Raw genomic sequence first — 256,067 nt, 5'->3', positions numbered from 1 at the left:
CAACGCAAAACCAGGCGTGCCAACAAGTGCACCGAAAATGTCCGCGACTTGCAATACTCTCGCCGCCTGATGTTCGGTCGTGAAGTATTACCAGACCAAAAACTAGACATAAAAATCAAAACAAAATCTTTTAGAGAAACAACCTCTTGTACGATTTTAAAACAAAGTTAGCTAAATAAATAACCTAAACTTTAAATGGACCAAAGATTTAAAATTACATATTAATCAGGATAAACAAACCAAAATTAAATATGAAATTTAGCAACTTACACTTAAAATGCATCATGTTTTTAAAACAATAGATTTAACAACGTGTATAAACCAAATTTTGTGGCACCGTGTGCCATAAAATCTAAATGCTGGTAGAGATAAGTGGATGACACTTTCGTTATGTAGAGCCATGGCGAGGACAACCTAATCCACTTCTTGGACCTAAGCCTCAATAGCTTACACCCCAAAATCCAGTTTATTATGGAACTGGAAGAAGTAAAACAACCATCCCTGGATGTGCCGGTCTCCAAAAAAAACCAGATGGTGAACTGGACCACAGTGTGTATTGCAAACCCACACAGATACCTAAATCAGGGGCGCAACAACTAAATTTCCAAAGGGGGGGCAATATACCTTTTTATAAAAAATCATCGATCCCCCCTATTGAAGAGGGTGGTCCGGGGGTCCTCCCCCGGGAAAAATTTGTATTTCAAGGTGGAAAATGGTGCTATTTAAGCAGTTTTATTATCTAAAAATTGATTACACAGCACTTTCTTTGCCCCCGTTTGCCCCCACTTCAAGGTTTCTGAGGGCGGTGGGGGGGGGGGCAAAATACCCTTGCCCCCCCCCCCTGTTGTTGCGCCCCTGAGTCCTAAATGCCACGTCTCACTATCCTCCTGCACATAAGAAAACAGTTGTCTTCACGCTGGCTAGCAGAGACAAAGATATCAGAGTCTAGATTAAATGAAAAATTCAAAAATCTCATCCCATCACTACTGGCTAACGACTACAAACAAAAATAAAGATATACAGCAAGTTATAAACAAACCATCTACTACAAAAACTTCTGACAAATTCAATACCACAGCTGAGGATCAATATGTGCAAGGAGTCACCAACAGGTAAGCTCGACTTCTGAAATAAAATAAATATATATACAAACAATAAAAAAAGCCTTCAGGAAAATTTCAAACCTATCTGCCCTCAGTAAGGAATAATACTTCTGTCTAAATACCTGCTGGAATGAAAAAAATACCAATGTTCTTGTGGTCTGTATTTCATAGGACAGACAGAATTATGGGTAACAACAATAATCAAAGAACATATCAGGCAATACAAACATAAGAACCACAGATCAGAAAAAGCAGTACATTTTCGATCACAAAACACAGTGTAGACTTCCATAAATTAGAAACATTAGCCTGACGATGCCTTCTGCGACGAGGAGTGAAAAGTCGGTAGAGTCTACCACATCGATGCGGTGGTGGTAGATCTGTAAGAATATTCCTCAGCATTTTTGTTAAATTTTGAACTAGCTGAAACACTTAAATGAACACACAAAACCACATCCAGAAAAAAAACCAACACTTCTTATACTTGAAAACGTTTTAGTCATATTACACTAGAATCTTTTGAATTCTCCAAGAAGAATGTTGTTATAATGGCATATATTCTACTTCAAACTTTCAATAATTGTTGCAAACAATTGAATGTGACCTTTGTTTAAGCTAAAGAAGGCTTACATCACTGTGTGCGATGTATTTATTAAAGAAAAACTCAAAATCATCCAGCTGCTGGATTATTTCAAATGAAGATTTCCTAAACCAGAATATCATTAGAAGTGATTCCATTTCAGAGTTTTCTACCCCACAAAACAAAAAATAATTCAGTTTCTAATGATTTTTTATTTATTTCATGGTCTTATTTTATGTAAGTAGGTACATGCAGGATTAGCTAAATAAAAACTATAAAAAAAAAAAAACAACAAAAATACTTAAAAATGCAATACGATAAAAACTAAATTAACAAATCACTAGCAAATAAAAAACAACAAAAAAATTAGCACATAAGATGAACATGATTTACCCAACGTTATTAAAAATAGATTAAAAATTTGTTAAATCTATTTAATGCTCTAGTTTATCGTTTTCAAGATATTTTATTACATAAAACACTTCAATACAAACCAAACAATATTAACAATTTAAATTTTTTTATAAAATTTCTTATAATAAATCATACATATTCAAACACATTCACGCATATTAAATCACATATTGCTGATACCAAAGCTGAACCTGATCACCGGAGTTCAGCAAGTTCCTGAATGTTTTCTCAAATACGACACTTAGACTTCAGGTCCATTCAGTAGGCCTATCGATGAGATTCCTTTTGGGACAGTTTCACCAGTGCCTTATCCAAGCTGCTCTTCTTAAAATGCTAGGCGTGGAAATGCAAGGAAAAAAAACATTACGAAATTTCAACTCCTACTATTCTATATAAGCTGTTTTGGTTGAAAAAACTGAAACAAAGGGAAAGAAAACGAAAAAAAAAGGAAGCAAGAACCGGCCTAGAAACAAAGGATGTTCAAAAGTTAATTACAAAGAATAAAATAAAACTGGATAATTTTGGAAGAAACATCATCAGAAGATAAAAAAGATAGTGGTGGAAATATGTGTGACGAAAAAAATTGTAATAACATAGGCGATTATCGAGGAACGTGTTCGGTGTGTGAATAATTAGGTAGGGCTAACGAAGAATGATAAACATTCACATCCTGCGAGTTATGGGCTCAATCTCTTTGTGAAGACTGGGAAACACCACAAGAATACACATGTAACATTTGTTTGCAACGATAGTAACTCAGAAAACTGGGAAGAAAACTGTTATTTTTTATTTTTCTATTTTTTGAGATATTTAGAAATTATTTTTGGGGTCAATAGTGGAAATTGATTAAAAGACATGACTCGTGTTATTTAAATTTGATTGGACTCAATTGCAAACAGCATGATTATAACGAGTACATTGTTTATTGTGTAAACAATTTGCGATAACTTTTTTCTCAGTGTTCTTCAAATACGCGATTGGCATTGCCTAACATTATTATACAAATTTTCTTACCTAGTAAAACTAATCTCATTAAACCACTGTGCGGGGAATGCCGATAGTTGTTACTGTGTTATAATTTTTTAAATTAAGAATAGATAATAATTTTTCACGCATGTAAATTGTTCAATACAAACTATATGGAAAATGTTTCTTTTGATATTTATGGGTTGCTTTAGAATCGTTTTTAAAACAACTGCAAATAAAAATGTTTTGAGGTATCGGCATCACCTCCGGCTCCTCCACGCAGTCTCTGTGTGCGACTATCGAGAGTAGCCCGTGAGGCACAAATCACTAATATGGCACTTTTATTTATATATACATATTTATTTTAACGACATATGCTTATAAGTCTTACATTAAATTGTTTAGAATTTTTTGATTTTCTTAAAAAAAGTTTGAGCTTTTCGAGTATCTTGAATTTATAATTATATTTTTTTAACTGATGTTCAAAAATTTTAACATTTACTGGATCTATGAGTACAATAATTAAGAATTTCAGTCAATATTCATTGTTACATGTGCTATCATTTTTGCAACGGAGACCAGGCTATTGTTGAAAGTAACGATTGCTCACTGTACCAATACTGGTTTAGTTACAGTCATAGAATTTCAAATTGATAACTCTCTACTCATACGAAAGGAGAAATTTTGTTAAATTAAGTACTTTAAAAGAAAAAGTTTCATGAAAACGGGATTTTTAGTTACATAAACAATTTATTGTTTTAGCAAGTATTAAAACTAAATTGATCCTTTTTTTTAATTAACACCACCTCACATTTATTTGTTGTAGTAATAATAATTGTAAATCCTGTTTTGAGGAATGAAACTTAACTGTGATTTTCACATTTATCTTCACCAGTACTTTTTCTGATATTTATTTCCAGGAGAACCGTTTACCACGTCATGTCTCATACGTCCCCACGTCTCACAAACTAGTTTAAAGGTCTCAGAGATCCTTCACTCACGGAGCTCAACCGCACGGAGGTAACATCATCCATTACTGATGCTTCGTTCTTACGCAAGACTATTAGCGTCCTTTCAAGCTCCAATTGCATTACTGGCTCTCCCTTATTTGCGTGTCGCACTTTCTTTCATCACGAAATCCTTCTAGCGATCTTTTTTATTCTCCTTTTCAAATAGGTTATTGAGTTCAGATTTTACCATATTACGCTTTCCTGTCAATAAAAATCTCCGTGATTTTTATTAGTAATGCTACTTTGTAGGTATTGGCAGCAAAAAATTATTTTTTGTGTTAAAAGTTTTCTATTATTGTTTTGCTTTCTTGCATTTCCTAATTTTTAGTTTTATACCATCCGTTGCGCGTCCTTACTATATTATTAATTGTGTTTTTGGGTTATCGTTTTTCATGCATTCGGCAATACGTTGATTTGACAATGCAATATTTTACTTCCAGTTGATTACACTCAACTTAGTTGTTTCCTTTGTTTTAATAATGCCAGAATATTATTTAACATACTTGCGTCGATGTTGTTTTCCATCCTCGTCCCGAATTCCTCACCCTTTCTCGCTTCCTTTTCTTAAACCTGCCGACTTTCGTGCCGCAGTTGGTTGATGTGTCGATCTCGGTGCGAGACCTGGGTTCGAATCCAGGATCCAGGGTAAAACATGGACATGTAGGGACTTTTAACTAAAACACAATATTACGTGTTCCTTGAAATACATCCCTCTAACTAATCAAGTTAGCACAAAATCAGAGGCGCAGCAAAAATAAAGTTTTTTCAAATTTACAAAAAAAAAATTATCCATTCTATTGACTTTAGGTTTATTTATTTGAGCCGGCAGCCCGACTTAATGACTTGGATTTTGAAGTGTTTATAGTGTTGGGTATGTTTTGTAAGGCCTATGCTACCCCATAATATAAAATTTAGAGGAATTATAGAGTTATGGCGTAATGCTTGGTGTTCAGAGTAATATATATATATATATAAAATGTATTTATAAACAACTCATGTGTAATCGTGTTGGCTTAATGGTGTGGTTTATGTTTATTTCATTATATGATTTTGCTTCGGAAGTATTTATCCTTGTAATCATGGTGGGTCATTCATCATCTGCATAAATTTGTGTGTACAAGATTTGCGTTAAATCTATATTGAGATATAATAAGTTTCAGTTTATTAGTTTCGGGAGGTACTTAATGAACTTGCAGGTAATGTGTGATGGTTATAATCCGTTTGCATTGCATTGACAAGCTTTATACAAGTTTTTGTCTGGATATGATGTTGAATTTTTTTTTTTTTTTTGAAGGCTTGTGGTGTTCGGTTATCGGTGCATTGCGCGCATCCCTTTCTGGTGCTATTGCCTTTTGTTTTCCTCTACCTTTGATCCTTGGCAGATCAGAAACTTATGGTCATGATGCAAGTTGGTGTTGCATGTCGTGGAGCGACGCGGAGCTCCGCACTACTCTTTGAAGATGGCGCTGCAACGCTGATGGGGTGATTTCCCTTGCTGCCGGCTCCCCGTTGCGTCGATCTCCGTTCCGGCAGTCTGCTCGTCTGCCACCCGCTGTTGCGTCCTGGTTCCTGCTCGAGCGTCATGGAGATGTGCTCGCCGCGAACACTCTCCGCTCGTCGATCTGTAATGAATTTCAGCTCTGCGCTTCGCAACGGTGTCGGAAGACTTCGTGTCGCATCTACATAAAGCTGTTCTTTGTAAATGTGGCGGTGACTCTGTTCATGACTTTACGACGGACTGGCGCTGGCCGGTCCTATCTCTGAATATATATACTGTATAGAAGTCGCGAGTGGATAGGATTTACTCTACGTTTTCCAGAAGCGTATGATGAGCAGCTTGGGAACTTCACCGCTGCAGGGCGCTGCCGTAACGCCCTGTATCGTCTTAGTTGTTATTTACACGTTAGAGCGCAGCGCTGTCGCCCGCTGTCATTCCCCGCACCCCCCACCCATCATTCACTGCAGCTCAAGTTCGTTCAACGGGAGGGGAAGGGGTTTTTGAAGAGTTCGACACTTGTCCGCTAGGGACCACCACAAGTCGATGCCCTAGAGATGGTGGCGATTGCGGCGGTAAATTAACCAACTACCTCAAAACCGTATTAGAAATTTTAACCTGGGCTGGCGACTTCTATACAGTATATATATTTAAAGGTCCTATTTCTAGGAAAGTATCTAAACGAGCAGGACTGATGGGTAACTCTCGTGGCAAGGACTTAACCCATATCTGGGTCTTTGAGCCGGCAGCCCGACGTAATGACTTGGATTTTGAAGCGCCCGCCGCGGGACTGCTGATTTCCCCTCCTCTAGGTCCGATTTTTCCTTCCTTACCCCTCCTGAGTTGGACCCGTCCACGCTGCGCATGCGCCGACGTCATGTCGAGGCTATATAAAGACGTACATTTGGTTAACTCGGTCTTCTTCGGCGTACTTTCGAATTGATATGTTGTAGACCAACCCTGGTCGCTAGTGCAGGCGGGTGCGTGGGCAGCACTCAGCGTAAGTAACGATCGTTAGGAATACTTCTACTTTTTCTATCTAGTCAATTTTTTTCGGCTCGCCCTTATAAATTGACTTAATGATGTGTTTAGTAGAGTTAATATGATATGATGAATTTGCGATTAGATTGTAGGGCATTATTTCTGCCGTAATCTGAGTTAGCGAGTTTGTGGACGGTCCAGATTTGGCAATCTGCACAAGCATGTTCACGACTGAATACCGTTCGGGTTAAGCGCTTCATGAAAGTTGTCAAACACGTTGCATGACTGACACGTTTGTAAAAGCTATTGTAAGGTTAAAGAGGTGCACATGTTGTTCGAGAACGTAGCTAATTCTGTCTGGTGTACGTGGTTGTCTGCGACATACACACTGTCTGCGTAACCTTGAACCTAAAGAGACGGCAAACGTATTTTGTAACGTCTTATTAACATGTAACTTTCTTATTGCGTTTTTGTGCAAAAATATGTAACCAAGTTCCTGTAGTGAATGTGAAAATGTCATTGAATGTGCCAAAGAGATAAAAACCACGTGGTGGTAAATAAACAACCATGTTTAGAAATATTTTGATTTTTTTTCTTTCAGAACATGCAGGGTTATACAGTTTCTTGCCTTGTTGAAGCTAGCGTCGTGAGGGCTTCATCGCTGGTTTAAATTTTTTGCTATTTTTGCTTAGAATTGCTTATCGATTGTTGGAATATTGTGTGCGTTTTGCTTGATGGAATTGTTTCGATGTCCTAACGTAAAAAAGCTTAAATCATATTGGTCATGAGTAGAGACCTGCAAAATTCGCGGATTCATTCGGTGATAGGCTAGAATTCAAACACATATACCTCTTAGATAATTTTGCTATTGGCTTACTGTTCATCTGGACGAATCTCAACCAGTTATAAACCCTCAACCAAAGAAGGATCGAATCACAGACAAACCAGCTGAGACGACTTACAAGTCGGCAGCCAATGAACTTGCGTTATTTGCCCGAGTGTACAGGGGTATGTGCAGTCTATCCTGAAGGCCATCGAAACCGCGAATTTTGCAGGTCTCTAGTCATGAGTGATTGCATGAATCGTACTGGTGTGGTGTAACAGCGTGTGGACGTTGGTGGTAACATACAGGATTATTCTGCTAAGGCATGCTACTTTGGATGTCAAATGGTGAAGATACTCTTTTTTTTCTCTGACTTTGACTTTAGCCCAGGGTAACTGAATATGAAGCTGTTAGTCAATTTCTTTTAATATTTTTATTAGATATTTTTAGTAAACAAAACTTTTAAATTTTTTATCAGGACAATTTTCTTTAATTATGTGAAGTATTCTCAAAGATTTTCCTCAGTTTACACAAAACATTTTATAGATTTTTTATTAAAATGAAAGGTATTTTTGTTTAGTTTTATAAAATATATCTAAAATATTTTGTGATGGCTGTTTAAAAGCAGCAACTATAGAATATCATGATACGCAACTTGATTGCATAGTTTTATGATTATTATTGCTTCCGTAGTTATTTTGCAAGAATAAAACTTAATTATCAGTTTTTAATAAACTTTAATTCCTAATATAAATAATTTTTAAATGTGTTATAGTTATAAATGCAATAAAATTTACAAAAGTTACACATATATTGTCTTAAATCCGAGAAATTTCCACAAAATATTTAATTTTTTTGTTATATCAAGTCAGAATACATGTAATGAATCTACTCACATTACCGGTGAATCAGGAAACGTAATTTTAAACTTCCGCTTTCTATTATAGTTTTTTTTAATGTGATTGCCGAAATGTGTGTGATTTGGTTTTGTGTGCACCAGTGTACATACTTTATTCACAATGTTACATACTGAAGTCATAGCTGCACGAGAGCAATTTTAATGGCACTTACGACTTGCTGTGGTACGATAGCCAACGTAAAGAAAAAAAATGATAATTTTAGGAAAGCTCTCAGATGAACATAAATCAATAAGCAACAACTGATAACGCCCATCTTATTGCCAAACTTTCAGTTGAATATACGTTTTCGCAAATGTAACATTAGTTATAATTTATTCACCAAGTCGATTCCTTCTTATTTGACAGAATTGTTATAAAGTTTTTACTTAAAGTGTCATCGGTAGTCATAATAGTGAAGGCGCCGCGCTCAATTCCAACAACATTGCATTCATAATTATCACACTTTTATTAATGATTCATATTAGGCATCGTAGTTTATTAAAAACTGATAAGTAAGATTTATTTTTGCAAAATAACTACAGAAGCAATAATAATCATAAAAATACGCAATCAAGTTATGTATCATGATATTCTATCATTGCAGCTTTTAAAAAAACTGTAATTTTTATAAAAAAAATATTATAAAAAATGTTTTACGTGAACTGAGGATATTAATTCAGAATACTTCACGCAAGTAAAAAAAATTGTCCTAAAATAAAAATTAATACTTTTTACTAAAAATATCTAATGATAATGAGATTAATAGAAATTGACTAACATCTCCATATTCAGTTACCCTGGGCTAAAGTCTAAATCAGAGAAAAATTAGTACCTTCACTCTTTGACATCTAAAGAAGCATGCCTCAGCAGAATAATCCTGTCTGTTACCACCAATGACTCGATTTATGTCATAAAAAAAGACACGCAGGAAAAACGTCAGACGATGACAACATATTTCATCCGCTTATTTTGGCTTGTTCTCTTTGTGTTTGTGTATTTACTTATCTTTGCAGATGGTTCAGGTTTCCCCTCCGCGACATGCAGTGCGAACTAGCAAAGACAAAAATGTTTTAAGTCGAGATAGTATTCAAAGTTGTTCCAAGTCCGCGAAAATTTCGGAGCTCTCGTCGTCTTAAGTCTCTATGCACCATGGTGCGTCGTAAAACACTTTATTTAATCCTTTACTTTTGTAACTAGGATTCCTTGACCTAAGGAACGGAAGCTAAAGCTCAGTTAAGTTTTGTCCCGCCAGGAGGGTCGCGGGACGCCTGAAGGGCAGGCAACCCGCCAGCCGCGCGTGCTGCGAGTAGCCGCGTGCGTAGGGGCAGGCAGGCGGCGCTGCGGGTCGGAGTATCGACTGGCAGAGCGCGGGCGCAAGTAATTGCGAAGGAAGGGCCGAGTACGCCGAAAAGCAGCGTGGGCGTGCGGGTGGAAGGGGTTCGAAGCAGGGAGCCGATTGGGGTATCGGAGGGGGGGAGGGGAGCCGGTATCGACCGGGTGCGCGCGCATTGTAGGTTTCCCTCGGCCGAGCCCAGGGAAGCGAGCGGGAGACGGCGTCGCTCAGTTGCGGGGCGGGTCGGCCGCACGGCCGCACCATGTTCAGCTTCGCCAGCAAGATGCTCAACACCCTGATCGGGTCTGACGAGGACCAAGCCCAGCAGCAGCAGCAGCAGCAGCAGCAGCAGCAGCAGCAGCAGCAGCAGCAGCAGCTGCTGCACCAGCAGCGGGGGCCGCCCGCGCACTTCGGGCCGCCGCCACAGCACCTGCTGGGCGGACCGCCGCCGCCGCGGCTCGTGCAGGCGCCGCCGCCCCCGCCGCTCAGCCGCCCCCAGCGCGACCCGGAGCCGGTGGCAGGTGAGTCGGAGCGCGGTCCCCCTCCCCTCCATAACACCCCAGGGGTTCACACGCGACCTGCGCACACGGCCTGAGGCGGGGGCGGGAGCCTCAGCACAAGCAGCTGGGCACTGAGGCATCGGCCCCCTTCCGTGGTGTTATCGACCTGCTCGAGGTCGTGTCTGTCCCTCGCGGCGACCCTCGGCCCAGCGGCGGCACAGCGCACTGCACCAAGTTCAACCTAGATCCCGTTCCCGCTCTTAACATATTAGATGTTCTTGACTTAAAAAAAACAATTCCTAAGACATCAAGAATGTTCAGTTGTATGTAGCTACTTTACCATTGTTATTTTTTTCTTTGGTCATGACATTCTTCTAAACAGTGGCAAAATAATGTTTGTTCATTCATTAAATAACATTTATTATTGTGATGAAAAACTGTTTTTTTTTTTACTTAACCAACTGTTTGTGACACTCTCTCGACCAAATGAAACAAAATGTTCAAAAAAATGTTTTTTAGTGTTATCTTTGTGACAGCTTATCTCGAAGCCTCCAAAATTTTCCAGTCGACGTTAGAACTCGGCCCACGTGCAGCGTAGCACACCAGAGACGTTGGGGTTGGTGGAGTCTGCGAATCTTCTGCAGGGACCAACAACACCGAGGACGTGACGCGCGAACACGGGCTTTCACACAACCCGACCAAAAAGCCGCCTGGTGGCCACCTGGCTGGTCCATCGTAGTCTAACCATCGCTGTTGGAGGATGGTAAACGGGTTTATCGTGATTTACTCAGATCAATAGTTCAAGAAAATGCTGAGATGGTACCTCTGTCTCATCCTTAGATAACAGTGTGCAATTAAATTGGCAACTACTCTCTGTTTCAAATGCAAAATTTCTGCCATTAGCACTGACCTTGTTTCAGTGTGCTCTGTTTCCAGACAAACACTAAAGAGCACAAACTATTTAGATAAAACATTGTAATGTATTGAGCATTTAAAAAATATATACCTGAAACATTGTATTTTATCAAGGAAACTTTGGAACGAGAATTTAGGTAACAAATTTTAAGTCCATCATTTAATAATATTCTATTTTTATTTATAAGGAGACGTAATTGAAAGACGAAATCTTGGTTTCAACTGTTTTCATAATTTTTTAATATAATTAATATTTAAACAAATTGCTCTTTTGAGAATAACACATTTTATGGAATGCCTTGTTATTAATGGTAACCTACAGCTAAAAATAGCTTCTCCTGTGAAATAATGATTGGTGTTGAGCATTAAATTATTTTACAGAATTACTAAAGCTGTAAAAATGCTATCAATTAACACTAATTTATGTTGTCGGTAAAATTAACACATAGTAAAATAAAAAATATTAAAACTTATTTTAAATAACAATGGTATCAACTAAGGTTTTTAATTTTTACAGGTCGGGTAATATCAATCTGACAACAGAGTTCACCATATACTTTGTACTGCAAACTAAGCGTGAGACAGACTATACAAGGGCCTACCCTATTCCTTCTTTAATACCCCTGACTTGTATGTTACCATCTATGATCCAAATTTAAAAAAAAAAGCAATAAAGTAAGATTGTATCACAAAATCAGTGAAATTCAAATTCCAGTGTAGTGATGAAGCATTTTACTGTGGGGAGGGGTAATAAAATGGGGGAGGGGGACGAATTTCTGATTGTTATATACGTGTGGATGAATGTCTTCGTTTGGAGTTTTCTTAAATGAAGAAAATTGTTGTCATTATTCTTTCGGTGTTTCACCGTGTTTAAGCAATTTTTCGCTTTTATTTCTCTGTGCTGTAGGAAAGAAAGATAACGTTTCCCAACGCGATAGTGAACCACTTCAGAATAGTTTAAAAGTTTGCACATTTCCAGATATCATCTTCCCGCCGCAACTGATAAGAAAGATGTTGCAACCGCGACAGCCCATAGTGATCTTTTCTTGTGGGGCTGCGAGAAAGCCAGGATCTAAAATTTTCTTGTGCACATACTATTTCGTTAATGTTTAACGCATCGTGAACAACGATGTCGCTACATGCCGTCACGTTAGACACCGTGGTTTCAGGAAACTGTGGCAAGAGTCAGCCATTGGCCTAACAGCGAGGAAACCTCCCAGCACTGGGCTGGATTGGTCATCGGGAAAACGTGGAGACACGAAGTGTGGATGGTCGGAGCGTGATTCGGACTTGTGTTCTACAGGATGTTTTGCGATTTATGTAGAGTCCTCTAGCAGCCGATTATAATATTATATTTAATATATATAATACTTGATGGCAATTCTCAAGGACCTTTTTGGCCTTTTTGATGTGCTACCAGTTTAACCACGAAGAAATAAGATGTATGAAGAAGCTAGGGAAAGTAGAAGGGAAGCATCTGTAAGTTAATCAGTACCAGACGCCAAAGGAGGATTTAATAACATACGTAAGAAAACCTTTATGGATATTTTTCAAATTAAACCTAGCGAGAGACTTGAAATTACCGTGCGAAAGAAAAGAGCTGGTACCGTAGTCGGATGCACGTCAGTCTACGGTGCAAGAGGATTTTGTTTTGAGTCCCGGGTAAGGCATGAGTGTAAATTTGTAAAGGTTTTAATTTGTCACCAATTTGCCGAAGTCAGTAAAATTGTCAAACGAAACGGTTGAATATTTAGTCTGTGAAATAAAGTAATGAAAATTACACGCCAGCCAAACATAAAAAAAAAAAAATGCCCGTGCTCGCTAAGGCGTATCTTAACGTGGAGGGTATCGTGGGTTCAATAACAACCCCACTTTACTCGAGAAAGGTGGGAGCTCACACGCTATGTTGAATTTTTTTATTTTTATTTTCTCATCATGAACTGTTAGGAATTGAATTGACGGACTTTTCAACGAATAATTTGCCTGAAGTGAACGAAGAGCTCCTAGTAATTTCAGATATCTGTATCTTTGTAGAAACTACGCCGTATTTCAACAATTAATGGGGTTAACGCACACGTGGGAGAAATAAGTGTTTTTTTTTTAATTGAGTTCTAGCCAGTTTTTGAATGTTTCTCTTGTGTTCCAAGATCAAGCTTGTGGGCTCATGTTCAAAGTTAGTGAAATTTGTACCAGTAAATTTACGGATTCGACGATAAATTTATGAAGACCCCTGAATGATTTGTAACCAGCATTCCTCGTAAATTTAAAGTGAACACTTTTAAGAGTTTACTAGTTAACAGCTTTTCCTGTAAATAAAACAAAACTATACATCTATTGCATTTGTTGATCCGTCGCAAATATTTTCGACAGATATTTACCAAGGGTTATAATATAATGATTGAGAAAAGTCGCGCAACTGTTCGTAATAGTTATCACTTGCGCGACCTTTTACAGCAAATTCACCACACTTAAAATAATTTTTCTCTTGGAAAATATTAGAGACAGAAAAAAAAAACTGCAAGAGAGGTGTCGTGCCAAATTTACAGAGAGAGAAAAAAAATTCCCTCAACTAACTGTTGTGACGAGGAAAAGGGGGGAAATGAAAACCAAGGCGGTGTGTGAGACCCCGCGTTAAGGGGCCCACCTCGTCAGGGGTGTGTGTGTGTTAGTGAGGCGGGATAATAAGTGCGACGCTCGCTGGTGCGTCCAGCGCGGTATAGCCTCTAAGCGCAAGTCTCTGAACTGGCGCGCATTCGTCTCGTCGTAACAGGATAACTGTGAAATTTGAGCGGTGACCGTAACATTATATGGCGGAGAAATTAAGATAAAGGTGTTATGCAAGCCCCTTAAGTGCTTTCAAGAATCTGTACTGATTGTTTTATGCCTAAAAATTACTCTGAAAACACGCGTTTTAGGCATTTTAATGCTTCTAAAAATACAGTTTAAAAACTTAATCCGAAATTAAAAGTACTTTTCGGCCCTCAGCGAACTCTTAAATGATATTCGTAAATAGGCCCCACTCGGATACCTTGAGTAGTTTTGAAATCGCGTTGTTTTTCCTGAAGCTCTGCACACCGTATGTGTGCCCTGGTAGGCGGGGCCCTTAAGGAGCACCCAAGTGACTCTACGCGACGCCGAACCCCGTTGAACCACGCTCTGGCTGCGTAGAGCTGCGCGCAGAGCTGGCGGAGTCGTGTGAAGCTGTGGAGTTCGGGAACTCCTCACCCCCGGACATTCCGCGCTGCGCTTTGGCTCAGATCAGTATCGACCAGACACCCCGAGGCTCACAAAAGGAGGTCATACAGGGTTGCCATAACCTTCTTTTTTTGCTGTACATTTGGAACAAATTTTTTTTTTTCGCGGTCATTATTTTTATTCAAGAATATTTATTGTGAACCCCATGTAAATCTTCAATATAATTTACTCAATCTAGAAAAAAAAAATCACGTGTGTGCTGAATATTTCATTACAATTTCATTTGATAAATGTAGAACAGCTTTTGTTTCTAAACACGATTGCAGAAATATTTTTATATTATCTTTCAGCCGAGCTATAAATTTATAGAAGTGTGTCAGTAAAATTTATGTAAATAAAATAAAATAATATATTGAGTCCTGTTATTTTCTTTCCAAATTAACCATTCTTGCTTGCAAGAAACATTTATTGAAGACTTAACCTTAAAATTATTTTTGTTATCAATCTTTTCAATTACGAGAACATACTTTTTAAAAAAAAAAAAATTATAAATGTGTTCCTGCATACACTGGATTAAAATCATTGTTTACTAAACAAAAGGCGAATACAATTGCTGTAGCGGAATATTAAACTGCATGATGACATTTTCCTCACTAATCATAAATAAATAACAACGGGTTTACATCTCTGCAGAAGTTATTAAAGGGCAATTCGATCTCAGTTATTTATTTGTAATAAGTGTTTTGGTGATTTTTTCTATATTAAACATTTTTTATCTTAAAATCTTCAGTATATTATGCCTACGAGGTTTTGTATCCCCGCCTGTGAAGATGCAAACGTAATTACGATTTTCAACTAAATATGACCCCTTAAAAAAACTGCTTGTTTGTACTTGTGCATCGTGACGAAACGATAGAAAACGTTTCCTCTTTAGAGTTAAGAAGGTATATGTAATCACATTATTTTTTAGCTGGAAAAGTGCAAACGGCACACTTGACTTTCTAATACCATTTTCTTAAGTTTTAAGATAAATGACTGATTCTCCTTTTTGTTATGAACATTTCTGTCAATTCTTGTCAGCGTACACTGTTTAATAAATGTGTTATGTACACATATGTAGGTTGTATTTTTACCCCTACATGACTGAGTGTATATTAACCCACTAATGTATGCGTAAAGAACGCATTATGTCGTAAAATAAAAAAAACGTAGGTGTAATTTAACAACGTAGCATTTAAAATTATATAAACACTGTATGCGTAATTTCACACATTTTAAATGAGTAATTCTAATTTAAATGTAAATTTTTACATACATTTTCTAAGTGACTATGCATAGTAGGTAGTTTTGTTTAACAGTATATTTGCTAGTGTAAAATAACACCTTTTTGTCTATGTAGGCCTATGTCTGTAAATATACGTCTAGCATTCATCAAGTAAAATTATGTGTAGGCCCTACACTACTATGCAGTTTTGTGTTTTGGATGACGTCAAAAAAGGTTCCAAAGTTTGCTACTAGGTGTCGCTAGTGTTGCTTGTTTTTAATCTATTTTGTAATTCCTGATTGCGGTAATGTGGACGCTCATCTCGGGCTCCGGAGTCAATGACACTTACCGCCGGGTTAAATAATAAAGCTGAAATAATGGAATTAAATAAAGTGTGTGTATATATGTATACGAATAGTTGTTGAAATTAAAGATCGGTCCCTGGGAAGCCATATTGATTACTGGCGGTCGTCGAATGCAACAGGGGCTTCTGCGGTTATCAGTCACACTCATTCATTTAGTCCCTTCCGTTTCACTCGCAATATTTTAATTTCCAAATTCGTCTGCCAGAGGTGTTAGTGTCACCTGCTTTAGTTTCAGCTATTACAGCCTATGAAAAATTTATCATTGCTCACTATTTTCAATGTAATTTTACTTTTAAAATGGAAGAGAATTTCAACACTGAGTGATGAGAAATTTTACGGGATCAAACGTGTAAAGTAACAACTACGTTGCAACCATATTTTTACCGAAAGTCTATGCAAAAATACAAATTTTTTTTCGCCAGTTCTACACATACCCACCAAGTTGTGTCAACCCTCGACACACTGTGAAAACACACCATTATTTTTTTTATTAATTTTTTAATGTAGCAGGTGCCTTAATATTGGCAAAACTTTTTTCTCAAACTACAGTTTATTTCATTATAATTAGTCACTAGGTTAAAAGTAATTTTACTTTAAAAATGGAAGAGAATTTTATCACTGACTAATGAGTTATTCTACACGATCAAACGTGTAAAGTATAACTACATCGCAACTTACCGAAGTTCTGTGCAGAAATAAACAATATTTTATTTATTTCATACATGTCAGCAAAGTTTTAATTTCTCACCTACAAGTAAATTTGTGTAAAAACACACAAAGTGGCTGTTTACTTAATTATAATTTTGTAGGTTATTTTGACACTCTTGGCTCTATAGCGCGTAGACTTTCACGTAGTGTTAAGTTCTTTCATAGCTTACCCATACTCACGAGTAAAAATACACCAACTTCGAAGGTGAAAAAAAAAAAAAAATCTGGTGCTCTTGAGTCGCTACATTCGCACGACGGCTTCGTTGTGCTGGACAGCTCGGCGTTGTTTGAGCTCGTGGAAAGTTTCGCAGGCACGCGTGTGTCCGGTGCCGGGTGCGTGGTCGGTGCTCCATCCCCGCTGCCGAGCCGAGACCGCACAGAGAGCTTCGCTAGGTTCGCGATGTTCGCTATGTTCGCTAAGTTCGCTGCGCCAGGTGGCCAGACCGGATGGTCTAGTCTGCGATGTTCGCTAAGTTCGCTGCGCCAGGTGGCCAGACCGGATGGTCTAGTCCGCGATGTTCGCTACGTTTGCTGCGCCAGGTGGCCAGACCGGATGGTCTAGTCTGCGATGTTCGCTAAGTTCGCTGCGCCAGGTGGCCAGACCGGATGGTCTATTCCGCGATGTACTCTTCGTTTGCTGCGCCAGGTGGCCAGACCGGATGGTCTAGTCCGCGATGTTCGCTACGTTTGCTGCGCCAGGTGGCCAGACCGGATGTTCTAGTCCGCGATGTTCGCTAAGTTCGCTGCGCCAGGTGGCCAGACCGGATGTTCTAGTCCGCGATGTTCGCTACGTTCGCTGCGCCTGGTGGCCATACCGGATGGTCTATTCCGCGATGTACTCTCCGTTTGCTGCGCCAGGTGGCCAGACCGGATGGTCTAGTCCGCGATGTTCGCTACGTTTGCTGCGCCAGGTGACCAGACCGGATGGTCTAGTCCTCGGTGTTCGCTTCGTTCGCTGCGCCAGGTGGCCAGACCGGATGGTCTAGACCGCGATGTTCGCTACGTTTGCTGCGCCAGGTGGCCAGATCGGATGGTCTAGTCCACGGTGTTGGAGACATGCGTGCTGTAGGACTCGAGTGATTATTCCGATGAAAATAATATTCTGCTGGCTCTCGCAGTATGTGAACGCAAAGATAAACAAGTTCGTGAATTTAATATAAATTAACAAATTAATTTGAAAAATTTCATCATTTGATGAAGCAGTCACTTGCGAGAACGCAATCAAATATATGGAATGATTTCCGGATAGATTCTACTCGGTTTTGATAGCGTTCCCTTGGAATCAAATCCCAGGCATTGTCCTGCATATCCTGCCTTCTATGTTCTTCCGTAGATTTGTTTCATTAACATGGATATTTTCGTAATCGTTTAACTAACTTTCCCGTCGACCTGACAATCTAAAGCACAATACTGAGAGAAATTAAACTTCATAAAAAGCAAACGCAGAAGTACAGCCCAATTCCGCGCGAAAACAGATGCTTTGGTTTATCTACGCATGCGCGGAGTCAGTGAAGTTTTATAAAAAATAGCCGAGAACCAAACACCTGGCCAACATAGCGAACATAGCGAACATAGCGAACACAGCTTTATGTGACCAGTGACACCTGAGATGCAGCTGGCTGTATTTTACTCGCTTAGCGAACATATAGAGAACATAGCGAACATAGCTTTGTGTGGCCAGTGACACCTGAGATGCAGCTGGCTGTATTTTACTCGCGTAGCAAACATATAGAGAACATAGCGAACATAGCGAACACAGCTTTGTGTGGCGAGTGACACCTGAGATGCAGCTGGCTGTATTTTACTCGCGTAGCGAACATATAGAGAACATAGCGAACATAGCGAACACAGCTTTGTGTGGCCAGTGACACCTGAGATGCAGCTGGCTGTATTTTACTCGCGTAGCAAACATATAGCGAACATCGCGAACACAGCGAGCACACCGAGCACAGCGCCCCGTGTGGCCGCAGCGGTAACGACTTCCTGGTGGCGCTCTCAGGCTTGCGCGAAGACCGGGAGATTCGGGAACAGCTACACTGACCGCGCAACGGATCACTGAATATGCGTGAGTGGTTAAAAGGGGCAGCAGCTTCAATTATTTGGCTTCTAATATTCCGTGTTTTTCTCGTGATTTTAAATAAATTAATAACATAACCACATTAAAATTGTTTATAAAAGTTTTTTCTACTAAACAAGTACATATTTATTGGTTTTTATTAACTAAAAGGCACATTTTTTATGTCTGTCCTATTATGTACTGAAAGCATGGAATCGTATACAGTTTTGGATTAATCGTTCGTCTGTAGCCTTCGTCTTAAAATATTTTATTTTTAGTGTTTCATTCATAAATAAATAAAAATTAGGTTTTTTTTCAGAACCTCAGAAACATTAATTTTTCAGGGTCATTTTCAGTAGAAAACTCACCTTTTAAAAACAAATTTAATACGGTTACATTATGAGTTTAATTTAAAATCATGTGCAAAATAAAGAGATAAAATAAGCAAAATAACTAAGGGTACCTACCACCCCTTCACTTATCGTCTGCATCGTGGTGACACGAGGCTGGAGCAGTGACGGGAAGCCTATGATGTACATTCTATATTGCACAGACCCGAATACTCACGTTGGCAAGCCTTATTTTCACAGACGAGAGAGCCAAACCCGAAGTTCCCCGAAGCCTTCTTTTCACAGACGAGAGAACCAATACTTTAAAACATTTAGGAAGGTTGGTTATATTAGGTAAGTATAGCTACATTAAAAATACCGTAAAATCATTTTATGGTTGCTTAGCAAATAACTTTTTAACATGTAGCTATCCAGGGCTAGGAAACAGTTTACATGATTTCACAGTATCTTTAATGTAGCTATCCTAACCAAATAACCGTCCACGGTGTTTTCAAGTATTTATAATTTAGCTAACCTAACCTAATTGACCATTAGTTATCATGAGTTGTATATTTATTTACCTACAATGAACAAAAAAATAACCAAAGATGCACGATCGGGCGTTTGGCTCTCTCGTCTGTGAAAAGAAGGCTTGCCAACGTGAGTATTCGGGTCTGTGCAATATGGAATGTACATCATAGGCTTCCCGTGGGTGAGATAGATCCCGCCGGGTCAACGGAACTCCCGCCACGTTCCCCACTCGCGAATGGACCCGGGCACGAACCCGCCTCAGCGACCTCTCAGGCGTGGCAGCGAGCGGGGTGGGGCGCAGTAGTCGGCGGCCTTTCAAGTATGCAGGCAGGAGAGCATAGCACGCATGACCCATGGGAAAAAAAAAAAAAAAAAAAAAACACGAATCGATAGCTAAAAATATCACGAATTATACACAGGTTTATGTTACGGAATGATATTCATAATACCAAAATTATTTATTTTGTAAATAAATTACCTTAAAAAATATTGAAATAAAATAAAGTTTTTAAAGTATTAATCTGTACTTATAATTTTATCATAAAACTTTCATGCATAATTTTAGCTATGTGAACTAAAAAAAATATTAAATTTTGTACAGCCAATGTCATTTAAAAGGTAAAATCCATTATCAAACATTTGCCTTAAACTAACAACGGTTTCAAATGTCCAAATGATATTTGATTACAAGTTAACATAGTAAAATATTAATTATAATTGCCTAGCTCAAGAAAGAACCTTTTTTTAACGTATTTTGTGAATGATTTAAAATGGGAATATGCCATAAATCATGATAAAAATTAAATTCTTATGTTTAGTAATAATATAGTAATTATTTGAAGCAAATACAAATTGCATGGTGAAAGCAAACATTTTTAATGAAAGACGGTAGATATGTTCTTCTGCAGAGATCTCCTGGACTTACACACTTAACTCTCGTACAAATTCCTCGCAAAATACTTAGAGAAAAAAAAGGCAAAACTTCGCTCTCTGTGGTCAGGGAGAGAAATTCTAACCTTGTGAATTCCTCACAAATCAACAGAGGTTCACGAGCACCAACCCTCTCTCCTAAATGTGTATAAAAATCAAAAGCTGGAATGGAATGCAACAGGGTGTACAGCAAATTTAAATTCAAGATGTTATTTTGGACCATGCCATTGCTGGTTACACTGTAAATCATAGGAAACCTCTATAACTGACAAAAATGACGAATACACAGAAAGGATGAACATGAAAAATCACAGAAAACAAGGTTAATTCAGCCGATGAAAAAAAAAATCATAAACCATAAGGAAAATTCCGTGTAGGAATTAGTCAAAACATTATTTCAGCACAGACGGACACAGGGATTAACAACGACGAGACATTAGCAACAAGTACAGTAAATAAAGACGAAAAATTACCTTTGACAACACAGCCACAAACAGACAAACCCAGCGAAGGTACTAAACATATAATGTGTAAAACACAACACAGAGACGCATAGGCAAACTCAGCAATGTGACAAAACAGATATCTGGGACACAAAAAGACACAGCAGGCTTCCTAGGACAACAATTGTGATGTTTCGGGAACTGAGATCTGTTCCCGTCCTCAGGCACAAACAGACTGATAGAGAACACTTTTTTTTTGTTTGATTAAATCCCTGATAATTATCTCTATTGAGTACCACTCAGAGACTCTTGCCGTTTTACATGGAGTATTTGATCCATTGGACCTTTACTTCCTGCCAAAGGGACTAACATTATATAAAGCTAGTTTCCTGCTTAAAGTGCTAAACCTAATTGGGTTACTCTGCTAACCAACCACCCCATTTTAAGATGGCCAGTCAGCTGAGCAGCCAGAATCATCATAAAACTGATATTTTGGGATTTAATTTTATTTATTTAATCAAGTTTTCATTTAATTTATATTATTTTAATCTTGGGTTTATTTAGATAAATTATTTTTCCCTACCGATGTCTTGCATTTGTTTGCTTTTCCTTTGATGTTCAGAATCGTATTTATAACAAACACTCTAGAATTCTGTTGTTTGCATGAAGGTAATAACTTATTGTGTCCTTTTATTTACATTATCTTCTTGTTGTAGTGAGATTATTTGATCCTGTGTTTTCTCTTCTAGAGTATACGTTGCTCTCTGCCCAGTTTAGTTTTTATTCAGGGAAATCTGGTAGGGTTTTTTTTTAGGTATAGTGGGTGCTTTGGATTAGTGTTCTCATCTTATTTATTTATATTTTCGAATTTTGCTTTAATTTTATCCTCCTCAGCTATTTTAATGGGAAATGTTGGGTCGTTTTCCAAATGTTTTCCTTCACAGTTGACGCATATGATGTTACTATTGCATTCTTTTGAGCTATGGTTGTCAGAACACTAAAGGTTTTTTTCTTTTTCATTGCAGCAGCAGATACTGTGGTGTCCGAATGTTTAACATTCGTAGCATTGTAGAATTTACTTTGGCTTGTTGTATCTCTCAGTTCTCACTGTGAAGCCTTGGAATCTTTTTAGGGCTTGGAAGTTTTCTTTTAAAATAGTGGTATCTCAACCATGTGCAGTGGCATAGGTATTCCTGTTGTTGTTTCGTTGTGTTTCTTTTTTAGTTGACTGATGTTTAAGATTTCAAGGCCTTCCTCACCAAGCATTTTCCTAGCTTCCTGTGCATTTATTGGTGCGTGTAGGTCTCACATGACTGCTGTGTATTTTTGGGGCATGTTTCAGTATGTGAAACTGGGAATCTTCACTTGTTTCAGTATTTCCATGATTTTTGTATTTGTTTCTTCGTTTGGGCAAAAAAATTTGCTCCTTCATTGGTGAAAATTATTTTGTGTCTGTTGAGATTTCCTTCGCAATTTTCTTGAAATCCTGCAAATAAGTGACTATTATTATTAGAGGGACGCCTTTCATTTTGTTTTATGTTTCTGTTTGTTTTATCGTTGTATTAAAAAAATTCGCTATTTTTCACTATTTCAGGCTTGTTAGGTGTAGCTTTGTCGTCGTTTTGTTGTTTTTTTGTTGGGAATTCCTTTCCTTTTGTTTGCTGCTAAGTTTTGTTGTGGATCCTGCCTTACGGTACTAACGGGTAGGTAAAGATTTGCTGGTGTTTTGTTCCGCATGATTAGCTCTTTTGTGTTATAGCTTATTTTATTTGGTTATGCATTAGAAAATGGTGTTCATACGCCAGTCCAGGGACCCATATGGTCCCTGGACTTTGTGTCCAGCTAAGCACGACCCTTTGCTGGCTGCTGCCACTGACCTCTGAGTGGCTAGGCCTAGTAGGTTTTTCGGGGGCAGGTGTTTGTTGTTCTGGGTTGCCTGGATGATCCCTGCTGGCTGGTCTCTTGCTGGATAGTGTGCTTTTTGAGTTTTGTCCTTCTTTATATAGTTTTTGTTTTCTTTTATGCGTGTTAAAAGGGCTCAGCCAGTTTCGCCGATGTATATGCATCCACATTCACAGTGGACCTGATAAAAACAGTTCTGAAATTGAAACTCTTCTATGGTTGGTTTAACTCTAGTGATCATGCTTTTATTTGTGGAGCTTGACTTTAAATCTGTTCTTAGTCCCAAGACATACCCATTGCAAGAAACATTCAAAGAACGTTACAAATTTAAAGGCGTCGTACATCCGGGAAATATAAATGCGTCTTTTTATGAAATAATATGTATACCATGTAAATATTTTGACCTACAGGTTGAGAGATTTGACACACGATCTTAGAATGTAAACTATAAAAATAATTGTGAAACTGTAAAAAAAAATGTATTTAACAGAGTGTTTCCACCGTGTTAGTGTAATTTTACACCTTCGTGGGTGTATGTATTTTTACTCGTGTGTTAAAGTTAAAGAAAAAAATTATCAAAAGTGTAAAAGCACACCTGTTATGTTATGGTAAATATGTCAAAGTTGTTAAAGTATTTTTACTCTGAGATAAATACATTTACATATGCATGCATCTGTATTTTTACTACAGCCATCAGTTAATTTTCCTGCATTGTTAAGAAAGTTTACATTAACAATGAAGATGTTAATTTGTGAAAACTGCTACGTTTTATGTACAATTACACAATTATTTTTTTACAAAGTACATTCTAATATCGGATGTCAAAGCTTTCATGTTTATTGTAAAATTATATTCATGGTGTATTTAGTATTCAATAAAATGACGCATTTAATATTTACAAAGTTATTTTATTTTTAACTGTTAGTGAATAAGGTGTACTTTTGAGCGATATTTAATTCATCACCTTAAATTGTTTAAGTAAACACTTCTTATATTCTGAGTAAATTAGGGGTGTATCAAATTCAAAACCTTTTGGTTGTTAGTCTACTATTTTGACCACTTAACCATCTTGAAATCTTATAAATCATTAAATTGTTGGAATACCACTTTTTTAACCTAATGTAAATTAAATGGGGTGGATTGCGGGATATTCTTTTTTTTTTTTTTTCAATTTCTTGGTTGTTGTAAATTTACCCTGAAAAATTTTTTTTTACTTTCACAACCACGTATGTGTGTACTTCCAAGTACAGTGTATTGGCATAAACAGGACATCGACGATATCAACATTTATTTAATGTAAGTGTAATTTCATCTCTACATCCACTTGTGTAATTTAACACGTTTGCATTGTAATGAAATATGAACATTCGTGTATTATTATTTATTGTATTATAGAAAAAAATTGTGAAAAATTACAGTAACTGTACTTGTTTTTCAATACAAAAAGATAAAACTTTAAACATTACTAAACCTTTATATGTATACAGGATGTCCACAAAAAACCTTTACAACTTAAAACCTAAATAAAAAATTAATGTGACAAGGTATCTGAATGGGGTTTGTGGAATTGTGATCAGAATCTCTCCAAGTTTTTATGTGAATTTCGTCTAGTTGTTCAGTCAATAAATCTCAATATGTACGCCATTAGTTGCGCGCAGCACATCAAGCCTATACTAGATTTCCTTCCACGTTCGCTCAAGAAGTCCTGCATCAATGGAGGCTACAGCTTGCACGATCCTCCGCTTCAGCTCATCGATGTTGGGAACATTTGTATGGTACACTCGATCCTTAATATAACCCCAAAGAAATAAATCAAGTGGGGTTATGTCAGGCGAACGAGGTGGCCACGGTATCGGACCATCTCTTCCGATCCACCTGTCAGGAAATTGTTCATTGAGATAGGCACGAACTGCCATTTCCCAGTGAGGTGGTGCCCCATCCTGCTGAAGGATGAAATGATGTTGAATTCCATCCAACTGTGGGACAGCAAATTCAGTAAGAATATCGAGATAGACATTGGCTGTGATTGTTTTTTCGGCGAAGAAGAATGGCCCAATTATTCGGGTGCTCATTAGCCCGCACCACACGTTAACTTTCGGGCTATCGCGCACAAGTGCTCTGGAGGCATGTGGCTTCTCAGATCCCCATATCCTCACATTGTGCCTGTTTAGTAGACCTGACACATGAAACGTTTCCTCGTCAGTGAACAGAATGCGTTCAAGAAAATCTTCCTCCACGTCCATTCGAGCCAGCATATCTCTAGCGAAAGCCTTGCGGCGTGGTCCATCCGATGGCTGAAGAGCTTGTAACAACTGCACTTTGTAAGCGTACAGTCTCAGGTTTTTCTGAAGAACTTTGTGAACAGTCGAACGAGGTAACTCCAATAGTCTCGCGGCGGTAGGAATCGACTTAACCGGGGCTCCGGACAAAGGCCTCACGAACATGTTCAATGTCTCCCGCACTTGTGCTTGGCCGACCACTGCCTTTTTGCTGCAGAACACTCCCTGTCTTCATAATTGTTTTGTGCCACTCATGAATTGTGGGTCGTGAAGGTGGTTCTCTCGCATATTTGGTCCTAAAGTTCCGTTGCACCTGCGTATCCGATTTTGATTCGATGAACCAGGATAAATATTGCGCTTTCTCTTGGGGTGTAGCCATCTTCTGTGATGTTTGGATGTCAGTTACCATTCACAACTGCAACAAACAGAAAAAAAATCACATAAAAACTTTGAGAGATTCTGATCACAATGCTACAAACCCCATACAGATACCTTGACACATTATTTTTTTTATTTAGGTTTGAAGTTGTAAATGTCTTTTGTGGACACTCTGTATTATATATATATATATATATATATATATATATATATATATATATATATATATGTGTGTGTGTGTGTGTGTGTGTGTGTGTGTTATTTTACGTACTTTTTTTTACCGACAAGAACGATGTGTTCCGTTGTCAGTGGTGTCTTCCACGAATTAAGATTATTTTAAAGGAATCGTAGCAGACCCAGAGAGTGAAGGCGGGGGGGGGGGGGGCGACACTGAATTCGCGCCATTTGGCTGAGTGCTTGGACGGCGTTGGTGCGACCACTCGAGCAGTTACAGCGGCACTTAACGGCAAGTGCTGTGCCCGGTGCTTGCGACCACAACACCTGCCACTTGAGCCACTCCTGGCGGGGACAGCGCCGAGCTCCAACAGAGCACAAGAGTGCGGCCCTCGGTAGTAAACTGGGCTGGTCACGACCTCCTTGGTGCGCAGGCACTGCTTCCTCGCCTGCCAGAAACAACCACAAACCGGCAACCACCCTCATCTCAGTACAAACACGCCGAACGCAGGCCCGGGACTCTTTGACTATCCCCGGATCCGAACCGCAACCTTTGAATATATATACTATATAGAAGTCGCCAGCCCAGGTTAAAAATTCTAATACGGTTTTGAGGTAGTTGGTTAATTCACCGCCGCAATCGCCACAATCTCTAGGGCATCGACTTGTGGTGGTCCCTAGCGGACAAGTGTCGAACTCTTCAGACACCCCTTTCCCCTCCTGATGAACGACCTTGAGCTGGAGTGAATGATGGATGGGTGGTGCGGGGAATGACAGCGGGCGACAGTGCTGCGCTCTAACGTATAAATAACAACTAAGACGATACAGGGCGTTACGGCAGCGCACTGCAGCGGTGAAGTTCCCAAGCTGCTCATTATACGCTTCTGAAAAACGTAGAGTAAATCCTATCCACTCGCGACTTCTATACAGTATATATATTCAAAGCCGCAACTGAGCTTCGGACCTGGCGGCTCGCGCTGGCTGTGATGATGTCATCAGTCCGCGGCGCATGTGTCGCGTAGGCGCTGATCTGAGCCACGGCCTCCTGGCACGGCGATATGGCGTGAGCGCTGGCGAGTTCCCCCCCCCCCTCTCTCACCCCTTCCCAGCCCCTCCCACCCTCTTCCCGCCCCCACGGAGTCACGTGCGAGTATCAGTTCTTAAACACCTATCGAACTGAACACAAATACAAAAAAAAAAAATTGGTTGTCTGTAAAGTCGGTTTACGGACGAAAGTTTAACGTGGCAACGTCATAACAAAACATTGATGAAATTATTGCATACTTTTATGAATAAAATTGAATCATTTTTATTGAATTATCACTATTTTGTATGGATACAAAGAAGGAGTGGAATGAAATCTACAATTTAATTGATAAATTTACTTTTATTTGCACTCATTAATTCAAATATGTTTATTACTTTAACGAAGAGATTATTTTAACTATAACTTTTATACATGTTTGATATTTAACTTCTTCCAATCTGTGTTATTCTGTTAAGGATAGGACAATGATAGGAAAAGTAGGAAACAAATGTGAGTGTTTCAAGTTTAATGTGCCTCGAGAAAGTCAAATCGATGGTTGTTCCAATCGAGTGGAAGTGATATAGATGCGGCGCAAGCGTACAATGAGCGTAACGGGACACAGTGTAACGGGACAATGTGCGTAACAGGACACTTTTTCGTGCGTGCAGCCGGCGTTCATCGATTTATTAGACGTTGTCACGTCAAAAAATAATTGTGATAACGAATATTGAATTCGAGTAGCACGATTAGGGACACATAATTTTCCAACAGTCATATAATAATTAAAGATTTTTTTAATTTTAATTACGTGATTTTTTTGACAATGACAACACGTTTTTCAAGTTAAAGCTCAGTCTCGCACACCTAGTTAATTTTTCTTTTTTATAAATCTTTTCTTCATTACTTACTTTTTTCCGTTTGTCACAAAGAATTTTAAACAGATGTTCACTTAGTGTAATATCATGGATGTAAAAGAATGCGAAATAAGTCTTCGTAATTATCATCACTTGCGCGACTTTTGCACGGGTGTGAAAATTCGCGCAAATGATGATAATTATGAAGAATCGTCCGTCTTTTCACACCCACGATATTGCACAAAGTGATTATGTTTTGAAAATATTGGTGACAGAACAACAGATGTAAGGGAGGTATCAAGTTAAAATATAAAAAAATAGCCCTTTAGTAAACGTAATGACGAAAAAAACGAAAAAAATATATATTGAATGTGGTGAGTGAGACGAGCCTTAATGGTTATAAATAGTAAACCACTACTGTAAAAGAATAATGTTTCCAAATTGCCCACTGCAAAGTTGCCAACTGCTCAGTGTTCGCCTTGTTTTCAATTAATCAAGTAATGTCCAGACCGCAGGTTCTCGCGGCTTCTTATCTTAAGCCTGTCTATAGTTCGCCGTGCATGTGTTAAAAATGAACTATGGCTAATTATTCCCTGCCCATAAAATATTGAAACTGGACATTTTTCAAAATTTATATTGCCCAACTACTTCCCTTAACCTCAATGTCCATTGATACACAAGATTAATTAATTAATTTGTTATTTATATTTGTAACATGTGCACCGATAGTTGGAGAAATTTTGAGGTGGCCACGACATACAGTCAAACGATTTCATACAAAAAAAATTGGTTGTCTGTAAAGTCGGTTTACGGACGATAGTTTAACGTGACAATGTCATAACAAAACATTGATGAAATGATTGCATACTTTTATGAATAAAATTGAATCATTTTTATTGAATTATCACTATTTTGTATGGATACAAAGAAGTAGTGGAATGAAATCTACAATTTAATTGATAAATTTACTTTTATTTGCACTTATTAATTCAAATATGTTTATTACTTTAACGAAGAGATTATTTTAACTATAACTTTTATACGTGTTTGCTATTTAACTTCTTCCAATCTTTGTTATTCTGTTAAGGATAGGACGATGATAGGAAAATTAGGAAATTAATGGGAGTGTTTCAAGTTTAATGTGCCTCGAAAAAGTCAAATCGATGGTTGTTCCAATCGAGTGGATGATAGATAGATGCGGCGCAAGCGTACAATGAGCGTAACGGGACACAGCGTAACGGGACAATGTGTGTAACGGGACACTTTTTCTTGCGTGCAGCCGGCGTTCATCGATTTATTAGACGTTGTCACGTCAAAAACCAAATACAGACAAATGTATATGATGAACAAAGGATTACATGAAAGTGATAAAGACACAAATACTTAAACATAGACAACAAAATAAGCGATAGAAAAACAGGCTAACACAACATAAACCATGTTTTCAAAAGCAAATGTTTATAGGTATAAATATTAACCACGATACTAAAAATTTTAATTGTTTTTACATGAAACAGATTCACTACATTTCGAATACAAATAAATATATATGTAAGTATTTGTTATATTCCAAGTGTATTTGAAATCAAATCGAATACGAATAACAACTTGTTTTGACATTCTAAATATGGTATATTCTCATAGGCTGATGAGGAACGAGACGGGAATTGCCGATAACTAGCAGGTAGTTACTGGATGGGCAATTTCCGTCTAAATCACCACGGCGCATTGCATCTCGGGAGCCGTTAACTCTCTGTCTCGTTCTCTTTCTCTCTCTCTCTCTCTCTCTGTCTCTCTCTGTCTCTCTCTGAGGTTACACGCCATTACTCTAGTTAACGAACAGCGAGTCGGTACTCTAAAGGCACGGTCTCGACGGAAGACCCTGCTTTTAGATTAGGCCGAGTTTTTAAACTACACTCGACGCAATAAACCCAACGTAAGGATTGGCTAACTTTCAACTTCTTGCGTTTCGGCTTGCGTTTCCGCTTTCCGTATTTGAAGTGAGGTGTTCCGAAAACTTTTAAAAACGCAGACGTTATGTCATAAGAGGCCACGTTTTTTTATTGTTTTATTTTGCACTTCAAATTTTTCGCTTGTTAAGCTCTGCGCAGTGAAAGAAAACAACATTTTTTAATTAAAATTACGGAAAATTTCATATTTTTCATGGTAAACACGAATTATTTTAATAAAGCTCACGGAATAAATTAGTTCTCTACTGTTTAACAGTCTCAAGTGTTAGAGTTACTGACGTCTTGCGACCTTCGTGGCACTGTTATGTAATTTTATAGCAAGTTTTTTATTTTAAAATGTTTAAATGATATTTAACTAATGATTAGATTTACTTCAGGGATTTAAATGTTTGTGATTTTTATGTAGTTTTCTAAACACGTTCGGCTCGGCATCTACAGCATCTTGTCGTCAGGTGGCCGTCGTTCTTGTTTCATTTTTTCCCAGTGCTGTGCGCAGCATTTTCTGTTTCCCGTGCGGAAGCGCATCATCCCACTCTACCTCCCCCCTCGCCCCCATGACATCCTTCCGGCGCTGTAATTTTCCCGCGCTGCCACCGCGCCTGAATCCTTTTCGCAACTAGGCAGCGTCCTGGCCCGCCCACTTTTAGGCATCCGCGAACTACTTCTTGTTAAATTTGTTCCTCCCCCCCCCCTTTCCTCTTTCCTGCTGAACCCTAAAAAACCCAAATTTTTAACTGCCCGACCTATAGGCCTACTCATTCTCTAGCCACCAAGCGGACTGATACACAAAGTTTCCCACCGTGACGCCACAGAGAATCTTCCGCACCATCGTCGTGACCGCACACAACCACCGTGCTCTTCTGAGTGTTTAATTTTTATTTTTTTTTCAAGTGTTAGTGCCGGTTTGCTGATACAACATGTAATCGTTCAAGCATGAGATAGTTTCCCAAAATCTTCTTCACGTCGATATGTAGTTCATTTGCTGGTATGTATTTTTATTTTTGATGTTTAAACATACATTGAAGCATTGAAGTTAAGAGACAATCGACCAATAACACTTCTTTGTACGGACTATGAAATAAACGCCAGTATATGCACACAACGTTTAAAGTTAAGTCTAAGTGATGTTATTGTTTCTGGGCAGATATGGACAGTTCCAGGAAGATCCACTGTACATGGAGTACTTGCATTGAGTGGTATGCAATTACTTTCTTCTTTAGAACACGATAAAAATGATTTATTAAGCATCGACATGGAAAAGGCTTTAGACTAGGTTGACCACAATCTATACTATATAAAGCTGAAGAGTTTGTTTGTTTGTTTGAACGCACTAATCTCAGGAACCACTGGTCCGATTTGAAAAATTCCTTCAGTGTTGGATAGTACATTTATCGAGGAAGGCTATAAGCTATATTATATTATCAATAACATTAGGGATCCTTACTAAAAGTCCAATTTATAATCAAATGCGTTGGAGGGGGTTAGATACAACATGCAGTACACGTACGAAGTGTGTGTTGACAATGCCGCAGGCGCTAGAAGTTTATTTCCTATTGCCTATTAACATTGTTGCCACGCACTAGATGCCTTATCATTCTTAATTTTCCCATACAAGTAGAAAACACCCGTGTCATATTAACAACGAAGCAATCAGTACCCTCATAAGAGTTCAATTAGTATTTAATTTATATATATATATATATAAGCTAAATACCACTCACTGACTCACTCATCACGAGATCTCTAAAACTATGCACCCGATTAACTTGAAATTTAGCATAGTTACTCATTTTGTGATGTAGACGCTCACTAAGAACGGATTTTGCGGAAAGCCGATCCCAAGGGGAGTTTCGGGGGCATAATATATAAAAAATTCCAGTGTTTGGTAGGAAATCACCATGGCAACGGCTGTTGCTTTGTTGATGCTTCATTCGTCTCTATGGCAACGACTGTTTCATTGTTAGTGCAGTCCTCATCACCGTTGAAATTTTGCGGGTACTTTAAATATCAAAAATTGCCCTTTTTTTTAAGTATATATATATATATTACAGACTTGAAACTTCACAGTAATGTTCCTTATGTTACGCAGGATGACATTTTCCGAAAATTAGATCCCATGGGTGGTTAAAACCAGGCAACAGTGGGTACTTTGTCTGCATGAGAACAGGATTTTGCATTGTTCATGCCTTCTGCGTCTCCATGGCAACGGGCATCGCGCGGCAGTGGCGTACCCACAAGGAGGGGCACGTATAATGAGCGGCACAAGAGTGATCTGCCTGTAGACTGCCGTAGCGAAGTACGGGTACATCAGTTGTACGTTTGCTTGCACGAGTCGGGAAACCAGCGGTGCTATTCATTTTCTCTCCGGTACATTATACAGCATTGTAATAAATTTTCACTGAATTTTTTTCATTTACCATTACTGTAAATGGGAGATGTGGCTTAATTTTTTTCCATTAGTATAGCCGTGCGAAGCCGGGTCGGGTAGCTAGTTTATTTCATATAATAACCCATATTGGATTCCCAGACACTACAATAACTTGGGTAAAATTGGTATGCACAGGAATATCTTCTCGGCTGATTGTAAAAGGATTTTTTATTATCCATATACCATTTATAGCTTAGTCAGACAAGAATGTCCATTGTCCATGCTTTTATTTACAATTGCCATCAAAACTTTATGTAGAATATTAGACACCAATTTGTAAGACTGTCGTGTAAACCACATTTCACTTAAACTTAATGCATACGCAGACTATATCGCATGTATTAGTAGATCATAAGATGAAATCAAAACAGTTGCAAATTGGCTAGAACTTTGCCGTCATGTATCAAATTTGCTAGTAAATGCTACCAAAAACGTGGTATTGTAGCTAGCTGGGAGGCACAGAATAAATTTTTTAAGATGTAGGTACTCTCTTTTCGATCCATGGGTAAGATTAACATACTAGGTGTGTATTTTCAGGCAGATATAGCTTCTACTGTGCAACATAACTGGAGTCTCAAATAAATTTTGCACTAGTAAAATAAGCATGAGTTACCGACGTACGAACATACTGCAAAGGGTATCGTCAGAGAATACCTTTTTACTTTCAAAGATGTGATATGTGTAACATATTATTCCTTTGCCAAGAGAAGATAATGCACGTGTTCTACTTATCGTACGTTAGACCTCTTCTATGGAAATCGTATACATTCAGGTTAGCCAGGCCACAACTCTACCTAACCTACAAACCGTTCATGGCGCAAAACGCGAAGCAATCTACCACCACGGAACAGCCATCGCCACTGTCTTACAGCAGAAGGACGTGAACGCGCAACTACAAAAAACAGTCTGGGCGGAAACAGGACAAATGCCACTCTATTATCAAATAGTCCAAGAAGCGCTAGCTGCTGTCGTACAAGCCTGAAGACTCCACTGTCTCAGTCAAGAATCTGTATCACCGAACCATAAAATCCTGAGAGACAGTGCCAGTAATAGTAAGTCGTACACCAAGTATCCACTTGAAGCAGACTTGGAGAATTATTGCGGACATAAATATTTCCTCAGATTTACGATCGGCAGCGTATAGTTTCTACAATAATCCAACCGCCACTCAAAAGCGTAAATACAGGATTAATCTAACAGAAACAGACGACCCGACATGCCTGCTATGAGGTAATAGTGATGCAGCCTTGCATCAAATAAGTGGATGCACGTATGCGGTGCCGATGTGGCACTGGTGTCGCACACGGGTGCGAAGAATAATAAACGATGGTCAAGGTGACGTCAGCGACGAGCCTCTAATGCACTGCGACTTCTTCGTGTTCCCGTCAGTGAAGAGGAGAGCGGCGTGGTTCATCCTGCAAGCCATACAGTTCCTGAAGGACGTCACAGCGCCGGCGACTCTGCAGACTTCGTGCAAGTCCTGCGACAGGAGCGGTGGAACATGGCCCGCCGTGGCACGCTCCGAACGTGGTTTGGAAGATTTTTTATTTTCGTTTTGAAATCACATAGTTATATCTGGCTTGAATACATAATGAACTGGAAGAAAAGTGTGGATTTATTATATTTTCTTAATATTTTTTTTTATTAAGTAACTCAAATGCAATACCATTAATTTTATTTTGCTTCTGTATTAAATTTTTTTCTGGAATTTATTATTTTTTTGTTGTATTTGGGTTTATTTTCAACAATCTTTTTATTTATTACAGATGAAAAATTTGTATGCCTCAATCATGTAATTGATACATATTTACAACTTTTTTTGTATACAAAGTTTGTAAATGTAAATATATTTAAAAAAAATATATATGGCTGAGTGTTCAATGGCGTATATTTTCCAACCCAGAGTTCCGAGCTGTCGTGACTCTAATTAACTCGCTTCCAATGCATTTTGTTTGAAAAAATTAAATTAAATATTTCGATAAGTGACATAACAACACTGGCAGGTCATGGACCATCGAATTTATGTGCATAAGACAGAGGGATGCTGGCGCAATCTAGGAAAAACAGCAGAAACAAAGATGGTGGTATCAAAGATGGCCACCTCCAGCAGAACAAAAGACAACAATATGGCGTCTGTGACATCATCCAAAAAGTTTGCGTCTTGCTGTATGCAACTATGGAACTTAAAGCGGTGATCTTTTTTTATATAATTTTCATTTTACACTATTTATACAACCACACTTAGATTTTTTCAGGAATATTTAACTCGCAAAATCAAGCTTTTCTGTTAGTGCTATTAATCTCCTTATGCCACGTGATGTTTTTAAATGAATTATAAACCACGTGAAAAAATCACAAAAGTAGAAAAAATGGCAAAAATACAAAACCTAAATAAAAACTATTTAAAATGTAAAAAATTTTAAAAGTGCAAGTAACTTTTAAGTAAATTAAATTGGGTATTAAAACCATTCAACAATATACAGAATCTACAGAATCAAGTTTAAAGAAAAATACATGGTAATAAGCTACTAAAGAACCTAAAATAATGCCCAAATATTAGAGAAATCTCAAAATCATTTAAATTATTCCACTAAATTTTGCATGCGATTTAAATGCTAACATTTGCTTTACGTAACTATAAAATTGCGATGGCCTAGGGACTGAATTTTCTTTTCAAGAAACCACTCAGAAAATATTTGTTTTAGCCATTTTTTGGTCTGCTCTATCACCCAATTCAAAACCCATTGGATCCCACCTGTTGGATCACGTTTGCAATACTGCTGTTTTGAATTACTATACCCTTTGATAGTCCGTAACATTTCGTTGTATAACACATTCGCGCCAACCTCTATTGTATTCGTAAGTGTACGAGGTCAGCGCAAAAGACGCACTCGAGTATAACGTCCCCTTTATGCCTGTTTTACAGTCACACAGAAACGTAAAAAACGGGAATGTACCGAGAACCGCAAGACATTTACTGTCCGTCTGCCGCTATTATAAGTAATTTTTTTTAAATATATAACTAAGAATAGAAAGGATGCGGCTATGATCTCAAATAAAATAGGTATTGATAGAAATAAATTGTTAGTAATTTTTTATTGAACAAGAAATAAAATAGAAAGGAATTGGGTATTGTCTTAAATGAAAAAAAAAATTCATGATAATGTTTTAAAATATATTTCACAAGGAACTCGTTATTAAATTTCACAAAAACATGAATCAATAATGGTAATTAGTTTCTCGTTTTTTTTTAAAATCACTATCCACAGAATTTTCAGAGTCTATCATAGTGACGATTGGCTTATGATAGCTAAAAAACGACATAAACTTTTGGGATCTAATATACTCTAAATTCCTATAATATACGTCATCAATTGTTGTGCCCGTCCTGGTAGTTTGGAGTATTAAGGTAATTGCACAAATCAATAACTCTTTCCCACACGAATAAATTAATTGTAGATACTTTAACTAAAATAAAATTAATATGGTAGCCGTTACGAAAACTGAGGAGTAAAGAAACACAAGCAGCGTTACGAGAATGACTTAGCTTCACTGCTGCGTCATTTCTACCTCTCCCCTGCCGTCTTCCCTTCCGGCCGTTACAACTAGCATATAGCATGCCTTGCCGCCTTCCCATTCGACCGCTAGTGCAAGCGTTGGAGTGGCGTCGCCGCTGACGCAATCTCCTGCTCTACCGGTTCCCCCACCACGTTCCTAACTATTCCTCTCGTGCGATCGGAATTTTCGTAACGCTCGAAAATTGTAGCCCCCTCAGCAAAGAAGTTTCACATCAAAAAGATTTGAGATCCGAGAACGAAACACGGGTTAGGATTTACATACATAATAAAAAAATTGGTTGTCTGTAAAGTCGGTTTACGGACGATAGTTTAACGTGACAACGTCATAACAAAACATTGATGAAATGATTGCATACTTTTATGAATAAAATTGAATAATTTTTATTGAATTATCACTATTTTGTATGGATACAAAGAAGGAGTGGAATGAAATCTACAATTTAATTGATAAATTTACTTTTATTTGCACTCATTAATTCAAATATGTTTATTACTTTAACGAACAGATTATTTTAACTATAGGCCTACATTTTATACAAAGAAGGAGTGAAATGAAATCTACAATTTAATTGATAAATTTACTTTTATTTGCACTCATTAATTCAAATATGTTTATTACTTTAACGAACAGATTATTTTAACTATCCAATTTATACAAGTTTGCTATTTAACTTCTTCCAATCTGATGATAGGAAAAGTAGGAAACTAATGGGAGTGTTTCAAGTTTAATGTGCCTCGAAAAAGTCAAATCGATGGTTGTTCCAATCAAGTGGAAGAGAGATAGATGCGGCACAAGCGTACAATGAGCGTAACGAGACAAAGCGTAATGGGACAATGTGCGTAACGGGACAAAGCGTAACGGGACAACGCGTAACGGGACAATGTGCGTAACGGGAACACGAGTCATCTTTTTTCTTGCGTGCAATTGACGTTCATCGATTTATTAGACGTTGTCACGTCAATAAACCACAAAGTAGCTAAAGAACTCCAGATATTCTTGTTCTGCAAACAATTTTAAACGTATTTAAAGCGTGAACAAACATCGCTACCGCCGCGGCAAAATACTCGGCTTCTATTGATCGCACGGAGTAATGTAAACGGAAAAGCTTAGTTAGCATCGCCGTGTCCGCCCGCGTGCCGTTGTATTAATTCCGTAAGATCCCTCGAGTCTGCACAGATACAACATCTCCGTATTCTAATAATTTCGCACGAATACTTTGATTGTCTGTTTATACTGGCAGATTTACTACGCGAACCATTTTAACGTTTGACATTTAACTTTCATTCGTGGCATGTCTTGATTCTCCTGATGTTAATAATTACGACGACCCTCCCGTCTCACTTAATACTTTGTCAACGTGAGTGTTATTCGCAATTCTGAAAAGGACACAGTTCAAGTAGCCGTCTGGTTGAACCGCTTCTAGGACATCTCGAATGCGAAGCATATTTTCCGATCACTGATGTCTCTCAATCGCCTGCGGTCGTGACGAGAAGGTGGCATGTAACGTATGTTTCCTGTCACCATTCCGCTACTCACTCCCGGCGCATTTGACCGCGCGACCTACAGTAGTTCGCTCCAACTGCAGGCTTACCATTGTTTGTGATGTGTAGAGACCCGGAAAATTCGCGGTTTCAATGACCTCCAGGATACACTCCAATATCCTCTACACACTCGGGCAAATGCCAACTGTTCATTGGCTGCTGACTTGTGAGTCGTCTCGACTGGGTGGCCTGTGATTCGACACTTCTATGAGTGAGGGTCTCTAATTGGCCCTCAGTCCTCCAGATGAACAGTGAACCAAATGACAGAAGCAGCACTAAGGTATAATTATTTGAATTTTAGCATAACACGAAATGAACCCGCGAATTTTCCGGGTCTCTAGTGATGTGTAGCGACCTGCAAAATTCGCGGTTTCGAAGGCCTTCAGGATAGACTGCACATACCCCTGTACACTCGGGCAAATAACGCAAGGTCATTGGCTGCCGACTTGTAAGTCGTCTCAGCTGGTTTGTCTGTGATTCGATCCTTCTTTGGTTGAGGGTTTATAACTGGTTGAGATTCGTCCAGATGAACAGTAAGCCAATAGCAAAATTATCTAAGAGGTATATGTTTTTGAATTCTAGCCTATCACCAAATGAATCCGAGAATTTTGCAGGTCTCTAGGTGATGTGTAACATCCAAGCTCTCGGCATACGGCGTTCGGTAGGAGTAATTTCGTGGATGCGACGGAAGTCACCACACGGCGCGGAAATGTGTAACCACGTTGCTCCCATCTGTGGCGGATGGCGCGAACCGAAGTTCACAAAGCCAAAGGTTAACTTTAAGGCATTAACTGTTAAGTGAATCTTAACAAGTTGGGCAGTGTTCTAATAAAATTACTCGTGGAAAATCAGGGCCAAAACCCGGGTTTAGTATTTTTTTTCAAGTCTTTTTCGCTTTTATCAGAGCTGTTTCATTATATAGCTTAAAAATTATGTCTGCCAATTAAACGATTCAATAGTTGACGTAGCTGCTCCGGCAGCGAATTCTAGCGGCGGGTGTGGGAACTACGTGTGATCCGCGTCGAGAAATGTAGTTGAAAACACAATTTGCGTATATATATATATATATATATATATATATATATATATATATATATATATATATTACGCTCGGTATTATATTAAAGAATTATACATTAAACTCCATGTCCGATTTTCGTATAATAAGTGTATTTGCAACATGAGAACACAAGAATTTGCTCTTTACCGAGGTTAGATGTTACAGATATCTGGCGAGTATTGAAAGACTCACTCACTTTTTTTTACTTGGTCATATTGCATACCTACTAGGTATTTACAATGAAGTCCTCGTGGCTTGAGCACACATATTAAATATGCATATATTTATCGTAGTGCATATGGTTCTGCGATATACCTTAGGTTTTTATGATTGTAACCTCGTAATTTCCCTTGCAGTATGCGCAATGCAGGCTCATTATTTCTGTATAGTATGCGCAAAAAATATCTCAGGTACTGCATCGGAAGGCTAGTGTGTGACATTATTACATAATTTCGTCGGATCATTTTATAGTCTCTTAAACAGTAGTTTATTCGTAATTTAGTTGATAAGGATGTGCGTTGTCTTTTGTTACAAGTGATATCGTCTAGACATAAAGCCTGGATTGTAATATGGGTTTGGGCTCCTTTTTGACTTCTTAGTTTGCTAGTTTGCTGAGGTGGCTACAATTTCCGAGCGTTATGAAAATTCCGATTGAACGAGGGGAATATTTAGGTACGTGGTGGGGGAACCGGTAGAGAAGGAAAGTACGTTAGCGGCGAAGCCATTCCAACGCAAGCACAAGCGGTCGAATGGGCCGATAGCAGAAGTTTGTTTGGGGGAAGGGGGGATAGGTACGTAGCGTAGCATTCTATATATGCTAGTAGTAACGGCCGGAAGGGGAGACGGCATGGGAGAGGTATAAATGACGCAGCAGTGAAGCTACGGAATTCTCGTAACATTGCTCGTGTTTGTCTACTGTCAGTTTACGTAACTAACGGCTAAGGTTTGACGCTATCCCATTTATTTTATTTTATTTAAAGTATCTAAAATTTATTTGTTCGTGTGGAAAAGAGTTATTGATGTTTTCAATTAATTTTATAAGTATAATTAATTTTTATGTGAATAGTGTGATTAGAAATACTAGGTAATAATTTACCTTTATGTATGCCTAATAAGCAAGAAGTTTCACTTATGTCGCGCTTGGACTCCACGCACATACATTTTTTTTTTTAAATAATATCAATGCTAAATTTAATGCACTTACAGAAATTCCAGCCGAGGAATTACCCTCAAACTTGGACGGTTTTCGTACAACATAAAACAAAATTAATTCTCTTTTTTATAAACATTCAAATTAAAAATTTGTGAAAATCACAAAAAAAGTCATATTAGCTGAAAATATGATAGACAGTTAATTTTTAATGCATTTTCAAAGTTACGAGTGCCAAACGATTATTGCCTTATACGAGTAGCCTACGTCTTTTGAAGATGTTTCAATGGATTTGTGTCTTTTTTATTTAATATCTTTAATCATGTTGAGTATTATCACTAGGTATATACAGTAACTATTTGATATAAAATTTTTAGTGAATAATCATTTATTGCTTGTAGTATTGGTCCTATAATGGTAGAATTGGCCATATATGCTTGTAATACACCTTATATATTTGTTATTCACGTCAGGTTATATCCATACCGTAAGCTTGACAGTTCGGAAACTTTCGTCCTACGTGCTTGTAATAGGTCCCTTGTTTAAGAGTAAGCATGTTGAGTAAATCCGCTCAACAGGCCTCGGGGTTCGGAGACGCTTGGCCTATATCTTGTCATTGTTTTTTACTTGGGCGTATTGCATACTAAGTATTAACAAAGAATGCCTCGTGGTTTGGAGACGTTAGACCTAAATGCTTGGCATTGTACATTAAGTGTTTGAAAGGCATGCCTATTATCGTTAAAGAAGGCCCCATTTGTTTGACCTAAAATATTGTCGTGGTATTAGGGTAGTCTTAAACTGAAGTGACTACTGCATTTATGATAGGCGTTATGACATCAAGAAACAATTTTTTTTACCGGACAGCTGGCTTGTATGCCTATAGAGTCATTTACCGTAGTGAAGATGGTTCTTGTGCTAGTAGAAGCAGAAATGACAAATGTTTTACGAAAAATAACATTAGTGTTGTTGGCTGTATTTCTACCCCTAGGACTCTGACTCTTATGCAGGAATCTGAGTACTGGGAAGTCCGTGAAAACATTTTTTATATAAATTTTAAAATCATAATAAAATTTTTTTCAACTTTTTGATAAAATTTGATTTTAAAATGAATATTTGCTATCGTCGGGTTCAAACTGTGGACTACGAACTATTTGCCATAAGGGTTTTTGACGTGATAACGTCTTATAAATCGATGAACGCCGGCTGCACGCACGAAAAAGCATGACTCATTGTCACGTTCCGCCTGAACCGAGCGTGCAAGAACCGGCCAACCACCGTGCGAGAAAATCTTCTACAATATCAAACAGGTTAAGGTATGCAATTTTTCATCAATGTTTTCTTATGACGTTATCACGTAAAATTATCGTCCTTAAACCGACTTTACAGACAACCCCCTGTTTTTATTAAATATTTGTTTAGTAATTTAAACAATTAGTACATTTTTATATTTAAGTAACAACGAGATCCAGGTGTCAAATTTCGCCTGATAAGTCAGATGTCAGCTGAGTTGTGAGCCCAGAGTCAGGGGCTAGAATTTTAAGCCGATTTGCGGACATTTCGAGCCACCAACAGTTTTTTGGGGAAAAATTTGGAAATTTTCCCAAAAACCGGAAATTTTTTCCTTGAAAATAATAATAATTTATAATGAATTACTACTGGTTCTATCCAACTCGCGTTGATAGTTAAATTTAAATGGTTTCGTAAATAAAATTAATAATTATAGAGTTTATATAAATCTTTATTACCGTAGTCAGTTTACTATACTAGCATGAATACAAATTGGCTGTGTCAAACACAAAAAAAAATTACGATTGCCGAAAGAATTTTAACGTTTTAGGAAATTCAGTTATCATATGTATAGCCCATAAAGAACACGACGGCGACAGTTCAGAGAGTCAGCTGAGTGGTCAGAGGTACTACTCCGAGCTGAGACGCTGAGTGGCTGAGTGCGAATCCACCTTCTCACGAGATATTGCTGACTTATTGAAAATTTGTAAGGAACTGTCATAAGGTCTATAACTTAAAGAGATATTTTTTTACAATGGTAGTATCCATCAACGAAAAAAAATTGGTTGTCTGTAGAGTCGGTTTACGGGCGATAGTTTAACGTGACAACGTCATAACAAAACATTGATGAAATGATTGCATACTTTTATGAATAAAATTGAATCATACAAAAAGGAGTGAAATGAAATATACAATTTAATTGATAAATTTACTTTTATTTGCACTCATTAATTCAAATATGTTTATTACTTTAACGAAGAGATTTATTTAACTATAACTTTTATACGTATTTGCTATTTAACTTGTTCCAATCTGTGTTATTCTGTTAAGGATAGGACGATGATAGGAAAAGTAGGAAACGAATGGGAGTGTTTCAAGTTTAATGTGCCTCGAAAAAGTCTGATCGATGGTTGTTCCACTCGAGTGGAAGAGAGATAGATGCGGCGCAAGCGTACAATGAGCGTAACGGGACACGGAGCAACGGGACAATGTGCGTAACGGGACACTTTTTCGTGCGTGCAGCCGGCGTTCATCGATTTATTAGACGTTGTCACGTCAAAAATAAATAAATAAATAAATACACAGTGTGACTGTCGACGGACGGTAAGTGCGTCTCGCAGGCGACATTAGCAGAAACAGTGAACCACCGGACAGTCAGGGGCGTAGCCAGGGGGGGGGGTTGGGGGTTAAACCCCCCCTTCCCTTAGTAACAAATCTTTAATTAATTTCTTATTCATCACTCAAACAAATTTCATATTAAAATAATAAAAAAAATTCCATTACAATATTTAAATTTAAGAACCGAAAACTGCTAAAATAGCACTATTTTACAACTTAAAATCCAAATTTTCCCGGGGGAGGACCCCGAACCCCCCGCTTTAATACGGGGGGGGGGGGGGGCATGCTTCTTAACACCCCCCATACACAAATCCTGGCTACGCCACTGCGGACAGTGCTGAGGATTCAGAGCATGGGTCACGCCCAACATGGTGGGATCCTTACGAGGGCAGGCCTCAAACGAGCAGGCCTCAAGTCTCACAGTTCCGCGAGGAATGTGTACGTTGTGCACGTGCTTGGCTGGAATTGTCCGTTAGCTCGAGCACTTACTGTGAGACGACATGAAGCGACATCTGTGAGCGGCAACTGCGCGCGCGCGCGCGCGTGTGTGTGTGCAAGTGTCCCAGTGTACGCCGAGTCAAATAACACTATCCAAACGCGTACTAACATTCAAGAAATATGTACGTGTAGGCCTACCTTACCTACACTGCAACTTAACTCTACACACTTTCAACTTAAATTAGGACATATTTAAAATACAAAATAGAGAAATGTGGTTCAGAGAATTTTTACAAATTGTCTTATGTTTACAAATATTTTTAAAATTTAAACTAATATCGCGATAGTGCCCTCTAGCAGATGAAAACTAAATGGCCGTAATGACGTCATACCGACTGACATAATATCTGCCTTGGTATTATTGGTGGGAGGTAAGTCCGTCAGTGGCTTCCATGGAGGAAGGATCCGTCACCATTTTTATTTTTCCCTCACCACGTTCGAACCGATGATTTCGTGATGATTTTGTAATTAAAATTATATTAATAAATATTTTTTTTATTAATTTCAATTTTATCTGAATTTATAAGTTAAAAATTAGGGGTTTTAAATATGGTGGACAATTTTAATGTTGGCGGAAGTTTTTTATATTAAAATGTTATTAAATTTTTATTAATTTTAAAATTTTCCTCGAATTTCTAGCATAAAAATTACGGAATTTCAAGATGGTGGCCGTAACGAAAATTGCGACAATGACGCTCGAGGTCAAGGTCCTGACATCAGCGGCTTTGGGCGGCTTGCGTTTAGGAGTTTTAAGCATCTGTTAGGAATTTTTAAGATGTTGGTATTTTCAGGAATAAAAAGGGATTTTTTTTAAACGGGAATTTTTCCCTCTATATAGACATATTATTATTTTTAAATTTATTGACATTTTTCGTTGGAATTTCTTTTCTATACCTGGAAAATTTGGCGAATTTTTTGGTAAATGTTGTCAATTTTTGAGTAATTTTTTTAACGATATTTGGCAAATTTTGAAGATAAGTTCAAAGGTCAAGGTCAAGGTAATACATAATGGCCACCGTTACGTCAGAGGTGGTCTGTCATTGACCCCACCTCCCACCTTAGCCTTGAAGCCTGCCGCAGGAGCCCCTTTTATATACTACTATCAATGATGATGAATGTGCATTAAAATGTGTGTACATGAAGATGAATATGTACAAATGTGTGTCCATTATAATGAATGTGCTTCCAAATGTTCATCTATGATATTGCATGAATGTCTAAATGTGCGTCAATGAAGATAAATGTGAGTTAATGATGAAAAATGTACGTCCAAATGCTTGTAAATGATGTTGCTTATTCGCCCAAATGTATGTCCATGATGATGAATGTGCGTCCAAATATGTGTCCATGATGATGAATTTGCGAATAAATGTATTTCCATGATGATTAATGTGCATCAGAATGAGCGTCCTAGACGATGAATGTGCATCCATGATGAATATGCGTTGCATTGTGTGTCAGTGGTAATGAATGTGCGTCGTATTGTGCGTCCATGATGAATTTTGAAAAAAAAAAAAAATGATCTAAAATATACTTTAAATTTATTTATCCATAAAAATAACTCTTGTTTAAAAAATTTCAAGAATATTTTTAAAATAATTCTATTATTTATATGATTTCGGTATCAGAAAATGTTTTGAGAATATGGTTGGTTCTCATATAATAAATATGTTTATAATATTTTTCATGAAAAACAATTTTTCTTAGATGAAATTATTATTAAGATTAAAGAAAAAAATGGGTGCATGGCCATCGTGCACGTTAGAAATGAAACTTCACACTTCAGCAATCCACTTAAACCATAAAACCAAATATTCAGTAATCCTCTTGAAGGATAAGACTGAACTACAAGGTACACACTAACACAGTAAATGCCATCATGCATAGGGAAAGCGCAGCTGGGAGACAGCTTGAGTGTGTTTGTCACCTTGTTTCCAGCAGGCTGGGGGGCGGTGGTCAGCAGGATGAGTTGTCGCAGAGCAGTTTTACAAGTCTATTTTCTTTTAGATTTGGTATGTGATTACGAAGCTGTCTCAGAAGTAAATTTATGTATTTTCAATTTGTTTTTGCATCTCAATTTAATGCAACTACTTTTAGTTTTTTAAAAAATGTACACAATACCATACTTAAAACATCACTAACATTATTGGATATGTGCATACAAATTTTCACAGTTATAATTTTCATTTAATTGTTAAAGGGAATTTATATTCGGTTTCCAGAAAAGCACCTAGAGTAATTTGTGGTGCGCTCTATATACCCTATAATTATCAAGCACCCCACTCTCGCGTTTCACTTTTCGTTGCGTTTTGATGAGTCATTGCCTTGACTTACCCTACCTGGTTAAAATAAGATTAACTTAAAAAAAGGTGTTTGTTATAGCCGTCATTTTGTATTTACGTGTAGTTCTTAAACGCGCTATTTTTGGAAGTGCCACACTTGCATCAAGGAGCTAACGGGAGCTTGAATTTGCACATTTTAAAAAGGACTACAAGTTACTATTTGTATAATTATTTGGTTTTAGATATAAATAAATAACGTGAAATCATATATGAGTGGTTTTCAAGGCTAGTTTTTTTTTAACGAAACCTCACCACTTATATCTTCGTTCGAGTAAAAAATTCGTGGGAATTTGCTTTATTAACTCCAAGGAACCCTTCTAGAAATTCAGAATTTTTCGTTAACATTGCTCTGACATCACTGATATTCGATTTATACCGCAGTGCAGCGTTAAACTATATGAAGGTACTTAGGTTCCTCTGCTGAGCGGTAAATATCACATTTGACGCTTTATATCGCTTCTCACGTCGCTTGAAGGATGTACCAACTCAGGCTGCACGGCACTAAACGCTAGCACCAGTGTCACCACTAACACTTTTTTATTGTTTCCTAATAAAAATAGGGAAGACACCAGGAAGGCATTAAACCTTTCTGTTCGGTGGCATTAAAAAGGTTGTAGCGTCAGCAAAATTTTATCCACGCTCACACGGCCAGAACAAGGAAAATATCGGCATCGGCGCAAAAAGAGTAGAGCATTCCATTATATAGGCCACTCTTCCATTGCGGATTAATAAAGAGGGGGTGTGGTCAATCTGGTGGAAATGTGCATGTCACTGCGGCTATCGAAAGCAGCTCGCCTTTTTCTGTAATGTTCTGCACAGCATGGAAACGATAAGGCGTGTTCTTTATCTGCGTGGGACAAGAGTACAAGCCCACAGTCGCGTCACAGAATCGATAATCCTCTTTATCGAGCAGCCCACAACAGGTTGCGCTGCGCCAGGCGCGAAATCAACTCAATACCGTCCTCTTTTGTCCAGCGTGCCATAGTTACGCCAGAGTCTGCTTTGTGTGTCGCTCAGGGATTGCGACTGCAGTGGAATGGTGCGTGCGGGATTCTGCGCTCTTTCAGAGGCCGCAGCCAGTGTAAATTTTCCTTGCTTCCGCCGCCTCTTGTAGCCTATAATTTTCCCCCGCAGACAGCCAACCAGACGTCTGGTTCCTTTAGTATATTCAGTATAATGATAAGCACACTATTAAAAATGTTTACCTTAAGTTTACCTTAAATTTCAGAAAAACGTTGGTTTCTAATTACCAGGGATCTTCGCAACTTTAACATTATCTTAGTAAACTTACGGGTACTAAGTTCACTTATTTTGAACGTGAATCCTCAAAAATAATCTAGGTATATTAGCAAAACATACAACAAATTGTTAAGACTTCTGCAAAATACTCTTATTTCTTCCACGTGTTTTCACCCTAAAATCATAGCTTGGAAGTCGAAATACTTGCAGTTTCTATGAAGATCTAGCTATCTGATAATACTGTTACGATTTTTAAATATAATCGTTGTGGAAAAACTACTGGGTTCGTAAATGTATAGCACAATTAAAGTTTTATTGATTACTAATATTTACATCACTAACAAATAATCTTTCTTAAAATGCCTAATAACCAATTACACTTGAAAATGTTTATTTCCCAGTCACTCGGTTTTTACACAAAGCACACCTCGCTGGGCCACACCTCTGGCGCAACTCTCGCCACAGCACTCCTCGTGGACCTCCGTTGCCACACTCCGTCGTCGCCGTCGCACTTCCCTTCGCCGAGGGTTCGCTCGATACTACGCTCGGAACTTTGCTCGGGACTCTCGCCACACCCGTGGCACTCACGCCACCCAACTATCACCGAGAAACTCTCTCGCCCCAAAAACTGTCACGGAGGCTGGCATCCGGGCTTATATAGAGCCTCGCGCCCTTCCAGAAGTCACGAGTGCGGCTGGGGCCAGTCGCGTCATCCCGCGCCGACCCGACGCCTGAAGTGTCGAGAAGGGCATCGGCAGCTCGCGCGATGGTCCGCGGGAAATCCAATTGCTGCCAGGTACCAGGTAACGGCGCCGAGGCAGGGCACCGCACGTGGACCCGGGGGGGGGGGGGGGCAGCGACGACCCTTGTAATCCGCCAGTTGCGCGTGGCATGTCTCACGTCAGCGGCGGCCACGTGACACGCCCTGAAGCCAGCCAGCTCCGAGCCCGGCCCTGCTTGCGCTTCGTAACATTGCCCCCTCATTAAACCTGTTCGTCCCGAACAGGTAACGCATCCCTTCCAGCATATTCCCTCAAGCGGTCCAAATGTACCACTTTCCTCTCTGGATCCGGTAGACACATCATTTAGGCGCTTCAAGACTTCATACGGGCCTTCCCATGATGCTTGAAGCTTAGGCCACCTTCCCTTTCTTCGTTGCGGGTTATACAGCCACATCAAATCGCTCTTCTGAAATCCGGTTGAATTGGCCTTCAGGTCGTACCTAGTCTTCATTCGATTCGTCGCTAATTGAAGATTCCTGAGGGCCTCCTCATATACAAGTGCCATTCGCTCCTCTAGACGATTCACATATTCAGTGGTGCTGGTCGGCTCCTTGCGCGGACGACCGAACTTGACATCACAGGGCAGCCTCAACTCCTGTTACATGTGGCTGGTGTCTGGGAGATCATGTGATCAAACCCTGGAGCATCACAAATTTTCTTTTAACATTTTCTTATATGAATTATTATTACATTTCAATACCGTAGTTAAAGAAAATCCTCTTTTTTTAAATTCTTATTGGTTTAAGTAAGTATTATACCTAATAATAATTTTAAAAACACAGTTCAGTCCGTTGGTTTGGTTATTTTACACTAGGTAACCATATAATATTAATTTTTTACTGACAATAAAAATAAATCTTATAGATATTTACGAGATGACTGATTGGTAGAGACCTACAAAATTCGCGGTTTCGGTGGCCTTCAGGATAGACTGCACATACCCCTGTACACTCGGGCAAATAACGCAAGTTCATTGGCTGCCGACTTGTAAGTCGTCTCAGCTGGTTTGTATGTGATTCGATCCTTCTTTGTTTGAGGGTTTATAACTGGTTGATATTCGTCCAGATGAACAGTAAGCCAATAGCAAAATTATCTAAGAGGTATATATGTTTGAATTCTAGCCTATCACCGAAAGAATCCGCGAATTTTGCAGGTCTCTTCTGATTGGGTATGAGTGAATATGTGTATTTACGTGAATGCAAAGAAGAGTTTATGCTTGTTTGTTTGCATTTTTTTTATAAAAATTTAAAGTTTTATTCCGAGCTTGATGAGGTTTTGCACACTCGACCTTCAAAACAAGAGGAAAGTCACTGTCTACATAAGATTCCTAAAAACCACCCCCATTACCCTTTCCCACCCCTTAAAGTGAAATTTTGGCACTTCTTGGTGAAATGTTGTACAACTGACATTTAAAATAAGAGGAATACTACTGTCTACATCTAAATGTAAAAAAAAATGTGCCTACAACCTTTATGGAAACAAATCTAAATGAGATTACTGATTATGAAGAAAGAAATTACATATATTCAACGTTTAATGTTTTTTAAATATTTATTATTTTTTATACACAATAGTGTTTAAAAGTTTTGTGTAAATATTAAATATTAATTTTCTAGAATAGGTGTCTCCAAAAAAATTACATAAAATTCTGAAAACATTCTATTTAATGACTGCTAACCAGCATTGCGATATTTCAAGTAGTTTAACAATAGTTCACGGTTTTCACTTTTGAAAAATTTATAATTAGGTAAGCTACATTTCAAATGCTGAATAATGTTGTAAATGGTTGATTAGTTTAAGTTAGTTACAATTTAAAGTTAGGTCATTTATCATTGCCATTTAGTGAATATTTTTTGTAGTTTACGAAAACGTGTTTCGATTATGAATACATTGTTTTCGTGCAAATATATTGAGTGTAACTTTATTACTCTACGACAAAAAGATTTCAAATGACGAGAGAAAATCTGTGCTGAGGTCGCTTAATTGTAATACAAGGGATTTTGAATTTAGCGGGCGTCCTTCAGGCTGAGCCACTAGGATCGCTGCAGTTGTGTGTCTCCAGCGTTCGCCATGTTAAAAGGCCTGAGTTTCCTATACTGTCCTACTACAATATTTTGAGTCCTGCTATTACAACTTATTCAAAGTAATTGTTCATTGGGTTTAGTGTATTTTACTCCAATAATGGATAAGAAACTTAGCACTGTCTAACAAATACTAATAAATACTTTTAAAAGATCAAACATGTACAGCAACAACTACATTGTAGCAGTATTTTTAGCTCAAGTCTGTGTAAACATGTTTTATTATTTTTTACTTATAAATTAAGTTTTTATTTCACACATACATTAGTGTAAAAACACACAAAGTACTTAGATGCTTTTGAAGTTATGATTTGGCTACACTGCATATAAAATTACACACAATAAGTTTCCATAATATACTTTTACAAACGTGTAAAAATGCATCTACTTCGAAGGTGAAAAATACTTTTACAGTGTAGGCATACGGGGATACAAGTAAATAAATTAACACTTGTTTATAGTGTTTCAAAATGCTTATTGCTCGCGTACGATTACACACACCAGGTTGGTGTATTATTATCACAACACAAAGTGTTATTTTACTTCATGTTAGTGAAGTTATACTATCCCATTTTGAGTGTAAAACCAGTCGTTGATTTACACTGCATTTCAGTTTTTCGTATCAATGTTTTATTTGAAGAATATTACCTAGGTAATTAGGTGTAAAATTACAAGATGTAGTGGAAAAATTACACAAGGAATGCTACCTGACACGCACACCGGAATATAATTAAGTGAATTAAATATTTTGAGAGTATTTAAACATCCACTGTTTGTGTAAAACTACACAAAACATGTTGGTGTATTATTATCTCAACACAATGTCTTAATTTATTTCATATTAATATAAATTCACACGGATATTGTGGGTGTAAAACTATCAGAAGAATAGTTTATTTACAAGGAAAATGTGTCTTTTTACACCAATGTTGAGTTTTTAGAATATGAACCGACATTTTTTTTGTAAAATTACATGACATAGTGTTAACTTTTCACAAGGAATGTGTAAAAGTACACAAATTGTATGTGGCTTCTAAATCGTTGGCTGCCGGCTGCATCGAAAGTTCAGTGTTGTATTTATTGCAGCAAGGAGTTTACCTGGAGAAAAATTGCTAAATGCCATTAGAGGAGCGAGTACTTTTTGGGTCCTTACGAAAAATCATTTAGTTGTAGCCATTGGCAGACCGCGGTTTATCGAAGAAATATCTTGAATAAACATCGCAAGATCTGTACAACCAAGCTAACTAATTTTAACAATGCCGAGTCTTCAACACTAATAAAGTGGGATGAACAACAAATATTAGACGACTATAATGGCTATGATGAATGTGAAAACCATGATTCTAACAATACTATCCCAAATCTCGCTAATAATTTTAAATTGATAGCTTACGAAGGAATTAGCATCTTCATGGGATTTAATAATTATTTACACCACATTCTGGTACCTCCACTAAATTGACAACAATATAGAATCACCTGAAGCTGACAAGATGGAAGACTGTGACGAAACACCTGAATCTCTGAGACCAAAATTATGGAAAAGATGTGTTAAAATAAATTATCCTGGTCAGTCTTATGATAATGACAATAACTGGATTATGACGATTTAAATTTCGATGAGGCTGGCGTAAAAACAGAAGACTATCGTGATTTTTAGAAAATTGGCAGTAAAGGTGGTAAAGCAGATGTTTCCATCAAACGAAATTGATTACAGATCGTAGAAATATCCGAACATATTGGTGGATAGGTTGAGATATTTACTTGCTTCGCAAAATGAAATTTTATCTGTTATGGTTACATGGACTATACTTCGTGAAAATAGAGGTGCGGGCTACATAAAATATGCCGTGTAGGCCTATAACCTGCAAGTGTCTGTTAAAAGAGAGTCGTTTGGAACATTGTGGCTTGGTTACAATTGTAGTCAATTGGAACAACGTTAGAATATGATATGAATATTCTTTACTTACCACTCTCTCCTGACATTTACTCAACAGTGATGATACTTGCTCGTACTTGAAAGCTGAAATGACTAAGATACCTGTATCATCAGAAATTGAAGGTTACTCGGCCTAGTCTGACTGCAGCAACGACGACAGCGACGTAAACAGCTGGAGAGTTTCCGGCGGCAACGACGCTGACAACTCCAGAGATCTCTTGAAGGTGTACCATCGTCATAGACACTTCTAAAGGAGTTTTTACCCTGTGAAGTGTCTTCAGCAGCAGTTCCATTAATATCCAAGGAAGCAACAACTGCTGGTGTTCCACCACCCAACTGTACCTGCTGAGACAGCGTAAGAAGCTTTAATATTTGCGAGTATGTAATAAGCGATTGTAATAATACCTCTGAATGCATTAAATATCAGTGCGACAGGTGTTGTAGCCAGTTTACGTATGCGGTATGGAAGATTGAAAAGACACATCAGGAATTGCGACGGACTGGTTAAGCATTCGTAAGGACCGTCATGTATCACAGGTGGAAAAATGTTTGCGCGCATGTTAATTGAGAGGCATCATTGAATATATCACTGTCCTTTTAATGAAACTGAGAACTCTAAGCTGTGTAAAAAATTTGGTAAATAACTGTTATGTGTAGCTGCTCTAAAAATACATGCTATGGCATGAAAATGACTCGCTTTGCCCTCAAAGAAGACTGTAGCATTAAAAAAAAGGTAGTAATTTTCATTTTTTTTTTACTTGTATAAATTACGAATTATTTTTTTTTTAGCAATTGTGTTGTTTTAATATTCAAACCTGTCACTGTTATGGTAAAATATTAAATTAAACATATTTCATATAACAGAAATGACATATTTTTATAGATTAAGTATCGAACCAAGGACTAAAATCGATCGAGTCAATCACTATTTTTATCAGTGATTTTTTTGTTGATTTTCCGAATTGTTCCCTAACTTTTATCTCATTAATTACACATTTTTCAGATGGCATCCAAGATGGCATTGGCAGCTTACTGGCAGCTGGTGGATGAGGAATTGAAACAGCTTTTAGGTTTATTTAACTAGGTGTTATAATTTTTTTTAACAAACATATACTTTTTGCATCGAGCAAGGATTAAACCAAGGACAGGAATCAATCGAGTTAATGAGTACATTAATAGGTGCATTTTTTATGCATTTTGGAAATTTTTTCAATTGTCTAATAATAATTAAAGATTTTTAAGATGATGGCCAAGATTATTGACAGTATGGCAGATGCTACAGTATTTAATACTACAACTGCACTCTATTGGGTAAAAATTAAATCAATATGGCAGCAGTGCTCTCTAGCAGATTATGTATGTACTACATATCACTAGCGCTCCTAGCTGCAAGCACTGAAAACAAGATGGTGGCAGCGCCCTGAAGCATACATTGTGTGCACTACATGACACTAACACTCCTAGTGGCAATATTGAAAACAAGATGGCGGTAGTGTCCTCTAGCAAACGATGTGTGCACTACATGATACTAGCACTCCTTGTATCAAGTACTAAAATAAATATGGTGGCAATGCCTTCTAGTAGGTAATGCTATTATTCATTCATATTTTTAAAAATTACAAGTCCAAATATGTGTTATTTTATACATAACTTATTTAATTCTCAGTCTGGTAAATGTTTCGATGGCCGAGTGATCAAAGGCGTGTGTTTTCCAACCCAGAGGGCCGACTGTCATGGTTCGAATCGCATCGCTTCTAATGTATTTTGTCCGAAAATTAAATTTAATATTTCAATAAGGGTCATAACAACATTGGTAGGTATGACTCTGAGGGATTCTGGCGCACTCTAGGAACAAACAGCAGGAACAAAGAAGGTGCTATCCAAGATGGCAACATGCAGCATCACAAAATAACAATATGGTGGTTTTGATATAATCAAAGATGGCGAAATACAGCAGACGAAAACAAGATGGCAGCTATGTTATCAGAATCTAAGATGGCTGCCTCCAGCAGACGAAAAAATAATGGCTGCTGTGATGTCATAAATTTAAGATGGTTACCTCAAGGAGGCGAAAACAAGATGGCAGAATTTTCTAGATTCAAATATGACGGAACGCCGTGACATCACAATCCAAGATAGCGTACATTAGCTTCAGCTACTCACCCAGAACCCTGTCCTCGGACCTACTATTATATAAAACTAGTGTTTATTTTAAGTTGTTTTGTGTGTTCCTTTTTTTTTTTAGGTGGTATGGCTAATTTGCAAGATATTCCCAGTTAAATAACTGTTATTCATAACAGCCATATGCATTCTGTATTTAAAAAAAAAGTGTTCCAGCAAACGAAAAAAATTTGAGGTTGTGTGCAAAACAATTTTAAACAATTTCTAGACAAAAAATATATTAAAGTAAATAAAATACTGTGGAAGCGTGAATTATATTATTGTAAACTACAAAGATATCACTGAATACCAGTGATCTATTGTATAGTAAGTGTTTTTTCAGATCTCATTGATCTTAGTTCATTTTTATGTTAGGAATTTTAAATTATATTGATCAAACCTAGCACATATTACATATGTTCACGTAAATGTGTGAAAAACATCTCGGAAAATGAAATAAAGACCGAATGTTACTGATAATTGTCATACTTAAACAACGTTTTTAGCTATTATTTATATAATGATTACACCTAACAAAACTTTCATTTCAATAACGATCACCTAGATGTGTGTAAAACGAACCTCCCGAAAAAATTAAAGATAGAATCATTTAAATGAAACAGACCATACCTAACCACGTGTTACTTTTACATAATAAAAAATGCGTACAATTACGCACGCGCATTTGAAGTTAACTATACCTACATAATTTTTATTTAATACATTAAACTATTTAGAAAAAATGTTTTGCAGCACAATGCATGTAGAGTTAATGATATTGTTACGAGTAATGTGGGGAAAACTGGGTTCATAAGGGATAGCCCAATTAAGTTTAATACAATTTTATTAATTACTAATAAATAAGCGCATTAAAAAAAAGTTCTGTTCACAAGTCACGCCATGTCTGTGATCGCACTTCCTCACTGGACCTTGGCTGAACAGTGGTTCGCCCCTTACCACGCACCTGTCCTCACACTCGGTCTCGCGCCTTTCATTCGCACTCCCACATTCCCACATTCCTGTCGTTCCGCGTTGCGCCGCTCTCGAGGGGGTCTCTCACCCGCTTCACCTACCTCGCACTTCGCTCTTGAAGCCCTCCGAACTCTCGGAACTGCCGCGGAAGCCGGCGTCGAGGCTTTTATACTCGCCGGCTGTCCTCAAACCGACGGGAGTGGCTATGGCATGTCGCGTAATCCCGGGCTGAACCGACGACCAAAACACCCAAAACTTCTATGCATATTCACGCCACTCCTCGCGGCGTCTTTAAGCCCGGAATTCCCAGGCTGCTAAAGGTGAAAATAGCCCGTGGCAGGAGGGTGCGCGGGGAGCGGAGGGGGTTTGGTAGGGAGGACCCTTGTAATCAGGCCAGGTACTCGAGGCATGCCTTACGTCAATGGACGGCGCGTGACGTCAGTGGCTGTGCAGGCCGCTAGACCGCTCCGAACCTGGCACATGTCGCGGTCTTGTCTTTTGCGTTCGCAACACTGCCTTCTCGTTAAACCTGTTCGTCTCAAACAGGTAATGCATCCCTTCCAGCAAATTCCCTCAATCGGTCCAAATGTACCACTTTCATCCGTCCCCTCTTTCCTCTCTGGATATGGTATACCACATAATTTAGCCTTTTCAAGACTTCATAAAGGCCTTCCCACGCGACTTGAAGCTTAGGGCACCTGCCCTTCCTTCGTTGTGGGTTGTACAACCACACCAAATCGCCCTCCTGAAATCAGGTTGATTTAGCCTTCAGGTCATGCCAATTCTTCATTTGGTTCGTCGCTAATCGAAGATCCTTACAGGCTTGTTCATGTATAAGCGCCATATGCTTCTCTATACGATTAACATAATCAGTGTGCTGGTCTGCTCTCTGCGAGGACGGCTGAACTTGAGATCACAGGGCAGCCTCAACTCCTGTCCAAACACAATACTCGCAGGTGTCTGTCCAGCGGAGAAATGGATGGCAGCCCTATACGCCATCAGGAACAACTGGATGTGTTGATCCCAATCCTGTTGATGCTCGGCCACAACCTTGGCAAGGTGTTTCTCGAGATTTCTGTCAATAAAACCTCTCTACCATGCCAACTGAATGAGGATGTTGGGCTGTAGTCCTGGTTTTATTTATTCCCAGCAAACGACACACCTCCTGAAATATTGTTGACTCGAAATTGCGGCCTTGGTCATAGTGGAGCTCCATTGATACCCCAAGTCTGCAAAATAAGTTGTTGACTGATTGCATCTGGAATGGTAGTGGCTTCTTGGTTAGGAAGGGCGTAAGTATCTGTCCACTTACTGAAGTAATCCATTGCTACCGGAATATACCAGTTACCATATTTAGCCATGGGAAATGGTCCGGCGATGTCGATGGCTATCCTCTCAAAGGGGGCCCCTACTGTAGACCCTCATTTTCTCATGACTCCGGTGCTGTGGCCCTTTTCTAGCCGAGCATACTTCGCATTGCCTACACCAAGTCTCCACATCCTGGCGACACTTAAACCAATAGTAGCGTTGACGGATCTTGGCTAGAGTTTTGTTCACACCTATATGACCACTGGAGGTACCATCATGGATTTCCTTCAACACCTCTACCACTAGACTCTTTGGAAGGAGTAGTTGCATGGTAACTAATTTTTCCATTTTGACTCTCCCATGCCCACATTAGCAGCCCTTTCACTATCCTTAAGGAATTCCACTGTGTCCAGTAAGCTTTCACAGCCCTTCGGCCACTGGATATCTCATGCCATATTTAGAGCCACGGAAATTTCGCGGATTCATTTAGTCACAAGCTAGAATGCAAACCTCCACACTGTCGCACTGTGTTCATGATTGGACCGCAGTTATCTGGACACGCCCCTCTACGACCGTGAGCCAACGATGTCCAGCTAGGAGAGAAGTAAGCGAATCAGGTAGTGCCAAATAACAAGGATAAAAATGTTCTCGCTAAGAAATTAACCAATGGGAAAGTAAACATGGGTCGAGCACACCTATAACTTTGAATTCTATCCTGAGGCCAGAGGAATCCGCGAAATTTCCGGGACTCTAGCCATATTGTATGTCCTGTACCGTTCTCTAGTCAGCTTATAATGGGTGCAAGGTCACGATATGGTTTCTGTGCTGCTTTCAAGCTGGCATTTTTCCATTTATCTTTACCGTTGGTTATTGTTGTCTTGGATTCCCTCATTTTTCTCTGCCCTTTTGCAATGGTTGCAGTTAACCTTGCAATGTATTCGGGAGAGAGCGTCGTCATTGGTGTGAATTCGGCCTTTACTGTGTTCTATCCGACAATCATACTGCTGCGATGACTTCCTGTGTATCGGGCAGTCCCACTGGATGTGTCCTGGTTCATTACAGACGAAGCACCGCGGGCATACTCCTGCTCTTCTGATATGGTTACCTGGTGTGTCATTCCAAATAACCCGGCACAAAAACTATTGTTACATGTGTTATTTACCGCCATCTTGAAAATTCTGTAATTATGAACCTATAAATTCGGAAAGCATTATAATAATTATGAATTAATATAATAAATAATTCGATCAATTTCCGTCCTTGGTTCTTTCCTTTGTCAGTGCTAAGAGTAATTAAAGCTTAAAATCATTAATAATATTTTCCATTACCTTTCGACGAGTTTATTAATCTTCCTTGCTTAGAGCAAGGACTCTATACAAGTTAAATACCCGACTGAAAAAAAAATGTTACAGATTATGCTTATGCCTACCATGGAAGCCATATTCAACACACTTTGTGATTACTAGAGTGTCAACTGAAAGCACGTATGCCAAGCATATCCAAACCACGAGGCCTTCTGTTTTGATACTTAGCATTCCTTTTAACCAGGTAATTTACAATATCAGGCCAATAGGCCAAGCATATTCATACCACGAGGCCTTCTTTTTCGATATTTCTCATATATTTCAAACAAATATTATCAATTTCAAGCATACAAGACAAAATTCTCCCAACTGTCAGAATTACTGTGTGAATATAACCTATTTCAAGCATAAAGACCAACTATCAATGCGTGTTTTATGGTTACTATAGGTCCAAGAATACCTGAACAACTTTTGCGCTTACTACAAGTCCAAGGGGTGCTGAACCATTAAATCGACTTGACTACGTACATTCAACAAAAAGGGACGTTCATTTTGGTCCCACATTCAACTCGGTAGGATACGATCTGGAGTATTCGAATTACAGGATTCAAAAGGATATTTAGGATACGACCGGTAGAATACGATCGGGAGGGTCCTTAAGTTATAAAGTTTTATTTCGAGAAATTAACCTTAAGCAATAAGTTAGATTACGAGTAATAAAGTAACCACTTTTCAAAATACAAAAAAATATTTTTTTTTTTTAAATTTTATACACAGGCAGGTTATAAAAATCATCAATTGTATGTAGCATGCACCTCTTAGTTCACGAACTGTGTTTTTTTTTTTTGTGATAGATAAATTTTTAACATTTTACAAAGCAAGTACCATAAGTATTAACCTGTCGATAAATATTTTTTGGGTCTTCCCACAAAATGGAACGCACATTTCACGAAGAGGAAGCACATTTTGGACGCACATTCTTCAAACAAGATGTACATTTGGACGCAATTCCTCAATTGCCTAGCTTTGGCCATGTGCCTGGCTTACATAGAGCCTGCATAGTTCAATTAAGTAATTGGCTTTTATCCTGGTGTCTTTACATATATTTGGCTGGTTCTTTGCCCGACTTGGACCATATGCCTTACTTACTTCATGCCTGGCTTTGACTACGTAATCTACCTGCATTGAACCTAGCCTTCCTTGTACTTTGATTGACTCATGCACTACTAACCACCGGCCCTGCTTGCCTCGTGCCCAGCTAACTTTGGGCCCAGCTGCTTCATGCCAATTTTGCCTAGTTTTTCGCTTTGGCCACATGATTGGCTTGCCTCGTGCCAAGATTGCCTCGTATCCGTTTTGTTTACTGTTTGTCTTTGACCTTATGTCATGCTTTCTTCGTGAACATGCTTGAATTGCAACATTCTCTGCTTACCTCAACCTCGTTTGTTGCCTGGCTACAAATGTAGTCAATTGCTCCATCCGGATATACAAATGTAGCCTGGCTCCAAATATAGCCTGGTTAAACATGAAGCCTGACTGAAAATGTAGCCAGTTGCTCATTCAATTTAAAGCTATATTTCAAGGACAAAGAGCCATTGCGGTAGTAGAGAGGTCAGACGGTGTGGTCAATCATGAAAGTGCCAAGTTATTTGTTGAAGCCCACTTAACTCCATGAAATTCAAAAATATTCCTAAAAAGTGTGAAAAACTGACCACGAGGCCTCATACAAGCGATTTAAGGTTGCATATATCGGAGTTATGTTGAAACATTGCAACCTGCGGCGGTAGCGCTCTATGGCACAGAATCAGTAAAATACCGAGCAAAATTGGCGACTGGAGTCGAACATCCGTGAAAAGAAAAATAAAGCCGATGTTTTCCGAACTCGTTCGGTGGGGACCCACACCAAAGCATCGTCCGGCGGAAAAATCCGAACATAGTCGAAGCTTCACAAGAGTCAAACCTTAAGGCACAAAGCCACAAGTTTCATTTTCTCATAAAAACACCTGAGGCCAGGATGCCCATAATTAAACTACCGAAGCCTGTCTTCGGAGCGGTGCTATTACGCCAATAGACAATTACACTCCTCGACTTGATGCACACACTTGCTGTTCGAAATAAGTAAATATTCTTTATTTAACAATGAAAATATTACTATACCCAACTGAAGTCTTTCAAATAAAAAAAGTAATAGCTAGCTTTAGGTCATTGCTTATCACTTTCGTCTGCGAAGTCGTGCTACACACAGCGCAAAAAATAGTAATATCAGTTATATCCAGCATACATGCATGCTATTATCTCCATGTGAGATGAAGCGGTGTTGTCACGGAAAAAATATATGTGCACGGAAAAAAACACACGCAGTTGATTAAATAAGTTTGTTTGGAATTTATGAATCGTCCTAATGACTTCATCAGAAACAATAAATAGCACAAACTGTTGTCTGGGGAGCAAACCGTGTTCTTGGGTGTTCATTTTCGCCCACATTTCTAGAAGATAGTTGCAGCTAAACAAATTAAATCATACTTTGTTGTAGTAAATAATTTAGTTAACATGCTGTTTCTGTTTAAATGTTTTTTTTTTAGAAAATTAAATTATAAAAAATGTGAAATTAATGGAAAAAAATACATGTTTAATCGAAAACAAATTAAAATGTTGATATCCATTTTGAAATAGAGACGGCTTGGAAAGGTGAACATTGTAAAGATATTGGCAAGGGCACAAATCTGTTGGATTCGCGAAGGGGAGAGTTTTGCGCGTGGGTTTTCAATAGACACAAGTCATCTCTGGATGGGGTGCTTATACGTGGTGTTTACTGCCCATATGTTGTCCTATGTGCATGCAAAAAGCAGAAAACTTTAAAATATACAGAGAGTTTTCCATAAAACATAGTTTTGACGTCTACGTCTATCAACCCCGTTTCACTGACACTATTCTGCAAGCGTATAGGCGTGCTCCCCTCAGTGAGGGGCTTCTTAATTCTAGGGGAGGGGGGAGGGGCAGGCCCCTCTCTCTCCTGACTTCCCTCCCCCTCCTCTCCCTCATCCCTCACCACGGGCTTTGAATATATATACTGTATAGAAGTCGCGAGTGGATAGGATTTACTCTACGTTTTTCAAAAGCGTATGAAGAGCAGCTTGGGAACTTCACCGCTGCAGTGCGCTGCCGTAACGCCCTGTATCGTCTTAGTTGTTATTTACACGTTAGAGCGCAGCGCTGTCGCCCGCTGTCATTCCCCGCACCCCTCATCCATCATTCACTGCAGCTCAACGTCGTTCAACGGGAGGGGGAAGGGGTGTTTGAAGAGTTCGACACTTGTCCGCTAGGGACCACCACAAGTCGATGCCCTAGAGATGGTGGCGATTGCGGCGGTGAATTAACCAACTACCTCAAAAGCGTATTAGAAATTTTAACCTGGGCTGGCGACTTCTATACAGTATATATATTCAAAGCCACGGGGATGTACACCCATGGATATTAGTAACATCTGTCGCGATTGCAGGAATGTATTACAAAATGAACCACGTGCCACGTGTTGCTGAGGTATGTGCTCGTACCGACACAGAAGCCTCAGCAAGCTCGGGACAGCAGCTTGCCGCGCACACTCCAGTAGTGCGTCTGGCGCTTGTTCGCCACGGAGTCAGCAATGCTCAGGTGGTGGCGTGCTTTGACTTAGTTGAAGTCACCTCGCCATCGCCATCGCCATCGCCATATTGTTCCGCCCAAAACCTTTGCTGGAAATAAATGCTTGACCATGTCTGATGATGGCGAGCAGGTACGAATCAAAAAGTCAAAGTCAAAAACAGTCGTTCGCATACATAAAACACAGTCGGTTAAAATTTTTTTCACAATGCAAGCACTACACTTCAGCCAATGGTATTGGCGTCCGACTAACAAAAGAAAATCACGCAGACGTGGTCACCCTTGTTTGCAATAAAGATAAAATGGCGCCTACTGTTGCCAGATTGATACTACACGGCTTGTTAACATTAGGAATCTAATTTTTTACATCAATTATTATAAATCTAAATACATATATTTTTTATTTTACTATTTATTTTTATAGTATTATGCAAAAGTGTCTATTGGCAGTTTTATTACAGTTATAGTCCTTCTGAAAGTACAATAAATATTTCAATAATAAATAATCATTTTTTCACAGGAGAAACTATTTGAAGCAGTTGGTCACTATTAATAACGAGGCATTCCATTAAATTGTGTGCGGTGCTCAAAACAGAGCCAAAGTTTATAATACTAGCTGCAATACCCGGCGTTGCCCGGGCTGAACACAGGGTGAAGGGGACCTTTTTCGAAATCAGATGTAGTTAGTAATTGTCTTCTTAATTTGAATGTCAAGTGGGAAAATTAATTTGTATCACTTTCAGATCCCGACAGTCGTTGTTCTGCCAGTTTATAGTTATTTACCTGGTATGTATGTAATTTAGACTTTATAAAGCAATATAGAAAAAAGGTGAAAAATAAGAGATTACTAATATTGAAAAGATTACATTATCTAGCTAATGCTCGGCCTGCATTGCAATGCCTCATTCAGTTTTGTTTTGTAATATGTTTGAAGTAGTTCCACATATACAAATTATCTATCCATCTCTCTATATATATTTATCTCCATCTACATCTATATACATCTATGTATCTCTCTATCTCTATTTATCTGTTTATATCTACATATATACTTCTCACTATCTCTATATCTTCTAAATATAAATCTCTATATAGCTCTATACATCTATAGGTATATCTCTTTATCTAACCCATTTCATTATCTATACCTCGCTTATCTCTGTCTCTCTTTTATACCGTCTCAGTAACCTTCATGGGCATGCGCATAACAAATCACCAAAATTTCATCGCAATCGGATGAATGGTATAGGAACGCATACGGCACAAACAAACGAAAATTAAAGACATGGCAAACGCATCAAACAATGGTGCGTTTAAAATTCAAGGCAACTCTATCTATTGACGATGTTAAGAACAAAACTGTTATTAGCGCCTTTATTTTGCTAGCCGCTACAAGCTCCACTAAGCTGACTGGTCTCACCAAGGAGAAAAATATTAATTTGCCAGACCTTACTATGTGTATGATCGTGTGTCAGACATGGAGAAATGACACTCACTCACTATTTGTATGTCTATGACCTATGATTTTTTCTGTTATAAAATGAAATTATCACTTTTTCACTCCCTTAGGGATGGAATTTCATATTAATATGGGGTCTATGTGTTAATCCAGGTTATAAGCTAGCTGTAGGCCAAATTTCATTCAAATCCATTCAGTAGTTTTTACGTCAAAGAGTAACAAACATTCATCCATACTTACAAACTTTCGCGTTTATAATATTAGTAGGATTAACTGGAATTTAAAACAAACTTTGTTTACAAAAATGGTTGAAACAAATAAGGCGTCTTTCAGTTACGTCTGCTTATAAGTTTAAAAAATATAATATGGTTTTCTTGATAAAGTAAAACAAAAAAAAAGTATTTTAATATTCTCGTTCAAAATTGTCCTTTACAAAATACAATGTTTCAGATATACTTCAAGTTGTTTTCTTTATTCCATAAAATTCTGTCTAAAACCTTTTGCGCTCTATGACGCATATCTGGCAACAGAGCACACTGAAACCAGGTCAGCGCTAGTGGCAGGATTAAGTTATTGGAAACAGAAAATAAACGCCCACGATAGAGCACACTGCAAACTGAGGGTGAGATGCGCTGTAGAACGGCGCGGCCAATCAGCCGGCTATTCGCAGCAACATTATCGACGCCGGGGACTGAAGCGCGCGAACTGGGTCACGAGGAACGACGTCTGCACTAGAGGCGCCAATCAGGGCGTCTTTTGTCTGGCCGCTCTTCGCTCGCGCCTTGCTCTGGCCCTGCCAGAGCCCGCTTTGTGCCAGTCTGCCGATAACTGGCGGGATTGGTCGACGAGGAAGCAAAAATCCGAGCCCGTTTTGAAAAACTACCGATGACAGTGTAATTCATACCGATGCTGGTACTATGAGCCTTGGAAATTTACAGGTTTCCCTCCAAATTGACTCAAAATTCCCCCAAAATTGCCTTAGATTCCACATTTACGAGGGAAAAAATTTACGTTTTGAGGGAAAATTTCCTACCTAACATTCTAATTACTTGAAGCAGCAAAATTTTCTTTCAATCGGCTTAAGTTTTTCTTAACGTCGCTTAATATCCCTACTGATCGGATTTAAAAAAATTATAAAAAATAGGTATATATGCACATACGTCATTGAGCCCTGAGTCCTCGGTCGAGCCTCGACGATAAAAATTTTAAAAATAAAATTGAACAAAAATAAAAATCGGATTAACTAATAAGAAATTTTAAAAAATTAATAAAAAGCACTTATGTCATCAAATTTGGAGTCTTTGGCTAGAACCCAACAATAGCAATTTAATTTTAAATTTATAAATAATTAGGTAAAAATTAATTATTTATAACATAAATTTATTGAAGCTTCAATTAAAAACAAAACACCTACGTTACGGACTTTGGAATTCCAGGTTGGAACAAAACGAGAGAGACTTAAAAATATCACATTTTTCCTCCATGTCATCCACAAGCAGATTTATACCATCGTCACCAAGGAATATATAATTGGCGACAATTTAACGTCACGGCAGCCATGTTGAATGCCAGGTTAGATTCTCTTTACGTCTGATAAAGTGCACTACCACCATATTAGTTTATTTTTTATCAGCTAGAGCGCCCTAAAGCACATTAAAGCACATTCGACTATTTTAAACGCCATATTGACAATCCGCAATTTTCAAACAAAAAAATCGGAATATTTTCCAAAAACTAATAAAATATTTACCTTTTTTACTGACAGATTTTAGGGATTACTTTCCTTGGTTTGATCCTTAGTCAATGCAAAAAAGTAAATAAGGCTAAAAATATATATTAATAATTAATATTATTAAATATGACCTCACTTTATGTAAATCATTTCTTACAGCCAAAAAAATATATATGGATACAGGGATCAATCCTGTTCGAGCTTACAGGAAATAAAATAATTCTTGTGCAAAAAATATTTATTAAAATTCTATTATACTGCAAAAACTCGTGCAAAAGTAATTGATCTAATGTGCATATACGTCTATAGTTACTTGAACTGACTAATTCTCAGCTCCAGTTTGTTCACCGTAGTCAGCGTCCAGTCAGATCCTTTTCCCGTGCAATCTTCATCTTCCAGGCTGAGTTTTTCGATACTGTGTTTAACAGACTGCTCAACTTCGTCGGATGGTGTTATTCATTGTTTTGAAATCAAGCTTCTTCACTTCTTCACTTGGTCCTCGAGCGGCTTCGGTTTACCATAATTTAGAGTCCATCCATAATATATATTTTAAGGATCTTTGTGTCACCACATCCCATCTGAGTGCCAGCAAATTACGACTGAAGAGCGCAACTCTGAATACCTTCCCGATTCCGATAACAGATCTACGGTCAAGAATATTTACCATTGATAAAGTATGTTCGCATAGCAACATCGATGCTGTAGCTTGCAGAATTTCAGTTTGCTATAAAGTCAGGCTGATAAGCACACAGAGTTGAATATAACAGCTGGACAGGTGCTGAGGTTGGCCCTATACATAAATAAATTCGTCACTGCATTATAAAACAAGATGGCGCTGGTGAAGCGGTACATACACATTTAAAAGTAACTGGCCACATGAAATGAATAACAAACTTATTTCACAACCTTGACCAGTCACACGCGTCATTTCGTTCACTGAATAAAAGAAAACCTTAAACAGATATACGAAATATATGTGTTCTGTACAGGTATGCTTATGGTTTAGACAAACAAGTACATAACATAAAACCACACGCAAGTGGTATATGTATGGGGAGTGTGGCGCAGAGACTAGGATGAGGTGGGTCAGTGACAGACCGCATCCTTGTATTTTTAGGGAAATTTTCCACAAAGTATCTCAAAAAAATACTTAAAAATCCTCAGAAATTCTCAAAATTACCCTATTTCGAAGAAAAATATTCAGTTTTGAGGGAAACTCTCCCACTTTAGTCGTAAAAAATGAGAGATGCTTAAAAAAAATCCTTAAAAAGAGACTTAACACTCCTCGAAAATTCAAATTCGAGCCTGGAAGGTCATGACCGTAAACCTTGCCCTTCACAATGATTGAAATATAATACATCGACTGAATTTCACAACTCGATTATATTTTTACTTAAAAATGCAAAAATAATATTTTATTTTAAAAATTATTTAAAATTTTTAATAAATAAAATAAAAATATATTTTGCACATAATTGAGTTTGGGGTCCTCAGTTCGATCCCGGCCAGAATATTTAAACAAAAATATCAAAGGTTAGCAAAAAATTATAAAAGATTAAGAACAACTTTACTGAACTACTTAATGAAAAACTGCCATTATTAGACATATTTCGAAGTCTCCGGTTCGGCTCCAGATAAATACAAATGAAAAATTCTCATCTCCTTGCGCAATATTTAGCAGGAAGCTGACCCTACCCTCACCTCCCACGTAAAATTTACAATGCACTTATTATTTCTACCGTTATGACGTCGTGGCAGCCATATTGGATAATTAATTTTTTTTTCGTCTGCTAGTGTGCACTACCGCCATATTGGTCTATTAATTACCCCCTAGAGTGCAGTAGTGTCAGTCACCAGACAGTCAAATATTGTCGCGTTCGCCATCTTTTCAATCATCTCGGTCGACATATTGAAAATCTGTAATTATCAATAAAAAATTCGTAATAATTCTTAAAAGAATTAAATAATTTACTTATTATACTGATCGATTCGCAAGATTGCAGGCAGTACAGATTAAATCAAGTTAAATCAATTAAAACATTATATGTGATATTACAAGAAAAAAACACGCACAAGAGTTTACAAACAGTATTTATTACCTCCTAATATATTCTTATTTGCTACACTTATACATGCAAAACGGAAATAGAACAATTATATACTTATACTTATGTCATGGGTCGAAATGACTACAACGAAGTAAGCGTCCAGCCAGATCCTTTTCCTAAGTATTCTTTTTTTTTCTCTGCGGTGTTACTCGATACTTTGTTTTACAGACTGCTCTGCAGTGTCAGAATTGTAAATGGCAGCATACATCGTCTGGAAAACGCACTTCTTCATATGGTCCTGGGTGGCTCCGGTTTACCGTATACGCAGTTCAAACCATGAGTTATATATTTTAAAGCTCCATTTATCGCTAAATATACGTAAGCGGATTTATTATATGCTGCTCGTTATCATCAAGAAAAGTACAACTGTATTTTTGCCTTGCCAAGGTATTTTAATAATAGTAGTATTTAAATGTTCCTCGAAATGCCGATTCTGTTAGGAAGAATCCATTATATTTTAGCTGTAATGCACCGAACACAATCTTAGATTTAGATTCATGTCCAGGTATCATCGCAATCGGTTGCTGTGTATCTTCTTTAATACTAGAGCTTGTGCGCATGCTGGTCTTCAAAATAAACTGAGAAGTTAAAATGTCAGGTAGTTCCACAGTAAAAAGAAAGTACTTCACATTTACACAAATTTTATGCCTTCTCAAACTGTCAATACGAGTTAACCACTGATGACAGTTTTCACAGCGAAACTTCATACGAGAACGATTCTTCAAACATTTAGTCTTCTCGTGTCTTCGTGCAACATGCTCATATGTGAACGACATATAACAGAAGCTGCAAGGATATCTAATTAATAACCACGGAATTTTCAGGCTCGAGTTGGATGCCGATGTGGCTGCTATTTCACTAAAGTGCATTGTTGCATCGCTAATGATATGCTATCTTCACCTTCTGCCACCCGGCAATACCTTTACATGTCTTCAAGTGTATCTTGAAGTTATCATTACTAGCAAACTTCTTGTGGAATTTCTCACAGCTTAACTTCTTGCAAGATGAATTCTTAAGACAGTATCTCTTCTAGTCTCGAATAATCATTACTGTTTTTTAAACATTTCCTTTCACAGTGGCGACATCGATTATCGGAAGAAGTTGGCAAGCCTCTGGTGGTCATTATTGATGCTAGTGGTACTGCAGACATCGAAGACTCCTTCGGTGACGAAATGGCACATATCGAGGTTGCCCGCGTTAGAGTCTTCTCTAGCGTTTTTGGTGACAATGGCACGCCTTCCAATGGTAGCGCTTTGAGTTTTATTATTCATCACAAACGTTGTTCAATGTCAGTGTATTTATACAGTACGTCCATAAAAGAAAGTCTCTGTTTCAATGTAGGCTAATTTTAGACCAGTTTAATTTATACTTCTAACAACAAATCATAAATAAAATGGAAGGTAACTAACATAGTTTTTCTTACAAATGTGCAATATGTGTACCTTTAGTTATACGGCACACATCCAGCCTAAAGTCCTATTTTTCGCAAAAACTTTAGTTAACACGTCCGGAGTAATGGAAGCAATAGCTTCTTCAGTTCTATGTATAAACTCTGGATATTAGATAAAGAGGGGGGGGGGGGAGGGGAAGTAGACACGAACCTTTATAAACCCTCAGAGGAAAAAATCGCATAGCGTTAGGTCAGGCCAACGGTCAGGGACTTCCGACGTTCAACCACTCTCGGACAAAGAGATTACAATGGGGATGGTTTTAATTATATATTCACCTCTTATCAATTTGCATAACGCAAAACGGTTTACGCTCAGGAGTCTCCATTTTGCGTAGGTGGCGCTGCAAGCGAGAAAAATAAACAAAGCAGTTCTCGCGCATGCGCTTATCTAAATCTGTTTGAGTTAACCTACTCTTTTATTGTGACCATGAACCAAAACTCTACAACGCTTACAGTTGATACTATTAAAATTTTTATCTGGGACCCTATTTTACGGACATTCTTTTATGGACCTTCTGTATAGAAGTACATGCTAATGTTCATAATTATGAACACTTCCGTGACATTTTACGGCTGGCAGATGATGTTCAGTCAACATCTACACATAAAGTTTGCGACCACAAAACTAATTAAAGAAGGCTGTGGTGATGAATGTACAAGAATAGCCCTTAGAGCAAAGTGACGTCATAAAACTGAAACGGCCGACTTGTCGTGTGGTATTGAGTCGTAAGCCTGTGCGTACAGACCTGACGTGGAGACAGTGTGACGCAAGCTGAGGCACAGGCGACGCGACAGTTGCAGTTACGGCAGGGCCCTCGTTTATTTTTACGGGGGAGACAAACTACAAATCGCTCATACTTTAATTTGTTTAGTCTTAACATTATTGTTAGGTTTTCAAGAGTTAATGCTTAATACTTTACTGGATTAAATTTATCTTTGTCGTTGTCCTGAAAATGGTCCAATTTTAGCGAAAATTGATCGAAACTTCTCAAAATATTTTCTTTCAATTTTTTTTTTTTTTAGAAATAAAACACATGTGGATAACTGGTCCTAATACACACTTTTTAAAAATAATTTTTAACACAAATTAGGTGTAAATCCCTTTTTAAAAAAGTCTTGTGTTTTGAAATACGAACGTAGTATCCCATGCTGGCCTCCGGTCTTATAGATTATATTTTCTTTACGTGTTCGTAAACAGGTTTTAACAAAGAATTGCTATTCACTTCGTTTGGAGACATACCGATTTTTCTATCGGACATATTATTATAGACATAAAATACTTTCAGCAAACCTTCATGCCACTTATAACAATCTTGAGCTGAAATTTTACGATGAAGCCAATCCTGAAACGTCTGAAACGTTCTTTTAACCTCGCTATGACTATAGTAAAAGTTAATTGAATTCCTCTCCAGTAAGGCTTTAAATGTCTTATATAAAATTGGCACCAGAATTAGTTACAATTTTGTTAAAATGGCCCGAATCAGCTGTGATTAGCATTCCTGTATTGTGTTAAAACGGGAACTGCCCAGGCTCGTTTGTTATAATCATTTATAGCTGTCAGGATGTATTTGAAACCACTGTTCACTTTACTGTCTATTATAATCTACACAAGATAAAGCTGTAATAAATTATGAAGCCTGAGTACTTACTTCTTATAGTTGATGTTATTATTAAGGCTCACTCGCAAAGTGATAGTGGCCAGCGAGATGGTTAGTTAGTGAGTGAACTATTATAAACAAAAAGAAAATATTTGTTTCTTACATTTTTGTCAAATTTAAAATATTACAAACAAACATAATCAGCGAAATGTAAATTTAATAAATACTTCGAAAATCTTTTTTATTGCAAGTCTTAAGCTTCTTTTAACTTATTGACGTTGTCTGTAACTGTTGGGTGTAAAGTTTGAGATCTCCTTTATTTTCCGACCCATGCACTAGGTTCAGGCGGTGGACACACCAAGGCGAGCACGAACGCGGACGCGGGCGCGAACGACTGGCGATCGAACCCAGTACACACCAAAGCGAACAGAGGCAGTCGCGGGAACAAGGTGAAAGACGTCTACAACATATTTTGGAGCCTGTAATTGGCGAGTTTGGGGCCTTTCAAAATCAGAACATATTTCCCAGAAGGCCTGCAAATTATGCATTTGAGATTCGCGACCGATTTGTTTCCTTTTTTTATGCTAATAATGATAACTAACAAAGTTCCTGTACCACTTAGTACGTTCAATTGCAAAAACCTTGTAGTTATGTGTACCAATTTTCTTGTTATTTCTATAACTACCTATAATAATTAAATAATTACCTGGCATTCCTAGTATGATTCCTATTTCATCCCATATCTTATTTGTTACTCTGTTGTTTTTGTATCCTTCCATAGACATATTTTACAGCACTTCATTCACTTTTACAAGTTCTACAAGTCGTTCGGTGATTTCAGAATGCATGTTTTCGTCCAAACTGCTCACAACTGCACACTGGCCGCGCGAACAACCCAGCATGTGCGGTCAGCTCGCAGCTCGCGCGTCCTGACCGCGCAGACAGCGTGGCCGCGCGAACTGCTCGCTCGGCGGTGTGTGTTGCTGCACTCGATCCTTAAGGGACCCGCCTCGTCAGGGGTGTATGTGTGTTAGTGAGGCGGGATGATAAGTGCGACGCTCGCTGGTGCTTCCAGCGCGGTATAGCCTCTAAGCGCAAGGCTCTGAACTGGCGCGCAGTCTTCTCGTCGTCACAGGATAACTGTGAAATTTGAACGGTGACCGTAACATTATATGGCGGAGAAATGAAGATAAAGGTGTTATGCAAGCCCGTTAAGTACTTTCAAGAATCTGTACTGATTGTTTTATGCCTAAAAATTACTCTGGAAACACGCGTTTTAGGCATTTTAACGCTTCTAAAAATACAGTTTAAAAACTTAATCCGAAATTAAAAGTACTTTACGGCCCTCAGCGAACTCTTAAATGCTATTCGTAAATAGGCCCCACTCGGATATCTTGAGTAGTTTTGAAATCGCGTTGTTTTTCCTGAAGCTCTGCACACCGTATGTGTGCCCAGGTAGGCGGGGCCCTTAATGTTGCGTTGTTCGCTCTCGCGTTCGTGCTCGCCTTTGTGTGTCCACCGCCTCACTCGCGGAATGTACTGTTTTGGGGATCGCGCTACTTGCAGGGGCTTCGGGCATAGTTCCTTTGACTTGCCTGGAGTGTGGTGGTATCTTACAAACCACCTGCTGCGCGACTGGTCGATAGGGGCGTCCACTGACGCCGACTGTTTGCGGCTCCACTCCCCTGGGTACTCGCTGGCGACTGCGCCAGGCAACTTGCGGACTAGCACCGGGTCCGCAGGTTCTGTACATTGTAGCGTGACGGGTGCCGCCATCCACAGCAGTGTCCCTCGTCAGGGGTGTATCTGTGTTAGTGAGGCGGGATGATAAGCGCGACGCTAGCTGGTGCTTCTAGCGCTGTATCGCCTCTGAACTGGCACGCAGTCTTCTCGTCGTCACAGGATAACTGTGAAATTTTAGCGGCGACCGTAACATTATATTGCGTAGAAATGACGATAAAGGTGTAATGCAAGTCCCTTAAGTGCTTTCAAGAATCTGTACCGGTTCTTTTACGCCTAAAAATTTCCCTGAAAACATGCGTTTTAACCATTTTAACTCTTCTAAAAATACAGTTTAAAAATTTCATCCGGAAACTTAACTACTTTAATAGCCCTCGTCGAATTCTTAAAATCTTTTCGTAAGCAGACTCCACCTGTATATCTTGAGTAGTTTATAAATCGCGTTGTTTTTCCTGAAGCTCTGCGCACCGTGTGTGTTCTCGGGTAGGCGTGGCCCTTGAATGCTGCTGGCCTAACTCCCATCGCTGCATGCCCTGTGCACGCCACAACCTCGTAGCTCATAGGGCTCTTCACTCGCGGGTCCTCGGTTGTTTTGCGCCACCACACACTTTTTTTTTCGTAGAGCTAGAGTGGTTTTTCAATGCACATCGCGCCTAAACAAATAGAAAGTTCCGCCGACTCGGTACCAACTATACGAAGCCTAGATAATTAAAAAAAAAAATTAAAATACGTAAAAAGATAAAGAATTACCCGAGAGTAAAATACAACATATCTAATAAATTCGTGTATACAATACGCATGTTTTCCACAATGTAGCTTCCTCAACACCCCTACCCAAAAATGTTTAAGGGAAGCTAAATAAGCATAGAAGTAGCTTATCCCTAAAGTTGAAAGATTTCCAGGCACGAAACCATTACAGCAAGAATTTGTGACATAAAACAATTAGTCAAGGAAATGTAGGCCTGAAGAAGAAAAAGAAATACTCATGACGTAGGTAATTGAATTTCAAACACAATAAAAAATTACACATAAACATCTAACATACCAACTATACCTTAAAATACTAAAAAAATTTAACAAAATGTTTGACCTCATATCAAAAAATTATCTATGCATTAATTTTAAATTAAAGAAATCTAACAAAAAAGACTTACATTAGATCATATATATATTTTTGGTGGCTAATATGAGCCTTTTTAACCCTAATATCACTACCAACTTCTCCTGAAAGGACAGATATTGAACCCAAAAAAAGTAGGATTCTGTAGAGGCTCTCTCTCTCTCTCTCTCTTAAAACATAATTTGGCAGCTCTAGCTTTAAACATTTAATTATGTGGGTAATGTTTTCATAACACCAATTCATCTACCTGAAATATATTTTTGATTCTGTTGTTATTATATTACAGGGCATTTTGCATACACAACCTTGAGGTTATCATTGGCTTCTTGCCAAGCATTTTCTCGTTGCTGATCGCTACTTATATGTAATAAGTCATATGTTAATCCCTATATATTAATTACAGGGCGTAATAAATCTTTACCTAAACATAAACAGGATGGAGAACTTAGTAGAACTATGAATAACAGAATTTAAACTAGTATTGAGATAGTCATTATGTATATCGTAATAATGTTGCACGTTATGTTGAAAAATTGTGACTGCAGTTGTGAACATCTGATTGACTCATTCTACGATATTAGGCGATGGGTAGAAAGGGCTAGTGAAAATGTGCTGAAATCCTCATTTAAAATACACATAAATTTTAACAGCTTACCATTAAAATAGGTGGCAATAAGGATTCAGAACCACTCAAAAACATAAATCATTATGTTCTAAAGCATGAATCACTTGGGCTTTCATATTACGTAGCAGTAAAAGTACAACAAATTTGGAAAATCCATCTTCCTATACAAGTAAACTATTCAAACTACCAGGACTCCTAGGGAGTGGGCCAAACATTTTCACAAAACCCGTTCCCGTACTCGCATGAGCAACTCGACTGAATACTCGCCGACTTTGGTGTTGTGACACTGTTTTGCCTTTTGGCAGTATTCATGCTAATTAACATATACAATTATTTCATGTTTGATTTTAGGCCAATAAAATCCTTTATAATTTTTTTCCATCGTTTTCTGGCTTGTAATGGCCTCCTGAAGATGAGTAATGATAATATCGTAACAACATACGTCATACAGCATCAGGGGCACAGACTTGTCTACTAACATCATAGGAAATATAATACGGAAATCTTTTCTAAAATACAAAAATTATAATTGGTACCTTGCCTAAAGATCTGAGGGGAATTATCCTTTGCTTTCTATTCCATTATGTCTATAAAAGATTTAGATATGTTGTGTGATATGGCACAGAGGACTTTATTTACCTTATTATGTGGTGTGTGTTTGATGGAAAATTCTCCAGGGTCAAGCATATGTGATAAGGCATCTGTACCTTTAACATGTTTAAGAATGAAACAAAATCGTATCAATACATAATCCAGAAATCTTCTTTCCTAATTGTTTCGGGTGAGTAAAGAGCTATGTAAAAGCTTGGTTATCTGACCATAACTATAAAACATTGCGTTAAATGTATGACTGAAACTTTTCCACAGCATAAACACAGGCCAAATCCTCATTCCGTATACTCCGTTACCTTTCTCAGCACAACTGAGGACCCTACTAGCAAAACAGTAGGGCTAAAGCCTTTTTTCACCCTCATGTAATAACACAGCACTTGTAGTGAGGGTAGAAGCATTGGTCCGAACAACAAATTATATTATTAAAACAAGGAAGGACCAAAATATGTGGAAATTGAATTAGCCTCTTGAAATTTTTGTAATAAATGTTTGTTGATCTTTCCCCAATATAAAACTTCAGCTTCTCTTCGCAAATTTAGTGAGTCACACAAAGCCGAAAAATTATCAATTAATCTGGCATAATACCTTAAGAGACATAGAAAAATATATAACTACATTTAAGTTTTTGGGCACCGGGAAGTTGACGATGGGGGCAATTTTAGCAGGATCCATGATAAATTTACCATCACAAATCCAAAATCCCAAAACTGTTATCTCTTTCTTTACCAAATTAACATTTCTGGATTCATAGTAAATCCTGCTTCCCTAAGGTGGTCCAGCATCATGGTGAAATGTTACAAATGGTCATCAGAACTATCCGAAAAAATACAATGTCATTCAAAAAGGTACTATAAAATTTATATTAGTAATCTTCCAGAATTTTATTTAAAATACATGACAAAGTTGGGCTACAAAATTAACCACAAATGAGACCCTCATCCACTCATAGCGACCCCATCGTGTTAAAAAAACCTGTATATTTGGTAATGTTAGGACTAAGTGTTCACTCATGGAAACCTGTGTTAGGTAGAGTGTATTATAATACTTTGCTTTACCCAAATACTGTAGAATAGTTTCTACTCTAAGTGTGGGGAAAGTTTCTACCAGAATGTTCATTTTCAGAAGTCTATAGTACAGAACCATATGGTATTTCTCCTTGGCTTTAAGTTTCGGGGAACACTAATAAGGAACATAGCATACAGGTTATTAATTTGTGACCTTATTGCCATAAAACATTCAGTCACAACTTCCCAAAGTTTTATTTGAATCAGAATATTGGTTTTTCAAATTCATTATCTCTTGTTGTTGTTGCGCAACAGACAAACATTCTTCATGTTTTGTGCACCTATACTTTTTTTTTTGCTTGAAACGACAATACAGCATCAACAATTTTCGTGGGTGGGATCCAAAAATGAAGTGCATTTTTATACAATTAAAAAAAGTTTGGGTGTCACCCAAAAAATAAAGACTCGGGACTACATCATTAACTAAACTGGGAGCAATCCAAAAGACTCTTAACCACGAAAACTTTGCTATCTTAAAATGCAACAGAAGTTGGACCTGTATAAGGAAAATATTACCGTTAGTCGATCAAAGTTGAAAACCACGTCCAATGATATATTTTCTTTTCTATTATTTATATTTCACCAACAACTTGCTAGCAACATTTTGGAGGTTAAAACCATTTGTGGTACCCATACCTACTGAAGCTATAATATTATTATTCTGGACAGTAATATCTACTCCCAACGTTCGAGCAGCCTGAATAGCAGCCAATTTAAGACAGCGTTGTTTACGGCAGAGCTTTTTTGCATTGCCAAAATTCCAACACTTATTTGTTTGTAAACCTTTTAACCATACAAAAAGCATCCTGTAGAACTATTTGTGTAACAATTCTTAACAAAATGGCCTGGTTTCCGCACAAGAAAAACCACTTGCCATTGTAAATAGTGATTGTTGACAATACTTCTGTAAATGACCTATAGTATAACATTTGAAACAACGAGACTTACGATCATTAAGATACACTTTTGTTGATATGTGTGTAGCAGTCGTCTTCGTGACACAACAGAAATTCTCCAACCTTTGCTTATGAGAAGGTGTCATAGATTTTAATATGTCACATTTATTGGCAAAGTGGCCAAAATTTTTACTGAAGAAATTTTGTTTTTCATGTAGAGCAAGGTAAATTGTTATATGGAGTATTATTGTTTCTTTATATTATGACAACACAATTTTGAAACTATCGCTGTCAACAAATCAGGAAAACAGTTGTTCCTTATATGAGGGTAGAGGGGCCTGAAATAAAAGGAAAATATTTTCTAACACGTTTTACATAATAACTACGGTCCCAATTAAATGCATTTGCATCAGAAAGGTCAAGAGTAGGCTGAACAAAGATGCTCATCAACTCATATTATCTTAAAAATTAACAATTTATAACATTTAAAGTCATCAAAGATTCTCCTAAGCACAAATACTGCCACAAGTTATCTTTAAAAGTGACATAACTATCGCTAAAATGAATGGCCTGAGTAAATCTTGATCAATTACAAAAAAAATATATTTGTTAATTTTTTTTTGAGAATAAAATTCAAAGAGCAGTTGGTACCTGTGTTCTTAAAACATGGAATACTGTCGAACACTGTGTTTAGTAACCTGTTGCTCACACTAGTTGTGAAATCATAAACAGTTATGGTTTTATTTTGTCAATCTTCACTGGTCCCTGACGTGACATTTTTACGAGTTTCTTTGAGGTTAAAATGGTTTCCGTCCTTCAACCCAGCTCCATACAACCATTTTAGACACAATATCCGGCCAGGATTCACCTTACTATGAACCTTAATTTTAAATGACAATAATTAAAGAACTATTAAAAATCCCGAACTAGATATTTCTTAAAGTTGATAAAGCAGTGCTGTGAAAAAGGAAGGATTGGTTATAGGATGTAAATATTTAAAAAGGTTCCAAAGCAAATATATTTTTTATCCAAATAAAAAAGCTATATACACAATTAACAGAGCATAGCTTTGACATGGTTTCATTACTGAATAGATACCTTACAAGTTAATATAGAAACCATTGCACGCAAGACTTCGCAAATACAAACAGCACGCAAAAATGTTAATATGGTTAGCGCCAAACTCTGCACCATTACCAATTAAGCTCTAAACAATTGATCATAATTCCAACTACAACCTACTGCTGAAATAGAGAAAAACTCAAGCAGAAAACTATAATAATGCATGCGTTAAATGCAAATGTGTCTTAAAAACGTGCCTCATGTCTCAGCAGCGACGTGTTGTGTGCGCAGGCGCCGACATGCCGCAGGTCGACATGAGCCACCTGAGCGACGAGGAGCGGCTCATGATCCAGAGTGTGATGGCGAAGGCGCAGCAGATGGACCCCAGCCCGCCGCCGAGGAGGTCAGTGCGTGGTCACCGAGCTTTCCGTGCTCATAGTGGCTCAAGCAATCCTTCGACAAATACAGGCTGAGTGGCATTCCTTAACTTTCGTGCGACAGGAAACGAATTGTGCTGGGCTGTGTCGGGACACGACCACAAGATTTTAAAATGTGAATACACCGTACTAGGCCGATCGGTGATGCCTGCCCTCGTAATATAACCTGCCTCATGCTTAGATTGCAGTATAAAGAAAATTGCGCCCATTGTTGCCAGATTGATAATTTTATAATTCTTACATAGTATCCTATTGATAGTTATAAGATTGGTTATATTATTTTCAAAATTGTCGAATTTTGTAAGGCCGTTGAATAGCGTCTTTTAAAAGATGTATACATTAGTAGTATATGATAGCCGGTCCTGAAACTGGCTTCTGGCTGTGGAGCGGGGAGCCGAGCCACATCTCTGACGTCACGTCCATCTCTGACGTCACGGCGGCCATCTTGGACGAGCGTAACGTGACAATATGCGTAACGTGACACTTTTTCGTGCGTGCAGCCGGCGTAACGGGACACAGCGTAACGGGACACAGCGTAACGGGACATAACGTAACGGGACAAGTATATCACGGCGGCCATTTTGGATCCGACATTTTTATGACGTCATTGTGTTCTCGAAAATTCCGGCGATGTGTTTTCCGCCATTTTGAATCATGACGTCACCGTTGCAATTTTCGTTACGGCAGCCATCTTTAACTTTTTTATTTATTATCCGATTTTAACGAATTTTTTTTTTAAATTTATAAAAAAATTAAATTAATAAAATTTTAATAAATTATTAATAAAAAAATTACATAAACGACACGGAGCTCGGAGTCCTCGGTTCGAACCCGACAGAGGCAAAAAAAAATATAAAATGACGACCAATCCTTCCCCCACGGTGGATGCAAGCAGAATGACCCCCACCACTTATGTCAATGCACATATACCATCAGGTAGTATGACGTCATGTCCGTCATCTTGAAATTTGGACGCCATCTTGGAAATCCGTAATTTTTATGTTAGAAAATCGGGAAAAATTCCAAAATTCATCAAAAAATTAACGTAATAGAATTCTGATTGATTATATCGATGTTCGTCCTTGGTTCGAAACCGGTGAGGGCAAAAAATAAAAAAAAATCAGATCCTTCCTCCACAGAAGCCACCTACAGACTGACCTACCACCACCAATAACTAGGTATTTACCATCAGCTGGTATGACATCATGTCCGCCATCTTGTCTTTGTCCGCTGGAGGGAACCATCTTGTTTTCGTCTGCTAGAGTGTGCTGGAGTCATGTTAGTATAATGTTCTGTTCACCATAACTTTGACCTTGACCTTGGACTTTGACCTTGACCTTGAAATTTGACCTTGACCTTGAACTTTGACCTTGACCTTAAACTTTGACCTTGACCTTAAACTTTAACCTTAACCTTGAAAATTGACCTTAGCCTTTGACCTTGACCTTGAACTTTGACATTGACCTTGAAATTTGACCTTGACCTTGATGTCCATCACGGATCCGTCATTTTATGTTCAGTACATGTTACCAGGAGCTGCCACATGCTAGTGGTCATTGCCACCATCATGTTTTCGTCTGCTGGAGGACTCCATATTGTGTGTACTCGTCTTACCATCATGATAATTTTTTAATAACATGCTACAGTGCAGTAATCATTTATTATTACTCAGGTGCCCGACATCTTGAAATTCGGCCGACATCTTGAAATCATGTAATTATTTAGTTAGAAATGCGGGAAAAATTCCAATAGTCTCCGTAAAAATCAATTATTAATTTACAAATTGAATCGATGGATCCCTGTCCACGGTTCGATTCTTGACCAGAGACAGTTGTAACTAATTATTAAATAAATGTTAGGTTCTGTTTTCCATAACCTTTCGCGGAGTTAATTAATCATTCACTCTACGAAAAAAAAAACTCAAGTCAATATACCGGACCAACGAATTAAATCAGTGCCGATTAGCCTATTATGAAAGTCTAATTTTTCAATAATCTGATTAACATATAAACCGTTCATGTACAAAGCCACACATATAGATCAATTGTCTTCAGTCCATGAGACCGAGTCATGTCATTATCAGACGTATAGGCTAGTCATTTCAGGACCACATGACCTTCGTAATCCATCGTGACATTTTTATACATTCTAAAGGACCAAGTGACCTTGAAAAATATTTTAGTAACACCAAGAGGTGATAAACTAGTATATATTCAATCACTACATTTTGTACTACGTGCAATCAACAAAAAAGGAAGCACCAACAACGAAAAGACAGCACCACCAACGAAAAGGAAGCACATTTAGAAGCACCAACAAAGAAAAGGCAGCACCGCCAACGAAAAGGAAGCACATTTGGAAGCACCGACAAAGAAAAGACAGCACCGCCAACGAAAAGGAAGCACATTTGGAAGCACCGTCAACGAAAAGGCAGCACCGACAACGAAAAGGAAGCACATTTGGAAGCACTGATAACGAAAAGGCAGCACCAACAACGAAAAGGAAGCACATTTGGAAGCACTGACAACGAAAAGGCAGCACCGACAACGAAAAGGAAGCACATTTTGAAGCACCGACAAAGAAAAGGCAGCACCGCCAACGAAAAGGAAGCACATTTGGAAGCACCGACAAAGAAAAGACAGCACTGACAACGAAAAGGAAGCACATTTGGAAGCACCGTCAACGAAAAGGCAGCACCGACAACGAAAAGGAAGCACATTTGGAAGCACCGACAACGAAAAGGCAGCACCGACAACGAAAAGGAAGCACATTTGGAAGCACTGACAACGAAAAGGCAGCACCGACAACGAAAAGGAAGCACATTTGGAAGCACTGACAACGAAAAGGCAGCACCGACAACGAAAAGGAAGCACATTTGGAAGCACCGACAAAGAAAAGGCAGCACCGCCAACGAAAAGGAAGCACATTTGGAAGCACCGACAAAGAAAAGACAGCACTGACAACGAAAAGGAAGCACATTTGGAAGCACCGTCAACGAAAAGGCAGCACCGACAACGAAAAGGAAGCACATTTGGAAGCACTGACAACGAAAAGACAGCACCGACAACGAAAAGGCAGCACATTTGGAAGCACTGACAACGAAAAGGCAGCACAGGCATCGAAAAGGAAGCACATTTGGAAGCACCGACAACGAAAAGGCAGCACCGCCAACGAAAATGCAGCTCATTTGGAAGCACCGACATCGAAAAGGAAGCACCATCAACGAAAAGGCCGCACCATCAACGAAAAGGAAGCACATTTGGAAGCACAAGTTAGGAGAACTTAGTCTTAGTTAGAAATCTGAATACAAGAAAAAAAAAACATTAAATTTTTATAATTGCAATTATTTATTTCTTTACATTATACAAATACAAGTAAAACAAGCCATTATTATATGTAGCCAGCTTTCCTCAGTTCTTTGAGTATGAATGATATTTCTTTGATGCACGAATAATTTCCTGCACAAAGCGAGTCATGTAGAAGTCTTAGCCGGTCAACCAATATGTTTGGATCGTTCCATGAAGTGTAATCAGTCTCTTCTATTACCATCTTACTTGTTTGATTATTATAAATATTATTTTCTCTGGTGTCTTCCGTTTTAACTCCATCCTCAGGGTTACTTTCATTATCGAGACAATGATCATCACAAGCTTGATCCGATTTATTTAATATATCACGTTGTTTCCATCGTTTCGGTCTCAGGACACCACCACAGTCTTCGATCTTGCCTGCTTTAGTTGCTTCATCACAGTCTATACCTTTGTCAACAGCCGCAGAGTCACTGTAGCAATCACCGTAGAAGGCATCATCTTCACCCAGATTACCGTAAGAATTCGATGTCGATGATGTCGAAGCGTCTTCATCGTCTTCATGCTTCCTTTTTAGGAGTCCATCATTTTTACAAAGTAGGAAAGATCTTTTTGAATTCGGCTGGAATGTATTCTCACTTTTTACGTTAAAGATTCTTCCATTGTCTTCATTCTTCCATAAATCATAATCGTCCTTCAATTTAAGTTCTTTGTCGAGATCGGAAGAACCGCGATCATAATCTCTCCCAAGACAAGGAAAATTATTGTCGTAATGCAGATCACTCTTTCATAGTCTAGTAGAGCCATCGTTGTCCTCTAGCTTGTACACAGGCTTGACGTTACAAGTTCTGTCATGTCTTTTTAAGCTCTCTCTCCGCGTAAACGACTTGCTACATCGAACACAACTTATCATATTACGTAGTGGATTTTTATCACAGTCATTCTTCTCGTGTTGTCTTCCATTCTTTCTCAAGATAAATTCTTTGCTGCAAAACTTACACCTGTGTCCTTTCGTTACACCATCAGTCACCGAATCAGGATTCATATTAGTTACTGAGACTATGGTCAGATGCAAACTGAATTAATTAAATTAGATACATTACTTAAATATAATTTTTAATATTTCATCTGCAAGAATTAAGTTACATCATACAAAAGAAATTGTTACATGTGGTCTCGATTATTAGCATGTGATGTCGCCACGTGTTGTGTTGAGTCATAATTTATTTAGTTGTTTTATGTGGTATGCGGGAAGCTCACTAACGATCGCAAAACAAGGATGGCTTCGCTAGACATCTAGGAGAAGGAAGTTCATCTTACATGTTAGTGCTCCACGGATGTCTCATGACATATTATTTGACTGAGTAATGGTTGCTTAATTTTTATTTCCACCTGGTAAAAAAATTACAAGTGCTGATTTAGTAACAGATATTCTCGAATTAAATGTAACTCTAAATAACACGTCATGACTCATTAGGTAAAAAATCCGTCATGCAGAGAGCGGTTTCTCATAATAGACAGAAACACTTGAAGAATCCACAGGAATAATCAGGAGTTCATGGAGAAATCCATCATAATATTGAAAAAATAATAGGGAGCACACGGAGAAAACCATCACACGTTTCTTTGTTATCATATAAATACAGAAAAAATATTTAATAATAAAATAAATTAATAAAAAAATTTAAATTGAAAAAAAAAAATTAAATTGAAAGCAGGAATAATCAGGAGCACACGGAGAAAACCATCATAATATTGACATGGATAATCAGATTCACCCGGAGAAAACCACCACACGTTTTCTTTGATATCATAAAATTACAGGGAACATTTTTTTTATTTATTTTTAAAAATAAATAAAAAAAATTTTCCCTGTAATTTTATGATATCAAAGAAAACGTGTGGTGGTTTTCTCCGGGTGAATCTGATTATCCATGTCAATATTATGATGGTTTTCTCCGTGTGCTCCTGATTATTCCTGCTTTCAATTTAATTTTTTTTTTCAATTTAAATTTTTTTATTAATTTATTTTATTATTAAATATTTTTTCTGTATTTATATGATAACAAAGAAACGTGTGATGGTTTTCTCCGTGTGCTCCCTATTATTTTTTCAATATTATGATGGATTTCTCCATGAACTCCTGATTATTCCTGTGGATTCTTCAAGTGTTTCTGTCTATTATGAGAAACCGCTCTCTGCATGACGGATTTTTTACCTAATGAGTCATGACTTGTTATTTAGAGTTACATTTAATTCGAGAATATCTGTTACTAAATCAGCACTTGTAATTTTTTTACCAGGTGGAAATAAAAATTAAGCAACCATTACTCAGTCAAATAATATGTCATGAGACATCCGTGGAGCACTAACATGTAAGATGAACTTCCTTCTCCTAGATGTCTAGCGAAGCCATCCTTGTTTTGCGATCGTTAGTGAGCTTCCCGCATACCACATAAAACAACTAAATAAATTATGACTCAACACAACACGTGGCGACATCACATGCTAATAATCGAGACCACATGTAACAATTTCTTTTGTATGATGTAACTTAATTCTTGCAGATGAAATATTAAAAATTATATTTAAGTAATGTATCTAATTTAATTAATTCAGTTTGCATCTGACCATAGTCTCAGTAACTAATATGAATCCTGATTCGGTGACTGATGGTGTAACGAAAGGACACAGGTGTAAGTTTTGCAGCAAAGAATTTATCTTGAGAAAGAATGGAAGACAACACGAGAAGAATGACTGTGATAAAAATCCACTACGTAATATGATAAGTTGTGTTCGATGTAGCAAGTCGTTTACGCGGAGAGAGAGCTTAAAAAGACATGACAGAACTTGTAACGTCAAGCCTGTGTACAAGCTAGAGGACAACGATGGCTCTACTAGACTAAGAAAGAGTGATCTGCATTACGACAATAATTTTCCTTGTCTTGGGAGAGATTATGATCGCGGTTCTTCCGATCTCGACAAAGAACTTAAATTGAAGGACGATTATGATTTATGGAAGAATGAAGACAATGGAAGAATCTTTAACGTAAAAAGTGAGAATACATTCCAGCCGAATTCAAAAAGATCTTTCCTACTTTGTAAAAATGATGGACTCCTAAAAAGGAAGCATGAAGACGATGAAGACGCTTCGACATCATCGACATCGAATTCTTACTGTAATCTGGGTGAAGATGATGCCTTCTACGGTGATTGCTACAGTGACTCTGCGGCTGTTGACAAAGGTATAGACTGTGATGAAGCAACTAAAGCAGGCAAGATCGAAGACTGTGGTGGTGTCCTGAGACCGAAACGATGGAAACAACGTGATATATTAAATAAATCGGATCAAGCTTGTGATGATCATTGTCTCGATAATGAAAGTAACCCTGAGGATGGAGTTAAAACGGAAGACACCAGAGAAAATAATATTTATAATAATCAAACAAGTAAGATGGTAATAGAAGAGACTGATTACACTTCATGGAACGATCCAAACATATTGGTTGACCGGCTAAGACTTCTACATGACTCGCTTTGTGCAGGAAATTATTCGTGCATCAAAGAAATATCATTCATACTCAAAGAACTGAGGAAAGCTGGCTACATATAATAATGGCTTGTTTTACTTGTATTTGTATAATGTAAAGAAATAAATAATTGCAATTATAAAAATTTAATGTTTTTTTTTTCTTGTATTCAGATTTCTAACTAAGACTAAGTTCTCCTAACTTGTGCTTCCAAATGTGCTTCCTTTTCGTTGATGGTGCGGCCTTTTCGTTGATGGTGCTTCCTTTTCGATGTCGGTGCTTCCAAATGAGCTGCATTTTCGTTGGCGGTGCTGCCTTTTCGTTGTCGGTGCTTCCAAATGTGCTTCCTTTTCGATGCCTGTGCTGCCTTTTCGTTGTCAGTGCTTCCAAATGTGCTGCCTTTTCGTTGTCGGTGCTGTCTTTTCGTTGTCAGTGCTTCCAAATGTGCTTCCTTTTCGTTGTCGGTGCTGCCTTTTCGTTGACGGTGCTTCCAAATGTGCTTCCTTTTCGTTGTCAGTGCTGTCTTTTCTTTGTCGGTGCTTCCAAATATGCTTCCTTTTCGTTGGCGGTGCTGCCTTTTCTTTGTCGGTGCTTCCAAATGTGCTTCCTTTTCGTTGTCGGTGCTGCCTTTTCGTTGTCAGTGCTTCCAAATGTGCTTCCTTTTCGTTGTCGGTGCTGCCTTTTCGTTGTCAGTGCTTCCAAATGTGCTTCCTTTTCGTTGTCGGTGCTGCCTTTTCGTTGTCGGTGCTTCCAAATGTGCTTCCTTTTCGTTGTCGGTGCTGCCTTTTCGTTGACGGTGCTTCCAAATGTGCTTCCTTTTCGTTGTCAGTGCTGTCTTTTCTTTGTCGGTGCTTCCAAATGTGCTTCCTTTTCGTTGGCGGTGCTGCCTTTTCTTTGTCGGTGCTTCAAAATGTGCTTCCTTTTCGTTGTCGGTGCTGCCTTTTCGTTGTCAGTGCTTCCAAATGTGCTTCCTTTTCGTTGTTGGTGCTGCCTTTTCGTTATCAGTGCTTCCAAATGTGCTTCCTTTTCGTTGTCGGTGCTGCCTTTTCGTTGACGGTGCTTCCAAATGTGCTTCCTTTTCGTTGGCGGTGCTGTCTTTTCTTTGTCGGTGCTTCCAAATGTGCTTCCTTTTCGTTGGCGGTGCTGCCTTTTCTTTGTTGGTGCTTCTAAATGTGCTTCCTTTTCGTTGGTGGTGCTGTCTTTTCGTTGTTGGTGCTTCCTTTTTTGTTGATTGCACGTAGTACAAAATGTAGTGATTGAATATATACTAGTTTATCACCTCTTGGTGTTACTAAAATATTTTTCAAGGTCACTTGGTCCTTTAGAATGTATAAAAATGTCACGATGGATTACGAAGGTCATGTGGTCCTGAAATGACTAGCCTATACGTCTGATAATGACATGACTCGGTCTCATGGACTGAAGACAATTGATCTATATGTGTGGCTTTGTACATGAACGGTTTATATGTTAATCAGATTATTGAAAAATTAGACTTTCATAATAGGCTAATCGGCACTGATTTAATTCGTTGGTCCGGTATATTGACTTGAGTTTTTTTTTTCGTAGAGTGAATGATTAATTAACTCCGCGAAAGGTTATGGAAAACAGAACCTAACATTTATTTAATAATTAGTTACAACTGTCTCTGGTCAAGAATCGAACCGTGGACAGGGATCCATCGATTCAATTTGTAAATTAATAATTGATTTTTACGGAGACTATTGGAATTTTTCCCGCATTTCTAACTAAATAATTACATGATTTCAAGATGTCGGCCGAATTTCAAGATGTCGGGCACCTGAGTAATAATAAATGATTACTGCACTGTAGCATGTTATTAAAAAATTATCATGATGGTAAGACGAGTACACACAATATGGAGTCCTCCAGCAGACGAAAACATGATGGTGGCAATGACCACTAGCATGTGGCAGCTCCTGGTAACATGTACTGAACATAAAATGACGGATCCGTGATGGACATCAAGGTCAAGGTCAAATTTCAAGGTCAAGGTCAAAGTTCAAGGTCAAGGTAAAAGGCTAAGGTCAATTTTCAAGGTCAAGGTTAAAGTTTAAGGTCAAGGTCAAAGTTTAAGGTCAAGGTCAAAGTTCAAGGTCAAGGTCAAATTTCAAGGTCAAGGTCAAAGTCCAAGGTCAAGGTCAAAGTTATGGTGAACAGAACATTATACTAACATGACTCCAGCACACTCTAGCAGACGAAAACAAGATGGTTCCCTCCAGCGGACAAAGACAAGATGGCGGACATGATGTCATACCAGCTGATGGTAAATACCTAGTTATTGGTGGTGGTAGGTCAGTCTGTAGGTGGCTTCTGTGGAGGAAGGATCTGATTTTTTTTTATTTTTTGCCCTCACCGGTTTCGAACCAAGGACGAACATCGATATAATCAATCAGAATTCTATTACGTTAATTTTTTGATGAATTTTGGAATTTTTCCCGATTTTCTAACATAAAAATTACGGATTTCCAAGATGGCGTCCAAATTTCAAGATGACGGACATGACGTCATACTACCTGATGGTATATGTGCATTGACATAAGTGGTGGGGGTCATTCTGCTTGCATCCACCGTGGGGGAAGGATTGGTCGTCATTTTATATTTTTTTTTGCCTCTGTCGGGTTCGAACCGAGGACTCCGAGCTCCGTGTCGTTTATGTAATTTTTTTATTAATAATTTATTAAAATTTTATTAATTTAATTTTTTTATAAATTTAAAAAAAAATTCGTTAAAATCGGATAATAAATAAAAAAGTTAAAGATGGCTGCCGTAACGAAAATTGCAACGGTGATGTCATGATTCAAAATGGCGGAAAACACATCGCCGGAATTTTCGAGAACACAATGACGTCATAAAAATGTCGGATCCAAAATGGCCGCCGTGATATACTTGTCCCGTTACGTTATGTCCCGTTACGATGTGTCCCGTTACGCTGTGTCCCGTTACGCTGTGTCCCGTTACGCCGGCTGCACGCACGAAAAAGTGTCACGTTACGCATATTGTCACGTTACGCTCGTCCAAGATGGCCGCCGTGACGTCAGAGATGGACGTGACGTCAGAGATGTGGCTCGGCTCCCCGCTCCACAGCCAGAAGCCAGTTTCAGGACCGGCTATCATATACTACTTACATTCTGAAAGAAAATGTGTAAATCTAAACAGAAATTATTATTTCACAGAAGAAACTATTTTAGCAGTCGCTCACAATTAATAACAATCAAGTTCATTAATTATGTCTTATGGTTAGAACCAAAAATTTTAAAACTAAAACATAAAAAATTTAAACCAAGATGGCGTCTTTCGGTTACATTTCCTTAGAAGTAAGAATTGACTTCTATCAGATGAAGATTTTTGGTGAAATAAAAAAAGAGTCCAAAATTCTCATTCAAAATTTTCTTTTTAAAAATAAAAACTTTTTTTACCATTAATTTTTTTTCATTACATTATAAACATGAGTTTACAACTTTTAAGTTCTTTGGTTAGGACCTATATCTGGCAACAGAGCACACTGAAACCAGTGAAACACCCCCAGAGCTTAACAAAAAAAAAATCAAGCTAAAGGGAGGTAACGATGTAATAAAAAAAAGGAATAGAGTGCGATGCTAGTTGTAATTGGCCAAATAAAAATCAACGTTAACATCTTCCGCTTCTACAACAAATTACAAGACAAAACAACAACAAAAATTAAAAAGGGAAAAACCAACAATATACATGCATAAAAAAAAGCATTAACAGCCAAAAAGGGGCCAAGGGCATTAAACTCTGAGCGGGTCCGGGCGGCTCCACTGCATTCACATGCGTTAGCTTCAAAAACAAAACCATACCCACCAGTGGGTTCACTCATAAACCTCTTTGTCCCTCCCCTGAGTGCACCCCTGAAACAATTCCCTTGATCCCCACAGTTAAAAATAAATTATTATACAAAACAAAATTATAATATTATTATACAATATTTTAAATAGATTAATAAATCTCAGCTGGTAATTTTAATCAAATTTTATAATAAATAACTATTTATATAACACAGTACTAAGTTTCAAAAAGGCAACATAATAGAATTGACTATCTGTGACATTCAATGTTAACCAAAAGCAACAAATGGGAATAATATCTTTAAGATACGGTAATAAATAAGAATAATAATTTAGTGGACCAAATCTCAAAAAAAAAATCATTTGTGCCTCAGAAATCTCTAGCACAAAAAAAAATTACACCGCAGTTTATAAGTTTGTACTCATTGGCCAGGATTTACAAAATCCTCGTATTATATTTTCTATCCATCCTCCGACACACAAGACTGATAAAGTTTACCAGACAACACCAGATAACCAGCAGATAAATAATATAAACATATTATAAAATATATCTCAAAATAATTGCATTTCACAACACAAACCCTTCATTTACCACACAAAAGACAGTATTAGACAGCGACGTTATTAGAATTACAAATTATAAATTCAATTCGTAATGTGAATAAAAAGATACTGATTTACTGTGGTGTACCCTGAAAGGCTCAATATTTTCCAATTAAAAAAAAAATTAGGTAAAAAATACACAAACATATATCGGACTCGCCAGCGAAACCTCCCCAAAAGGGAAAAACAACCAATACCTCGTCCAATTAACAACGACAGCAAACCCTAAGTGAATCAACAGTTCTACTAAAAGATATACATATAAAATTACGACGAACATTCAGAACACATCAAGCAAGAAAAACCAGACGTCCAACACTTACAGTTTTCTAGAAGTCTCTACAACGACGAACAGCCTTTAAATTTGCATCCCGCAACTTACCGCTGGTTGCACAAAAACTAAGAGCACCAACTCGAAGACTGAAGTATCTTGAAAGCCTCTGTAGATTTCGCTTTCCTCACGCCACAGTCCCGTTGTCAGAAGACTGCAGACAAATGTAAAATATCCCTTCTTGTCTTCAATCGACGCATTAGACTTCTCCGTGCCCCTTGCATAATCTTGGTTACCGAACTGTTCTTGGAAAAATGTCACTATAAACTGGACTTATAATCTCGTAGCAGATAAACGGGATGTACGCTCGTAGACCCATTAACTGGCGCACCACAACTCAGACCTATTCTCTTACGTTACCAACACACACGTTAGCAAAACGTATTACGTAGATCCGCATTATAGTAGATAAAAAAAAAGACTGCATAATCTCGGACTCCAAAAACACATTTGCATGATGATTCTCGTAGATCACTCCTCTGCACCAAACGTTCAACACAGCAAACCCATTTTAACCATTGCTTCGTGAACTTCGCCGGCGCTCCCTAAATTTTTCCATGGCAAGATTTGTCTCTCTCACCCCCCTTGTCCAACTACCCTAACAACTAGTGATGGGTCGTTCGTGAACGATTCGTTCAAAAAGAATGAATCTTTGAGAGAACGAAATCTTGCGATTCGTTCGCGATGTAAAGAACCGGCTCTTTGAGAGCCGGTACCTTGAAAGATTCGGAAGAACGAAAACGCGGAGAGAACGAAAGAACGAGAGAACGAGATGAGAGAACCGGTCACGTGCCCGGTCTGATTCGTTCGTAAAATGATTCATGACGTCAGGAGTCTGAAGAATTAGTAATCACAGCGTGCGCATGTTCACAAGAGCAAACGATAACTGATCAAATAAAATAGGGTAACATGAAAAGTATCTATACCTGAAAATGTCAACTGTTAAGTAGTGGTTTAAAATTGCTTTTTCACATTCACATACACAAAATTGGAAATAAAAAACTAAAAAAAAAACTTATGAATTAAAAATAACAGGGAAAGTAACTACAAATGTTCACACTTACCATTTTTGGGTTAATTAATGTACTTAATTTGTTTCTCTTCATACTGAATCGCAGTAGTATTAAATTTTTGTCTTTTTTCTCTAAATGTGTTGGTCTACATATAAACACTTTACTGTCACTAGAGTGTAAATAGCCTATATATTAATATTTGTAACTTAAAAAGTAATAAAATATAAATAATCTTGTTTCATATACGCAACTGTGATTCACTGGCTACGGAAAGCAATGTTCAAATTCAAATACAAAAACACGTACGTAATACTCTAAAGGATGAACGAGTTACGACCCCTGATAAAAGAGCCAGATCCCATACACAGAAAAGAACGAATTGACCGAGATGAACGAATCATTCTGAACGAATCATCTCACGGAACTGATCCAAAAGAACCGATTCGGTCAAAAGATCCGTTCTGCCCATCACTACTAACAACACCTCAACCTCGTCACACCAAAGCGGCCGAGGCGACAAGACCAACCACTTCTCCCAGCAGTCGCCAGAGAAACCACTTCTCCCACAGCTGACCACACAGTTGCCAACCCAACAGCCACGCGCGTAAAAACCGCAACTACTCAGGGAAAACCAAACTCACCGCCGCGCGGCGCCACCAGGCAGGAACCACATCAAACACCGACGTTCACACACAGAAAGAAAAACGCGTCTACCAATCGTGCACGGCCACTCATCAACAGACAAAAACACAAAGAGAAAAAAGGAAGAGGGGACGCTCGGAAAGAGTGTCACGCCAGGATAGCGCTAATGGTGTATATTTTGCATTGTAAAGAGAGAGTAAATTCCCATGAACTTGCGCATTGCTATCCAAGGTTGAGAAATGCTATAGCACGGGAAACGTCCGCCATTTTAGCTTTCTTCTTCTCCCTCCAGAGCCTGGTCCGTCCGGCACCGGTGAGTGGCACCTTTTTGAAATATTCAAAAAGTGTTCTTTTCCAATCGTCAAGTCTTGCAATTCCGATTGTATAAATTCGCAACATGCCTCGACATTGTAATTTTTTTCGAAGTAATCCGTTTCGTCTCACAGCTGTCATAAGGTTAAAATTTTTTTTAGAAACTTTTGAAACGATATTTAAATATTTCACTACTTTCTACATAAAAATTTTTTTATTTGTTTCAAATTGGTAAACGCATGTATGCAATATCTGTCATCAAAATATACGAGTCATCCAGAATCGAACGTTCCAGAAAATTGCTTATTACTCGTAGTGACCTGCAAATATACAAAAAAAAACTGTTTATAATGGCGCATGCGTAAAACCTTGCCATATTTATTTATTTATTTATTATAACGTTTGAAAATATATCCTAGATTTTTTACACTCCACTTTTCAAACTGGCATCCCGATTTATAAAAAGTATTCAAATCAAAAGTAAAAATATATATTTATTTCTTTTTTGTTGTTTTTAAAAACAGTAATAAAATTGATTGCAACTTAATTTGTTGAGTTTTAAGACCATCGAAAAATTTATTTATGGTCCGATGGAACTATATTTTAATTTTGAGTCAAATACTATTTTAAAAGAAATAAAGGATGTGATATCTCACACGGAAATGTTATAAAATGGACAAATACTGCACGAGACAAAGAAACCATGGGGAAGGAATTATCCGCGGCCTATCGCGAGGGACAGTCCCAGAATCGGGAAATTGGTCTGAAGTGCTTTTGGGAGACCGTCCTCGATTTTCTGTGGGCAAGAGGGAAACATGACGGACGTTGCCGTGAGTTTTTTTCCCCCGGTACTCCCGTTCCTTCCCCTCGTTCCTTCCCCTCGTTCCTTCCATTTCTTTCAAGAACGTGATGCCTATTACACATCAAGCCATAATTCTTTTACGTCGCTGATTGAAGGCTTAAGGTTGGCTTGGAAAGAATAGATACACATTCTTTGAATGGTCATTGCATTGGAAAATATTTTTTTTTGGCAAACACTTTTTCTGGTTATACTGTATGTTGTAAGACACTTCAATAATAGACAAACACCTTTCTGAAAACCAGCTAAAATCAGCCGATGTCAAAAGTTAAATTCGTAGACCGCATAGAAAATTCCGTTGAAGTAAAAAGTCAGAAATATTTATCAATATATGTTTATATCTAAAATATGATAATGTAAGGGGAATTAATGTTGAATTATTTATAAGGTGGCCTGGGCCGTTGAAAGCATGTGCATTCGCATCGTAAGCTGTGAGTTCACCTGGTCGGCCTGTGTTGTGACACTCAGCAGTTTCTTCTGTCGCGCTGACTTACAGTGCCGGTACAGCTTTGAGCAGGAATAAGGGAGAACATGGTTAGTCGTGCCTTAGCGAGAGCGAGCTTAGACCAGGGCCCCCACATGGCCGGTGCTACCGTTGCTATGGCAACGGGGCCCATGGGTCTAGGGGGCCTGCGAAGGAAAGAAAAACAACTTAAAACTAAAAAAGTAGACAATTTTAAATAAATCATAGAAAACAATTTAACAGTAATGCCTAAATTAAGTTACCGATTAAATATTACACCAGAGTAATGTTATTCGGAATATGCTGTGCGTAAAGAACGTGTCTGAATCTACAACTGGGAATAACAAAACCACCACCAATTGACGTGACACCATGTTGACAGTGCAGAACACTTACACTCATTTATTTGCCATTATTCAAAATAAATTTACGTTGACAATCGAAACACTGACTTAAAACTAGTTTTAATGTGTTTTAAAATGTGAAAAGGTTAAAAAATATAACTAAAACAATATAAATAAAGAAAAAAACATTTTTTTATCTCTGTTAGAAAAATAGGGGGGGGGGGGGGCATCATGACTTCTAGCAACGGGGCCCACAGAATGATGTGGGGGGTCTGGCTTAGACATGTCATAGTTGAATAGAGATGCGCCTAACACATACTTTAATAGAAGGGTGGCAGATAGTAACGAGTACAGTGAGATAGTGAGAATGTACTGCACTCGGGTCGCGCATGCTGGGGGTCTCTGATTCAAAGCTAGAGAGAGTTGAATCATCCAGTGACCGAAGCTATAAAGTGCAGATTCGTGTCAAAGGCAATAAATAGAGTGTTTAATGAACCGAACAGGCATGAGAGTGGTATATGACTACATCTAAACACTCCCCAGACTAAGGTTAAATATTATTTAAACCGAAAAGATGGGAATATCCAGAGGTACGTACATAATTCCGTCCTACACGAACTTCAACTTCCCTCACCTTCCCCATCTTCTTTCAGAGTTGCCAACTCAGCCAAAATGTGACCATTACATTAATATATTGTAATTATAGATAAAATTATAATAATATTTTATATATTAGCTATCAGTTCTATTGTGCTATAGAACAGTAGTAAACCAATTATAAGATATATATTTTATAAGATATATTACATATTTTTTCTGACTTATTCCTTCCACGAAATGTTCTGTGTTGTCTTCTTTTCACATTGGCTGATTTTGGCCTGTTCCTGTGTTTTTGCATATTCGTTTTTATTTCCATTATTGAGATTTATCACAACATACAGTGTAAACAACAAAGGCGTATGTCAAAAAAATCTTGAATCAATTAAAAAATTGTATAAATTCCATGTCTTTTTCCGGGAGTCGAATCCAGGGCTTCCCGCTACAGAGGTCGCCTGGCGAGTTGTGTCAATTATCCTTTTACCCACTGCGATATTCCCTCTGCATCTGGAAAGTGTGGGAGCTCCACGCGAAATCCTCATAACACAATTACAACACTTATTTTTTTTAACTTGAACGGCGTTCAAATCTTACGTGGTCATGAGTACAGAATGACGGTTCTGCCTTGTTTATTTTATGTTTTAAGTCCGCGCCTACTACCAGGAGACATGTTAATAACTAGAGACCGGAAAATTTCGCGGATTCATTCGGCGATAAGCTAGAAGTCAAATGCATATACCTTTTAGATGATTTTGCTATCGGCTTACTGTTCATCTGGACGAATCTCAACCAATTATAAACATCCAACCAAAGAAGGATCGAATCACAGACAAACCAGCTGAGACGACTTACAAGTCAGCAGCCAATGAAATGGCGTTATTTGGCCGAGTGTACAGGGAAATGTGCAGTCTATCCTGAAGGCCATTGAAACCGCGAATTTTTCCCGTCTCTATTAATAACAAACTAATCATAAAAGCACCCTTGCCTAGAGGGGAATCGGAGCGCACAACCCCACGCATTTGAACGAGGGCACGCTGGCGATCAGTCTGTATCATCAGAAGCATGGATGAATATAACTTTAAATTACAAAGAGCAGGCTAAGGCAGACTTCCGTATGATTTGAACAAGCTTTAAGGCTGGTTTATTATTTATATTTTACTTCATCTGTCAATTTAAAATATCCACCTACCTGGCATAAAGTTACATGTAAATTTTTTTTACTGGAAACTATTAAACTCTTTGCAATACGTTTTCGAAGGTAAAAGGAAATAAAAAACATTCATGAAACGCGGGATACATACATCACGGACATTTAACACTTTCAGTATATTCTTCCACTGAAGTAGACAATTTCTATCTCAGTGATACATGGAGATTATCAAACTTTGAATGTGTGAGACATTGGGAACATTATAGTCGACATCGTAATTTATGGCTATGATAAAAATAAAAAATGTGTTAAAATCAGTGGTGAGTATAATCCCAATTTTCTCGAAATATAATCTCGTATTCGAAACCCAGAGAGCGCCTTGAATACACCCCTCGAATCCGAATCCAAGTGTCAAGTGTCAAAAATAAAATAATTTAATATAAATAAACAAATAATAACTACGGTGTTGAAACATTTTTTCCTTAAAATGGTTGTTTCTCAAACTAAGTTTTCAGAATCAATACGTGTTGTAATTTAATTTATATAATTACTTGCTTAAATTAAAATAACTTGGGGAATGGTAACAGGATCGGTATGAAGAATGAAAAATTGGCGTGGTAAACTTCAGTAGTTATAAGTGTTGAATTTTTAAATTTACCTTATTTCCTCTTATATTTTTGTTCTAATCTTTTTTCTCGAATATCGAATACTTAATTGGACAATCACTAGGTAAAATTTTATATATTTAATATAAAAATTATATATTAACTAGCTGCCCGACCCGGCTTCGCACGGCTATACTAATGGAAAAAAATTAAGCCACATCTTCCATTTACAGTAATGGTAATTTAAAAAAAAATTCAGTGAAAATTTATTACAATGCTGTATAATGTACCGGAGAGAAAATGAATAGCACCGATGGTTTCCCGACTCGTGCACGCAACGTACAACTAATGTACCCGTACTACGCTACGGTAGTCTACAGGCAGATCATTCTTGCGCCGCTCATTATACATGCCCCTCCTTATGGGTACAAAACTGCCGCGTGATGCCCGTTGCCATGGAGACGCAGAAGGCATGAACAATGCAAAATCCTGTTCTCATGCAGACAACGTACCCACTGTTGCCTGGTTTTAACCACCCATGGGATCTAATTTTCGTAAAATGTCATCCTGCGTAACATAAGGAACATTACTGTGAAGTTTCAGTCTGTAAAATATATATACTTGAAAAAAAGGGCAATAAAAAACAAATTAAACACAGAGAGAGGAAGAAAACAATAGTTTAGGTTTGCGATTTAAAGTGATAAAAAGTATTTAAATACTAATTTAACTCTTATGAGGGTACTGATTGCTACGTTGTTAATATCACACGGGTGTTTTTTACTTGTATGGGAAAATAAAGAATGATAAGGCATCTAGTGCGTGGCAACAACGTTAATAGGCAATAGGAAATAAACTTCTAGCGCCTGCGGCATTGTCAACACACACTTCGTACGTGTACTGCATGTTGTATCTAACCCCCTCCAACGCATTTGATCCTAAATTGGACTTTTAGTAAGGATCCCTAATTTTATTGATAATATAGCTTATAGCCTTCCTCGATAAATGTACTATCCAACACTGAAAGAATTTTTCAAATCGGACCAGTGGTTCCTGAGATTAGCGCGTTCAAACAAACAAACTCTTCAGCTTTATAATATTAGTATAGATAATATAGCTGTAGCTAAAGATTATATTCATTCGAAGCCCGTCAAAGTGGTCAAAATAGCCATTTTCGCACTGTTGTGTCGCAAGAACTTTAATCGTAATCTCTGCGTAACCACCCAAGGCGTGTTTATTGTGCTTTGTTACACGCTCTCCGAGTTAAACTTGCGCTGAAGTCCCACAGCTGCACGCAGCACGGCGATAATACATCTCGCCCGCTCACCGCCTTGCGCTCAGAAAGGCGAGTCGAATCATGAAGCGCGTGCTAGTGTCGCCCTTAGCACTGCCTGGTTTCTGGACCGGTGGTCGGGCCCCTAAACGGCGAGACATAGTAACCGAAAATGCCATCTTGGTTTCAACGGTTTTCGCCTATCGCAATTTCCTGTCGTGAATTTTTCAAAATTTGGCGTTGTTAAAACAGAGTGTATAATTTAATGGCTTTCCTGACTTTAAAAGTGACAGGCTACTACAAATTGTTTTCCTTGTTAAGTCATTGGCGTTTAGAATTGCATCTTTTTTGGGCATTAATACTCCAATAATACTGTCAATACACGCTGTGCCATGATCTCTGTAAATCTCTAATTTGTGATATTTGCCTTAACGGAGGCAAATTTTCAGTATAAATCGTTAACAAAATTGAAATGGCATAAAAACAGTTGAAACCAATATGGCGTCTTTCTATTCATATTGCTCCTCCTTAATATCGATTTATCTTTATCTGTAAACATATTTAGCAATAATTTTACAATCAATTCCTTCTCAGAAATTAACCTTTTTAATGTTATGACTATCCTTAATTGTTTTGAAAACAGCTAGGGAAGAAATGACCTATTTCATGTCGGGTTGTTTAAGTTTCTTGAAAACAACCATGGGCGTTGGACAATATATTCGTCACAAACTGTGATAAGTTATGTTAATTGTTCTTTGGCGAGACGTGAAAAGTAATTCTGAGCTGCGAATATCAACACGGTAGTTGTACCGCAAGCCGCGGTGAATCGTTCAGGCAGATTGTACACCGCGTGGCAAACAGCATCATGGTAAATAAACAATTGCAATAAAGCACGAGCCTCAGTTCCTATACCACCCCCCCCCCCCCCACAATTTTTAAATACTGGCAGGAATTTTGAGGAAAGAGAAGATTAATTTTTGTGAATTATGTTTTGCTATACTGTATACAAATAGAGAATAAGATTGTTTTCCTGAACAAGAAGAAAACGGTTTAAATTTCACGTTAAATGTCACACAGAATTTCGTTAAAAGGCAAGAAAATAATTCCAGGTTACTAAAGAATTTATTATGAAAAAAAGAGGCATTTTTGCACATCAAAGATCCAGGAAGTAGTTTTGTTACAAGCGTCACATGACACTCATCATTATAACTTTGCTAAATATTTTATACAAGTACACACTTGCTAACTTTGAAGGATAAAATCGGTGTGTCGTTATAAAAAATTTACATGTGAAATGATAATGTTCTCCAGTTAGGAATCTGTTGCAAAAACGCCCCGAGTGTTGATAATCCTCATGCCAAAAACGTAAAAAAGGGAACTGCAAGATATTTGTAGAGAGCTTTAAACAACGAAAGTTTGTACGAAAACGTTCGATTTTCACACTTTGTTTGCCGGGAAATATGAGATAAATACGGCCGTGTGTAAATCACGTATGTTAACATTGAAAGCGCCTGTGGCTGGTTCCGTTCACACATGTGAATTCGCATCCGTGATAAACCCTCAGTGTGGAGGGCAACGCTTTTCCCCCGCAACTAACATCTCTGCGTTTAGTCGCCATCTAGCAGTGTGCGCTATACAAACCAAGAAGGTAAAATGATGGCTCTAAGATTGCATGCACGGAAAAAACGTAGCTCATTCACGCTAAACAATTTTAAGAGAAATACCGTGGAGTTTTAACAACATTTATTTTGTTTTACCTTCACTAATTTAAGCATTTAATATAGTAAAACAATCAATTCTTCATTTGCAAACACACAAGCTCAAGAAGTTATTTAGAAAAAAAATAACAGTAAAATAAAAATAAAACTCTTAATCGTCTAATCATAACTGATTAAGCTGTAAGTTCACATGGAATTTGGAAGAAAATATGTTGTCTCAAAAATTTATGTCACATCCTGTTCGGAAATATCTACAGTTCAGAAAAACCACAATATAAATTAATCCCTTTACTCTCACAGAAGACATTAAAACATTTATACAAAATACACGAGGCAAATTGATCCGAGTCCCTGCCCCGATGTGACCTCTGACCTGCACTCAGAGATCGGTATTCAAGCAAGAATAGCTAAGCACCTGTCGTCTCCCGGGCTTCGCTCACAGTTAAGAGGCTTTATTTAAGGGGATGCGGCAGTTTATTCCGGCTTTCCTCTAATTTTGGTCCAAGGTCAATAGAGCAAAATTTTACCAAGCTTGAATAACACTGTAGGTGTTATTTAAATAGAAAACAAACATTCTTATATATAAAGAAATATATAGAGAGAGAGAGAGTGAGAGAGAAAGAGAAAACTTTTAGACAGTTTTTTTTTATTTTTTTATGAACTTCAAGTAAGCAATTCGTTATCAAACGCGGAGTAAAACTGTGGATTTGTATGAAAAACTATTCTAAATACTTTTTTTTACATATATAACATTGCCCAGAGCTCAACTTAAAACCAAGAACAATTTATTACGTTTTCGGAAAAAAATTGTCGTAGGATTTGAGTTAAAGGAATTTTTTGAAAGTTTTAAAATTCCCACTCACCAACAAATTTTTAAATACTGTAACTACAAATGTTTGATCCGGAATCATGACTTAATACACTATTAATAAGAATTTAAAATAAAATAAAGCATAATACATTTTTGGGAAAAAAATTCTTTGCGCAAATTATGTGGCAAAACATTTTTTAATCGATTAAATCTGACTTTTCATATAATAAAAACATTGACTATGCTTACTCAGATAGTTTCGAATAACATAGTTTTAAATAACTTGCCAGGTTTGTATACTACTTTTTTTTTCAACAGAATGAATATTAAAAATTACTCGGTTGAAACGTTTTGCCGCATAGGTCGTGCGAAGAATTTTGTTCCCAAACGTATATTAAGTTTGATTTGACTTTCGATTGTTTTTAATTGTAAGATTATTGATGATTGCGTTAAAAAATTTTTGTAGTCTCAGTATCTAATTTTTTGGTGCAGTTGGAGATTTTTAAAAGTGTGAAATAATGCACATAATTCAAAAACTTTGACTTTTTAAAATTTGTTTGGATTTTCGATTCAGAACCTTGATTAATTGGCCTATCAACTGTTTTCGAATTGATGTTGAATTCTGGGACAGACTGGATTAACAATATGTTTGTACATTGCTGGACATTAATTTAATGGGTGTTAGGAAATGCAAAACCAAGAAAAAATTTTTTTTTCGGAAAGAACATACGTCTGGAAACGCAACCCTGCAAATTCACGGGCGCATGCCGCAGCACACATATTTTAATTTGGCGGGCTTCGGGGAGTCTCTCCATTGGACGCAGGAAGCAGGCGACGAGCTTGGAGCTGAACGTGCGCAGTAGCAAACAGCAGTCTGGTGCGCAGCACAGCGTGCTACTTTTACGTTTTGGGCTTTGAGCGATTAGTTTGGACGGTTGAAAGATTGCGGTTTTCAGATTTGACAAACAGCAGTAGCGTCACGTCGTTTGTGTTCGCAGAGATGGCCAAGGGCGCTTTCTCAGCAGATGTGTACCGAATACGAAACCTCAATACGTCATACCCAGCGCCTTCCTGGAACTGGGAGTTTCGTACCATAATTTTTTTGTGATGGAATCAAATCAAAATTTTGAAGATTTAAAAAATACAAACAAGCATTTGTGAGGTTCACACTGGGCGAATCTATAAAAAAAAATCAAAATATTTCCTCCTTTTTTTTGTTAAGAATTGTTACATGTTTTAACATTATGGAAATCATTCCCTTAAAATACGACATTTTGAGTCAAATTTTAATATGTATATGTATATTTATTTATTTATTCTCAATCAGATGACGCGCGCGTACATCGTGGGTAACATGGCGCGAGCAATATCTCCCCGAAGATGCACGGGAGAGGTTATGTTAGCACCTCTCGCTTAGATCTCGCTCCGCGAAGCTGACGTCCACGTCCGTCCGCGGTTATCTCATTACTGCCCATCGACCAACCACGAGCGTCGCCGATGTCGTCAGGGACGGGGGCACTTCCTGCGTCCCTGCCGGGCAACAGGATGTGTTAGCGGTCCGCCTGGGAAAGAGACGCGCCAAGGAGGAAATGGCGGGAGGGGGATACGAGAAGCAGCGATTGCGGAAACCCGCATCACTTGGCTGCTGGGAGGGCGGGCCGGCCGCCCAGGAGGGGGCTGCTATCTCGCTGGAGGGAGTCCGTGCGGAGACTCTTGTGAACCCCGTACACCTGTGGACTCGGTATCGAATGAAAAGTATCGATACTCTAACTATGCTCATGCGTAGTTTCTGGAAAAAAAATATATATATTATGTTAATAAATATACATATTAAATATTTAAATATCATTTATTAAATATATAATATATTATTAAATTATCGTTACCTTGGGGTGATTCTTAGCATTGATTTTTCACTTTAGAAATTAAATAAAAAAAACAAGCGATAAATCAAATTAGTTAAATTCATAAAATGCCGTTACAAGATTAAACATAACACGTAATTATGGTAAAGATTATCACTGAAACTGCAAAACGATTGGAAATTCTTAAAACTTAATCTAAATTAAGAAAATATTACTTTTAAACTGCCCAAATTCCTCTGTACGATAGCGACATTTTATCTAATAGTTTTGTACCTTGTGTGAAACTGAATAATACAACCACTTGTTGGATACGTTCCCACTTATTCTACTTAAACTATAATAAATAAAATGATTAATTAATATGTCTAGAATTAGTCGATACGATACCTGCCGAAAATAACTTATAAGAGATACATTTTTGAGTAAAAAATTCTCGGTATCGGAATGAAACTGCTCGATAATTTTCACGTGTCCCTAGTTACACCATGCCTAATGTTCAGTCGCGGCCGAATGTTTATTTTGGACGGACGTGATTTTGTGTGCGCTCGCGTCGGAAGCTACGGTGACGGTATCTAATTTTCGTGTACGTGAATAAGGGTTATCACTAACTCTTCTACTGAAGACTGGCAGGGTTATTTGCGGTTTTCCGATGCCTCAAGATCATGATATATTAACATTTTCAATTGTGTCTGACGCGGCTATGAACGAAAGCAAAAACTCTTATTTTTAAGATGTTTTCGAAAAGTAAATATTAAGCTATGTTAGCCCACTTCACCTGTGTACATGGAATCGAGCGGACTAATTTAATTAATAGATATTGTGAAAACATTAGGTACCAAATCAGCCGATCTCAAGAGTGAAAACCAAGTGATGATGACACTGTTCGATGATTCCAGGAAAGAAAATTTTAATTTAAAGGAAATAAAATATCCAAATATAAAACGGGCTTGAAGTACAAAATTAACGAAAAAATCACTTCAGTCAAGCTGCCAGTAAATTTGCGGGTCACAAGAAAGGTGAGCGGATGGAGATGAATGTGGATGCACATGTCACCTCGTCGGACGATCTTACGGCTGACCTACTTTTGCCTCAGCGCAATTACCGGGATGTCAGCAGCAGAACAAAACGCTGTCATAACAAGAAGGCAGTCGATGAGTATGACATTATCTTGGTACAAAACACACGTGAGCTCAAATAAAATGGGAGTAAAGAACAACCACCCTGTAAAGAGCGACAGAAAACGTCAACGCAAGTTGGAATTAGGAATATCTCCTCATTAGATACCGTTTATAAATCTGCATTTAAAAATAGCACGTGTAACTCAGTAAATTAGTAGAAGTGCAACATGTTTGGCAATTAAAACCTTGACTCTTACGTTTATTGTAAGGGGTAAAACTACATACAGAGAGCGAGAGAGAAAGATAGAGAGAAAGAGAAAGAAGAAAAGTTTTTTAAATACTTATAGAATTAATAGGATTTAAGTAAAGTACTTACAGGATCAAAATGAAAACATTGTAGCCAAAATATTGGTTTAATATTTTTTTTCGATATTTACACTAATGTTGATATTATAGCTTTATGGTAACTAAAATATAAAACGTGCTTAAGCAACCGTTCACACGTTGTTTACAATATTTTAAACGTAGCTTACCTATTCTAAGCGAGCGTTTACGCAAATCTACAGTAGTTTTAATGTCACTTACAAAACCTAACCAAATCATTAAACTGTTAACTATCGGTAAACTACTTAATATATTTAAATGTCATTTTTCACAATAATTAGAAACAAGTACATATTTTCTGTCCTTTTTGAGTCAGAAACGTTTCACAACATTTTTTCACAAAAACGTTTCATTTAAATTTGGCCTTGAAATTTTACTCACATCGCATCCAAAGAAGTTTCACTTCAAAAACGAAAGATCTGCTTGTAACACGTTTTGAATACGACGGTACAAGAAAAAGTAATCCCCAACGAACTTAATCTCTCGCAACTTGAACTTGTTAACTACGTTCAAAAAAACAATACCTATGCTCATTTCCGCACGTCTTGGTACTGGAAGAAGATTTTGATAGGATTCATACATAAAGTTTTCTGGCCGAACGGCTATTTCATCAATCCCTTCTTTGGAAAACTACACCCTGAGAAATCATACACCACCCAATAATTAATCAATAAAAATTGCTAAAAATTCTAATGATTTATCTATCAACCTAGTGCCTGGACAATTGCCTTAATACATTTTTATTCATACATGCTTATGTTGTGTGAGTGAGAAATATTTTACCAAAATACGAGAGGCTTAAAAACCAAAGCAATTGAATTCTTTGATCATTTAGCAGATACTAATCGAGATATAATTTGTCTTACCGAAAAGTGGTTCAATAACAATATTATGAACTCTTCTTATTTTGATTATAAATACCACATATTAAGAACAGACAGATACCCATCCCTAACAATGAAGGAAAGAAGAGGCTGTATATTGATTGCTGTTGTAAGGGTACTTACAGAGTTTGATTTTATTATTTTTAATGTTTATTTAAATTTGCATTTAATGTACCAGTCACATAATTAGTGTAAATTATTTATTATTCGATGGCATAACTATTACTCAGAGAATCTAAAATACACATATTTGTTTAAACTTTATCAATGTGCACATAAATGTCAAACAAACTGTCATTGCAAAATGCGTTCCAGAACGTTATGAAAATTCGACGGGTAAGAGGTTTACGTGTGATTCGTCTAGTATAATTATAATTTTATAGCGAAATTCTTCGAACCGCTATTGAAGTTGTGCATCAAGATTGATCAACGAAGTAAGAATCTCAATGTTTTTATTTTAATTTCCATCAACACTGTGTTTCATAAATTAAATTTAATCTTGTAAGATATAATAGTGAAAGAAAGATGTGGATTTATAGTTGTACCAATATACATACTAACTAGTGAGTTCTCTGTGCCATTCGTCGTGGAAAGACATGGAGCCAGAGGATCGACACGTTGCACGGTGACCAGGTCCGGAGATTGGACGCGGATCTTCTAAGACTGAAATAACGATCACTACCTAGATGCGCATTCATCAGCGCCGTTTCAGAACCTGTGAGGACGTGACGTGGAACACAGTTTGTTTCTTCGCGAATTTGCTTTTTGCGTTTCATTAAAATGGTCTTGTCACAATTTTCCATCTTGTACCAAATTAGACGAATGAATGTCGATTATTCCCAGGGTTTGAGCTAAGCTTTCATGCTCTTTGATATTTTGTTACAGAAATAGTAACACATATTCTATGTGGTTTTTTACACTGGCCAGACGAGATAATTTGTAAGGTAATTGTGGAAAAGCAGTGTTGACCCCTATTAAGTACAAAGTTGGTTTTTAGCTCTATTGTCATTTGGTTGCCAGTGATAATTTAACTGACATTTTGATTGTAATCGTTGTTGTTGCACATAATTTTAATTTAAAAAATTCTGATTACCAATATTAAGTACTTTGTAGAATATTTAATTTGTGAGACCTAAATTTAATTGACGTTGACAGTGCTGGGTTGGTGTACCCACACTGTCAATAAACAAAAAAAAATCATCTGCTTTGCCAACTCATGAATTTATCATCCAGGAATTAAAGCTGTCTGGATAAAATTAAAACTGCTCAAAATAATATCCCAACGCTTAGTAATATATATATTCCCCACATACAAACCTATCGCATATGCTGCCTCCTTTAAATTCGTGACGACAAAACTGCAAATTATCATGATAATATTATTATGCTTGGTGACTTTAATATGTCTGGTGTGGACTAGACAAATGTGCATGCATTTCAATCTTACTTTTATTAAATCTAAAGCACAGCTTTTAATCAATTTCACCTCAAGTTTTCTTTTATCCCAAAATAACTACTCTCAGGCTTCTAATCACATCTTGAACATCTTGTTTTTCTAATTGACAGCACTATGCAGTCCATAGAGCAATGGATCTATTAGTTAAAGAAGACTTGACGCATCCGCCACTTACAGTTACTATTGAAAGGAATTTTAAATAAAATAAATAATAAATGAATACGACTGTTTAGTATTCAGGATTTCTTTTATGAACAAGAGCATTTCCCAAGCCAGGACTTGTACACTTAAATTGGGGCCTCTCCTGCCCTCGGTGCTTTAATGAACTCAACATCGCTGACTCTAAAGAAACTGATTGCAAAATAGATATATTGGCTCGTCTGCGACAAGTCATAAGAACTATGACCTTATGAAATTCTTAATATTAGCTTGCGCAACTCGCGAATCTGTCGCACGCCATCTATAAGAAGTTTTTTTGTTTATTTTGTTTCATGCCCACCAACAGTAAAGAACTAAAAGCTGTAGGATTTTTCACAAGATGACAACTGTCGCCGTACCGCATCTCAGGCTGCACAAGCCCTCGCACAACGCACACTTTTTGTTTATTTTGTTTCATACCCACCAACAGTAACGAACTAAAAGCTGTAGGATTTCTCACAAGATTACAACTGTCGCCGTACCGCTACACGTCTCAAGCTGCACGAGTCCTCGCACAACGCACACTTCTTGTTTATTTTGTTTCATGCCCACCAACAGTAACGAACTAAAAGCTGTAGGATTTCTCACAAGATTACAACTGTCGCCGTACCGCTACACGTCTCAAGCTGCACGAGTCCTCGCACAACGCACACTTCTTGTTTATTTTGTTTCATGCCCACCAACAGTAACGAACTAAAAGCTTTAGGATTTCTCACAATATTACAACTGTCGCCGTACCACTACACGTCTCAAGCTGCACAAGCCCTCGCACAACGCACACTTATACAGCAAACACTTCTCCGCAGGAGGCGATCACAGGCGTGATGGTGACTGACCAACTCTTTCCTCCTAAGGGAAAAGCCTCCCTCCGGAGTGAGCCTACAACTTGTAAATATCGTGGTTGATTTTTTTAACTTCCATCGTGAGTGACCACATCGAAAGTTACATCCCACTTACTATGAAAAATAAATTAAGCTACCCGCATTAGTACTCTACGCCACTTGTACGGACACGAAAATCTTAAAATATATTATCATGAATAATTATATAAAAGGAACAAGAACCCTCACCACGATTCTTTGTTTTCACAATGTCGCAAAGAGTCGAAGTCTCTCATTTCACGAGGAAGATAAATTGGATACAAAATGTAAATAACCAACTTAAACATAATCACAAAATTCTTTGGTGCCATGTGGAAATTATGAGAGCTGGATATGAACAGCAGCTATCGCTTAAGATCAACGATACAGTTCCTAACGACCCATTATTTATTTATTCATCGACTTTTTTATGTGGCGAGGCTAAGGCATGCCGCCTTGTCTACCACTTAATCACAGACATGTTATACAATTAAATGTAAAATTACAACAAAAAAAAACATACATATCTAAGCTAACCTAAATAAAGCACAAGAACTTGATAAACAACTTACAAAATACAATACAAACTAAATAAACAAAACAATTACTAGCAAGTAATGAAAAATGATTCACCCATATTAAGCTTCATGTTACTGATATCGCAACTAATACATTTTTTTAATAGTAGACACAAGACAGAAATATATTTAACAAAGAAATTAAAGAAAAATCATTCCCAAATGCATTGAAAACCAAAAAAAAAAAAACTATTCATCGTTAAACTTAAGATTAAACATTTTAAACATACGTATAACAAACAATTTAATTATTTCTTAGTGTGTTTTAATCTCTTACTAACAACCAAATTCCTGTGATATCTGACACTACTAATTATTCCATTCCTATGTTTATCATCACTGAGAGTTTTGTACTTTGGAGTATAAAATCCTAGAAACCTACCATTTCTACAGGTCCAGATGGTATTCCAAATTTCATAATAAAAGAATACTCTCTTGTTCTTGACCCTTCCTTCAGTTTATCTTTAATAACAGTACTAACAACAGTGTTTATCCCAATAAATGGTAAATAGACAAGATCATTCCCATTCATTAGAAAGGCCGCTCATACCTTTTCTAAACGGATTTGCTAAAGTTTCGATTGCAACCTAAAAAATAGACTCTTTTATTGCAAACAAGGTTTCAGTTTTGGAAAAAAAATACAAAGTACTACTTAATAACACATATTCTCAAATGATAACACAGGGTCCGGTGGTTGCTTACTATTTTGAATTATTTAGCGAAAGCCTTCCACACATTACATCATCACATTTAACTTAAAAAATATAATCCAATTAGGATTAAGCAACTATTGTTGTTTCATTATTTTAAATATATAAAAATATTGTTTTAATTGTGGAGAAGTCTTTGCTACGTCCATTAATTTGTTAATTATTTTATGTATTTTTTGTTATTTTGCTAACTGAATAATTTTTATAACTTATTAAATTTATTAATTTTCTCTAGGCGATGGTAAATTTTACTGAAGCTGTGAAAAGTTGGCAATGGTTTTAAAAGACACTAAAACCGCCTAGAAACTTTTGAGATTTGAATGGTAATATCTTACATTATTTCCTAGTGTGAGCGTAGAAAAGGTTTTTTTTTTTTTTTTTTTTTTTTTTTTTTTCCCCCAGTATTTAGTTACGTGTGTGAGCGGAAAACAATATCGAGTGTGTCGTACCTCCAGCGCGGCGGTATCGGCGGGGGAGGGGATGAAGAGCTGTGACGCGGGCTGTCAGTTGCAAGACCTCGGCCCCGAGCGGTCGCGAGGACGTGTGACGTCAACGTGGGTTTGCGAAATGTTTCGTAAGCACGGCCGAATAATCGCCCTTTCATGGCGGGCGTTAGTCGCGCCAGGACAATGAAGCGTAAGCTGGAGTGTTTGAAAGCGTGCCATCAAAGTGCTGCGCCTGGAGTCCTGCTTTTTTTTTTTTTTTTTTTTTTTTTTTCGCGCCGCTCCTGATGCGAATCTATCGGAGTGGGTGTCGGGCTGATACCACGCTTCGTTGCTACCGGATGGAAGTTGCTGGCAATCAGTGTGATTTGGCCGAGGCTCGGTCACTGTGGGCCTTCGGACATTAATTTTTATTTTTTCTCGAAAGGATCAAAGGGCCACTTTCCCGACACTCGCTCTGTCATCCGAGTTAAATGCAAAGTCTGTGAAATCTTTTAAATAATTAAATGTAACTTTGCCCCCCCCCCCCCACCCCCCCAAACGACCAAGAGCGACAAGAACATGCGGGCTGTAAACGTGTGTCGGGCCCGAAACAAACTGTACAATATTATCAGAGGTGAAAACAAGAAATAAACTAAAGGTACAGCTTATGTTTTGGTTTGCGTTAAACATGATGTTTATATTCTTCATTAATAAATAGACAGGGCACTATTAACGTGATAATATTATTCATTAAATATGGCATTTGTTTGAATCCCTGTAAAAAATATTATGTAGCAATATTTATGCTTCTAAAGTATCTCTAGAAATAAATAACTACATGCATATCAGACTACCAATAATATAAAATATATAACTAATTCTTAAACTCCTCTGCGTTTGGCCAAACTCCAATTCATTTCACACCGAAGTGCCGGGGGGCGACTTTAATAATAAATGTAACAAATTCATAAATAGTTCGATGCCTAAAGATGATGAAAAAAGGCGGGTGAACTTCCTAAACAGTAGTAGTCCGATAAGTCCGAGGCTTAGCAGTCACAGCGCACTACCCAATTACCACAGTGTTCCAATTCAAAACAGTCAATGCCCTTCTATGTTAATCACTGCGGTGCACGGAACTTTCTGTTTGCCAGACATAAATTTTACAAATGTAAAAAGAACGTATTTATACTAAGCATGCACTACTCTGAGGCTCTCTTTAACTCTGGAATGTAAACTCACGAGACACGTGAATCCCGGGTAACTATTTCAGTTTATGTTTCGTAAACTACATAGTAAACAATGGTCAACTTTAGACTTCCTTAGGGCGCTCAAAGCTTGTAACCTCAGCAAGGGAAGTAAATCACGCACTGGAATTTTATGACAAAACACGACACAACACAACACACAGATAGATAAAGATTGATAAATTTCATATTGACTAATTAGTATAATTTGTTACTTTGGTTTTCACAAAAATCTTAAACAGAAACTCAAATGGTGTTTTCAAAATAAATATGTAGATTATAAAAGTTTTAAATAACTTTTTGCTTAAGTTTCTTTACCATTGAATGTTTCTAGATTATTCAAAAAGAGTTACAATTTTTTACTAATTTTGTAGTTACTAATTGTTTATAAGTGTCACTAATTCTATAATTGCAAGTTGAAATTCTAATCCAAACCGAGATATTATGTCTGAAGCTTTAATAATGGTAATAAAACGTATATAGTAAAATGTGTATCACTGATTGAACGTCTAGTAAATATAAAATGCAAATTTAATTTATATAGGAATGTAGCATATTTTTACTAAATGTTATACAATAAATGCTATCGTAATTCAGAAACGTTTGTTATCTTGAAAACCAGATCTGGACAGCTGAAATATCTTGCTGAATAGTTTCACAAACATATTTCCTTTTTTTTTTATCAGCATCTTTTCTTGATCAATTCTGATTACAGTTGGAATATCATTTATTAAATATTAAAGAGTAGTTGAGATAAACTACTACTTTGCGGAACTCCTAATACCATGAAATTTAATTTGCAAATTTGACTGCAAAGCGTCTATTTGTCAGATAATTAAATCAATTATATACCATTCATTGCTTGACGAGGCCTAAAATTGATAATTTTTTTAATAATGAGATAGGGTTGGAAAGTATCAAAGGCTTTGCTCATGTTGAAATAAATAGAATATTTTATTTCTATCTGGATGTTATACTGGCGCGCACGCGCACACACACATAATACTGTATGTGTTAAAGACGATCTTCCTGATTAAAAACTACGTGGTTTATCAGAAATAATATTTTTAGGAATAAAATTCATGTGCTTATAAATATTTTTTTTTGTCAAAAACGTCTAAAATACTACATAACAAAGGTATTGGTCAATAATTTGTGACTAAAATTTAACTGTTAATAATACTTCAAGAAAATATTGACCGATAAATGGTTGAACGCACATCAGTATACAACAACACACTGACTGATACACACTTAATTTTTTTTATGTTTTAAATGTTTGTTTGAGCTTTATTTATAACATGGTGGAATGATAATGCTACAGTTACTATAAACTAAAACGCTACAAAACTAAAAAAAAAAAAATTTTTGCAAAACTCCGCGACCCCGGAAAAACCCTCGGAATGCCACCGCATTGAGCCCAAGAAAAGAAACGGGCTTTCCATTTGGAAGCCACCTGGAAGGTTGTTTATTTTCCACCCACCGTTTCTTTGGTAGCCTGATTTGTTGCAAGGGATTGTATTCATACCAGAAAAATGCCTCCATTTTGTCTGGGCAATCCACGCGGGGGCGCGAACTCGGGTCTTACAAGTCACAAGGCAGGCGCTCTACCCCAGAACCAGAGCGGTAGAGTGGATACTTGCCGGCTTCTTAACACTGAAATGAAGTTATTCCACGAATTTACTTTAGTTTAGTGTGTCATTAACACGTGCAGTACGTGCAGTAACATCTAACCTCGGTAACGAACAAATTTATGTATTTTTATGTTCTTCTTTCATCATGAATTATGTAATTTCATAAAAGTAAAATATAATTTGTATAACTAGTCTGGCAATTTTATAGTTGAATTTTTGCAAAACAAACTTACAGTCCCGCAGTACAATAATTATATAGAACTACCTATAGACTAGTACAAAAATATGCAAAGAGCTTGCACTATCGATGGTAAAGTTATTTTGAAACAAATGTTAGATATTAAAAGAGTGTGTTTCGTTAAAATATGTGTGTGCTTACAAGCATGAAGTTATTGTATAACATTTTATTTATGTGGTTTTAAAGCCACAGAAAAGTTAACCTTGTTATATCACTTTTGGCTTTTTTTGTTTTGTTTTACCGTGCTTAATATGCGCAGCTAATACTGGAAAGCTATTCATACAACTGTTTGCAAATGGAAATTTTCAAAATCTTAAATTAAGTACTTAATCAATGATAGTGTTGGAGATGTCAAATTAAAAAAATACATTTCATACTGACATCGTCGGAATTTTAGCTAATGATAGTACTGACCTTAAATCGATCAGTTCCTGAAGATAAAGAATTTAGATGACACTAGTTCTGTGAGATTTGCTTACTTATTTATAAATATTCACATTATTTGAATACAACTATATTTTATTGGAACTTGCAGTACCTACTCCTGGGTACAGAATTCTTGGTAATAGCTTACCTTAGGCTTGTTTTATTTCATACAATGAAACCCTCAAAAACTTAATTAAATCATCGGGATTGGATGTGATATATATCTACGTGTAATAGTATAAAACATGTATTATGTTTTAACTGTTACAGTATCAATAGTTCATTTAATGGTTGTGTATGTTTATTTTCGTCCAAAAAAATTTTTTGTACGACAAAAATATCCTACAACAAGAGATTTCTCTTTTCTTATAATTTTGTTGTTTTAAATTATTATGTTCAAACATTTCCTTCAGTTCAACAACTTAAGGAGATATAATTTCGTTACGAAATTAAATTATCTATACATACTACACTTGATATTTTGAGATTATTACGAAATAATATATAATTTTATTTTAAATACTTTTTTTTTGCAAACGTACGGGTTTCAAATACCAAATAAATACTTTAATTTTTATTTTTTTATGGTTCTTGCAATTCGGGTTATTGATTTTGTACATATAATTTAGGACATACACCATTGCTGTTTATAATGTATGTCATAAGAAACCTCAATAACAGACAAGAAAGACAAATGTGCAAACATACAGAAAACAATCGAAAATCAGGGAACATCAAAACATTTAAAACATAGACAAAAAATTATATAGAAAGAATTGGTAAAAAAAAAACGATGGACGCAGTGGGCTAACAACGACGAAAAATACTTTGGACAACTCACAGAATTGATTTTTCAGTACTTTTACAAAACATTCTATTGGAAATAGTTGACAAGGAATAGTTTGCAATACTAAAAGAAAGATATTATAACTTTGTACAACACATAGCTTTGGTTATTTTTGCACATCTGAAATACGGTTTATCGAGTTATAACTTAGTATTTCTTACAAAAATTGGCTAATAATTTTATACTTCTATTGACGTGTACATTCGGCAATTTTTTTTTTAACCATGGAAAATATAATCGATCAAATATTCAGAAATTTGACTTTCTTTTGTTTTTCCGAGCTTTATATGTGCAGTTAATACTGAAAAGCTATTCAAACAAGGGTTTAAAAATAACTTTTAAATATTGGAGGTACTGGGGCAACACAAAACATAAATGATAACACTATTTTTTAGTGATACAGTTATTTTCATGTAAAAGTACAAATTAAAAAATATCTAAGTTTATATCAATATTTATGTTCCATTTACAAAGAAAATTTACGGTGCACAACGACAAACAGAATAACCCAACGATAAAACTTAACAGATAAAACTTGGAAAAAAAAAACGGATATACAGAGACGCACAGGTGAACCCAGCGATGTTACAAAACAGCGACGACAGCACAGATGAACACCGCAAGCCACAGTTGAGCGACAAAACAGATATTTAGAAAACCACAACGATGGTAGCACAGAATAACACAGTATGTTTTTCCCAAGACAACAGTTTCGACGTTTCGGGAGAGAGATCTATTCCCTTCTTAAGGCACAAACAGACTGAGGTTTGTCATGACATACAGTTTAATGAGTAATATTGTATGTCCGAAACTACATCTTGAATTAATTTACCTATTTTTTGAAATGTTGTTTGTCGGTTGAACTTTTATTCAATGAACTACACTGTTTTTGAAATTCACTAAGATAGGTACTGACTTTCTTTAAACAGATTTGTATTTTGTTTTGTTTTATGTGTATATTTGTTTACACTTCTATTAACAAGGCACAGGTATAAGTGCAGAGAAACTTACTCAAAAGAGGAACCGGTTTCTGCAACAATAAGTGTCTAGAACGTAGTAAAAAAAGAGGGGGGGGGGGGGTTTATGGTAGCCAAATTTGTTTAGACAAAAAAAATTTTTTTTACAAAAATTACAATGGCAGGAGTTTCAAAAGCACTTAAGGGATCGTCAAATAGCCTAAAAATGTATTTTCAAGCATTACCTTTGTAAAAGAGTTTCCGGAGGAGTGACTGGCTTCTGTCCTCCCCTTCCACAAATACTGTTTACAATCATGGTAAAGGTGTAAACAAAATCACATGTAGTTACACGCACTACATGACGATGTACTCAAAAGACGTGAATTTAAATTTTCGTGACTGTAATTTTTGACAGTTGTACTTATAATGTTAGATGTCAATAATTTATCAAGACATGTGATAATAGCCTAGATGAAGTACTATAGTCTGAAACGATGTATTTGTAATGTTATGCAATGATCGTACACTCACGCCTGTATCATGAGGCATCACTACAAGGCAATCTGAAGATGAGAAAAGATACATTTTCGAAGTTTAAGGACCGAGTCGTAAGACACTAGATTAGTATCCCAGAGAACACTGGTTCAAATCCCGGCTGGCCATTCTCATATCGTCTTAAAGTTTTAAAATGAACAGCGAAAAATATGGATACCAGAACAGGAGAAAAGGCCTGTATCATCTTTCTTTAACATTTTCCTAAATATATAGGCTTCGGCCTAAGACGCATTTAAGAATCTTCCCTACCTATACCTCCCCAATAGATAAACTTAGTTTTAATTTAGGTTAGGAAAAAAAATTCTGTTCAGTGTAGCTCACGACTCAGACGTATTAGCGCGGTGATTCGTGTGTTTGTGTATACAGAACCGACAACAGTGGGCAGTACAGATTGTACGTTCACCAAAAAACATTAATTTTGATATTATGCCTTCGGTATCTCATTTATCATATCACAGGCCAATGATTGAAATGAATAGTAAGCTACCATTTAGTGTCTGTTTTGAATTAAAGTATTTAGTACGTAGACAATGTCTCGTTTTTATTATTTTCATTTTAAACCATTACACTAAAAGCGAATCGCTGACATAGAAGTTTCAAGTGAAACCAACGGCAGTGACTCTCGATACAGCCCCACCAATTTTTTCTAGAAAATTGGTAGGATGGTACCTTACTGTAGGTCTTGGCTAATTCCTTTGATATTGCCGCTCTACTGTGGCGTTGTGTTTTGTCGTCTGCATTGACCTCGCTATTAATATGTTTACGGACAAGCAAGCATTTTAGAATAAGAAGAAAAATAATATCGGAAATAGGCTATTCTCCTGGTAAACAAATATAAAAATGATTTCAAGGCTTTCATAAATTAATATTCTGAAATGATATCGTAGTCATTGACGCAGTTAGAATATAGGCCTAATGTCACAACTACTTAATAAAACTTAAAACAGCAAATATGAATCGCTCTCACTATTTCGTATTCACATTTGTGATTGTTTTGATCTATTCTTGATGGCAATTGTTTTTCTGTACATCTATATGTTAAAATACTTTTCTAATGGTTTTCACAGCACATGCTAAAATCATAATGCTGGAATCACAATACCCTGTAACAGCCCCGAGACGACAAAAACAACAACACAGCCATTAAGAAGTTTGGTCGTAGTGAAGTCAGCCCATGAAAAGTGAACCCCAACAGCCCATCAGAAACATAATGTAGGTATTATTAAAGATGTAGTAAAGTAAAAAAATTTATTGTGAAATAATTGATACTTAAATTAGTTCATTGTTCTTTTGATAGACATGACGTAAAATAAACTCAATTTAATTACCACCTTACTATTGATGACTATACACCTGATGGTGATAAACTGTCGTGGCATTTCAGACATATGATATAAATCATGCAATATTTTACTTACTTAACCGTCGGTTGTCAGGTAATCGTGATTTTCGGTCACTAGATTGCATTTAATTTTAACTAGTTACCTGGAGTTAAAACATTAATTAGAACCACAAGACTTTATATGCTACTTATTTATACAAATTATTTCTAAAACAATAGACATAATTTAATCATAGCGTTCGAGTATTAGGACTGTATGGTCGCGTTTTAACTTATAATAGTTTTACATTATGGCACTTTTCCGTTGCCCCCCGGCGGAATTCTTCGATTATGGTAGTCTTCCAGTATGGTAGTCTTCCAGTATGGCAGCCTCCCATTATAGTAGTCTTCCAGTATGGCAGCCTTCCATTATAGTAGTCTTCCAGTATGGCAGCCTTCCATTATAGTTGTCTTCCAGTATGGCAGTCTTTCAGTATGGCAGTCTTCCAGTATGGCAGTCATCCGTCGACCCCCGTCAAAACCGGAGGAAATGTGCCATGATGGGAAACTACCAGATTTTTTATTTTAAACGGATCGTGGTTATAAGTATACAGTACTGATTCATATAACCCATTTTTGGAAACATTTGTTTCTTTTAGTGAGCGATCTGTAGAGTTTATTTATGACTGGAACTACAGAAAGTCACCATCAGAAGCGCTATCTGTAACTTTTTAAGTTAACCTAAGAAACAATAAGGGTTGTACAGTGCTACCTAGCGATGTATTCTTCACACTACTTCGAGAGAAAAGCAGCTGTACTCATTCCATGGAGTGTATAAGAAAATATGGCAGAATTCCGCCAAATTTTTCTGATAATAATTACGGATTTCCAAGATGGCAGTCATAATTAAAATTGCAACGATGATGTCATAGTTCAAAATGGGGTAAAGTTCTAGAAAAAATTGCAAAGAACAAAATGGTGGAATCCAAGATGGCAGAATCCAAGATGGCAGAATCCAAGATAGCCGATCCAAGATGACCGCCGAGATCAAAGTTAAGGTTTAAAGCCTGCCATCTTTATTACAGATGTTCAAGTTTGACATATATAGCATCATAATTCATAATGGCAGAATTAAAAATGGTGAACATGATGTCATAATCTAAGATGGAGGAGTGTCCTAAGATCCATTATGGTGTACGCGATGTCAAAATTCAAATTGGTAGAATCTAAGATGGCGTAATCAAAAATGGCGGCCATGACATTATCTAAATGTTAAGGTCATGATGACCTTAGAGGTTTGATATTTGGAAATTTTAAGGAATTTAAGCTTCTTTTAGGATTTTTAGTTTTTTTTAAGGCATTAGCAGTTTGCAATGTTTTGAATGTAGAAGTTTTGAACTTTTTATAGGAAATATTCCCTCGAATATGGGAATTTTTAATTTTCAGAATTTTTTGAGATATTTTTGTGAATAGGTTCCGAAAAACTAGAAAATTTGTGTAATTTATGAGAATTTTTGTTCAATTTTGGCATATTTTGGGTTAATGGTCAAGTTCATCCAAGATAGTGGACGTGACGTCACAATCCAAGATGGTGGACCCCCAATCAACAATCCACACACTGGCAGTTGTAACAGGAGGTACCAAAGTATACCACTTAAATATATTTCGTAACACAGTTTTTTTTATCTAGATTACAAATGTTCTGACTATGAACGTGTTCCACGAAATTACTGCAAATACGCCATCATAGCTTTTTCTTCAGTTGTTTCTACGAAAAAAGCCGGCCAGGACAGGAAAGGGGAAAGTCAGCCAATGAGAAATTGTTAACTACAGTTTAATGCTGCACTCAAGGGACGCTGTTCGTTTCGACCATTGCCACGCCAGAACTCGCCGGTGAGTGCGCTCTTGGCAGGATTTACTCACTGCTCGTAAATCGTCGCGGAAGTTGCAAGAAAGGAAAAAAAAAAGAAAAATAGACTCTGACTGCGCAACAAAAAACAAGACTACGAAACCAGGTTACCACAATTTTTTTAATGTGATTTTAATATATAATTGTGTTGTTCAGCAACAGGAGCGAAACCTTTACGAACCTAGTTCTCTGTGTTAATTTCCCGACGGAGTCTACACCGGAAATGAGAATCATGGAACGGAACTTTGTTAAATTACGCAGCCAAGCTGTATTTTCTTGGGAAGCCTATACAAGATTCACTGAAATGGAGTCATACACATGAATGGTTCCGAAACATTCCGTTCCTGCAACTTCGCGGTCGAAATAAAGGAAAATATTTTGTGAGAACTCATAAAGTTTATAAATTTATAGCGTTTCAGATGTCGCTGACATAACCCAACAAACTTTCATGCCCAAACGTGAGAAAAACCACCCTCCCGAAAAAAAAAGTGTGCGTGTACATATGTACGCGCGTGAGAAGAAATACTACTTTGGCATCATTAAAAAATAGTTTTTAATTGCATGCAAATAATTAATTACAATAAAATAATAAAAGGGCTGGAAAAAGATATTCAACACAGTCAATAAAGATCAGTTTAAATTTGAAAAATGAAATATAAAAATTTAGAGAATAATAAATATATGACATAATTTGTACTAAATATTATAATATTCTTAAATTTTAATATTTATTATTGATTATTTAATATTTTAAAAGAAAATAAATAAATTTAATAATAAATTCAAAAATTTAATTTAAGTTTATTCATTTTTTAATATTTATTATTTTCTTAATTTAATATTCACTTTTAATTTTTATCAAAAAGTTCTCATTAAATTTGTTCATTTATTTTTATAAATATTTATTATTTATTCAAATTAATAATAAATATTAAAAATTAATATTGCAATTTGATGTTCAATTTTAATTTTTATCACAAATGTTTTATTAAATGTTTTATTAAATTTATTTCTTTATTTTGTAAATATTAAATAACCAATAATAAATATTTAAGATTAATAATTTAATAATATTTAGTATTAATCTTATTAAATAATATTTCAATTTATATCAATAAATAATACATTAGGATAGTTAACCTCAATTATACTGGAGCACTTGAAAAAGTATAAAGGCACAAATGTTTTACTAATATTTACGAATAGCAAATAATATTAATCAAAATATTAAATTTAAATCACTACTGAATATAATTTATTAGCACATATATAATTCGCACTTGTATGAAACTAAAACACGTGTTGTGAATGTAGAAACTAGAAACATTTGGATAAATATTATAAATATGAAAACAGTGATCAGAGGCGACGAGCGTGCCAACATGCGCGACTAATAGAGGTTCTATTTCTATTTTGTTGGTAGCTTTTTTCGAAACTTAATGAGCGGTTTAGCGGGCAGCTTAAACCTGTTAATTTTGTGTTACAATGATGCGCGCGCATCTTAAAATTTCACTCTCATCATTTTTTCATAATGCGCCTAAAGAAGTATAACTTCAAAAAATCTGTGGGAATAATATTTATTTAATGCACCTTACCTAACATACCTTTTATTCGATGTCAGTGAATCTTAGGCATGTGTATTTTCTTTGCTTAAGGGCCCTGCCTACCTGAGCACACAAATGGAGTTGCCACAAAGCTTCAGAAAAAACCACGCTATTTGAAACTGCTTAAGACATCGGAGTTGTGTCTGTTTACGAAAAGCATTTAAGAATACGTCGAGGTTGGATGAGTACATCTGCTTCGTATTTCGTTTTAAACTGTATTTCTAGAAGAGTTATGATGATAAAACGCGTGTTTTTAGAATATAGGGGTAGGTGGGGTAACTCACGCACTTAAGTGCACTTAGGTGAGACATATTTATGTTAATAATGTTTAAAACAACAATGTAATTAATTTGTTGCAATGTAGCACAGGTCAGTTTCAGTACAGTCGAGTATTAGCATTTTGCATAAAATGGAAATGTATTTTTTCCCTTAAATAATTATTAAAGTACGTATTGCGTACGATTGGGTAATCGTGGATTACCCAATCGTACGCACTAAAATTGTGTTGCGTACTATTGCCCCCTTTGCTATTTCTGGTACATAAAATTTTTTCCGAACATTCCCTGAAAGGTAATATAATTTTTAAACATAAAAATGTACCTAAATAACATAATACAGTTTTAGAATTATACAGGAAACAAATAAGATACTTTTCTTATCAAATTAAATACATACATTACTTGATTTTTATCGATTATTTTTAATTTTTCATATCTTGTAAAAGAAACGTGTACTTAAGTGATATTAAAATATTTACATACTTGGATACAATAATATAAATTTTAGAATTTTTTATGTAAAATTTACACTGTAAATTTAGAACTAGGGAGAGCTAATACCAAACGGGAGCGCGTCGTTTGGCCTAAAATATTTGGTCTTAAACTGTTTCAGAACATTCACTTGGCCTAAACCTTTTTTTTACCTAAAGTCATTACTCCTAAAATTATTTGGCCTAAAGACGTTTGGCCTAAACATATTTGGCCTAAAACCATTTGGCATAAATTTGTTTGGCCTAAAGTCATTTGACCTAAAATAGTTTTACCTAAATTCTTTTGGCATAAAGTTATTTGGCCTAAAGTCATTTGACCTAAAGTTGTTTGGCATCAATTCACTTGGCCTAAAATAATCTTGTAACACTTATTTGACCTAAAATAATTTGGCCTAAAGACGTTTGGCCTAAACATATTTGGCCTAAAGTCATTTGATCTAAACGTATTTAGCCTAAAGTCATTTTACCTAAACGTATTTGGCCTAAAGTCATTTGACCTTAAATTATTTCCTCTAAAGTCGTTTGGCATAAATAATTTAATTAAAACTGTTTTTAGAATAATTAACTCTGATCTTTTAACAGGTAAGTTACTTCTAGCAATTAGAAGAATGTTTTAGTTACTTCCAACTATGCTATATGTTGAGCTGTAGCGTTAATAGAGCAATCATTTACAACCCTTTATTTAGACATACAAAAATTTCTAAAATGCACACAGAATTGCAGTTTACAACATTATTATAGCTGTAAATTGCAAATTTGCTCACTAATATAAAACAATGTAAGTGATAGCATATTGCTAGAGATGATGGAAAATTGGCATTTATAAATCAGACTCATAGAATTATGATTTGAATTAAAGAATATATGTAAACATTATTGTTTTGGTTACAAGAAAACTCAAATTAATGTGAAATTATTAGTGCGTGAATAAAATACATTTCCAATAAATCTAAAAGAAATTATTTCCGAGATGCTTTGGGTTAAATTATAGCTGGTAATGTTTGCAGTTAATTATTGTACTGTCATTTAGATGAGACTTTTATTACGCTTATATGTTTCTATTATTCTTCCAATTATCGCTGTTACAGTGTGTGTACAACAGAACATTTGGATTACCGACATAAAGTAACAAGATATATTTTCTGTACCCTACAGTTGATAATGGCAACATGCATTTTAACAACCGCTACTGATGAAACCTATGTGTCGCTTAGAAAGTAGCGCCAGTTTGTTCTCCATGTCACAACTGGTTCCCATTTACGTGTTAAATAATTTGTCGAGTTAAGCAAATAGTGCATGCACTCAGTATGACGAAAAATTGAAATACACAAAAAAATACTAGATGAGTGAAAGTTTTTTTTTACAAGTTGGTGCATCTCACTTGGAAAAAAGTTGGCTACAATTACTGACTTTGTATTGGAAAATGTTTTTGATATTTACAAAAAATTTTTGCAGCAAGTCATTTTTGTGTGGCAATCAAATTTGTCTGCTTTAAAGCCTGATTGGAGCATTTTATAGCTAATTAGCAGAACCCGGTAGATATGGTTCTGCCAGTGTAAGATAGAAGTTGATGCGCTGCAGCACCATCTAGTTGATACGCTACTTAACTTGACAAGATCACCCGCTGGACCGAACCCGAGATCGCCAGATGGTAGACCAAAGGTAGTTTCCGTGTTGTTTATTGATGTTATGTTTACAGTTGGTGTTATGTATTCAGTTAGGTGCTGGATACTGATACTGATACTGTTAGTTCTTTATTAGGGAAATTTACCTATCACCTAAGTAAAATATAGTTAAACAAGTCTTACTCATGTTATTTATTAATTTATTCTGGTTCACTCAACTCGAACCACACATTGTGATAAGGACAGTATGACAAGACACTCACATAAGACATGTGGTGCACATTATTGGACTTTTCCAGGGACGGGGTATTTATTAAACGAATTAACCAGAAAATAAAATATTCATTCACTAATTTCGCTTATTAAAATAACCGCCAGAGAAGCAAAGTGTAACTTGCGAACAGAAAAGTTCATCAGTGTTTAATCCGCTAAACCTATTTTAAGTTTTCTAGCCATGTTGAATGTTCGAAGAGTGTGATAGATAGATAGAGATAGAGAGAGCTAAATGTGCAAGCACTTCCTTTTGCCAGAAATAAAGTTACTTTTTACCAAATGACCAAAAATTGTTTGGCCTAAAATCATTTGACCTAAAATAATTTTCGGAAACTTATTTGACCTAAAATTATTTGGCCTAAAGACGTTTGGCCTAAACATATTTGGCCTAAAGCCATTTGACATAAATTTGTTTGGCCTAAAGTCATTTGACCTAAAATTATTTCGCCTAAAGTCATTTGGCATAAAGATATTTGGCCTAAAGTCATTTAACCTAATATTGTTTGGCATAAAGTCACATGGCCTAAAAATATTTAGCCTAATTTTAGGCCAAATTATTTTAGGCCTACTGGCGGGTACCCTACCAAACAACACAATGAAAAACCGTAGTTGCAAAAATATGGGAAAAGTTGTTGAAAAATTATCCAATTGCTTGGCAAAAATCGCATACAAAATCATAGTGATTTTCTGCAGCACTGCAATTTGAATGGACCCAGCCCGAACACCTACCACAGCGGTACCACAGTTTTCTGTCCTTACCAAACTCTACACAAAATGTAGAGAGAAAACTTTAAGGCTGGGTCAAGTAACGATTAGACTTGAGCAAGACAAGGTATTCGTCAAAATTTCTTAGTAATGTTAGAAGAAATGAGTTCGGTTAGCTGAATTCAACTTTTTAAAAGTACATTTGTAATTTAATTTAAATGTGTACCCAATTATAACGTGTCTAAAATTAATAAGCTTACCCAAACGTAATGAGATATTGACTATAGATAATTAAATAAATAAAATACAGTATGTCCATAAAAGAATGTCACAGTTTCAATGGTATATTATAACAGTTTAATTCAGACTATTTACAACAAATCATACATCAAATTGAAGGTAAACTAACCTAGTTTTTCTTGTAAATGTTCAATACGTGCAGCTTTAGTTAAACAAATCCAAATAAGATTAGCGTATAAACAGCTTAAACTAATTCAAGAACGGCCATCATATTTTATGTGAATTAATTTAAGTGCGGTTTTAGCTTGCAATTTTAAATAAACCATGCCTGCAGTTGGATGTGAAGCCATCCAGATGGAATGCGCACATTAGAAATAGGTACGGCAGCGAACCCATCGTGAGACATGTTTTTTCCTCGCGCTTCAGGCCTTTTTATTTGCTGCGCTGCCCAAAGCGATGCTAATCAACGAGCAGAAATTTTCTGATCAGTCCGCAACGGCGGGTTGCGCTCGCAGCTAACGCTAACGTGATTGGCCAGACGCTCAGCCAATCACGGTTCATTAAGGCGGTCGGTGCGCGAGGATCAATTTTAGCCGTTTACGTGACCGATATTCCTCAGGATCATAATTACCGTGAGGTTTGATACGCGTGATTCCACTAATTGCGCAATCAACAAGGAAAAAAAATTGCAGGGAGTCGGGACGTAAAAATCATTTGACATGTGGAGGTTCGATGCACCGCCTCGGGGCAGCGGTAGCTGTAGCAAAGTGGCCGGCAGAGTTTTGGCAACGCAGCACCGTCTCACTCCCGCTGCCCCTACTCCTCTGAAACAAGCGAAGGTCGCGCGCACGTCGATAAAGCGCCGAGCCACAAGCCAGCACCAAGGGCACAGCCGCGACCAGACCAATGTTCAACGGCACGTCTGTTCTCGCTGCGGGAAGCCGGCCCTTGTTCAGCAGCTCGGGTCTGATATTTCTCTAGCGAATACGCTCGGCATGCATCAACAATCTCCGAAACTGTTCCCCGCTCTTCAAGGTCTAGACTCTAGACCGTACAGCATGCGATGTTTTAGGTACTTTTCAAAAATTTAACACTACCTCGCCGAAAAATTATAATGTTTATCCACTACAGCAGAAATGTGTCTGAAACTTTTTTTTTTTTTAATATTTAAGTAAGTTTTAATATACTGCTGTAACTTAAGCATTTTCTTTAAAAATTAGTTTTAAATTTTTATACAATATAAAACTTATTACATTTTTCTGAAACAGTGTTATGCTTTTTCCTAAATTTAATTTATCGCTCTTTTCAAATCTAAAACTTAAAAAAAACTAATGTACGATTTCTTAAGTTATTTTTATTTATTTGTTAGTCAACTGTTACAACTTTTAAAATGTTTACATTAGTCAAAACACTGCACGCAGATTAATGCGACTAGATGCACTCACACACAAGCTTGCTTTTGTGAATGCAAAATTTTCGTGTTTAATTTAGTGTAAAAAAAAAGAGAAACTAAATAAAGGTATTATTATTATTAATTTGTGATTCCACACATTGTCAAACTTTCTTTTACATTTTCTCCCAATCAATGCTGCGTTGGACGCGAATATAATAATTTCCTAGCGAACAAATTTCCATTTAGTAAGATTTTCTATTTCCATCGCGTCGCGGGCACGACGTTACTGAAATGTTGTTAGTAGTATAGGTTAGCCGGAACTGGGACAGGCGCCAGGCGGAGGATTGAAGATTGTTTACATTGTGACGTCACGGCGGCCATCTTGGAGGAGTGTAACGGGACACAGCGTAACGGGACAAGTTTGACCTTGACCTTTGACCCTCAAAATTCGCCAAAATTGGGCAAAAAATGCCCAAAATTCCTCAAAATTCGTCAAAATTTACATTTCTGTGGAAAAAAATTCCGCCAAAAAATCTCAAAAAATTCCTCAATTCAAAAATCAGGATTTCGAAAATCCTCAAAAGTCGTTTTGCCCTAGAAAGAACCCAAATTCCTAAAAGCGGCTTAAAACTCCTAAGAGCTAGCCGCTCTAAGCCGCCGAGGTCATGACCTTGAAAACTAGGATGCCATGACAGCCATATTGGATGATGACGTCACCGTTGCAATTTTGGTTACGGCCGCCATCTTTAACTTTTTTATTTATTATCCGATTTTAATGAAATTTTTTTTAAAAATTATAAAAAAATTAAATAATAAAATTTTAATAAATTATTTATAAAAATCATACATTAACGACACGGAGCTCGGAGTCCTCAGTTCGAACCCGACTAGTGCAAAAAAAAATAAAAATGGCGACCGATCCTTCCCCCGTGGTGACTTTTGGCAGACTGACTCCCACCACTTTTCTTAAAGCATATATATCGTCACCTAGTATGACGTCATGTCCGCCATATTGTCTACGTTGCTGGAGACCACCATCTTGTTTTCGTCAGCGAGAGTGCGCTGACGCCATGTTAGTTTAGTTCTTATCCGCTAGAGTGCAGTAATCATTTATTACTGTGACACCCGCCATCTTGAAATTTGGACACCATCTTGAAAATTCGTAATTATTTAGCTAGAAATTCGGGAAAAGTTCCAAAATTCATTAAATAAAGCACTCATTAATTTACATATTGATTAGATCCGCTCCTGTCCTTGGTTCGATACCCGATCGATGCAATAATGGTTAATCTTATTTAAAAAATAATAATTTCAATAAACCATGTTCAACATTCGTAAAGAGACTCTAAATCCTCTACGACCACCATCCTATCAGACGTCAAGACCACCATATTGGAAATGTGTAATTTTAATGCTAGAGATTCGAGAAAAAGTTCAAAATTCATTAAATAAATTTGTAATCCATTTAATGATTGATTAGATCGACTAAGATCCTTGGTTCGATCCCTGGCCGATACAAAACAACTTTAATTTAAAAAAATACTAAAAAAGTGTTAGGTTTGAGAAAATAAAAACACCACAAGTTCTTTTAAAAAAATTTATTACATAAATTCAATACACTACTACAAGTACAAAAAAAAACACTTACAAATACCAAAGCCTTTTGGATTCCTCGTTTCAAACAGTCTTCTTATTGTACGGACTAAGCCTTTTACATGACTTTAAATATATATCCGATCCGTTCATTACCGCAGCCAGAGACGGACTGAAGTTCATATCACTTATATAGTCTCATTAGCCGGTACAACACATGAGTCAAATCAATAACCATGTTCATTATACGTCTCGGAGCATTTTTTATAATGAAGATGTAAGCTATCAAGACGTGAAATTAGTTTTTTGCATTTATTGCACTGAAATTGTATTCTTTTAACATTATTAGAACAACTGCTTCTTTCATGTCTGCGAGCATTTGAGGTGATAGTAAATGATGCGTCACAGTATTTGCACTGACGCAATGTACGCTCTTCATTAATTGAAGTATTCAATGCTGATGAAACTTCGGATAATGGTGGAACAGCACATATCGAAGTCTCCTCCAGTGTTGTCAGAGGCGTTGCCAACGGGATCTGCTCCAACATCGTCGGCGCCGACGTCATGGTTCCCGTAGTCGATGGTACATCCTCCATCGAGTACGACGTTAAAGTCGGCAAAGATGCCATCGAAGTCTCAAGAACAAGCAATTACACGTCTTATGCACCAGAAGAAACAAACTAGGTGATCCGTACACCGTCGACGTCAGTAACAAAACTGAGCGTCCTGCTGTCTAGGACTCGCTTATATACATGCACCGTATGGAATAATAAGCTAGTCAAACCAAGAACATTTTACTAAAATACTAGAGTCAAAACAACATTAAAAAAATAGAAGCACCATCAAAAAAAAAAGGAAGCACACTTGGAAGCACCTTCAAAAAAGGAAAAAAAAAAATTGGAAGCACCATCAAAAAAAGGAAGCACACTTGGAAGCACCTTCAAAAAAGGAAAAAAAAAATTGGAAGCACCGACTACGAAAAGGCAGCACACTTGGAAGCACCTTCAAAAAAGGAAGAAAAAAAAATGGAAGCACCGACTACGAAAAGGCAGCACATTTGGAAGCACCGCCTACGAAAAGGCAGCACATTTGGCAGCACCGACAACGAAAAGGCAGCACATTTGGCAGCACAGACAACGAAAAGGCAGCACATTTGGAAGCACCGACAACGCAAAGGCAGCACATTTGGAAGCACCGACTACGAAAAGGCAGCACATTTGGAAGCACCGCCTACGAAAAGGCAGCACATTTGGAAGCACCGACTACGAAAAGGCAGCACATTTGACAGCACCGACAACGAAAAAGCAGCACATTTGACAGCACCGACTACGAAAAGGCAGCACATTTGGAAGCACCGACTACGAAAAGGCAGCACATTTGGAAGCACCGTCATCGAAAAGGCAGCACATTTGGAAGCACCGACAACGTAAAGGCAGCACATTTGGAAGCACCGAGAACGAAAAGGCAGCTCATTTGGAAGCACCGACAACGAAAAGACAGCACATTTGGAAGCACCGACAACGAAAAGGCAGCACATTTGGAAGCACCGACAACAAAAAGGCAGCACATTTGGAAGCACCGACAACGAAAAGGCAGCACATTTGGAAGCACCGACAACGAAAAGGCAGCACATTTGGAAGCACCGACTACGAAAAGGCAGCACATTTGGAAGCACCGACTACGAAAAGGCAGCACATTTGGAAGCACCGACAACGAAAAGGCAGCACATTTGGAAGCACCGACAACGATAAGGCAGCACATTTGGAAGCACTGACAACGAAAAGGCAGCACATTTGGAAGCACCGACAACGAAAAGGCAGCACATTTGGAAGCACCGACAACGAAAAGGCAGCACATTGGAAGCACCGACAACGAAAAGGCAGCACATTTGGAAGCACCGCCAACGAAAAGGCAGCACATTTTGGATGCATCATCGATTAAGGAAGCACATTTGGAAGCTCCATCAACTAAAAAAGGCAAAAAGGAAGCACAAGTTACGAGATCTAAGTCTTAGTAAGAAATCATAATACAAGAAATAAAAACATTACATTCTTATAATTTAAATTATTTATTTTATTGCTTTACATTATACAAATGCAAGTAAAACAAGTCAATATTGTATGTAGCCAGCATTCCTCAGTTCCTTGAGTATGAAGGATATTTCTTTGATGCACGAATAGTTTCCTGCACAAAGCGAACCATGTAGTAGTCTTAGCCGGTCAACCAATATGTTTGGATCTTTCCATGATGTGTAATCATTCTCTTCTACCACCATCTTCCTTGCACCTTTATAATAAATATTATGATCTCTGGTGTCTTCCGTTTTACCACCAACCTCAGGGTAACTTTCATGTTTGAGACGGTGATCATCACAAGCTTGATCAGATTTATTTAATATATCACGTCGTTTCCATCGTTTCGGTCTCAGGACACTGCCACATTCTTCGATCTTGGCAGCTTTAGGTGCTTCATCATAGTCTATGTCTTTGTCAACAGCCTCAGAGTCACTGTAACAATCACCGTAGAAGGAATCGTCTTCACCCAATTTACCGTAATAATTCGATGTTGATGATGTTGAAGTGTCTTCATCGTCTTCGTGCGTCCTTTTTAGGAGTCCATCATTTTTACAAAGTAGGAAAGATCTACTTGAATTCGGCTGGAATATATTCTTACTTTTCACGTTAAGGATTCTTCCATTGTCTTCATTCTTCCGTAAATCATCAATCTTCTTCAATTTAAGTACTTTGTCGAGATCGGAAGAGCCAAGAAAATTATTGTCGTAATGCAGATCACTCTTCCTTAGGCTAGTAGATTCATCGTTGTCCTCTAGCTTGTACGCAGGCTTGGCGCTACAAGTTCTACCATGTCTTTTTAGGCTCTCTCTCCGTGTAAACGACTTGCTACATCGAACACAACTTATCATATTGCGCAGTGGATTTTTAACACAGTCATTCTTCTCGTGTTGTCTTTTATTCTTTCTCAAGATAAACTCTTTACTGCAAAACTTACACCTATGTTCTTTCGAAACAGCATCAGATCCCAAATCGGAATTCATATTAGTTACTGAGACTAATGCCAGATACCAATTGAGTGTTTTAAATTAAATTCAATACTTAAATAGAAATTTTTTCATATTTCATCAGCGAGAATTAATATATCTCATGCAAAAGTACTTTATGCATGTAGTTCTGCTTTTCAACAACAGATATCGCCACATGTTGCTTGCAGGTAAATAATATTTAGTTATTTTATGCGGGATGCGGGATGCTCACTAACGATCGCAAAAGAAGGATGGCTTCGTTAGACTCCAAGGAAAAGGAAGTTCGTCTTGCATGTTGGTGCTCCACAGATGTCTCATGGCGTAATATTAATTTGACTGAGTAATGATATTTGTTAATTCCACCTGATAAAAATATTGCAAGTTTTGATTTAGTAGCAGAAATTATCGAATTAAATGTAACTCCAAATAAAATGACATGTCTCATTAGAACAAAAAAAAATCCATGCAGAGAGCGGTTTCTCAGAATAGTCAGAAACACTTGAAGAAACCACAGGAATGATTGCAAGAACACGGGAAAAACCATCAAAATATTGTCAAGAATAATCAGGAGCACACTGAGAAAACCACTATAATATTAACAATAATAATCGGAAGCACACGGAGAAAACCATCATAATATTGGCAAGAATAATCAGGAGCACACGAAGAAAACCGCCAAAAGTTTTCTTTGATATCATTAAAATACAAAAAAATTAATAAAAAATAAAAACGAAAAAAAATTCAAACATTCTGGCTTGTACTAGAACTCTATCTTTGCTCAACAATGAGAAGTTCACAAGCTAGCAGAATGTTTGAATTTTTTTTCGTTTTTATTTTTTATTAATTTTTTTGTATTTTAATGATATCAAAGAAAACTTGTGGCGGTTTTCTTCGTGTGCTCCTGATTATTCTTGCCAATATTATGATGGTTTTCTCCGTGTGCTTCCGATTATTATTGTTAATATTATAGTGGTTTTCTCAGTGTGCTCCTGATTATTCTTGACAATATTTTGATGGTTTTTCCCGTGTTCTTGCAATCATTCCTGTGGTTTCTTCAAGTGTTTCTGACTATTCTGAGAAACCGCTCTCTGCATGGATTTTTTTTTGTTCTAATGAGACATGTCATTTTATTTGGAGTTACATTTAATTCGATAATTTCTGCTACTAAATCAAAACTTGCAATATTTTTATCAGGTGGAATTAACAAATATCATTACTCAGTCAAATTAATATTACGCCATGAGACATCTGTGGAGCACCAACATGCAAGACGAACTTCCTTTTCTTTGGAGTCTAACGAAGCCATCCTTCTTTTGCGATCGTTAGTGAGCATCCCGCATCCCGCATAAAATAACTAAATATTATTTACCTGCAAGCAACATGTGGCGATATCTGTTGTTGAAAAGCAGAACTACATGCATAAAGTACTTTTGCATGAGATATATTAATTCTCGCTGATGAAATATGAAAAAATTTCTATTTAAGTATTGAATTTAATTTAAAACACTCAATTGGTATCTGGCATTAGTCTCAGTAACTAATATGAATTCCGATTTGGGATCTGATGCTGTTTCGAAAGAACATAGGTGTAAGTTTTGCAGTAAAGAGTTTATCTTGAGAAAGAATAAAAGACAACACGAGAAGAATGACTGTGTTAAAAATCCACTGCGCAATATGATAAGTTGTGTTCGATGTAGCAAGTCGTTTACACGGAGAGAGAGCCTAAAAAGACATGGTAGAACTTGTAGCGCCAAGCCTGCGTACAAGCTAAAGGACAACGATGAATCTACTAGCCTAAGGAAGAGTGATCTGCATTACGACAATAATTTTCTTGGCTCTTCCGAACTCGACAAAGAACTTAAATTGAAGAAGGTTGATGATTTACGGAAGAATGAAGACAATGGAAGAATCCTTAACGTGAAAATAAGAATATATTCCAGCCGAATTCAAGTAGATCTTTCCTACTTTGTAAAAATGATGGACTCCTAAAAAGGACGCACGAAGACGATGAAGACACTTCAACATCATCAACATCGAATTATTACGGTAAATTGGGTGAAGACGATTCCTTCTACGGTGATTGTTACAATGACTCTGAGGCTGTTGACAAAGACATAGACTATGATGAAGCACCTAAAGCTGCCAAGATCGAAGAATGTGGCAGTGTCCTGAGACCGAAACGATGGAAACGACGTGATATATTAAATAAATCTGATCAAGCTTGTGATGATCACCGTCTAAAACATGAAAGTTACCCTGAGGTTGGTGGTAAAACGGAAGACACCAGAGATCATAATATTTATTATAAAGGTGCAAGGAAGATGGTGGTAGAAGAGAATGATTACACATCATGGAAAGATCCAAACATATTGGTTGACCGGCTAAGACTACTACATGGTTCGCTTTGTGCAGGAAACTATTCGTGCATCAAAGAAATATCCTTCATACTCAAGGAACTGCGGAATGCTGGCTACATACAATATTGACTTGTTTTACTTGCATTTGTATAATGTAAAGCAATAAAATAAATAATTTAAATTATAAGAATGTAATGTTTTTATTTCTTGTATTATGATTTCTTACTAAGACTTAGATCTCGTAACTTGTGCTTCCTTTTTGCCTTTTTTAGTTGATGGAGCTTCCAAATGTGCTTCCTTATTCGATGATGCATCCAAAATGTGCTGCCTTTTCGTTGGCGGTGCTTCCAAATGTGCTGCCTTTTCGTTGTCGGTGCTTCCAATGTGCTGCCTTTTCGTTGTCGGTGCTTCCAAATGTGCTGCCTTTTCGTTGTCGGTGCTTCCAAATGTGCTGCCTTTTCGTTGTCAGTGCTTCCAAATGTGCTGCCTTATCGTTGTCGGTGCTTCCAAATGTGCTGCCTTTTCGTTGTCGGTGCTTCCAAATGTGCTGCCTTTTCGTAGTCGGTGCTTCCAAATGTGCTGCCTTTTCGTAGTCGGTGCTTCCAAATGTGCTGCCTTTTCGTTGTCGGTGCTTCCAAATGTGCTGCCTTTTCGTTGTCGGTGCTTCCAAATGTGCTGCCTTTTTGTTGTCGGTGCTTCCAAATGTGCTGCCTTTTCGTTGTCGGTGCTTCCAAATGTGCTGTCTTTTCGTTGTCGGTGCTTCCAAATGTGCTGCCTTTTCGTTGTCGGTGCTTCCAAATGTGCTGCCTTTACGTTGTCGGTGCTTCCAAATGTGCTGCCTTTTCGTTGTCGGTGCTTCCAAATGTGCTGCCTTTTCGATGACGGTGCTTCCAAATGTGCTGCCTTTTCGTAGTCGGTGCTTCCAAATGTGCTGCCTTTTCGTTGTCGGTGCTGTCAAATGTGCTGCTTTTTCGTAGGCGGTGCTTCCAAATGTGCTGCCGTTTCGTAGTCGGTGCTTCCAAATGTGCTGCCTTTTTGTTGTCGGTGCTTCCAAATGTGCTGCCTTTTCGTTGTCGGTGCTTCCAAATGTGCTGTCTTTTCGTTGTCGGTGCTTCCAAATGTGCTGCCTTTTCGTTGTCGGTGCTTCCAAATGTGCTGCCTTTACGTTGTCGGTGCTTCCAAATGTGCTGCCTTTTCGTTGTCGGTGCTTCCAAATGTGCTGCCTTTTCGATGACGGTGCTTCCAAATGTGCTGCCTTTTCGTAGTCGGTGCTTCCAAATGTGCTGCCTTTTCGTTGTCGGTGCTGTCAAATGTGCTGCTTTTTCGTAGGCGGTGCTTCCAAATGTGCTGCCGTTTCGTAGTCGGTGCTTCCAAATGTGCTGCCTTTTCGTAGGCGGTGCTTCCAAATGTGCTGCCTTTTCGTAGTCGGTGCTTCCAAATGTGCTGCCTTTGCGTTGTCGGTGCTTCCAAATGTGCTGCCTTTTCGTTGTCGGTGCTGCCAAATGTGCTGCCTTTTCGTTGTCGGTGCTGCCAAATGTGCTGCCTTTTCGTAGGCGGTGCTTCCAAATGTGCTGCCTTTTCGTAGTCGGTGCTTCCAATTTTTTTTTTTCCTTTTTTGAAGGTGCTTCCAAGTGTGCTGCCTTTTCGTAGTCGGTGCTTCCATTTTTTTTTTCCTTTCTTGAAGGTGCTTCCAAGTGTGCTTCCTTTTTTTGATGGTGCTTCCAATTTTTTTTTTTTCCTTTTTTGAAGGTGCTTCCAAGTGTGCTACCTTTTTTTTTTGATGGTGCTTCTATTTTTTTAATGTTGTTTTGACTCTAGTATTTTAGTAAAATGTTCTTGGTTTGACTAGCGTATTATTCCATACGGTGCATGTATATAAGCGAGTCCTAGACAGCAGGACGCTCAGTTTTGTTACTGACGTCGACGGTGTACGGATCACCTAGTTTGTTTCTTCTGGTGCATAAGACGTGTAATTGCTTGTTCTTGAGACTTCGATGGCATCTTTGCCGACTTTAACGTCGTACTCGATGGAGGATGTACCATCGACTACGGGAACCATGACGTCGGCGCCGACGATGTTGGAGCAGATCCCGTTGGCAACGCCTCTGACAACACTGGAGGAGACTTCGATATGTGCTGTTCCACCATCATCCGAAGTTTCATCAGCATTGAATACTTCAATTAATGAAGAGCGTACATTGCGTCAGTGCAAATACTGTGACGCATCATTTACTATCACCTCAAATGCTCGCAGACATGAAAGAAGCAGTTGTTCTAATAATGTTAAAAGAATACAATTTCAGTGCAATAAATGCAAAAAACTAATTTCACGTCTTGATAGCTTACATCTTCATTATAAAAAATGCTCCGAGACGTATAATGAACATGGTTATTGATTTGACTCATGTGTTGTACCGGCTAATGAGACTATATAAGTGATATGAACTTCAGTCCGTCTCTGGCTGCGGTAATGAACGGATCGGATATATATTTAAAGTCATGTAAAAGGCTTAGTCCGTACAATAAGAAGACTGTTTGAAACGAGGAATCCAAAAGGCTTTGGTATTTGTAAGTGTTTTTTTTTGTACTTGTAGTAGTGTATTGAATTTATGTAATAAATTTTTTTAAAAGAACTTGTGGTGTTTTTATTTTCTCAAACCTAACACTTTTTTAGTATTTTTTTAAATTAAAGTTGTTTTGTATCGGCCAGGGATCGAACCAAGGATCTTAGTCGATCTAATCAATCATTAAATGGATTACAAATTTATTTAATGAATTTTGAACTTTTTCTCGAATCTCTAGCATTAAAATTACACATTTCCAATATGGTGGTCTTGACGTCTGATAGGATGGTGGTCGTAGAGGATTTAGAGTCTCTTTACGAATGTTGAACATGGTTTATTGAAATTATTATTTTTTAAATAAGATTAACCATTATTGCATCGATCGGTTATCGAACCAAGGACAGGAGCGGATCGAATTATATGTAAATTAATGAGTGCTTTATTTAATGAATTTTGGAACTTTTCCCGAATTTCTAGCTAAATAATTACGGATTTTCAAGATGGTGTCCAAATTTCAAGATGGCGGGTGTCACAGTAATAAATGATTACTGCACTCTAGCGGATAAGAACTAAACTAACATGGCGTCAGCGCACTCTCGCCGACGAAAACAAGATGGTGGTCTCCAGCAACGTAGACAAGATGGCGGACATGACGTCATACTAGGTGACGATATATATGCTTTAAGAAAAGTGGTGGGAGTCAGTCTGCCAAAAGTCACCACGGGGGAAGGATCGGTCGCCATTTTTATTTTTTTTTGCACTAGTCGGGTTCGAACTGAGGACTCCGAGCTCCGTGTCGTTAATGTATGATTTTTATAAATAATTTATTAAAATTTTATTATTTAATTTTTTTATAATTTTTAAAAAAAATTTCATTAAAATCGGATAATAAATAAAAAAGTTAAAGATGGCGGCCGTAACCAAAATTGCAACGGTGACGTCATCATCCAATATGGCTGTCATGGCATCCTAGTTTTCAAGGTCATGACCTCGGCGGCTTAGAGCGGCTAGCTCTTAGGAGTTTTAAGCCTCTTTTAGGAATTTGGGTTCTTTCTAGGGCAAAACGACTTTTGAGGATTTTCGAAATCCTGATTTTTGAATTGTGGAATTTTTTGAGATTTTTTGGCGGAATTTTTTTCCACAGAAATGTAAATTTTGACGAATTTTGAGGAATTTTGGGCATTTTTTGCCCAATTTTGGCGAATTTTGAGGGTCAAAGGTCAAGGTCAAACTTGTCCCGTTACGCTGTGTCCCGTTACACTCCTCCAAGATGGCCGCCGTGACGTCACAATGTAAACAATCTTCAATCCTCCGCCTGGCGCCTGTCCCAGTTCCGGCTAACCTATACTACTGTTGTTGATTGATACTTATAATGGTGCTTTTAAGATATTACTGTTCGCAATTTTTTTTTACTAAATCTAAGTGAAATCTTTGCAATGTGTTCACGCAAAGTGATATTTTAGAATCAACTTTACATTTGGATTAAACGAATTTCTATCAAACATATCGATTTAAAAAATGTGTGTACATCTAAGTACGTTAGACGTTATTCTTTATAAAATACACTGAAATATTTTGAAATTAATAGTCAAATAATCATCAATTTTTGATTAAATAACTTTCGTAACAATAATTATATATATATATATTACAGCAGAGACCCGAGCTTTACGCAGTGTAAACATATACTTTTTTTTAGAACGAGTGATTCAAAAACATTGTTGATGGAAGATAGAAGTTTTTTTTTTTTTTGGAAATCAAATGTAAAAAATGTAGTTAATTATCGTCTAATTTTAAATATCAAGGCAATTTTATCAAGAGACACTAAAGTTCAGCACTATGGGTAGGAAAGGGGCATGGAGTGGTTTTCAGAGCAGATGTAGACAGAATTTTAATTTTACTTTATTTGTAAGTTGGGCCAAATTCCGTTTTTAGCGGCGATAAAGGGAATTAGTAGTACAGAGTGTCCATTAAAGAATATCCTAGTGTCAATGGTATATTATAACAGTTTAATTTAGACTATTTACAACAAACCATACATCAAATCGAAGGTAAACTAATCTACTTTTTTCTTACAAATTTTCAATAAACGCACCTTTAGTTATACGACACACATCCAACCTAAAGTCCAATTATTTCCACGCTTTAGTTAACATGTCCGGAGTAATGGAAACGATAGCCTGTTCAACTGTGTCTCAACTCTGGCACATCATTAGGTAGTGGCGGAATGTACACATGATCTTTTATAAAGCCCCAGGGGAAAACAATTGCATGGCGTTATGTCAGATGAACGTGGAGGCCAGCGAAAAAGAGCTATGTCGTCTCGACCATTATGACCACCATACGATCCAGAAAGTCATTCTCCCGCTCAAACACTTGAAGTGCAAAGTTACAAAGTACACCATAGTCATCTGGCTTTAAAGCACGTAGCAACTGTAACCGGTGTGGACGCGTGTAAACGTATTCTTAAAACCTTCCACACTGTCGCCTTTGGCAACTGAAGTTCAAGACTTGATTTCTAAACAGATTTCTTAGGACTACGCAGGTAAGACGCTCTCACACGGCCAACATCCTGTACAGACAATTTTGGTCGTCCCGTCCTTTTACCTTTACAAACACATCCGGTAATATCGAATTGCTTATACCATCGGCGGATGTTTTTGCCACATTGGGGATCACAATTAAACTGTAAACGAAATGCACGTTGGACTCAAATATTACAGATTAACTCTTATTAAATCGTAGAACACAAAACGCTTTACTCTCAGGAGTCGCCATTTTGCTTAGGTGGCGCAGCAAGCCAGAAAAAAAAAAACAAAGCAGTACTCGCGCATGTGCTTATCTAAAACTGTTTGAGTTACTCTTTAACTGTGACATTGAACCAACACACTACAAAGCTTTGAGTTAAAATTATAAACATTTATAACTGGGATATTTCTTTATGGATATACTGTATATAAATGATTTTTTCCGGGACTCTAGTTGTAGTGAGGAGCTGACGCGCCATCTTTAACTGTGACGTCACGGTGGCCATATTGCATGACCTTGACCTTTAACCTTTGACCTTGACCTTTAAAAATTACAAATATTATGTAGACAGTGACATTCCTCTTGTTTTGAAGGTAAAATGTGCCGAATTTCATCGAGCTTTGAATAAAAAAGTAGATTTGTATAAAAAGAACAAACAAAGAAAAATGCAAACAATCATAAACTCTTCTTTATATGAACAAATACACATATATGCACATACTCCTAATCAATCACTTCGATTGTCTTTATAAAATAATTTTTTATTATTTAAATAAATAAAGATTTTGTGTGCCTACTTCCCTTGTATTAAAATAACTAAACCAACTGACTGAGCTGTGTATTTAAAGTAATTATAACAATTAGTTAAACAAATAAGAACAAATAATATAATTTTCTAAAAATTTCGTTTCTAAATGCAATAATAAGTTTTATAAGATAAAAAATACTTTAATGGCGCGATTCGAAGATCTAAATTTAAACTAACGAGTGTCGAAAGATTATTATTGCTTTATTAGGTTAACCTCAACCTCTCAAAGACGTCTCCATGGATCAGTGTCTCCTAATTATATAATAGAATTTATCATGTTGAGGATGATCACTATATAACTCTTTGATCGAATATCATTAGTGAATAATAACTTTATTGCCTGTACTTTTGGTCATTTAATTGGTGGAATTTGCCAAATATTCTCGTAATCAACCATCTCAAAACATTCGTTAATTACATAACATTATGGCCATATTGTAAGCCCGGTAGCTCGTGACACTCGTCCTGTATGCTTGCGATAGAGCTCTCATGTGCGTAAAGCATGTTGAGTAATTCGACACAGCAGGCCTCGTGGTACGGAGATGCTAGTCCTATATCTTGTCATTGGTTTTTACTTGGACATATTGCACACTCAGTACACATTGACAGTACACACTGAGCTGTTTTGCCTATATGCTTGACATTATAAAGTATGTATCGAGAAATGAAGGCCCTTTATGCTTGGCCTAAAAGCTTGTCGTTGGAGCTGCAGTAGTTTTAAATTCAAGCGAATACAGCCTCCATTATAGAAGTAATTTTATTGAGTAACAAATTTATTTAGCCGGACAGCTCCTTTTATAGAGTATCTGCCCTTAATGAGGTCATCAAACCGGAAATGGAAAATATTTGATAAAATAAATAACATTCTTGTAGTTCACTGCATTTCTACAACTAGGACTTGGACTTATCATGTAGAAATCTGAGTACTAGGAAGTACGTGACGAAACTTTAGTATACTATTTTCAAATTATGATAAAAAATTTCCTAATTTGTTGTTAAAATTTTATCAGATAATTAATTTTTCCCTCGACATGTTCGAATTGTGGACTACGAACTTTATGGCGTAAGTGTGTTTTTATTACTTATAAATTTAAAAATTAATTTTTTTAAAGTATTTTTTAAAATATTTTAGGTTCAAATAAAAACGAGATGTCAGTTTTCACCTGATATGTTAAACATCAGGTAAGGTTAAGGCTCATACTCAGCACCTGGAGCTGTCAGCTGCTTTTTCGACAATTCAAACCGACCATTTTGGGAAACAAAACCTAACGTTTTCCTTCGAAACGGAAATATTTCCCTTGAAAATGTGAAATTTCAAGAAATTTTCAGTTAGTTTGGAATGTCAAGATCACTAAAATGACTGCTTGTGGTGTCCGATTTGCGATGATAGTTAAGCTTCAATTATTTAAGGACATATAGTAAATAAAACCAAATAAATATGAGTTCATGCAAATTTTTGATGCGGCAGTTAGTTAACTACAGCAGGAATATATATTAACAAGCTGTGTGACACATAAAATATTAGCTTTCAATATTAACATGACAGCTGGGTGGTCGGAGCCACATTGCTTGAATTGGGGCGACGGAAGACTACCATACTGGAAAACTACCATAATGACAGTATTCCACCTGGCCTCTTCGAAAGAGGCGGAAAAGTACCATAAAAAAACTGCCATAATTTTAAAGGACGAGGCGGAATTCTGCCATATTTTCTTATACACTCCATGGAATGAGTACAGCTGCTTTTCTCTCGAAGTAGTGTGAAGAATACATCGCTAGGTAGCACTGTAAAACCCTTATTGTTTCTTAGGTTAACTTAAAAAGTTACAGATAGAGCTTCTGATGGTGACTTTCTGTAGTTCCAGTCATAAATTAACTCAACAGATCGCGCACTAATAGATATAAATGTTTCCAAAAATGGCTTATAGGAAGCAGCACTGTATACTTATAACTACGATCTGTAAAAATAAAAATCTGGTAGTTTTCCATTATGGCACAATTCCTCCTGTTTTGACGGGGGTCGACGGAAGACTGCCATACTGGAAGATTTCCATACTGGAAGACTACCATAATGGAAGACTACCATAATGGAAGACTACCATAATGGAAGACTGCCATACTGGTAGACTACCATAATGTAAGACTGCCATACTGGAAAACGACCATAATAGTATAATTCCGCCGGGGGCCGACGGAAAAGTGCCATTATGTAAAACTATCATAAGTTAAAACGCTACTATACAGTCCTAATACTCGAACGATATGATTAAATTATGTCTATTATCTTAGAAATAATTTGTATAAATAAGTAGCATGCAAAGTCTTGTGATTCTAATTGATGTTTTAACTCCAGGTCACTAGTTGAAATTAAATGCAGTCTAGTGACCAAAAATCACAATTACCTGACAACCGACGGTTAAGTGAGTAAAATATTTATTGCATAATTTATATCATATGATTGAAATTCCATCGTGCTGCAACTCCGCGTGTCTCTTCGAGGCCAACACGGCCTGCTCACTGCTCACACCGTCACTCCCGGCCAGGCTGTCCACAAGGAAAAAATATTTCGTACCAACTTAGGCTAGAAAAAAGTACTAGATCTGAAAAAAAAGTACTAAATTATAATTTGTTATGGTTTTTAACAATTTAGGAAGTTATTATGACATTGCAATGCTCGAACTTAAATATCACACCACACACACATACATTCCATAGTTTTTTTAAAAATAATCACGCTTAATAGTAAAACATATTGCAGTTACTGTAATATTATTATATTAAAGAAAAATGTACTAGATCTGTACTATACCACTAAAAAAGTTATAAAAGTACTAGGTCTAGTACGAAAGTACTAACTGTGGACGCCCTGCTCCCGGCCCACACCTCTTCGCACGCACCCCTTCCGCCCGCGGAACTACTTCCCGTGACGTCACTGCTGTCGCGCGCCACCGGATTTCTTCCGCGCTTGGAAACAGTTCCAAGCGGCGCTCATCAAAATATCCCCCACGTGACTCTCTCACAGAAAAGCTTACCAACTTACACGCTAGTAACTGCAGCCATAAAATTCAACCGATTAAAAATATACAATTTGTCAGCTATTTATAAACAAACAAAATTAACAGGCCACCATTAAATTTTTTTAAAAATATTTCTTATCTAGTGTGTGGTGAAACCTCTGGCAATTATTTAATCAATCATAATTTATGATATTAAATAAGGCATTTAACGCATTAATTTTAAAACGAATCCTGCTACGGCAGTGTTAATTTTCCGCGGTATAGTCAAAGGCTTATAGAAGCACAAACATATTATTTTACTCAACAAAAAAACAATTATTTACAGATACAGTAATAGCTTGTTAATGCCAATATAAAAATTGCAAAATCTTTGTTGCTTCGAACACCGACTCTCATACAGCATAAAAAAAGACACAAACTAAACAAAAAATAGTATTTTACTACGAACGCTTGTTCCGATGATTTAAAAAAAAGAGTACTGTGTAAAAGAGTTGTGTTTATTTGCGTGTGTTTTTGTGCTTTATTTTCCACGGCTCGGTGTGCTGAGAGGTAATCGAGAGTTAATAATTGACTGGCCTAGTTATTCCAGACGGGCTGCCGTGTAGCTCGACAGCGCTGCTAAATGATAATCACGCTGTGAGCTCATGCATGCAGACACGGTTCTGGCTTATCACGTCACTTAAAATTTTAGTTTCCGTAAATAATTACTTATCTTCATGAATCGGATATGCTGGGTTATTAATACCTCTCTTAACGTGATCCATAATTGATGTAAGTAATTCTTCCTCCGTGGTTTTCTTGATAATGAGCTTTTATTTTTTAAGCACATGTATTATTTAGTACTTTGTTGCCTATGATTACACGTCAGTGGGACGCCCAGCGCCTATGTGGAGTTTACGTGGCATCAGGATGAGCACTGTGGCTAGGACCGGTATTCCAAGACACTAAGGGTTTTAGGTGTTGAATATGCTACACCTGTGCCCTAACCGTATTCCTAATGCACGATAGGACACGGACAGTCCCTTATTCTTACGAAACGGATTTCAATGTCCTATAAGTGACCAGTTTGCTGCCCAAATCCCGCGCTTGCGCAGAGCTCACTTTTTCCGTAAATTTCGTCCAGATGGCAGACCTGCGTCTGGCGCCATTAACTTGTATATATTCGATTTCGTGAATATCGGGGGACGTACCAAACGCATAGATGTGCCAAATGTGACCTTATGGTAGTGAAATTATTCTGGAATTCTATTTGTGCACTTTAATGGTCACAACTAGAAATAATCGGAATTTTAAAAGTACTTGATAAAATTAGAATAACACCATATAATTCGTGCGATGGTGCTGCTGTCGCGAGGATTTTTGCCGTAAAACTTGTATCGATGGTTGCGAAACATCCGCTAGAATGCGTTGAAACCAGTTTCTTGCCTCTCGCAGGGCACCGTTTATTGAAACTGTTGCCGAATTTGTCCTTACTGGGATTCGGTTTGGCCACGTACTTAAATACGGCCCGCGAGTTAGGTTGCGGTTGTATCACAAGGCAGTGCTTATTCGCTAGTCTTACCCGAACGTCTTGGACCGCTGCCATTAAGTGTCTCTGTAGCTCAGTCGCATGCACGCCAGCCTTCAGTGCGAAGGGGTTAATGGTTCGAGTCCAGGGTGAGTCGTGGGTGTGAACTTTCCGCTGTCCAAACAGGTCACAACACTTGCCAAAATGAAATTTAATGTATTAAAAAAAAATTCGCTGAGGGAAAATTGATTTCGAATGCCAATGGAGACAAACCCAGGTATATTTTTGTAAGTGGGAAACGTGGCGAACGTTGCTAAAAAAAATGGTGAGTTTATCAGAGTCCTCTGGTCCCCTCCCTTCTAACACAATCACTGCTCCGTCTCACCTTCCTACTCAACATCCGCCTATCATTGTCTCCATTACGACGTCATGTTGAACCCTGATTCATTTATTCATTCGAGTGCACGGGAGCAGTAAGGGCTGGATCTCTCAAGAAAATTAAATAACGCACCAAATCGCAGAGGTACAAAATCTCGTTAGTACATCAACGTCATCTGCGAAATCACGTTAGTACATCAGCGTTATCCACATGGATGTTTCTACTCGTTGTGTTTGCCTCGTGATATTTATTTCCTAGCTTCAACGCAGTCATAAGCTGCAGTCGCGTGTTTTCGCCGTGCCAAATATATTATGTAAAAAACTTCGAAAACTATGCATTTGTTGTTGTAACAGTGATGTCGAACACTGCACGCGAATTACGACATCCACGTTTGATTTCGGTCTTTTCGCTATAATTAAAATCTTTAGTATGCTGCAAACATAGTTTGCTTTATCATGAATTACTCATTGTAGTTTATGTGATTGTATTGAAGTTGTGGGCACTTTATTCATAAAATTCTGTTGAGCTATTTTTGCATTGCGTGAAACAAAGAAACTGACAAATATGCCTAAGGTACAGTCAAGTAAAAAAACGCCCACTTGACATTGAGTTTTGCTGTTAGTGTTTCCTTAGTTCAAGGAAACATACGTAAAAAAATAATACTTATGGCTAGTAAATATCAACATTTTCTGCATTTCCATTTTAATTTTAACGTTCATAATAAAAATTTAATGCCTACATTTTTTAATATAACCAAAAACTCTTTGTTTCGAACAAATTCAAGTTATATATATATATATAACTATATATATATATATATATATATATATATATACTGTTGAATGAATTGCATTTGAATTATAAAGAACTGAGATATATACTTTGAAAAACATTTTTTTAAAAAATCCATATTTTCCTTTTGAGATTCAGTATGTACACAATCAAAAATATATATATACATAATTTAATGGTGGGATAGTTATTGACTTACTGTTTATGTAGACACCTTTAAGTCATATGCCAATGGACTGCAATAATATATTTACAGGGAACTGGAAGGCAGAATGCAACATCGCGAGGCTACTCCCAGGAGAGAAATGGAATTTGGACCCAAGCCATGTCCCATATGCCATACGAGGGAGGTATGTACTCCATTGACTAAGTAACTTATTTATCTTTGTTGTTTAGTTTGTACTTTTTATTGCGTAAGTCTTTGTTACCGTACCGACTGAGAGTTTTCGAGTTTTCTCACCTGCATCTCACCTTCGTGCGGAGGTACAGAGCCGTTCGCCTGTAGGACATCGTTACACTGCGTTCTGCGGTGCCTGACACTCTGAAACCCTGAACGTATTATGTTATGGCACGTGCCCTTTTCCTAAGCAATAGTTTAGATCGTGTCCAAATTCCGCTGAAGTGTTTACTTATACGTACTTGTCCCCGGAAGTAGCATCACAAGGGCTGTGCGAACTTTAAGTAAGTGTGCAAGAACACGAATCTTTATACTTCTCGCGTACTTCGAGTTAAAGAAAGTCAACATTTTGGAAAAAAAAATGTATAGTATTTTATAGTTGAAATACATTTAAGTAATTTAAATACTAGTAATATATGTTTACTATATATTTGACACGCATTAATAAATCAAATAAAAAAATAATATTAAAATTGTTTATAATGTTGTTTCAACAAATGCATGCACATACATAACGATCGTAACTACAAAATAAAAGTAGATTCATAAATTAAACTGCCGTAAATTTGTGTGACACCAATAAAATGTTTAAAATTACTAATTTCAGTAAACATTGTTTTCCCGATAACATTTATTTGTTGAAAATATAATATAAACAAACTTCTCTACTTGCTAATGCCGTTTGAAGAGGCCAAACACTGAACCCGTGTGGAACGGTCAAGAACGCAAGTGAAGTACCTACTGAAGGCGCAAGTACACAACTACGTAAACCGAAAGACTGATAAGTAGGGATCTCAAATGACATTTCTTTTAACATAATAGTTTCTCAGAGTTAACATGTGTTCAAATCCTACATAAAGGACACTTAATCGACTGTGGGATGGTTGAAATCTTTAATGTTATATTTTTCGCCTTTTTTTAAAGTTAATAAGCAAAAATGCACACTTTCTCCCCAATTAACACTGTAAATTCGTGAGATGTTGCTTACTTTCATTTCCCAGTTTACCACGTGTCGGACGTAAGTTTCCAAATCAATCATAAAATAAAGAGCAAAGTAAATCAATGTTATCATTCAGTGAGTTACATAAATTAACATAGATTCCATTTAAAATCTATCGTTGTTGTTCACAAACGGCCAAGACACCAAACAGTTTATATTATTTACAAAGAAATTGCCGATACGCAAAAGAAAAAAAAATGTTTTCACATAACATATCCAATGTTAAATTTTATAGAAAACGCATTAAACAGTTGTAACACAGTCTGATTGTGTTACCATATCTTGTAAGTTGGTGTAAAACACAGTCTTTGCAATGGTATGCGAGTTCTTTCAGTGGTTCCTACTGGACACTTTCTTCACGAGAAGCTATGCCGCTCGCAGTGACGTAACTGAGAGTTGGCAACAGTGTTTACGCGTCAGGGCTGCGCAAAGGGGGGAAGTCTGTGACGTTGAGCCGGGCATTGACGTAGTTGGGAGCAGTTACAGCTAACACGTTACGCTGCTTCCTGCGCGCCAACCACAAAGACGCATTTATTTTAATACGCTTTCCACCCCCTTTGCAGACGAGTTTCGAAAAAAAAAAGTGTTAGGCAGCTCATTACTTACGTTATTTGTGCTTAGTTTCTTATATCTCGCTGGATTGTCTTCGTAGGAATGATATTTTATGGTAAAACAAAACTTACCCATTTTCAGCCCCTTAACAGTTTCATTTCTACAAACGCTAAATAAAAAATTCTTAAGTTTTCCCATACATATTTTATACACATTTAAAATGTTTGTTTGTACCTAAAAAAGAAGACAAGAATTTAGACATAATTTATTAATAACACGCATCATTTATTGACTTGCAACCCATTTACTGTATAAAAAAAACAAATCATGACAAAACTGCATTCATGTCTGTCAAGTTATCGACCTTGTAGGGCAGTTAGATGGGAAACAAATGTGAACGAGTCTTTCCGTACTCGACAGTGACGTGTGAACATCTAACCTCGGCAACGAGGAGATTCACGTGTCCTCATGTTGTTCGTGCAGCTAATAAACTTACAATACGAAACTCGGACACGAAATTTAAAGACGAATACTTCAAAATAGTGCCGAGCGTGATAAATATACTGATAAATAAAATAATCACTTGTCAAGTATATACAAAAAAAAAAACTAGACGCGAATCACAGACTTACTTTCTGCGCCCGCCGCTAGAATTCGCTGCCGGAATCGTAAACGTTGCTTGCCAACATCATGCACCGATAGAAGCACGGCTCCGATAAAAGACTTTAAAAAAAAAATACCAAACCCCGGCTTTGCACCTGATTTTCGACCAGGAATTTTATTTAAAAAAAACCTCCCATATTGTTAAAATTCACTAAACAGTTAATCGTTTTAAGTTTCCGCACACTCTAGAAGTTATACTTCTATGGCAGTACTAAAATATTAACCTGAACCTTTTTAAAACACAAGTTAAGTTTGCATTTTTTTTTCCGCCTAAACGACTAAACTCCAGCTGTAAATACTTAATACAAACAAACCTTAACATTATTTAGCTGGTTAAACATTATCATTACCAAATATTATTTTATTAAAAAAAGTTATTTTTTTGGTTCAGTGGTGATATTTGAAGCGCGCTCTACGGCTGTGCCACAGAGCTTAAGGGAAATAAGTATTACATTCAGTGTAATGCCAATTTTCTTAAGTATTATAAAACTCTAGATTACTTTTTATTATGACTATTTCAGTTAACTAAATATATTTCAAGGTAGTTTCACTATCATAAAATTTCATTTGGCACACCAATACCTTTGGTAGTACCCAAAATTTAACGAAAGTGACTATATACGGGTTTATGTTTCTACACGTAGGTGCACCATCTTTGTGTCACATTTACGCTCATCAAATTCCGCCTCATTTTCTCAAAATTACTATTACAAAATACCGTGAACCAGGAGCTAATATGTTTACACATCAAAAAACGCAAAGTTTTGTTCGCATTGACTGTTCTCTCTGCACTAGTTCTTTGTTTACTTTATGTTAGTCCACGCGGAACGAGCCGGTAACCCATTGGTTCGGAAACCACTATGACATCGCGTGCCCCATAGCAACGCATTTCGCCTTAGTGGATAACCACGAGATGTAAAACCACAACCGTGCTAAAAAAAAAATTAAAAAAGTTCATTAGGCGCACCTTTGAAATATGACTGTCTGATGTCGTTGATGAGATAAACTTGCATATCTAACACGATGCAAAGTTTTAACTTCTTGAAAGTTTCACTTCTCAAATTATTGCTTTTTTAATTATGTAAAACATTCTAACGCCCCAGTTAACAACTGGTATCACTCGTATTTCTGATTGGCTGCAAGTAGTCTGAGATCGTGTGCTTTGTTTGGGATTAGCTGTCCATGTCAGCAATTGGCGCCATGTACCTAACAGGCCTTATTGATGCTCGTATTAATATAGATTCTAAGCTAGGCGCGATTGAGTCAGTGGGATTTCATTAGGACACGATAGACAAATTAGGTGGAGGAAAAATGACTTGTAGGAATTGGACAAAACCTTAAAATTTTATTATTCAATTTTATGTTATGGCGACCAGCGCGCCTATAGAAGTTATCGCCACAAACGATGTTTTTGGAGATTATATATTTATTTAATTCATATATTGTCTCATGTATTGTCTAATGTGAAACATCTCAAATATTAGATTCAATAAAAATTTAAAGTATTGTTTGAAATGTAGTTCACACGTTTTAAGGAGCCTACTTGAAATGAGTTTTTAGTAACTAATTTTTTTTTATTAGAGCATCTAGCAGTTTCTTTATTTATTATGTTTAATTTTTAAGGTTGAAACACTATGAATAAAGCTTTTAAAGTCAAAAACAGCGCACTAATGTTGTATTTTAACGAAAGTGATGGTAGTAGATATTAAATCACTTGAACGACAAGTAAACTATGGGCACACATAATAAATGATTTCTTGAACTTCATTCAAACATTTATTTTAAAAGAACTAACAAAAATAGTAACAGCAAAATAGAAAATATAACGATATAATACAATTTTGAGATTGAAAACCACACAAGTCTTGTTAAGTACCGCCAACAATCCATATTTTGCTCTCAGAGATTTACTATTTTTATATCGTTCCTTTACGTGATGTGTTAGCAAATCCTCGGGAAAATTGAGTCATGATTGAATTTTAGGATGTGAGTTATAACAACCGTAATTTTTTCTACGCAAAACACTTGAACAAACAAATACAAACTTCACAGGCCTGTTTTATGGTGACAATTGACTGTCACAACCAAACTATAGATGTAATCCATCCGTCCGTCCATAAAAAGTTTGCGTTTGCCAAACTATTGGTGGCGGTACGGATGAAACTATAAACTCCAAAATATTGGCAAGGCATTGCCGGAAAATTTTATTATCATAAAAAATTGTAATGAAGTCTGTTTATTTGTTAAGCTGCTTCCATTACACGTTTTCAACTTACATTTTGAACCCTTTTTAAAGTTTGATATTTTATTCAAAAGACTGGCCGAAACACAGAAGTGTAATTTATTACGTACGGTTAAACTGAAAATAAATATCAGAGCGGAAAAAATAGATTTTAATGATTTATAAATTAATGTTTGGATGATTGTTAATTTACTCCAGCTTGTGGAACGATGCCTAAAGCCGGAATCACAAAGCCTGTCGCCCCCGTCCAACTTATGTCCGTCCTCCCGCCACTCTTTCGTCCGTCAAAGCTACGCAGCTAGCCAAACGATTTACATCATGGCTTACTTCATGCGTCCGACAAAATAATATCCCGAATGAAGCTGGATCTCACAATGATCCGTCGCATCCGTCCGTCACCCGCCCGTCATCACGTGATCTCAAGCCAATCAGATGGCTCGGAGAATCCCGTCCGTCCGTCCGTCCGTCCGTCCGTCGAAACCTTGCGAAGCTTTAACTTTCGATGGACGAACGGATGAAATTATAACATTAAAAAAATTGGTTGTCTGTAAAGTCGGTTTACGGACGATAGTTTAACGTGACAACGTCATAACAAAACATTGATAAAATGATTGCAGACTTTATGAATAAAATTGAATCATTTTTATTTTAATAATAAAAGAATAAAAACTTGAAATTATACTAGTAATCAGAATTTTAAAATGCAAGAAATATTAACCTTTATTGCCGACATTTTTGTTGTAATAACGTAATAAGCAATGAAAACCACATTAACTTTTCACTTCACTTTATAAACAGTCGAGTGGAAGAGAAATAGATGCGGCGCAAGCGTACAATGAGCGTAACGGGACACAGCGTAACGGAACAATGTGCGTAACGGGACACTTTTTTTCGTGCGTGCAGCCGGCGTTCATCGATTTATTAGACGTTGTCACGTCAAAACATGTCTGAAAATGCATTGCTTTTATTTATTGGCAGCATCAACGTGGGAAAGTATTTGTCGGACGGGCGGATCATTGTGAATCGCTCGGCTTGTTGACGGACTCACAACTGCCGCCAGCTGTTCCCCGTGCTGACCAGCGGCGGCGGATGCGGCAAGGCCTGGCGCTTTGTCCCGGTCACGTTAAACACGGACACGCATCACGGAAGCGCCGGCCTTCTGCCTATTCCATAGTGCACGGACACATAACAAACGCCAACCATTAGATTGAATAATTATGCGACCAAAGAACCATAACGATGTTACTCGATGTGATTGAATTTTAGCTTACATGCTAACGTTGTAATGAAACTTGTAGACATTTAAAGTTTGATGACCAAGATGTTTTACTGTGATAAATCTTAAAAATAATTCGAAAACCACTGTTACCTAACATGCATACATGGAAAAAAATTGTTGAAAAGAAAGAACACTATCCCATACAAATGCGCGTATAAAAAAAATAAAAAGCAGAGCAATTACAGAACGCTGTTCTTGCGCACATATTCCTATACTTTGAACAGTTATTTACGTTTTAAAACGTAGACAAAAATAACTACCGCACGTAGGCAGAATGCTAATCTCATATTGATTGCACGGAGTCACGTAAACAGAGAATGTTAAAAATCATTCTCTGTAGCTGCAGTACGCGCTTGAATTGCACTTGGAGAGCCAATAAGGCAACGAATTTCACTTCAGCTCACAGAAGGATGGTTTTGATATAATTTTTAAAAAAAATTTAACTTAAAGTGGGTACTGAATCCTCTCTTCTTATTATTAATATTTTTTTAATGAAATTTCTGTTAAGTGTGTGTGCTAGTAGTAAACATTTTCGTGATAGTTTAATAGTTTCAAACTTGTAGTTTAATGATGAATTGTTTTTATTTCTAAAGTAGTCCACTGTAATTTAATTACATAGATTATATTTTTTTTGTAAATCATAGTTTTTCTTATTTATGTAATTTTTATTTTATTTTTTTTAGATGTGAGTTATTCTATTTATTTGATAATTTGTTATAATTAAACACTTTCTTTGATTTTATATTTAATGTTTGGAATTTATTTGTAAAAGTTGGTTGTTTTTTTTTAATCCGTGGTTAACTGTGAGACATGCATGAAATAAGACGAATGAAGGAACGCACAGGCTCGTGTCCGCCTACGCCACGTGCAGCTCGAGAGGCGGGTCGGTGCTCAGACATGGCGGTCGACGCCACTCTGACTCGTAAAACCCCCGACTGTCTGCGAGCTGCATCGTAAAACTCGTGATTCACGCCCGCGTTTATCTTCTTTGCGGCGAGCACTGGCAAATTCGCTTCCTTTCGCTCGGAGAGTTGCAGTAGCCACGCGATGTTCAGTTCCGAGTCCGCACTGAAGCTCCCCACAGTTTTCAGCACCGAGTTTTAACTGTTCAATTGACAACCAAATGGGGCATCTATGACTTACCAGTAGGGGCGTGTAGATTTCGCGAAAAAATTTCGAGACTAGATGAAAGTTAAAACACTGTAGCATCGTCTGTGTTTCGTGATTGGGCGAGTTTCTCCCAGGTACGTATCGATTGTAACAACACCAATCGCAGTAATTCATCGCGGAAGTAAACGCGTTCTGAGTGGCCCGGTCAAATAAGGCAACGACTTCTCTCGCTAGACCGCCGCCAATCACAAGGCAGAAACCACAGGTGCGGGTATACCTTGTTGCAGTATAATAAGTGTTCAGATCTTTCCGCGAAAAATGCCTGCCCCTACTTACCAGTTAAAGAAAATTATTTACAATAAGCTTCCATCAATCATTCGTGTCTACAACTGACTTTTTTTTTTTTTTTTTGCCTATACATAGCCTACCTAAGCTGTTCCCAACTGCCAAAGCAATCACACCAGAAGTTTTACATTTTACCATTTCACTGTCTTAGATAAAGGCTCAGTAAGGATTTCAATTTATTTTAGGTTATCTGGGCTGAACTGAATACTGTAATCATTTTCTTATTTCTTATTTATACTAAATAAAATTTTCTATACTGGCAATCACTATTTGGACTGAAAAATTGCACGAACGAGTTTAAAAGTTTTATATATCATTCGTTTGAATACCACATTTCATTACAATAATTAAATTTCTGGATTTATTTCTATAATAATGTAATATTATTCTTTCAATTACAAATTTTTCGTCCAAAGTTCAAATATGTTTTACTCTAAGGAATACTTTTTTTTTATCTAATAGAAAAATAGTTCAGTTTTCATAATTTTGTTTTATTATATCGTAGTCTAATTGTAATTTATAATTTTCGTTTCTCATTAATGCTAAAAAAATATAACAAAGAATTTTTCAAAATACATCTTTGACTGAATTTCTCACGAGTGATCTCTTTACAAAACGAAGTCACATCACCCAGGCTTAGCTTATAGACGCCCGACCCTATTCTATGGCATTGACTGACTACTTTCATATTCGCACAAGTCCAATTATAAATCTCGGCTCAGAGCAAACAAGAAAAAAGGTTATAAGTATTAGGGAATAATTTTTAAGTGAAAAATAATTATTTCAGTAATATAAACAACTTCTTGTTTTATAAATTATATGTTTTGTACTAATTATTGATAATTTCGAGTTAATTTATTAGATTTTTATTTTAAGAATGTTAGAAACATTGTTTTATATATCCTATTAGTTATGAAGAAATGATGTGAAATTGTAGTGCACCACATTTTGTAAAATAAAAAGAACATACTTGTAACATGCTAAGGTTTTTTTTTTAATTAGGTAAATACTAACAGCTTTTAATCAGCATTCATGAAATTTTATATTTAATTATAGTTAAATCTGTATAAATAATTTATGAATGATTTAGTTTGATTATATTGGGGGTGGTTAAGATGAAATTTTATCGTAATATTTTTTTTTTCTGCAATCCATATTTGTTGGGTTATAGCATAAAATGAAAAATTAGGGCTGAAGAAAGTAGGCTACGTAGTAAGTAGTATATAATAGGGGCTACTAGATCAGGCGCCAGGCGGTGGAGCCGAGAGCCGGCTCCGCCATCTTGGATTTGTGACGTCACGACGGCAAAAATTCCTCAAAATTCCTCAAAAATTCCTCAAAATGACTAAAAATTTCCCGTTTTAAGAAAAAAATTCCCGTTTTCGAGGGAAAAATTCCCGTTTCGAGGGAAAATTTCCCGTTTTATTCCTTAAAAATCCCAGCGGCTGAAAATTCCTAAAACTGGCTTAAGCATCCTTAACTCAAGCCAACATTAAGCCATTTATAGGATTATGACGTCACCGCTGCAGTTTCCGTTACGCCCGCCATCTTTAAATTTACTATCCAATTTTAATGAAATAGAAATTTTTTTTTAAATTTATAAAAAAATTCAATTAATAAAATTTTAATAAAAAATATTTAAAAAACAAACATTTTCGACACGCAGCGTGGAGTCCTCGGTTCGAACCCGACGAGTGCAAAAAAATAAAAATGGCGACCGATCCTTCCCTCACAGTGAATGCTGGCGTACTGACTCCCACCACTTTTTTTCAAAGTATACATATCTTCACCTAGTATGATATCATGTCCGCCATCTTGAAATTTGGACGCCATCATGAAAATCTTTATTATCCGATGTTAATGAAAAAAAATTCCAAAACTCATCAAAAAATTAATGTATTTGAATTCTGTTTGAATATATCGATGTACGTCCTTGGTTCGATTCCCGGCGAGAGTAAACAGTCGATCCTTCCTCCATGAAAGCTACCTAGACTGATCTACCACCACCAGTACCAAGGTATATATCGTCATCAGGTATGACATCATGTCCGCCATCTTGTCTTCATCCGCTGGAGACCACCATCTTGTTTTCGTCTGCTAGAGTGTGCCGATACCATGTAGTATAATTATCTGGTCACCACACTTTTGTCCTCAACTGTTGACATTGAACATTGACCTTGGCCTTTGACCTTGACCTTGAAAATTGACCTTGACCTTGAAAATTGACCTTGACCTCGAAATTTGACCTTGACCTTGAAATTTGACCTTGACCTTGAGATTTGAACTTGACCTTGAAATTTTACCATGACCTTGAAATTTGACCTTGACCTTGAAATTTCCTTTGTCCTTGTCGAACATCATGGATCCGACATTTTATGTTCAGTACATGCTACCAGGAGCTACCACCTGCTGGAGTACGCCATATTGTGTGTGTGTACTTGTATTATAGAGTACATTTCCATCTGGATAATTTTATTCTAAACCGCTACAGTGCAGTAATCATTTATTATGGAGGTGCCCCCCGCCATCTTGAAATTCAGCCGCCATCTTGAAATCATGTAATAATGTAGCTAGAAAAGCGGGAAAAAAAATCAAAAATTCATTAAATAATTCACTCATTAAAGTAATGATTGATTAGATCGACTAAGGTCCTTGGCTCGATCCCTGGCCGATACAAAACAACTTTAATTTAAAAAAAAATACTAAAAAAAGTGTTAGGTTTGAGAAAATAAAAACACCGCAAGTTCCTTTAAAAAACTTTTATTACATAAATTCAATACACTACTACAAGTACAAAAAAACACTGACAAATTACCAAAACCTTGTGGATTCCTCGATTCAAACAGTTTTCTTATTGTACGGACTAAGCCTTTTACATGACTTTAAATGTCTATCCGATCCGTTCATCACCACAGCCAGAGACGGACTGAAGTTCATAGCACTTATATATAGTCTCATTAGTCGGTACAACACATGAGTCAAATCAATAACCATGTTCATTATACGTCTCGGAGCATTTTTTATAATTACGATGTAAGCTATCGAGACGTGAAATTAGTTTATTGCACTTATTGCACTGAAATTGTATTCTTTGGACATTATTAGAACAACCGCTTCTTTCATGTCTGCGAGCATTTGAGGTGATAGTAAATGATGCACCACAGTATTTGCACTGATGCGAAGTACGCTCTTCATTAGTGGAAGTATCCATTGCTGATGATGAAACTTCAGATGATAGTGGTATCACATCTGTTGAAATCTCCTCCAATGTTGACGTCGTCGTCGTTGCCAACGGGATCTGCACCTTCTCCGTCGTAGCTGTCGTAAAGGTTCCCGCAGTCGAAGGTACAACCTCCATCGAGTTCGACGTTAAAGTCGGTAAAGATGCCATCGAAGTCTCAAGAACAGGCAATTACACGACTTATGCACCAGAAGAAGAAACAAACTAGGTGATCCATACACCATCGACGACAGTAACAAACAGAGCGTCCTGATGTCTAGGTCTCGCTTATATACATGCACCGTATGGAATAATACGATAGTCAAATCAAGAACCAGTTACAATAATACTAGAGTCAAATCTACAAATTATAAAAGAGGATCATTTGATCAAAAAAAATTCGATCTCTCCAATATACGCCAGGCTCCAAGAGCTACTATTCACGCCATCAGGTCCATCTACATTTTTCTCCTATGCTTCAATTGACCATTAGCTGCAAGTGCTCCAACAGCTCCATCAGCTCCAACATGTAATGTACGCAATGTACGCACAATACATGCAATTTACATGCAATAAATGTAATGATCACACAGTACACACAGGAAACGGAACATACAGTACACATAGGAAACGGGACGTACACACAGTACACACAGGAAACGGGACGTACACACAGTACACACAGGAAACGGGACGTACACACAGTACACACAGGAAACGGAACATACACACAGTATACACAGGAAACGGGACGTACACACAGTACACAATGGAAAAGGAACGTACACACAGTACACAGACAGGAAACGGAACGTACACACAGGAAACGGATCGTACACACAGTACACACAGGAAACTGAATGTACACACAGTACACACAGGAAACGGAACGTACACACAGTACACACAGTAAACTGAATGTACACACAGTACACACAGGAAACGGAACGTACACACAGTACACGGAACGTACACACAGTACACACAGGAAACGGAACGTACACACAGTACACACAGGAAACGGAACAAACACACAGTACACACAGGAAACTGAATGTACACACAGTACACACAGAAAACGGAACGTACACACAGTACACACAGGAAACGGAACGAACACGTAATATTCACGCAATTTACGCAAAGTACACGCAATGTACGCAATTACGCGCAGGACAAGCATTTAATGAAAACGAAGCACGTTTGGACGGAAATTCTATAAAACGAAAGCTCATTTAACGAAAAGGAGGCGCATTCTCTCGTTCATTCAACTTGGTAGGATGCGATTGTCAATGATAAGTTAGGATATAATCTCTCCAACAGTCTATGAATCCAACAGTTTATATTTACATTAGCCATCGACTCAAACAGTAATTGGCTCCAACAGTCATTGGCTCCAACAGTCATTGCCTCCAACATACATTGGCTCCAACGACCTTTTGGTTCATCAGCTCCAATGATATTTGGTTAGAATGCTATGACTCTAAGATACTATGAGACTACAATTCTACGAGTGTACAAGACTCCTCCAACTATCTTCAAGTGTACAAAGCTCCAACTACTTCAGAAGCATTATGTTATAAGATTACATGACTGCCTGTTTACATAGCTACAAGGCAACGAGGCTACTTGGCTACGTAGCTACAAGCATACGAGGCTCCAAGACATCATGACTACGCGACTACGAGCCATGAGGTAACGAGACTACGTGACTACGGGTATTCAAGCTTACGAGACTGCGAGGCTACAGAGCTACGAAGCTTCTAGAACATAAGTTTACGAGACTGCGAGAATACAGGACTACAAGTCTACACGAGTACTTGACTACGAAGCTACAAGTCTACATGGCTCCAATTGCGGCATCTGTCTTCGGCTGAATTTTCTCTTTGGCTCCAACTGCTACAGCAGCATTATGTTATAATAGTACAAGGCTACTTTACTACGAAGCTACACATCTACAAAGCTCCAATTATCGCATCTGTCTTCGTCGGCATTTTCTCTTTTGCTCCCACTGTTCCAACAGCATTATGTTATATGATTCCATGGATACTTTGTTAAGTAGTTACAGGTCTACGAGGTTCCAATGCATCATGTTTACGAAGCTTCCAGAACACAAGGTTACGGGACTGCGATACTACAGGAATACGAAGCTTCCAGGACACGAGGCTACATGGCTACGAGACTACATGACTCTAACTGATTACAATAGCACCACTCAGTGGTGAGAGTTAGGTTATCTAATGCAAAGCAAATTGATACAAGTAGTTCTGACTGTCATCAACAGATGTAGCCACGTGTTGCTTGCAGGTAAATATTAATTAGTTATTTTATGTGGGATGCGGGATGCTCACTAACGATCGCAAAAGAAGGTATGCTTCGCTAGACACCAAGGAGAAGGAAGTTCGTCTTACATGTTAATGCTTCGCTGATGTCTCATGGCATATTATTTGACTGAGTAATGGTTGTTTATTTCTTTAATTCCACCTGGCAAAATTATTGCAAATGTCAATTTATTAGCAGAAGTTCACTAATTAAATGCAACCTTGAATAAAACTGACATGCCTCATTAAGTAAAAAAATCCATCATGCAGAGATCAACTTCTCATCAGTAACCAGAAGCACTCGGAGAAAACCATCAGATGTCTAATCGGGAATAATCAGAAGCACCCAGAGAAAACCATCAAAATATTGTCAAGAATAATCAGGAGCACACGGAGAAATCCACCATAATATTGTCAAGAATAAACGGGAGCACACGAAGAAAACCACCATAATATTGACAAGAATAATCGGAAGCACACGGAGAAAACCGCCACAAGTTTTCTTTGATATCATAAAATACAAAAAAATTCATAAAAAATTAAAAATAAAAACGAAAAAAATTTAAACATTCTGGCTTGTACTAGAACTCTAACATTGCACATCAAAGAGAAGTTCACAAGCTAGCAGAATGTTTAAATTTTTTCGTTTTTATTTTTAATTTTTTATGCATTTTTTTGTATTTTATGATATCAAAGAAAACTTGTGGCGGTTTTCTCGGTGTGCTTCCGATTATTCTTGTCCATATTATGGTGGTTTTCTTCGTGTGCTCCCGTTTATTCTTGACAATATTATGGTGGATTTCTCCGTGTGCTCCTGATTATTCTTGAAAATATTTTGATGGTTTTCTCTGGGTGCTTCTGATTATTCCCGATTAGACATCTGATGGTTTTCTCCGAGTGCTTCTGGTTACTGATGAGAAGTTGATCTCTGCATGATGGATTTTTTTACTTAATGAGGCATGTCAGTTTTATTCAAGGTTGCATTTAATTAGTGAACTTCTGCTAATAAATTGACATTTGCAATAATTTTGCCAGGTGGAATTAAAGAAATAAACAACCATTACTCAGTCAAATAATATGCCATGAGACATCAGCGAAGCATTAACATGTAAGACGAACTTCCTTCTCCTTGGTGTCTAGCGAAGCATACCTTCTTTTGCGTTCGTTAGTGAGCATCCCGCATCCCACATAAAATAACTAATTAATATTTACCTGCAAGCAACACGTGGCTACATCTGTTGATGACAGTCAGAACTACTTGTATCAATTTGCTTTGCATTAGATAACCTAACTCTCACCACTGAGTGGTGCTATTGTAATCAGTTAGAGTCATGTAGTCTCGTAGCCATGTAGCCTCGTGTCCTGGAAGCTTCGTATTCCTGTAGTATCGCAGTCCCGTAACCTTGTGTTCTGGAAGCTTCGTAAACATGATGCATTGGAACCTCGTAGACCTGTAACTACTTAACAAAGTATCCATGGAATCATATAACATAATGCTGTTGGAGCAGTGGGAGCAAAAGAGAAAATGCCGACGAAGACAGATGCGATAATTGGAGCTTTGTAGATGTGTAGCTTCGTAGTAAAGTAGCCTTGTACTATTATAACATAATGCTGCTGTAGCAGTTGGAGCCAAAGAGAAAATTCAGCCGAAGACAGATGCCGCAATTGGAGCCATGTAGACTTGTAGCTTCGTAGTCAAGTACTCGTGTAGACTTGTAGTCCTGTATTCTCGCAGTCTCGTAAACTTATGTTCTAGAAGCTTCGTAGCTCTGTAGCCTCGCAGTCTCGTAAGCTTGAATACCCGTAGTCACGTAGTCTCGTTACCTCATGGCTCGTAGTCGCGTAGTCATGATGTCTTGGAGCCTCGTATGCTTGTAGCTACGTAGCCAAGTAGCCTCGTTGCCTTGTAGCTATGTAAACAGGCAGTCATGTAATCTTATAACATAATGCTTCTGAAGTAGTTGGAGCTTTGTACACTTGAAGATAGTTGGAGGAGTCTTGTACACTCGTAGAATTGTAGTCTCATAGTATCTTAGAGTCATAGCATTCTAACCAAATATCATTGGAGCTGATGAACCAAAAGGTCGTTGGAGCCAATGTATGTTGGAGGCAATGACTGTTGGAGCCAATGACTGTTGGAGCCAATTACTGTTTGAGTCGATGGCTAATGTAAATATAAACTGTTGGATTCATAGACTGTTGGAGAGATTATATCCTAACTTATCATTGACAATCGCATCCTACCAAGTTGAATGAACGAGAGAATGCGCCTCCTTTTCGTTAAATGAGCTTTCGTTTTATAGAATTTCCGTCCAAACGTGCTTCGTTTTCATTAAATGCTTGTCCTGCGCGTAATTGCGTACATTGCGTGTACTTTGCGTAAATTGCGTGAATATTACGTGTTCGTTCCGTTTCCTGTGTGTACTGTGTGTACGTTCCGTTTTCTGTGTGTACTGTGTGTACATTCAGTTTCCTGTGTGTACTGTGTGTACGTTCCGTTTCCTGTGTGTACTGTGTGTACGTTCCGTTTCCTGTGTGTACTGTGTGTACGTTCCGTGTACTGTGTGTACGTTCCGTTTCCTGTGTGTACTGTGTGTACATTCAGTTTACTGTGTGTACTGTGTGTACGTTCCGTTTCCTGTGTGTACTGTGTGTACATTCAGTTTCCTGTGTGTACTGTGTGTACGATCCGTTTCCTGTGTGTACGTTCCGTTTCCTGTCTGTGTACTGTGTGTAGGGGAGAGTTGGGTAAAACAGGGTAGTTGGGTAGAACGGGGTACCACTGTTATTTTCCGTACACGTGGTGCTATCTGTGTGTACGTTTGGTAAGTTACTCCTCTATACGTCGTCACTAGAGTGAGGTAGTATGAAGTGTCGCACAGTATTCTTTCGTGCGTAATAATGGAAATTACAAATTTATGATGTTTCACTAAAATGTTTAGCGTGTATTGGCTATACAATATTTAATCAGTGGTTGCAGATATATTTTATGGTAAGTTGTATTCAAGTAAAGTGTTATATTTGCTATGTTGTGCCATAGTAACCGATGTAATTGACGGGTGTTAAGATTTTCTGTTGTCTTTTTGCTTGAGAACCTGCATGTAGGGTAAAACAGGGTACACAGGTAATGGGTAAAACGGGGTAGTACCTCGTTCTGTCGAACCAGTTTCCTGTTTTAATCATCTTTTCGATCAATTGTGCAAATGACTTTTAAAATTAAAAACAGTTTTGTTATGCATACTAAATGTTATACAGAGTTACCTACAGTACATTTATACAGTCAACCAAAAGTCTTGTATCGGTGAGGAAAAAAATTGGAAACGTAAAAATGTTGTAGGCCCACGTAATTAAATTGTAATTTGACTTTATCTTTTTTTCTATTTTTAAAAATAAAAACCATGCTCGAAAAAACCATGTCGTCCTATTGTGTTTCCCCCCAACTGCACCCATAGGTTGCAGCCCTTAGATGTTTCCTTCATGTCCCCATTGATGCAGTATTTTAGTGATGAAGCAAGGAAATGGGTTCGTTTACATCCTGGACGTCCCATTACAATTAACCAGATCGGGAAACTCTATGGCGCTGCATTTATGAAGGCCGCTTCTATAGAAACTGCGGTAAATGGTTTCAGAAGAACTGGAATATTTCCCCTTGATGCAAGTATCTTCCCAGATTGGATGTTTTAGCCAGCGGCAACAACTGACCGAGCTAACTCCAGGCCTTCAGAACCGAGTGGAAATGACACTGTCGGTGATATTTCACTGACTGCTGCAACAACTGACCGAGCTAACTCCAGGCCTTCAAAACCGAGTGGAAATGACAGTGTAGGTGATATTCCAGTGACTGCTGCAACAACTGATCGAGCTTACACAATGCCTTCAGAGTCCCATGGAAATGTCAGTGTTGGTAATATTCCTGGGACATCTGGTTTGGTATCTTCACCAACTGAATCTCGTTTAGGCCTATCTGATAAAAACAATCGAAATGCTTCATCAAACAGTAGCTTCACAATTCCACCGACTACAGTGATGCCGATTTCCCATGTCAAAAAGAATCCTGCAGAAGGAAGAGGACGACGACGTGGCAAGGCAGCTGTGCTGACCGACTCGCCATATAAGAACGAACTAATTATTATTCAGTCAGCTTCACCAACATCTTTAAAAAAGAAAAATGCTGGTGTGTCTAAATCTCAAAACAGTTCTAAAACACATAAGAATAAAGAAGACAGCAACAAATCCATACCAACAGTAACTTTGCGTGTGTCTGATGATGATGACGTTCCTTGCATTTATTGCGCTGAACAGTTCTCCACTTCAAAATCAGCCGAAAGTTGGGTGCAATGATTAAAGTGTCATTCTTGGAGCCATGAAGGATGTGCTGGTGTAGACACAGATGACTGTAGGCCATTTGAATGTGATTTCTGCCAGTTTGGAATAAAGACTCTGGCCTTATTTTGTGTTCTGATGGGCCTACTATTCCATATTAGGCTAATTAAACAATCATATGTTTTGTCAGATATTTGGGTTCACCGCATATGCAAGTTTGTATTATACATAGTTAGATTATGCTTTTAGACTAACCACTTCCTCAAAATTAACAGTGTTGTGTTATTGTTGTTCAAACAATGTTTGTGATTTTCCGCAAACCAATGTTTTTGTGAAGTTTTACTGCAAATACAGAGGAAAATGTAAGGTGAAGGCTTATAATTGATTTTTTTTTTAAATTCTCATATTTTTACTGACATTTGTATTTATTTGTCATACTACATGTTGTTCAGAATTTTTTATAATGCACATGTAAAATCATTTTAAAAATCTGCTTTCTGTACCCCGTTTTACCCAACCAGTTGGGTAAAACAGGGTAGTGTGCATACATTCAAATAAATAAATATCTCTGCAAGAATAATATTTCAGAAGACACGGTACTAGATGCAGAATTAAACTCACATTCTAATCTACGCATGCTGATGTTTTCAGACAGATACAGCAATATTAAAACAATAAATTAAAGCGATTTATACTAAGTACCCCGTTATACCCTACTCTCCCCTACGTTCCTTTTCCATTGTGTACTGTGTGTACGTCCCGTTTCCTGTGTATACTGTGTGTATGTTCCGTTTCCTGTGTGTACTGTGTGTACGTCCCGTTTCCTATGTGTACTGTATGTTCCGTTTCCTGTGTGTACTGTGTGATCATTACATTTATTGCATGTAAATTGCATGTATTGTGCGTACATTGCGTACATTACATGTTGGAGCTGATGGAGCTGTTGGAGCACTTGCAGCTAATGGTCAATTGAAGCATAGGAGAAAAATGTAGATGGACCTGATGGCGTGAATAGTAGCTCTTGGAGCCTGGCGTATATTGGAGAGATCGAATTTTTTTTTATCAAATGATCCTCTTTTATAATTTGTAGATTTGACTCTAGTATTATTGTAACTGGTTCTTGATTTGACTATCGTATTATTCCATACGGTGCATGTATATAAGCGAGACCTAGACATCAGGACGCTCTGTTTGTTACTGTCGTCGATGGTGTATGGATCACCTAGTTTGTTTCTTCTTCTGGTGCATAAGTCGTGTAATTGCCTGTTCTTGAGACTTCGATGGCATCTTTACCGACTTTAACGTCGAACTCGATGGAGGTTGTACCATCGACTGCGGGAACCTTTACGACAGCTACGACGGAGAAGGTGCAGATCCCGTTGGCAACGACGACGACGTCAACATTGGAGGAGATTTCAACAGATGTGATACCACTATCATCTGAAGTTTCATCATCAGCAATGGATACTTCCACTAATGAAGAGCGTACTTCGCATCAGTGCAAATACTGTGGTGCATCATTTACTATCACCTCAAATGCTCGCAGACATGAAAGAAGCGGTTGTTCTAATAATGCTCAAAGAATACAATTTCAGTGCAATAAGTGCAATAAACTAATTTCACGTCTCGATAGCTTACATCATCATTATAAAAAATGCTCCGAGACGTATAATGAACATGGTTATTGATTTGACTCATGTGTTGTACCGACTAATGAGACTATATATAAGTGCTATGAACTTCAGTCCGTCTCTGGCTGTGGTGATGAACGGATCGGATAGACATTTAAAGTCATGTAAAAGGCTTAGTCCGTACAATAAGAAGACTGTTTGAATCGAGGAATCCACAAGGTTTTGGTAATTTGTCAGTGTTTTTTTGTACTTGTAGTAGTGTATTGAATTTATGTAATAAAAGTTATTTAAAGGAACTTGCGGTGTTTTTATTTTCTCAAACCTAACACTTTTTTTAGTATTTTTTTTAAATTAAAGTTGTTTTGTATCGGCCAGGGATCGAGCCAAGGACCTTAGTCGATCTAATCAATCATTTCTTTAATGAGTGAATTATTTAATGGATTTTTGATTTTTTTTCCCGCTTTTCTAGCTACATTATTACATGATTTCAAGATGGCGGCTGAATTTCAAGATGGCGGGGGGCACCTCCATAATAAATGATTACTGCACTGTAGCGGGTTAGAATAAAATTATCCAGATGGAAATGTACTCTATAATACAAGTACACACACACAATATGGCGTACTCCAGCAGGTGGTAGCTCCTGGTAGCATGTACTGAACATAAAATGTCGGATCCATGATGTTCGACAAGGACAAAGGAAATTTCAAGGACAAAGTCAAATTTCAAGGTCAAGGTCAAATTTCAAGGTCAAGGCCAAATTTCAAGGTCAAGGTCAAATTTCAAGGTCAAGGTCAAATTTCAAGGTCAAGGTCAAATTTCAAGGTCAAGGTCAAATTTCAAGGTCAAGGTCAAATTTCAAGGTCAAGGTCAAAGGCCAAGGTCAATGTTCAATGTCAACAGTTGAGGACAAAAGTGTGGTGACCAGATAATTATACTACATGGTATCGGCACACTCTAGCAGACGAAAACAAGATGGTGGTCTCCAGCGGATGAAGACAAGATGGCGGACATGATGTCATACCTGATGACGATATATACCTTGGTACTGGTGGTGGTAGATCAGTCTAGGTAGCTTTCATGGAGAAAGGATCGACTGTTTACTCTCGCCGGGAATCGAACCAAGGACGTACATCGATATATTCAAACAGAATTCAAATACATTAATTTTTTGATGAATTTTGGAATTTTTTTCATTAACATCGGATAATAAATAAAGATTTTCAAGATGGCGTCCAAATTTCAAGATGGCGGACATGATGTCATACTAGGTGAAGATATGTATACTTTGAAAAAAAGTGGTGGGAGTCAGTATGCCAGCATTCACTGTGAGGGAAGGATCGGTCGCCATTTTTATTTTTTTGCACTCGTCGGGTTCGAACCGAGGACTCCACGCTGCGTGTCGAAAATGTTTGTTTTTTAAATATTTTTTATTAAAATTTTATTAATTGAATTTTTTTATAAATTTTAAAAAAATTTATATTTCATTAAAATTGGATAGTAAATTTAAAGATGGCGGGCGTAACGGAAACTGCAGCGGTGACGTCATAATCCTATAAATGGCTTAATGTTAGCTTGAGTTAAGGATGCTTAAGCCAGTTTTAGGAATTTTCAGCCGCTGGGATTTTTAAGGAATAAAACGGGAAATTTTCCTTCGAAACGGGAATTTTTCCCTCGAAAACGGGAAATTTTTTCTTAAAACGGGAAATTTTGAGTCATTTTGAGGCATTTTTGAGGAATTTTGAGGAATTTTTGCCGTCGTGACGTCACAAATCCAAGATGGCGGAGCCGGCTCTCGGCTCCACCGCCTGGTGCCTGATCTAGTAGCCCCTATTATATACTACTGTAGTGTTTATCAACATATTTGTCTAAAATATACAATAGCCGAATCGTGAAATCCAAGAACTAAGGAACTCGGAAATGGTCGTTCAATGTGTATGGAGACTACTCTATAACATACACTTTTTGCACACATTCAAACACCTACACACACTCATTCATCTACGCTCACATACATCCGTACATATAAAAACAGATACACAGATGGAAAGCAAGGGAGGTGATCTCGCAAGCAATTTCTTCTTGGGAAAGTGGATTTGAGGACGGAAATGACCGACGAAGGGGTGGAGATATGAAGAGGAGTGTCAGTAATCTCACTCCATCGCGGCCTCTGACTCATTTCCGTGCTGGCAGTTTGCGTGCAACGATATCTTCCCTCGCATGGGCCCGACGCGAACGGAAATTAAATCACTAAAACGTTTCCCGAAAGCAAATCTTCGATTTTCTACCACCACATTCATCACTAATTTTGGCACAAGAATGCCATTCTTAACATTTCAAGAAAATTAATATAAATGAATTGTAATTTTTAAAAATATATGTTTTCGAATAAACTTGCCCGAATTTGATCTTCACGACCATATTTTATCGACACGGCACATTATTTTATTTAACTGTGAAAACTACACTGAAATTCGCCCTTGCGATGAGACAGGATGTATATATAACGCCGTTGATAGATTGAAAGCCAATACTCTTCAGGCAACTGATATAATGATGGGCTGATGGCATAAGTCAGTTCAGCTGCAGACTGCAAGCGAAACTAACACTCGGGATCACAGTCGGGAATCTCTGAGGGATGTATGAAGCCAAACTTCGATTGAACAGCATTTATTTATCCGTCAAAATGCGGGTGCGTATCGGATCGCCTAATTACTTAGCTTATAACGAGCTAACAATCTTTTTTTATATTTAAACTTTTTCCAATCAGAAAGATACATGCTAGATAAAGCCGGATTGAGTTCATAACCACGATATGATTTAGTAATTACTTATTTACTTATATTTAGCCTACAACTGTAAATAAAAATATATCTCTATTTGTTAATTTATATTAAAAAAGGTTTTATTAATTTTTAAAAACGTAAATTGTATTCATAATATAAGATTTCTCTACTATTTTGGTTAATTTCTCTAGTAGCTTACGTAGATTTATTATCCTTTAGTTTGTAATATTTAATTTTATATATTTGAAATCAATGTATTAATGTACATCACATCAAAACTAATTGCATTTTTTTAAACATTTACCGTTTAAAATAATTCATTGAATTATTTGGACAGTCTAGACTAATAATAATACTATTCGGTGTAAAAACTATGTATATTAGCTGAAGGAAAGAAAAAAACTATTGGAAACGGCTATCATATATTTATATCTCAAAAAAATATGATTTTTAAAATTTTTGTCGTTTAAACTGTCGGTTTTTGTTGTTTGTCTGCTTGTCTCTTATTTAGTGAATCTTAATTATCTAAGGTGTTCTGCTAACACAACGATAGACTATATAATGTTACAGAATCCCACCCTTAAAGTTTGAAAAAGGGGTAACATTGTTATTAAATAATTAATCGTATATCCAAAGCTAATCAACTATTGTAAATAATTAATTTTTAATCCAAACCTCCGAATATACTAGAACGAGAGTTTAGAAACTAAGGATGAACTACATGCATATAGAGTTACACGCAATGTACATACGGGATTTCTCAGATTCTTATCGATTAGAAATAAATTTCACTGTTCAAAAGCAACAAATAATATTTTCATAGTAGGCCTAACGTATCGAAAAATCCTTTGTTCGGGAGATTATTCACATTTTGTGGTTTTGTTTCCAGTTTTTCACTACAATAACATATAAAACCGCTAATATTTCATATATACTTAGCATACAAAGAATTCGAATGCAGCATTTGAAAGAGCGTAAGATTTCCCGTTTGAAAATCTTATTTATAATCTTCATATTCACTTAAAACGACAATCAACTTCAGTTTAAATATTTGACGACTTCAAGCATTTAATGTGTGAAATAAACTGTACCATTATTAGATGTTTTTAAAACAACCTACAAATTGTCCAATTTCACAAAAACTCCTTAATATTATGTTATTAATATTGGTTTCTGAAAATAACTATGAAGTAGGGTTATACCATGTTGACTGAATGCTAGTAAACGTAGCTAGCTCAAAATTATTATTTTAGGAAGGTTAGGGAATGAATAGCAACTCGTTTGTAGTCCAATTAAACAAGGTCTTCTCAGTGATTCTTCCTAATTATATTTTTTTAATCAAAACATTTTGCGGAATAATAATAAAAAAACAAGAAAAATAAGTTTCCTGTTTTTAGAGACACTGCATTCGGAAAGAAGGGAAGCGCACTTTGAGCAATTCCTCTAAAAACAGAAAAGTCCACATTTATGTTATTTATATGTTTTTAAGATGTATTAATTTAAGAAAAATTCAAGGAGTAGGTACTATGTTTCATTACCGTGAATGTTCCTTTTTTGTAAAAAAAAAAAAAAAAGGCCATACTTTTGTTTACTTAGTTTTTATAAAATTTATTTTATCTTTTAGGAGATATATTTATAATGACTGTGAAAATTCTATACTCGGGAAAATGTTACCTTCTCATAGGCCGCTGTCTTGTGAGACGTCCCAGTGCAGCAAGCTGTGAATCGATATAGCGTCGTGACTCGTGAGCCATTAGCAGAAGCGGAGTTAAGAATAACTTTATCAATTTTATCCTATTGCGGAATAAATCCGCTAAAATATCCGTTCATGTATTGATATAAATTTTATTCAAGAATAAAAAAAATATTATTTACTGGTAGTAACCTTTCCAATTTAAGTTTTGCGAAATAAGAGATGTCATTTTTATTATACTAAGTGTTTTTTAGTCCCTTCCCTCCATAAAAAATTTCTATTAGAAATATGTTTTCTAACATTCAGTCATCATTTTCTAACTTCACTGCAACGTTATTTTCAAATCTGGATGTATCAATGTAAAGCCCATTAAATGAAGAGTTATATTTTGTGAAATTGGGCGAGTTGCCGGTGTTTGTTTTAAAAATCCAGTTATGTACATAATTTTTTTTTTGGGATTTCAGTTTTTTGAAAATTTAAATTTTTTTAACTGGTAATTTTGGATTTGCTTTCATTGATTAATTATGACATTGTTAACGTTTGTGTACGGCAATGTAGTGAAATGCAATTTATGTATAGGACTTTGTAACATTTTATTTCGGCGATATAACGTTGGAACATTGAAGAAAAGCAAATAAATGTTGTTCACTCTTCAGTTCTTGCGGTATTACACACCGTATAAATCACATTCACGCATATTCCACAAAAATTCCACCCACTGAATGAGATTCCTTGTAGCAAACACTCCGGTCACTAGCACAACGCCATCCTGTCTTCTTCGTTTAGCCAATAACCAGCATGTGCAAGACGTGGTGGTAGTTAATAAAAATTCCTGTTCATACATTCAAAAATAATGACAATGTCAGAGTTACGTAACGTTTACAGTATGTAAAATAAAATACTTCAAGTCTGAAAACATAATTTTGGACCCTACGCTAATGCTGGTTTACAATGTATGTCATTGAGAAAACCAGAATAATGGAAACAAAGATAAATACACAAACACATAGGAAACAAGGAAAAATCAGCCGATGTCACGAAGAGACAGTTGCAACACGAATAGTAAATACACCCAAAAACAAAATAACCTGTGACAACACAGCCACAAACAGAGGGACCAAAGAACGATACTTAACAGATAATCTGGACAAACCAGTTTAATGTCTCTGTCTTGAACGCAAGTGACGTACAGTCGCTGGGTAAGTTCCAGTGGTTTTTGCAAGGTTCGGTTCATGCTTGTCGTAACTGCAGGACCTGGCTCACTGCTGTCTACGGCGAACCTGTCCACAGGGCGGCCTCGCTTCGACGCGGCCTGCACCGACGCGCCTTGGCGGGAAAATCCATAGAGTAGGCGGCCGCGCGAGTGTGGGGGGAGAGCTCGTGACGTCACGCCCCCCCCCCCTCCTCGCCCCACGACGCCTCCCACACCCCCTTTCCCCCCCCCCCCCTCCGCTCCCTCCTCACCCACGAACCTAGCAGATCCCGGCTGCCAGCAGCTCTCATCGCATCACGAGCTCGGGGGAAGTCCAGGCTCGGTATATTTAATTTCCCCGTCGAACTTCCCCGTGAGATCAAACAGGAAGCTCTCCGGCGCTTGTTGCATTTTCCCAAACAGATATTTACGGAACGCTATTTTCAGGACTGTAGATGGTCACGCAAAAAAAAAATCAAATCTGCGAACTTTAGCATGGCTCTTTTTTCACAACTTTTAGAAAATAATCTAATAGACATATGCTTTGTTGAATACAAGACGAAACACATAATGCAAGGACGCAGTCGTAATCAATTTATAGAAAGAAAAAAACCCTAAAATATTGTATATAAAGAAAAAAAAAATGGTTTGTAAGACCGAGTCTCAAAGCTGTAGTTTCATAGATTTTTTTAATCCAATAACGTCATGCTCTTGGTTATATTTTAAATGAATTCTTAATACAGCTATGGTCACTATTTTATAAAGGATTTCATCAGTTACTTAGCTGATTTAATGGTTCCAAGAACCCAAAATAGCAATCAATTTATACTTCAACACTTGAATAAATGAAGATCGTGGAATCGTTCTGCTTAGAGTTTTGAATTACTTGTTAGTATGCAGCCTATTTTAAGTGAAAAATGTTCTGTTTTAGGAAATCATTCATCAATTAACAATTAGTTAGCCTCGAACTAATACTTCACGATGTTACGTTTTAAGTGACGATGTATATTTTAACCCAGTAACAAATAACTAATATTTGCAATGAAATCGACAGCCAAAATACCAAATAATAAACGAAAAGTAGAAATATAAAACAATTTTCTTAAAAAAAAAATTCTACAAATACATCCTTACAGAAGAATAACATATAATTCAGTTACATTTAATTTCTGATCTTTTATATATATACATATATACATACATACACACACATATAAATATACATATATACATTCATACACACACACACACACACACATATATATATATATATATATATCCCTTTGCAGTTTCATGACCTCTATGGACACTATCCTGTTAGGATTCCAAACCAGAAATTTAAGTAATGCGTTTGATTTTGAAAGCAACACGTGTATTTATCATATATATTTATTTATATATATAATCGTTCATTTTTGCCCATACACAAACTTAAAATTTCCTTTGGCCATACAGCCTACCCAACAAATTTGATGAAAATCCAATCAACGGTTCGAAATTTATAGCCGGACAAATTTACATAAAAAACATACATACATTAACACATATGCATGCCGATCACTCTAGTTGTTATGGAGACATCGCTTCACACCGTCAATAGAAATGTGGACTTTCAAAGATCCTGGGAAAGGGAGATTTGAAGGGATATTTATTAAGGTTCTAAGAACAATAAAATAAACAGTTATTAAATTAATTGAACAAGAGATAAAAAGTCAGTCAGTATTTGCTCGTTGGTGAATGTCGGCACGAGATGGGTTTGCGGCGAATGTCACAACCTTTTGTGCTCCAGCTGCGGCTCACTGGTCTCGCCTCCAATACGAGTCCTGGCTACACACACGTTTGTTGTAATTGTGATTAGTGATTGGTTGGCGAGTATTTGCTCGTTGGTGAATGTCGGCACGAGCTGGGTTTGCGGCGAATGCCACAACCTGGCGTGCTCCAGCTGTGACTCACTGGTCTCGCCTCCAACACGAGTCCTGGCTACAAACACGTTTGTTGTAATTGTGATTAGTGATTGGTTGGCGAGTATTTGCTCGTTGGTGAATGTCGGCACGAGCTGGGTTTGCGGCGAATGCCACAACCTGGCGTGCTCCAGCTGTGACTCACTGGTCTCGCCTCCAACACGAGTCCTGGCTACAAACACGTTTGTTGTAATTGTGATTAGTGATTGGTTGGCGAGTATTTGCTCGTTGGTGAATGTCGGCACGAGCTGGGTTTGCGGCGAATGCCACAACCTGGCGTGCTCCAGCTGTGACTCACTGGTCTCGCCTCCAACACGAGTCCTGGCTACAAACACGTTTGTTGTAATTGTGATTAGTGATTGGTTGGCGAGTATTTGCTCGTTGGTGAATGTCGGCACGAGCTGGGTTTGCGGCGAATGCCACAACCTGGCGTGCTCCAGCTGTGACTCACTGGTCTCGCCTCCAACACGAGTCCTGGCTACAAACACGTTTGTTGTAATTGTGATTAGTGATTGGTTGGCGAGTATTTGCTCGTTGGTGAATGTCGGCACGAGCTGGGTTTGCGGCGAATGCCACAACCTGGCGTGCTCCAGCTGTGACTCACTGGTCTCGCCTCCAACACGAGTCCTGGCTACAAACACGTTTGTTGTAATTGTGATTAGTGATTGGTTGGCGAGTATTTGCTCGTTGGTGAATGTCGGCACGAGCTGGGTTTGCGGCGAATGCCACAACCTGGCGTGCTCCAGCTGTGACTCACTGGTCTCGCCTCCAACACGAGTCCTGGCTACAAACACGTTTGTTGTAATTGTGATTAGTGATTGGTTGGCGAGTATTTGCTCGTTGGTGAATGTCGGCACGAGCTGGGTTTGCGGCGAATGCCACAACCTGGCGTGCTCCAGCTGTGACTCACTGGTCTCGCCTCCAACACGAGTCCTGGCTACAAACACGTTTGTTGTAATTGTGATTAGTGATTGGTTGGCGAGTATTTGCTCGTTGGTGAATGTCGGCACGAGCTGGGTTTGCGGCGAATGCCACAACCTGGCGTGCTCCAGCTGTGACTCACTGGTCTCGCCTCCAACACGAGTCCTGGCTACAAACACGTTTGTTGTAATTGTGATTAGTGATTGGTTGGCGAGTATTTGCTCGTTAGAGAATGTCGGTACGAGATGGGTTTGCGGTGAATGCTACAACCTGACGTGCTACAGCTGTGACTCACTGGTCTCGCCTCCAACACTAGTCCTGGCTACAAACACGTTTGTTGTAATCGTGATTAGTGATTTGTTGGCGAGTATTTGCTCGTTGGTGAATGTCGGCACGAGCTGGGTTTGCGGCGAATGCCACAACCTGGCGTGCTCCAGCTGTGACTCACTGGTCTCGCCTCCAACACGAGTCCTGGCTACAAACACGTTTGTTGTAATTGTGATTAGTGATTGGTTGGCGAGTATTTGCTCGTTGGAGAATGTCGGTACGAGCTGGGTTTGCGGCGAATGCCACAACCTGGCGTGCTCCAGCTGTGACTCACTGGTCTCGCCTCCAACACGAGTCCTGGCTACAAACACGTTTGTTGTAATTGTGATTAGTGATTGGTTGGCGAGTATTTGCTCGTTGGAGAATGTCGGTACGAGATGGGTTTGCGGTGAATGCTACAACCTGACGTGCTACAGCTGTGACTCACTGGTCTCGCCTCCAACACTAGTCCTGGCTACAAACACGTTTGTTGTAATCGTGATTAGTGATTGGTTGGCGAGTATTTGCTCGTTGGTGAATGTCGGCACGAGCTGGGTTTGCGGCGAATGCCACAACCTGGCGTGCTCCAGCTGTGACTCACTGGTCTCGCCTCCAACACGAGTCCTGGCTACAAACACGTTTGTTGTAATTGTGATTAGTGATTGGTTGGCGAGTATTTGCTCGTTGGTGAATGTCGGCACGAGCTGGGTTTGCGGCGAATGCCAGCTCCAGCTGTGACTCACTGGTCACGCCTCCAAAACGAGTCCTGGCTACAAACACGTTTGTTGTAATTGTGATTAGTGATTGGTTGGCGAGTATTTGCTCGTTGGTGAATGTTGTGCTCCAGCTGCGGCTCTATAGTTTCGCCTCCCCCACAATTTCTGCTCACGCATATGTTTGTTTCATTGTGATTGGTGATTGGTTTGGCGTGATTCTGCTTGCAGGTGAACGTCGGCACGAGCCGGGAGTGCGGCGATTGCCACAACCTGACGTGCTCCAGCTGTGGCTCGCTGGTATCGCCTCCGGACAAGAACAAGGTCAGTCTTTCGCTGTCTGAGCCACTGCATCAGGGGAAACTCTCTCATGCCTGCGGGGCTAGTGCCGTGTTCTAGTGACTGCTCCTCGAACGGCTTCCTGGCAAATAGTTTTCGCAAGCTAAGTTGCAACCACTTGCAAAACACAAACATATTTTTTAATACTTTTGCTAAAGATTTCTTTCGAAATCAGTTGCAAGAAAAATATTGTAAATTTGCTATGGTAATTTTTGAATATGAGAAATAAATTTTGGGAAATAATACTGAATATTTCGTACCTAATTATATGTTTCTTGCAATGTGTAAGATTGATTATGCACAGACGAACAGAGTGCGCTGACAATGACAAGTGAGTTGCAACAAGAACAGCAAACAAAGACAGATAACGACCTGGGACAAACAGATGAACCCAACGAAGTACGAGGAGGAGCAGACTCTGGCGACCAAATGTAAACAAAGCAACACGTTGCTCCATGGAGCAACAGGTGGGTGGGTGTGTCTGGAGGGGGGCGTGGCACATTTTGTGATTTGTTGCTGACGTCACGGTCGGCGGCGGCCATCTTGTATCTTATTTTCGGAGTTAGGGAGCGCTAGTGTGGAGCGCTGGTGTTATTTTTAAGAATAAAAATATTTTTTATCGCGTCCAGCGTGCCCCGAACCCCGGTACTCAGATTGGTAGGCAGCGACGCTAGCTACTATGCAAGAGCATCGGCGAGGGAGAATGGATTAAATAAGAGAATATGGTTTCAGTTGGGCGGCGGTAAATTCAAATATAAGAGGTGCGCCAAGTTATAGTACTAGTTATGGTACTAGTTATGGTTAACATTCTAAAGACCACAATCTTTGTTATAGTCACTGGCGTCTTTTTTTTAAAAATACGTCGTCTGTTGTTACTGCCATATTTATTACCGGCGCCAAATTTAAATAAAGTCGGCTGCTATAAACCGCCATTTTTTTTTACAGTGGCGCCAAAATTTAAATAAAGTTGATTGCTACGACCGCCATCATTTTTTACATTGACGCCAACTTTGAAAAAACTTAATCGGCTTCTGTAGGCCGCCATCTTTTTATACTGGCACCATATTCAAAAATACTAAAGGGTGTGCCATTATAGTAGTGGTTATACAGAGGCGCATCACATTTTAAAATACAATCATCTTCTTTTTAGTCATTGACGCCACATTCAAAAATAATAAAAAAAGCTATTTTTAAATACATGAAACATCAAACTTACAGTACTAGTTATGTTTAAAATTCTACAGTCCGCCATATTTTTTTATAGTACTGGATGGTGGTGGGATATTTAAAAAGAAGTTTTAAATACTAAAGACATCATCTTGGATTGATACTGTCTATCACTATAACAAAGAAAAGGCATATTTATTACAAGTATGCTTAAAGTGATAGATTAGGCTACAGTAATATTTTTTATACTTCGTAATATTTATGTATAGAATTTTAAATATATCAATTCTTTTTTAAGTGTTGCCATTATTAAGTATTTTACATATAGTAATGAATGTCTTCATTTCTTTTTATGTGTTATGCGTTTGCAAATAGGTATTTGTTTAAATTGTGGTAGAATATAGGCGTATGTTTTAGTATATTCCTTTAGTGTTTTTTTAAAAAGGCATTGCAGTAAGCATAATTTTTTTTATGGTTTCGCTAAATAACACTATTGTGTCAAGCATATTAACATCTCTTCAGCTATGGTGTTAAGTCGAACGTTGGAAGTTCTCTGCAGCCAGCATCGCTGCATCGAGATGTGCTCACAGAGCTCCCCCTCTGATTTAATAATAACCCAGACAGCCTGCCGCGTTATGGACCACCAGCCGGCCTGAGTGCAGAAGAGCAAGTCTCGGAGTTACGTGTCCCTGTATAGTCTTTCAACTACAATTACTAACAGGTAAACATTTCTCCCAAATTAAATAATTTTTTACACATTTAAACATTACGTGTGCCTTCCAGACTCACGTAAATTTCTCCCAGATAAAAAATATTACGTGTGCCTGTATAGTATTTGCTATACAAACGTAATTTCTCCTTAGTTATATATTTTCCCCCAGTTAAATATTACGTGTGGCTTCCAGACGCAAGAAAAATAGCGGAGTATTAAAGTTCCTTGTAGCCGCCATATTTTATGTAATCTTAGTAACTTGCAAATGGGCCTCTCGCCATACACTCACTCTGTCATTACATGTCGCATAATGCTACAAGTAACAACACAGTTAATGTAATCTATGTATCTCAGACTTGAGACTGAGCAGACTGCCTCGTTAGTTAGCAGACAGGCAATATTACCTATAATATCTTACTGATAGTAATGCCTCGCTGCTAAGTAACGTCTCAGACTGGTTGTTTTACCCCAAACACTGACTTGAATCCAATTTATATTAGTCATACCAGGTTATAAACCGTATAAAAATTATTTAATACAATAAAATCAACATTACTTGTGCCTCGTTTCGCGCCAAGGCAAAAGTATATTTTTTTTCCCAAACAAGAGCTAACCTAATCAAAATAAATTACAAAAAAAATTAAATTTCTTTTCCCGTGGACTCCCCCATCCCTTCGTCTACGTCAATGTCTATAGCGTCTTTTTCCTGTAGCAGTTGTTCTAAGAAGTCTTCTGGGTTGTCCGGCTTCACCCCTTCCGCTTCATTGTGTGGGAGATCGATGGAGAGTCCGGAGGCAACCAAACAGATCACGACGTCCCCGTACAAGAGGCGGAGGAAGTCCACCTGGGCTGGACGGGATTTCGTATTGGATATCATCTCGGCCCGGAGATGTTCGAAAACATCCCCAGTACTCCAGTCTTTATACTCGTGAACCTTTTATCAGGTTAAAAAATATCTAATAGTTCAAGTTAACGAATTTTACTCCTGACATGACGAGATTCCCTGTAACGAATCCTTACCTTAGTGGTGAAGAAACCCATCTACATGTCACTGATCCCTAAGTTACCTGGTTCCATGACGACTGGAAGAGTTAGAATGAGCTCTGTGGGAATGCACCCTCAACAGCTACGCACCCTTAGCGCACAGGAAGCCATGTTCACATCTGGTTTCTAGCCTTTAGGGTAGCGGGAAAGCTCCCCCACAGCATGTGTGCCCGCAGTCTCCAACACTTAGTTAAGGTATGTTCACACCCAAACCATTTTGTTTAATCTTCGACGTCACTCCGTTTCACCAAATTTTTTATTGATTCTGGAAATTCTATCCACTCACTAGAAGACGTGTCGGAATTCTCTTGTGTATTGTATTAATCAAATAAATGTCTTTTTTTATTTGTTACTTGCAGTTCTTCCGAATAATAGCCGCATTTGAGTTCGTTTCTATCTAAATCTGTTAAATAGTAGGTCCGAGGATAAATATCACATATCTTCGCAACCTTGAAAACCTTATGACTCCAGTCCTGTGTGTGTACTGTGTGTTCATTGCATGTCCTGTGTGTGTATTGTTTTTTTCTTTTGTCGAATGTGCTTCTTTTTCAATGAATGTGCATCCTAAATTGCTTCCTTTTTTTAAAATGTGGTTTTGACTCCCGTATTAATGTAAATGTATCGTGTTTTGACTCACATATCATTCCAGTGCTCGCGGGTATATAATCGAGACCCAGAACGACAGGGCCTTCAGTCCTCCTCTGACAGCTGTGCAGTGCGAATCTGCTCTCTCTTTAGTACGTTATCTGATATTTAGTATCTGTTCTAATGTAGAGCTCGATAAACAGTTTAACATTGACAGAGCAGAACCTGATGGCAGTAGCGACGACGGCGATACAGTTCCTGTTGGCATTGACGACGACAACTATGCAGACCTTGACAGTTGACTGTCTGTTAATAAATGATACCTGCACTCTAGTGGGTATGAATTAAACTAACACGGAAGCAGTGCCAACACACTCTAGCAGACGAAAACACAATATCGGATCCAATGTGGCGGATGTGCAGTCATACTGTTTGGCGTAATATCTGCCTTGGCATTAGTGGTATTAGGTCAGTCTGCCAGTGGCTTCCGTGGAGGTAGGATCTGTCAACATTTTTAATCGAATGAGATCGCCGTGTTTGAACCGAGGACTCCATGATGTATGTGCGTTTTTTATTAAAATTTTATATAGTAATTTTTTATGAATTTTTAATTTATTTCCGGATTTCTATCTCAAAAAATACGGAATTTCAATGTGGCGGATGATTTTCAGAATGGCGGAAGTATTAAAATTTTATTCAATATTTTTTTTTCTAATTTTTAAAAAAAATTCTTTAAAAATTTGATAATATTTACGGATTTTTAATATGGCGGCCGCAACAAAAAGTGCCACGATAGCGGTCAAAGTCAAGGAAAAGGTGAAAGCCTCCAACCAGAGGCTTATTGGAAACTTGCCAATGGGGAATTTAAGCCTCAAAGGGGACATTTAGAATTTTTGAATATTTCTCTAATTTAAACTGGAAATTTTTCCTCAAAAGGGGAATTTTCCCCCGAAACAGTGAAATTTCTGGGAATTTTTAAAGTATTTTAGCCATTTTTGAGGAATTTTGAGTCCAATTGGCTGCCGGACGTCACAATCCAAGATAGCGCTCTGCTTCACAGGCTCCACAACCTGGAACCTGTCCCAGTCGGAACCAAAGAATACTACTTACGTCATTGCCTTCGGAAATCATTTAATGTGCGCTCTCTGCGTTAACGAAGACAAATAAATGTTTGACATAAAAGGTTAAAAAGTATTAATGTCGATAAAACTGTTGAAACCAATACGGCGTTTCCCTTTTCCTACCTCTTGCCCTCAAGGTTCCGTCTCACACGCTATGATGATTTTTTTTTCGTTTTTATTCAACGGATATTTCTAAAATTTTATCTCGATACCTCCCTTGCATTTGTTTTCCTGCCACATTTATTTCATTCATATATTCACACAGTGTAATATCATCAATTGCGCGAAGTTTTACATCTATGATATAACACTTAGGGAATATCTATTTACAATATTTGTGGCAGAATACAAATGTAAGGATTGAATTGAAATAAAATTTTAGAAAAAGCCCTTAAAAAAGTGATGACGATAAAACAAATAATTCGTCATGACGTGTGGGACTGTATAGTATCTGTTCTGGTGTATGTACTTTTTCAAGAAAACTATAAAAATCAATTTTTTTCCTTCGAATAATCTTTCTGGTATTTATCATTGTCGCCAGGAAGCTTGATATTTTTGTAAAGATCAGCATCGAGAGTTTTAAATTTAAATTTTTTTAATGATATATTTGGTTTTGGTGACCTAACTGACATGATTAATAAATTTTATAGACTTATCCTCCAACATTTCGGTCAAAAATGCAGTGGCAATCTTCAGGTTAGCAGTTGCCTACTGCTGTTCTGCAGATCGCGTCTAAATATTTGACTGACCCGTTGGAGAAAAAATATATTACTTAGAAGAGATTGCATTTCACAAGCCTAGCACATTGGTTTATACAAGTTTCATTTTCCCAAATTGATTTGCTGTGGTGAAGTTTTCTCTCTTGATGTTAGGGTGTTAAGGGTAGAAAAATATAGCCTTTGATAATCCTCATTTCATGTATTTATCAAGTTAAAAATAAAACTATTTAACTTTGACAAGTAAGACTTGGCCGTGCATTGTGTTTTGCAGAAAGCCGAGTGGATTTGCAATACGTGTCAGAAGAGAACTATATACTCGCCAGTGAGGTGGCAGCACCAACAGCAGCTATCAAAGAAGAATCTGTCACAACAGCAGCAAGTATGACCTTTCTTATAACGGCACTTTTTATTTAAAGGAGATATTAATTGTCTGTAAAGTCGTTTTACGGACGATAATTTTACGTGATAACGTCATATGAAAACATTGATGAAAAATTGCATACAAACCACATTAACTTTTCAATTCACTTTATAAAGAGTTGACAAAACAGTTTACGTGTAGGTTGTGTGCTGCCGCTGTCTCTCTTCTACTCGGACGCATCGGCCGATGGAGTGGAAGAGAGATAGATGCGTCACAAGCCGATCGTGCCTCTCTATCGCTTGTTCCGCGCTCTCGCTTGCACGCTCGGCTCAGGCGGAACGTGACAATGAGTCATGCTTTCTCGTGCGTGCAGCCGGCGTTCATCGATTTATAAGACGTTATCACGTCAAAAAAATCTTCCATTTCAAGTTTACACATCTACGTCTTTCCAGTTAGTTTTTGTTGTTAATTCACAAAATGTTGACTTTGAACTTCCTTCTTATGGATGTTACCTGAAACAAAATTATTTTCCCACTCACAACAAAACAGAATTTGGTAACAACTTTTTTTTTAATTTTCAAGTAAATCTGTATATTATATTTGAAATATTGTCTATTAGTAATGTATATTCGCAAGTTCACAAATAATATTCTTAGCATTTATCATTCCCATTGTAAGCGAATAGTCGACATGATTTTGTGGAGTGACTTTAATTATTTGGGTCATGAATAGTTCAAAAAAATTGTAGTTTTCATAACAACCCTATTCAAGCATTTCAAAAAAAAAACTTAACCTTTACATATTTGTTTGAATTAAAAAGAAACAAATTTGATCTATTGGATGTTGTGCAAACTCCCTAGGTACGACCATTAGGTTGCTACGTCCATGTACAAGTTTCACTACGCTAGGAAAAATAGGAGATTAAAACAAATTTACCTAATGGGACATAGAAAATTAATATCGAGTCTGGGGAGAATAAATAAAGGATGCCACATCAAAACGTTATAAGTGCAATTTTTTTTTTTAATGAAACCTCATTTCATCAATAAGTCGTAAATACCACTCTTTGTATGCTCTCCTGTAAAATTGTCCTTAATTTTTTTAAACATTTGAACAGAACACACACAAGGTGGTATTTACAATGTTTTGGTACAATAAAATTTCATTTCGAGAAATGGCACAATTTTTTGGTTTTGACATCCCTTAAAAAATAACTTGTATAATCAAATAAACGAATACTTAAAACGATAACAAAGATAATAATGTATTTGATTTTTCATTCCTGAACTTACTTTTGCTGGGATAATATATGGAATATTTAAGCTATGAGCAATGAAGATTTCCTTAACGTTCCGCAACCTGAAATAAAAAAATACTATAAGAACTTATTGAAAAGAACCACCCAACTGAAACTAAAATATTAGTTAATGCTCGGTCTCACACGCCATGTTGGTTTTTCGTTTTTGCGTCATTACTTTTTTTATATGGATATTTCTAAGATCCTACAAATAACCCTTTTAAAAAAATTCATGAAGAACAAACAAAAAAAATCCACTTGGCGTGTAAAATTAATCCTTAAGTTGTATATAGGTCAATAATGTACAAATTTAAAATGACAGTTAATATTGTAAATAACATTAATGTCTTTAAATACAATCGTCAAAACTAAAATAATAATATTTTAAGTTTCCCTAAATGTAAATTCTTATCACTTTACAATATCAATGATAAAGAGTGATTTTTACACCTAGTGTTGAGAAAAATATTTTATTAGTGATAAATGTCACCATATGAAAAATTATGTTTTTGCGAGTGAGAAATACAGGCCCGGAAAGGATATCCCGGTTAATTAACTGCCATTTTATTTATTAACTAATAATTACATTGTTTTTAAATTACAACAATTCAAATGACTGTCTACAAATTAATCACAATTCCGTAAGTCCACTTTTTTACTCTCCACCGCTGAAGCTCGGCTTCAGAAGCTCTCTCTGCTGTTCTTCCCTTGCCACCCATATCGATTCCAAAACACTGCTCCGCACTACTCGCAGTCCCCCGATGCTCCGACCTTCGTACACAAATCCCCTCCCTCGTCGCCCGCTATCGCTCGTCAGGGGCCACGAAACCTCTTTAACTTCACACGCACACACTCCTGCAGATCAACGTCCGTCTCTTATATACCTGCCAAGTCATCCCGTGGAAAGGTATCGTATCCCTCCGGAGTGTCGTGTTAGTAAAAGGTCTCTCCCCCGTCCCCCATAATTAACAATCGAAGCTGCGAGAACAATGGCGTCCTAGTTAAGCCGATTCTCGCCACGGGGCTCTGGGTACTTGCCAAACCATAGCGAGGGACGGAGAGGCGCCGCTGCTAATCGGGTTTGCGTGTATCGGTAGGGGGAGGGATGCGTGTGGCCTGTACGGGTGAAAGTGAGGCATCTCCCAGAACCTCAGCTGGCCAGCGCACCGAGCTGATTGGTCTGCCTTGTCGCCAGCAGTCTCGCAATACTGACCCACTTTGTGTCTCTATCATACTTGTAACAAAATTGTAAATAATATATTTTTACATTCCAAAAATCCACTTCAAATATAAAATTAATACAGTTGTCGTGTATTTCATTTAAATCTAACATTGAAGCACGTACATAAAAAATTATGGTGAATTCGATTACTACGGGATGCATTTAAAAGTTAAAAGTCAAATAATTGATCAAAAGTGAGCAAATGAGTAAAAAACAATAAAAAAGTGAATTTTCATTTTTCAAACTGATTTTTAATTGACCTTCAAGTCCAACAACTTTTTCTGTAATTAAGTTTTACGATTTAAAGCTTTAATAATATAAGTATAAGTTCAGTATATAAATGGTATTTATTTTGGTTGCCTTTTTGTTATTATTTTTTTAATTAATTGAGGAGTGTTTGTGGGAAACGGTATAAGTGCCAAATAGTAAGTTTCTCAGGAAATGAAAAAAAGTGTCAAAAGTAATTTTATATACCAAATGCTGCAGTACATATATTTTCGGGATTATTCCTGTGACAAAAACTATTACAAAAAAATTTAAACATGTTAAGCAAATGACAAATGAAAAAACAAGCGAAAGTTTTTTTTATAATAATTGTCAAAATTCTGCAGTTTATGTATTTCCAAGATCATTCCTGTGGAAAATAATAACGAAAAAAAATTAATCACGTTACAATATTATGATGCCTACATTATTATGGTGTATTCTCACTTTTTGAAAGAAAAAAAGCATATTATTTACTGTAAAAAGTGTCATATCACTGACAGATTTTTCTGTAAAAGGAATGGTACTTCACATCCATAAAATCTAGCATTGATAGAAGGTCTTTCTTTTTTTCAGCACTTATGTGATTTGATGGCTTGCATCCAGGAAGTTTCTTCAAAGTTTTCACTTGTTGCAGGTTATGCGACTTCTTGAATACCGAACACTCACTCCATTCTTCAAGTTCATTGAAGCTTTTCTTGACCAGAATAGAAGTGTGGTTGTCAACACAAACTCTTATCCAAGATAGTTTAGTCAGCTGGAGTTTGGTTGTATTGAGAAACCGATCCGCAACCATGCCAAAATCAAAAAAGTCCTCTTCTTTCATAGCGAGGACTGTGAAGGGATTGGTAACCCTAGCAGACCTGACAACTTCTTGCACTTCTTCAGGAACCATGGGTGTACATTTTCTTTTTCGTTTTTCTATCACCCCAAAATCCCTATCACAATGCATATAGCTGTGGCCTGAAACGAGGTATTTGATATCTATTGATTTAAAATATCCTTTTGCAACTAGGTATAAAACAGCCATAAGTAACATCCTGTTCTTATTCTGAGCGACGCAGTTATCGCACCATAGCTCTATTTTATTCTTTGCTGTGATTGCACCTTTCAACACTTTATAAAAACATGATGCAATTTCGTTGCCTCCACGACCTGCTATTGCCTCGTGCCACATACACATGTAACTTTTATTGTTATCACCTAAGTGTACACAAAGGTTGTAGTTAGAAAGCTGACTCGAGTAAAACATGTTACTATGCGTAAGAGTGGGACAGAAAATAACCTGCTGGAGGTCTATTGATAAGCAGCATACATCACTTGCAGGGAGCTGTGATTCATTCATGCACTTAGTTAGCAACCCAAGGGCCTTCTGGGCCTTCTTTTGGTGCACAGTCAGCTGTGTTCGTATGGAGAATTGTCCAGTTTGTGTTTCATTGGCCTTGATTTTAGATTGCAGCATATCACATACTCTGCACGTGTCCGTTTTTGGCAATCCAAAATATAGATTTGGGAAATATTTGCGAAATACTCGCTGGTAAAATCTATATTCTACTTTGGATTCAGGGTGTGTATCTTTGAATGCAATATGCATTCTGTGAAAATTTAAGTCACTACTCAGATATTCCCTACCACTTTTTTCCCTTCCATAGTGGCTTTCTTGGCGTGGAAATGATTGTATGTGTTCCTGCACAAGATTCCAGTCTTCATCTGTGTACTTTTGTTTGTGTTTGTGTGATGACGGTCTTTTACCTCTGCCATCGGAATATGCTACATGACCTAGCTTTTTTTTATCGTTGAGTGTCTGAAGTCTTCGGTTGGTGAGAGAGAAAATGTCTTTAAATGTTTTAGCACATACCTGCACAAGGCCTGTTTTCGTGGGAACAGTATATGTCATGGTGCACTGCCGCTTGCTATCAGCCGGATCTTCATATTTTCCGTGTCGCCTTCGTTGAACGGGAATGACATCTATACGGTTCATCAGATACGTGCCTTGTTTTTCATCGGAGAGCTTGTACATTTCTAGGAATAAAAATTCCTTCCATTCCTTCGTCAGTTCACGGCATTTGTATTTACACTTGCAGCTTGCCTAAAACGAAACAACAATAGTTTGTTTTCTCACATGAAAACTTAGGTTTACAAACATTTTGAAATAAAATCAGGTTTGCCACAATCATGTTTTACATTTTGAACAACTTCTGAAAATGCATGTTGGTTTATGATTGCTAGTGTTGTAGACAGAAACATGTTTAGAGCATGTAATTTTAGGTTATGAATGCAATACATACCTCAGCTGCAGCTGGCATCTTTGCAGGTTTTTCCTTTTCTTTTGAAGTTGTGTAAGGCTTCCCATGGGTCCTCAATTCTTTATTTTCCGCCACTTTCTTTCTAACAGACTTTAATACCGAACTGTTATTCATTTCTTACAAGAGTGCATCCAAACATGCCATGAAACGAAACACAATATGGCTACTTACATCAGATGGCACTTGTATCATTCTCCATGACAACAGCTGTGGAGCTACACCACGCGCATTCTATCGACGCTTGTTTGAACTGAATATGGATGATTAGCACTTATACAACTTCCTATGGTATTAGTAACAGGACATACAATTATTTCAATGATAAACCTCAAAATGTTACTTTTTGGCACTTATGCCGTTTCCCACAAACACTCCTCAATTCTAGAACTTTGGGTATTAATAGATATTGAATACGAAATTATTAAAATAGCTAGTTTATTAGTAAATACATTTTATTTAATAAAGTAAATGCGTATGTTAGTTTTACAATTGTTTTAAAAATAAATGAAAATTATTTAAGATCGAGTAAATTTCTGATTTTAAAGAAGACGTATATTATTTAGATTGTTGTGAAGGTTGGGGTTATGGAATCAACAATGGATATGCTTGAGATTTTTTAGATATTTAAGAAATCTTATTACCGATTTATTTTTGTTGAATCAAATTCAAATGTATTGATTTCTTTACTGCTTTCAACTCGCTATCTAACTTTTGATCAATTCGTTTACTTTTAAAACAAAATTCTTTATTGAAAATCATTTTTTACAAATTTTTTGATATTATTGATTTTTACTCATTTTTGTGCAAATTTAGAGTTACCTATTTTTGTTGACTATTTTAGGTCGAAAAAAACTTGAAATGTAAAAAAAAAAAATTATATGTCATCTGAAAAATTTGATATTTGATGTAACGAAAGTTAAATTTAATTAAATTTAGTTAAAAGGTTTGTGATTCATGTAAAACAAATCTCAATATTTGATGTGAAAACCTTTAAATGTGATGTAATTTGACGAGTGGTCCAGGATCGACCTTTGAGAATTGCGGCAGGTTGTAGCACGCCGTGTGTTCGCAGAGCTGGGAAGCCCAGAAGAGAGGCACGGGCGCGAGAAGCGAGGCCCAGCAGCGGCTAGACAGCGACCGTGAGTATACTGGCGCGAAGCCTCTGGCCAATGGCATCCCCCAGAAACCCAGTCCAGACGGCTCCGTGTCCAGCCCGTCGCCGCCGCCCTCGCCGCGCGCGGGGGGGTTGCAGAGGGGGGAGAGCGCGCGCAGGGACGACCACTGCTCCGAGGACGAGGGCGACAGCGAGGGCGACAGCGAGGGCGACAGCGAGGACGAGGGCGAGGGCGAGGGCGAGGGCGAGGACGAGGGCGACAGCGAGGACGAGCGGGAGGAGCCGGAGCAGCCCCAGCCGGCTGCCTTGGCCCCTCTGTTCGATCACAGCCCCGGCGAGGTGTACACCATCCCTGAAGAGGAGGAGGGCGCCGCTAGCCCCACCAGCGGCGACGGTGTAAGCAGCTTGCGTCAGCATCGCCTGGTGGGAGGTGGGTCCCTGCTTGTGCTGTAGTGATGAGCTATCTGCCAGAACAAAGTGCTCGCGCGAGAACTCTGGCAGGCAGCTATCAATTAGATCGATGGGTGAGGTGGGGCATTGTGTTGCGAATACGGAAGTAGCCCACTGCTAGGAGAGCAGTTCGTGCATGACGCTACTCTGAACAGTGCCTCTGAACTCAGCAGCAAACCTCACTCATTCTCGCCAGAGTTTTTCCACTGGAGCATGAGCACCTTGGCAGTGTAGGCTTGGGAAGTCTACCGGGCGCAGCGCACGCCACGTCGGGCGCAGTGTAAGTCTGAGCGAGTTCAGTCTTCTAGGCCGTATGAGCGCAGCCACACCGCCGATCAGCAGGTAATGAGTTGGACTCGTTTTACCAAAGATGACACTACGCGTTGGCCTTGATTTTTAAGCCGAACTTAGTATTTTTATTATTTTCATTGATTGTTTATAAAATGTACAGCGTGAAATAAAATTAACGTTTTAAGTAGTCGTAAAAACTTTAGGTTACTTTGTTAAAGCGAGGCCTAGTTTTGATATGCTGGCTCTTACTACATCTATCACACTTCTCCAATGATCATTGGAGAAATGTCCTTTCTGTTCTCACTGACTCAGTATCTATTCATTATTTTTTTCTCTCTTTGGTATTATTTTGCAGCTGTTTGTTTTTGTATGCATTGTTGTAATATATTTTGTATTGTTTGTTTCCAGCTTATTGTTTCCTGCCGTCTTGCATTGCTCGTGTAAACTTGTATCATTCAGTGCATTGCGAAGTAACTGAGTTGTAATACACGCCTCTTTTACTTGGTCAATTGTTTATAAACTAAAGTGTGAGCTGCGAATATGTGCGCCAATAAAAACTTTCAAGCTAATTTGATTGCTGTATGTCGATCTGCAAATATATTATAAAGCGGTATAAAATATAATACAATTTTAATCCAGACATCAGATACCAGAATTATTGTTAAATAAATTAAAATAATTTTATAGCATAGTTACGTTATAAAGGATTTTCATTAAAACACTTGTTTCTAAGGTGTTAATGAATCCTCATAACATCAAAAGAATAACACATGTGCACTTCCGTTTTTCACTTAAATATTTTATGTAAATGTACCTTGTCCTTAAATTATATTATACTGATATTATAACACAAGAATAAAGTTAAAAATATATAATGATAGCGTAGTAAAAAATAATATGCAATAGTGTTTGAAATATGATATACAAAAATAAGCATTATCATTTGGAAAGTTCTCAGAAACTGAACCGCCAAGTACATATTTACACTCGTCTACTTGAACGTTAGTGAAGTTGTTTTTAACCGACTTTCAATACGAGTAGTAAAGTATGTCCATAAAATAATGTCCCAGTTATAAATGTATAAATGTTAATAGTATAAACTGTAAGTATTGTAGAGTTTTGGTTCAAGGTCACAATTAAAGAGTAACTCAAACAGTTTTAGATAAGTGCATGCGCGAGTACTGCTTTGTTGTTTTCTCGCTTGCGGCGCCACCTTCGAAAATGGCGACTCCAAAGCATAAAGGGTTTTGTGTTCTGCAATCTGATAAGAGTGGAACTGTAAGTTCAGCTCAACGTGCGTTTCGTTTAAAGTTTAATTGTAATCCCTCATAAACATCCACCGATGGTCGCTATGAGAGAGCACTTTTTTGCTGGCCTTTACGTTCAGCTGACATAACACCATGCGATTTTTTTAGTTTGGAGCTTTATTAAAGATCATGTCTACGTTCCACCGCTGCCTAATGATATGCCAGAGTTGAGACACAGAAGTGAAGAGGCTATTTCTTCCATTACTCCGGACGTGTGTGGGAAGAATTGGACTATAGGTTGGATGTGTTCCGTATATTAGGTGCACATACTGAACATTTGTAAGAAAAACTAGTTCATTGTACCTTTTATTTGATGTATGATTTGTTGTAAATTGTCTAAATTAAACTGTTATAATATACCTTTGAAACTGGGACATCTTTTAATGGACATCCTGTATTTTGTCCACGCGGATATAATGCACATCAATTCTTAAATGTGGCTTTAGACTTCCCCGTCGTGTGCCTTGGGCGTTTCTCGGCTATCTTCGCATAGTTACAGAACTACAGTACTGCTGGACTACAAAACTACAATTGATTCTGCAGAAGTTCGCCGTTGGAATTTGAAGGACGGTGACCAGTCTTGACTCTAGGTGGAGGAAAACCGATTATAAATTCCTTGTTTACTTACCACAAATACACATTTTCTTTAGTGAGTTCAGTATTTACAAAGACAGTCAACACAGTGAAATATTATCCTCGAAACTTTCCTTCCTTGAGCCTATTAAGAATTGCAAATCATTTAATTTGTTAAGTAGGCTACTTTGTTTTCAAATCAAAGCTAAAATCATGCATTAATTTCAAAGGCAGTCCTTCCTTACTGCCTCACCTGCGCTTTGACCCTCCAATCGCATTTCCTATGGAAAAAAAAAACCTGTTTTACAGAATTTTAATTACTTAGAATTTTTTTTATCAATATTAACGTATCTATTATTCCAGTGTTATATCATGCTATGTGTCATTATTTTATAGGGAATAACTTATTAAAACCATCAAAGTCCCCAATTTGCTTTTAAGAGGCAAATACAGAGAGAGTAAAATGTAATTTCAGTAGTAAATGTATTAAAAAGTTAGATTAAAAAACAAGTTACTGACTAAAAATGACTTCTTACTCACATGGGATCTCTTCAGTTCGAGCCCCTCCCAAACACCAAGAGGCACGGCAGCTCACCGCGACGATGACTGTAACATGACTCACCCTAAAGTTGGCCGCCCGACCGGCCTCACGAGCTCCTAAAGTGCGCGGGCGCTAAGGGCGACATTGCCTCGCGCATCGCACGCCTCTTCGCCTCTACGCGCCACGCACCTAAATGACGTGCATTCCTCGCGTCGGTAACGCGCCTCTATGGGACTTTCAGCGTCAACCCTGCGAGCTTAACGTGGAAAACTAAATGCAAAGTCTCCACGCACGTGCCTATACTACATCAAATATTGCGGACCACGTTTTTTTTCCTGCATTAAAACGTCAATAAAATCACATGCTTAAGCATTTTATCACTATCTATATAATGCATGTTAAAAATTAAAATCATAACACCAAACTTTTTTGGGCAATTAAATGGCTCTTAACAGCCGTGTAAGCCTTTTTTTCTATCCATACTATACATTAAAAAACCAACACAAAACGAAACCTGTATGAACATGTTCCATGGTTCTTAACGGCGCGAGGTTCGCTGGACTGTTGGAGAATTCCGCATGTCTGCGCTAGTGGTACTGTGCAGGTAGCAAGGGTCGCTCGTATCTCTGTCGCTCTCCCGCGTGGGACCTCTATTTCTATTCGGTTTGGGCATTCCCGGGTAAGATAATCTCCCAAGTCCCGTGACAGAAAGGGGGCGAGCTGCCATGTTGCCAAACTTAGGCCGGCCACTCACGCTCCGGTTTTCCTCAGAGGTCTGCCTCAAGGTGCTATGCCTCAAGGCAGGCCTGAAATGGGGGGTGCGCCCACACGTTCGGGTCTCCTAGAGTCACCTTGAGGCGAATGTGTCAGTAGTATGCCTGCAATTATGGCGTCAACAGACGATGATCTTGCTGTCGTTGGATTGCTTATAGCAACGGGGAAAATGAAGACACAGAAAGTGAAACGCAAAGTGTGGTGCAAAAACTAGTTAAAATAAAGACAAAAATATTCACACATTTATTTGTAGAATGAGCTGATGTTCGCGCCAAAAGATTGGCATGATTACTAAAGGATGGACGAAGATACATACATGAAACTCCTGTCGCTTGTGGCACCAATTATTGTGAAATAGGATATCCAACAGGAAATCAAACAGATGGAAATACCACAATGTCGGCTCATAAACTTTGTCGGCACCACTTCCACTTTTCTTCAAATTCTTCACTTCTTTCGCTTCTTTGCAGATTTTGCTTCTAAAATTATTAATTCTTTTAATTACTACATCTTTGTTGGCAGTATGCTCTATTTCTTTCATTTTTCCCACTAATCGTCCGTATGCAGCCCCCTATTTCCGCGATCATGATATTATTTCGCTTTACTTGCCATAAGCAAGTAGAATCCTTGTACAGATTAATTAATTCCTCCAATACTTGGCGTGTTCGAGAAGAAATGGTTACCACAGCAAGTATTCGGACTAACCTCACTCGCGGATGTAGGGGGAGGCACTGACAGGTCGCCTCAAGGTCTGCCTGATCTCTGGTACACACACACCGGAAAAGTGTGAGGAATGGGCGTACCTTGAGGCGAACGAAGGTATTTTCGATTTTCACTCCGGTCGCCTCTTTCCAGGAAACCTCAAGGTACAATAATATACACACACTCCGGTCTACAAGGTTCTGTACCTTGAGACAGACTTCTGAGGAAGACCGGAGCGTGTGTGGCCGGCCTTAAACACTAGCAGGTAGAGACATTCTTGGAAGCGAGGTCATTCATCCCTGCCTTTCTGTTGTTCGAAGACATCAGAGACCTAACTTACTCTTCGCTGCTAGACCTGCCAGACTCTGGCTTTCAGTGTGAACCGAAACACTTGTGGAAGAGTGTTAAAAACGTAAAAATGAAAATGGTTTTACTCTCTAATATATTTTTTGTCAGAAAGGCACAACATTTCAAAGAAGGCAAATTAGGGACAAATCGCCCAGAAATCAAAGATAGTAGCAAAGACGCATTAATTTACTAAATGGCTTTCGGTGAGATTTTTAAGATAATGATTTGATTTTACATAACATAATACTTTGTCCAAGCAATTAGTCTGCATTTCGATTAAATAAAATTTTCAAATGTTTTATTAAGGTAACATAGTTCTTGGAAAGGACTATAGCAAAAAATAAAGACGCACAGCATGAATTTTAAAATAATATTTATTTAAAAATTGGTTTTCTGTACATAATTGTACAGCTGAAAGTAGTTATATGCTTTGATTAATATATATCGATAAATCATCCACATGCTTAAAATATTAGTTTAAAATAAATTTTAAGAAAAATAGTTACAGGGAAGTAATTTTTTTAATGCATACCGTCAATTATGCTTAACTGAACACTTTATAAAATTAACCCTTGAAAACATATCTGCCCCAAACTGCGTATAATTTTATATTTTCTAGTAAATATCCGATTAAGTTGGCAATGAAAGCGCAAAAGTATAGTTCAGTGTATTAACGTCTTATAAAAGGTGTAATATTTTAGTTACCGGCTTTATGTGAACTAAAGTAGTAATTAGTATGTTGGCAGCATTTTGAAGTATGTTATATTTTCACATTTCTCCGTGATATCTGAACTTAAGTCACTACGTCAAGTACAACGTAAGTTTCGCCGTTTAGCAGAATGATACAATACAAGATAAAGAAGATAGTAAGCAGGGTTTTCAAAAGTGTTCAGCTAAGCCGTAACACACAATTTTAAAATTATTACTAAGTAACCACAACAAAATACACAGAATTACACACTAAGAAAATATTTTGTGGTCACTAAATAACTATTGTTACATTTTGTTGTTTAAACCCAAACCAAGTTATGGATATTATATGTACATTTGTTGGAAATATTTATAGGAAAGAAATTTGTTACAAGGATTTTTAGTTTTTAAAGTCTTTTCCAGTTTATACATTTATTTTACCAATACCGAGGGCCATAATCTATAGCCAAAACAGTAGCAAGACCAAAAATTATGATGACTTACTACACTCGTAGTTTATAATGCGTAGTTGCTGTAAGAACAAGCAATGCTTATTATTTGAGGTAACTAAATAAAGTATGTTTATTTTCATATTTGACTACCGACGTTAATCTTATACTAAATAATATAATTTTGGGGTAAAATGCAGTTTTAATGGCATATAAGTTACTATGAACGCAAACATGGAAAAATAATATAATATACTGAAAAAGCATCTTGTATTTGTTGCAAACTGTTATTTTAATTTAATAAAACAAAATTTTCGTTTTGAAATACTGAGGCAAGGAATAGCCTTGGAGACTTTTATCAAAAGCCCTAGAGAATACAATGCATTTTCACTAACGCCAGAAGTAATCTCCAAATACTTTATGTGTGATATCCCTAACATATAAATTGTTTTAATGTGGTTCACCATCAATTGTATGTTGTGTGTCATTAAAACCTCTAAGCTTCGTTGGATGACCAAAAATGAAATGTAATTGTTCTGCTTGTAAATAAAGTCAATCCGAAAATTGTTTTGTACTATGTATTTTTATGTTATGCTGGTTATGTGAAGAATCGCCAGTTTCGTAAAGAATAAACGAAATTTCAGAAATGAAAAATGCAAGGTTTTCGTCATTGACTTGTAGAGTAAAATGACGTGAAAATATTTCTTTTTTTTTTACATGTTTCCATTCAAGGTTTTAAAACGTTTCGGGAAATAAGTTTTGGAATAACATTTACCTTAAGCAATTTTCTCGTATCGTTGTATCTAATAATAATAAAAATAATATCACGGCTTGCACATGAATTATTTATTTTATGTCTCCAGCATTCAGTTTACAGGTTTTTAAATAAATCCTTATGAATATGAAAATTCGTTTCACATTACCCCACAACAAAATCAGAAATGCACGGGGTCTCGTGCACAAACATTTTTTTATTTCTATTGCGCAATTGCAGTGGTCACGTCTTGCCGGCATTAACACCACACGAATGTCAAATTAAAATTCTGAAATATTATTTACTCAGGGCATAAAAACCAGCTTTTCAACTCATTATTAAGGGCCAGGAATTTTAAGCGAAAAATGTTAAACGCCCATCAGACTGCTACAAGGTATACCCGCTCCAGCGGTTTCTTCCTCGTGATTGGCGGCCGTCTGCGAGAGAAGTCGTTGGCTTACTTGGCCGAGCCACTAGGGACGAGTTTGCTTCCGCACTGGATTACTGTGATTGGTATTGCAACAGACATGTACCATATAAACCACATGTAACATATGAATGTCCTTACTTATTATTAACAAACAATTAACTACAAAACACAGGTCAGCTGTTCTTAATTAGGTCCAGAAAGAGGTTATTTTGTACGAGATTCCATTCGGCAACATTCGGCAACCTAAGGTGCACAATGAACATAGAAATATATCGCCCCAACAAAAATATTTTAGCATAACTGAAGTGTTTATTTAGTGCATTTCACAGTGAGAATAAGTCGTGCTAACAATAATTATAAGACACATAAAACACATCCTTTCACATTGTCAGAGTAACAGTTGGAGTAAATTTATTTTTTAGGAGATTCATAAGTAAGATGACAAATTATTTTGTGGAAGAAATAGTTTATTTTTGTAATAAACGCAAATAATTATAATAACTTAGGTTCCCCTTTTGTCCACGACACGATAAAAAAGAAAGATCATCAAGTACAGCACCCCAACCCTATCTGCATGGAATTGGTACTGCTTAATTATATTTTACTAGCTGCCCGACCCAGCTTCGCACGGCTATACTAATGGAAAAAAATTAACCCACATCTCCCATTTACAGTAATGGTAAATAAAATAAAAATTCAGTGAAGATTTATTACAATGCTGTATAATGTACCGGAGAGAAAATGAATAGCACCGATGGTTTCCCGACTCGTGCACGCAACGTACAACTGATGTACCCGTACTTCGCTACGGCAGTCTACAGGAAGATCGCTCTTGCGCCGCTCATTATACATGCCCCTCCTTGTGGATACGCCACTGTCGCGCGGTGCCTGTTGCCATGGAGACGCAGAAGGCATGAACAATGCAAAATCCTGTTCTCATGCAGACAAAGTACCCACTGTTGCCTGGCTTTAACTACCTATGGGATCTAATTTTCGGAAAATGTCATCCTGCGTAACATAAGGAACATTACTGTGAAGTTTCAAGTCTGTACAATATATATATACTTGAAAAAAAGGGCAATAAAAAACAAATTAAACACAGAGAGAGGAAAAAAAACAATAGTTTAGGTTTGCGATTTAAAGTGATAAAAAGTATTTAAATACTAATTGAACTCTTATGAGGGTACTGATTGCTTCGTTGTTAATATCACACGGGTGTTTTTTACTTGTATGGGAAAATTAAGAATGATAAGGCATCTAGTGCGTGGCAACAATGTTAATAGGCAATAGGAAATAAACTTCTAGCGCCTGCGGCATTGTCAACACACACTTCGTACGTGTACTGCATGTTGTATCTAACCCCCTCCAACGCATTTTATTCTAAATTGGACTTTTAGTAAGGATCCCTAATGTTATTGATAATATAATATAGCCTATAGCCTTCCTCGATAAATGTACTATCCAACACTGAAAGAAATTTTCAAATCGGACCAGTGGTTCCTGAGATTAGCGCGTTCAAACAAACAAACAAGTAAACAAACTCTTCAGCTTTATAATATTAGTAGAGATGATAAATCAATTGCATTTAAAATATCATACTGGTTGACAAAGAACAATCTGAAAATTGTTGGTTAACCACAATAACAGCACAATACAAACTAATATGCTACGAACAATTTTTTTTTCTCTGAAACATTCGTGAGCACTCAAAATACATAATATTCAGCCCATAAGCCGTGAAGAATAAACCACTCTCTATTGAACTTACTTACAGGATAAATAAAGGAAACGCGAGAACGTTCCTTTCAGCGGGTCTATGTAAGTATAAGTCTAAGAGCAGAATTTAATTCAATAAAATTGATTTACTAATGTTTTGAAACATATTTTGGTAAAATTTTTATTTTATTTGCTTCCACTTAAACTGATTTAAGAAAATATTTTACTCAAACCCTTTATGAAAAAGATTCATTTTTTGGTCAATACAGGTTGACAAACTAGCATTTAACTTGAGACCTAGATAACACTATACCTTTCCTTTGTTAAACATCACAATAAATTAATATTACATCATATGTAATTAAGTTTTTTGCTCTATTTATGTTTTTACGTAAGATTTATGAACAGATTAAACTATACATTAATTTAAAAAAACTCATACATTTTCCATTTGATATTGATAAATATGGCAAAAATATTTTTAACATTTACAGTTACGTGTCCACTTGTTATGTAATAATTCTACTGTATCAACTATTAAAATTATTTAGTATTTTTTATAAACTATAGAATATAAGTTTATTGTCAATATTTAAAATAATAATTTTAATAATGGTAAATATTTGTTGTTAACGACTATCTCTATACATCCGCGGAGAGTCAAATATAAATTTCAATAAACCAATGAACCAACTTTGATTAAATTCAAATTCAGCAAATCTGAAAATCGAAAATTTCAGTTACCTACATTACATTATTGTATTAAGTGTTCAAAGATGTAAAGCTTAAGCTATGTCCATAATTAATTTTCTTTCTTCTTTAGGCGTAAGACATAATCACGTTTGCTGATACACAGAATCAAATCCAGCAAGGGTGAATCTCTGAAGTAACCCAAATTATCAGCTTACTTAATGTTTTTATTGTTTCTAGACACATTTTTTCTACCCCAAGTATCGAATGCTACATTTGAAAATACTCATAGGTTACTTACACATATTAAGCAACATCACTCGAGTAGCGAATTCTTAAAATACTGATCGAGGTTTTTGCATGGGGTAGTTGTGACAACAGAGTTATAAGCATGTGCTATATAAACAGTTTAGCTAAAATTTTCAATGTTTTCTTTAGAAATAATCTACAAAACAAGTACATTTCCGTTTGGTGGTGACTGTTGGTTGAGCACGTGGTGGTTGGTTTATTTTGAATGGAATTGTTTGAACATTAATACATACACTGGCCCCTTAGCAAATCTTCAATACTCAGTTAAAATCTATGCATGTTCTTAGAAAAACAATGTCACTTATAGTAGCTGACAGAGTAAATAAAAATGTTGACGTCGGTTCGCTGAAACCCTATAATTCACTGTGCGTCACAGTCACAGATGCGTTGTTAGTTAATTTTCTCTCTCATTGTGCCACTACACATTATTACTAATAAAAGTCTGCATGTTTTCATGTGCATATTTACAACTTCATCATCATTATTGCTTCTAACGATTTTAAAAACATTAATGTAAATCAATTTACTATCATCATATACCGTACATGCTTACATGTCCTGATAACAAAATTATTTTTTTGCTGAATTTAGTAATTAAAATATTTGCATCTATTTAAAAAAATTAGTTCAGAAAATAATTTTTGATTGTTTGTATAACAGAACACCCAAGGTCTTTAAATACGGTGGGAAGAACCAAGTACCAATTATAAATTTATAATCTGAAGTTCGGCGTTCTTTGTGCTGTATGACTTAATTCTTTAAAAATGTTAAAGGTTTGCACATGTTTGAAGTTTTTGTGTTAAAGTCACTTAAACTTTATATTCGGTATTTGTACCGGACGAGTACATTACGCTATATATGACGAGGAAACAACACCAATAAGTGTTTCCGTCTAACCACCGACATGTCATCGTTCATAAGCACCAAGCAGTAGAAAATTTTTGCAGGTCCTTTATAATAATAAAGGTTTCATCGTCACAAATATTTCTGCAAAAAATCCTGCTAGTTGATTGCAAAACTTACTTAATCTCCCCTTTTGTTGTTGTTGTAACCCTTCATTTAAACATCAAAAATAAAATATTTGTTTTCTATCATCTATGCATTTACCAGATAAACAAGTTTACCCTAATTAATTTCCAAACACATTTGGAAGTAATACTTTAAAGAATAATTCATGCCCGACACATACACACACGTTCAGATGTACATGCATACACATAAACAAACATACATACTCCTATGTGTAAAAAATTTCACCCTTCAACATATTTAAATGAAGGCCTACTTATAACCTGTACACGTGTTTATTAATATCAACATACTAAAGATATATAAATAACGTACTATAAATATTCACATACACACACATCCTATATGAATATAAACAAGAGTTCATGAGAACATTTTACTTTCAGATGACTATTAAATTGATGATGATTATCATGAATATGATAATGATGATATCCTTAGGTGAATTGTGAGCCTGGTAACATCAGTTAAGGGCGCGGATGGAAACTGCGAAACACCTAAGGTTTTCTGAACAAGATGATCCCGTAGTGGTTTTGCGATTGCCTTAGGTGACACGTGAGTGAAATGATATAACACCGAAGTCTCAATCGAAAAACATTTACAACTCGGGCAGTAAGCAAGCTGGGATGTTTTATCACAGACCAAAAGACTGGACAAACAAACATACACATACGTACACACCTTCATTATACACACAATATATGCATGAGAACATATTTTTAAACAAATATACACATGAAAATATACCTACATATAAATCTGCATGTTTTCATTAAGCTGTTGTAAAAATGTACTAAAATGCAAGCAAAAATTAATTTCATCCATACTGTAAATAAAATACACTTTCTGGAATTCTTCCCGAACTTGATGACCAGATTCTGCCGAACTAGTTGATGAATCTGGCTGGATTTCTTCCAAACCACCTGCATTTTCACGCAACAATCGTTGAGCAGCTTGGTATTTATTTCTTGCTTGTGACAACTTGTTTCTTTTATTTTTGAAATATCATCTGCCATTCCTTAATTTCTGGGGAGCCACTGTAACTATAAAAATCAGTGATTGCAAAATGGTACGATTTATTTCATAAGACTGGCAAAGCCTGCATCTAAAACCATAACTTGTTTGTATTTAACTGGCGACCCACGTATTGGCATTTGGACGCTATGCGAGAATCAGGTAGGGGAAGCCAGCCCTGTCCGGCAACCCTGCGGCTGGCAGCCAGGCTAATTACCTGCTCGCTCTAGGGGATGGGTTGGGGCTGGGGTTGGAAAGCTAATGCTCAGCCAGACTTCACGGCGCCAACTGAGTAGCCGGTTGTATCTGATATATTTTGGAATTTCAGGCGTCAAGAAAACATGCATTCACCTCGTAGTTTGGATCTGTGGTACTATTAAGAATATCAAACATTTATTGTTTTTTTTATAAAAGTTAATGGTTGTTTGTATTTCATGATTATATTGATTTTTTACTTTAAGTGAATTTTTTCAGTTTTTATATTAAAGTGAAATTAACTGATCTTATGACCATGCACAAATACTACTAGTTAATTTTTAAAAATTTTAAATTATGTAATTCAGTAGTTCACATATATGACTTGCACTACCAAAAAGTAGCAAGTTTTATCAAATATTTTTTGAGATCCATACTGCAAAAAATGCTATAAAACTAAACTTTGAGCTCGTGTAGCTCACAAACTATGAGTTTTAGAGAAAATTCTTCACTTACGAAAATACGTTTGTATGTAAACATTATTTAAACATTAAAATCAGGAATAAAATTTTATGGGTCGTACAACCTTGGCTTGGTGTCAAACATTTGTTGATTTTGTTGATTTTTGTTCATTACTTTTATTTATGGGCTATTTATAAAATTCTAACTCGATACTTCCCGTAAATTTGTTGTCCTGCCACAAATATTTTTAATAGCTATTCACGTAGTGTAATATCATAGGTGTAAAAAAGCGCGCAAGTGTTCGCAATTATCGTCACATGCGATTATTGTAACACTTATGATATTACACTAAGTGAATATGTCTTGTCAATATTTGTAGCAGAACAACAAATGCAATGGAGTTACCATTTGGAATATTGAGAAATAGCCTTTTAAATGAAAGTAATGACGGAAAAAACCAATAAATTTGTGCTTGGAGTCCACGCGCGACTGAAGTGAATCCTCTGGCTAATTATATTATTAGATATACGAAACATACATAATTTTAATTCTCTTTGTCTGAGGTCGCAGACAAAAAATATATGTAAGTATGCGAGCGCTAACTTATGCTATTGCAGAAGTATTCAAGTGTGAAAATATGTAAGTATGCAAGTGTTCAATTGTGCAAGTGTGCACGTGCGCAAGTATGCAAGTATGCAAGTGTGCAAGTGCTCAAGTGTGCAAATACGCAAGTGTACATGTGTACAAGTGCGCAAGTGTACAAGTGCGCAAGTGTACAAGTGTGGACATGTGCAAGTGTACAAATGCGCAAGTGCACAAGTATGTAAGTGTGCAATTGCACAAGTGTGCAAGTGCGCAAGTGTGGACGTGTGCAAGTACCCAAGTGTACACGCGTGCACGTGTGCGAGTGTGCAAGTTTCACGTGTGCAAGTGTACAAGTGCGTAATAGTGCAAGTTCGCAAGTGTACAAGTGTTAAATTGGGCAAGTGTGCAAGTATGCTGAGTTATTTCTATCTCTCCCTTGCTGTCTCCTCCTCTCCCGGTTCCCCCACCACGTACCTAGCTATTCCCCTCATGCGAAAGGAATCTTCGTAACGCTCGAAAATAGTAGCCCCCTTAGCAAAGAAGTTTCACTTAAAAAAACAACTTTGCTTCGTGAGACCGAGCCTTCATTGCTGTTTCTAATGAGACAGCTTTCAGATATATGTTGAGCGGTTTGTGTAGCTGGAGTCACAATGCCACGACGGGCATGACACGACAGGCCCGACAAACCGTTGTACAGCGTTCCAGACGAACGATTTAATAGCGTAGGGTCACAATACCACGGCAACATTAACCCGACGATTTATGATTTGGCTGTCGTCAAATCGTTTTAAGCTAAATACTTCCATAAAACAGGGTAGCCTTTTTTATTTCTTATTGACAGTTGAAATGCATAAAAACAACATTTAGTCGTCTCTGACACGATGTGAGCTTAAGTTTATCATAGATATGTGCAATACAATTAACAACAACTTTGACCGTAAACACGATGAAATCCGTCTATACAAACAGATGAAGGCAAGCTTCAAATATTAAAAAAAAAAATTCATTTTTCAGCAAAAAGATTTACCAAGTAGGTAAATATTTTTGAAATTTAGTTCCGTAGTGTTACCTTTTCGTTTCCTTTTTTTTTTTTTTTTTGGTCGGGCAGCCCGACACGACGAAATTAGAAATAGAATATATTCCTTGTAGGCCGTCAGGGTGCGTATATTGTCAGGTTAACGTCACGGCAACCTTGTATTTGATTGGCTACTGAGCGTAGAGCCCGTCGTGGTGTTGTGACTCCAGCTTATAGAGCGATTTGGGGGACGCACCACAACGCCGAAATACCACAACGCCGAACGTACAATAACGCCGAAAACCATAACGCCGAAATGCCAAATTGACCACAACGCCGACAGCTAGAAAACTGCTGTGTACCACAACGCCGAATTACCACAACGCCGAAAAATGTCATTGCAGGACTGCCACAAAGGTTAGGTTAGTTTAGGTAAGGTTAGCACACAAATTCATTCACTTTTTCATTTTGCTCCTGTGGCCCCCCCTCCCCACAGCAGCATTTTTTGGCGTTACTGTATTTCGGCGTTGTGGTACACAGCAGTTTTCTAGCTGTCGGCGTTGCGGTCAATTTGGTATTCGGCGTTATGGTATTCGGCGTTATTGTACGTTCGGCGTTGTGGTAACGACCCAGCGCGTTACCACCAGGAGTTGTGCGCTCCGTCTAACGGCCCACTCGAGCGACCTTGAACCAAGCAAGCCCACAGAAAAAAATATTATATTTTAGAAAATATTCCTTCAGAAATCAGTTGCTATAAAATATACTGTAAAATTACAAGAAATTTAAACAACATATTGCTGTGGTTAATTTCCATGTTTGAAATATTTTTTTTTGTTATTAAGATTCGGCAAGGAAAACTGTGATTTGATTAATTTTTATGAAGTTGCAATCCCTAAAAAGACTATAAATTATGTTGATAAATAAATCAATTGTTTGAATGAAGGAAAAATGCAGATATTTTGTCAAAACTGGCATTCATATTGCGATTTAAGAGATTTATTTAATTTATACTTGTAAGTCAACTGAATGGTGCAAGTACAGTCTACTGTTTTTATCTGCAGATGACAGTCATGTCTCATATTTGAAAGGAAATGCATTCTTCACTTGAAGGTTGCACTACGGTAGTTATATGATAAAAATCTGAAGGCTTATCCCCACATGATATAGAAATGTCGTTACGATCGTGTACTCATAAACCCAAATAAAAACATTAATAATAAATACTAGTATTTGTCTGAGAGTATATTTGTTAAAAAATAATTAAAACTTTTGACAAAAAAATTAAACTAATTTTTCTAAAGTTTATTTTTTTACTTCAATGTACGATACGCATTACTTCATCTTTGTTTAGCATTTCATAGGCAAAAGTGACATAACCTAACGGTTTAGTCAGGTTGTCATTGTGTATTAAAAAAATACGTATTTCTAGATGTTTTATTAGAAATGGTCTTTAGTGGAAAAAAGCGAATGAGATACTCGTCTTGCTCCGTGTTTGTTTTCTAAAGCTAAGTTCGGAGGCTTCGCGAGTACTGTTTCGTTTTCATGAGCATCTGGTCTATCCACGGATTCAAACTGCGGAGTGAACATAAGCTCTCCAGCGAATGTTCGAGGCCAAACATCTACCGTGTTTTCAAGCACGTGACAACTTCGCTCCACTATTCAGCGTCAAGAATGTGTGCCGGGAAAGAAATCGGTGGTAAACGGACACTTGTTTTTCATGACAACACAACTCAATATTTACATCAAAACTGTTTTAAAACGCATTACCTCATCTTAGTTTCACATTTCATGAGCAAAAATTGATATAACCTGACTGTTTAGTCGAAAGAGTATGAGTCGAAAGTGTGATTTTCGGGAGATACTTTTTGACGTGACAACGTCTAATAAATCGATGAACGCCGGCTGCACGCACGCAAAAGTGTCCCGTTACGCTGTGTCCCGCTACGCTCATTGTACGCTTGCGCCGTATCTATCTCTCTTCCACTCGATTGGAATAACCATGAGGCACATTAAACTTGAAACACTCCCATTCGTTTCCTACTTTTCCTATCATCGTCCTATCCTTAACAGAATAACACAGATTGGAAGAAGTGAAATAGCAAACATGTATAAACGTTATAGTTAAAATAATCTCTTCGTTAAAGTAATAAACATATTTGAATTAATGAGTGCAAATAAAAGTAAATTTATCAATTAAATTGTAGATTTCATTACACTCCTTCTTTGTATCCATACAAAATAGTGATAATTCAATAAAAATGATTCCATTTTATTCATCAAAGTATGCAATCATTTCCTAATTTTTTGTTATGACGTTGTCACGTTAAACTATCGTCCGTAAACCGACTTTACAAACAACCCATTTTTTATTTTTTATTTTTAACACCAGCTGATGCTCCCGTGCCTCGCTACGGAAGGCTGCAGATAGAAACTCTCGCTCGTTGTGCAAGAATGGGGCAAAATGTACGTAGTGATGTTACAGTGATTCTGCACATAATTTAGCTATTTAACCCTTTTTAATTTTGATATACTGCGATCAGTCAGTGTGTGACAACCACGCTACGTTAAGTCCACCTCTGCCCCTCCTTTTTGTTATGCCACTGCCCCTCCTCTTTGTTATGCCACTGCCCCTCCTCTTTGTTATGCCACTTCCCCTCCTCTTTGTTATGCCACTGCCCCTCCTATTTGTTATGCCACTGCCCCTCCTCTTTGTTATGCCTCTGCCCCTTCTGGGTACGTCACTGCCCGTCCACAAGGATCCGACACTGACCCCCCCCCCCCCCTTGTGAGTACGCCACTGCCATGCCTTAGGACCACCACTTCCGCGCTTTAAATAAAAGAAAAATAAATCGAAGTTTTAAATACCAACCTATGGACAGAAAAAATGTGCATTAATAATAACAGGAAGGTATATAAATTAAAAATCCTAATATTTTATGCACAAGATTTTGATTTCAAAAATATTTTTACCTTGTTTACTACACATTTGTTTTTTTTTGTTGTTTTTTTTGTGGTAGGAATAACACTTTGATCATTGATGAATTAAAGCTAAGAGAAAGTATTGAAATGAAAATAATTTTATTCCGAACCTAAATCGATATTGCAATGAAAACGGCTTGTAACGACTGCACTTAAGAAACGAATACTATTTCAAAATGCGATTTTCTGCAAATAAAATTTCACAGTTGGGACAAACATAACGACGATGAACCAGCAAAGAGTCCGACAGTTGTTTCTCTACTTGAATAATCATGCGGAGTGTTGAGGAAAACTTCTATATTAATGGGCGAAAATCCTAAAGAAATAAAATAAACTAAATATATATTTTAATTCACTTCGAGGTGCAAACGGACCGCCCCTTAAGAATCTATGTACCAGATTTCACGTCTCTAGACCTCTCTGTCTCTGCGCTACCCGAAAGAAGGACACTCAAACTCTCTCCTTAATATTTCGTTTATACTGTAATCTGTTTTGAACATTTTTTTAGAGTGTATTTTGAAACTCATTTTTAAGTAACCTTATTGGCTTGACTTTCAATTTACGTACTGATATAAAATATAATAAAATATATGACTTTTTCCCATCTTTACTTACTCTTTTGCCCAAACAGTCTAGATATGCAAGTACCCTTAATTTATAAAAATAAAAGTTGTAAAAGCCTTTGAAATACTTTGAATTTATTGGGCTCGGAATTCGCCACGAAGTGTATGCGGACAAAAAAAAGTGTTTTGCCTACACTGTAGCTTACATCTTGGCAAGGTGCGCAGACTCCCAATCGCGCTCTATCGCCATATTCACTCTACGATGATCACTCAATCCAGTTGACAGTCCATGAAAGCGTGGCAATATGTACCAGCTTCTCTCTGCATCATGTTTCATTAATTTGCGAAGAGCACTTAATGGCATACTTAATGGCTGGTGATACACGCAACAGATAAACCGACACCGGCACTGCACTGTAGGCCTTCTGCGCCCATGTGGTCTTTCGTTATTCACACGAAGCACGCATTTATTTTTTCTAAACTGAAACCCACATATTAGCAGCCACTCTTATAGTTAAGCTCACTTAACAGCACATTTAACAGACAATTTATTTATTTCAATATAATGCGAAGCACTTGATGCATCTGCCTAACAACTTCAAATCAGAGGGATTACTAAATGTTAAGGGCTTCATACCAAAAAGAAACCAAAATTGTATATACCTAAAATTAAGTACCACTTGAGTCACGTTTAGCTGGTTTTGAATTCTTCGTCATTCAAGACACTAAAAAATATTCAAAAGTAACATAATTAATTTAATTTAATCAGAGAAAAATCTTAAATATAACAAAAAAAAAAGTTCCTTTAAAATATTTTCCAAAGCCACTTCCAAGCTGGAAATAATAGTAATGGATAAAAACCTGTCTTGGTTTCGTAGTGATGAACATTTGGTTTACCAGTTTCATTTGAAGAATACATTTTTGCACGTTGCATCTAACATTGTGGAAAAACTCTGGTCTTCTTTCTATTCTTCTGACAGCTGATTTGGTGCTTCCGGTGTTTCGGTAACGAAGTTAACTCTAATCATCGCCGTCTATTAAATATTTTAATATCCGTAACTAAGAATGCAGTTAATGTGGCAGTTTTTTTTATAAAGTATTGCCACTCTGCTCAGAATTCTCTGAGTAAAATAATAACACAGTCAATTAAGCAATATCAACAAGCATTTAATCTACTTAAATGATTTCGTGGGAACTATTTTACGTGTAAAAAGCAACAGAGTTTCATTAGTACTCACGTAAATTGGTAAGAAAAATTGACAATCTTTTTATAAATGTATTTATAGATACACTTCAATAACAACCCAGCAATAGTATTCATTCCCAAATACGCGTTTAAGATTTACAACCATAAATATATATGGTATTGATAAAATAATAAAATAATATAGATTGTCAGTTTGAACTTACTTGGAGGAAGCACCGAAATAGCTTTACTTCTTTTTCTATGACTGTGTTGCATTCGCCGTGTTTTTCAAATCTTTACTTTATGTAACTGTTGTGGTGTGGAAAAATAACGCACAATTCTGCTTGCCTGTCGACAGTTATGTTAATTATGATTGAAAACGACAGTAAAAATAATGTTTGCCTGCAATTCAGTCTTACGGATATGCAACAAATTCCTCTACCGTTGCTTGCTTTTTAAAAATTATCTTCAACTAATGGTATTTTTGCATTTTTGTAAATACTTAACATTTACGGCGATGAAAAATATATCTTAAACACGGTGACTGGTCTCAAGCTTTTAGGTTAGTAGAAATTACATTGCTTTTGTTTTTTTTTTCCTTTCTGGTAGTTAGACCAATGAAGAAACACAAACTAAGTCGTGCGAATTTTTGTATAATTTTAGGCGATGTGCGCTCACATTTGAATATACTGAGCCAAAGTTCAAAAAAAAAAAGTTTTTATCAAAATAATTTTACATGAATCTCGTTATTAGATTGCTTCAAAGCTGACACAATACCAAAAACAAGTTGAGAAACACCGCCACATTAGTTTGCCGTATGTGGCTATAGAATATATGTACTAAATTAAAATGTATAGTTAAGTGACAAATATTTATTAGAAATATAATAAAGTTTTACTTTATTATTTCATGTTAACCATAATTAGGCTATTGTTGTATTAACAAAATTTACTTTCTTTACAATTTATACCAATGATTTAAGATTTATTAGTAAATTTAATGCACAAATTAAGGCCATATTTAAAAACAAAGATAAATTAAATTTATCAAACTAGGTAAATTATTCATAGCATCAAAAGTCACAAACATTGTAATTATATGTCAAACTATATTTTTCATGTTACAAAAAATTATTATATGATTAATAAAATTGTTGCGAGTGGGGATTCAGGTTCTAAAGGGATAGCCCAATTAATTAGTTTGATTGATAATCTAATATTTATTTAATATTTTTGAATTATAACACAAAGGTTGGTCGAAAAGTAATCACACAATGAATATGTCCACTATTCACTCTTCCCACCGGAGCTCGGCTCAACAATGGCTGTCTCGACTCTTCGTCGTCGGTCCGAGCACACTGCTTCGCACTGCTCACTCGTTCACGCCGCGACACAGTCCCCATGCACCAGCCTTCTCACAGGAAGACCCTCTCGCCGCCCGCTATCGCTCGCCAAGGGTCACTCACTCTCTCCACTCCACTGCTGTCGCAGGTCGCTCCGATGATTCGCCGGTGACGTCACCGGCCTCTGTCACTCCCCCGCCGGAGGTCAGCTTCGTCTTATATACCTGCGAAGTGCCGCCCTGGAAAGTTCTCGTGGCTCTCCGAAAGGTCGCGTCATCAGAATCTTCCACCTAGGCAAACACACAGGGCTTCAGAACAAACCACACGATCTGAAAACTGATCACAATATCCGAGTGGTGTCTGTTTACGAAAAATATTTAAGAATACTCTGAGGGCGGATGTGTGATTCTGTCTTCGTATTTCGTTTTGAAACTTTATTTCTAGAAGAGTGATAAGAGCTGAAACGCATATTTTTATAATAATGTTTGAACGTGAAACGCCTGGTACGGATACATAAAGGCACTCAAAGACCTATTACAACTTTATCTTCATTTCTCTGTCATAAATTGTTACATCACATAGTTGCCCTATGCACGCCGATAAGACTGTGCACCAGTCCACAGCCTTGTACTTAGAGGTGACAATGCGTTAGAAGCACCAGCGAGCATCGCATTTATCATCCCGTCTCACTAACACGAATACACCCCTGACTAGGCGGACCACCTTAACACTCGAAGCTACAATCACAATGGCGTCCTATATACGCCACTTCTCGAACGGTGCTCTCGGGACGCGCAGAATGTTCCAGGCGAGACAGTAAGGCTCTTGGAAAGGGAGGGAGGAGGGGGGAGGGGTTCGGAGCGGGTATTTCCCAGGGATAAGCGCAGCCAACGCACCGCTCCAGACATCCAACAATATTATTTTAAACAATGTTTGGTTTTAAATATTATCCAATGAAAGACTGTTGGTCAGTGTCTATGCTTCTGTAAACATATTTTCACATATCCTCGAAAAGAGTTTAAATCTCTTACATAAAAGAATCACATCAGTGTAACTTAACTAGTCATAAAAAAGGGTAGCCCAGCTCTTAAACATTGAAGCGTACAATGACGTGCAATCTCCGTCCAGGGAAGCTCCAGCCTGCGACGGAGATACAAGAATAAACTCCACCGGAGAATAACTATTGTTAAAATCCCTTCTGATAGGGAGAACCTGTAAGCAACCTGTAGTTACATGTTTCAAGAAAAATATGTGAATTCATCAGACAATATTTTCTGCTTGAAATAAGCAGCAAAATAATTACATGGAAGAAAGATCCCAATAACGTATACTCATAGTTACAATACATGGGCGAGCGCGCAAAGACGTATGACGCGGGTGTCGTAAACCACTCGATAGAGTTCAAATAACAGAATTTTATTAAATGGATTCTCAGTATACTGAAACTTGATTTCACAAACAGTTATAATAACTGTGTATCAAAACGTAACGCAATGTCATTCTTAAACAATATGATTACACAAAATTACAATTACGAGAATTATATGTGGATACACAAGTGTCTAACGAGCCATGGAATTTAAATATATATTAAAACCATGCTTAAATTGAAGAGTGTTAAGTTCGTAATGCTGATATGACGTATGCAATGACTAGATACGTTAACGTTAAGAAACGCATAAAGAATTGCAGCCATAAATAAAAAGGGACGACACGTATTATCTGTGTGCCAACCATGGCTGCGTTAAATTGCTAAGCAAAGATCATGAGAGAAAAATGCGAATACAAATACATAAGAAAGGGAAACATAATTTATAACATGGCAACGAAACAGAATTCAACCACAAAGAAAACACACTTTGCGAGATTATATGACCCCTGAATATTTAAGACGCGATTTCCAAGGACAAACTCGCTACTTACACCCATGATCAGTGCCCCTGGTACAGTCGTAGAAGCTAATCACTCGTCCAAGAATTATTTATTGCGGAATAATAAAGAGAAATGCGAAAAATACGGTTAAATATGGATGGCGGAGTACGCCACCGCGATTAAGAAATAGTTAGCTCAAAAGGAAAAGCAAGCAATTAGAATAAAAAAGATAGCTGTGGAGGTTTAAGAGGGGGGATGGGGGAAAGATAGGAACACGAGCACGGTCATAAAGACAGGTCTGGCGACTTCCCATCATTTGCCTTGAAGTGTCTCTTCGGCTTAGTGAAGCTCGCGGCGGCCTGCGAACTAACGGCGCTAGTAGTAGGTGTCCCCTTCATTAACATGGTGTTAAATGGGAGATTCGTATAAAATATATCATTCCTATTTCCGTTTCAATTTTTGAAAACAGATTACTATTTTTTCACTCGTTGAAGTGCTGTTTCAGGGATATGTTTTAACGTGAAGTCAAGTCAGGGGCCTGGCGCGGTGGTCAAGCACATGGCCTGGCGATCTGCAAATTCCGGTTACTGATGTATAAGAGCTGTGCCACACGTTTTGTGGCTTCTTTTATTACAATGAGATGATTTTCTTATGTAAGTGATTTAAAGTTTTTAGAGCATATGTGAGAATATTGGTGCAACGTTCACTATTTACATAAACACAGTTCCTGAACAAAAGTATTTCATTTGGTATTATATAAGGCCAAAAATTGTTAAAAATAATATTGTTCGATGGCTGGAGTGACGCACTAGCCGCTCTTATCTCTGGGGAATCCCCGCTGCGACCAGGTAACGACAGTCTCTCCCATTCCCGCTCTCCCGGCGCCTTTCCGCATAGTCTTGGCGCCTTACTGTCTCGCCTGGAACATTCTGCGCGTCGCTAGAGCACCGTGCTGGAAGTGGCGCAACTAGGACGCCATTGTTCTCGCCGTTTTAAGAGTTAAGTCGGAGATTCTGATGACGCGACGCTTCGGAGAGCCACGAGACCTTTCCAGGGCGGCACTTCGCAGGTATATAAGACGAAGCTGACCTCCGGCGCGGGAGTGACAGTGGCCGGTGACGTCACCTGCGAATTATCGGAGCGACCTGCGACAGCAGTGGAGTGGAGAGGGCGAGTGGCCCCTTGGCGAGCGATAGCGGACGGCGAGAGGGCTTCCTGTGCGAAGGTTTTTGCATCGGGACTGTGTCTCGGGATTGAACGAGTGAGTAGTGCGAAGCAATGTGCTGGGACTGAGGTGCGTGGTTGAAGATAAAGAGAAGAAAGAGTTATTTTGAGCCGAGCTTGACCCATCACTCAGTCATTTAATTCGTCAGTTAATTTTTATCCACGGCTATAATCATTGGCTTTAGCAATTACTGTTTTTTTTGTTCAAAACTATATATTTTTGACCAAAACAGTTATTTCGATTATTTTTTAATATAAAGACACAACTTTTGTAGTGCATTAAGTGTATTGAACTAAATAAAGTTTGTTAATTTTTTGAAAGAATATTATTGATTTGTATTTGTAGAACAAAATTCTTAAAATGTAATGTAACTTGCCCGCTCAGTAACTGACACATTTCTTTCCATGCTTTATTTTTTCAGGCTTGGCTTAACTTCTTGTCGATAGCGAGATCTTTAGAAACGACAACACACGACACAAATCACTGATACTGAGGAAGCCCAAGTTTAAATCATTGTTGTGAAACCACAAAAAAGATGACCAAACCAGTATTCAAGTCCTGATCCTTCAGAATGAGGGTTCAGTATCTTCAAACTGAGCCGCTGAACCACCGTACTCCATGAGACCTAGTTGTTCCCTTGACAACACAGAAATTTATTCACTTCACATATGAAAATTTACAATACATTAGCCAACACTGGCACGACATGTCTTAAAAATATAACATACATGAACTTTTTAAGTATATTTTACAATTGCATAAATGTTTTTTTTTATTCGACAAAATGAATTAGTTTGTGTTTCAAATTGGAAAATAAATTTAGGCATAAAATATTCTCTTGTAGTTATCTAGCTTGTTTATAACTTAATATAAATATTGTTTATGAAATGTTCTAAAAAATTTATGAAAATGCTAATTAATTAACCGATTTTGCAAACCGGCTAGAAAACTATCGAGAGGTAGAAAATTTATGCCAAGATATCTTCGTGATATCTGCTCAATCTGAAGTGTTGTACCGGAAATTAGTTGCGTTTGCATTCTGTATCGTAGTGCATGAGTGTCGGGTGAAACTAGGTGCAATATAGCTGGTCCCTATTCACGACACGTGATACTTTGCAACCTCGAGGGTTTGGAGAGCTGGATTAAGCAACAGGTAGGTTTATGAAGAATTCCCTTTGTTTCCATTCTCTCTGGAGTACATACCAAGAACGCTTGTAAATGTTGTGGTGCTTGTCAATGTGAACGTTTACTTTATACGCACATGTTAAAATACTTGCTTCTGTGTGCGTAAGTGGTGTGGAAAAAATAAAGAATTTTAACAATTTTCATTATAATTGTATTGTATATATTCATTAAAAAAACAAGACATATTAGTTCTTTTTTTGGTCAATTTAAAAAGAATGTTAAAAACATTTTCGAGGGGGTTGGATGTTATAACTGAAAGTCTGTACCTACTTAAGTAAATTTTATGAATCTCTAAACACCAAACAACAAATAACATCAAAAAATTTACTTAATGTATTTGTTATGTTTCATATTTTGTAAAAGGATAATTTATGAACAGTTTGAAATTATGTTGTTATAAAACTTTAAAATAGAAAGAGTAATGTCGCATTTGTTATTCCACAGACGAACTAGATATTTGGTGTTTATGGTTCGTTAATTATCTATTCCTAAGCTGAAACATGTACTCTTAAAATTACAGAAATAAACAAGTTATTTGTTAGAATTTAAATTAAAACTATTTGATGTTACTAGTACGTTTTTGTACAATTATAATCGGAATTATTCCTGGTTTCCTATCAAACAGCTTAAAATATTACATCCATAAATTTATTTCACTGGTTCTTTGTTCACTAATTTGTATAAGAGTAGTAAATTATATTTTGTATAGGCCCTAAGCTTTAGGCTAAAGAAAAATTTATTTCCTTTGGTTATGATAAACTGTCTTTCCTTTGGCACAAAGCCTTTTTAAATGGCTCCATGTAGGCAGGTAAGGAAAATCCCAGCAAAATATTGCGGGTTAATCAACTGGGGTAATATTTTCCTTTGTCTCAATTCACGACTTTGAAAGCCGTAGTCTCGCCTTTTGACGGTCCCACTCACGGACTGTATGTGAGCTTCCTTCTCAAAGGCAGAATCGCAGTTTATCAATAAACTGTTCAAGTTATCGAACCTTCGTAGTATACAGAACGTTCATAAATAGCGGGCTGTTAATTAAATGGGTGGCAGGTTATGCCAAAACAATCAATGTTTAATTAGTAACATACATCCGGAAACGAAACCCTGCAAAGTTACAGGCGCGAACACTAGTGCGCTAATTTGAATTTGGTGGGCTTCATGGGACTACGCCATTGGCGTCCGCCTCGTCGCCCGCTTCCCGCGGAATGTTTCAGCGTCACTGCGCTGCGATTGTTCGTCCTCTCAGCCAGTGGATTGGTCCCCTGAAGCCCGCCAAATTCAAATCTGCGCGATGCTATTAGCACCTGTATTATTGCAGGGTTTCATTTCCGGACATATCTTCATTAAAAAAAGTTGCTTTATTTGGCATTTCCTGCTATCCATAAAATGTATACCCCGCAATTTTGAGAGCACGCTGTATGAGTTACAAGGTGGTGTTTTATGCACCCCTTTCATGCACAATGACTTAAAAGGTAATGAGACCTGCAAAACTACAGTATGTTTGAAACCATTGTAACTGACTAAATTATATACATTTTGAATGGTTTGGGGAATTCACATAGAAGCCACCACCCACACCTCATGAGTAGTATCAAATTGACAAAATCTAGCTGGGTTCCTAAAGTATGCCCTACACGATGCCTCATTTATGCTATTTTCTGTTATAACAATGAGGATATAAATGTTGGTGTAGCAGGAGAAAAAAAAAATTTACTTCATGCATACACGATACATAAAGTGGTAACATAGAACAGCCAACACAACTACTGACCAAAGCAGCTGCAAATTGGGGCAGAAGTAAATAATGTGCTGTTCATCCAACCAAATACTCAGATGCCACAAATATTTCAAAATTATGAAACTTCGTGGAATGTCATTTAAAATTCAATTTTTTTAAAAAAATATATATAGTAGAGTACTTATTTGTTTTAGTACAAAAAGTGCAATTTTAGACCAACGAAGCAGGTTTTCTTTGATAGAATGTTTTTCAAATGTATGGGTTATATACACAATTGAAAAAAGAATTTAAGAAAATTTGTGACTTCTTAACAGAGGTGTTATTAAGGACATTTTGTCAGCTTATCGAGATAATGCGCAGTAATGCGGGTGTTGATTTGATTTTTAGAGTTCATAATCCCGCGAAGAATTAACTAATTTTTTAATTGTCAATTTATTACAATGTTTTTAACGTATTACTTTTGGAAAATTATAATAACCAATTGTCTTTACCAAATAATTCTCAGAAACGAGCTGCATTCGTGAAAATAGTAGTACCTGCTATTGACGACATTTCTAAGTGAAAGAAAGTATTTCGCAGTTGCACTTAATAAGTTTACAGTTATAAATAGCTATATTTTAACCACAGTTTATTTACTAAATATATTATTTGTTAATTTTAATGTTTCGACTACCTACATCATTTATGTATTCAATTGCACTAGTATTTTTATTATTATATTATCATAAATAATAAAACTTAAGTGTTTATGCCTACTTAGTATCAAACAAGCAAAATAGTTTACAGATGAATGTTACATGTATATTTACTATATCAGTTAGACAAATAAATACAATTAGTATTAACAAAAGGGTTTTGAATAAAGTACGGTCTTATAATACAATCATAATGTGTGTATTAAGAAGTAAAATAAAAAAGGATCAGTAATGAGATTTTAAATACATAAATTTTTACATTTTGTGGTTTCAGGCTCAGTAAAGCAAAAACTGAAACTATGGGTTACCTTATTAGATATATAATCTCTCCGTGTTGTTTTCAAAGATAAACATATCTCCAATTACAGCTTTTAAAGTTTATAATATGTATTACATTATATTATCAATATCATTAAGTTTCATTCGGCATACATAAACGTTTATTACGTCCTCCGAAGTTCACGAAAGCGAACATGTACTGTCACACACGAGTCCGCCATCTTAACGACTACGGCTCGTGGGTACGTGGGTAGAGCAAAAAAAAAAAATTAGGGCTGGAAAACTGTTACACCCACAGCCAGTCTTGGAAGTGTGCTGAACGGTTACCTAAGCGGAAGCACGGGCGCTAGCAGAAATAGGCATGAAAACATCCCAGGAATCAGGTACCGTGTGGAGTTGGCGTTATGACCAGGCGGATTATGCCAAGAAGACGTACGTGACATTAGCTGCCATACAGATTGACCCTGATCAATCAATTACTTTTATTTTGATCGTTAGTTGTGACCTTAACAATGTTGACCTTATTGTTTAACAAATCAAATAATGTAATATTTAAGAAATCCAACTGATGTTATTCCACAATATTTTAGTTTATCCTCTCTTATTCCTCTCTTGACGGTTCTTCATAGAGAATTTAGAATAGTATATTACGTAAATCAAAAAATCCAAAATTAATTAATATTAAAAATTAATATAATTCATTAAAATATTAAATTCCAAAAATATTATCAATTCATATTCTTTTGCAATTCCACCTAAAACTATATGTTATCTTAAATAATGCTTTATATTTATAATTGGTAAAAAAATTTGCAAATAACACAAAAAATTCTTTTTAACAAAGAGTTGGAATGAAATGATGATAAATTTATCACTGTGGTGATATTCTACTCGAACTAATAATTTCTTAAAATATGTGTATGATTTACCATAAATTTAAGAAATTACTTCGACAAACACTAAAACCAGGAAATATTTTTAAACAGAAAAATTAACCCTAACGAAGGATATTTATCTTTGATCATCAGCCATATATAAAGAAGTTTTTAATCTTAAAAATTCATAAATTTTATGGAAAAAAAAACATAAAATTAAATATATAATATATGTGTTTGAAAACCATTGTATATTTTGCTACATCTTTCCTGCTCAAACGTTGCAGTTTTTTTGACATAAAAATAACTGTTTTCAACTAAAGAGAATCTGAGGCTTTTGAAGCCGTTGTTGTGGTTGAAGCAGCCTACAGGTGGTGGAATTAACATTTTCAAACGGTGGAAGGGTAGGTAATTTCGCTATTTTTTGTGGACCTATCTGGAATCAAATCAACATCCGTTAGGTCTGTGACATAAGCGCTTTATTATTTTTTATATTTTTACTGCCTACAACTATCTTTTAGTAATTTTTAAACATTTTAAATATTTTTTATTTAATATATTTTGAACCCATTATGATGGAATCAAAAATGGTCCAGTTCAAAACTGTGGTCTCTAGAAGTTTCTAGACATAAAAATTGTAAATTCTAAATTGCGTCATCCAGAACTTCTATGATTAAAAATAGTAGTCATTGTCAGAATGAGGGTCAAAACCTTCCAATAGCCGAAGTGGTCCGAGCATTTCCGAACTTTACCGAACGAAAACCCCGCCTCAAAATCCTGTTCTCAGAACTAATGAAATAATACAACTGTCTAATTCTTAATTTTCAGCTGCCATTTGTGTGTCTTGACAATTTAGACTTGTATAATTGCAGAAGCGGGTGTAAGTTGTTCGAATACAATATTCCAGAAATACCCATTCTGTTTGGGATTTTTATAAATAAAACAAGCTAGAACATTCATTATAAGCTTTATTGAAAAAAAAACTAAATAAATAAACGTTAGCTATAATTGTTCCAAAAGTTTACAGCTCAAATAAATGTGTAGTACTTTTCAAACAAAATGAGAAATGTCGTTGACAAAATTTCCTTTCTACTTACAAATGTGTCATAAAATTATGTATATAATTACTTTTCGTTTAAGAATCATCACCACACCTACAGCTTCATTTATGCACACCACTCACAGATCCATCTATATATTTTAATTATAATTACTAGCAAAACTGAAAATATTCTCTCTAGAGCACAAGGTTGAAACATTGCATTACGGGTAAAAGAAAATTTCTTGTTAGAGTTATTTTAAAATATTATTACTTGTATATAGTTTCTAACTATAAAGTTACTATGTCTATGCATTTGTTGTTCATTGGTTATGTGTCTATACTGTACGATCTTGCTAGTTCTATGTTTCTAAACTATAACATTTATATAAATTAGAGCATTTTTAGGTTGTATGGTTTGTTTTGTGTAGTTAAAAATCAAAAGTTGAACCTCTGTGTGTTACTAAGATATAGTATTTATATTTATCAGTTTTAAAGTCACAGCGTGTCTTGTTGTGTATTTTGACAGTTCGGAATTGTGTGCTTTTAAATAATGTATGTATAATTAATGTGTGACTATTGTTTCGGCTCTATGTTATGATTATCTAAGTCTGATGTTTTTGATTGTGAAGTCTTAAGTTACGATCACTTTAGATTTTAATTTCCTAACTCTTTATCCTTTCAATTTATGATAGAGCTGATTTGTGTGAATTTTCCGATTACTTAAAGTGTGATTCAAGATGGCCGCCTGGCTGGACCGGAAAACAGCGAGCAGATGGCCAGGTGTTCAGCACCATTCAAAAAACCTCTCAAGATTTCTTTCAAATTGTCTGATTATACTGTCATTATACATGTTCAATGTGTTTCCGTTTTGCGGTTTCGATTTTAAAATCAATTTTTTGACAGGAAAAAGGCTAAAATGCGTGTTCTCACAGGCGATTCTAGATATGAAACATTTGGTGCTCTTTGTAGTAAGCAGCATAATGTTGATCAGCGAGACTCTTTTTGTTTAATATTTCACCATAACAATATAGGGCCACCATCTTGAATTCCCGTACCGGAGCGTTCCCGACTAGAAGACTGCGTACCAGTTCGCTGCCTGGCGCGTAGAGGCGAAGAGACGCGCGATGCACGAGCCAGCGTCGCCCTTAGCGACCTTGCAATTAAGGGGCCCACCTAGTCAGGTGTGTGTGTGTGTGTTAGTGAGGCGGGATGATAAGCGCGAGTTTTCGCTGGTGCTTCCAGCGCGGTGTAGCCTCTAAGCGCAAGGCTCTGAACTGGCGCGCAGTCTTCTCGTCGTCACAGGATAGCTGTGAAATTTGAGCGGTGGCCACTATATTGCGTAGAAATGGAGATAAAGGTGTAATGCAAGTCCCTTAAGTGCGTTTAATAATCTGTACCGGTTGTTTTACACCTAAAAAATGACTCCGAAAACATGCGTTTTAGCCATTTTAATTCTTCTAAAAATACAGTTTAAAAACTTAATCCAAAATCAAAAGTACTTTTCGGCCCTTGGCGAACTCTGAAAATGTTTTTTTCGTAAGCAGACCCCACTCGGATATCTTTTGAAATCGCGTTGTTTTTCCTGAAGCTCTGCGCACCGTGTGTGTGCGCGGGTGGGCAGGGGCCTTAACAGCTCGCGCGCCCGGCCAGGCGGCCCCACTTAGACTCGTCTCACGCGCCATATTGATTTTTTCGTATTGGCATCAACATGGCGAGCGAGGTCGAGCCTTAGAGTGAGTTCACAACCTCTACCTAACATACCACGTGCATGCGTACGTGCGTACCCGTCTTTGGAGGACCCATGCAAGTTCGTGAACAGGTAACCTATAAAATACAGATAACGGCTCAGTAATTTAATGGATTATTGGCTTACTCATTTTAAATTTTATTTACAATTTTCACGAACACTAATTTAGATGCACTTTAAAAACTTAAAATAAGATAATTGCTAAATTATTTAAATTATGACGGTTAAATATACAAAAATTTCCAATTAGAAATGATCAGAAAATATCCATAAAAGCCAATAGATATAAAAGTTTAAAAATGTCTACTGTAATATTTATTTAGAGCCAGTTTAAGTTCATTCAGTTTTACTGGGCGGAAAGGCCGAAAATATCAAAGATTCAAATGCAAGTAGCCTCTGCATTCACTTGCTCAATCCAGCATAAAAGTGGAAGTGCGTGTTTGTACGTACTTACATGAAAGATGAAAAGTGAGGTACTAAAATGCATACCTACGTACGCTACACGTGATTATGAATAGCTGCATGAAATACAAGCAAACCATTGTATTCCGTAATGCTATTCATAGACAATCATACACTTCTTGTAGGATGTACTTTATTTAAGGCGATCCTGAAGCATAGAGCCCGGTTATCAGTATGTTCCACTTGTCACTACTTTCTTAGAAACAAATGCATCCGCATGTGTCCTCCCGAAACCGGTTTTATATGTGCACATCATGCATCGATATAAGTGTTAGTCACTTGATTGAAATTAGATCTCAAAATTAACGTGGGCCATATTCGATGCAGGTACCTTGTTTATTATATATACATGTATATTCTCATTGGCATGCACTCCACCACCAAGACATTCTATCCTTTACTACATCGCCGTTTGTTAAAATTATATAATTAACGTCATGAACTTCTAGACACTGAGATATGACTCTTGAATATTAATTCATTTGATTGATCTCTCAATAAATGTTCAATTATGATAATCTACCCTCAGTTCTTCTTAAGCGTCTCTTGCATACATTCTTCGGATCACTAAAACTTGACACCCACATTTTTTTTTTCAAAATAAAAATATTGATAACTTACACAAAACTTATTTGTATGCATATATGTCCATGTATCCCAATGGTAGAGATAATATGCACATTTTGAGTATTAAATATTTTGTTGCATTAATAACCAATCGTGGTTTAAACAAAGGCAACGGGTAAAATTATGCTAGCCTTACAAGTAGCATGCATAAAAACAGTACTAAAGTGGCATACCTCCCACTAACCAGAAGTGAAAGGATCTTCAAAAGTTAGAGCTGAACAGACAAATTCAACTTCATCAGACCTCACCAGGTTTCATTGCATCCTAGGTTTGCATTTTTCCGTTTCTTTCATTGTTCTCTGGCTTCGGTACTTTATATAGCTAGCCGTATTTAAATTTAATTCCCTGGGCTACCTTACTAAACTTTTAATGCTTTCAAATACCCTCATAAGTAAAAATTACATGAAACACTTTCATGTGGCAGATTGTAAAATAATGTCATGAAAAATCATTTAAATTATATCATTTGTTTTATTTGATTTTAGCACTCGTCGATGAACTAATGTTTTATTTGTAGATATCCTGGAAGGAGGTAAATCCTCGGACATTATAAAAGATGTACATGGGGAAAACATGTACTTGGACAACCTGCACAGGTAAGATGATGCTAGTTTTGCTGTAACCAAAATAGTTTTCCTTTATGGTGTTTTAATACGGCAATAATGTTTTTAGATTCAAATTGTTTCATTTCTTTCCTCAGGATTGGAGTGTTACCACAGAGTGAAATGGCTTTGACAAATGGGATTACAGGCTTGGACATTGATCGGACCAGATTACAGGTTTCACTGTGTTTACTATTATTTTCCTGTTACAAAGCTATCATTTCCTATTACAATGTATTTGTAACTTCCTGTAATCATTTTGAATTCTAATAACTTCCCATGAATGAAAAAAAAAAACATGTCAAGTTTTTGTTAAAAAAGATTTGAAGTTTATCTTTTGATGATATATAACTTTACTTCTGTTTTAATATTCACTTAGATTTTAAATATTATATTTTGTTGTTTCAAAATTTCATCTTTATAACTTACATTTCCTGTAGCTTTTTTAAACGTAAAACATGCAAAGTCGTTTGCTTAAGATATATAAAATAAAACAAGTACACTATTAAAAGTTTAATAGTTTCTGTTAAATATAATTAAAAATTGTCAGTAGTCCTAGCTAAATATTTTTGTGGTGCTCATTTGAAAAGAGCTATGAATTTAACGTGACACCTATACAGTGAAAAGGGATTCTTGTTGAACTGCGTACATTCCCTAGGACAGCATAAAGCATAATCACTTCTTCGATGAAGTTTTCAAGTGATTGACCGTCCTCCTACAGGTCAAAACGCACTTATAAACCGCAGAAATATTTACTACCCATTTATTTCCACATCAAGGCTCTGAACTGAGAATGTTTTAATTTTGTTCTCTGTTTTATCCTCGGTCGTGAGAATAACATGAATTTTCTGATTATGAATATTAATTATGGAAACCTTTATAAAATTTACATTCAAACAAACGAAAAATAATTTGGCAAGCACACAAATAGCACAAAACCTCTACCTGAAACGAAAAAAAAACCATCAAATTGGTTCAACAATATTTCGAATTTTGTTTACTTTGTTTAAATAATTTTAACACTTTCAAAGCTGGTTCACACAATCGTCCTTGTGTTTTAAACTTTATTCCCTAGAACATGCCATTCACCTCCACAACACCGATATTTACGCCAAAATGATTTTGATTTATATGTCACTGAAGCAACACAATAAATTTAATTTAAAAAATTAGCTTCAACTTCTGTGATTTACTGCCAGTTTATTAAAGATCAGATTGGGCTATCTCGGTTGTATACACGCAGGATGGTGCAACATCATTCCAGTGAATAAATGCTGGAAGACAGGTTAACGGACAAACGTCACTGCAGACCGTTCCTCAAGTCCGCGCCTGACCATCTTCATTTCCAGACTGGCACTACTCTCAGCACAATCAACAACCGATACTCAGCCTCTCATCATCACGTGCATGCTGTCGTAACTAGTTTGAAAAAGTTGTGACCTTTTAAACTAGTTTCTACATAGAATTAAATATGGCGAGTTCCACAATTTCTCTGCCACATATGCCATTCCTGCTTTGTCATCCGACCATTGAAATGTATAAAGAAAGATAACTTTTACGCCAATGAATTTTTTGTACTGGATACTATATGTTTTCTTTATGTTTTCCCGAATTATTTAAGCTTGAACAAGTTTTACTAATAGTATCATTGTCTTCTTTTTTTCAGTTAATAGAATCAAATGCAGATCACAGTGAGTCACATTTTATACACAGCGAGTTCCAAGCCCAGCAAAAACAACACCAACAACAACTTCACCAGCAACAACTCCACCAGCAACAACTTCACCAGCAACAACTCCACCATCAAACACAGCAACAACACCAACCACAGCAACATCAACCACAGCAACATCAACAACAGCAACATCAACAGCAGCAACATCAACAGCAGCAACATCAACAGCAGCAACATCAACAACAGCAACATCAACAGCAACAACAGCAACATCAACAGCAGCAACAGCTGCGAGAACGAGAGCAAATATTGCAACAAAGATTTCAAGAACAACAGAAATTAGAAAACAAACACAAATCTCAACATTTCTATCAAGAAACACTTTTGCATGAAAGTAAGACACAAATGCAGTCGAATGAAATGCAAGATCAAAATCCTCAACAGTTTCTTTTGCAACAACAGTTACAGCAACAACAAGCGCACCAACAAAAACTTCATCTACAAAAACTAATGCAACAAAGTCAAGAAAAAATACAGCAAATGCAAATCATGCCTCAGCAACAAAACAGCTTTCAGAACCAGAAAACGAAACCAAAGTTTTTTGACCTACAGGTGAGTAGATACACTTTATGCTTCAGGGTCCAAGTGTGCTTTGTGGATGTAGTTATGTTTTGTTGCTTCCCTGTATTCAGTCTATGCACGGCTTTATATCCGTGAATGAACCTCCAGAAATATTTTCTACCTTTCGTGTGTTGTTTTCTATTAATATCTCCTTTGCTGACATTCTTGCATTCCTCATTCAGTTGCACTTGCTTTTCGTATTTTTCATGAATTTTGGGAAGTTGTCATTGAGGTTGGTATTCTTTGTGCTTATCCATAGTTTGCGGAATGCTAGAGCCATTTTGGGTGATTTATGATTAAGTGTTGAGATGGTCCAACTCTGAGGTTTATTGTAATAGTTTCGTAAATGGAGCACCTCCCTAGACTTAGTAGTTGTCTGACGTGAAGAACTAACTCTGGTCATAGCCTATCCTCGGCTCCTAGCCAGTCGGTGCTCCTTTCTCCCACAGCAGACTACGATTAAGAAGCCCCGTGCCACTAGATCTGAGCCTGCTGATTGGTCACCAGTGGCGGACCTTTCGCCCATTATGGATGTCTCCCCCTCGCTTGAACGAGCTGAGCAAGAACTGATGCAGCGCTTCCAGGTAACTCGACGTCTTGCCAAATCCGCGTAGCCAGATAGAGCTAACGTTTTGCCGCTCTTCAGTGGCTGCTCAGGTATCTTGACACGTTTTCCATTGAACTTTAGAGTCATCTTAAGTTTCAAATAATAGCGTTTTTCGTACTTTTATAAGTTGGTTTTCTGTGCAACGGTCATTTTAAAATAGGTTCTGGTTTGTGAAAGAACGAGTTTGTTTAACATCTATGAACGTCAGAAAAGTTAAAAGTATATTCGTTTTATGCAAACTCCATATGTATGTCGTAAAACGAGTATCATGCCTTCCAACATAAAACAATTATATTGGGTCACTTAAATGAAAATAAGTAGTGACAATGCATTTAAAAAATATATGTTCCAGTATGAAGGGTATTTATTTAAATACCATTCAATTCAGAAATTGAAGTAAATGAATTAATAAATGAAAATAAACTTAAGAAATAAATATTAGGACGTTAAAGATAAAGAAAAACTAAAATGAATCATCTTTGCTTCCCTCTGGATAAAAACGTGTTCTTTTTTCTGGAAGAATCGTCCAACTTAGCTCGGCTTCTGAGGTTACTTATTCATATTATGACAATTTTAAACTTCCACTCGTTGGCATAGATAACTGGACAACAAAATTCATGATAATTTTTCAGGTTCTCACGATGGAGCATCTAATAAATTATTCACCACTACTAGTTATTGAATGTTAGCGCAGTTATTCATCTTCAAATAGCTACTACTCTCTCGTAGGTGCAGTTCTCACTTCGTTTTCTTTTCTTATTTTACTTCTATCTATTGTCGACAAAGTATATCTTGAAAAGAACCAGATTGCTTGTCAAGTTTGTAGAATAGATTTCACTTTATTGTACATACAATTTTCTTCGCCGTAGTTTACAGTGGAACTATGCAATTGTTCAATGAGTTTTATTTTTAGATTGCCCCGAATAGAGAGAGACATTTTTATAATTACAACGAATAATATACTAATAGGCAATGTTCTTATGAATATACTAATAATTGGTTGTGATAGATTGACCCACTGAGAGGATAAAGGATTCAGTGAGTGGTACGTAGTAATGCAACAATTTATTTTTCATAACTAAATTTTTGACAATCATATTTACAGCAAAATGGGCATTCGAAATTTGCGATATTATACACCTAATCAATAAATCTTCAAAATTGTGACTGTAAATTTCCTTTTGGGTCCCATACAAATTCTTGGCAAAGTTTAGGGTATGTATTTGCCCAGGATACTAAACTTTAATACATCTTCTTAACTAGGTAAGGTAAAATAACTCTCTTCACTTCTGGTTCACTAAAGTTATAAGAGATTGCAATAAGATTTCAATCGGGATTCCTCACATCGATCCCGACTGAAGTTGTTCTATAAACGCAGGTAAACGGCACATGAATAGTAAAAAAAAAAAAAATCATTCGGGAACTAGAATACTTTTTAAATGTAAGGTAGGGTGAATTAACTCCCTTCACTTCTGGTTCACTCAAATTATAAGAGATTGCGATAAGATTTCAATCGGGATTCCTCACTTCTATCCCGACTGAAGTTGTTCTATAAACGCAGGTAAACGGCACATGAAAAGTAAAAAATATCATTCGGGAACTAGAATACTTTTTAAATGTAAGATAGGGTGAATTAACTCCCTTCACTTCTGGTTCACTCAAGTTATAAGAGATTGCGATAAGATTTCAATCGGGATTCCTCACTTCGATCCCGACTGAAATTGTTCTATAAACGCAGGTAAACGGCACATGAATAGTAAAAAAAAATCATTCGGGAACTAGAATACTTTTTTAATGTACGGTAGGGTGAATTAACTCCCTTCACTTCTGGTTCACTCAAGTTATAAGAGATTGCGATAAGATTTCAATCGGGATTCCTCACTTCGATCCCGACTGAAGTTGTTCTATAAACGCAGGTAAACGGCACATGAATAGTAAAAAAAAAATCATTCGGGAACTAGAATACTTTTTAAATGTAAGGTAGCGTGAATTAACTCCCTTCACTTCTGGTTCACTCAAGTTATAAGAGATTGCGATAAGATTTCAATCGGGATTCCTCACTTCGATCCCGACTGAAGTTGTTCTATAAACGCAGGTAAACGGCACATGAATAGTAAAAAAAAAAATCATTCGGGAACTAGAATACTTTTTAAATGTAAGGTAGGGTGAATTAACTCCCTTCACTTCTGTTTCACTCAAGTTATAAGAGATTGCGATAAGATTTCAATCGGGATTCCTCACATCGATTCCCGACTGAAGTTGTTCTATAAACGCAGGTAAACGGCACATGATAAGTAAAAAATATCATTCGGGAACTAGAATACTTTTTAAATGTAAGATAGGGTGAATTAACTCCCTTCACTTCTGGTTCACTCAAGTTATAAGAGATTGCGATAAGATTTCAATCGGGATTCCTCACTTCGATCCCGACTGAAGTTGTTCTATAAACGCAGGTAAACGGCACATGAATAGTAAAAAAAAAATCATTCGGGAACTAGAATACTTTTTAAATGTAAGATAGGGTGAATTAACTCCCTTCACTTCTGGTTCACTCAAGTTATAAGAGATTGCGATAAGATTTCAATCGGGATTCCTCACTTCGATCCCGACTGAAGTTGTTCTATAAACGCAGGTAAACGGCACATGAAAAGTAAAAAATATCATTCGGGAACTAGAATACTTTTTAAATGTAAGGTAGCGTGAATTAACTCCCTTCACTTCTGGTTCACTCAAGTTATAAGAGATTGCGATAAGATTTCAATCGGGATTCCTCACTTCGATCCCGACTGAAGTTGTTCTATAAACGCAGGTAAACGGCACATGAATAGTAAAAAAAAATCATTCTGGAACTAGAATACTATGGCCTACTCCCCTTATACCGGGGTAGTCGCACTCGCCCGCACTCGCCACGCCAGTCCCGCGTACGCGTCACCACTGACATACTGATACTGAGAGTGTAAAGAAATTAAGTTTAACAGACGCGCATCGACTGGTCTAACATTTGGCAAGTGCGCAAAAAAATATATTAGCATACTAAATTTACCGACAGTCCAGGAAACTCTATCATGATAGGTATAATAATGAATTACCAAACCAAAGATGCTCAAACTTAAATACCGTAAAAAGGCAAAGGGACTTAAAAGGTAAATTCAAGGTATCATTTAAATTGGTATAATTACCTTCACAGTGTAACGACATTGGTTTACAGACACTCTTGCAGTATAGTTAATTCTAATCCAAAGTCCCAAAAAAGTCTATTACGGAGGAACCGAAATTATGACGTTATTTAGTCTATATAATCCAACCACTAAATCCCGACGCCACACTCTGTTTTCAATACACATCTTCTGTAAATCGTACCAGCCGGGAAAATAAAGTACTAAAATCCAGTTCTCACACTTACTTGGTACTGAAGCATACCTCTGAAGCCGGAGACTCCCGGGGTAGGGCGTAAACCCCACTCACTATTTGCGCCTCTAGCAGCGCAATGCTTCTGTGGCCCGTGCACTAACACCACACCATCGCACGCTCGTGTACCACCACGTTTTTCGCTTCGCCAAACGTGCCATGGTATGACCGTCATATTGCCGTTAATTCTTTTTCACGTAACGTAACACAACTTCCCCATGGCTGAGATGCGATTCCTCTATTAACGAGCAGTTCCACGGCCGGCGGTCAAAAACACACCCCCTGCAAAACTGCTGGCAGCCGCCTCCCACTCGTCACGTCAGCTGACGTCACCCCCCTCCTCTGCTACCACCCCTCACTCTGCTAGATCGTTCTCGTTACTTCTCGTACGTCCCACTACAGAGTAAGAGTACTTAACGTAAAATAAACCAAGTATACTATTAAAAAGTTAGAATAAATAAATATTAAAATACACCATTAAATAATATAAGGACATAAATAGTGTTATCTTAGAATAAACTTTACGCAAAATAAAAATAATAATAATATCCAAGACGACTGAGGCCGCCACAAGTGGCCTCAATACTTTTTAAATGTAATATGCGATGTCAAACTGAGAGTTAAAAAGCCATGCTGCCACGTTGCGCGGTTGAAATACCAGCTGTCACTGGTTCCGCAGCTGGCCCCGCAGTCACGTGACTGCAGCTGTGTCCCTCCGTGGCGCGCGCTACTATGGTGCGGTAGTGCGGGAGTGGACGATGGCTTCTTTAGCGGGTAGCCTACGATTCACAGATCCTTTCGTACACGCCCGAATTCTCGCCCTTTTTTAAATTAAATTGAATAATAAATTGGTTGTCTGTAAAGTCGGTTTACGGACGATAGTTTAACGTGACAACGTCATAACAAAACATTGATGAAATGATTGCATACTTTTATGAATAAAATTGAATCATTTTTATTGAATTATCGCTATTTTGTATGGATACAAAGAAGGAGTGAAATGAAATCTACAATTTAAATGATAAATTTACTTTTATTTGCACTCATTAATTCAAATATGTTTATTACTTTAACGAAGAGATTATTTTAAATATAACTTTTATACATGTTTGCTATTTAACTTCTTCCAATCTGTGTTATTCTGTTAAGGATAGGACGATGATAGGAAAAGTAGGAAACGAATGGGAGTGTTTCAAGTTTAATGTGCCTCGAAAAAGTCAAATCGATGGTTGTTCCAATCGAGTGGAAGAGAGACAGATGCGGCGCAAGAGTACAATGAGCGCAACGGGACACAGCGTAACGGGACAATGTGCGTAACGGGACACTTTGTCGTGTGTGCAGCCGGCGTTCATCGATTTATTAGACGTTGTCACGTCAAAAACGCGCGGGTTAAAAGCGCGACTTAAAGGCATCAAGTGACGTAACAAATATACTTAAGCCATTTAAAACGATAAAAATATTGATTTGAAAATTGCAGCAAGTATATTTGTTACGTCACTTCAAGCCTTTATGTAGCGCATTAAACCCCCACGTTTTTTAGCTCAAAAAATTTCCAAAGTTACATGAAGGCAAGTATTCGGGCGTGTACGAAAGGTTTTGAACATCGTAGGTTTCCTTTATTTTGCGTGCTTGCCAAGGCGTACCAACTTCAAGTATTACAAACATTTACGATCAAAATATTTATTCCAATCATTAAAAAATATATTACTGCAGAATATAGTAAAGTATTTATCAAGTGTGGAAACAAAATGTTTTGTTTAAGTTTATATATATTATAAATTAATTAAAAAAATAAAGGTTTCTTTACTTTAAAATTTTTGAAAGAATTTAATGTTCTCATAAATACTAATTTTAAAACCCGAATATAGAAAAATAACCCTTAATATTTTTTCACAGTACAATTCAATAATTAATTTTGACGAACCTTGATTGATAAATAAAATTTTTCAATGTATTAAGTTCCGCAATAATCCTGTCCAAAACTCTAAATTTATTTATTAGCTATTATACTTATGTTTTAACTTTTATTTTAATTCTGTAAGAATACCATATCACCCTTTTTAAAATTTTAAATATTAAGGCTTTTTAAAACAAAATAAATTAACATCTTATACTTAACAAAACTTGTTTAGATTAAATGGTATTAAATTATTAATTTGGAAGCTTCGGACATATTTTGACTTCTTAAATTTTATATAAAATAATTAAATAAAAATTTTCAATTTTAAAAATAAAAGAGATTCTTGTGAAACATATATTGAATTGTAAATTTGATCAAAAATATATTTAAATTTATAAAATACATCAAATATTAAAAATATCACTTAACTCTGTACGACACTCACATAGTTGAAAAAAACAAAACCTTCTACTAATAGTAATAGAAAATTTTCATTTGATATTTTTTAACATTGTTGTCGTGGAAAGTAGGATTATAGTTGTTATAAAAATAACTTCGTGTTTTTTTTTTTCTTTTTACTTCCAATAAGGATAAAACCCAGGACAGCTGTTTTAGAATGTAAGTCAATTTTTGTAACTTATACTCTTTAAAATTAGATATTTGAATAAATGTTGTTATCGAATCTCTAATAATATTCACATGTTTTATTACCCAATAAAGTAGAACTAAGAGTTTCGTATGGTTTCTATAAGTTCAGTTAAATATCAATTTCATGAACTTTTGAAAGAGTACCATTTTTAACAGGTATCGATGTTTTCAAGTTGGATTATAATGGCTGAAGAAGTGAATTTAGAGCTATATTTTCATTTATTTTTGGATATCATTAAATAATTAAAGATATATTTAATACCATTAAAAATTTTAACTTTCTGGAAACTATAAAATTCTTTCTTCCAATATTTGAATGCTGGGGGTATTATATTTAAATATAAATTTTAATGCCACATTTAAAAGTCAAAAGTTATGCTCAAATATATCCTAAATTTCTACCAAGGTGCAAATTTTAGGTCCTCTTGGACAGTTATAGGTACTAACCACTACACAGGTTATTAAGAGGTTTTTCCTAGCAGTTGTCCATTGTGTTTTACAAAATATTTCATAAAATGATACTTACCAAGGCTTCTTTTAATAGCTACCAAAATTTTATTTTCCTTCAATCGCAATGATCGTCAGTATGTGTAACCAATACTTTCCCTTTCTTCATCGTCATTAAACTTAACCTTCGATTAATTGATTCATTTGAATGAATAGTTCAATCCAGTTTGCTTTACATCGCAGTGTCTTTGATCAACGACTTTCAGGATCTGGCCTCTTCATTGGCCACTCGATCCACCCTCATGACTTGCTCTGACTTCCAGTTCAACTTTATCAGGGACTCTGGGTACTTTCCTTCTACTTAACTGTTGAGTCCATGTCTCTGCTAAATTAAGTGCAACATCCAGACTTACTACTTAACTTGCTAGTTAAATTGTTTGAGTGCAACTTCCTAGCGATAAGTGCCTATCCTGTTCTCGATGAAATTTACCATTGCTCTGACTTCCTGTAGTTCAAGTTCACAGTTTTTTTTTTCCGATTGTGATGTTAAGTTCGTACGGTCAGCGTCGGTGGTAATCGGAGTACCTACTTGACTTCTAGCCCTTTAAAAAAAGGGTTCAATCCCATTTTTGCTTTGCATACTTTTAGAATAGTTTAGATTTTTAAGTGCTGTTCTCTTAACCTCCCACTCACCACGGTAAAATGCACGCCATTAAAATTCTAAAAAAAGTAAATTAATAAAATCACCTGTTCTTTCTTTGGTGTTATCTTCGTGTTCCAGTGTTGATCTTCATGGTTTAGTGTTTGCCTGTTTCTCTCAATACTTCCATCACGTAAAGTAGTTAATTTCTTTTCTCGCTAGTACTTCTTAGATTTCTGTGTACTTTTTCCAGCGGTTCAATTTTTACATGGCTCTAATTCCTCTATAATGGCTTCATACCTCCCGGTTGCAGACTGAACAAAGATGAATAAAATTCGGCTGCTTTACTGGAATTGTGATAGTTGTGTAATTTGGTTTATTTAGGCCTGCTGTATTTCTTGTGGCAAGCCTGCTGAACCTCAGTAGACGATGAGGCTTGTATCTAGGGATCCTTCGGCTACATTCGCGTGTGTCAGCCGTTCGATGACTAAAATCAGGTTATAGTAGACCATGATCGCTTACCTTCGGTTTCAACTCCAGGTACAATCTTTCCTAGTATTTCAATGATTGTGAACTATAGTGCATTGATGTTGCCTACTAGTATGAACTGCCGTCGCTGGCAGCCATATTTCACGTTATCCCTGTTTTGGCTACTACTATCGTAAAAATCGCTTCGGCCTTATTTTCGGTTAATTAAAATTTTTAAATAAGTTAAATATTTCTTACATTTACTTAGTTTCAAACCTGGGATCCTGAACTTTATATTGCTGTACAACATCCTTGACTACACAGCTACAAAGCCAACCTTAAAATTAGTTTCATCTTAAAGTTACATCACGACTAACAAATACATGTGCAGTTATTTTATTTCAGTCTTCAAAATAAGTTGGTATTTTTTAAAACTCTATTTTCTTTGCTAGTCGGATACAATCAAAACCCTTTTAAATTAAATTATTAAATACTTTTATATAAAGCGGTCATAAGCAAAAGGGTATAAGTGAATATAAACTATTTTGAAGGCTTTCAGGCTTTATTTTTTTTAAAAGAACAAAAATTTTGTTAAGTAGTTTACGAAAACTTGCTACATGACAGCACAAATCTTAGAGTACACACGTACCCCTTTGGACGAAACAGTTTCCCTTTGCCTAAAAAAAATTTCATACTAAACTTAAATTAAACATAAAATCTATATTCATCACATACCTATCTGCTTCTATCCACCTGGTATAAAGTGAACTCTGAATTGTGGACTATGCATTGACCTACATAGTTCGAAGAGTAAGTATATGTAGTTAGATCGGTAGACAGTCATTTTATGTAATATTTTCATTTTTTTTTAATATTTTCAGTATTACCTCCAGCTATCACTAAAACTGCTTTATTAGAGAATTTTATTGTAAATTAAGTACAATTTATAAATATATTGTAATATATTTAGTATGTGGAATAATTTTAACCTACGGCGTAGCTATTGACATCCTTGAAATGCGTAAGCTACTCATATATTTGTGTATAAAGAGCGAGTCCAAATTCGACTAACTTCAGCTGCAGGTTTATCACGACAAAATAAGTTAAAACCCTCTTTACGACTTATGGTCTAAAAGTGCTTTCCAAGGCTGGAATACGTCTTTAAAGACGGAGCTGAACAACGTTTTCATTGTTAATAATACTGAAATAATTTAAGATTGAGAACTAGGCGTCAGGATTATGATTAATTGAACGGGGTTCTACATACACCCCGAATTTAGCAACAGTGGCAACATTAGTTGTGGTGGTTGTAGAAATTCATCCAATGAAAACATTATCCAGACGCTCAGTGTCCTGTTTGAAATATTTGCTCCATAGTTTTCTTGTTCAGCTCCAACTTCAACCTTGGGAAGCACTTTAGACCATTAGTCGTGTAGATGTTTCAACTTCATTTTTGTTGACAAACCTGCAGCCGAAGTTTGACGTTAGAATTCAGACTCACTCTGTGTAGAGTAGCTATCATTATTCCTCCAGTCGTAAGTCCAACTGGATTTCGAAATTAACATTCTACCATCTTGACTGCGAATTTGACTTTTTTTTGCAAATTATTTGATAATTCCATTAAGATCAATAGAATATTTTAAATTAAATTAATTTTTTTTATTAAATCCTTTAAATCCAAGTTAATTCCTACACTCAAATCTCTGAGAGCCCATGATATTGAGAATGTATAGAATTCATTACATTATAAATTACATTACACAAAATTAATATTGAAATCCTAGCTTTAAGTAAAGACAATACATTCTTACAGTACTATGCCTTCGGGCATTTTCATTACTTTTAAAGAGTCCATAAAAGGTAAACAGCAAAAATGTAGGAATTTATGTCACTCGATAAGTTGAGGATCATCCGATACAATACTTGGTATAGGTTACGCAGTACGCTAACTCTAAGGAAAATTAAGAGGTTATAAGAATACAAATCCTGAGATCTAATGCAGGACCATACGCAGTGCGACAAATATGTGCATGCAAACCAAGTGTCTCCGATCCACGAGGTTTACTCGCATTCTGTATGAAACTGCCTGACAAACCAACTGCAAACGTACAGGCCAAGCAACTCCGAACCGTCAAAGCACCTTTGTCGATACTTGAGATGCCTTTCAACCAAGTCACGAACAATGTCGAGCAAACAGGACGAAAGTCTCCGAACTGCCAGGCATACAGTACGGGCACAACCTGAAGTGTTTATCGAACACTCGTGGTTTGGAGACACTTGGTATGCATGCATATATTTGCCGCACTGCGTATGGTCCTGCAGTAGATCTCCGAATTTGTATTGTTATAACGTCGTGATTGTCCTTAGAGTTTGCGTGCTGCGTTGCCTATACCAAGTATTGCGTCGGAAGATCAAGTTATCGAGTGACATAAATTCATACATTTCGCTGGATCCTTGTATAGATTATTTAATAGTAATGAGAATTTCCGATGACTTGGTAGTGTAAGAATGGGTTGTTTTATCCTTATTAGTGATCTTGTCATAACTTAAAGCCAGGGGTTTAGTATAATAAAGTAAAGAAAAAATATGATTTTTTTTTTACTTTTAAATATAATAGGTTAACAGAGATTTGAACCGAGAAAATAACTTTATTTGGTGGCTTGAATACAATATTTTCAATTAAATTTTTTAAATATATTTTAATGTACAGTTTTTTTAATATGATAATTAATTTACAAAACGAAAAGTCAAATGTACAGACCAGATGGAATGTCAATTTTAAATGCAGGTTGAACTCCTGAGTGCCACAAGAATAATATTTTATGAGTACAAAAACATAAAAGATTAGTCTGAAAATGTCAAGGATGTTTCAATAGCACGTCATAGGTTCAAATTATTCTGTATCAAAATGTATATTATAACTTATTCATAAATTGAATTTAAATTCTATATACGCCTTTATAAATCTAAGCGATAGCTGTAGCAAATACGAAAAATATTACGTAAAAATAACTTAATTCCGGTTAACCTAGCTACTTACTTTGCGAACTATGTAACTTAGTACTAAAAATTTAAATGAAAGAATACTTTTGATTAACATTTTTTACGCTAATATAATAGGCTTAAAAAGAAATCAATATATATATTGAGAAATTTTAGCGTAATATGTATATTTTTGTCATTCGAAGTATACTTATATAATTTTTACCAGTGGCGAAATAATATTACCGTTTGTATACACATTTAATAACGTTCAGTGTTAACATTGGATTTGTAGATGTGCGGTCAAAGACACTGCACATGCTTGAAAGATGAGATTCGCCAAATCTAGCCTACCTGCATTAAAGAATTTTTTTTTACTTTTTTAATAAAATTACTACAATGCCAAACTCAAAGCGAATTTTTTTATACTAACAGCCAGACCGAATTAATATAAAATTCTGCATCCGGTGACGGTAGTTCACACTAGTAGGCCACATCAGTGCACTCTAGTTCACAACCAGTGAAATACTAGGCAAGACTGTGACTGCAGTAGTAACCAACAATGGTCGCCGAGCTAACGAGCTTAAGCATCGAGCGGCAGACACGCCCGAACTTGGCCGAAGGATCCCGAAAGACAAGCCTCAACGTCAATTGAGGTTTTGTAGGCTAGGGATCGTCCATTAATCACGTGAGGCTCGAAAAGGGGGGGGGGGGGTGTCGGGAAAAATCACGAAATGTCACTATGGGGGAGGGGGGGTGTAGAGAGATATAACGTGCATTTATTTTTTCTCGCGATTTCTACTAAACCGAAAAGCGTCGCGTGACCTAGACTCGCTGTAGCCAGGCAACAATATCCCCGCCCGCCGCAACATGAACCACCCGGCTCGGCTTGCCAGTCGCCAGTAAGACTGATTTTGGCGCCGAATACATGCGTAAATCACATATAAGCCTTTCCTTTATTATTTTTATGCTAGTGAGAATAAACCTGCAACCTTAATGTGTGTCTGGACATTTTTATCACTGTGCTTAATTTTCCAGAATTAAATTAGATTATACCTATATTTAAAGATAATATTCTGAATTTTTGAAAAATATTTTGTACCCAAAAAAATACACGTGATTTATTGGGGGGGAGGGGAGGAGGGTAAGTCTTAAACCTCACCACAAATCACTAGAGGGGAGGGGGGTTAAACATTTTCTAAAAAAACATCACGTGATTAATGGACGACCCCCTTGCCATAAGATGTATATTAGTCCAAGAGGAACCAAATAACACAAATGATGAAAGGAAAAAAAAAAGCTGAATGGGAATATCTAAATTTAAAATAACTTCCGGGTTACTTAATTTCAGCCAAAAATCCTCCAACTGAAAAATGTTTTGTTCGCTTGATCATGGAACTTAACGGGGATCCACGACAGTGGAAGTGTAGTAAAAACAGTCGATGACCCGTTTACTTTATCTTCTGCTGCATGTCGTAGCACTCGCCGTTTTAATCTTGTGCTGACTCGATGTTGCAGGACTTTGGAGCGATGAACCCGGCGCATCCGAAGACACCCCACGCGCAGCAACAGCAGCAGTTGCACCCAGCGCACAACCAGACTCCCCCGCACCACCACCAGCAGCAGCAGCTGCAGCTGCAGCAGCAGCAGCCGGCAGCCGTGCCCACGTCCAAGCAGAGCACGGGCACCATCAGCGGCATGCTGGCGGACTTCAGTCGAGCGCTCGGTGAGTCGGCCTTGCCCGGTGCTCTCTACTCGAGGCCGCACGGACAATCTCAGCTGGCATTCCTCGACACTCGCCAGTGTGCGAAGAACACCATCTGTGAACCTGCCATCAGTTTCAATTGACAATTTAAACACGCTGCTGTTTACACGTTCTTTGAATCATTCTTGCAATGGGGAATATTGGTTTTAAATATTATTTTGGACATCAGACATTGCTGGTTACATTGCATGTCATAGAGAAATCCCAAAAATGGACAATAAAAATGAATACGCAAAATAGTGTGATTCAAAGTGAAAAAAAATACGCATAGACGTAAAGAGATTAGCTTTATGAGTGTAATATTTTTGGTATGTGAACACTTTGATTTTAAATGTCACAAGGACGTATAGACTTGTAAGATGGACTTTATAAGTGTATTTTATTTTTATTGAAGTGTTTTATTTTTCTTCATTTTCTTCAGTTGGTGATCGTGATTTATCATAATTCCTGAAAATAATAGAAAGGATGAAGCAGATAATAGGTATTATCAAAGGTAGCGTGGAAATAAACCGCCTAAAGAGGCCCGGACTGATGCGAGATTAAAGGGTGCGTAAAAAGGCATTTTTTAATTTGTGATCAAACCCGCATCCTTACTATTCTCAATTATTCTCTCTTGTTCAATAAAAGCATTCTAATAATTTATCTCTATCTATACCTAATAATCATGTAATATTTTATTATATGCCTTTATTTTGTGGGGATTGTAGTCTTATTTAAATTCATAACTGAACTTTAATTTAATACATTAACATCTTAAACTTTCAAGAGAACTGTTCAGTTCAATATATATACATTTCCTTCCATCACCTGCATAATTGGATTTCAAAATTAAGTATTCATTAATTTTGGCTCAATGTCTCCCAGTGTATTTTTCGGTTAATTGGCTCTGAGTTATATCAGGTAGGTGGTTGGAGCTATGATCTACGATCTTGGGGGTCTCATTTTCTAAAGCCGCTGTGGATAGCCGTGCAAGGCAATTACCTATTCCGCTTCCAATTCACAGATTTTTTTTTTTTTTCTGTTTTCGTTTGAACGCGAGTGTTCCATCGGAAACAGTTTTGTAGCGTTCGATGTGCGTCCGGCCAGATACAAATGGAACTTGGCGCGGGGTGTTGCTGAGGGAAATGTAAGGGGGGGGGGGGGGGGGAGAGGTTAGCGATGAAATGAGGGAAGAGCCCTCTGTGAGCCAAGCAACGCCACCAAAATAGTCTCCTCTCTTCACTCGCGCACTTGGCCATTATTGGCCCACATAGTCCTTCTCATTCAAAATTTGTGTAAAAAAAAATTGTTGTTCACTTAAATTTTTACTCATTTCCGTGTCGGGTGTAAAAGCTGAGTATAATAAACACCTGAAACAGTCTTTATCTTAATCTTTTCTTTTTCGTTTTTTTTTTATTATATTTACTTCTTTTGACCAGAGACTTCGGTGGTTGTACGGTGTGAAGAACCACCGTAGCACAGATGAATTCACGTCAGCTTACGGCGCGGGGGTCTGGGTTCGAGTCTCGGTTAAGGCATAAGTGTGAATTTGCAAGTGTCCAATTAACTCACAACACTTGTCGCCGTCACTGAAACTGTAAAAATAAAAATTAACAATGCCATGAATTAATATGAATAGGTGGAAATAAAAAATCACCAACATGCCAATTATTAAAAAAAGGCAAACAGAGTAGTCACCTCTCACCAAGGCAGTTCTTGTTAGTTTCCCGACAGGGTAGAAAAAAAACCGATTTTTCGCAAGTGTGAAATGTGGCGGACGTTGCCATGGGCCAGTTTTTTTTCTTCTTAGAATACTCCCGTTTCCATCTTCATTGCATCACTGATACAATCTCATCTCATCACCTTCATTGTCCCTTGATATCGTGTCGACGTAAGGCGTATCATTCATTCTTTGCTACTATTTATAGCACAATCGAATCCAGATCGCCTACTTTTGTGGTGAGAGTCACTGACTTTTTTTGCATTAATTAATCTTATTAAGGCTATGTCTGTGGAAAAATTTATGAGACCTCACTTTCAGAAAACAAGAAGTAGTTAGCGTTTAAATGAATAACAGAGGTATTTTGATATTTTGAAATAATCTTAAGCATACATTGAACCACTTGTGTTTGGAACTTTAAAAAATCATTTATTGCACTTATAGGCCTTCAAGATCTTTTTGATAACTGATTGTTAGAGGCTCCATTACTATAAAAATAATTTTTCTGTATATATATTTTTTGCAATATTCTAAATCATGTACTGGTAAATTTCATTTGTTCCCTGAAATACCGTGAAAAATTTTTGTGTAGTTATTTAATTCATAAAATGTGTTCATCAGTTGATGAGTGTAGTATTTTGACATGGTGAAAATTTACAATAGCATGTGTAATCTTCCATACAAAGTTGATTATATTGACCTTAATATGAAAAAAAAAACATTTTTAGGTTTGGGTGGCACATCTCCACGGCCATCACCTTCAGAAGAAAACCCTCTGTTGGATCAACAGCAACATCAGACACAACAAATTCAGCAGCACCAAAACATGTACAGTCAGAAAATGCAAAATTTAAACCAGCAATCTTTGTTCAAGCAACAACACCAGGAACAGCTACAAGAACAAAATCTGCAGAATTTACAAATGCAGCAAGTGCAAGATTTACAAATATCCCAGCAGATACAAAACAAAAGGAACGAGCAACTACAACAACAAATGATGATGCAAGAGCCCCGGTTATACCAGCAACAGCTTCAACAACAACAGCAAACATCTGGATTAATGGGCAATGCAAGTCTTATGAATGAAAAACAGTCTATGATTCCTCAGCATATGACGCCTCAAAAGCAGCTCATGTATCAACAACAAATGCAGCTGCAACACCAAGCACAGCATCTCAAGAAGATCAGGCGGTCCTTGCCTCACTCCTCAGGTGGTACCATGGATCAAACCAACAGCCAGGTTAACATTCAACAGCAGCAGACACAACAACAGCAACAAATGCAGCAGCAACAACAAATGCAGCAGCAACAACAGCTGCAGCAGCAAATGCAGCTACAGCAACAGCAACAGCAACAACTTCAGCACCAGCAGCAGCAACAACTACATCAGCAGCAGTTACAGCAGAAGCAAATGCAACAGCAGCAACAGATGCAGTTTCGACACTTGGTTAGTTTTTATTGATAAGTTGTTTATTTCATCATATATAGTCCCACTTGAAATATTTTAAAACTATTTTCTTTTTCCTTTAAGAAATCATCTCCAGCTTATATTTTATTTCCACAAACCAATAAGGTAGGTGGCCCAAAGGTGGCCATACCTAACCTATCAATTATTTTATTATTTTTTCTTTGATTATCTATGGTTTATTCTATACAGCAACAGAAATTTACAACCAAATATTAGTTCTCACAGTCGAATGAATATTCAAAATACTATAAGGACCAGCAAATGGGCCACATTTGGAAGTCGCGCATGAAAAGTGGCCCTCCATGAGTTACCAAAGGTTATCTTTGAAAAGTTACCCAAGGTTGCCCATATTTGTTTTAAACATTTAAAATTTAATAAATATAATACCACAAAACAATAACTAATATGTGGTTCATTATGCATATCAAGATTGGTAAATATGTACACAAAGAGTTAATGATTACTTAAAAGATAAATCGTGAAGAAAATTAATAACAAAATTCATTGTCTAGGTATGACACATATGGTAGACATTATTAAAGTGAGAAGTGTCTAAAAGAACTCATATTCAGTTTGAATCTGGATAAAAAAAATGTAACGTAAATGTGCTATTAATTCGTTACGAGCAATAACTTCACAGTCTTCGTGCACATACTGCAACAGAAGTAGCATAATCTCATATCTTCAACTCTGCCAGTTTTGCATACGTGGCAATACCAGGAATATTCAGGCTGTTTTTTGTCTTCTGAAAAGATTTATTGTGAGCTTCATGTGTTGTGTTACTGAGTGGATAATATAAAGTTATCTGACGTGTTTATGCAGTAATAACTATGCTTGTATCAAAGTGTGGTAATGGTCCATAACAATTAATAGCTTAGGTCTAGCAGTCTTGAATTTTAAAAGTGTTCAATCCACTTGACAAAATTCTGGGAATTAATCGAGCCTTTTGGAATCATGAAAACCAGATATCCTGTGGGTAAATTTTCGTTACATCTTGTTTGAAACGATTTCCTGTGTATAGGATGACAGGAGGCACAGCATGGTCTAATGCATTTACACAGGCTACTGTTCTATGCAGGATTCACGATGTTCACTAGTTACATTATGTACACATCTAGCTTCTTTTTTATCTTTCGCTAAAACAGTTTGTGCTTTATGAAGTTAAAGACTTTTAAATCGACTTTTGTGACATCCTTATGGCTACTGTTGGGTGCCTTTGAAAAAACAGCCCAGTTGATGCTGAGTTGGAATAGAATTTTTGTTTCATCCCACTAAGCTGACAAAATATGAACACAGTCATTTTTAAGACTTTTAGAGAGAGCAGCATTCCTATATCATATAATCTGAGGCTCCTATTGTACAGTGCTAGCCCCTGGTAAATATAACGAACATGTTTCCTACCTGTGATTCTCTGTCGACTACCAGACAAGAGAGGATTTCTCAAGGTCCTCCTAGAAATGCTGTTTGTGATGGCAGCGCATCTATCGACACTTTTTCCTTTAAAACACTGCCCATAGCCTTAGTCAGAACACTTGAGTTCATGTTTGTCTCAACTTCCATGATAAACAAAAATAAAAAAAAAAACAAAAATTTCCATTTCAAGATACTGGCACCGAATGTTTACATAAAAAAAAATTCACAATTTGCAACTGTGGCAAGCCATACTTTAAATTATTATTTATTAACTATAATTTACCTCGCAAACTATACATATTTATTGGTTTAGAGAGATGCCGAGCTTAACTACCACGCTAAAAACAAATGTAATTCATATCTACTCGGTACAGATGTCTGCAATAATATTATTCCAATAATTCAACAAAATTCAACTAAAGTTCTAATGGTGGCTCAATATGGCCACCTTAGTATCCTATGACTTAAGAACATTTTCAACAGTATTTTGTTATCGCAGAGAAAAAATAAAACTTACACATATTATATGTTTACATGTACAAAACACCCATCAAATGATCTTTCAGAAAATATATAACATGAATAAATATCTTACGAATAACTAGTTCCATTAAAATTTCCAACTCACCTTGGAAATAACAAGTGTGGCCGGCCTGAACAATGCAACTCTAATGATGGCTTACAAAATGGTTGCCTTGAGACTTAATTCCTAGTTTCACTGCATAGATTGCAATACCATCCAACAAGTTTTTCTCATATGGCAACCAGTGACAGTGAAAAACATGAAAATTATCTACGGGCAACCTTGAGAACCTTTGGGTTACCTACCTTAGAGATGAAACAGTGAAAATCTCTAAAAACTCCTTTTGTAGTTTCCTACCACTTCTCGAATAAAATGTTACTAGAAACCTTGTTTTCTAATGGAATTTCGTAATAGTAGTCAGCAGTTTATTTATATTATCAAACTAATTAAGTACTAGCATCCCAAATGAATAAAATTACACCTTTATTCGAAACAATCTCAGGTTCGTCATGGACGAGGAAACAACCTGTTTAGTTTAAATCATTTACTTTCTTCTCTGAAATTTAGTTAACGGTTCCCTCGAAAACAGTAACCTGAAAGTGTAACGAGAAGATAACGTTTTGAATGTACATAATCATGTGGTGATTCATAATTATCATTAAAATTAAAATACAGCTGGTGTTACGAAATCCTATGCAAACAAAGGATGGCTAGCCATATTATTTAATGAAGTGGAAGGAATCTACCAAAAAATTTTTGAAGAAATTTTCGTTTAGTAGTGTACATATGCAAGGGTGTAAAAACTGAACTTATACTTAACTTATGGAAGTGATAAAAAAAATTAAGAAAACTTTTATGGTGAAGATTAAATTTTTGAATTTTACTGTCAATATATATTTTTTATTCCTGTTTTTTTTATCTATGTTACGATTTTTTTTAGATATAAAATTCTAGGATGTTTAAATTTTTTTTTGTGGGACGGTGGAAAACTTTAAATTGTATCTAATCTCCAACATAATCTTATCTAGTAGGTTCATGACACTTAAAAATTGACAGGCATTAGCTAGCTAAATGGATCAATCTGATGAAGTATTCACAACTACTGTTGGTCAGTATACTGTAGCAGCTTATTTAATACATTTGTTAGTACAGTTACAGTCCGATCGTTGCCATAATATAGTTTTGCTTCTACGTAATTAGAATAACTGAAATAAATCTTAAATGATATTAATTCACAATATTATTACGTCTTCAAATATAGTCTATGCCAACCCAGATTTTCCGGTTCAAAATAAACGTAAGGAAGAGTATCAGATCATTGTTCACAACCAATTGTTCAACAAGCACTTAGCTCCGGGACCATTCTCATTACCTACAGTAGATGATATTTTTCGGCGCTAAAATATGAAATTATTCACACTGTTGGATTTAAACAAGTATTTTATCAGTGTGTTTATATCTAAACTATAGAGATGTTTTTCTCAACGTCTCTCTATGTCAAAAATGTTGAATTTATTATTATAGTATTTAAATACTTTTTGTAATATATGTATGATATGCAGTAATACTTTTGAAACAGTGTGCCTTAACTGTGGGCAGAAAATTGCATGATTAAGCTCATACAGCACACTTGGTTGCAATTGAATTTTGGGCTATTTTCAACTTTGAAACAACCTTGCCTTTAGGACCCAAGATATAATTGTTGTTTGAAACAATGATACAGCATTGTAGTTAAAGTAATGTTGCTACAAAATGTTAGTGTTACGTAATAATATTGCATAAAGTGGACATCTGGACTTGAGAGAATGTTGCAACAACGTTTTATCAACGTTACTCTATATTGTAGCAACATTTCAAAATTTTAGTATAGTGTTGCCACAGTATTTTGGCAATTATAATGGTGTATTGGAAAGCTCATTGTAACACCCTGCGATAATTCCTGGACACAAGACCACATACAGTTTTATGAGTTTAATTTGTTTTAAACAAACAACTTATATAATACCCGTAGTGTGTTCTACCCCTTGTAACCAAAGTTCAGTAGCTTTAGAGTAGTATTAAAATTGCTGGAAGGGTTATGAATTAACTTATTCTCATGTGAGCCATTGTTGAAGCCTGTGATATGAACGTGTTCTTGCTATTAAAAATAAGTGAGATATGGAATGGGAAAGGTACTGGCCATCTTACCACATAAAACTCCTATTTAATGATTTTTTCCATTATATTTCAGCTGGAAGTATCACTGTCAGGTTTTAGAGCGACTAAAGACACGACTACAATTAAAAACCGGAAAACCTCTATATGCACACAAGTAAGGACGATACAATAAAAACAACACAATGTAATACAGTATGTCTCATACGACGAAACAGTTACGGCGTTCTGAAAACCACAATATTTTATTGTCATCAGGCACACAGCAATCGCTACTGCGTTTGATTGTGCAGTCTCCAGTGTATCGTCCATAACTGCTTTTCCATCAACATGTATTGATCCTCGTGGTTTTGTCCATTTTATTTTTCGTTTATGGGTTCTGTTTCTGTTTAACTGCCTTGTCTTGGGTTGGATTGTTTTCTGTGTTACTTATACATTTGTGTTTTTTTGACGTGATAACGTCTTATAAATCGATGGACGCCGGCTGCACGCACGAAAAAGCATGACTCATTATCACGTTCCGCCTGAGCCGAGCGTGCAAGAACCTGCCAACCACCGTGCGAGGAAATCTTCTATAATATCAAACAGGTTAAGGCGGGCTTTTTAAAAGCAGCAATTAAAAAAATGAGATTTATTTGTCCAATTTTGTCATTTCAAATTAACAATTGATTGAAATTGATTTGATTTCAGTTTATTTCTATAACTAATTGTTCGTGATTATATTTAAACAAATTATTTAAATTAAATTTGCAAAAACTGTAAATAATATTTGAAAATTTAAAGTATGCAATTTTTCATTAATGTTTTCTTATGACGTCATCACGTAAAATTATCGTCCGTAAACCGACTTTACAGACAACCCCCCTTTTGTTTTTTTCAATCTTGGTTCTCTGCGACGGGCAAATGCTCTGAGATGACATATGTGAATAATTTCATCCCATATTGATTACCAACTGTTGCGATAAACTGTGAAATAACTCACAGATTTTCATTTTTTTTTTTTCCTGTAGTATAACTTTAAAAAATCATAAGAACCACATTCAAGCTGATTTGGTGAATAACTCAAATAAATTTTACTAACCCATATGCCTATCACACATTATTTTGCAATCGACGACTTCAAAGTTGCTACACCTTCTTTTCCTGCTAGCCAGCAATTACAAGTTAAATATTTACCAAAGACACACGAAAATAAAAGTACTTCTTTGTTAGCAGAGAACATTATCTAGTTGGAAAACTGTTCGCTTTGTTGGCTTTTGAATATCTTTAATGTTATTTGTTATAATTATGACAAAGCATAACAAAAACCTTAAATATATTTTAAAAAACATCTTATATAAAATGTGCCTAAGGTTCTTACAAATAATTTTTTTTTCTTATCAATTAGTTTTTTGATTATCAAATGTTCATGTGCTCTGAAACAAAACAAAATAAGTAAACATTATTTATATACATATTTATTAATAAAGGGTATATAATAAATTTATATAACATTGCATTTTCCCATTAATATTATTTCAGTCTAAAAAATTATATTTTTTCAATTTCATACAACTATAAAAAATAAAACGCCAAATATAAATAAAATTTTAAAAAAATTAAAAATCTACAATAAAAAATATAACAGAGCGAAGATTAATTGATGATAGTACAGAACATGCAGCTGGGACGTGTACACACCAATCTACGAAAAGCAGAAACATAGACAGTTCGTTTCTTAAGCGTAGACACAGCGGAGGTGCGACTCTCTCATCTTAGAAAACAACAACAAAAAACAAACATAAATTGTATGGTGTGCCGGCGCAGGCACAGCGGAATTATTTAGCTGGGATTGCAACATGCAAATGTCCTGAAAGCAGACTTATGCGGAGTGTGGTGCGCAGGCGCAGGCACAGAGAAGCAGTTAGCTGGCAGGTGCGATGATGCTCGGATCTGAAAGCAGACTCATGGGGAGTGTGGTGCGCAGGCGCAGGCACAGCGGAAGGATCCGGTCACCAGCCAGGCCATGCTGCTGAGCCAGACGGTCTCATCGCAGGCACCGAGTGGACCGCCGCCGCTGCAGCACGCCTTCATGGGCCAGGTGCCCATGGCGAGCCACATGATGGGCATGATGGGCCAGCCCTTCATCGGCCTGGTCAGCGGTCAGCCTGGCGTCTCAGGTCCGGCTGCCACTGCCTCCAGCTTCCTGCAGCAACTGCCTTCTGGTGAGAGATCCTGTCAAAGACGATGCACAGCCATATTTCAGTCCGTCAAGAATGTATCGTTACCTTACTGAAACCTTTAATTTTAATTATGTGTAATTAAATTGTATCCTGATCTTTGCATGCGTAATTTAGATTTATTTTGAGAATGTTTCTTTTTTATTTAATAGTAGGTACGTATAAAGCCACATTTTCCTTTACTACAAAATTTTAAAACCTTATAAAATCCAACTTGGTAAGTTATTTAAAAAACATGCCACGTGATGAAATTTTGCGTTAAATGTACGATATTTAACTGAAATCAATTCCATTAAAATGTCATAATTGGTATCGTTTCAGCTTTAATTTAGGTGTTCAATTTTCTGATTCTATCAAAGATTTTTATTTGGTCTTAATTTTTATGGGGAAATTTTCATTTTTAATTGAAAATGTTTTATTTTTTTGTGGCGATCTAATGTTTTCTCCAAAATATCTCAACATTTTTTTAATTCCTTTAACATATTGATATATGTTTGTTAGAATTGTGAAATCTGTCTTGCCTCTAATTAAAATTTAACTGTCAGATATTTTAGGATTTACTTTTAGATTTAAACTTAAGACGAAGCTTAAGACAACCACATAATAAAACAGTTGAGCGTGTTTTTCAGTACTGGCCAGCGATGTGTAAACATCTAGCCTCCGTAACGAGCAAATACATGTGTTCGCAATTCGTTTATGGTACAAATAAACTTATCATACGGAACCTGGACACGAAATTAAAATTATTTAAAATAATGCCGAGATTGTTAAATATACTTATTAATAAAATATTAGCTTTTCAAATACATACCAAAATTTCTAGATGTGAATCACACACTTACGTTCTGTGCCCACTGCTATAAATTCGCTGCCGGAATCGTAAACGTTGTTTGCCAACATCATGCACCGATAGTAGTACGGCTCCGATAAATTTTAAATTCTGGCATTAATTGGGCAATTAAAATTTTTAATTCGCTATCTGTGCTCTGCAGGAATAAAAATGCGCACTTTAAATATTTTTTTAATTATTGATTTCTCGATTTATAGCGCAAAAGTAAAAAAAACTGCGTGCAAATTTAGCTACTTAGTGAAGAAGTTTAGCTCGAGATTGTAGCCCCTTTCGCCCATACCAATTCAGCAAAAATTTTCACACATTTGTCTGTAATTTTGCAGAAAACATTACACCGGATCAGATAGGCGATGTTACATTCCTGAATATCTGAATCGATATTTTTTTTTCATGTGTACTCATACTTTTAAGCCTCTGTAAAAAAAACATGCTAAATAGCCCTACCATGTTGGATGTTTTGTTTCTACTGATTATAGACTCATATGAAGAAATATTTAGAAAATAGGATGACAGACGTAGAGTTTTATGGGTTACCTAACTATAGAAATCCACAAAAATAAACTGATAGTAAGTAGCTACTATGATTTTAGCTCGGCAAGAATTTTAATTATAATTATTTCCCAAACATTTAAAAATATCATATAACATATAGAATATACCTAGTCTAAATTATACAATTAAAAGTAATATTGAATACATACATAGTGAAATATCCATAAGAATTAGCAATGAAACAAAAATAACAATGTGGAAATGCATTCACCGAGCATGGAGGGTGAAACTTAGAAGTTTTAAGGGTGACACTGGCCTGCGCATCACACGCCTTTTCGCCTCTAACAGCTGGCATGCAGTCTTTGCGGCGATAACGCACTTCTATGGGACTTCAAGCAGCGACCCTATCATTTTGTACTGGAATAATAAATATTAAATGCCCTTGCACTTTCTCGTACCACTTATAATACTATCTAAAAAAATTTTTTTTAATGCGTGCTGAAAAATTCCGTGAAATCACTTGTTTTTAGCCTTTTTCACTGTCTATAATATAAATCTAAAAGACAAGCCATGAAAAATAAACTTATATAGGTAAATGAAATTGCCTTTAAATGCATTTTGCAAGTATCCACTTTCAAGAAATCTGGAACGGTTTGTTAACAGCGCGTTACCAGCCGGATATCTGAATGCCGGTTAGAAACCTAGGCAGGTGGGTATCATGTGGTGAATTAAAAAACTTCCACTTAGCTTACATGTGTAGATTTTCCATGGCACATTCATTAAAACCTAAACCGCGTAACCTGTGTGTTTTGATAAATATCAAAGTTAGCATTTATTTTAAAATCAAGTTTAATCATCGCTTGAATTGGTGTATATTGCAATTATAATGCTAAAAATCATTCTACACAACTATTAAAAATGATTAATAAAAATATATAAAATATAATACCTAATTTAAAAAATGATGAATGTAAGCTTACATATTTGTGTATTAGATTAACAACTGAAAATTAACATAAATTATTAAGAAGTATGTAAGTGTAACAAAATAAGTAATAAGTTATATTATATATGATAACTTATATAAAATATATTTTTTAAATCAGTCAGAAGAAGGACTCCTACACATTTTAAAAGCTGAGTCCCAGAAGTACTTGTACACATGATGCAAGCCAGATTGCTCTGTAGGGTACATTATGTGATTGTTATGTTCTGCAGGGATCCACATGGAGACGCCGCAGAGCACGCCCGTGGGCACGCCGCGTGGGCCGCGAGACACGGGCGGTGACTCCTCCGACACGCTGAGCGAGACTGACTCACAGAAGTACTTGTGCACATGATGCAAGCCAGAATGCTCTGTAGGGTACACTATGTGATGGTTATGGTCTGCAGGGATCCACATGGAGACGCCGCAGAGCACGCCCGTGGGCACGCCGCGTGGGCCGCGAGACACGGGCGGTGACTCCTCCGACACGCTGAGCGAGACTGACTCACAGAAGTACTTGTGCACATGATGCAAGCCAGAATGCTCTGTAGGGTACACTATGTGATGGTTATGGTCTGCAGGGATCCACATGGAAACGCCGCAGAGCACGCCCGTGGGTACGCCGCGTGGGCCGCGAGACACGGACGGTGACTCCTCCGACACGCTGAGCGAGACTGACTCCCAGAAGTCTCTGCGCATGCGCCGCAAGCGAGATTGCTCTGTATGGTACACTATGTGATGGTTATGGTCTGCAGGGATCCACATGGAGACGCCGCAGAGCACGCCCGTGGGCACGCCGCGTGGGCCGCGAGACACGGGCGGTGACTCCTCCGACACGCTGAGCGAGACTGACTCACAGAAGTACTTGTGCACATGATGCAAGCCAGAATGCTCTGTAGGGTACACTATGTGATGGTTATGGTCTGTAGGGATCCACATGGAGACGCCGCAGAGCACGCCCGTGGGCACGCCGCGTGGGCCGCGAGACACGGGCGGTGACTCCTCCGACACGCTGAGCGAGACTGACTCCCAGAAGTCTCTGCGCATGCGCCGCAAGCCAGATTGCTCTGTAGGGTACACTATGTGATGGTTATGGTCTGCAGGGATCCACATGGAGACGCCGCAGAGCACGCCCGTGGGCACGCCGCGTGGGCCGCGAGACACGGGCGGTGACTCCTCCGACACACTGAGCGAGACTGACTCACAGAAGTACTTGTGCACATGATGCAAGCCAGAATGCTCTGTAGGGTACACTATGTGATGGTTATGGTCTGCAGGGATCCACATGGAGACGCCGCAGAGCACGCCCGTGGGCACGCCGCGTGGGCCGCGAGACACGGGCGGTGACTCCTCCGACACGCTGAGCGAGACTGACTCACAGAAGTACTTGTGCACATGATGCAAGCCAGAATGCTCTGTAGGGTACACTATGTGATGGTTATGGTCTGCAGGGATCCACATGGAGACGCCGCAGAGCACGCCCGTGGGCACGCCGCGTGGGCCGCGAGACACGGGCGGTGACTCCTCCGACACGCTGAGCGAGACTGACTCCCAGAAGTCTCTGCGCATGCGCCGCAAGCCAGATTGCTCTGTAGGGTACACTATGTGATGGTTATGGTCTGCAGGGATCCACATGGAGACGCCGCAGAGCACGCCCGTGGGCACGCCGCGTGGGCCGCGAGACACGGGCGGTGACTCCTCCGACACGCTGAACTAGACTGACTCACAGAAGTACTTGTGCACATGATGCAAGCCAGAATGCTCTGTAGGGTACACTATGTGATGGTTATGGTCGGTAGGGATCCACATGGAAACGCCGCAGAGCACGCCCGTGGGCACGCCGCGTGGGCCGCGAGACACGGGCGGTGACTCCTCCGACACGCTGAGCGAGACTGACTCCCAGAAGTCTCTGCGCATGCGCCGCAAGCCAGATTGCTCTGTAGGGTACACTATGTGATGGTTATGGTCTGCAGGGATCCACATGGAGACGCCGCAAAGCACGTCCGTGGGCACGCCGCGTGGGCCGCGAGACACGGGCGGGGACTCCTCCAACACGCTGAGCGAGACTAACTCACAGAAGTACTTGTGCCCATGATGCAAGCCAGAATGCTCTGTAAGGTACACTATGTGATGGTTATGGTCTGCAGGGATCCACATGGAGACGCCGCAGAGCACGCCCGTGGGCACGTCGCGTGGGCCGCGAGACACGGGCGGTGACTCCTCCGACACGCTGGGCGAGACTGACTCCCAGAAGTCTTGGTGCATGCGCCGCAAGCCAGATTGCTCTGTAGGGTACACTGGCGGGAGTGGACTTGGCCTCTCTGGCTGCGGGCTGGAGAGCAGGCACCCGGGCCTAAAAACGGGCTGTAAACTGCACGGCGAGGTTTCCCCTTTAGCCTTGTAGTCGGTGAGGTGACTCAGGCAACCCCGAGGTCACCTCTGCCTGCTCTAAGGTATCCACGGCTGATAGGAAGGTGATTGTCGTTCGAGGTGTCGGAACTGTTGCCGGTTCTAGTATCCGAGACATGAACCATTCATGTCCACGGAAAGGGTGTGTGATGCGATTATATAGCCTCTCCACACCAAGTGGCAACCCTCTGCTTTCACGTTGGCACCGCTGTTGGGGGAGGATCGTGGTGACTATGTTGGGAGGGTTCCCCAACCTCTGGTCATAGCACCTCTCTAACTAAAGAGGGCTCTGCCGGGTCTTACTCTGCCACAGTGCATCCTCAATTGCATGTATGAGACCGGAAATGGTGAAAGGGCTGAATCTGCGGGCAACAGCAGATGCGATAGAAACCTTTCCGGGGGGTTCGACGGTCGAGCCTCGGTGCATCGGTCCCAAAGGGCCCCATAGTGAATGGATTTGGCCCCATGGTAAAGGAGTTCGACTGGGTATGGTGGTTACGGTGTCGGGCGACCGGGCCTAAAAACGGGCTGTAAACTGCACGGCGAGGTTTCCCCTTTAGCCCTGTAGTCGGTGGAGGTACCGAGGAAACCCCCAGGTGCCTCCTGCCCGGGCACTGTAGTTGCCATTTTCCAGCTGGGGTTGACGGGTCGTCGCCTGACGAGTGTGGTCACATCCGGGCCTTAATCGGCTGTAAACCCGCCGGGCCGAGGTACGGCGGGTCGGAGGGCTTTCCGAGGAGACGAGGACGCCTCGTGGCTGCACCCTGAAGCGCGGTGGTCTGGTCAAACTACCGGCGAACAGTCTGCCGACGAGACCAAAAGTTCGTCGTAGTACGGGAAGAATCCATCATGTTTGAATGGTTCCCCGCTGAGGTTTTCTTAAGGCCCAGGATTCTTGGTGAGGTAGGACTCGTACTTGGGAGTGGTGCCCCGAGTGCTTTAGGGGCAGGTATCAGGGTTCCCTAGCCCATTGAAGTACCGACGTTGTGAGAGACGAGGACAGCTCCGGTTACCAGCCTGGACAGCTGGAAGAGGTTGGGTAGGCCTCCACCGGACCGCGGGTTCACTGGGTGATTGAGGAGTCCCAGTGTGAGGCGGGAGACCAGGGTAGGCGCCAAAAGTGATACTCCAGAGGGTAAGGGAGCATCCAACTTTCTGGTTAGCTGAGTGGAGTAGGGGGCCGGAGGTGGTGCATAAACTGAGATGGGTAGCCTCAGTCCCTTTGCATAGCCAAAAGCTCTAACGCTCTTCCTGGTTGCGTATGCGGCGTATCCGCATCCACGCCCGTGGGGGCCCCAGGGCGGTAGGGCTAACGCTAAGAGCGCTGGGTTAACAAACCAAAAGGAGGGGAAACTCTCTATTCAGTTTACTGTAGGGTACACTATGTGATGGTTATGGTCTGCAGGGATCCACATGGAGACGCCGCAGAGCACGCCCGTGGGCACGCCGCGTGGGCTGCGAGACACGGGCGGGGACTCCTCCAACACGCTGAGCGAGACTAACTCACAGAAGTACTTGTGCACATGATGCAAGCCAGATTGCTCTGTAGGGTACACTATGTGATGGTTATGGTCTGCAGGGATCCACATGGAGACGCCGCAGAGCACGCCCGTGGGCACGCCGTGTGGGCCGCGAGACACGGGCGGGGACTCCTCCGACACGCTGAGCGAGACTGACTCCCAGAAGTCTTGGTGCATGCGCCGCAAGCCAGATTGCTCTGTAGGGTACACTATGTGATGGTTATGGTCTGCAGGGATCCACATGGAGACGCCGCAGAGCACGCCCGTGGGCACGCCGCGTGGGCCGCGAGACACGGGCGGTGACTCCTCCGACACACTGAGCGAGACTGACTCACAGAAGTACTTGTGCACATGATGCAAGCCAGAATGCTCTGTAGGGTACACTATGTGATGGTTATGGTCTGCAGGGATCCACATGGAGACGCCGCAGAGCACGCCCGTGGGCACGCCGCGTGGGCCGCGAGACACGGGCGGTGACTCCTCCAACACGCTGAGCGAGACTGACTCACAGAAGTACTTGTGCACATGATGCAAGCCAGAATGCTCTGTAGGGTACACTATGTGATGGTTATGGTCTGCAGGGATCCACATGGAGACGCCGCAGAGCACGCCCGTGGGCACGCCGCGTGGGCCGCGAGACACGGGCGGTGACTCCTCCGACACGCTGAGCGAGACTGACTCCCAGAAGTCTCTGCGCATGCGCCGCAAGCCAGATTGCTCTGTAGGGTACACTATGTGATGGTTATGGTCTGCAGGGATCCACATGGAGACGCCGCAGAGCACGCCCGTGGGCACGCCGCGTGGGCCGCGAGACACGGGCGGTGACTCCTCCGACACGCTGAGCGAGACTGACTCCCAGAAGTCTCTGCGCATGCGCCGCAAGCTGCCACCCATCCCCGCCGACCAGGAGGCGGCACCGCTGCCGTCGTTGAAGAAGCGCGAGCGCAACAAGTCCAAGGCGGCGCAGGACAAGTTTCGGCAAGTTCAGACCTGCAGGGCAACCTCCTCTGGCAGGTTTTGTCTTCTCCTAGTTGGCAATTGCGATGCAATACGTGTCCAGTGATTACTCAGTACACAAACCTGTTTGCTTTCCGAAATGTCGTGAAACCTACAAAATATTTCTGTGCTTAACAAGTTTGTCAATAGTTTTAAGATTTTCGTATATATATGTTCAAATGATGCATTAGATATGTATATACAAATTTTTTTACCCTCAGCTAGATTGCATCGAGTTATTTTGTGATATTTCATATGTGTGTGCCATGTATATTAAAAAAAATATATGCATACTATAAACATCTAATATTTTAATAATAACAGTTTCAAATGTATAGTAAATAATAAATCACAAAATTAAGATCTGTCATAGAAAAGTGTATTGGAAAAATGCCTGTATTTCATAATGCACTTCTATGTCAGCCTTTTTATTTATCAATAAATAAACTGAAAAAAATATCTCGTGAAAAAAAAGTTCACCTTGGTTCTATTAAAATAAGAAATAATAATTTAAATAAGTATAGTATTTAAAAGGAAATATATAATCAGTATTTTGTAGACTAACAGTCCATTTTAAAGAGATGTTTAATTCACTATAGGTACCTATTCAAAACCATTTATTCTTAGAAGAGGAAACAGTATTTTATTTGGCCTTAGTTTAGAAGTTATTTGTATTTTTAATCTAAAATATTTAAAAGTAATCAAATATTCATGAAATTTCAGTTTTAAGACTAATAAATGTTAATTTTAGATTGGAAATGTGGTTTTAAATATTTTTATAATAAAATTAATTTTAATTATTTTATTTGAAATATATTTTTTAATCATGTTACACAATAAACTTCTTAAACGCATAGTTTCAAAAACATAAAAAAATATATTTTGAAGTTAAGTTTAAAATAACTAAAAAAAAATCTTTTATAATTTAATTGTTTGTATATAGGCCAATGTTGCAATGTTAACTACAATACTTTACAAATCATTGAACTAATTTGAAAAATATCAAAATGAATTTTACGAAGAATTTCATAAACTTACTTTTCTTATAAATTAAATATCTTTCAGTAGCTTTCTGACAAAATGTCTAGTCAATGTATATTTTTAATAGTTTATATAATTAATAAATAATTTTTAAATTTATTATTTTGCTCTTATGATTCGTGCTTACACTTAAGATTCAACCTATAATATAAGGATATATATTAAAGGTTTTAAAATAAATTTTTGTCTATGAATTTAGGTTTTTTTTTAAGATTTATAAACAACAGAAATAAAAAAATGATGCTATTTATCTAAAAAAAATTATTACATTTATGGAATATTGTGTTTGAAAACTAAATTTCTTTAGCATTATCGATAGGTATAAATTACGAATACTTACTTTGGTAAAAATAAACAGCATTACCGTATAGTACGTATCATACTTTCTTAAAATATTGACTTACATAAATCAAATGATTTTATTCAGGCTAGAATAAATAATAAATTTTAATATGAAGGTTTTTGTACTACAGTATCTAATGTGCTTACATAAATGATTGAAGATAAAAGATAAACAAAAAAGGATTGTCTGTAAAGTCGGTTTACGGACTATAGTTTTACGTGATAACGTCATAAGAAAACATTGATGAAAAATTGCATACTTTTATTGTGTGGTTTGCCCTTCCCCAGACACAAACCGAGCAAAAGGAAGAAAAAATGCAAGTGCAAAAACGAAATGCCATTAAAGATCCAAAAATCCTTTCTCCGCACAGCGAGCGCAGGCAAACTTACGAGATTACTAAAATAAATAGCAGAATTAAACACTATAAAAAGAATTATGAACAGTGTAGGAACAGCGAGTGAAAGAACCATGAATTTACTAGGTACCATTTAATATGGCAGATAAGGCCAGAAAGAAATAAGAATACAAAATGTACAAACTCTATAAGGACAGATAAAATAATTAAAAATACCATTTACGCTATACACCTAGGATGACTACCATTGCTACAATCCAAGTTTCAACAAAAAAAATCTACCTCGGAGCTCCGATGTATATTTATACTAGCTGCCCGACCCGGCTTCGCACGGCTATACTAATGGAAAAAAATTAACCCACATCTCCCATTTACAGTAATGGTAAATAAAAAAAAAATTCAGTGAAGATTTATTACAATGCTGTATAATGTACCGGAGAGAAAATGAATAGCACCGATGGTTTCCCGACTCGTGCACGCAACGTACAACTGATGTACCCGTACTTCGCTACGGCAGTCTACAGGAAGATCGCTCTTGCGCCGCTCATTATACATGCCCCTCCTTGTGGATACGCCACTGTCGCGCGATGCCTGTTGCCATGGAGACGCAGAAGGCATGAACAATGCAAAATCCTGTTCTCATGCAGACAAAGTACCCACTGTTGCCTGGCTTTAACTACCCATGGGATCTAATTTTCGGAAAATGTCATCCTGCGTAACATAAGGAACATTACTGTGAAGTTTCAAGTCTGTACAATATATATATACTTGAAAAAAAGGGCAATAAAAAACAAATTAAACACAGAGAGAGGAAAAAAAACAATAGTTTAGGTTTGCGATTTAAAGTGATAAAAAGTATTTAAATACTAATTGAACTCTTATGAGGGTACTGATTGATTCGTTGTTAATATAACACGGGTGTTTTTTTTACTTGTATGGGAAAATTAAGAATGATAAGGCATTAGTGCGTGGCAACAATGTTAATAGGCAATAGGAAATAAACTTCTATGCGCCTGCGGCATTGTCAACACACACTTCGTACGTGTACTGCATGTTGTATCTAACCCCCTCCAACGCATTTGATTCTAAATTGGACTTTTAGTAAGGATCCCTAATGTTATTGATAATATAATATAGGATATAGCCTTCCTCGATAAATGTGCTATCCAACACTTAAATAATTTTTCAAATCGGACCAGTGGTTCCTGAGATTAGCGCGTTCAAACAAACAAACAAGCAAACAAACTCTTCAGCTTTATAATATTAATATAGATATATTTACTTATTTACGCTAAAAAAAAAGGTAATACTAAAGCATACAAACATATATAATAAAAATTATAAAGGCCTATAAAATTTGTTACATATACATCCTTAGTTAAAACGCCCGGGCGTAAATTACCATTATTTAAATAGTTTCTGTCCAAAGTTCTAGAGAGCGAGTGCGTAATAAAAATCACAAGTTCAGCCCGGGGTTCGTGCACGACTAACGGGAAATTTCCTTCACAGAGCATTTAAACAGTTTGCAAATACGACGTGTTTTCATAAGGGACGTGCACAACAATTCACTATACCGTCGCAAAGTTTTGCTAACCCAATTATAATTTAACTTCACGGCCGGTCAGGTAGAAAGTTGTTGCAGGCGCAAACGAGGATTATAATCAGATGAACACTACTTACTTGTTGTACCGCGCCGACGTTCTCAGCAGACTATAAAACCGCCAGGTATTGCTCCAAAAACACCATGGGTTACTCGAGGCAAATTTCACAACCATGTCTCACAGTCGACCACGCCCACTTTAACAAAGGGCATTTTTTTGGTAAATATGTAGTGTACGGATTATCGTCAAAAATTTTTTTTAAAAATCTGAAATAACTTTCATTATATGCTCTTTTACGTCCTCTTTTCGTTACAGCCTGCGGAGATAAGAAATTCCAATTACTTTTGGAGATATCGCCGTTCTTATTTTGCAATACACGACCTATGTAATCATTCGACCGTCGCCATTTTATATTTTGCCGTGTGTACGTGAATGCCTAAATAACAGTAATTTTCCATTAGGTAAGTTTAGTTACATTATAAATACTTCAAAATAAACGGAAATTAAAATAATATCAATTAATTTTACTTGTATAGTTTTAAGTACCTATTTATAATGTAACTGACCTGACCTAACAAAACGGTACAAAGGTAGATTAGGTCAGGTCAGCTACATTATAAATACTTTGAAACTGAACGGGCATTAAAAATAATAAAATTAATTTTAATGGTTTTTTAGTTTTAAAGAATTTATAATGTAGCTGACCTGACCTAACAAACCGGGACAAAGGATGAACAGTAGGAACTCACGTAATTTTCTTTTTACTTATTACTTGCGCAACAAATAAAACGTTAAAATTTTAAACGTTAAAAACTCACCTAAGTTAGAGGCAGGTACAATTCCTTTGCCATTAGTAGAAAATGATGTAGTCGTTCACCTACGTCGCGAAAAAAAAAAATCATACTCGTAAACAAGCAACAATTGTGAAAGCCGCATGAGTGCACAGAATGAAAATTAAAAAATTCGATATCTCCTAAAGTATTTGAAATTTCTTATCTACGCCGGGTTTAATGAAAAGAGGAAGTTAAAGAGCACAGAATAAAAGTATTTTCGGAATTTTAAATTTTTTTTTAACAAATATCGCCCAAATATGAAAACTAAAAATTTCTATATCTCCTAAAGTATTTGGAATTTCTTATCTCAGCAGGCTGTAATGAAAAGAGGACGTAAAAGAGCATATAATGAAAGTTATTTCAGATTTCTAAAATTGTTTTTGACGATAATCCGTACACTACATATTTACCTTTTTTTTTTTTTGCTTGGCTTACCGCTGACGACGTTAACGATGGTGGCGGTTCCATTCACTATGCCACCCTCCATGGTGAACGTGATGTTGGATTTTTCGAAGCACATGCACTTCCGCCGACATAAACTCCGATGTGCTTTTTCACTGCCCCACACCTCCGCACGTAACTGTCTGGCTGTTCTACTCCGCGCCAACTCTAGTAGCGCTCACTTCACATAGGCGGTGGACACACCAAGGCGAGCACGAACGCGGTCAGGACGCGCGAGCTGCGAGCTGACCGCACATGCTGGGTTGTTCGCGCGGCCAGTGTGCACTTGTGAGCAGTTTGGACGAAAACATGGATTATGGAATCACCGAACGTCTTATAGAACCTGTAAAAGTGAATTTAGTGCTGTAAAATATGTCTATGGAAGGATACAAAAACAAAAGAGTAACAAACAGAAGGATGAAATAGGAATAATACTAGGAATGCCAGGTAATTATTTAATTATTATAGGTAGTTATAGAAATAACAACAAAATTGGTACACACAACTACAAGGTTTTTGCAATTGAACGTACCAAGTGATATAGGAACTTTGTTAGTTATCATTATTAGCATTAAAAAAGGAAACAAATCTGCCGCGAATCTCAAATGCATAATTTGCAGGCCTTCTAGGAAATATGTTCTGATTTTGAAAGGCCCCAAACTCGCCAATTACAGGCACTAAAATATGTTCTAGACGTCTTTCACCTTGTTGCCGCGACTGCCTCTGTTCGCTTTGGTGTGTACTGGGTTCGATCGCCAGTCGTTCGCGCCCCGCGCTCGCGTTCGAGCTCGCCTTGGTGTGTCCGTGGCGCGCGCGATCGCTTCCGCGACCCCGACTGCTTTTCTTCGACGTCACGCAACGCCTAGTTCCGACGCGCTGCTATCGCTCTCTTTACTTTCAACACTCTCTAATGTTCTCGCAATTTCTCGCACCTTCCTCATAGATTAATACTGACTATAATCTTAAAATTAAATTAATAATTACTAAGAAGGATTAAAATATTTATGTAAATAAAATATACAAATATCTTAAATCTAAAACTAATTAAATATCCGGGCCAGTACACCAGGGTGTAGCAGACATGCTACATTATGAATTGAATTGAATTATCACTGAATTATCATTATTTTGTATAATACAAAGGAGTTAATTGAAAAACACAATTTTTTTCATTGAATACTAAATAAAAGCAGTTGACTTTTTATACCATCGGTTATATGAGAAAATAATTTTTTAGTCAAAATTGTAACATAACCTATTATTACTGCACTCGCCGACCGATGCTAATTTTTTTAATAATCAAAGAACAAATATATGAGATTATATCGCTAATCAAATTCTTAAAATGCAAGAATTAATTACCTTTTTTGCCGCAATTGTTGTTGTAATAAACAATGGAAACCACATTAACTTTTCACTTCACTTTATAAACAGTTGACAAAACAGTTCACGTGTAGGTTGCGTGCTGCCGCTGTCATGGTGTAAGGAAGAGCAGGTGAAACCGTGCGCAGGTTTTCCCCCTCCACGCGCTCCCTCGCTACGTCACCTTGGTTGTAGCCAGCGCTCTTCTTCCAGCCGCTTCCCATCCATTTAATCTGCGTCTCGTGCGAATTTTTGTCATTGTTGGTGCTTACATAATCCTGAGTGCTTTTATGCAGCTGTGCAGTGTTCGGATTTCACAATCATTTCAAAAAGACTCGAGATTCTGGCATAAAATATTTATTTGCCAAAAATGTGAACATCTTTACAATAAGTGGGTGAACGTATGCAAAAGGAAGGACAATTTCTGTGTTAGCAGATTTAAGTTTAAACAAACGTGATTTTAAGTAGAAATTTCACTTGTTTTATAATACGAGTAATTATTTTAATTTTTTTGTATGATTAACTGTAGGTTAATATTAGTTCAAGGAATATATTTCGTGCTAAATACTGAGTTATTATCTATAATAATAAAGTCTATAACGGTAAAAAGGTTATTATTGAATGAATTTATTAAATGATATATATATATAAACATTAATAAAACTCAAATTAATGGTTTTTAAAATGTTTGTGTGTTCGGGCATCAGCGAGAACTACAAAATTTATTTCAATTTAACTTTTTTTTATTGTTTGTTATAGAAATAACCTAAACACTAGGTTGTGTAGCATTAACATAATATTTCATCAATGCATGTAAATAAATCGAATAAAAGTAGGAATGTGAACCCCTATACATCAAAAAGAAACATGCACATTTTTTCTATTGTTCAAAATGTTCTCTTTAATGGAGTGGGGAGGACGTATTATATCATTACGTTTAAATATAATTAAATATACACGCAAAACTGTGAGATATTAATTATAAAATATACAGAAACGAAACAGGCTTACATACAACCACTTTTGAAATGCGAGCTCTTATATTTTTGTTTTAAATAAATTCTTATATGCTTTGGAAGAAGTTAATTTTTATTTCATTACTATTTCATTACTATTCATATGTATTTAACATAATAATGTTAATGCAAAATACCGCTTAAAATGCGGTGTGTGAAAGTGAATTTCTCTAGTTACATGTGATCATACTAATTTTAATATAATGTTATTTACCTAAAGGTATTTAAGATTTCGGCATTACAATCTGCTTGTGTTGTGTTTTTTTTGTTAGTTTACACTCAATAATTAAAATTAACGTAAATCAATTCATTATCCACTTTTGATTTTGCCAATTTTTCCCATTCAAGCGTTTATATAATGGTACAATTTTGTTTAATAGTTTGTGTTTTATGCCTTAAATAGCATTTAACGCGTTAAAAAAACTGCCGTTTTAAATACTTAAAAATAAAGTTTGCAGGGACCATTGCTCAGTACATTCTCAGCGTAATGCCTGCAAGCTGTTTTTTGCTGAATATTGTAGTTTTATTTGTTTTAAATATATTTTTTATAAATTTTTTTGGTCATTATTTATCATTTGGTTTATTGTATGTAACTAAATAAAATTAAAATTATTAAATAAATCAAAAGCGCTTATGGTTATGTAAATTACAAATACGTATTTAAAAATCTTTATTTAGGCGCGTTATGAAAAAATGACGAGAGTGAAATTTTAAGATGCGCGCGCATCACTGTAACACAAAATTAACAGGTTTAAGCTGCCCGCTAAATCGCTCATTAAGTCTCGAAAAAAAGCTACCAACAAAATAGAAATATAACCTCTATTAGTCGCGCATTTTGGCACGCTCGTCGCCTCTGATCACTGTTTTCATATTTATAATATTTATCCACATGTTCCTAGTTTCTACAGGGGCGCGTCGTTTTGCCTAAAATAGTTTTGCCTAATCGTGTTTACCCACCTTCGTTTTGCCTAAAATTCGTTTTGCCTAAAGTAATTTTGCCTAAAGTCGTTTAGCGTAAAGTCGTTTTGCCTAAAGTCGTTTTGCCTAAAGTTAGTTTGCCTAAAAACATTTTGCCTAAAATCGTTTTGCCTAAAGTCGGTTTGCCTAAAAGTCATTTTGCCTAAAGTCATTTTGCCTAAAATCGTTGTGCCTAAAGTCTTTTTGCCTAAAATTATAATCGCATGCTTAAGTTCCCCTAAAGTCGCTTTGCCTAAAATCGTACTGCCTAAGATTCGTTTTGCCTAAAGTCGTTTTGCCTAATGTCATTTCGCCTAAAGTTGTTTTGCCTAAAGTTTCAGCACTTCGCTTTCTTTAACAGACAGTTAACTTGCCGAGCAGTCGTTTTGTCTAAAGTCATTTTGCCTAAAATTATTTTAGTATATTCTTGCTCCATATAGTGTGTGTAAATACATTCCAGCCACTTGTAACTCTATTCGTGGATTCTGGAACTACTACCGAAACATTGTGAGAGGTTCGAAATTCTGCCACAAGAGAGTATTCAGTATCGCCTGCATCTTTCAAGGAGGAAGGGTAGTTCGTTTTCGAGACAACAGGTAGTGTGTCGCTCATCAAATATCGCCTGCATCTTTCAAGGAAGATGGGTAGTTCGTTTCCGAGACAAATAGATAGTGTGTCGCTCACCATTACTATACATAGTCTTATAAGGTGGCTTCCTTCTTAAATATTTGAGCGCAGTTGTCCCATCTACGCAATGCATTCAATGCTGCGGAACGCACCACGCCTATACTAATCACTCGCAAACAAGATCTGTAACAGTGGGGTATTATTACGCGATAAAAAACAAATGATAAATCTACTAATTTCATGTTGTACATTTTGACTGCGAATTAAGTAAACTGAGTAACCAGGCTCTGAGTATGCGCTTTTTCGCCATTTTCACAATTTTTTTCCTATGTAAATATATTATACAAAAAATGTAGAACATGACAATTTTCACCTTTCGTGGAAAGAAAAATCGTATTACCAAAACATTTATTTACGGAGACACGCGTATACGCTTAACTAGGGAAGGCCCTTACGTATAAAGTATTACTGTTTTTGAAGGAATATTATACACTCCTGTGGTATTATTTATAACTTAGGATAGATACTACGACAGTTTAAATATACTAAAACTGTTAATATTTTTGGAGTCCTAGAAGTATATTTCGTGGTTTAATGTTTCCAGAGCAAAAATTTAAATTGAATTTCCTGTATGACTTATTTATATATAATTTCTATAGCTGAGTAATATGAAATAAATACTTTGAAATCAAAGGAAAGAAAGCGATAGGGTTAGTGAACGAAACGGAAACTTGTTAAATAAAACATGTTGTTCGGCAACTTAACATTTCATGGAATTATTATTATTATTTTATATCCACAAGGAGTTGTTTGTGGTAATGTTGTTGCATTTGTATCGCTGTGACGCCTTTACGTTGAACTTCCCCTTTTCAAGATACTGCAAGCCTATAACATTTTGGTTTAGTATTTTTTATGAACATAATCTGAAGACGAGTTTATAAATAACACAAACGTATACAATAAATTTTACTTCTGCTATGTATGTTTGCTATAATCAATAAATTTTTATTGCGTTAGCAACTTGACTTCACCTAAGCCACTGACAAAACCTGATATATGTTTCAGAAACGGAATAGCCCTTATTAGCCTACTTTACTCTAAGAAAAGTAGTATAAACTAATATATCGTCTTTAGTCACGCCGGATATCTGTATGTATATTTATATTAAAAATATTTGTAAAATTATGATAATCGCTAGAAAATACGCCTACGTTTAACCAAATGCTATGCAGATCAATCCGGGCACTATGTTTTTTACGTCAGGAAAGTGAGTGGAACCACCGCTACTGGCACTACCTCTTGATTGCTGGATGCAATATAATTCGAAATAATGCTTTGTTATAGCACTTTAGAGATTTTTAATCTCGTTTTTCAGGTACTTTTGATAATTTAAAGTCCAAATAAGGGTAGAATAATGGTAATTAATAATCTTTCTTTTGTGTTAGGAGTAAATTCACAGTAATTTTAGTACACATTTTCTGAATTCAACTCTCGACTTTTCAATGTAAACGAATACGGCGAAACACCTAACTTCATCCACATCCCGCTAGGATCGCTGGTCAAAGCAGTTTCCGCTACTCTTGCCGAATTTCCGGTATTGCTCTGTATTGTATTTGGTTTACCTCATTCGGCAATGAAACGTATGATTTTATGGTATGCAGTTTTTCATTATTTATGACGTAATTTCACATAATTTTTTATTTAATTTAGTCGGAAATTTTTTTTACGTCTGTAATTTGTTTACTCTATGTGATTTAAGTATGCCTGGGTTCCAGGTACTAAGCAATTTA

General features: G+C 37.2%; 1 protein-coding gene across 1 annotated transcript; it reads left to right on the top strand.

Annotated features, from left to right (window-relative positions):
• The first annotated feature begins 64,338 nt into the window (after positions 1 to 64,338).
• LOC134528940 (transcription factor SPT20 homolog) lies at positions 64,339 to 241,131 on the top strand. The gene is made up of 15 exons (XM_063362609.1): positions 64,339 to 64,343; positions 69,985 to 70,130; positions 75,829 to 75,940; positions 140,423 to 140,516; positions 169,053 to 169,145; positions 174,780 to 174,887; positions 181,031 to 181,097; positions 213,728 to 213,806; positions 213,911 to 213,989; positions 215,479 to 216,099; positions 216,558 to 216,692; positions 228,727 to 228,934; positions 231,401 to 232,119; positions 238,197 to 238,434; positions 241,010 to 241,131. Exons 1-15 carry the CDS (start codon positions 64,339 to 64,341, stop codon positions 241,129 to 241,131), a joined length of 2,826 nt encoding a protein of 941 aa, XP_063218679.1.
• Positions 241,132 to 256,067: the final 14,936 nt, after the last annotated feature.

The sequence above is a fragment of the Bacillus rossius genome, chromosome 2, assembly GCF_032445375.1.
Source record: "Bacillus rossius redtenbacheri isolate Brsri chromosome 2, Brsri_v3, whole genome shotgun sequence".
NCBI classification, from domain to species: domain Eukaryota; kingdom Metazoa; phylum Arthropoda; class Insecta; order Phasmatodea; family Bacillidae; genus Bacillus; species Bacillus rossius.
Note: the sequence above shows the minus strand (reverse complement) of the source record. Positions and strands in the feature narration are given on the sequence as shown.

Coding starts and splice junctions, on each gene's coding strand:
- LOC134528940 (XM_063362609.1), top strand. Junction 70,131..75,828: donor CTCGCTGGCGACTGCGCCAG/GCAACTTGCGGA, acceptor TTGTGTGCGCAG/GCGCCGACATGCCGCAGGTC. Junction 216,100..216,557: donor CAAAGTTTTTTGACCTACAG/GTGAGTAGATAC, acceptor TTTCTCCCACAG/CAGACTACGATTAAGAAGCC.